Here is a 263920-nt window from a genome sequence, read left to right as displayed (position 1 = left end):
CAAATTAAAATGGATGTTCATGCTTTTGAAATGATTTCTATTTAAACAAAAGGCTGACAGCAATAACAACTGTGTGTTTAATTTATGTATTGTTTTGTATAACACTCTTAAATCATCTTACTTTTTAAAGGACGGAGAGAAGAATAAAGATGTGGCAAATGCCGTCAGCAGGGAACAAACTCACCACACCACTTGTACATTATACAGGATGTGCTGAGCTAGGAGGGAGACAAAAAGTCACCGAACCTCATAAACATTACTCAGCGTACTGCCACAGTGCTGATACTCTTTAGTGGAGCTGAGGCACAGGCATCCCTCACAGTGGGACAATGTGCTTGAGGATAATCAGCTCAATAAAAGTACATCTGCCTTTTATACTGCTGTATACTGGGGGTGCACAGGGACACAATGTCCTGTTGTTTTTTTTATGTTTCGCTCCTCTTGTCAAATTATTTCACACTGGAGGATGAACATTAATCTATCCCTCTGTACATGAGGATTTTCTCCTCCTCGAAACAACAAATTATTGTTTATTGCCTGCTTTATTAAATCAAAATGTCAACTTTCTAAGTTTTGGAAGTTATGTCATGTTCCCAGACAGCTCTGTCTCTGTTAGAGAACTAAAGTTCTGCAATGATGAACCTTAAATATGTGTGGAAATATGGAAGAGGAACTCATAAGGGATACTGACAAGATACAGTTACTGTATCCATCTTCAAGGCAAAGCATTTTTAGCAGCAGATGTTATTAGAAGTAGTCAATGTGCTTTGCATTAAATGCAACAAAAGTAACATGAACAGAAAAATAGAGCAAATGGAATACGAGAAAACGAGAAGGAACATAAGGAGATTTGACAAAAGCTTCTTAGCACAAGGTTCATGTACTAGAACAGTTGCAGAGCTTTCAGATGCATCTTGTGGCCTTCATCACAATCACCCTCCATGTGTTTTCATGTTACTGAAATTACATATGTAGGTCACATGATGACAACTAAACTCCATAGAACAACTGCATCCGCTGATAAAGGCCACAAGATGCAGCTAAGAGCTCTGAAAATTTTCCACTTATCAAACTGTCATTTCCAAGGTCAAAAATGAACCTTCAAGCTTAAAATGATAGTTGCAAAATTGCAAAACTGCCAAAGATCTGACAACACTATCAATGTGAAAAAACAAAAAAAGAAAAAAAAACTGGACAGATAACTTTTACATTGTCATTGGAGTGTCTTCAGGCTACACAACATCATCCATTCATGAGTGTTCCTAGCTTGAAAATTTCCAAATTCTTTTTAAGTTTGACTCAATGGAAGATTTGGGTGTTTCAAACAGGTCACAGTGCAATGTGGAGTTATTACAGTCTGTTCAGGGTAATTACGTTTTATAGACATCTCTTGCTTAGAGACTGGTGTTGAAAAGTGAGGATTTACTCCCTGTCTGTCTGTCTGTCTGCGTGTGTGTGTGTGTGTGTGTGTGTGTCATGATCCTGAGTCTCCCTGACCTGCTGCTGCTCACAGAGTGGCTCTCCTTCTGTGTGTGTGTGTGTGTGTGTGTGTGTGTGTGTGTGTGTGTGTGTGTGTAAGTGAAAGTGTGTGAGTGGAGACAGGTGTGCTGGAGTCAGAGCAGAAACACACCAGCTGCACCTCATCTCAATAATCAAGACATCTACAAACACTCAGTGCTGCCACTTCCACTCTGCCAGATTGTAGCTCCTGCACCAGTCAGTCTATACTCTGAGCTGTTTTTATATATTTCCAGTTATCTTGTCATTGCCTGTTTTTTCTCCTTACCTAACTCTGACTCTTGTTTCACCACAGTCTCATCTGCTCTGTCCCTGTTTCCAGTCCCTCATCTCATCTTGTTTTCTGATATTACACATTTATGCCTATTTGTTCTTAGTTACGACTTGCATACGATAATTTTTTCCTCAAAATAGGATAATTTCAAGCCTGTGATACAATACTTTAACATTTCCCATCTGGCAACACTGAGCCCAGGTTCCCAGCTTCCAGCCCCAGTTTCCCAGTTACAAGTCCAAGCTTCCCCAAGCCTGCATTCCCTTTCCCCAGCCTTCTAAATAAACACCTTGTTGCTATTATATCCCTGTTTCTTCGCCTTAAGTGTCTGCACTTTGGTTCACCTGCTCCGCCCCACAGCATGTGTGTGTGCTGTCTCTGTTTTGTCAAAAAACACTTTTCACTCTCATGTCTGCTGCTGATCTCAATACACGTCTCTGAATAAGGAAAGGAAAAAATGCCAAACTCTGTAATTTGTCAACTAATTTTTACAATCAAACCTATTTAAAGTTATTGAATTAGCTCTGGCCAGACACACTGTCTTGACACAGAAGAGAATCATTTTACTGAATTATTTTTGGAAAAAGGTTTCGTTTTGTGGAGAGCTATAACCATCAGCATGCAATGCTGCAGACGAAGGGAGGAAGAATGAAACGCCACAGTCCAGAGTTACTGACATACGAATGAGTAAGAATGAAAATAAATGTGTAAAAATGTCCCAAGTCTGCCAAGGTGCCACTTGCACACCAATTTATTTTAGTAAAAAAGAAAAGTTGCCTGACTGCCTGACTGGTCATAGGTCCAGTTAGGCAGAGTTTGTTGGATCTCTGGAGTTCTAAAGCATTTTTTCTATCAGACTTGCCCACTTTGTTCACTGTGGTCCTATGTGTCAGCTCTATAATGGTTAATATAAATATCTGAGCACAAAGGCTCTCTCAGAGTATTTAAAACAACCCCAGATATTTGATTATACAGCAGCAGACCAGATTATATAATTACACAACAGAAATGAGAAAGAACTTTTCACTCGACTACTGTATATTTGCACTCCTCAGTAGTAATCCAGATGACACCACATATGAGGTTCCCAGACCTGGAACAATATTTTTGGGGTTTCCTGATTTTTGCAATGAAAAATATTTTAGTTCTCAGAAACTTATTTTGTTCATGAAAACACTGAACAAGTTCATTTGGCAAGCATCTATTTATTTTGGGGGGCTCCAACATGTTGCTTGCAAGCTACCAGTAGCTCGCTACACGTTTCTGAGTGGCTCACTAAAGGTTCAAAGAATATGTACCGGTACATAAAGTTGATAACATTAAGTCATTTGGTGAACCTGTTTAAATTTCTGTCCAATCAAATTCACAGACATCCCACCCCCTTTGGAAACAAAATGATTATTTACCAATCAGCTGTCAATTAAACGAGTTACGCTGATGTCAAGGTTGGTTACATCAATGAAGCCGTAACATTAGTCGATGTTAGCAGGCTAGCAGGCATAAACCAGATCGGACAATGACCGTGGAAAATAGCCAGGCCAATAAAAGGTAAAAAATATACTATTTTCATGAGGAAACACAATTGGTTTTTTTTCCACAAATGTGACTGACAAGTGTTAGTGTCTCATTTGTGGTGTGAGCACGTCAGTCGGTAAAAGACGTAATATTGAACGTCATTTCAAGTCCACAGGTCCACAGCAATTTTTCATGGGACTTTCCGGCTGTTAGCAGTCTACAAACAGAGAAGGTAAAGGAGCTGAAAACAATACTTAAAGGTGCAGTGTGTAGAATTTGGTGGCATCTAGTAGAACGGACTTGGAAGACATGGAATATAATATTCATAAGTTTGTTTTAGTGTATAATCACCTGAAAATACGACTCATTGTGTTTTCCTTACCTTAGAATGAGCCCTTTATATCTATGTAGGGAGCCTTATTTTTTTCCCACCTGCATTACACGAAGACTCACCCTACTCGGCTTCTGATCGGCTAGTACTCGTTGCCTTCGTTGGTTAGGTTGGTTAGGTTTAGGCATGAGGAGTGAGATGGTTAGGGTCAGGGTAAGAATATCATGGTCAGAGCCAATTAGATGCAGAGTAGGGACGCACATAGGGACCTATGTTTCCCATGTTTCTACAGTAGCCCAGAACGGACAAACCAAACGCTGGCTCTAGAGAGGGCCTTTCACGTTTTTCATGAGTTTCGCGACCACTGTAGTGTTACACTTGGAGGGGGAGGTGTATTCAGTTGGTTGCAATCTAGAACGTCACCACTAGATGCCACTAAATCCTACACACTGGTCCTTTAAAAGACAACAGTCTCTGTTTACCAAACTGACAAAGAAGGTCAATGCAGAAACAGAGGCGTCGTTTAAAGAGGTGCACATCCTAACGAAGCACAGAAAGCCCTTCACCGGTGGTGGCATTGTAAAAGAATGATGACTGTTACTGACTGATGAAATGTTATTCAAGGACCATAAATCTAAGACAGAATTATGTCTGCTATTGCCGATGTACAACTTGGTGCTAATACTGTGGCAAGGAGAGTATCTGCGCTGTCTGCGGATGCAGTGGAGCAGCTAGAATGGGACACTAACAGGTGCAAATGGTTTTCCATCCGGTGTGATGAGTCGGTTGACTCCAGCAATACAGCCCAACTGGCTGTCTTTGTTTGGATGGCGTTTGATTACTTTTCCACAAAAGAAGAATTTTTGAAATTACTTCCACTGAAAACTAAAAGGAGAGGAGTTGATATTTACAATGCTGTGAAGAACTACTTTATGGAAATAAAGATCCCTAATGAAAAGCTGGTGTCTGTAATAACCAACGGAGCGCTGGCTATGACAGAACGTCACTCAGGATTTATTGCCCATTGCAAAGCAGATCCAGACTTTCCTAAATTTCTGCACTATCGTTGTATCATTCATCAACAAGCTATATGCGCGAATGTTATTGGATTTGATCATGTCATAACAGCTGTTGTTAAGATCATCAACTCATCAACATTCAAGCAAAAGCCAAGCAACACAGGAGCTTCAAGTTGTTCCTGGAGAAATGTTCTGCTGAAAATGGGGATCTCCTTCTCCACACTGAAATCAAGTGGCTAAGCAGGCGTAAGATACTACAACACTTTCTTTCCTTGCTACTGAGTGAAATCAAGGCTTTCATGGAAACAAGGGAGGAGGATATCACCTTGTTGTTTTATTCTGAGTGGCTACTTGATCTTGCATTCTTGATGGATGTAGTTGAGAAACTGAACCACTTGAACATAAGATTACAAGGTAAAGATAAAAACATATGTGATACGATCAGTGCTGTTAAGGCGTTCAGTGCAAAACTGTAATTTTACATTCAGCAAGTGAAAAACAAAAGAGCTTCCCCTCAGTCTCAAAGATGTTGGAAAGTTATGCAAGGGCATCCGACATTTTGAATGTACGTATTGTGACCTACTGTCCAAGCTCAGACAGATAAATTCAGTTACTTTAAGAAACTTGAGCCCTGTGTGACATTTAATGCCAACTCCTTCATGACATAGGTGAGATTCAGGGTAGATGGGAGAACTGTGCTGTATCAATTCAGTGGAGATGGAGGTGCTTATAGACCTCCAAAACCATGTCCAGCTAAAATCACAACAGCATTCACAGCATTTCTGGAACCTACTAGAGCCAGAAAATTGTAAGAACCTTCACCAAGCTGCTCTAAAAATGTCTGCTTTGTTTGGGTCTACATACCTTTGCGAATCAGCTTTTTCCGATATGAATGTCATGAAATCTAAGTTCGGAATAAGACTGACAGAAGAACATTTAGATGACCCCATAAGAGTGAACTTAAGTGGTACACCTCTCTTGTTGATTCCATGCAGTACCAGTCTATAGAAAACACTGAATGCATGTGAACTACAGATGATGAAGGGAGTGTGAAGAGATGTGATGTGATGCAGTGATATGCGGACAAATGAAGTAAAATAGTAAAATAAGTAATAACATTGTTTTGTTTTCTATTACATTAATATGATGTGAATTTAATAGTATGAGCTTGACACATTGGAAATGTAAAGAAATGCATACAGAAAAAAACATGCACATGCTGATGAATTTAACATGTTTTGATACAAAATGTGAGTGTTGGATATCAACATATTGTACATGTTCACCCAAAAGAAGCTTATTCAGCTGGTTTGGGTGGAGATCAGCTATGTGAATAAATGTTACTAATAATATAAAACATGAGTAGCTCTCGGCCACTTTCATTTTGTCAAATTAGCTCTCAGAGGAAAAAAGGTTGGAGACCCCTGATTTATATGTTTTGCATTAAGCCCACTGCGGAAACTAACAATATTGGCTTCCCCAATTTTGTAAATTACATGGCAGAAAGTACAAGGTCTTAAATCTAAATTTGGTTGTTTTTGGCTTGGGTGAACATGTTTTGGCAGAACAAATTGTAATAGTTTGTTTTATGAATACAGTTTTTCAGGACACAGTGCCTTGGGAGCAGAGAGGAGCAAGTAAGCTCACGCTGTGTGGGCGGCGAAGGGCCGACCTCAGGATGGGGCAGAAGGTCTGAATGTGCTCTTACATTAACCACTTTTCAGTCTATATGAACTGATACTGTATATATATTAGGGATGCACGATATTGGATTTTTATCCAATATGACAATATTTTCCTACTCATTTTGGCTGATTGCCGATGCCAGTACCGATATATGCGCATATTTTTTCCATCTAATTGCTGAGAACATCAAGTCTCTCCTGTAGTGGAATTAACATGTTATTATACCTACTCTTATCATGATGGCCCACTGGCAGATGCAGACATAAAATACAATACTTTTCAAAATGTACACATTCACTGGGCAAAATAAGAAAACTACTTAAACTTTTTACCTCTAAAACATTCATTTTTATGTAACATTTTCAAACAAAATTGTAAGATTCATCCTACTTTAACAGGCTTGGATGATGCTCTCCCTTAGACAATCCTGACAATAGCCACAACCAGGGAAAATTTGACCTATTTCACAAGCTGCAAAACAAGTAAATAAATGTAATCTCTGTCCACAGGGATCATGTGAAAGTAAGTACATTGTACAACTGTACAGAAATTAAAGCCAACTGAAAGAACATAAATAGACATAATGTACTCGTAGATGACAGCTTGCAAGGCCACAACGAAAAAATACCTATAACTGGGCATCGTACAGCGTGGCTCAGTGTAGTCCAGAAAATCCAACATCTTCAATGAATGAAAACAGCTACTTGTCCAGAGCGATACACTCCATGAGTTTCTGAGTGATGCCTTTGGCTCTGGGGTGATAGCAGTTATATTTTTTGGCTTTATTAAAGGACAGGAGAAGAGGCTGCTGACAGTTTTTTTTTCGCTGGTGCCTGTTTCTCTTTGTTGTTCACAAAATCATCATAATGATCAGGATGACAGCTCTTAAGATGGGCAATTTGTAGTGTTGAAGGAATGCAATTTTGCTCCTCCTCACATGACCAACACTGAGCAATTGTTACAAATACTTTGCTACCTATTTCGGAAACTTTAAAAAACCTCCATGCTGCAAACATACTTGTTGTGCCCTCTTTCACACTTGACGCAAAAGACATGATGACATGATGTCATTCTTGCACCAGGGACACAGCATCAAGCATTTAGTCAGCAGTTTGTGTCGATTGCGCATAAGTAAAGCATCATCTTATTGGCTCGTCACGATGACGTGCTGATATCATCGTGCAATCCTAATATATATATATCGACTGTGGTGTTCATCAACCAATATTTCTTTTTAATTTGTTGTAAATGTAACCAGGTGCTAAAATAATAATGTCTACAGGAAATAAAGTTCATGTGGATGAAGTTCTCCGTTGCTGCGATCCGACTGGGGATGCTTACTTTGGACAGCAGGGGGTGTGGATTTGCTGGGAAAATACAGGACGTATAACTTTTTTTTTTAATTAATAATTTCAATTTACAAACTCAAGAAGGGAACAATAGATTGCATACAAACAGTAAATACAAGCCAGAAAATATAGATATATACATATACATACTGTATACTCCCAGTTATGAATATAATTAGTGTAAATATACATACTCACTTATGCATTTTATAACATAAGCAGTAAAAAAAAAGAGAGAGAGAATAAAATTTAATTAATTTAAAAACATTTAAACATTTGGGGAGAATATAACAAAATGTAAACTTAAAGAATTTGAGCAACAAGGAGGAAGTACAACATAACACGCTACTTTTCGTTGGTCATGACCACTGGTTCAAATGGTGAGAGCATTTATCAAGTATCTTATATTGTTTTGAGATGATTTTGCACAATACTGTAAAATAGTGGTTTAGTGTTGTTTGATGCACTTATAAAAAGTCACATTTTGTGTGATTGTTTTGGTAGGATTGCAGATGGTTGTGGATGGAAACCTCACACATGCAGGGCAGTTTGATGATTATTTATGTTTTGCTGTTTCGTATTTTTGTTTGTAAAATGTATAAAGCAGAACTAATTTTGCTATCTTTGTGAAGTGAAATTGCTGCTTAATTTGATATATTTAGCACCGATACTTTATTTTAGAATTTACAGGCAGTGTGGTGAATATGTTTCTGTTCTTCCGTTTATAGAGGTGCCATTGCTGTATTTGTGTTGTATTTGTGCCATATTTGTGCCAATTTGTTACCATTTCTGTGACGTGTTATCTGTACTGGAATAGTACTGAGTTTCTTTTTCTTTAATTATTTTTTGCTAAATGTTTCTTTTGTAAATTTGAAAGCCTGGCTTTCAGTGGAAGCCAAGATTTCTTATAAGCTACTCTCCATAATTGGGGAAAACTAAAGATCCCATAAACTAACAGAAAAGAAAATAAAGTAACCACGAAACAGCATTTGAAGTTGTGTGTTCAATTTATCCCGGCTTCAAATCTTGGTACCAGGAATGGGGTTTATTTTTCTTTTCTACCAACTCTAAATTTGGAGGGCAACAGTGTGTACAGTACAGTAAAATAAATACAGCAGTGGTGAAGAGTGGCCTAGTGGCAGATCCCGGGGGACAGAGATAGCCGTGTCTAACGGTGCAAAGGAGATTTCCAGAGGGTGCTGGTGTGTTGGACCTGCGGAGACAGACCAGACAAGGAGGGGCCGGGGCTTGTGGCTGGAGAGGACGTGGACCAAAGCTTACCAGACGGAGAGGGACATCACCCAGGAACGTTGGTTGAACTGCAACAAACTTATCCTTTGCCTGTGTAATAAAGACTGAACTTGAAAGACTGCATTGTGGAAAATAGGCCTGGAAATTGTCAACCCAAGGTGAAGACAGTGCAGTTGACTATGGACAGGGGATGGGAGGTAACCAGGACAGTGGGTCTGAGGATGAAGTAGAACAAGTTGAAGTACAACAGCAGATCAGCGAGTTAGATAAAAAACAAGAAAAAGTCGGCACTGCCATATCCTCATTGAACACTGTGCCTACAAGGTCATATGTGTATGTACCTAGAGAGCAACATATTGCACCATTTAGTGGGGATATTGATATAGATGGACGGTTGGTAGATGAATTCATTGAAGAGGTAGAACGACTTCTGTCTGCCAGAAACCAGTCCCCATCTGAGCAGTTTGATTTTGTGATGTCAGTCTCGTGACGTTCAGCTTTAGAGGAGGTGTGTTTAAACAAAGATCTGGAAACTGACCAGATAAGTAACTTGGTTTGCTATCTCAAGGGAGCTTTTGGTGATAAATGCAGTGCCTCTCAGCTGCTACAGAACTTTTATAGCTGCAGACAAAAAGAAGGAGTGGACATGACATGACTTTTCACATGCCTTATCACGCACTAAGCTCAGTGTTGAAACACCATCCCCGCTCGGTTGCTAATGAGAAAGTGGCATTAAGGGATCAGTTTGTAAAGGGGGTAGAAGATCCTTCATTGAGACAAGAGCTTTGTAAATATGTCAGAGCTCACCCTGAGTCATCTTTGATAGATGCCTACTTGTGGGTGAAAGCCTGCAGGCATATGACAACAGATGCGTACAGTACAGCTGTTACTGCTAATGAGAAAAAGTGTATCCTGAGGATGTCATGAAGGTTCTTGCAGAGCAAAGGAAAGTTAGCACTACTGGCAAACCAAGTGAGAAGTCTGTTTCACTTGATGATGTTATGATAGTTCTTGGAGAACAGGGAAAGTAATCACTGAGCTGACAGTAGCAGATAAGGACTACTCAGAACCAAAGCCCTAGCACTACAGCAGCTAGTAAGCCAAAAACTCTGTCAAACTTCATAGCTGACAGTAAACCAATATGCTTAAGATGTCATACTGAAGGACATGTTGCTAAGCATTGCCCACAGAAGAGGCGATGCTGAGAGCTCTCCTGTTTCAAGTCACCAAGGAAATAGGAGCCCCTGGTTGTAGTGAGTCGGGCAATGCATGGGCAGATATTAGACTCCTCCAAACCTGAATTTACATGAGAGCAGGTGACTGAGTTTGCCAAAGGCCAATGTCCAGTCTTGCATGCATTGGCGTCTGTGTGTACCCACCAGAAACTCTGTCAGACATTGACTTTTTTTACAGTTTTAACCACTTTTTTATGATTTTAACTATATCTTTTAACGGGATAAAGGATTTTAGTCATAAGATGTGAATTTTAGGTTGTTTTTAAGAACTGTTATCTACTAAGGATCTGCCAGAAGTTCTGTCACAAATTCACATTTTATCCAGCCATAATTTTATAATACGCTTTTTAGATCACTGTTTTTACCTACATGTTTTAACCGGGTAAAAGATTTTTGCCATCGGATGTTTTGATCTGGAGTAAATCGAGTGATTGAAAGACTTCTATGCCCACCTGATGCCATTACTAAACTTGCCGGATTCTCATTCATTTCAGTGGGCCCAGTATTTGGGCCCATACCATTAAGTTCCCCTCCTTGGAGGACCTAAACCTGCTCCTATCTCTACAATCAGTAGCTAAACCTATAGAAGCTGGGCTTCAACACACACTACACCTTTGCTGCTGTATCCATTTTCTCTGTTTCCCCAGCTATTGTCTGACTCCAGTATGCCATCACTCACCTCTCCATCTGGATTTGAATGCTGCCTTCATCTGACCCAAACCATCGCCAAGCTGGAAGGACGTGTCTCTAGCGACCCAACAATGAAGAACTTTTCCTTGAGTCCCTGGTTGCAGTGGGTGCCGCTCCTATCACATCAGCTGAAGCTGAGCTGGACTCCACTACCCTGGCTGCCCAACCCTACACTGAGGACGTCTGGCTACAGCAGGTAGCTAAACCAAAGAAACTGGCTAAGGCTGCATTCATGTCAAATCTGAAAATCCATAACTCCACTCCCAACCAGGAGCCTTGGTCTATAGTACATAGGAATAACAAGGGAAAGAAGTCACCCCAATGTCCTTCTCCTCCCTTTGAACTTCAGCTCGCCAACCAGTACCGAAACTGGTTGTCACTCCCTCAGAGCTAGGACATGTCGCTCTCCAGGCTGTGACCACATCTTCTCGCCGCAAGCCCCTTCTGCACACTCCTACATCTCCGATCATCTGGGATTCCATTGTAAGACATATAAAATCAAAAACTGCAGTGACCCATTGCCTACCTGGTGCTAAAATTGTGAATGTTATGCAGCAGATCCCATCTCTGCTCAGCAAACACCCATATGTTCACAATGTTATTATTCATGTCAGTATGAACGACACCACCAAGCAGCTTTAACAAGCAGTTATTAATTAGCAAGCAGTTTTAACTTTTTAACGAACTCAAAAAACTGTGGAAAGTCCGTTTTGGTCTCAGGCCCTCTCCCCTCGTTGGGCCGGGGTATCCAATGTTTTAGTCAACTGCTCTTTCTGCACACATGGCTGCAGTCAGTCTGTCCATCACACAATTTGTCTTTTATTGACAATTTTAATATTTCTTGGGAACGAGTTTCCTTTTTCAGCAGAGATGGTATCCACCCCAGCTTCCATGGCATATGTGCACTTTCAGCAAACATTTTCCGTGAAGTTACTACAGGCTCACATCACTGACAAACCGCTTTTCACTCCACAACAGGTCTGAACTACACACCAGTCAGATTACTCTGCTTTGAACCCAGTGACCTCTTCACCTCCTGCTTGTACCACAAGCTCCTCCTACAGCCCATGGGTCCTGAGTCCGACCTATTTTTATGACACTCCCCTTGGTTTTAATATTCCAGTAGTAATGAGTGATAGCCAGCTTGACTATTGCTGGACTAATTACAGGAGTGTTGATTTTAATACCTTGATCATGATTCAGACTGTTTGCTTGCAACAGAGAGGAAGCAAATCAAAGGGTCGTGAACCCGAATTCAAAACAAAACCTGTTGCTATGTTCTCGCTTGTAAACAGCGCCACTTGCAGTTCTGGAGGTCATGGCTCTAATTCGGAGGAAACTCTGAATGTTGATTTTAGCATGCAAAGCTTTTTGCATCATAAGGGCGTGGGAATTGTTCATATAAACATCTGTTGTATTATGTCCAAAATGAGCTATATTAATGTCTGGGTTCAACAAACTGACTCTGACATAATGCTGATATTTGTCTTGACAACTATAGTGTTTTTCTATGTGATCGGCTTACAAAGGGAGGAGGTGTTGCCATTTTTGTGAAAAGTTGTTTATCTGTCTCTGTCGTTACCTCTGTAACTAAACCGAAATGTTTTGAACTATTGGGGAAAAATAATTCTGGAAATGTACTAGTTATTGGGTTTTATCGTTCACCCTCTGCACCTGCAGGTGTGTTAGATGTTTTAATTGATTTGATATCCAGCTATGAAAATTCAAAACTTCATATTCTGGGTGATATGAACATTAACTGGATAACTAAAGCTTCTGATAATCTAAAAAACGTCTGCAATGAATTCAGTCTCACACAGTTTATTTCTTCCCTTACTCGGCCAGATCCAAAAAATGCAGAAAAGGCCACACTACTAGATATTATTTTAACCAATAGACCTCAACATTATAAATCTAGTGGTGTTTTTCCTCTCAACTTCAGTGACCACTGCCCAACAGCATGCATCCGTGACACAAAATTACAAAGATCCAAACCACATATTATTGTCAAAAGGAATTTTAAATACTTTTCTGAACAAGCATTTTTGTTTGATTTGTGTTATTGGGTTTACCATGGTAATTCCAGATCCACACTTTGCCTTAGATTATTTTACTAAAACATTTAATTCCATTGCAGACAAGTATGTGCCTTTTAAGAAATTCAAGTCAAAAACTAGCAATCCTTGGCTTTGTTCAGAAATTGCTTAAATGTTACATGAAAGGGATGCTGCTTGGCGCAAAGCGCGAACAACTAAATAATCTTCTGATTGGCAATATTTTCGTCATACATAATAATAGGTGTCTCACTGTTATTCAAAATGACAAATCATCATTTTATGTGTCTGCACTATCTGAAAGTAAAGGAAACCCAACAATTTTTTGGAAAAATAGTTAAATCATTATCACATAATCCTACTTCATCCTTACCCAATGAAATTGTTCAAGATTCTGCCATTATTTCAGTTGGAAAGAAAATATGTGATGTATTCAACGAGCACTTTATTTTGCAGTGTTCAGTGTTTTGAACTTATTAACCATATCAATGATTCAATAAACAACAAACACTGTGGATTTCTTACCATGGAGCCAGCTATTTTGGTTCAGTAAAGTTCGGCTGTCAGTCAGCCTGGTGAAAGCAGTTTGGCCGGCCGATGTCCTCTCAGCTCCCCAGGAGCTGCAGCTGACAGACGGCTGCTTCTGTGGACAGACAGACAGTTACACAGGTCAAATGAGAAGTGAGGAGGCCGCAGAGAGGCAGAGAGTGTGGATAGACTGTTGCGCTCACATGAGAAGAACATTTTTTTCCGCTCGTGATAAAGTGTGAGAGGAACAAAAGTGATTCTACAGCTGACACATCGCTCTGGATTCCGTCATATTTCTCTTTTGGCTGTTGCCTTGGCAATGCGCGTCCATGAATTTGGGGGATGGAGCTTCTGAAGGAGTACGAAGGGAGGGAGGGGTGTATTTGACTGGGTGTTTGGTTCAAATATCAACAATCTTTCTCCAAAATGACTGACTCTACCTTTAAATCTCTTTTGACTGACATAGAGCAGTGTGAATGCACATGTTTTTGAATTGATGTTGTCCCTTGTTGTTGTCTTTAGCCTGTTTGTTGTATTGATATTGATATATATCTATTGATAGTGTAATTTTTGTGTGCTTTTATTGTTTTTATATTGACTTTCATTGTACTATTATATGTATTTTTGTGTGCTTTTATTGTTTTTTATGTAATTTTATTGTTTGTAGTGTTCTTATATATGATTTGTTGTTGATGTATACTGTAATTTTCGTTTGCTCTCAATGGCCCTCCCTGTTTAGATAAAGGAAATAGTCAACCTTAAGCTGAACAGTGCACTAGTTCGCTATTTGCTGGATACCGGTAGTCAAGTTATTACCATCACAGATGAGTTTTTTCGAAAGCATTTGTTTGGGGCATGAGGCCATGCTTGCTACTAATAGCTTGGCTCAAGATTATAGCAGTGAATGGACCTGAAATCCCCCATCAAGGTTATGTGGAACTGGAACTTGAGACCATGGGTTTGAAAATCCCAAACTGTGTATTCTTGGTTCTAAAAGATAGATAGTTCAGCCATGGCAGAGCTACATCATTGGTATAAATGTCATGATAGTGTATCTAGACAATATTCTGGTGAACTCACCCTCTTTCCAGTCCCACCTAGAAAGGCTTGACAACCATCAAAGGCTTGACATAGTGTTCAAATATCTCAAGCATACTGGACTCAAGCATAAGTGGGGAAAATGTCCTTTCCTTCAGAGAGAAGTCAAGTTTCTAGGGCATCAGATATCTGCAGATGGTATTGCGACAGATCCCTCAAAGGTGGCAGCTGTTAAGGAATAGCCTGTGCCGTTCACAGCGAAAGAGCTGCAGTCCTCTTAAGCCTATCTAGTTACTACAGACGATATGTTGAAGGGTTCTCAAAGATCACTGCTCCATTGCTTGATGTGGTGAATCGGTGTCACAGTGCTTGCAATTCAGCTAAGGCTCAGTGCATTGTGGGACACAGAGTATCAACAGGCCTTCAACATGTTAAAGGAAAGACTCATTACTGCACCAGCTGTAGGGTTTGCAGATTTCACTCACCCTTTCATTTTAGAAACTGATTCAAGTGGTCAGGGTCAAGGAGCTATCCTATATCAGCAGCAGGGTGAGAAGAAAAGAGCTATTGGCACTTAAATGGGCCATAGTAGAGAAATTTCGGCATTACTTGCTGGGCTCAAAGTTCACGGTCATAACTGACAATAATCCCATGTCATCTCAAAAGTGCAAAACCTATAGCCATTGCTATATGCTAGTATATAGTATTGCCCAGGACGATGCAACCCAGCAGCAGATGTTCTCTCACGGCATCCTTTAGCAGCGGAGCCAGAAGCTGACAGAGATGATGTAGAGTTTGACGACTGCATCACTATTTGTTACATGATATGTAGGGGAACGTCCCTTGAGCCAGAGTTGGTCACTGCTGGAGTGAGATTCTGCCAGATCAATCAGCTCAGGGCTTTAGAAGCAGGTACATATGTGCCAGTCTGGTGTTAGGGAAGCCACACAAACTCTTCTGGGCTATTCCAAGGAAGAATTACAGACATTTCAAGGTCAGGATTCAGTGCTCAGTGGTTTCCACAAATTTTGAGATCAAAAGTGTAAGCCATATCCACAGGAAAGAAAAAGTCTTCCCAGATCTGTGAAGTCACTGTTCAAGCAGTGGAAACATATCAGAGAGATGGACTGTTGTATCGGGTGGTTGAGGATGTATGTCAGGGAGAATGTTTTCAGTTGCATGTTCCTAACTTCCTGCAGAAACAGATACTGGAGAGTGTGTATGACTCTATGGGGCATCAAGGTATTGAGAGGACCCTACACTTGCTGAGACAGAGAGCATTTTGGGTAAGCATGCACAGAGATGTTGAACAGATGTTGAACCGATCAGGGCCGTAACTTTGAAAGTGAAGTGATTGCTGAGCTCTGTAAACTGTATGGGGTGAAAAAAACACGCACAACCCCTCATCATCCGACTGGCAGTGCCCAATGCGAACGCTTTAACCGCACATTACATGAGTTGCTGTGCACATTTTCCACTGACAAAAAGAGACGCTGGCCTGAGCATTTACCAGAACTAGAACTGGTGTATGCCTATAATGTGACCCCACATTCGACAACAGGCTATTCCCCATATTATTTACTTTATGGGGTAGAACCACATCGTCCAGTTGATGCACTTTTTGCAAATGAACATCCTGGGGACAAGAAACTTGACTGGTTTGCAGTTCATCAGCAAAGATTGAAAGAGGAACATGTCAGGGCTAAGGAGTATGCAGAGCAAAAAGCGGCAGAATGCATTTCCCTGCAAAGTGACAAAGCGTACTGTCCATCATTAGGCGTAGGCCAACGTGTGTATCTATGACACATAGGCCTGCAGGTCACAAAAATACAGGATGCATGGGGTGCAACTGTATACCAAGTTGTAGACATACTAGAAGCCACTTTACTGGGAACCATAGTACAGCCCTGCAATGGTACCTCATATTGTTGTGAGTTTAGGAACTGTGTCTTTTAGACCAGCGCTTAACGAGGTTAAAAAGTTACTCAGTCACTGAGAACATTGACAGTTAAGCAAGGGAGAATGTAACCAGGTGGTAAAATAATAATGTCCACAGGAAATAAAGTCCATGTGGATGAAGTTCTCCGTTGTTGTGATCCGTCTGGGGATGCTTACTTTGGGCAGCAGGGGGCGTGGCTTCACCATTTCTTGGAGCAGTATGCCTGCTGAGTTGTCAGGAAATGCTGGGAAAATAGAGGAAGTACAACATAGTGCGCTACTTTTCGTTGGTCATGGCCACTGGTTCCAACGGTGAGAGCATTTATCAAGTATATTATACTGTTTTGAGATTATTTTGCACAATACTGTAAAATAGTGGTTTAATGTCGTTTGATGCGCTTATAAAAAGTCACATTTTGTGTGATTGTTCTGGTAGGATTGCAGATGGTTGTGAATGAAAACCTCACACATGCAGAGCACAGATTGCTATCTGTGAATTTGGTATGAAACAGTTTGATGATTATTTATGTTTTGCTGTTTTGTATTTTTGCTTGTAAAATGTATAAAGGAGAACAAATTTGTTTTCTTTGTGAAGTGAAATTGCTGCTAAATTTGATATATTTAGCACCGATACTTGAGAGAATTTACAGGCAGTGTGGTGAATACGTTTCTGTGTTCTTCCGTTTATAGGGGTGCCACTGTTGTATTTGTGCCACATTTGTGCCAATTTGTCACCATTTCTGTGATGTGGTATTTGTACTGGAATAGAACTGAGTTTCTTTTTTGTTTATTATTTTTTGCTAAATGTTTCTTTTGTAAATTTGAAAGCCGGGCTTTCAGTGGAGGCCAAGATTTGTTATAAGCTACTCTCCATAATTGGGGAAAACTAAAGATCCCATAAACTAACAGAAAAGAAAATAACCATGAAACAGCATTTGAAGTTGTGTGTTCAGTTTATCCTGGCTTCATAAGAAATTGTCTCAACACAATTAACAAATTGTGTAGTGATGTTAGTTTCCAAGACAACATCATATCTATCAAATTTTCAAATACTTTGTAGTCATCTAGAAAAAACTCATGACGCATGTTACTTACTTACTTTACTTAAGCCTTTTGCTCCTCCAGAGAGCATAGGCTATTGACAAATGTCCTCCACCTCACTCAGATGTTGGCGGTTCTTTCGAGATCTCCCCAGTTGAGCCCACTCCCATACATTTTGCATGACGCATGTAATGTAATAAAAATCTTAATAATCTTAATCTCAAAAGTGCAACAAAGCAGCAACAATAGCATAGGTAATTGACTAAGTAGGGAATAAAATAAACAAGTCTGTAAAAAACATCAGCTTGATGTGACGTTAAAAAGAAGATACATACTCAGCCAGCATCTGACTCTCCATTCAAATGCTTCCAAGTCTCCATTTTAGTTCAGACAACCAGAATCTGGCCAAGGACACCAGACAACAATCGTTCTCGGAGTGTTAAACATGACTTACAGCTTCTTGGTGCCTGTAAAGCGATCGTACTTTAATGTACTGTATGAAAATGATGTCTGTAGACAGATATGTAGACAGACAAAGTAGAGAGACAAAGACAGATAAAATTTGGGCAAAGCAGGATTTCTGGGAGGCTATGACAATCTGTTGACAGTGTCTGTTTGCCCCACTATTCAACCTGAAAGCTAGAGCAGGTAAGTGAATATTGCTGCCTGTCATAGAGTAGTACTACAGATTTATGAGGACACATAAAAGTTTTGTTACTCATTTGCATGGCAGCATTGTCATTCTCTGAAAAGAGATGGCAAAACAGGATCATGTTGAGTGTTCTGACTAATCTGAAAACATTCTTTATCTGAGAGTAACAGCACAAAACTACATATTTCTTCTTATATATGGTAAAACAGTGCAGGGCCTCATGTCCATGGTCTCCCTAGGCCTGTAAGTTGCACCTGACCGCTCCTCCCATCTGCCTGACCCCATCTGTCTCCAGCTTGTCCCCTGGTCAGCGCAGCCCACCCTCTGCCTGCCTCAGCTCTGCATGCGAACAAGTCCGGATCTCGCCTGGGAGGAAGTTGAATGTTTTTACTGGGAAGTTTGGGATTAGACGACCATTGCAGGATTTTCATTCCATCTCTCGGTAGCTGCACTCCAAAGGAAGCCCCTTTTTTTTCTTACATAAGTAAGCCATGGCCAGTGTGGATTAATGAGCTTTATCCCATACAGAAAAAGCAAACTAGACTGTACGTCCAAAAACTGTAGAACAGAGTGTCCATGGGTCTGACTCTTTTTTGGGAAAAAGAAAAACTCTTCTCTCTGCTGCTCTGTGATTAACTGCTATTAAAAAAATTTTGTAGTACACTTATCTTTTCACTGCTTGGAACCATTTATTAACCAGTGGAATCTGATCCATCAATGTCCATCTTGGTAACCTTGTTTCATTTTTGTTACAGATTTGGCTTGTCACTCAACCTCTGGTAAATGTTTTCGGGTCTATGTTGGTGTTGATGTGAACATCCCAGTGCAGATATCATCTCCAGTTCCTGAGGTTACTGGTATTATCTTCAAACTGTGGAATCTACCCCTGGGTTCATTCACGACCTCCTTATCATGCAACGTGTCTATTTGTAGCATGAGATACATGTGAGTGTGTGCACATATGAGAAAAATGAGAGATGGACATTACTTTTTTCCATGTAGGAGACACCCCGGGGAAGTTCCTGTATTTTTGTAACCCGGATGAGAAGCTGTTGATAACATGAGTGTGTGGGCGCCAGCAGGGAAGGTGACATTAGCGACAACTCAGAGGAAGAGGAAGTCAATCAGCAGAGTGAGAGGAGGGAGGACAATAGCTATGTGGCATGAGAGGAAAGCCAAGTGGGGAAAGTGGGAGTATCTGTCTGCAGGTCAGACGCAGGGCTGATGGCAGGGAATTCGGTCCTGTGCCTGCACGTGCATGCTTGTGTGTTCATTTGGGCATGGCGTGTGTCTGTGCATTTAAGTGCATGTGCATTTGCATGCGTGTGTGTCTGTGTGCGCGCACGAGTGGGAGTGTGTGTGTGGGATCGCACAATTGTCTGTTTCGCACCTGGCTGGGCCAGTAGTGAGTCAGCAGTGGTGAGAGGTTGAGCTGTATTCCCCGTCACACAGCGCAAAGTTGTGTTAACCTTTAAGACAAAAGGCTTTGACGTGTGTGGGCTTCTGCTAATCCTGTGAGGAAAGCCATCTGAATGTCATGTATTCTTCTAGCTGCCGTCAAAATCTGATTTAAAATGTGTTTGGTTGAGGTCTCTTGGGAAACCATTCAGCAATTCTGACTGAGTTGTAAGGGCATTTTGGTCACCGAGAGTCTTCCTGTAAAGTGCTGCTCTATTAACTCTCAAGCTCATTCTCATTTTTACTGGCACCTTTCACTCACAGTTCAATTAGAGGGACCCACAGCACAGAGGAATGTGTTCAGTCAAGGCTAATGCTTCCGAAATGTTCTGCTGCTCTTTGTCTCATATGAAATCAGGATACAGGATATACAAAGACAAAAAAATACTCAGAGCAAACCTTACAACAACAAATAACAAGCACACTTATGAGTCATACTCATCTGTACTTTTAACATCTCTCCTAACTTCTTTTTAACTTCTCAGTTCATTATTTCCCACACCGTGTAGAGTTTAAGGAAGATAAGAGTGACAGTGTAAAAAATCTGGATGTCCTCACATATTTTGATAATGTTTTAAAATATCTATTGAACTTAAATTCACTGTCTGGCCAACAGCAACTGCAAAGCGCGAAGACGATGAAAGCATGAAGCAGATCACTTGGTTAACAGTTTGTTTCCTTTTTGGTCATTAACCTTGTCAAAGCATATTTCACAGTATATATGAAAGAGAAAAACAAAAGGGTTTTTTTCATGGTCTATTGTATTAAGTGCATTTATTTGAAAGAGGCCCAATCTGTCCTCCAAACATTAGTGAAATGGGATGAGTTCAATAAGCTGACTGCTCTGATGGTCACTGCAGTATGAATGTCTTGTAGGACAATATTTCAGTCCTGCATAGTTTTTGAACACAGAAAAAGATTGCCAAGAGCCATTTCAAGGCAAAAAGGAGCACAAAAAACAAAAGCATGACTTTCTCAGAAGGAAGAAAATGTTCATTTACTTTTTCAAATTCATTATAATTGATTTCAGGCTTAACATTGTAACTCACAGTATCCATCAGATGCAAAGCTGGGAGAATCTCTGCACTGCACAACACAAAAAGATGCAGTATCAAGATCATGGGGGGCAAAATGTCACAAGTATTTCCCCTGGAAGAAGAAGAATGAGTGTCTTCCTGTCAAGTCAGTGAAATCATCTGGGCTAGTTCATCAACACTTGAAACAACAGTAATTCTACACCTGTAGAAGCGGCCTCTCAAGCTGGCTGTAATGGCATGACAGCTTTCTTTCTTTTTTCATGTGGGCATGCCGTTTCAGTCGAGTCATCCGGAGAGGAAGTGATAAAGTTGCCGTAAGATGACTACATCAAAAGCCTTTAACTTGCTCTAACAGACCGCACAAGTGATGCACAAAGAGAAAAAAAATGATTGAAAGTTTAGGCGAAAGACAAGCCTGATGTCTTGTGTGACGGTGACTAGTACAAAGAAAAGTGACGTCTGATATCCTGCAACATGGACAGTGTTTCGAAAGGCCTCTATGAAAACCTGCATAATGGAGGTACTATACTGAATAGGAGGGATAATTCACACCAGTCTGGAGGTGATCAAGGCATTAGGAGAGTTGTTAGGAGCACTACTGTGTAGCTGAAGCCCCTGGGGTAAACTTCTATGTTCAATGCCTTTACTCAGACCACTAAATGGATATTGTGTAGGAGTAGGGATCAGGGGACTGACTATTAAGGCCCTCAAACTAATGTATGATTTTATAGAAATATATAGAAAGAGAAACAAGAGGGCAATCCAGATTTAATTTCAGATTAAAGCATAAATTAGTTAGTCAAATAAAGTGGATATCTTCCACAGCTACTGTCTTTTTAGTAAAAAGCCCTTTGTGTCTGGACTGACAGTGTTTTCCTGTTCAGCTAAAGTGGAAGAATTGTACCAAAAAGAGGGAATCTGACACTAAAAAGACAATAACTTTGAAAGATATTGAATTAATCTGACTAATTTGGATGGCTGAAGCCTCATAGTAGCCTAAACTTTTAAATATATCTTTGTACAGATGGAGGAATGTGGATTTTGTCCCGCATCACTTACACTGAAAGTGCATTATGAAGTGATCTCTTAATGGCCAGTATGAACAGGAGGAATGATTACAGTAAGATGTGTAAATATTCATTTGGGCACCTGACTAATGTTTTAAGACAGACTTGAAAAATTGTGAACATATCCTTTTTAATATTTATAGAGCTTAGATTTAACACAATCTAAGTGAGGGTGTGTCCAAACTGATCGGGAAAATTAATCCTGAAGATGTGTCTGACCTGTGGGTGTGTAGTCATAGATGTTTGACAGAGACAGTGATGTCAAGATGAGAAGAAAGTGGAAAGACGCCCAGAGTCACCTACTGCACTGTACACACAGCCCATAATTCCCAGCTACGCCCGTGATGTGCACGCCAAAGACAATCAATCCCTAGCTGCTGCCATCGAGGCTCCTCATTCACAGGGTGAGAAAAGGTCCTGGCTTTGCTTGGCTTGAGGTAAGCAGCATCATAAATTCAATTTTGCAATAACAGAATCCAGGATATCCTGTGGTTAACCACCAAGGCACAGATATCCGATTGTCTAACCAAAAGGAGAACCCACGCCTGTAATCCTGTCGCTCTGATAGATGGAATATGGATGTTTGAGGAGTTTTCAAGAAAACAAGAGTGACTCCAGATGCCCTTTGCCGTGAGGAAAATCACTTATTTAGCTTGCTGACTTGATTCTTGATACCCTTTGCTTGGCAAGTTTGCACTCAAGTACTGCAGGACGTTTATGATTGATTCCTTTGGAACATTTAAGCTAAAATATTCCTATCCAAAATTAAAAATTGACATCTTACACACATGTATCTTTAATACAGCTCACACCATCATCAGTACAAAACAAATGATTCACTTTGAAAAACTTGACGTGTGCTAGCGGGTGTGTGCCTGCATCTGTGTGTGTGTCATGTCCTGCATTGAAACCAACCACCGCTGTGAGCTGAGGTGAAATTTCAGCAGCCGTGTAGGCCCAGCCCCGACTACACAATGAAGACATCCTTAGAGATGGCCTGTGTTTACCGCCGGGTTGTCAGGGAGTCCTCCACAGTCAGGCAATAAGGAAGGGGATTATTTGCTTTGGCTTTGGAAGAAGGCTCTAATCAGATCACTGTGACATGTGAACACACTGTTTGTCCTCCTCGCCACCCAACTCTCTCCATCCCATCCCTGCGTAGTTTCTGTTCACCTTTCACCTTCTCACCTCGGGTCTTCCCGTCATGTTCTACGGTTTCTCGAGTTTTGTAACATGTCCGAGTGAGTGGTGTATGGCAGCCCAATGTGAAAAGCAACAATGAGTGTCACAGATAGATATATATATGTGCTTTTAATGTATTTACGGTACATCAATTAGGAGAACAAAAGCATTTAACAAACATCTCATACTGAAATCCTCCATGTGTAATTGTTTCCTCTCTCCCTCTGTCTCCTATTTGCTGTCCTATTGTCTTCCCTGCTACCCAAGAGGACAAGATAAAGTAGATCGCCCAGGTTGGGGGAATTGTCATGTCTAATTGCCACAACGTCTGCTTTATCTGATCTTACACGGCTGTTATTGTAATGAAACACCAGTGGAGACAAGCCAGGAAAGGTGAAGATTACACAGCATGAGCCATTCATGGCACAATCCATCCCTTCATTGCTCTGGGTTTTCCACACTCTCAGTCCAGGAAGTATAGTGGGGCATGTGAGGGCTGGATGTGGGCTGGAGGATAGCAGGAGTGCTGAGGTAACCACTCTGATAAGTGATGCATCTCTGCGCTGCATTGTGCATTGTGCTTTCGACATGACAACCCCATTGTGAAGATGAATAAAGGCTGATTATTTTGTGAGATGGAAAGCTCAGGTTCCAGCCTGTCGATATTTTTAGAGTGTGATGACTTCAGGATAACTACTAATGTGGATTTCAACACATCTTTAAATGACTACAAGTGATGATGAACATATTATTTCATCACGTCAGTTTTGTTTGACGAAAAGATACAAATCAGTGGCCTTGGTGCACACAGGTATTGCCCACTGCTTTAGCTTTTTAAAGGCAAACCCAGTGAAATTTTCCCTCTGTCTCAGTTATGACGCTGCCCTTTAGTGCCCTCCCATGGTGTCATTGGGTATTGCAGTATTTAGTAATTTTGTGACAGCTGGAAACTTCTCTGAATTACTTTTATGTAACAAAAAAGTCTGGTGAAATTGCTACATGAGGCTAATCAGTAACCTGGTAAAAGATAAATGCTGATACATTTTCAAGTTAAAGACAAACCTTTGCTGTTGCTAAATTACAATTTAACTGATAATTTTCCAAAAAGTAAAGGGGGTTTAGTAAGTGGTTTGTGGTAGTTTAGTGGTTGAATGTAATGGAAAGTAAAAGCGATGGTTTGAATTTTGGTTTGGACCGACTGATGGGTAACACTGATGACTATGAGACTGAGGTTTGTTTACAGACACAACAAAGCTAGACAAGACAAGCATCAGAGGCCTCTCACTTTCATTTTGCTAAAAGGCATCCTTTAAATGACATATAAAATGGTGTGCTAAGTAATCAGATGTGATTTACTGCTTGTTTTATGTGATGATGTATCTGAGTCTCCGCTATATATCCTTGGTGATGACAGTTCACATCAGCTGTGGTGCTTCATTTCTTTGCTTGTCTCAGTCAGGAAGGTTTCTCTTGTTTGGTCCCTCACAGTCTTTAGGAAGGTCATGATGCCTGAACCACCAGTGCCCCTCTCCTCTAGTGCTGTGGGTGCTCTGCTGATCATCTCCCCCTCTGAGTCCTGGCTCTGCTTACGGAGTTGTCGGGCTCGAGCAGCAGGAACTGTGATGAAGCGGCTGACGACATTGATGTGATAGCTGCGCAAAGCCAACAGTCTTGTGACACACAGCTCAAACACCTGGCTTAACCGCTTGCTGGCCTGCTGCTGGACAAAACTCCTCAGGGAGGGTTGCAGTGAGATAGCCTGGATCAGTTGCTTGTGAGCAGGTGGCATGTAGTCCCTCATGCGGGTTAGAAAGGCACCTACACAAGAGCAGTATCATCACAATGAGTCTTTCTCATTAATTTCTTGCACTGTTATAATCTATTAAAGGGGAAAAAATACCCATCTTACCACTTTTTGTTTCATGATTGACTCCCAGAAGTTCATCAAAGCAGTGCAGAAGGCTGCTCTGTGCAGCACTCCCTCCTGAATACTCCATTGGTTCTATCTGGACCCCCTCGTAAACCAGCCCCCTTGGCATACAGGGGTTGTCTTTCCACCTATGCATGTGTATATAGGCACAAACACATACACACACATTACAAAAGCATGCTCTACTGCCCAAATGTCATGTAACACTATTTGAAACAAAAGATTTCTGTACCCAGACAGGTAGATCCTCATGATGCCATAGAAGACTGACGGCTCCACGTACACTTTAAAAAACATTAATATGCTGGTTAATAGGATGAATATTAATACATTAGACTTTCACATTTGACTGTATGTTTGAGCCACTACCATGCATCAGTTTGAGTGCCTCTGTCATGTCCTGTATAGACTGGCTGATGTCCTCCAGAGCTTTGGCCACAGCGTCAGTATCACCACACCTGACACCATCGATCACAATGGGAATACTCTGCAACACAGGTTCAATTGCTATGATTTTCTTTGAATTGTCCCATTTAGTTAAAGTTTGACTTTTCTGAAACACATTAGAATACATCGAACTCCTTGTCACCCTAAGTGCAGGAACTGCTGCCAGCTCCACCAGCAGAGTGACCATGAAGAAACCCCGGACACTGTCCCCACCTGGGAGGGTGACCAGCAGCTCCAGGTTCCTGCATGACGCAAATAAACCTTTTAGTTGATCTTTCACATGACAGATTGAAGCATACATTGGAACGCTGTAGTTAATTATGTGTGGATGAAAATGAAAACGGACTTACTCCATGTCAAAAGGCCTGGCACAGGAGATATAAAGATGGACATGAAAAAGAAACAGATCACATTTACTGTTTGTGATGGATGCAACCAAACCGCATGCAATTTTCTGGCCTTACCCTTCTGGATCTTTCTTCCTCCAGTTAGCCAATACAGCATCTGCATGGGTGAGAATTGGGGGAAGGCCTAAGCGCTGTGACACCTCCCAGTATGGAACAGCCAGAGTATGCGGCAGCATCTTGGAGGAAGATTTTTAAAAATTAGAAAATCTGTCATTATGCTACTTAGGTGAAGACCAAAGATGACTGCAACCCAACTATGGAGCTGTGAATAAAGTAGAGGCCTGTATTTTAATCCAGATGTTTCTGTTTAGATGTTTCTGGAGTGTGAAAATAAAAACTGAAGATGCAATGTCTGGGATCCATTACACATTTGGAAAAGTATTTGCAAAACAGTCAAAATGCACTGCTCTGGGGTGAGAGGACAGGATCTCAAAGGAGTATATCTCTTGGTCACCCATTTGTGATTCATCCACTGAAAATTGGCTTCAAGAATCTCTAAGACTGAGACAGTCCACCAAACATTCATGACCAAAGAAAGTACATGACCTCAAACACTGAGCAATTCAGTCTTTCTCCCAACTTTTAACCGCAGTGTATGCAAAATATGTTATGTTTACTGAAAAATGTGTTTGGTGGGCTCAGTGAATGAGGGAAGGATAGAGTAAATATAACAAAAAGAAAAGGTAGAGATACCTCAACTGTGTCATTCTCTCCCTCCTGCCAGACGTAGCCCATGGTCATAACACTGAGGGCCAGGTGGGCCAGCCGTAACTCTCGGTGTCTCTGCAGAAACTGGCTGCTCAGCAGTGGCATCTGGACAGGGGGGAGTAACAACACTGAACCATGGCTCCATAAACATAGTGAACTGTCCTTGTCAGTTTATTGTCCCCACTTACCTTGTTAACAAGGGGGCGCAACTTGTGTGAGTGCACAAGCTCTGGGACTCGCATGGCAATTTCCATCCATGGTTGGTAGTAAGGTGGAAGCTCTTCCTTTGAATGTGAAGAATCATCATCATTAGAACTGTGTGTAAATGCTGATAGTCGTTTTGTTAGTCTAATTGACTTGGCAAAATGTGATTTTGTGAACACATGCTGTCTGCAGGAATAAAGTTCAATACAAAGCAAACATGTGCAATGCCAAATTTCAACTTCTCTCAGTCAATTTGTCTCAATCAATACCACCAGGCAAGTTTTATAACTGCTAAACTATGAACACAATTTTTAGTTTTCAGAATGAGAATATCACCCAGACACTGTTTCCTGACAATCAGATATTTCATTATGACTACCTGAGCATAGTATAAAAATGTAAAAACTGTAAAAAAAATAAAATAAATAAATAAAAAAAAAAGAGAGAAGAAAACTCATCCATTGGGCTTTATAACCTACCAGAGGCTCAGGAAGGATGAAGCCAAGCTCCTCAGAGACATGGTACAAGGCCAGAGAGAAAGGAGTTTTGGAGTCTGTGGAAGCAGCAGCCATAGAGAAATAACAAAAACTCACAGACAGCAACGCTTCTCTGAATATCTGAATGCTTCAAGAGACCCTAACCTGTGTGGACTCCGGCACAGAGTTCACTTTAAAGCTGTTGTCAACAATGGTCATTGCTTACACAACATTTATCCCTCACTTCTGCTATTGCACAAGTGTAGCAAACCAGTGCTGTGCCTGCGCTTCACTTTGTGAATCATTAAGTAGAAGACTGTCATAACGCTGTCATATTTTAAACACTTCCACAAGCATTCAAAATGAGAAATTGGTTTACCTCGTTCCTATTATTATACCTGACCAACCACTGCTGTATTATAGTGCTGTGCAAAGGATTGCTACTTTTCTCTTTACTTCCCAAAAGCATTTCAATTATCATTTATGTGCTTGTGGAAAAAGCTATTATGGTAGATGATGTGCTTTGCATGTTTTGTGTGTGAAATACTGCGTTGTCATTCCACTACTTTTTCAATTTATCAGGCAGGTACAGTATGTAAAGAATAAGGACTGTCAAACAAAGATATATTTATAAAGCCAGATTTAAAATAACTTAGAGAACTTTATCAATCTTAAATTGTTTTTGTGAAACTGCAGGGGAAAAGTTCCCTGTTTCTTCACTTAAACAGCACTGTGGACTCTCTGTGGCCTCAATGAAAAGAGGCATCATGACCAAACAATAAAAAAACTTGAATCATGAAAACATGAGTAAAAGGGAAATACTAAAGGTTATCACTTCCCTGTCTTCCTCTTTTGTCACAAACTAACACCACTGTTGAGGTTTGTCTCTCTCATATTTATTTATTATTATTGTACAATGTTTTACTCGCTAATACTTGTGTTTCATATTTTTATTGATATTTTAAAGATTCTGCTCATGCAAGCAGCCAACTTACAGTTGCAAAGCTTTAACATATTATAGCTTTTTCTTTTTTCCCATTGTATGGTTGATTTACTGCTTTAAGGTTATTAGAAGACTATTGCTTACAGCACAATTGCTATGACAACATATTATGGTATTACAGTATTATATATTATGTGTTTTTGTACAATGAAATACTTCTGATCAATTTCTATTTTGTTTTAAATGAGATTCTTCTACTTCTTGCACTGCTTCATATGAATGAATATTAGAGAAGCATAAGGATATTTAGACTGTCAGCCTCACCTGGTGGTGCAGACTGGACATTACAGGAGTTAAGTCAAGACTGTACAGCTTGGATCATTATCATTCAGGCCTCCAGGAGAGAACAAAAAGTGCATTTTCCTGTGTGAACTGGTTGGTGACATTTGAGAAAGCTGACGTGCATCCACACAGACGACATCAAACAGATATACGTGAGATAGAAATCTGTCAAAGTATCTTCATAGACTCATGCTCGTGTAAATCAACATAACAAGTCGAGGCATTTCTTACACAACAACTGCATTGCAGCTTTGGCATTAATGTGTTCTAAAATCCCAAAGTATAAAGGTCAGCTGTAATTTGATCCCCCTGGTCTCAAAGTTAAGATGTACAAACACTGGAGTGCATTGTTAGACTGTGTGAATGACATAGTTCAGAGCAGTGCAGAGTCACTGAGGTAAAAGATAAACATGCAGCCAACCAACTCTTGAGAATAACTCTTGTGGTTTATTGCGGATTTAGCTGTACCTTAACTGCATGCAGTGAGGCTGTGAGGACAGAGGAGTGAGAACAAACTTCACCGACAGTGAAAACTCTTTCTCAGTAGGCCTCACACCATCTGTGCACCATGGCTATCAGTATCTGTGAGTGGTAAGTGGCCTTTTATTTGTTACAGATCAGTCATGGTCAAGAATTGCATCTTTGGAGGTTGATTTATCACTCTAGTGATTTCACTGCTACCAGCTGCTAAACATGAACTAATCTGCCAATAAGTGCCAGTGCTGTGTGTGCCAGCAATGTTAAAAGCAAGAAATTAGCCATTCTCCTAATCATTAACATCACACCTGTAATCTTGTAACAGCTAATGTTTGATGACCAAGATTAATGTGAATCTAAATGCACACCAACTAGATTGAACTCAGCAATCTGTACAATAGTTGTAATGTTGCATTCATTGAGTTTTGTTTAAGTTTACTTTTATTGGAGCCAAATACATTAACATTGTTTTTGTTTCACATATATAGTAAAAAGCTGCAAACACAGCAGCATCATTGGCCAAAACAATGATGAGATTTTGACAATATGCAAGAAATATCATTTGTAGATGAAATACAACAATGGGTCTGTGTATCACCCTTGTGATACTCTAGTGTTGTGAGGAAAAGGATACGTTTACTGACTGCATGTTGATTGCAATATCTCCATTGGTTTGAAGTAATATGTTTGAATCTTTTGTACAATTATTATACATTTACTGTACAAATCATTAAAGGTAACTCCACCAATCTTACACTAAAAGGTAAGTTAACGTACCACAGGGAGTGCAACACAGCCTGTTAAAAAAGTAACCCTTGATGATGTCATCAGGGTTATCTCAGTGTGGGGTACAGAGACAACATACTTATGACAGTACAGGTTGAAAAGAAAAGAAATTTGTGTTTAACAGGCAGGTAGGATTTAACAAAATGATGTTGCTGGCTGCATTATAGGAGTTGTAGGATACAGCATATCTCAGCTGCCTTGATTTTGGTCCCCCAACTTCAAGGACATTAAATACTAAATAGCTGGTGTAAAAAAGTGACAAAAATACACACCTCAAAAAAAGCACCTAAACTTCTAGTTCATCATATCTACATGGAATAGACACATCTACGTGCACAATGCTGACTATTACAAATCAAGCAATTATTTTCCATATGACCCTAGATTTATTTATTGACTATTTTTCTCCAAATCCAGTCAATTAAATAAAAAATAAAGAGTCTGACTTTCTCAATAGTGACACATTGAGGAAAGGAAGTAATAAAGAGTCAAAATTAACAGTTTATTATCCTAAAATACCTTTTAATCACTTAAACAGTGATTTAATTTGGTATCAGAGAACATATGATTATTTCTATAAAGTCCATTATGACTCATGCATTTCTGTTTTTACAGTGCTGTTGGATAAAACAATCACACAGCCAGGAGTGAAATCATCAAAAACAATTTTGTTACTAATTGTGTCCGTGCCATCTTTTTTATCCTCATATATCTGCCATTAATGCAACATATGTGTATATTTAGGTTCCTGTGTGCACACATGCACAGGTTAATTACTAGTTCCTCCCAGCAGGATCTGAGCCCCACCTGTCATACGGTCAAATAATAGACCCACTGGATGCAACACTATCAATTATCTCTGTAGGGAGCTGATCATTCATGCTGAAGTCTGTATAAGTGCAATACTGTGCACACCTTATGCATGAGGACTTAACTGCATTTTAGCACACTCACAACATAAACATCATGTGGAAAGTTAAATCCAGATTATTTTAAGAAACCGGTTTTTTAAAAAAGCATGTGCTGGACTAGAGGCAGGTCTATCTGAGCTGCTTAGAAGCTGTGGAATGAGATTTATGCGACTTTAAAGTGGATCAGTGTTTTGTAATGAATGGGTTTTTTTCGTCGGTGCCTATTATTAGCTACGGAGGCCTTACAGTAAGTGGAGGTGGTTCCATGACGGGCAGGACTGCAGCTCTGCACCGCACCGACAGGCTTCAGATCAGCCTTCGTATTTTTGGCAAATGCAAACGGACTTATCGCGGGGATCCAGAGGACTTTTCCTAAAACATCTGCGGTCGGCCGCCAATTTTCAAGCCTCGTTCACCTTGCACTGAAGATGAAGTTAAATACGAGCTGCCGTCAGGTGCAAGCCGCATCCGATGGAGCCCTGCTTTTTATCTCGTTCATCGACCAACCCGATGCAGCACTTCCTTATGTTGCGGTAAGGGGGGGGGGGGGGGGTGGGGAGTGGGGGAGGAATGACACATTTCCTGCAAGGGAGTCAAACTGGTTTTTATTGCCTTAACGCCGATTTTTGCGATGAACACGGACCCAGATAAACAGACTCAAGAGTCAGTGACGGGGTGTTACATAACGTGTAATGCAGCAGAGCCTCATGACTAGTGTCTCGGTGGTGGAGGGACTGTTCGGTCCTTCTGGTAGGATATGCACAATTTCATCATCTTTGTTGTGGGTGATAAGTGAGGCTGCAAGGTTATATATATCGGTGGTTTACTGGGAGGATAGTCTGACGGCGTTGTATGGATTATATATGCCTATAATATCTGATATATCAAATGATTAATTAATTCGGGAGTTGCGCAGTGTAGACTGTAACAGGAAAGGGCATATGAATGAGCAACATTAGATGCGGTGTGTCTCTATAGTGTCATACAGGCCCAGCCTAAGGTCAGACTGTCAGATATTTTTGTGTATATGTCTTAATATAGATGAGACCTAGCCTATAGGGATGCCGATTGTGCAGTCAATGAAAGGCTGATTTTATGAATGGCAACAAACTGCAAGTGATTGTTAGAAAAAAAATCATAGTAACCCGTCATACCAATTTCTACAGCATAGTATACAAGAAATCAATCCAAATGCAATAGGCCTATTGGAGACAAATAATGTTTTCTGATTGTGAGACCTTTTGTTGAACAGTTGACCTAATGTTTGGTTTAGTGAAAGGTGGATAAACGGAGGCATCCATGGGTCCTTAGGGAGGAGGGGTGGGGGGTCCAGTCAGGTATATGAAGTCCAGGAGTAGCTGACCTAATTCAGAAGAAGTTGAGAGTCTAAAAATAAATTACTTTTCTAAATTAAGGAGTCACCCACTCCTCTGTTTCCCAATAGACAAAAAACTCTTTCAGAGGGAAAAGATGCTAGGGCAAAACTCAGATGGTGGTCTGGTCATTGAACACAGTTTGATGTCCTGTGTGTTGAGCTGGCAAGCGTAACAATGGGCTACAATGACTCACACTAGCCTCCCATAGTGTAGTAATTATTATGGTCATTTTTATGTGCTATTGTTTGTTGAATAATAATAATAAAAAAAACCTTAATGGTTTAATAGATAGATGATTGTCTGATATAGGCTGTAACACACGGAGACACAGGCTACAGTTCCCTTGGAAACCAGGCCGGGTGCCTAAATCATGAGCCACCATTTTCAACAGACAGAAATAGTCTATTTACCTATTCCCTCCATTTCATTTAATGTGTGGTTCATTTGTGAATGTCAGATTTCTAGTACTTGATGTTTTGATGTTATATATTACAGCTATGATGTTTAAAGGCAAGCTTTAAGGTGGGATTGTTTGGATTAAAATAGAGGAACAGTAAACAATGAAAGGTATTTTTGGCTTGCAGATGGTTGATGGGATTATAGACATATCTGGGTGGGATAGTATCAGCCTCTATATCTATTCATAACAGATTAACAAAACAGTGTATATTTTAAAAAGGACTCTTATCTTTCCCCTTTAAGAAAGTAATTATAATTGTGCAGAAATATGATTCTGCAGCTCTGGGTTTATGGTCCCTTTTTGCCTGCTTGTCCCTTTAAATTTTTTTTTCTATATCAGGAACAAGGACGGGGAACTTGTGAATGGGCACAGGGAAGTCACAAGACCATCCATTGATAGCTCTGCAGGCAGAACGAGCAGTGCAGATGAGGAGAAGTCACAGTGTCTAATATCCACATTGATCCATGTTCCTGCGCTGTTCAGGACGATAGCTTAGGATTTCAGGTGCTGATGCAGCTTCCTGTGCTTCTTTGTGTTTCGACAGGTCCCAGTTGACGGATTCTGATATGGACTATGAGAGGCCAAACGTTGAAACTATCAAGTGTGTGGTGGTGGGAGACAATGCTGTTGGAAAGACCCGCCTTATCTGCGCTCGGGCCTGCAATGCCACACTGACTCAGTACCAGTTACTTGCTACACATGTGCCCACAGTCTGGGCAATCGACCAGTACAGAGTCTGCCAGGAGGTGAGTATGCAAGTCCATGACTTATTGAAGATGCCTGCATGCTTTCAAAATGTGAAAAGAGGTTTTTTGAGGTTTTTAAACTCAACTAAACTGAATCTGTCCATGAATAAATCAATATATTGTCATCATGTTTACTTTTAGCTTTGTATTAATTAACTAGTGATGGTTAAATATTCATGCATGTGTTATCTCTTATTAGGTATTAGAGCGCTCCAGAGATGTGGTGGATGATGTTAGTGTGTCCCTTCGCCTCTGGGATACTTTTGGAGACCATCATAAGGACAGGCGTTTCGCATACGGCAGGTAAGATATTGTATAATTCTGTGTTAGTCTACTAACATTTTGTCCAGTGCAATCTAATATTAAGGGAATTTGATCTTTCATTTAGGTCTGATGTGGTGGTACTGTGCTTCTCAATCGCCAACCCCAACTCTCTATACCATGTGAAGACCATGTGGTACCCTGAGATCAAGCACTTCTGCCCCCGTGCTCCTGTCATCCTGGTGGGCTGTCAGCTGGACCTGCGCTACGCGGACCTGGAGGCAGTGAACAGAGCACGGAGGCCTTTAGCGAGGTACGCGGATTTGATAGGTTTATGTGGAAATGAAAGGTTTGTTACCTACTCCAATAATAATGCCAGGAATATCTTTGATACATTTTGCTCTTTTTCAGACCTATTAAATCCAATGAGATTCTTCCTCCAGAGAGAGGCCGGGAGGTGGCCAAAGAATTGGGAGTGCCATATTATGAAACCAGTGTTGTGGCTCAATTTGGAGTCAAGGACGTCTTTGATAATGCTATCCGAGCCGCGCTCATCTCACGCCGCCACCTGCAGTTTTGGAAATCTCACCTCAGAAATGTACAGCGGCCTCTCCTTCAGGCGCCCTTCCTGCCCCCGAAACCTCCCCCGCCTATAATCACTGTGCCTCCTCCCCCAACTACCACGGAGGAGCATCCAGTCGGTCTTCTGGAGGACCCACACTGTGCTGACGTCATCCTGGTCCTGCAGGAGCGACAGAAAATCTTTGCACACAAGATATACTTGGCAACATCCTCTTCAAAGTTTTATGACCTCTTTATTATGGACACACAAAGTGAGGAGACTGAAAGGCCCCCTCGTGGTCCTCTCTCTGGCCGAGAGCTGCTGATGCGTGCTGCTAGCTTTGATGTTTGTGAGAGCAGCGATGACGGAGACAGGGCCAACCTGAGAGCCTGCACTAGTGACGGCACATTGAAAGACTCTGAGGGGGGCCGACGGGGCAGATTGCTTTCCTCGTGGAGTCGAGCTTTTGTCAGCATCCAGGAGGAGCTGGTGGATGATCCAGTAACATACAGCCCCAGGCCAATGACAGTAGTGCACATGGACCAGTCCATGCAGCTGGGTCCTTTTCGAGCAGTACTTCGCTACCTTTACACAGGTCAGCTGGACGAGAATGAGAAAGAGCTAATGCACATTGCACACATTGCTGAGCTGCTGGAGGTCTTTGACCTGCGGATGATGGTGGCAAACATACTTAACAATGAAGCCTTCATGAACCAAGAAATCACCAAAGCCTTCCATGTACGCCGCACAAACAGAGTCAAAGAATGCTTGGCCAAAGGCACCTTTTCTGGTACATGAAAATCTGTTTGTTCATTGTGTTGGTCTGCTTGAAGTAGAGGAGATGCAGATGTAAATTAATAATTATCAATGCACAAAATCCAAAGAACTTTAAATAAGTGTCTCACCTCTGTATTACAGATGTAGTATTCAAGCTAGATGATGGGACGATCATGGCCCACAAACCTTTACTCATCTCTAGTTGTGACTGGATGGCAGCTATGTTTGGCGGGCCTTTTGTGGAGAGCTGCACCAAAGAGGTGAGTCAACCTGCATCACAGGTTTGTTGTGCTGTGAAATAAGACTCATAAGAGCTTGTGTACAGACAAAATGCAGTACATTTATTCCACAATGTTCATCATTTCGAGTGGCATTCTTATTACTGGTCGATTTATAAAACAGCAGCATTTAAAATTTAATCATTGTATAATTACACAATGCACACCAGTGCAGCAAAGATCAATACACACACTGACCCAAGTGGAGCAGTGAAGTATGTGGTCTGTGTGCAAAGTATAATTTAATTAGAGGATTGTAAACCTGTGGTAATACAATTACTCTGGCTTCTGTGATCCTAACATACTGTGGTTCGTGAGCTTAGTTGCTGTTTTCCTGCCTCACCAGATTGAAATACTACTGGAAAATAATACATGTAATACTTTTATAGCTTCTTAGTAAAAAAGAGACTGTTAAATGTCAAATGACCAAAAATCCTATGGCTTTCCAAAATTATTTTTAGTTTGTGGTTGCTAATTGATAACTGAATTTGTAAAAGATATCTTTTTATTTTATTTTCATGACCTTGTGAGTGAAAAGGAGATCTCACCTTGCCTTTTTTATTAAAACAACAAAAGCCTTGTGCCCTTAGGTCATGACTGTGTCACGTGTCTGTTTCTAAGGTGCTGTTTCCCAACACAACTCGCAGCTGTATGAGGGCTGTGCTAGAATATCTCTATACGGGGCGGTTTTGTTCTCGGTCTGACCTGGATGCAATGGAGCTTATTGTTCTTGCCAATCGTCTTTGCCTCCCCCACCTGGTTGCACTTACAGGTATTACATTTATCATAGTTATTACCCGCGTCTGTGGATAAATCACAGGGTTGTGTTACATAAGGCCTTTGTTTGTGTTTGCAAGTTAATGCCTAGAGTAACTAGCTTTAATGTTTCTTTCAGAACTCTACACAGTAACAGTATTGACGGAGGCGGCGATGATGGGGGCTGACATTGATGGAGATGTTCTGGTGTATTTGGATATGGCCCAGGTACTGTGACCTGTCAATCATTTCAAAACAGGACTGGCAAAAGCACTTATATAATGCTTTGGCAAATTGGATTTTTATTTATGAGGGCATCTCTCAGGGAGAACTGCTCTGGTAGCAGAAATAATCTTCACACCTAGACAGTGGAGCCAAAGAAAGAGTTTGTCAGAGTGCAAGTCAGCTAATTGGCAAAATGAATGGCAAAAGATCTCTGTTGCTGAAGGCATTTAGGACATCTCAGCACTTTAGGCTATATCATCCTTCAGACTCAGATGCGCTTCTGGTTCAGCTGCATTTTACGTCATTAGCAAAGTTGGTGGTATTTTGCTGTAGTGTTCACCACTAAAGCACAAAAATAAAATGTGAACAAAATGGTAGGGGCCTGAAGGTGGCTCCTGTATTTTTTAACTAATCTTGAGGCCCTCTCTTGTGAAGGGGCCCGGTGTCCAGGGCCCACTAGCATGTTAATCTGGCCCTGGTCATATGCAGCTACTTTGTCAATCTCAACTATACTTTGTCAGCTTTAACTGTGCTTCATCTGTTGCCATACTAATATTAGCATAGCATGCTAACATTAAGGTCAACAATAGCTGATGAGCAACAGCAGAAAAATAATGAACTAATTCATTGTAGCTGTTAAAGTACGGCTGATATTTACAGTGAGCACCACATTGATAAATTACTGCAATCCCACAACAGCAGTGCTTGTCAAGTACAAAAAAAATTTTCACAAATGCAAAAATGAATATATATTGTATCTTGACAGTTCCACGGTGCTCAGCAGCTGACTGGCTGGTGCCTTCACCACATCTGCACCAACTACAACAGTGTGTGCCGCAAGTTCCCCCGAGACATGAAGGCCAAGTCTACAGGTAACACACATGTGATCTGGCAGCAAACCAGCACAAACAACAGAATGGTGACCTTCAGTACCCTCTCATGTATAGTCAACACCTGCCAGACATACGGTATGGAAACAAAGCTACTTGAATGCTACAGTACAGTTCATGAAGCCCTGGATTTGTGTGTATTGTGTGGCCCTTTGGGCACAGCATGACACAAAAACATCTTTAATAGGCTTTAAAGAAAGTTGGCCAATTTAAATTAAATCGGCAAAAGCAGATTAAGTTTACTGGACCTATTCTGCCTCAGTAAGACTCATATTTAGTTTTAAGGTTGTCATAAGCAAAAATAATTATTTCATTAAATAGTCAAGGGCTATTGAAGTTGATGGTTACTGCCTACAGTGTTTTACTTAAAATAATTTGATTTCACTGTCTTTCCTGTGTCCATATTTAATCTTTTTAATGGATGGAAAACATTGGATTAATAATCTAAAATGATTTTTGTATTATCTGAAAACATTGGATTAATAATCTAAAAAGATATTTGTATTATCTGGTTCTTATATTGCTCTCTTTTCTAAAAGAAAAAAAACAGCAACCAAAAAACAACTATGTATTGCTTCACTAGACTATAGACCCAATCTATAGGATTTATAGTGTTATAAAATCAGTAATGAGGAGGGCAGGAAGGCAATTCCATAAAATGGCTCCTCAACACACTTCCGTGTACGCACATCTTTATGAATGTTGTTAATTTTATACAAGGAATTGATGTTTTTCTTTTACATTAAAATATAATTTTAATGGAATAGTTTGATAATGTTGGAAGCTTGTTTATTTCCTGGTGGAGAGTTACTGTACATGAGAAGATTGATACCACTGTCATGTCTGTACAGTCTGTAATATTAAGCCAAAGGTAACAAAATCCGCCTACCAGCACCTTTAAAGCTAATGAGTTAACTCATTATATCTCTTTTTTTTTTTTTTAAAACGATACAACAACCAAAGTGTAAAAATGACACACTGTGGTTTTCGTGTTATTTCTTGTCGGGGCTGAGTTACTTTATGGAGTCTCGCTCCTGGTTGCCTTGCAACCTCTCTGTGATGACAAGACTCCAGGAAGTCAGTGTGCCCGGCCAAAAAGAATTTGCAACCCCTGGACAGAACCAGGCTAGCTGTTTCCCCTGTTTCTATTCTTTGTGCTAAGCTAAGCTAACCAACTACTGGGAGTAGCTTCATATTTACTGTGCAAACATGACAGAGGTATCAATCTTCTCATCCAACTCTAGGCAAGAAAGTGAATAAGTGTATTTCCCAAAACTATTCTTTTTCAAGGATTTATGTATAAGATTTCTTTCATAATGTATTGCTGGGACAGAAAATATTATAGGGTAAGAAAGTAAATATCACTAAAGTCAATCTCATTAACTGATATGTGCTGGAATTTGCAACCAGTTTAGTGTTCAAAACACTGAAAGCAGTTCATATTCAGTGCACAGGACAGCTCTGGGCTATGTGGCTGCGACTCTTTTTTCAAATTCCATAAATGTGTTTTTTCTGACGCAGAGAACCAAGAATACTTTGAGAAACATCGCTGGCCACCAGTGTGGTACCTGAAGGAGGATGACCACTACCAAAGAGCACGTAAAGAGCGTGACAAGGAGGACTACTTGTACCAGAGACGGCAATGTAAACGCAAGTGGCTCTTCTGGAACCTTCCTTCTTCCCCAAACTCGAACTCTCCCTCTTCTGGTTCATCTGCGGTCATCTGAGCAAAGTGGTAAGGCCAAGTCCACTCTGGAGATCAGTGTGGGTGCGAGTTGTAAAAGATACAATAGAAGAAGTACACCCCAACTATTCAGGCACACAGTTTCTCCTCTTGTTTGTTTGCCTCTGCAGTCAAACGGCACTCCTCCAGGTTTGCAAGGTCAGCTCAATCTGGCAGTGAAAGTAATACGTTTTGTTCCTTAGATTTTTAGGCTGGTGTACATGAGACTCAAACCTCAGTGATATGAACCTCACTAACAAATGGCACAGTGTAACTGGCGCAAATAACAACTCATATTGATTGTTATATATTCCACCATCTGAGTTAAGTTTTTAAAATAGGACTCTGCTGGCACAGAACTTTCCACCTATGATCATAATTCTCATCATTTAACCTGAACTGATAACCAAGTGCTGCTTATCAGCTGCAACCAGCAAATCAACACAGAACTCAAGTCTCAGAGATATAACACTTTGCCCTTAAGTGTTTGTACAATCTACCAAACTATGTGTACAGTATGAGCTCATCAACAGGATGTAACAATGGTATAGCCTGCCAGGAATCAATTGTTGAAGTCATTTACACTAACCATGCTGATTATGATTGCGTCTCCAAAAATGAAACTACTGGCAAGTTCAGCTCCTGTTTATTTTTGTACAGTCATTCTGTTTTTGAACGTCTGTGTACAGCTTGCACGGCTAAGAGTGATGTGAGTCAGGATACACTCCGCATTTACATATTGTGATCTTGTGATTTGTGGCCTCTTGTCACAAAAGGGCTTTAGCTTACATGAATGCATTCAGTGTCCCGAGACACAAGAGATCCCAAGTCAAGGAAAATATCTGTGTTTTCTGTAAAATGCCAGCAAAAACAGATCACTATTATTGCTTATGTTTTGCTTAATGAGGCACACATCCGGAGTCCTTCAATTTTACTTTGAGTGGTTTTATCAGCTTGATCACTGTCACCCTGGAAAGCAACACATAATCACACATCAGATGTATCCCATTACCAATAGCAACATTTCTGGAGCTGAAATGACCACATGTACACTACCATTCCTCTTGTGACCTGTCACTGGTGGTGATTTGGCCTTTAGAGATTTATCTTAGTTGATCAGAGGACACCCCCTGACTGTCTGCAGTTGGCTATGTAAGACTTGTACATGCAGGAGGCTTCCTCATGCCTGGGTGAAGTCATCCATATTCTTCTACACACCTCCAGCACTTTCTGGACTCTTCTCCACAGAGACACACAAGAACCTCCAGTAGCAGCATCCTTGCGCACGGCACTAAAGACACTATAGTGTCATGACACGCTGCGGCAAATTTTAAAGGAACTGGGGAGGAAACAAAAACGTACTTAAAAATGTTTCAAAAGAGTTGTGAAGAGGTTTAGATCAAATCATTTTTCTTGATTTGTTTTGCACACCTCACAGTATATGTTCAAGATTGTCATCTGCTGTTGTTGTTGTTGTACTTGATTGTAGGATGGACTGCAGCATTATATGGATTTGTAAGCCTGGTGCTCAGTGAAGATTGGTAGTATTGTAAATTGTACAATATATCAGATGAACTGCAAGTAACTTGCATTACTCTAATGTGCAGTTACCCAATATTGTGCACTGCAGGCAGTGAGCAGAATAGTACAGTATTACTGAGTAATACATATACTGAACATAGACTTGACTAATCTGACTTGCATTTAGTTACTGTGCAGCTACACACTGTTGTTGAAAAAACCTGAATATTCATTGTGCTGGCCTCCAGTTACACCTATTATATACTGTAGTATACATGCAAATTACAGGCAGTTCAAATGAACAGTTGATTAATAGTAAAATAGGATTACAGTTCAAAGTAAAGTAGACACATTTATATAAATGACATTACAAAGATTTATGGTACAGCCATAAAACATCTCACTATCAAAACAGTAAAATATGATTGCTTTGCTTGCATTTGCTTTTGCAGCATATGTTAAAGAGATGCTTGCTTTAATCCTGCATATGATTGGTTATTCTTTTCCATACGGTTTTATTACGGATATTTAGAGCCCAACAAAGAGCTAAAAACGATTAAGTGGTATGAATCAGTTCAGTGACGAAACCAATTTCTTGCTTGTATTAACTTCTGACCTAATAACCACACTGCATGAACAGGGCTCGCCAAAATAGATGAAGTTTATTCATCGTCATTTAAAGTGTAAGATATAGATAAGTGGTGGTGCTGGTGCTCTAAGCAGTAGCTTTAAATTATTCTCAATTACATTAACCTTTGTCTAGTGCTAATTAAACATAGGAGCTGTCATTTTGAATATCTTATTTGTTCCAAACTTTTGGCATACATGGTCAGACATTAGGGCCTCCAGGAGCATTGATCTCTTTGGTAACCTTCAGAGCATGTTTCTGAATGTTTTCATTTATTGGACTATCTGACTAATAAGTAATAATGTCCAGCTGTGACTCCACATAGTCTATCATAGTAATAGTTTAACAGCAGGAGTGTCTATATTGTTATAATTTGCCTTGGTGGTGTGATTGATGAACATAGACATACATTTCATTCCTCAGTGCATTGCATTTCTCAATGAATCTTCTGCTGATGTTTTACATCAACAACACCTCATGCCTTAATGTACAGTGTAGTGTATGGTATCGAATGTAAAGTAGTGTTACTGTGGTTACTAGTTTGTTTGCTATATGTTAAGTTACCATGGTGCTCTCAAGGCTGTGCGTGTATTTGTAAATATATTCCATAATTTGGATGTAAAGCAATCGGCGTGCGTTTTGAGGAGTCCAATGAGTGTGCTTTAGTTTGAACACTGTGTAGGGTTTATGTCCTTATAAAGCTGTAAAAGTGAAACTAATTAAAGACTCTGACCATCAAAGCCACAGTAGAGTAGACTAACTTAATGACAAATCATCAATTTGTGACATTAACCATCAAATGAATGCAGGGATTTCAAATTTGTTTCATTCTTTTAAAGTTGCTTTTTGCTAATTAGCTCCAATTTTGGAGTCTGTATAATTACAAAATGTTGAGACAGTGTGGCCATAGGAAGTTAGAACTCAAAATTGTAAATATAAATTGTGTGATGACTTGCAATTCAAACTAGCAATTGATATGAGCTACTGCATAGTTTAACGTAGATACTGTTTTTTGTACTATGCATACTGAAATGTCTGACTTTGAAACTACAAACTTGCACTGCTTTGTAGCACCAGGTTCTATTCAAATTGCATTAGAGGGTTATATCAACATCATTAGATAAGTAGACAACATCAGGTAAAAAAAAAATAAAAAAAAATAAATAAAAGATTAGATCATAAATTACAAAGAAGTTGTCACTGGGGCCCTTTTCCATATGTTTGGGTGCTAATATCACCGCTGCAGAGAAGCACAAACCAAAGGGAGCTTTAGCAGCACCAGGATATATATGCTGCACAATCACTACTGCATAGTTTAAGAGGCCTTGTTCAGAAATGGTTGAAAATTAAATTTAAAAAAAAGAAAAAAAACTTGAATGTTTTCTCAGTGTTACAAGCCTAGATGACATTTTCCTTAGTCATCAGGTATTTTTGTTCTCAAGAGCTGTTTTTATTGTTTAGGAGCTGTAAATATGAAATTCTGTAGCATGTGTTCTTGAAAATGTGTAAATAATATTTACTAAATAAAAAAGGAGCAACATGTGCAGTTTGTGTATCGCGCCGGTGTCTTTTTTAAAGCCTTTTTAGTTGTCATATGAAACTCTTGCAGCCTTCATGCGTCAGTAGGATCCTGCAGTGCGCAGAGGCGGCAGCAGCTGAACCAGAAAGAGAAACCTGCAGCAAAACACAACACAAGTACACAACTTCAGAACCATGGTAATGTATGAAAAATGAATGTAGCTACCCTCATGTCAATGTAGAAGACTGCAGTCCGTATGCAGTTTAATATTATGTCAGCTGTCCGTCTGCACGAACACTTGGTAAGTTGTTACCGTGTCGACATGTGAAATAAATAAACTGCATAAATATAAACAAGCTAAAACCAGCGAAGGAAACTTCAGCTAATATTTACTTAATAAATGTCCTTCACGAGTCAAGAGAGAATTGTGTCATTTTAAAATACACTTTGTTAACAGGAGATACATATTTGAGACAATGTGTATTGCACTGTCTCACTAAGTGTAGGCTACCTATTAGCTATTAAGGAAATATAATGACGCATTAGCAACAAGCGAGACCTTTTTTCAGTGAAGCGCGTGCCTCTTCCTGTTGGGTCCGAATTAACGCGCGTGACACAAATTTAAAAAGAAAAATTGTAATTTAACAGCGACATTGGCTGTAACAAGAAATAGACTAATTAAGATGAATATTTAAAAGCAAACTTGGATTTTCATTATGCTGATGTGTCACCAGTAGTATAACAAGTGTGGGCGGGGTCAGGTGTCATAATAAACTGACTGGCAGCAGTTGGAATAGATACATACGTTTCAACTCGTCATAGCAGCACAATATATATAAAGTCTGAAGTAAGAGTACCTCAAAGCTGTGGTTAAGTACAGCTCTTCAACTGCTGGAAACATATTTCATATGTAATGTTCGTGAGCTTTACACAGAAACACAGAAAAAGGTTTTCCTCACTGTAATCATTCTTCCTGTTCATAGTTGCTATTAAAAGACCCCCTTCAAATGTGCTTTCAATGTAAGTGATGGGAGACAAAGTCAACAGTCCTCCGCCTGTGCAAAAATGTGTTTAAAAGTTTTGTCTAAAGCTAATATGAAGCGTCAGCTGTCCAAATGAGTCAAATCAAGTAGATATCTTTCAACATTAGAATCTTTTTAGTGCCAAAGTCTGGTCTGATTTTGCTTAGAAAAAGAACAATAATATTTTTTTAAAAATTAAACATTTCCTGAACACAATGTAAATGCAGCCTAAATATCTATTGAAAAGAAGTACACCTTGCCTCTAACCCAACACTGCTGTTCTGCAGGCTGTGCTGGCACCATTTCTGGTGTTATGTGCCTGTGTTTTTGGGTTTTACCGTGTGGAAGCAGCATCAGACACCATGAGCTCTCTGGATTCCTCTTTTTGCCAGTAAGTAGCCCATAATGCCTCAGATAGGTACTAATGTACAAGGAAAATCATACACAAAAATAAACATGGCAAAGACAGTCACTAAAGCTCACTCGATATTGTACTTAATCACTTCATGCTCATGACTTAGAACCCTTTAAAAGGGGCACTCCACCAATTTATACGTGAAGTTCAGTTTATTCATCATGAAGAGTACCACCCAACCTGTAAAAACATGTTGTATAATGTCTTCTATGTCTGTTGTGTTTTTGGAGCTTGACCCATAAAAGAGAGTTAAAGTCAGGATCTTTCTACCTCTACTGGTAGAGGTTTTTACCATTCTTTAATCATTGTTATTATTATTATTATTATTATCATTATTATTATTATTATTATTATTATTGTTGTTATTATTACATATTTTAATTACAATACAATACAATTACAATAATCGCTGGACTGCCCCTTTCAATAAGCTGGCTGTAACCTCAAATCTTGGTCTCAGGGTTTTAGCTTGTTGACTTTGCAACAAGCTAAAATACAGAATTCAATACAGAATTGAATAGACTGAGTCTCATCTTTTACTCCTCTTCAATTAAGTGGCGGTCTAGAGGTGATCTATCCAGGGCTGGACATCGACAAATGCCTCATAATTCCAAAGGACAGGAAACTCAGAGAGATGATCAGCACAGTTTGGAAAGCCCCACAGATTTACTTCTCTGCAGCACATAAGGTAAGAGGTGTGTGTGTGTGTGTGTGTGTGTGTGTGTGTGTGTCTGTGTCTGTGTCTGTGTCTGTGTGTGTGTGTGTGTGTGTGTGTGTGTGTGTGTGTGGATATGACAGTAATCATAAACAGTTCTGTTAAACCTCTATTTTCTGTGTACAAGTGTGCAGGGATCATATTCTGTGCTACTTTGGGTTATTAAAGGGGAAATATTAACAATTTTAACTCGATCAATACTGTCACAGAACATATATTTACATAAAGTTGATATCCATTGGTACATGTGTCTGCATTTTATTCCTTCTCTCTTATTAAACAGAAGCATATTTGTCATACCTCAGACAAAGACATCTGAATTATGTTTAAAAGCTTTTTTGGGACGTGTCTGTCATTGTACTGTCAAACATGCACATCTTTATTTTCAACACTAGAGTGCAGTAATGGATAAAATAAGTCACATCTCCATCTCAACAGAACACAAGTTATTGTTGCAAAAAAACTAGATATTCATAACATTTTGCAAAATTGATGAGCATGATAAAACATTTCAGTATTATTTTAAATATCAATTCTCTAGTTTTGAGCATCTGTGTTACTTTCTTTTATCTGCATTTACCAGCACTGAGACACAGTAATAATCTCTGTCACCAGAGAGTGGTGCTAGCACTTCATATTTGAAAGCCCTTCAATGAACAATTGTGTTAAACCAAGGTACATTAATGTCGTATCTGCACTTGTAGTTTATACTGTTCAGAATGTCAGATAACATAAATTGTAAAGCAGGTAATACTGTCACTGATGTTCTGAAATCATTGACTGATTTTGTCTGGTAAATACTCAAATCTGTATTTCATACTAGTGACGCTTCAGACTGTAAATCTCCATCCTCAGTTAGATGTCATTGCAAATATTAGACTTAATTGCAGCAGACAGCACACAAAGCTGTATATACTTTAAAGTGTACGAACCCATATCTGTAATGATAACTAAAGTTTTAAGTAACATTACTTGTTTATGTAACATTCTTAAGCGTAACCCTAAAACAAAGCAGGATACAATGAATATATTATTAATTATCAGTCTTTTATCTAAAGGTCTAGTCTGAAATCTAAAGTAACTGCTGTTGGAAGTTTGAGTGTAGTTTTAAAATTTTAGCTTCATTTATAGTAGGCTAGTGTAAATTTGATTTAAAAGATAAAGAATATCAGTGTCACAATGATATTTGCCAAGGATAAAACAAAGGAAATGATTATAGAAGAGGATGGCATTAACACTTTAGCCCTGTTAATACCTCTTATACCTCATAAACTGAAAAGGTAAAGAAGTTTTGAAAATGGGTTGACATTACATGAAGTGCACTTGAATGTCATGTAGTATAATAAAATACTTACTCTTGCTATGTGTAAAATTATCACAGAGATTCATTTAGATGATCTGTGTATTGTTCATTTATTGGATCTTTGTCTGTGTAGTTTTCTTTTGTTGACATTGAGAGAGATGCAGCTCCCAAGCCAGAGAACCCCTGCTGAAGTTGACAATGAAATTACATCAAGTGTACACCAAATCCTATATCTGTAAATTGAAAACTTAAATTGAAAGCCACCTCGATTTAGGAGGTAGTTTATAAATTCCACAGCTAAGCAGTCTAGCTTGAACATGATCTATTGCCCTTCTCTTGCCCAAACTCCATTTGATCTATGGCCGTATTATCTATAATGCTGTCTTACATGATTCTCTTTTATTGCCAGAATCAGTGTCAGACAGCAAAACAGATTACATGTTAGATTAAATCAATACAAACTTTATTTACTGGGCTTTGAAATGTAATTCTCCATTTCTCCTGACACTTAAGCAAATACGCTCTATTGAAGGCTCAGATTGTTGCCTGTGGTTCTGTGGTTGGTCTGCCAGTCCACCACGCTTTCTGTCACTGTGCCATGCTTCCAGCGCTGCTGCTATTCTCTGCCACTCAGCCCTTGTACCCAGTAGCAGGAATACAGAATAGTGGCCTCTCAGGCTTGAATCCACCCACTGTAACACCCACTTCATTACTGGGATGGGATGCATGCCTGCTGAGTAATTGTAATGGAGCGCAATGGGCAGTGGTCCCATAAACCTGCCTCTAAATAGGTACTCATGACCAAAAACAAAAGCAAAGGGCCACAGAAACTGTAGATTTCTGTGTCCAAACTTCAGTGCAACTATTCATCACTTGAACGTACGTGTTACCAAAACATGTGGGCATTTTTAGAAATCCTTATGACACTCAGAAGTCCCAAAAGCATCTACAGTTTAATGTACTGGCTAATGAACTAAATTAGAACAACATGACTTGGTAACAGTTGGTCTCATAATCAAAATTAGTGCAAAGAGTTAATCACAGTTGGTAGTGGACCAGACCTGACCAGATCCTTTCATGGGGAACATGTTTAGAAATCATCGTAATAAGTTGGTATGCATGCATGCACGTTTAAAAGCAAGTCCACTGTCCTAAATTTACTTCTGAAACTGTGAAACTGTTGCATTATTTCCTGTAGAAGAGGATTTTGAAATCAAATATCATGACTGTACGATATAGATCAAGAAAGTAGTAGAAAGAAAGTTTTGCACTCAAGAATAAAGCTAATGTTTAGAAGAGGGTGTGTAACACAATTCTGGTTTGAATTCTGGCTAAATATTAGGCACCAGTCAATTTTCTGAAACACCAAAGTAAACGATGCCTTTATACCAGGGCAGAGCAGCAAATAATCTTCATCATATGTTAAAATGAGACATATACCTATTTAAAATGTAGTGTCTTTATGGAGAATGTCATATATAGCTACTGAAATCTGAAAAAGCATTGCTTCTATTTTGCACTATCATACTGATAGACACCTGGATACTGTGGTATGTAAACACCTTATTCAGTTTTCTGATCATTCTCTGGCATATTTGCAATTTTGTCCTTAACTGAAGTTATGTAGCATTCATTAAAGCAATCATATGATGATAAATAATGGTCTACATGCTGAAATAAATGTGAAAGTCTGACAGTGGTAATGCAGATGACAAACGTTATTAACGCTCTTGACTTCCATTACTGAAGAAATTCCAGCAAAGCAGTAAACGTGTCCAGGCAGTTAGAAACCAAACTGAATTCATCCTCAACTGTTGAGGTAACTCAGTTGGCTTAGAAATTACAGATCTGATGAATGTGAATGAGTCAAAAACAAACCTGCACCAATGCAAACACTCAGACAACTGGATAATATTACAACCAAGTTAGCAGGGATTCGTATAAACAGGTTTCTCATGTTTACGTGTACACATCATACCCCAAATATGATCAAATATACAAAGACACTGGTGTCCATATTCACAGAATCATCTGTTAACTTCACTGCAATCAAAAATAGGTGTCAAAACAATCACAATGATTCATAGAAGACACTAATAAATGTAAATTCAAAAGTGACAGCATTTATTTGTTTTGACCTGCCTGTTGTCATATTTGACATGCACACTGTAGAAACGACTCTTCATGCCTGTGTGACAGCACGATAATAATGATCCCAATTAGTTTGTTTTTCCAAGCCAACTCCTAGTTTTGATCGGCAGTGACAGCTTTTAGTGAGTATCTTTGATGACAAATCTAGACAAAGAGATTTTCTCATGTTTTACATGGGCACAGGATAGAGTTGAGGAGCCAAAGCTGTAATTGGATCTAAATTCATAAGATAAATAGTAATTAAGCAGAAGTCACCTATAAAAATCACATTCATAAACGTATTACATGGAACATCCTGCTACCTGAAGATCTTGTACATTAGACTGTATTGATATTATTGTTGATTATTATTATTAAATATAATATTAAATAGAAGTGCAGATGAATCATGTTATTTATGATGAAAAAAGTTTCTAAATATCGAATGGCAGTATCACACCTTGTCCTGTTAAAAATCTCTCTTGGTGTTCCAGTTCAACATCAATATTTACTGCAAATCCTAAAATGCTTTTAGGAAATTGTGTTTCACAGAGAAGAAGAGCTGCACGGGTTCCTGACGTTCACAGAAGCTCTTTGGAGAAACAGCAAACTTGGCTGGAAGACAAAAAATCTGTCAGATAAAGCTTTGCCTGCAGAGAATAATACAAGAATAGTGACAATTTTGAAGTCTCCAAAAATAAAATAACCAAAACACTGAGTTGAAAAAGATGAAAAGAAGCTTGTGTATATTTGGCTTTGTGGCTCATCCAGATGTGCTTTTGGCACAACCAGAAAAATGTGTTTTCATGTTCCTAAACCTTCATAAAATGTGTTTTTAAGTGAGCTTTAAATGCACTTTACAAACAGCCTGATTACAATTATTTTAGTTTGAACATATATTTTCAGACAGCTTCATCTAATGATGCTAATAGTGTGACTTTGCCAGACAGCAGTTTTGAGATATTTAGATATTTTACCTGGACCTAAGTGCAACATTTAGCAAAATTAAGGCACGTCTATGAAAAGTGAGTTCTGTAGTCTTTTCCTTAATTAAAAAACTGATTGCCTTATTTATTTTAGAGGTGAAAGTAGGGTCTCAAACCCATCCATAGGAGCATGCTTACGTTTAACTTCCCAGTTAAGATCACTGACATTAACATAGTCTTCTTATTCATTTATGTGCCTTTATTTTAATACAAGCTTGCTCATCTTTCCTTGATGTAGTTGGTGTAAACAGCACAGGCCACAGGAGCTATCTTTACCTTATAGTTACTCCAAAAGTGGAGACAGTTTTGGTATTGTTATTTTCTTTTCTTTTTTTTGTCTTTCAGTAAGGACCATAGCCACAGGGCACATTCTTAGACATGGGGGATTTCAAAGCCTTGTTTTTGGGTAGACATTTCTTGCATCTGGTGGATGGAATGAGGGTTTAAACCATTACTGCGATTAGAGCTGCCTCACTATGATCTCTTGAGCTTGCTTACTGCTGCTAATAGCTGTTTCCTCTCTATTTCCCTCTATCTTTTTCTTTTTCGCTTTCTCTCTCTCTGTGAATGATTTTTATGCTTTGCTAAAACATGTGGGGGCGTTGAGAGAGGATTTAAATGCAACGATCCCCCTCCTCTTTTTTTGGTGAATCTCAGCGTTCTTTTCTGCAAGCCTCTGATGACGACAGGGCAGCTTTAAGCCTGGCAGTGCCCACGGCAGGCTGCCGTCTCAGCGCTGCCCACTCTCCTCTGTGTTGGCATGCTGGAGAAAGCGAGGGTGGGGTTCCTCTCTAGCAGACCCTGTCATTCCTAGGAAAGCCTACATGTCCACCCATGCAGGATTCCTGATAGGTCTTCATGTTAGGGATTTGAGAGCACAAAGATAGGGATTTTATTTTCAGTAGGCGATGGTCTTCGTTGTATGTATATTGTGTATATTTAGATCAACAGACAAGGTGCTTTCTTGGGTCTTTATACTGTATGACAGCGAGGGTCAACAAGTGAAGCATGTACTGTAATATCCATCGAATTGCATATTCTGTGTCATCAGGTGGGTGTTTTTGGCTCTGCTGGATTAAATCAGTGTGTTTGGCCGAGATTCAAGGAGTTTATTTCCTTAGCTAATGTTCCCCTTTGTCATTTTAACACCCCGTTAAGCTGACCCGTGTCCCGCTCCATTCAGTCATTGCCCATTACTACACAACATACAGTATATGATTAATGCTATCTTCTGAAGAGGAAAGAATTACAACCCTCTGCTACCCGGAGCGCTGGATTGATTATGCATATTCAGTAGAATGAAGAGAAGCAATAAACCACCTAAGCCACCTTTCCACACAGAAGAATAATTTGCATCTTGTGTTGCATGTCTGTGACGTGCGGATCACTACAGGTGCAAGAAAAGGTATTCATGCAGGCTGTTTTGCCTCGAGGTGTCAGAGGCCAGAACTGAGGTCAAAGGGATATGTACTAATGTATCTTGTGCATAAGTGAGCTTGCACATGACACATTTATGTCCCACAACTAGTATTTTTTATTTTTTCCTATTTCTCAGCTTCTCCATTTCCTTTCTTCTTCATCTTCTAAATCATCTGTTTCCTCCCATCACATTCATTTATACACTGACACAGTGTGTTATATTTTTTGAAGCTGCCCTTTTATACCCCATTGTTCAAGATGTATGTAACATTTGGTCTCAGAGCGTAGGCAGCAATACTTTTACTCTATGGCTGTGAGTAAAATATGATTTCAATTACCATGAAAATGTATTGTATTATCAATGGGAGGATAAGAACAGATTAAGGAAGCTCTGGGATGCTCTTACAGATGACAATGGTCAGGTTTTTATGCAAGCATGGTATTGGAGAAAATTCACAGTCTGACAAAAGCTCTGAGAAAAGGAGATGGTTCCACATGTAAAGCCAACCCAATAGATGATGTGTGTACAATTTTTATTGGTCATTTGTTTTTATACATAGTAACTTTTTCAGTATTGAATAGACATTATATCCAGATGTCAACTTTTTTTTTACATAGCAGTATAACTATCGAATAATAACTGGATAATCCTGATGTGTTAGCTAACTGCAACCATCCATTCTTGGAAAAAAAAATAATATGCAAAGGTTAGTTTCCACATGTTGGAATCATGTGCAAATTCCCAACGTGAGACCACATATGACAATTATGAAATTCATTAATTAGATTGAAATTTGCAAACAGAAGGTTCAGTACAGAGGCAATAGCAAAGACTTAGAGTAGCAGTGGGTCTTTAATAAAAATACCACCTGAACCTGTGCCTCCTGATTATTATTCAGTATTCACACAGAAATTCTATCTTGTCAGTTCATATACATTGACGGTGAGATCTGTTCAAACAGAGATTCATAATCTGCATGGGAAGTGCATCTGCTGCTGTGGATACTTAGACAAACATACAAGATTAAATTTCTATTTATATGAGCTACAGAAACCTAACATTTGCCAGGGAATCATTGTAAGATCTGGAGACGACTAGGTCGCACTTTTGCACAGTAAGAAACTTGTACATTTTCTTAATGTGATCTGTCCAGCGGGAAGATGTATGTGTCCTCATGACACCCAAAAATATCACCTCACAAAAATATAAAGCTTCTCTGTGCAGATTTCATTTTGTCTTCTGATCTTTCTATTTTGTATGAAATCTCTGGGCTTCTCTTTTGTACATGTTAGATCTTTTTGTGAGGAAGTTTCTTGACTTCCATTTTGACTGTTGTAGAATAAATTTATCTTTGGTAACTTTAGACAGTCTTCATAGCTTTGCGGACAAGATTACTTTGGTACTTATGCTTAAAACTGAGGTAATTGACTTTCTTTACTTTGACAGCCTCTTTTCTTTTAGAAGTAATCACAAAGTTAAAAGTGATGATGTGAAGTTTACTTAAGACCCAGATGCTTGGCTTAGTGGCATTTTGCCCAAAATGTTTTGTGCTTCTCATTTGTGGTCCGGCACAGGGTTTAGTTACAGTTATGTCCCAATCCTCTGATTCACCTTCTTTAAGAACAGCTTCAGGGCTGCTCATAATGCTTAACTCTCCATAATGCCATCCCCTTCATCTCCCCAGTGGTCTTATTGTCTTAACTCTGGAAGAGTTGAGAGAAAGTGTAAGAAAAAAACAGGTTAATACACATTTGGCACAGTAAAAGTAAAGTATCATTTCAAAGATACACTGTATTCAAGGTTTTCTTTGGGAAATGATTCCTGTATCTCCCAACTTGTTCAGTTACCTTTTGACTGATATTTTTGTTTGTAGAGTTTTTTCTGTTTTTCAAGATGTATTAGCCATGATTCACTTTGCTTTTGACATTAAAAGACTGTCATTAATGGTAGCAGCAATCAGGTCCATTGATACATTGATTGATCTGAGAACAGGAGACGATAAAACTGTCTTCGTCGTCATTTTCCTGATCCTGTAGTTTGGAAGCAGAGAAAATGTTATGCAAATGATTTGTTAATCCCTTTACATTATTTGTTCCATTTCTCCCTTTCGTTTTCACACTCAATTTCTAGCACAGTGAGCTGACAGGCGGACACCCTCAGATTGCTAATTCTTAAGATAAAAAAAGTCAACCATCCATCTTGCATTTAGAATATACCTGCTTCAATTAATTAATTTGACTTGAAAGATTTACCTGAAAAATGTACAAGAAGATCCTCAAAGCCCTTCAAGTACCTTACTTCAGGGACCTTAAACTTTAACCTCCTTCTCTTCCTCTTTGTGTATTTTCTTACATGCTTTCACCAGCAGATTAGCAGTCTCTCAAGAAAAACATTGACCTGCACAATTAAGGCTATAATATAAGTATAAGCAGGATAAGACAGCTGAGTCTAAGCCGAGAGAGCAGTGGCACATGAAACTGTGACCAGTATTTTTTTCCATAGTTTTGTTGTCCCAAAGGTTGGTGTTAAAAATAATAAGAAAGAGGTGGGATGGTCTTAGATTCAAGAAGCTTAAAATGTAAAATCTCAAATAAGCCCAATTTTCCCTAGCCAATCGCGTTGCATTTTGGTGGGCTTGTGTTGATCGTCTCAACTGACTCACACACCGCCCCTCCCCAAATAAAAACACTAGAGATTTACGTGGCTTTTCAAAAAATGTATCTAGACATTTATCCAGCTTAATCTTCTTAACATATTAAAGTGATTTGCTTTACCCTGAAGTGGCTGAAGCTGCGAGCTCACCGCCCCTCATGGCACTAAGACCTGAGAGGCATTGTGGACATCTTCCGCTCCTGAATAAGAAAGGTGGGCAGAAGTCAACCTGCGTCTCAGCTGTTGAGCTGTGGCTGTCCCCGCTATGCATCCATTTTATTTTTTTTGTTCTGTTATTAGTCCAACTGTTGCACTCAGTCAGTGTTCTTAGGCACATGGCTCTGCCAGAACTGCCCACACTGTGGTGTGGAGGTTTGGAGCTCTCAGCTTTTGAGCTGAACTGAAAGAGCTCTCTCACAGAGTAGGTGTTGGCAGGATGCTTTGTTTCTTTCTCTGAATGTCATGAGAGGTAGGGATAATGAGAAAACTGAAGCTGTTCTGCACCTACAAATGTAGTTTGGTGTGTTTAAATTGTTTATCCTGTTTAATAGCACCACTCTGTGGTAGTCCATGTACAAGGTTGTTTCTTATTTAATTTTCACTTCCAGTGTGAGCCAGGCTGTAGAAACCAGGCGACCGCAACTCATGGTCTGTGATATGCACAATTAGCGGTCATCAGCTCCTCAGTTTAAACGCTGGTCTTCATTTACCTGCTAGCTAAAGCAACGTCTGTAAGTAGAGTTAACCTGGCAACATATATTAATATAACCAGCAGGTTATTTTGTATCTGTACGAATGTAAAAGCATATATTTTACAGTAGCTGAATTGCTATGTGGCTAGGCTAGCTCCGTATCTCCATACTATCTGCCTAGATATTTACCATACGATACTTACTGTCTACGTCAAACTGAGATATACTACTTTTCTCTCCAAATGCACTGTAGTGCACTGTGCTGCTAACTGCTCTTTTTGTTTGTTTGTTTTTGGGGGTTTTTCTCTCTTGGAGTTTATGTGTTTTTATAATTTTTTTAAAGGGAATTTTTAGATATACAGTATATCTTTATCCTTCCTGTTGTTGCACTGCTGGGTGCTGAGAGGAACAGCATTTTGTTTTTTGTGTATGCAAATACACAAGAAAATGACAAAAAACTAAATCTTGAATCTTGAACTTGTTCTATGCTTACTGTTTAATACTGTTTAATAATTCTGGTATTGCATCCATATTGTGCTTACAGTTTCACAAGATTCTCAGTAAACTTCATGAAAATCAACACCATTGCTGTGTAGTTTCTGGGAGTGTTTAGCTGGCTGGATAGCTAGCATCATCAGCTTGGGAGGCCTAAACAGTGAAAAGTCGATAACACTGCCAGCGGTGAAGACAACAACAGTCATCCTGCGGAGCTACACAATCCCAAGAGCTAAGTGGATAGCACAAAGGCATTCAGACAGCCCTCACGCCAGCTTAACTCTCCTTCTGATATCTAAAAAACACAAAGTCATTATTGAAGAATTTGACAACACACACAAAGGAAATGAAGATGATTGCTGTGTAAGCTTACAGGCATCTCGTTCATTGTCCAGCTCAATGGCTGACTTAGTGATTGCTATGGCAAGAGCAAAGCTGAGGCAGCGCAAGCTAGAGCAGTGCATTCGTAAAGGGATATTGAACTAAGGTTGAGCAGGCACACATTCAAGTCACTCTTGATGCATTAAATGATGAAAAAGAAAAAGATGCTGCCATAGCAGAGGCAAATACATTGCAGTTTATTAGAACTGGATACAGAAGTACGCAGCAAGGCCTCCAGTCTGGCCTTGCAAATTAGCCAATACCAGCAAACAGCTGCCTATGTGACAGAGCAAGCCAGCATATGCACAGGTTATCCGCCTGTCGGAATAAAGAGTGACAATGGTACCCCAACATTTCCCCATCCAAGCAAACTGCCAACCAAAATTAAGAGAGATGATGTTAAGCCAACATTACCCCACCCACACAATATCTGCCAAACGCAAGCTGCTGCTTCTGTCTACACTACGCTTCATTACACATTACAACAGAACATTAATCAGCAGTTCCCATTTCCAGTGTATAAGCCTGTCCACAGAATGCCCTATGGAACGAATTATGACCACTCTCAAACCACCAGCGACCTTGCTAAATATCTCTAGGGCTTTAGTCTCCTGGTCGATTAGTTGGTCGATATGCTCTCATCCGACCAAATTCTCATTGGTCGAATAATCTCTGTGTGTATTCAAAATACCCCCGTTGTTTTCGACCAGCTACCTGGAAGTAGCTGTCCTGGATCCTACTCAAACCAGCTACTAAGTAATCCCCTCCAGCTTCAGAGCATGGCAGGGAAGAGGACAAAGCAGACGTCGAGGAGGTCATTTTAAGGTGCACACAAGTGTATGGTGAAGGACTAAGTGGAAGAGCATGCTCCAAGATATGCCTCATCAGGGTGTATCCAACCAGACACAGAGAGAAATCCAAGAGAATGTACACAATACTGGATGTGCAGAGCAACCAATCCCTTACATGGTCTGAGTTCCTCAATGTCTTCAAGATCTCGGGTGCTCCTACCCACATACGCTGAAGACATGTGCTGGACTTAAAGAGACTGCAAGGAGAAGAGCCTGTGGTTACACTGTGGAGTCAGCAGAAAAAAAGCGTTCCTCTACATACACTCCTCGAGTGATACCAAGTCCGTAACAACCACTCAGAGATACCTAACCCGGATGCAGCCCACCAATATACTCCTCCTACATACTCCTACAACATACTCCTCCTACTTGGAAGAGATATCCTGAGGGTACACAAGGTCCGTGAGCAGATTAGTGGTCCAGACAATGCACCATTTGCTCAAAGACTGGACCTAGAATGGGTCATCATAGGTAATGTATGCCTTGGAAGTGCCCACAGACCACTAGAGGTGAGCAGCTACAAAACATCCATCCTAATGGATGGTGGTGCAAGCCATCTACAGCTGTGCAACAGCTAAATTAAAGTGAAGCACATGACCACCTTGTCTTACTCTGGCGCACACTGGAAAAATGACCGCAGATGAAGGCCCACTGCATAGAGTTCATGGAGAACATGCTCAGCAGAGAACACGCAGAGGTCACACCACCCCTGAAACGAGAACAAGAGTGCTGGTACCCCCCCTATTTGGCATGTACAATCCCAGAAAGCTGAATAAGATCTGAGTGGTCTTCGAGTCCAGCACACCATATGGAAGAGTGTCACTCAATGTCCTGCTCACAGGCCCTGACTTTAACAACAGCCTGGAGGAATTCATTCCAAGACTTACAGGAACTCCAGATACCACACCATTACATATCCTTCTCCACCACAGGAGCACAGAAAAGACAAATCTGAGTCTTTGCAGGTGGATCAGTAAAAGTGATTGCAGCTGTAGCCTATATTATGGTGACAAGCCACGAAGAACAAACTGAAGTCGGCTTTGACGTTGGAAAGGCAAAGTTGGTCCCCCAGCCTGGTATAACCATCCCAAGACTGGAACTGTGTGTGGCTGTACTTGCAGTGGAGATCACTGAGCTGATAGTCACAGAGATGGATGTGACATTCAACAACATTAAGTACTACATGGACAGCAAGGTCGTACTAGGACACATCCACAACCAGTCAAGGAGATTCTGTGTCTACATGCACAACAGGATTTAGCATATCCATCAAGCATCATGTCCTAGCCAGTGGAAGTATGTCCATTCCAACCTGAATCCTTGCACCCATCTGAGCCTCAAGAGACTTATGACCTCATCAAACCTGCCTCTGACTCTGAGGTAAGTCCCCAGGTGATGACAAGTCTCACGCATGTTACCAGAGATGTGGTACAACCTCAACACTTTGAACACTTCTTAAAATTCAGCACTCTCATCACAGTAGTGGCACACGTAGCTCGCGCCTCCTGCTGCACTGTCCAAGACAAGTGTCAGGGGTGACACATCACCTGACGAAGGACAATCTGACTTGGGCACGAACTTTGTTGGTGCCTCTCGAGAACTGGAGATGGACAATACAAGTCCAAATTCAATAATGTGGAGAAGTACCTGAGCACACAGAGCTGCACCTGGGTGTTTAATCTACCCCATGTAGCCCACATGGGTGGCTTGTGAGAACGTATGATTGGTATCTGTCATATTCTGGACTGCATGCTGCTTGAACAGAAAAAATTCTGTCTGACACATGAAGTTCTGATAACACTCATGGCTGAGGTAGCGGCAGTCATGAACGCAAGACCTCTCATCCCAGTGTCATCGGATCCAGATCGCCTCTCATCCTCACCCAAGAGGGCAAGAAGAAATGAATTGCCCATGGCCATCATCACAAGGACCTTTCCAAGAGGAGATGGATTGGTCCAGAAAGTTGAAGCAGAAGTCATCAAAGGCTAAAAAGACTTTCTATCATCCTGTTACAGAGGTAGTCCTGCCTCTGTCTCCAAAGACTGATTCTTCTCAATTAATGTGTGACCTTTAAAGATCCCATATAGGGAGTGTTCTGCTGCTACAAATGTAGTTTAGTGTGTTTAAATTGTTTATTCTGTGTAATAGCACCACCCTGTGGTAGTCCATGTACAAGGTAGTTTGTTATTCAGCTCCTCAATTTAAACAATGATCCTCATTTCCCTGCTAGCTAACGTCTGTAAGTACAGTTCATCTGGCAACATATATTAAAATGACCAGCACATTATTTTGTGTCTGTAGGAATGTCAAAGCATATATTTTACAGCAGTTGAATCGCTATGTGCTAGCTCAGCACTTCATGAAAATAAACACCTTTGCCATGGAGTTTTTGGGAGTGTTTAGCTGTTTAGCTATTGTCATCAGCTAGCCAGCCCTACACAGAGGCAGTGATGGCATGATTTATCTGGGTGCCAACTTCATGCCTGACTGCAGATTTGGGAATTTTCAGATAGATGATGTGCTTAACCTTTTCTTCAGACGCAAAACAAATCTAAGAATCAGTAGTGACGGTTACAATGTGTTTTTCTTAAAACACCATTTCACAGGCCGGGCAGCGAAAAGGTCTTGGTCAAACTCAAGTACTGCTTATGTCCTTATTTGGCATAATGCTCTATAGATGTGCTTCAGGGCATACATTTTGCCTGATTGCATCAGTAGAACTGTAAATTTAAACTTGGGGACACTCATTGAAGCTGAAGCCCAAGACCATTCATTGTCATCATGGTATTTAGGTTAATGTCTGTCAAAGTTAAATCAGAGATGATGGGGTCAAAGTAAATGTGGCCATGCTACAAGCATAATTTATTTCATTTGCAGAGAGTTTTGAAGAGTTGCCTGAAATATTGAGGTAGAGGCATTTTTTAAATTATTCTGTATATTAATTTAATTGAATTTTCATTTGTTTTATTTTATGCATAAGTAAGTTAATGTCAATAGAGTTTTTTAATGGGCTGTTGTCCTGGCTACCTAATTGACACACCATTCATTCTGACAAGCTAAAGCAAAATCAGTGTACCACCTCTTTGTGATATCAAAAGCACTTGATTTGATCACAAAACTTTTTCTTTAGAGAATATTGAAATACAGCTTTAATGTGAAATGCACATTGCTTTGGTTTAGTTTCTGTGGAGACATAAATGCATGTGTCCAATAGCTCGCTTGCCACCTAGCTGTTCATGGCAACATTTTTTTTTTTTTTACAATCTTTGATTAGATTGTTGCTGAAACGTTTTTCTCTTCTTAAGTAGGCATCTACATCAGTCCACTGAGGTTCTACTTAAAGTGTAACTTATCACCCCCTGAAAGTACTGTCTTTGCTGGCCTCCTGTGGTTTGACTTCTCATCTCACTACAGTGATGTACAGGTGTATTTCAGGACCCTATGACATCACTCTTAGGCGTGGTTACAGGCAGGGTGCGATTTGCCGGGGGGGGGGTTTCCCCCTCTGGTCTATATATACCTGCCTCTGCTGAATTATTTTTATCCCTGGTGGGGACAAAAATGTATCCCCCTCATAGTGATTTATGTCGATTCACCCATAGACCACATAAAATATCTAAACCATAGGCTATTTTAAAAGAAAAATGTAAAGCGCTGCTGCAATGTGAGAACAGTCTATAGTGCAAACAACAATAAAATCAGAAATGGACTTTCACTATCAGCACTCACGTGACAATAGAGATGACTCCGCGTCTAGGTTACGTGATGGACCAGGGGTTGCCTCCTTCCCTGCTTGAAGATTTGCAGAGATGTGGGTGAAAGAGGGGCAACACACTGCAGATGATACCTCCACAGGAAAGCATAAGAAAAAGACAGAAGTCCATCATCAAAGCAACCTATTTTCTTAGTCTGACAAGTAGGAATCTACTGTAGCCTATTTATTTTTTTGATGACAGCACATTGTGCTATTGCATGTTATCATTATTTTCTATTTAATATTGAAGTTTGCTGCGCGCTGCGTATAGAGCTGAATTGCAAGAATGACATTAAGTGTACTCTCATTTCTGGCTGAGTGGCGCTATCCACAGTACAGTAAGGAGTGTCGGGGGATTTAATTCTGGCATGTTAAATTAGCATTTAACCTTTTGTTTTGTTGTATATGATCACATGTCCTATGTGTCCGGGTGAGGAAAGGACAAGGCATGAACTTGCCATTATATTGCTGAGAGTGAATATATCGTGCTACTTGAATTACATTTTAAAAAATGGATTAAAATATTCCTGCAAATAAAGTGGTCAAGTTCAAGTTTTGTAATTGTTTTATGATTTAGTGAGAAATTACATTTTCCTAAAGTCCAAGATGACACTTCTATGTCCGACCAACAGTCCAACAAAGAAATGCTACAAATCCTCACATTTGAGAAGTTGGAACTTGAGAATAAAAGACATTTTTGCTTGAAAAATTACTTAATAATTAATTTCTCAAAATAGTTGCAGATAGATAGATAGATAGATTCATTTTTTGCTGATTGAATAAACAATCAATTAATCGTTTCAGCTCTAGTTCCGTTTTACTATGAAATTAATTAGCTAAATAACAGAACAACTAATAACAAATAATGAAATAATCAATGTCATTTAAATTGTTGTATATCACTGAATCATCCACAGTTTATTGTCGGTAATGTATCAAACCTCAGAAGAATAAGTCTTCACTGATTCTGCATAGCTTAGTTTGTATAACATACAGATATAGTTTGCAGGAAGTGTATTTGCTGTTAACTAGACAATATAATTGAATTGAGGTTATGTCAAATAACATTGATTGATATAGTTAACAACCTGCTGACAAGAGTGTGACAACACACAGCGATGACTTACTGTAGAGAACATACTGTATATCCATGTCCTATATGTGCTGTACGATTGTGATTTCACTATGTGTTTCTGTAAATGTGTCCACTTATTGCATACTTCATGCAATTAAATTTTGTGTTTTGCTGTTTCTCCTCTCTTACACAAACCGTCAGGTATTTGACCTCTTGTACTTGGACTGAATGTCTGACAGGTGTTAAAATCATACACTGAGGCTGTCCATACAAAATGTTGTTGAACATAGCTCAGCTCCACACAGACGAGCACTTCAAACAAACTATGAGTGGTTGCTTCTTTTCATATCACAGAGAATAGAAGAAATTGATTGGAACTGGGAGGCTTAGGACTGGATTTTCCTCAACCATAATATTTTTCTTTAACAACTGCAGCTTAAATTTAGATTTTTTTTCTGGCTTTGTTTTTTATTTCTTTGTCCAAATCCTATCGAATGGTGCTTCAGGTTTTTCCTTGAGTAAAAAGTTGATATTGTTGTGGGGAGGGAGAAAGGACTTTTTCATGTGTGCAGGAATGTAGATTTCTTCCCCCCGTGAAATCCTAATTGTGCCTTGGAGGGCTGGTAGGGTATCTCTGCTCGGCTCAGCTCAACAGGATTTGTGTCTGTGTATGTTAGAGTATGTCTCTTAGCTTGAATGCGGATATAACCCTTTCATTGCACAAGCTGCTGATTTTTCATATTTGCCGATAGGCTGATCCTGTGCATCCATAGCTTTTTGTGGAAGACATTGAAAGTTTTTGTTTGGGAAGCGTTCATATTTACATTTTTTTCTTTAAATATTTGATATTTGTTAAGAGTTAATGCAGATAACATGTGGACCTTTTTCTGTGGATCAACCATATTTGAAAATTAAGCTCTTGAGAGCAGGTCTTATCAATAGTGCATGGTCAGATTGAAGATAGCCAGAGAATATATCTCAGGTCAAAACTATGTCTGTCCCATGTGCTTCTTGAATTATTGCTGTGCATTTATCTATGCAAATCCAGGATAAGATCCTATCTGCCTGCAGCGACATATCCCCCTGGATTTGGTAAATATGAGTAAGGCAGGTTATGGTTGACAGTCAAAAAGGAATTGCAACAACATATACGGGAAGATTATTGCTATAGTCATTAATTGTTGCTTGAAAGGGGATTAGGATTACCAGTCCTATAGAACACTCTAACACCTGTCCGTCCTCGTATCTAACAATATTACTTCAGTTTTCCTTATTTCAGTATCAGTTCAAGTTGGCAAAATAAAAAAGGCTGATTTATTCAAATGAATCATCAACGCTGGAAATGATTCAATATGTGCCACATTCAGATGGGTGATATATTATTCCCTTGGGGAGAGGCAAAGATGGAGCTGTGGAGCTGTTTTATTTGTGCTGTCTTTATCAGTATGTCAGGCAGAAAGGCTGAGCTTGTTCTCTATGAATGGACGAGCCCTTGAACCATAAACCTGTACCTCCTCTGATAACAGTTTCTGCATTGTGATATAAGTGCCATTCTCTGTGATGTCCTCTCTGACAGCGTTAAATATATCAACATACACAAAATGATCTGTCAGACGAATTATTTTATTCCAACCAGTTCTCCAAAACTAAGGATTTTCAGTCCTGCATGCACACTGTATGTTTTTGAAGACACATTGTGGATTTTGTTAAGGATTCAAAGCAAAGCACAGTATTGTGGTTGCATTTCACCAAGCGTTGCTATTCATGCTCTTAATGTTTTGCCTTTAGGTGAACATTACATTTTTGTTTTTTCATACTTTTTGCTGTATTTCATTTAATGCTATTTCTGCCGCTGAGAACTCAGAGCGCACTGACGTCTGAGATTGCCACGTCTTCTAAGGTGAAGAGAGTGCTCCCTGAATTACTCAGAGCCCGTGTGATGACATGGCCCTGATTGTCAGACGGGTGGGCTGGTGACACTGGAACACAGACGGTGCTTGTCTGTTTGAAATTTTCTGTTTCAAGCTTCCAAGCCCTGGGCAGTCCTCTCTCCCAGTCTCCCAACACCCAGCTTCGCCCACTGAAACAAGAGTCTTCCATACTGGAAAATCCGGCCCTGTCAACTGGCAGTCTGGACTACGTTCAGCCAACACGCCAAGCACCCCCCACCACCACGTCCACCCCTTAATAGGCACTAGAGTTTGCCACCCCATGTAGATGCCTTTTGGTCGCCATCCATGGATGGCGTCAATAGCATCTTCCTACACAACAGTGACTGAACGGAGGGCACACGAAAATGTGGGAATAATTTACACTTTCTCACTGTACTACCATCAGAAACCATAATTAATCATGATAGAAAAAATGTGGAAGCCATCTTGGCTGGTGAAACACACAGTGCCTGTGAACAGCCCTGACACCTTTAACAGCTCTCATGGCCAAATAGGAATGGGTGTCAGAGTGCTTACAACTAGGCTCCCTTCATGGCAGCATGTATCCCATCATCTTCAGAATTGTGTCTGCTGCATGATGGTTCTCCATGAAGTGTAAATGTTGTAAGCCTTTTTCTATTTTTTTTTAATAAAGTGCTATTACAGGCATTATACAGTCTTGAAACCTTAAAATGTGACATCAAGTGTCAAATAGATGTAACAATGGTATTTAGTCTTATGTTTAAATAAGTAAAACTGATCCTTTTACACTGCTTTCACTCCTCTCATCAGAAAACATGAATCAGAAAAAAGATGACCCAGATAATGTTCATTTTCAAAACATGTGTCAAATATGAGCTTTAGGTGTTTAAATCTCATGTTTTTCACAATGCAAACATGCTGCCTTCAGTTGCACATACACAGACCAAAACATGCTTACTCTATTCACTAAAGACCACCAATAAATCTTTTTTGTTTTGTTCTTTTTTTCCAACTTCCCCTTAGTGCTTTCGGAATCAAAATAGTTGATTTAGATTTCCACATCCTGGTGAAGTAATTAGAATGTGCTCACCAGTAAGTTTTATAGGCTGCACTTGGTGGTAAAATAGCAGATCTATGACTTTTAGTGTGTGACATGCTTGACAGAGTAATTATGGATATGAGTCCAGCACTGTAATTTGCCCTGTTTGACTGTGTTGTGCTCTCATCAGCCAAACTACATGACAAAAATATTTCCCTCTTGCCTCATTTAGCACAGGCTGAATCTGAGTCTCATATCCCAGCGCCTGGCTGTATGTTACTTCAGAGTACCTGTTAGTGGTAGTTACTGTGTTTGAGCATGTGCATTTGCAGAAATGCTTTCATGGCAGTGAGTAGGTGTATGTGTGTAAAGCCACCACTAGAAAGTGTTGAAAGCCTCAGCTAGCAAGATCGCATCCAGGGTGACTAATAAGCTTAACATGAGCACGGCTGTGTTCGCAAGCATGGTGCGGTGAAAGAAGTCTTCAGTGTTGAGAGAAATGCAGAAATGGTTCCCTGGGCTGCTACTAATTCCTTCACCCCCCTCAAGCTTCAATCAGACTGTGAACCATCTTACTGTTAGCTATGGCTCCATAACAGTTCCAAACCGCAAAAGTACAAGGCTTTACCAACAGAGTTCAGGACAGACTGCATTTAAACACTTTTAGAGTTTATCAGAGCTGCTCATTTGTAGGTTTTAGAGGCCAAAATATAATGCATTGTTCAAGACTTTGTGCTTTGTGCAATGCTTTGTGCCTGTGTGACACACAGGCACAAAGCATTTATAATCAATATGCAGAATCTATAGGCTAAAAATTATATTGCATTGTCATGTGTTACCTTCTGTCATCTGTTCATTTGATTAAAATGTAGTTTGTAATATATTTTTGTATGTTCAAACAGAGGAAGTGTTAATGTTATGTAATTATGTAAACTTGTATTTCATATTCCACTGTGAGTCCTCCTAAACCGCTGCCTCATAGCTTCCTGTTTGGCTACCAAGTGGGGATCTAGTAGCTGTGTTGTCTTAGAATATGCGTTTGTATCCACATGTGACTTTCCTTTGACCATGTGGCTCCTCGAAGTGTGGATTTATAAGCCACTTCACACTCCACTCCTGTGTGGGAGGGAGGCTGAGTTAAAAATAGGCAGGTTTGGAGGTAGTGAGCAGCCCGCACTGTGTGAGGCGCTTAAGAACACACTGAGGAGTATTGGCATTCTCTTTGCATATCATTTATATGTGTCAATAATCAATCTAAATGTTAAACCAGGGACTGTAGTTGTTATTGGCTCTTGTGAGATCTCAAAAAACATCTTATATAATAGTCTCAGTTGCACCAAGTTGGCAAGAAGCACTGAGTTCATGTATTATACAATAAATAGTACAACATTCTCTGATGAATTAGACTTAAGACATCAAGTGGCTTTAATTACACAGTCTTTAACTCATTGACTTTATGTGCATGTGCACTGTGTGTGAATTTACAGTGTTTGTGCATAATAGCTGCATTTCTTTAAAGCTGCTGATTTTTAGTCACTTGGGGACAGAGGAAACAAGCTGTGAAAACAACATTATTGCCACCTTTTAAGTTAATGTGGCAAATTTATTAGCAAACAGTAGCAACTACAGACTAATCATTTATTTGGAGTCTTGTTTCTGGCTACCTGGTTTGCTCTGTTTTGCTGACTTTGTTTGCGTCCGGTGCTGGGCAAGTAGCATACAGCAGGTTTTAAACAGTTGCCTGTTGCAGCTCAAGTGAACGAAACCGTAAAGTTGCGGGCCAGAAAACCAAAACAATGAACTGAAGGAAGCTATAAAGCTCAGTAGAGCTGAGGGAAACAGCAGACTGGTGATAATTTTCTGTAGGTTCATCACTACAAGCGAACCCTTTCACATTACACATAGTCATTTGATCCATTGTCAAAGACATTGATTATTGCAGCTTTAATATACCATCTTAAAGTGGTACTCCAGCATCATAAAATTGGGGGACGAGCGAGAGACAGATTTCCTTTTATGATTCCCAAAATTGGAGGCCAAAATGTCCGGACTTTTAGTCCCTGGTATGCAGAAAGCGCCAAACACATCGGATAATGTTGGATAATGATCCATAATGCAACTCGTTTGACTCTTTCATTAGACCCTTCTTCAAACTCCATACCCTCAGGTTGTAATGCAGACTTTTTGTTAAAAATGTCAAGCCCAAGCCCAATTTTCCCCCCAAATTCCGAGAAAATTAGTCAAGTGACGTCACTTGACTAATTTTCTCTTCTTTTGAAAACTGCCTCCAAAGCCACAGAGGATGTTGAATTGTAGTAAATTGACTTTGACATGTTAAATTGGTAGAGCATCATCTCCCATTACACATATTTTGTGGAAAGCTGCAGGCAATGGACAGGTATGAGTGGTTGTACAATACAAACATACATGCAAAACATGATGTCTGAGGGGTCATGTGTTGTTTGTATGTTTGCTATGCCCTATGCAGGTATGAAAAGCCTACCTGCTGTCCACCTGTAACCTGTGGATCCTGACACAATTCAAGGTACCTTAGTTGACTTTTGTATTGTTGTCCCTACCTTTTTATCACCAGACTGATTTCCTAGAAATTTTTGTAAAGTGAAGATTTTATTATAAACCGTCACAATCTGTTGACAGTTTTTTCCTTACCCAATTCCATTGTAGCAGATTACCGATCTGCCCTTTGTGACTGCCTGTGAAGGAGGTTTTATAATGCTGCTTGTCTTGAGGTTATAGCTTCGGCGCATTAAGGGGGGAGGGCTGTTATTAATGAAAACGAGGACCTCCTCACCTGTAAGGTTCGTGACCTCTAGGTGAGTGCCACGGCCCCCCTTCTATCTCCATTTCATTTTTGGGTGTTCGGTCCCCATTCTTTGGTCAGGATTCAATTACTGCTGCCTGGCTGACCCTTGACCTCCCCTCCATCAGAATGAACCCCATCTTCTGACCCTCACAGTGGTAGCACTGTTAACCTTCCCAACCTATCGCTCTTCTGCCCTCTCACTGCTATCCTGTCTCAAAAATGAGACCCTATTTCTTTATCCTGAGTATAAAAGTCCACACAATCGTTGCTCTGTGAATTCACTTGATACTAGATTATATATTCTGTTTAATTTAAAATCTTTTTTAAAGACAGTTTGGCTGCAAAAACAATGAAATTGTAGCTGAGATTATTTCTCCATCATCTGAAATATTTACTTCTCCAGCCCACTTTTAGAGTTTATATTTTTCTGTATTTACAGATCGATCTTTCAACCTTGCTCTGAGCTGCAGTCGATGGTTGTTAAGCCATCACCGTCTCTTAATCACAACACAGATACCTGTTAATTACCAAACGAGTTCAAGTGTTTTTGCTACTTAAACTGGGATTTGAGATTGATGCGTTGCTTTGCTCTGGGTCGAGCTGTGAGCAGAGTTGACCATTTAATGAAACGTTGTGGGTTCTGTGCACAGGGGCTGAAGGAGATGAGGAACTGGGAGGATAAAGCAGTGGGTATATTAATAGGCAGCTGCACGGACGACACTGTTTGGTATTGGGTCAGGGATAAAGCATGAACTTGTAAACTCACAGAGGGGCCTCTCCTCCCTCCCTCCCTCCTTGCCTCCCTCCCTCCCTCTCGCTAACTCACTCTCGCCCTTCGTGGTGTCATCAGTTAGAAGAGCTGGGCTCGATAGTCCAGGCAGCTCTACGAGAGCAGCGATTAGACATCTCTCTGATTCTCATCCCCAGCAGAGTTCACTCAAAGGTAAGCCAGTAGTTTACATCCTCAGAGATACTGGTCTTCCTCTGCCTTTGTTCTTCACAGTCTTTTGTTTTGCAAATACTGTATCTATTCGATGCTATTGGCATGGAGTGGGAGTTTCAAAACGATATAAAAATGTATTTCAACAAACTACACCTGCAAATGTATAACATAATAATGAAGAGGCGCTGAGTAAATATATGATTCCCCCGTCAATCTCTATAGGTGTCACGGAAGAGAGCGCCCACCCTGTTCCTCTCTACCACTGACCACTAGCTGTGACATAGACGCCCAGTGGGTTTGTTCCAGCCACCTGGTGTCTGAGGTGTGGTCCCAGTGTGCTGTTTTGCTGTGATCACAGCAGGCAGTGGGAAGTTAATCCCAAGAGAATGCAGGCTCATTCTCCCCCGCCTCCACCCAGGGCCCTCACATCCCCTGCTTTATAATGGTCCAATGGAGCTCTGTGGTCTGTGGCCGACACCTACCCAGATTTCACTTCTGCTCTGCACTATGGGATTACTATGACATTTTAAAAGTCCTGTAGATACTAGATACCATTACAGAGCATAACAGGTTGAGCATACTGACCTTCCACCTCTTGTACAATAATATAAATGAACACAAAAACATTAAACAATATGTCTTTACTAATAGATTTGTGTGTGCCCCAAAATATGGATGATATATTTGATAATCTGCAGCGCAAAAGCAAATCTAAATTTCAAATTACCATCAAGGCTCAAAAGTTTCCTCATTAGTATTAGTGATTAATACTAATAAGGTAGAGCTCCAGCATATTTTTGGAAAATATGTGCCTTCCAGTATCCAGCAATGAGAATTAGCTCTGTTAAAATGTGTTTTGATATACATTTAGTTTGTTCAAGCCCTGATAAATTATTTCAGATGGCAGGATATGCATCTGTTTTTCCCTGGAGTCTTTCACACATATCTGTGCGTAATTAATGTGGATTTTGACAGATGGAGAGAAAAATGTCCTTGTAAGAGAGAAGGGTACATGCCACAATGTGTGAAGTGCAAGCACGGAGGGAGCCTCCTGTATTATTTGATATAATTTGATAATTCAACCACTAAATATGTGCAGAAATTTCAGAAAATCCAGTGCCCACCATAAATAGACAGTGTGTTTGTTGTTACAGTTGGAAATTAATGTGAAATGTTATTTATGTTGCTCTAAATTTAGGTTTAGGAGAGCTAAGCCTGTCCTATACAGTGTTTCTCCATCCATGGTAACTTTCGTGAAATATCCAATAAAGTACTATTTCTTTCAGTGATAATTGTGACTGGAGGTCATTTTTAATTTAAATGCTTAAGTTGCCTTTGAGTCTGTGTGTGTGTTTGTGTGCTTGTGTGTGTGTGTGTGTGTGTGTGTGTGTGTGTGTGTGTGTGTGTGTGTGTGTGTGTGTGTGTGTGTGTGTGTGTGTGTGTGTGCGTGTGTGTGTGTTTGTGCGTGTGTGTGTGTGCGTGCTGTTGTTTGAAGCCATGTTATTTCTGAATGCATCAGACTTAAATATTAGTGTAACTACATTATCACAGTGTCTTTGCCTGGTAGCAAACATGTACAAATGAGGATTACAACTCTTGAGAAGGCAACAGGTCATGGTTGGTAAGCTGCCCGGGGGGGTCACTGATATAGAGTCACTTTTGACAGGCTGTGGAGGAGGCTCTATTGTTGCTGGTGTGTCTGGATGTTACCTGCAGGCACTATCACTGAGACTACAGTATTATCCTATTATTAGGCTTAGTTGTTTACGCTTATTACTGCTTGTCAGGTAGGCAGAGAATCCTTCTGAAAATGAGCATCTGCAGAAAAATACATGACTACTTCTTTATCACATTCAAGTTTATCGGCTTAGGATAATTTTTCGAGGCCTTTAAGAATGTCTTGATAGGACACAACAAACAAAAAATTTAAGCAAGCTTTATGTTGACATGGGAGCATTTGATTCAATGAAATGTTTCACTGCACCACAATTTTGTTTGGCAGTGTGAGAATGTAGGAAAAGCTGCATCTGTTTTATATGTATTAAAGCTGATATCATTATGTTTCAATAGTACTTATACAGCAAGAGGACATTGTGGATTGAAACAGCCTCGATTAATGTCTCTGTTTGTAGAGGAAGTGAACAAAATAAAAAAAGCCCATCATATGGTCTGGCAGATTTTGGGCACAGGACCAGGGATGACAAATGTGCTCTCGCAATAATTCAATCTGCTCTCATAATTCTCTAACTTTTAGGGACAGACAGAATGAAAATTTTCCGGCAATTAAGCCGCCAAGTCAACGTCCAATAACTGTGATCAAGTGCTAGTTAAGATGCTTTTTCTCTCACTTTATCTATTGACAGATTGAGGGATATAAAGATACTGGATAAGTGGCAGAAAGTTACTGTGAATATGTTAATGGGAAGATTTGGTATCGGATCCAAAACGTTGTCATTTTATTGATGTCACAGTAATGATAGTAAGTTTAAGGAATAATATACAAGAAGCAGAGCTATACTTTTGCTATACATATTGAGTGTATTGCAGTAGATGATTAGCATGGCTACAGTATATATTTTAATTTTTGTTGTTCCCTTATATAACAGTTTTATTTCATGTTTTTTTTTTAAACAATATTGTCTTCATGTTAAAAAATTTTCCGAGTAACATTTTAGCCTTGACAGCTGAAGTAAGACTGTGTTAGAAATTGTGTGTCAAGCCACAAAAGGCAAACCCAGCCTTCTGGTATCAACTGGCTTTTTGAGCCTTGTGACAACACAAGCAACTGAAAAATCAACCACAAAATGTGAATAAGATAAAATTCACACTGTTTTTCAGATACAATAAATTTAAGCTAACAAAGCAATTATATTGTGAAGCATCTGTTTTGAAATATTTAAACTAAGTATTGTTATCTGCCATGCCTTGGGCAACATGATGCACAAACAGCACATGGCTGCATTAAGAAAGCGAAAGGGATCAGGTACCGCTGTTACTAGAACCGCCTCTGGGCCAATCACAATGTGTGTGGTACTGTAGTAAAGCTCTTTCTCTACATTAAACGTAATAACATATGAATCCCCTTCTGTCTGCAGAAAAAGATGTATGTTCTGGTGATGGTTGATCCTGATGCTCCAAGTCGCACCAAACCAACATCTGCTCACTGGAGGCACTGGTTGGTCGTGGACCTAAAGGTACAGTAAGTCTGCAGTAACCTCTGCTCTCACTTAAAAACAGCCTCATGTGTTTTGGTGATAGGGACACGGACAGCATTTGTTATTGGATTAGGAACTCATATGGTACAAATTTATGAAGTAGTGGTTTGATTTTTTTTTTTCTTGAAAATTGTGCATTTTCATAATCTCAGGGTCTCACTTGGCATGTTTTGTGTTTACATCTGCACTGGGGCCGATCGCAAGGCTGAAAAATTATGAATGGTTTTTAAGCCTAACTTGGTGAAAAAAGGATGCCAAGTTCAAAAATGTTAATTTTTCATATCATGTATCTTGTGCAATAAATGCCTGTGACAAAAGTGTGGGAGTAAGTCTTTCTAAATGGCTGTGAAAGTTTGCAAGGCCCTGTCAGCAGCAATTTCCCTCTGCTGCAGAGAGCCTGGGACGTGTCAATGCAGGCGTGTGAGACTGAGATTGAGGAGAGCAGCATGCGAGGCGCACACTCTTTCTCCCATAGAGCTCCAGTCCCTCAACTCCCCCTCCAGTGGAGAGATCTTGGCAGAGTGTCCTCCCTTCATCTGTTCCCCCAGGCAGAGCAGCTCCCCCAATGATCCACACTTCTCCATATTTTACACCCCCGAAATGGGCACAGCTCCGATCCCCTTATTTCTCTTCATATTTCACTCCTTTTTATCCATTCGTTTGTGTGTTTTCACATTCTTGCATTCTAACGCCAAATGCGTGTTGAGTTGTTGATTGCCTCAAATATTTGGAGGTTTGCAGACATTTTATAATCCCGCGGGAACCGGGAGATCAACCCAGTAGATTAAGACTAGTGGTCTGAAAAACAACCACACAAAGACGCTTCAGCGATGTATCACTGCTCCCGTTTCATTTTATAAGGCGTTGTACATTAAGTAAATGCCACATTGATTCAAAGATCCAAATGTGATGTATCTGGGATATATACTTTTGTAAATCTACAATGGTTATAAATTCAGTATTTTGTGATTCAGCTCGTCTGTGCTCTGCTCAAGAGATGATTTATGCAACCGCATTCCTGCTGTCTTTTAAAAAAAAACATGAATAGTTACCTCGTATGACTTTCATACATCAACAATATACAAAACCCAAGTAATTTCCACTTTGTAAAATTGCATTAGGCATCACCTTTGCTTCTTATTTTTAAGCCCATAAAGTCTGTCTGGCCGCTTGACCAGCTGTGAATAAACAAATGTCTTTCAAGTGCTCAGACAGACCACATTCTAGCAATTCAATTTCCTGTCACTTGTGTGGGTGTTGACCTGCGTTGCCCATGTAGGGATTGGCCAATGTGACGGGATGTTTTTCTGATTGTGACTGGTGGTTGGTCAGAAGGGTTAATGAGCCTTTTGAGTGATGCCAACCCATAGTGGGAGGTGTTTAATTGACCGGGGTGGCTAGGTCACATCACACAACCTCAGTTTTGTTTTTTCAAGTGTTGAGGTGAACGTATTGGATTTTGTTTCCGTGCAGTTGTGATTTTGACAGCAATGTAGGTCAATTTATGAATTACTGCATGTATGTAATTCAGCAAAAAAGACCAAACTAGTGATCAGATATGATTGAGAAATGATTTGTTCGTTTTCTATCATTTTGTTCCATCTGTGTATAAGGTAAAGAGACTGAATTATTATACAATAACATGTTTTGCATCACTATTTCTGGTAATGTGTTTGGTAGATTGTGTTGTAAAGAAAAGTCGTTTCTGTAGCTGAGGTCAAGGGTCATGCTATCAAATGTTAAATGGATCAGTGTTTTGATCCTCGTTCGTCAAACAATATGAGCTGCAGTAACCATATAGCTTTCATATATATTCATTAGTCCAAGGTCATGCAGTGTTGCCCTAGTTTGCAGATGTTTCCATAATTAGTGTGTAGTCTTTATCCGTAGCCACAGTTATGAGGATAAAGGGTTTCCTTAAGTCAGCCTAGAGTGAAGTGAGGTCAGGCTGGACTGAGCAACGCAGCACCACAGATTTACTCACAGCTGAGGTCTCATTAGAGAAGCAATGGTAACAGAACAAGGACATGCTAGACTTCCCTGTGCATTACAGACGCATCACTCACCTTGCTCTGAGCTACATCATGTAGCTCTGGCACTTCACTTATCAAAACATGTGCTGAGGATCTCCTCACTGTCTGTCAGCCATGCCAAACCCTCTTGAACCACCAAGAGAGCTATTTGAGAGCCTGATATCTGTTGCCACATACTGTGGCAATACAGTGTCTCACATTAATACAGTATTCATCCAATGTAGAGCCATGTGTGAAGCAGAATTTAACCAACAGTGAAAGATCTCACTGTGTCACAGTTATGCTCAGGCACATTACTTATTAACTATAGAAACAGGCAGGTTTAATGGCGTCTCTGAAGAGAAAATGATTTGTTGTGTGGTTTAGGTGTAATAGAAGATGCTCAGGATATGATTTAAGGGTTACACTTGGCCTTTCTGATCAGTTCTTTTGGATAGATGATTAAAAAAAATTGACTTTGACACCTTTTAGTCCACATTTCAGACTGAGCTGGCTTCAAGTTGGCACAGTCGGCAAAGGCACGAGGCGAGCATTGGCCCAGGTGTGACACGGATGGCATTGTTTTTAAGATGGAAAAGATGATATGGACCAATTGTTGATTTTTAGAGGCTATAAAATCCCTGTCAAACTGAATTAGCATAAATGACCATAAAGTCTGGAATCTCATAGGGCTGCAACCAACAATTATTTTTATTATCGATTAATCTGTCGGTTATTTTCTCGATTAGTTGTTTGGTCTTTAAAATGTCAGAAAATGGTGAAAAATGTTCATCATCTCTTCACAAAACCCAAGATGCAACTTGAAATATCCTCTTTTGTCCCATTCGACAGTCTACAACTCAAAGATATTCAGTTTACTATCACAGAAGACCAAAGAAACCAGAAAATATTCACACTTTAAGCTGGAACCAGAGAATTTTAGCATTTATTCTTAAAAAACAACTCAAAGCAATTAATTGATTATCAATATAGTTAGCAATTAATTTTCTGTCAATTGACTAATCAGTTAATTGACTAATCGTTGCAGCTCGAATCTCATATTTGTACTTTGTGGGTGAATTATTGACTGACAAACATTTCGACTGTGAATGTTTAATAAGCTTAAAGCAAATAACAAATTTCCGCTTTTGTAATGAATTTAACCAGGTAAAAGAAGAAAAAATAAGACTGAGGAAGTGTTCCAGACCACAAAAGCTACCTTTTTTTTGAATATTTCTGGTGAAAACATTTCCTGAGGGAACCTTTTTGTGACGTTTTATTTGTAGAGCATGGAGACAGAAAGCAAAGTTCTTTGTTTGCATTGTAATGTTATATGTAAGAACATATGGTCTTGTCTGACAGACGGGCATCTTGTAAATCCACAGGGGCTGGGCACTTGTATGTGCTTGACTAAATAAATTATATATATATATATATACATATACATATACACACACATACACACACACATACATATATATGTGTGTATATATATGTGTATATATATATATGTATTTATATATACTAAGATTTATAAACATGCAGAACAGGCATGTGTAAAATGGTCACATTTTAATATTTATGTCAGGTGTCAAATCTTTTATTTAACTGCCTGTATCACTTATCACATCATTACTTTTGACTGCCACGAACAATTTACCCCAGCAGTTAAGTGTATACCATCTTTTCCCTCCAGCTGTCCGGTTTCTTTCAGAACTCACATTATTAGATATTGTATATGCATTTTCATCGCAACTGCCCATTTTCAATGACCCCACAAGCTACAGCGACAGTAATTTAGAATCTTCTGCAACACACTCTGTGTTTTACATCAATTATGGACAATTACCAAAATAACCATCAACAGATTGTCGTCTCGCTCTCGAAGTCGAATTCCAGATTGTGAGCCTCTCCCTCCCTCTCTCTGCTCTCCCAGAGTCTAAATCAATGCAGATGTTCCGGTATGGTCTCACAGCGATAATTACTGTAACAAGCAAATCATTAGTATCTGAATAGAGGCAGCTTATATAAATACAGCACTGGGTGTTACTTTTACTTGTTAATACTTATTCTCTCATTATAGTTTTGGCGGTTTGTGAGTCAACATGATGCAATATGAACTTAAAAAACAGTAGTACGGTTAATGCTCTTTCCTGCTCTGAGAAAAGCCAAGGTGTTCATTATCACTGTAAAATCCCATTTAAACAGAGATGTATAGCCTTAGGTTTTTATGGATTTTCTCTTACTTTTTATTATGTATGAAGTTTCTCTGCTGGGTTTGTCTCCATGAAAGGTGTTAGTTGCCTGACATACATAACTTTTTCTATACTTATGCTGTGCAGAAAAGTTAACATAAGGATAATTATTGGATTTTCTGTGCGCAAATTATTTTTTTAAATAAAATGATTGCATGAAAAATCAATTGTGCAAATGTTTATACTCTATTTATCGACCAGAAGCAAAAGCATTAAGGCTATCAACTTTTTTTGTTTGTTGTTGTTATTTGGTTGGACTGAATAGCACTTTTCTTATAGACAAGCTTTTTGAGATACATTTTCAACATCACAAGAAATTCCTAACCTGTTCAGGCTGTGGTCTTTCAGTTGTAATATTCCCAGATTGACTTCAGAAAGGCCTGTGGATGAGAAGTATCATATGTTTCTTAACTTCCCCTCTCTGGCTAATTGAAGGCCAGTTGGACGGTTCAGCACACTGCGTGCTGTGCTCATTATTATGGTGCATGAGGGATATGCATGCTTTAACATCCATCTCGGTTGTATCAGCTCCCAAAGGAGGACAGAGCCTGTGTTCTGCTGCTGGTCCGGCAAATACAAACAGTGAAGTATTGTGACTGTATCAGACCAGCTGGCTTTGTGTTTGTGAATTCTGCGGCCTGCAGAGATCGTCTGCTCCACACCTCAAGATGTCCTTTAACTGCAAACTATTAGGCGTGTAACCGAGGCAAAACACTAGTGTTATTTTGTCCTTTTGTTATTATCAACAATTCCTGTGAAAAGACCAAAACCAAAAAAAGAATTTACCCCACAAACTGTGTAACCATGTAATGAAGGAATATGTTACCCTGCCTGGCTCTTTTATTTTGGGGGGATGACAGTGGAGTTTCATTGCAAAGAGGCATTAACTATATCAGACTGTGGCTATATAATGCAAATTTATGGTTAGTTTTTCTCTTTTCCAGAGATTTATTGATAATATTAAACTGATATAATAACACCTGGCTTATCCTTGAAAAGTGCAGCCAGAAGGAAGACAAGTCCTCGTAGTCAGACACATGTCTACATCCACACTGAGTGACTAGAGTATACTTCTTAATCTTGTGAAGTTACAGAAAATGTCAAGTTTTGCAAAAACATTCTCATCGTAGATCATTTGTGTCTTAACAGTAGCAAATGACAGTACTGAGTGATTGAAATTACATTTCTAACCTCTGCAATAGCCTTAGAGTTTGTTTTAGCAAAATACCTATCCAATATTGCAAATAAACATACATAATTGCATTGTTCTTTATCCTGTAATTATCTCTACTGTGGCATGTTATGATTTAAGTGTTTATTTTTGACAGACAGCTGCCCCCATATGGAAGCCAAAAACAATTTCCCAGAGGCCAGGCAAACCATAGCTAGCTTCATTGTGAGAACAAAGAGCCATTGGTATTATTCATAATTAAACTCTTATTGTGTACTCTGCTGAATATTTCCATTCTTCTGCCTCTCTCCTGCTCGCTCTCGTTTCCCCTCTCGGTACTTTGCACCTCGTGCTGGGAACATCTGTCTGGCGTCAGAGTGGAGCCTGGCTGTGCAGATTGGAGCAGGTAGAGGAGCACATTGTAGCCCAGCTAATGATGAGAGTGTCTGCCCTCTCTCTTGGAGGAGACGCAAGCTGCTGCTTCACGCTCGCTCACTCCACTCATACGCCCAGGGAAACAGATTTCCAAACATATGCAGTATGTTTTTAATCCAGTTGAGCACTTCATTTCCCAGCAAACACAAATAACCTTACGGGACATCCATATCTTATGACAAGGGGGTGGGCGCAAAGGAATTGAACAATTTTCCTTTTTAATGTGATTTTTTTCCCTCCAAAGTTGCTAAACATGCTCATAACCCAGGTTAACAGTTTGCTTGTTTATGGTTTCACAAACTTTTACACAGAAGTGCCTCCTGGCTCCAAGTCATATGAAGCAACTTTATCCAATCTAAACTCCACTCGGTGCACCTGTTGTCATCCTTTGTGTAAACTTAAACTGACAGCATAAACACATGTTCTTTTTGTGAAGTGCCTTAAAGAATTTGAACAGATTGTTGTCAATAATGTATATGTGAGAAGTAAGTAAACTAAGCATTTGAACAGATTGTTGTCAATAATATATATGTGAGAAGTAAGTAAACTAAGCATCTGTTTATGTTAGAAAGAGTTATGCCAGAACTGAATTTTTTTAGGTTTAGAAGATGTGAGCTGAAACAGTAAATTACCAAAAAATCGTAGTACAACTTGTATATTGTATATTTCATATTCTGTCTCAAACCAGTGGTTTGACCCTGATAAAGTTTACATGCAGGTCATTCACCCCTTCTTCATAACTACCAAAACCCTCCCTTGGTATAAGTCAACAATAGCCCTTAACATGGAAGCCCAGCTGGAGGTGCTTAACATTTAGAGCGGTGCTCATCCTGCTGTCAGCTACAGCCAGACAAATGTCAGAGGTGACACTACATGGAGTTCAGCTTTTGGAAGCCATTCCCTCACTAAACCTCCTCAAACTCTCCCTCCAACCTCTCAGCCAGATTAGGATACTAGTGTTAGTTTGGTTTTTGTGGCTTTTTGGTTGTACTCTGTCATATGTGTCTGTATGTTCATCTGCATACATAGATTTGTGTGCATGTGTTTAGAGTTGAAATGAGAGAGCAGAAATGAGTGATTTGTGGGGTGACTTCGTACCTGGACCTGCTGTCATTGTGGCCATGTCTCTATTGCTCTGCTACATCTGGACCCCTCTGGTCTTGTGTACAAACACCCTGTTATTATACTATCGATCTTCTTTTACTTGCAGCTTATTAACAAACAGGTTCTTCTTCAGTGTGGGCTGCTGCTCTCAGTGTTCTCCGCCACCTAAAGGGAGAATTACATAAGAATCCTCCGCTCAATTGTCAGCTCCATCCCCCGTCCACATACAACAAACACACACACACACACACACACACACGCATACACACACAGTACTGTAGCTGATAACCTACCAAGCCTCTTGCCATCTCTATAACAACTGACCTCCCTGCTGTGGTTGCCGTGGTGAGATGATTGAGGAGGTTTCACTGCATGAAGAACGTGAGCTGCTATGGTTTCCTATCAGAAGCCGTGAATGCTGTTTGGACAGCGAGGGAATAATCATCCATAAATTATAGATTTTACATGTTACTCAATACTTTTTTTCTAGAAAAGCCAAATTCCTGTTGAATATACCACATGAATTTTGCCTCTTTTGTCTCAACTGAGAGAAATATATTAATCTCTCACACATTTATTCAAGGAAGTAGGCCTACTGTGTGTCAGTGTGCTACCTTAATTTTATACCCTGCATACTGTCCTGGATATATCACGATTACTCTCCAAGAAAACAAGGACAACCTGGAAAGCCCTCTTTGATCCAGTCTGTCACACTATAGCCTAGTGGGGAAAAACAAAGAACAGATTGGACCTTCTCCATGCAAATGCAGTTTAAAAACCAGTAGCTCTGCTCGCATAAAGGCGCTTCTTTTAATATGTGCCCCCTTTCTTCACACCCACGACCATTGTGTATAAAATCCAGTTTTTCCTGAAAAGATTTCTAGTCGCAGCCGCAGACAATGTTCCCCCACACAAGCTGTCGTCTTTGTCATACCCCCCCCCCCCCCCCCCCCCCCCATGCCCCTCCCTCCCCTCCACTTCAGTCAGTAAAGCAGGATCTCTGGCAGTCAGCCCGCGTGTGAATTTGTGCGTTTTAGGGTACAGGTGGGGGGCTTGCCGGAGTCTGCCTACCTGTTCCCCTGTAAACTGGTCAGTTTTGACAGACATGGACAAGGGGGGAAGAAAAAAAGCAGGCATGGGAAACAGAGGGGGGGGAGAGAAGGGCGGGTAAATGAACAAATGTCAGGGTTAGTGGGGGGTTGCTGGGGCCGTGGCCGTGGAAACTGCTTCCTCTTAGGGGTGTCTCTTGATAGGGTACAGTGAAGGGGAGTGAGGCATGCTGATAAAAACAACTCACTAACAATTATGCTCACCTAAAATAGCCCTTACTTAAGTATATAGCATGCTTGCCAGTTAATTGTACACAAAAACAAAGACTTCATAAAAGACCTCCTGCAGCCAATGTATTTTCTTGTATTTTGGCATGATAATTAAGTGTGACAGCTATGAATGCAAAATTGGCAGATATATTAGTGGCCTGTCTAACTCTACGTACTGATTATGATTGTTTGTATTCCAAAAGTTATACCAAACTATAAAATTAGAAAACTGCAGTATAGCACAAAGAACTATATTGTATAATTTGAACTAGCATGACAGCTCAGCTTGTGTGTAATAAAATAAAGTGCACTGACATACAGCACTAGAAAGTGCAGCTGGATTCTGATTTAATAAATATACTAAAAAGTCCATCCATCATTGTTACCAAAGCTTGGTGATGGAGATTTGACAATTATAGATAGAAATCATAGGACAGACTCTATTTTACTGATATTAAATATATTTTTGTGATTAGTGCCAACAATTATGATCGTTGTACTGTAGAGATGAGTCCATTCTGTGCAGATTACAGCCCATATCTGTTCCTAACCAAACAGCATGGGATTTAATGACAGCGTTTCTAATATTCTCAGGAGATAATGCTTTTCATAATGGCAAGCGAAAAGCCACTGTCAATACAATATGTTGAGTAGAAGTCGATATTTTATCCGTTTTACAGTTGAATAATTTGTGTACGACTGCTGCCTTTCCTCTGAATTGTTCTCTGGATTTGTTCAACTTGTTCTTATTGATATGCTGTAGGACTAACAACCATGAAATCTACTAAGACCTCTGATCTGTACTATTGACCATTATCATAGCCAAGAGGTTTGTTACAATGTGGTATTTTTATGCTACAGTTGGTGAGAAACCTGTTTACATTCCAGGGTGCCGTATAGTTCACTTCTCTCTGCAGCTCAGTCGGATTCCAAAGCACTGTATAGATTTCTTTCAGCTGATGAAATTAAAAAGACAGCAGTGTGTGTGTGGTGTGCCTTCCAGCAACGCGATTTGCCTGCGAGTTCACGATACGGGTTGAGAGGGGAGTTCCTTTGGGGGGGATTAAATAGCTCCCTCTCTTCCTTCCCTCCTCCCCTACCCTCCATACTTGCAGAACACAAACAGCTTGCAGGGCTGTACAGTGCTTGTACAACATGTTTGCCACAGTGCTGCTCACAGGTAACAATAAGCCAAGGTCAAAGGTTAAGAGGGATTGTGGAGCTCAGATTCTTGTGTGTTCCTCTGGCAAACATTGTGCACACAGGCACAGGAAACAGTGCCCATAGTATCGCTGGCAGAAAGAAAGAGTGAGAGACAGAGAGCACGAGTTGGCTCGGAATAGAGGGCGGTATCAAAAAGAACAAGACTGAGGCCGGTTTCACCAAGATATATTAGACTGGTTTATAAGGTTAGGACAGTGTTAGTTTTGAGCTCTTTCCGTTGGAGCAATCGCACCACCTAGCAGACGACAGTCCTCTCCAGAAAAATGACTAGTCATTTGTTCAAGCTGCTTAAAATGACCCATTTTTATGTTATGTTCTTATCAGGTGGTGAAAAGTAAGAGGAAGGAAAGGAAAGTGTCCCCCTACAGTCAGTAGGTTCCTTTTCTTCTAGTTTTAATTACCTAAAATCAGATCTTTCAATCAGGTAAAAGTAGCAAACACCCCCATTTCATGTAAAAGTCCTGCAATCTTTCTACATAAAAAGTATAAAGATATAATCAGCAAAATGTACCAAAAGATAAAGTAGTTATTGTGCAGCACAATGGCCCCTGTCAGAATTAAATTATTACGTATGATATGAAAGGGTTGTTATTATTACTGATGCATGAACATGGAAAAGCATTTTAATTTTGTAGCTGGTTAAATTTGAGCTAATTTGAACAACTTTATATGCTGTTGGGCAGTTTAATCTATAACAGTACATCATATTTGATCAGTTGATTTGAAACATCATAATCTGAAAAATATCCAGTAAGAGTAGCTGAAAAATGAGATGTATAAGTATAAAGTAGCAGAATGAAAATACTGAAGTAAAGTACGAGGACCTTAAAATTCTATCCAAGTTCAGTACTAGTAAAAGTTACATTCCACCACTGCCTAAATTACCCATCTTTTAACCATAAGGGACACAGATCAGAAAATCACAAATAACCAATTTGATCATATTGGTAAGAGAATGTCTGGATCAAGGTAACATCAGTATCAAAGAAGAAGAAAACAGTTGTCCCTTGGAAATAAATAAAAAAGCATACACATTGCTGTAAAAGTGCTCGATTCTTCTGGAATGATTTCCATGTTTTTTAAAAACTGAAGAGATTCAGAATTACCCGTGTATACATATGCAAATCAGTCTTATTTAATATAGTCAAAAACTAGATAGCGTTGTGCAACTGATTAACTTGGATGTCTATCTGAACTCTGACTGTTAGACTTAAGCCATGGTGAAAGTCTACCTTTGTGAAACCCGATTTCTGCCTCCGCCAGGCTCTTTGAATGGGAAGGAGATTATCCATTTAATCTCTTAATCATGCACACTGTGTGTACATAGTTGGTCCTGTGCCTAAAATCTCTGTCCTGATCAGATGTATCATAGCCACCTTTTCCGATGATTCCCTCTAACCCACAGACTAATTCAGGTTAGCTTTGACACTTTTACACATGTTCCTCTCCAGCTGTCAGTATATTATACCCTTGGTGCCCTGTTAAAATGAAATCAGGAGCAACAGTGCATAAAATGGAATGTGGAAATATGTAGATTTTAAAACACAGCTTTTTAAAATCCCTCATCACCACAAATGTATTCAGAATAAAGGCATTTGTTTCATAACAGGAATTAGGTTACTGTACATTTTGCACAGTATATGTTCCCCAAAAGTAGGAATTAATAATGAAGATGCTTTTTGGCCTGAAATTGCTATTCAAACAATTATGTACTTAGTTTCTTCCAACAAATGCATTCCACATTATTGTTTTGCCTCATAGCAAAGCACCCAAAAGACTAAAACCTTTCATTCCAGCAAAGGCCGCTATTGGTCACCGTCAATAAAAGCATAAAAGCATTTATTTCCCACGTTTGTCAAATTAACAGCATACTCCATCTCCCATAGGACTTGTAAGGTTCATTAACCTTTCTGTGAAGTGGGACAGGTTTCCAGCAGTTACCATAACCTCTGTCTCGCTCCTACCTCAATTATAATAGAAGAATTAAACATCCAACGATTCAAAACAGTAATGCTGCCTCTTAAATCCCTTTGTACCAGCTCTCAGTTGTTAATGACTAAAGACACTGAATGAACTATAGAGTTATCAACAGATATAACAGTGGACAGAAGCAAATCAAATGGCTACTTTTAACAGCGGGGATTACTGACTATACATGTGCAGTTTTTGTTTGATGGCCAAATTTTACTGCTTCTAAAATAATTATTTTTAGTTTTTAAATGATATGTTGTTGTCAACACAATGTGGGATTAATGGTACATAAAACAATTATTATTAGCTGTGTAGAAACACTAATGGTTGTTTCTTAGTTTATGAATCATTGTAAATCTCTAAATATTTCACCAAAATGTTCCTGTCTAGCGGCACGCTGGCCACCGTCCTTCCAAAGTCAAAAGAATATACTGACCTTGAACAAATTAAGTGGTCAATTACACGCCTGTTGATCTCTTTTAATTTCTTAATAATTAGATTAATTGTGTGGGTATAGAGTTCGTTCTCTTGTCCACCTACTCCTACTCCTCCTTCATCCTCCTCTTCCTCTCACTTTCTTTTTCTCCTCCTCCTCCATGCCCAGGCCCACAACGTTTCTATAGTCATTTATTTTGTGTCACCATTCACATTTCAAAAACTAGTTAAATTCTATGGCATTGACTGTTTAATAAGCTTAATCTTCCTCTCCCACCCCCTTACATCTCCCCCGTCCTCTCATGTATTAATCAAAATCCAGCACGTGCCTAGAAGTATTTGTGATCATACAGCTCTATTATAATCTAGCCATTTTCTATCTCAGTGGATTTCTATTCTCACCGTTGGAAACCGCTGTAGCCATGGAGCAGTGAGGCCTTGTGTTTGTGTGTGCATCGTCTGATGCTACTTGTAGGCAAGCTCAGGCTGGGATTTTCCAATGCCACCCCCGTCAGTGGGAAGCCCTATATTGGGGACATGTCAGCGCCTTGTTTGCTTGTTGTGCTGATGAAGCTGGGGGTGGGGCGAGTGGGCAGCTTTGTTCAGGTTCCAGGATTCCCTTCAAATGAGTCAGCCAGCCCCCACTCAAACCGACTGTTACCTTGGGAACTCAGGCTTGGGCTTCCCTCAACAGTACTAAAGTACAGACTCATCAGCACCCATATTCACTAACATACACACACAGTAGCTGTAAGGGAAGCGGGACCCAGGTTGGATGAATTTAGTTTATTAATATACTCTCACTTTGGCCTGCACTGTCCTGTTAGGCCCAATCTGCTCTATGAGAATGAGATGACCAAACCAGCACGGCCACGTTGTTAAGGAGCATTTGTAATGTATGCAAATTGGACTGAATAGATGAGGGCGATAATGAGTTTGGGTGGCTAGTTTCTTAAGTCAGTGATTTGAGTAATAGTATGCTTCCCTACTAATGAGCATGACTGAAGGAGTGTAGGTTTGGTACATCACAGTGTGTCGGGTGATGTCAGTGATGGCTTGAGTTCAGTTAATAACTGGACTGTTTATGTTTCCAACTCAGTTCATTACCAAAGCCAAATGAGTTTCCTTTACTAAAGCCATTAGTCTAACAGGCAATTGTTAAGTGGGTTAATTTGTTGATTCATTGAAGCAGATCAAGGGTGACTCCCCCACTGGCTTTCACTCTGTCCTGCTGAGGCCAATCCACCCCGCTTAGCTGATCACCATTAGGTTGCTTTACCAACCAATCACCCCAGACTCAAGGCCATAGGCTTTTTCACAACAGGGTGAAGAAGGCTCATTTTACCATTCCTGTCTGGACACACCAGAAAAAACTGATTATCAAGCTTGTGTTTGATTTAATATGGGTCATTGTTATGAATTTTATTTTCAAAAAAGGACATTTAGACGTTTATTTTGATGATAAAAACTAGATGAAAAAAATCAGTGTGAAAATTGGAATTTAAATAATACAGTATTGCTTATATAATATTTAATTTACTAAGTTGAATTTATTGTTATTCTTTTTTTTTCATTTTTGATGGCGATGTGGAAAGCAACTACATTACTACTAATATTTTGCAAAATAAATAGAATAGAAAAATAACCATTCAGCATCATCAGTCATGGTGATCTACCAGCTGCTCAACTGAGAGGTAAATGCTATGAAACAAAGGCTACTCGCAGGTGATGCAGCACATGGCTGTGCCAAGGTATGTTTGTGTCACCTTTATCTATCTGGCAGGTGGAAAGTAGCCATCCCCAGCTGGTCAGCTTTTGAGGAGCACCGCAACATATGTGTTTGATTGCACCAGTGAATTTCAGAGAGATTGACTGTGGGCCATTGTCTATAGAAACCATCAAGTGAAAAGCAACTCTAGGAAGTCTGTTACCATGCAGGATGTGATAGACTCTGCACAGACCTCCTGTAGCCACTATTACAAAATGTTATAGACCATCACTGGAAGGCATTGGTGGTATAGTACACCACAAAGCTACCTATAGATGTAGTCCAAGATGTGTTCCCAGGCAGTGGCTGGAGGGGAGTCACTGTGTTAACATAAGAAGATATTTGCTCATGATAGGCTTGGAGTCAATGTCCATACCAGAACAAATCTGAACAGCACTGGTTCACCAAGTGAGGCATGATTTTGCAGCTGGCATCACTGAAGCTTGCAGAGTCACTTGGTTATACAGATTTTACTTCAGCATGACAAACTTATGTCGCACCTGTTAGAAGTTGATTAGCTCCTCTGAGATCTCTGAGAATGACCCATGGACCAGAGCTGGGAGAGTGTATTGTCCTGCTTAGTGGCTGGCTGGAAGTCTAGGAGAGAGACTGTGAAGCGGAGAGCAGAGCATTTAAATGATGTCTAAGTTGGTTGTGGCGATCAGGGTTGTAAGGGCTAAATGCCCACAATTTGTCATTTTTAGGAGCTCACAGATTGAGGCTGTCGTGTGGTTGTGTCAAGCTTCTTTCTGGCCACCAAACACCACGGCAATGCATCAGCTTACTGAAGTATGTCTGCTTCCAGCCACTTCTGAAGCATAGCAGTCACTTTGTCATGCAGTTTGAGGAGAGGTGGTGCAGACGTGTTGCACATGTAGGACGACAGGTCGCGTTAGGCTTGAGTAGGGACTAATGGTTGATGACTGCTAGTCCACACTACCGCAGACAGTGGCCAATTGTTGGTGCCACGATGAACCAATATTTAAGATGCCTGTCAAGAGTTCGGTCATCAGGAGATATATTTGTGCTATCATGACAAAGAAGGCAAAGACAGAACACATGTAGGGAAAACTCCATCTTAGCCATCTACCTATAACATACCTCAACTGCAATCAACAACTGAGACCCAGTACAAGTTGTAACTGATTTACAAACATCACCGACACCAGTCACAGGAGTCGTGGCTACCTATAACACCAACACCACTCTCTGCCTTTTAGACTCAACTTGTATTTTACTTCATATTTTTGTCATTTCACTTGCGGCCACTTTCAGAGGAGCCACCCTCTGAATTAGGGCACAGCATACAAATGATAGCCCTGTGATAAAGTGGTGCCATGTCTAGATTGTATACCACCTCTCGCTCAGTGATTGCTGGGATAAGTCTCAGCCCCCTGAAACCCTTAACAGGATAAGTGGATGCAACAGTGGATTGATGAATGTATGGAAAGATGGTGTTGATATGACTAAGTATTTTCTGTTAGTATAAACATTACTAAATAAATTGTCAGTGAATTGAAGCAGGTGAGGTTAGTAAACCCAAAAGTCAAGTGATCTTTTCAGTCAAGAGCATCAAGTCACCCAGTCATTTTAAATGGAGAACTGGCAGATTATACTTATTAACTAAAAACTGAAATCTTCTATTTAGTATGCCAGTAGAAAACAAAAATTTTCTTGCTACTAACAAAAATTCAGTGAAAACTTCATCAAGATCACAAAGCCTCCTAGATGGGCAGTGACATGATTCTCACTTTCACTGTGGGAAAAAAAAACTGCTTAACCTTAAACGGTGAAGTTCCTTATGAGACACAGACTTTTAATTCACAATAACCCTGCAAATGAATGGGCTGATTACTGAGGCGAAGATGAGGAGGCAGTCATAAACACTTGGCTTGAGTGGAATAGGCGGGGGGGGGGGAGGGGTGGCTGTGGCGGTACAAGTCCAGCCTCAGAAATAGAGCTGTGAACACCATCTGTCATGCTCTCTCTCCCCGTCTGTTAGCCTGACTGCAAGTAAAAGGGAGAATGATGCTCTCAGAACTGCATTAGAAGGACGTGGGTGCTGATTGTCGTAGGTGTGGGTTTACAGGGTGTGCTAGGGAGGGGGAGGGAAGTGGTGGATATACAAGGAGGTGCATGAGTAACTCTTGCTGACAAAGGGAAGCACTCACCCACACAGAGAAGGAGAAGGGTTTTTGGGCAAGTGGGTATTCCTGGTGAAACCGCACCCCTGCACCCACCCACCACCTCCTCACGGACTCCTACCTATTGGCTCTTGTCAGAGGATTCCTAGTGGAAGTTATGTAGACACATTATACAAACACATCGCTCATCTGCTCCTCTAAGGCCTAGAAGAGTTAACAGCGCTTGTATAATATTAAACTCGTACAATGTTCAGTTTACCTTTTAGACCCACTGCAGGCGCATCAGTGTCTCATTGATCATCATTATCAATAATTTCATGGTGGCTGTAATAGTGCTATCAACTCTGAACTAACTCTAGAGAAAAACACGAGTCATTATGTGGATTCTGATAAATTAGTTGATCTGGAGCAGCATAGGATGTGCTTCAGTTGGAACGGAGAGCCAGAGTTGTTGCGCTGAATATTGGTGGTTGGAGTGTCAGGCTATTACATGACCCACAGAAAAAGCTCTGCTGCATAGCTTTTTCCAGATTTTCAGAATTATTCATTGCTCATACCGTGTAGGTTGTTTGGGATCCTTTCGGTTTTTTTTTCTGAGTCAGAGTGTGAAATACAGACCGTTAAACATGAAGGCAAGCTGGGACAGGATGAACAACAGGGAGAGGCAGCATGAAGTATCGGTCACACAACAGCTGGATTCAAGTTAGTTAGGTCTGATTTCTTCAGAAGAAACAGGCTCTTACATTTAGATGGAACAGAGACAAATAATCCAGTGAAGAAATCTTCAGCTGAAATAGTTACTTTAACATTTGGGCAAGTATTGGATGAAGTATTGGATGTATTTAATGTATAAATTCTTGTTATGGCAATTTTGGTATTGAAATCCACAATGCTGTTTTCCATGGTTACCTTCCACATGGAGGTCAAAGGTCAGGGTCAGCTATACAACAGCTTGTAGGTTCTGTCTTATGGACCATTCAGCAGGGCACACGTTTCTGTTGCAGTATCTTCAACCCAGGACTTGTCCTTACTCACTGCCCCCCCTGCTGCCACAAATATATCAGCAGGCCTCTGGGCAGGCTCAGCAACATTAAGACCTTCAATTGAAATACACCTCACTGTCACAGTTTGATCTACAATCAACCAAAAAAAAAAATCTCGCACTGAAAGATTTTCTAATCATATTGATTGGATTCATGTTTTTAGTTCATATATAAGGGTGAACTAGAACAAAGATCAGTATACCAAGACCAGATGCCATAACTTCTCTCCCTCTGTTGTTTACTGCTCACTGGTTCTTGAGGTATTATATCAAAAGTAATGTTTTCTTGTTAAAATATTAAACACCTTTATGCTTCAGAGTTAAAAAAACAAGAACAAAAACAACAGTACATTGCCATTTTGATGCTTTTAGTTTTAACATGTGTGTCAGTTTCTGCCTCTCCCACACTGCTTAGTGTATGATTCACTATCTAAGCAACAAGAACGGGTATTCCCCTAGTATGAGGCTGCAAAGAAAGCGTTGTCACATTTTGGTTGACGGAATAAATCTGGAATACATTACATTAACTCAATCCAGCTAATTTATGTCGTATTGTGTTTTTGTTTTATTACCATTTGAATGAAATTCAAATCAACAACAAAAGAAATTAAATAGACTGTAACTTTATGGTAACCATAGACTAAATAATACTTCTTCCAGTACTGTCTGATGACCACCAAACTTACATACTGTTATCATGACTGTCATGTCCTTGGTGGCAGAAATCATTCATAATCTATGTCATCTGCAGTCGAAGTGATTTATGTTCACTTTCTTCAGAAATCATTGGCACAATAGATAAATTGTAATTATAGCTTATAGCTCAGTTGCAGACTGTTATGATATAGTGCTGGTGTTGCCATTTTGTCCATGTTGTAGAAGTTTATACAGCATTTAAAGTGTTTGTATGTAAGCTAGTTTTTATGCTTATCACACAAGAAAGGTTGACAGAGCACATTCAAGTCTGGCAAATTTGTGCCTTGGGTACAAATATTGCTTAAAGGTGTGTATATTGTCATATTGTACGCAAAATATACAATATGTCTTCTTTATTATATGTTATTGTATGCACTGAGATCAAAGACTGTTTGACACGCATGGCCATCTAAATTTGAAATCTAATTATGTCCAGATGTGAAAATACAGAGAAACCCTGATAATGTGTTTGTTTGTAACTGCATAGATAATGAAGCCATGCCAAATCATTTTCATCTTTCAGCTGTTGAAATGACATAACTTGTAAATATCCAGAAGTTTAAACACTGGCACAGTAGCTGTGAGTACTCTGTGGTTTGTATTAAGATACTCGTTTTAATATTTTGCTATTTTCTATTCAGTGCTTCAAATTCAACAAATTGCTTACAGAGACAACTAGGGAATTAATACAGATAAACTGCATGTTTCACATTTGGATTGAGTAAATATACAGTACAGTTACAATAGTCGACACTACTGTTTTCTCTGACATCTGCCTCTGCAAATGTAACTTTTATCTTCAGCTTTAGGCCAGCACAGATATTCCAAAAATATAACTGTGTATAGTTGGTCAGCATAGATGTTGTACTGCAAAAGAGGTACACTATTTATTCTCAGTGTACACATTTCAAGACGTTTGATTATAACAAGGACACAACACACTTTCTTTACACCAGATTTTCCTTCGAATCCTGTATTACATGTTCACCACATTTTATCTAGTATCTGTTACTTATAAAACTATTTTATACTTTTCTCATTGCATTAGCCATGTCTACCATTGTATTTTTAGCTGTGGCTATTGTCAACAGACGTGATAGCCACAGTAACTTATATCTACACTATAGTTAATACTGCATATACTGCATTTGCTATTATTTGGGAGCTTTACAGTGTCTGGGGTGTGATGTCTCAGTGCTTTTAACTTTTCTAACCCTGAGCTCAGAGTATCATCCTCGCTGAGGATATCATTGATCTAAGATTAACTTCATCAATGCGCTATGTGGCTTTTGATTCCCCCTTACAAAGCTGTAATAGATTTACTATATGAAAAACACTCTGTGGTGCAAACAGGCATAACATCTATTTCAAATACTGAAATATAAACTGAAAATATTGCAAAACTAGTTGAAATTACTTAAATTTGAGACCTTTCATGTTGACATGTTGACATGTTCACCAGCTCATTGGTGGGCACAACAGACATTGTGTGAGTCTAATAATCGTATTACATCCCCAATTTATGACATCATCATTCAGAGATTTTGCACGGTTGGGGTTAACAAGAAAATCATTCAGCTGGGTCGAGAGGCATTAGGTGAATTTAATTAGAGCAAACCGCAATGAATTCCAACCTGTCAAGTAGCATTTTAATCATTTGAGTCATCATTTTAATTTTCAGTACATACCCCTATTGAAATTTTTGTCCAAAAATATAGCCATAAAACTTAATAATTATCAGAATTTTTGCAGATGTATTCCTAATTAAATAAAAATCAGTATTACAAAAATAAAATGATAACACCTATTAAAGACCATATCATGAGCTGAACTTTTTGTTGATAAACACAATTAACGTAGCAAGTGGCTGTCAATCATTTAGGGGTCAGAACTTTTCACGCTCTGTGCCCCGCCCCCACAGCAGGGTCCCTGAGGGAGGCCGCCCACCATGTGAGAATGTCCCGTAGATCAGTGTGAGCAAGTCGTCACTCCCCAGTGAACATCAAGAGTCAGTGACTTTGCAGCTGTAAGGCCTGCCCTGGAAAAGATTATTATTATTATTTTATTCTCATTATTCTTATTTATTTTTTATGAATTTTGACTTGTCTTTTATTATTTGGCTGAATTTCAATATTGCATTAATTTGCTGTTGTTTTTACTCTATGTATTATAATGAAATTAAAAGGGCAGAGGGTGCCGTGGAGAGTGAGCGAGAGCTGAGCATTAAAATGTGGGAAAATGTTGCACGCTCAAATGTTGACTACCTGTTGCTATGGCAATGGGTTTGGATCCTGCAGGCTGCAGGACTCTTGCTATTTCTAAATAAAGCTTTTTTTCTCACTGATCAGTGGATGAAGATACTCACAGTTGAAACTAATCTTCTGAATTTTATCAGCCTGTGTAAACACTGGTGCTGTGCAGTCTAATACTTACTGCTAAACCTCCTAAACAGCAGTTATAGGATTATGGATAAGATGATGCACAATAAGGGACACATACTTCACTGCTGCAACATTTTTGTACAGAAAGAATACAATATGAATGCTAATATTAATTAATGAATCTTTACAAAGTTATGCATCTCAGTCATTCAGACAGAGATTTACAGACATATTTTTTGCTTATGGCATTAAAGTTGGCAATATGAACAATGGTCAGCTCCAAACATCATTTCATCACCTGCCAGGTGATAGATGCAGTATTTTCAAAAAAAAAGTCCTCACCTGATTGGTCCTGCAATCTCCTTTTCCTTTGGTCTACATATGACTTGAAAGCAAACTAAAGAGGTTGAATGTATAATATTTCCTTTTCCTTGACAAAAGCACATATTAACACATTTATTTTTTAACTTATTTATTAGAGTACTTAAGTTGTTTTTCCAACTGTGTAATGTTTTTATGTCCTTTTTAGAAAGATCATAATTGTCTAACCAATCAAATCCCCAAAAACAATTGTTTTGTTTCTGTTTGTACTATATTCTGAGTTTGTTAAGTCTACATACAAGAGAAATGCAACTTAATGTTGCGGTCCTACTACAATCTGTATTTTACTGGTTTCTATTATCTACCAAACTGAAAACTCTGCTGAAGGATCGAAGGAGAGGAGTAAAAATGCTCCTTGTCCTGCATGTCTATTGTCCTTGCATGCTGTCTAGTAACACAGTACCTTTGTCACCCTGTGGGGGGAGCCTTTGTGTGGAGAAAAGAGGACAGAAATAGGTGCTTAGACCAGATATTTGATTCCTGTGATGGGGACTTCCATGCTTACCTCAAGTGGGTTTTGGGCCATTTCACAGACAACATATTTAGCCCTTTTACTCCCACTCAAGGATGCAGCCGTCTTGCAGTAAGCAGCCAAGTCTATTAAATAAACATTCCTGTGTGCAATTTGCAGTGTGAAGTGCCTGACTGTGTACTTCCTGGGGATGAGGGAGTTTAACCTGACAAATATACAGTAGAAAATACTTATGAACAATATCTTTGCCGCACATCAGGTTACATGATGTCTGTTTCTAGGCAACGAGAAGTTAATATACAATTAATAATATGGGAAATTGCTACCTGAAAAACCAATCACTGGTTTAATTTGCTTGGAAGCTGTCTTTTGTCTGGGTATTGTCTCTTGTTTTCTGGTAGTAATATCACAGATCATTTATATTTCTAATTTGACATATTTAAACATTTTAATGTGAGCTTCTAGTAGTTGAATTTTTAAACTACTAGTGACAAATGATTGTTTTTTTCCCAATCATTACCTAAATCTTGATGTTTATTGGATCTATGCAAGGTAAAAAATATATACTCACTGGCCACTTTACTAGGAACACCCGTACAATCTAATGCAATTCAATACAACAGCTCTGCCATAAATCCTACATTTACAAAGCTTATACAGTTTTTGCTGACATTGTCAGAAAGCTGATAATTTTACTTTATGTTTATTATTGAAGTCATAGTGGGTGATGGTGGTGTACTGGGGTGCATTATACTGAATGGTGTTCCTGATACTTTGCCCACTCCATTAACATACATGAGGGGGGCAAAATATTAGGAACACCATTCAATATAATGCACTCCAGTACACCACCACCACCCACTACAACCTCAATAATAAACATAAAGTAGAATTATCACCTTTCTGACAAAGTCAACAAAAACTGAAAATATTTAAGCTTCATAAATGTAGAATTTATGGCAGAGCTGTTGTATTGAATTGCATTAGATTGCACAGGTGTAGCTAATAATGTGGCCAGTGAGTGTATACTGTAGTCAGAATTTAGCAATCAGGTTTGACTAACAAAACTGACTCTGAACAAAATTGGTATTGTCATTAAATGAGCTAAGGGAGCACATCATACAGTATTCGGCTATGGGAACATAAAAACTAAGGGAGGAGTGACATGATCCAGATAAGCAACCCTCAACAAAGGTTTGGTCTGAAGAAATGGATTACATTGCATCATAGAGATGTCAGTTTTAATCTAAAAGATGATTTCCCAAATGTATTTTCCTGACTGACTGTATGTCTGAATTAACAGGGCAGTGCACTCAAGAAAGGACAGATGCAAGGGGAAACCCTCACTGGTAAGTAGGGTTTTCAGCCAACCATTCATTTTATGGATCTACAGCTTCCTTTGGTTTATTGTAAAATCCAGATGCATAAAGGGGATTTGGAGCCACTAATGTTTGGAAACCTTGTACGATGAAAAAGACTGGAACATAAAACGAGGGTGGCATGATAATTATGCATTTAGCATTTTTTGCTATGTGGCTGCATTCACCAATCTTAGCTCTCTTGACTCTGATTCTTTGTTTATCCCTGCAGACTATCATCCTCCAACTCCACCACAGAAGTCCGGTTTTCACCGCTACCAGTTCATGTTGTTTGAGCAGCTGCCAGACACACCAGTGTCACTCACCAAGCGGGAGAAGTCAGCCCGTGGTAATGACTCCGCTCACCAGCACCTTGAGTTCACAACACTGCTGGCCTCTGCGGCATCATCTATCATATACCAACACTGATCAACACAACTGCCAACAGTTTGTTGTTGAATCAGCAATAGACAGATTACACCAAAGGTTTGAAACTCAAGGCCCAAACATTTCCTCTCAAATTAACCACATTATAGGTTTATACTGTTGTTTTTGTGGCTTTGGGTTTTGTGTTTTAGGAACTGCATAGGTATGACATGCCTGTGGTAATCTTTACAGGCTACTGTAGGTATTTTTGTAAGCATGAGCTAGTAGATTATTCTATTTCCTGACATTCGCAGTCGCGTCATTTCACAACATGGTGAAATGAGTGGGCTTAATCTTATATTTAGGATGAAATGTAACTATATTAGGTGGTAACAAATGTGTCAGTCACATTATTTAAGCTGATAGTGATTTCATTTATGATATAATGTCTCACAACACTCACTGTCGACACCATCTTACCAGTTTCAACCCCAGGTCTGTGTCTGTGGCTTGGTTTGGTCTGGACAGATGTCAATGCACATAATGCAGAAACAATCATGAGCATTTAATTGTAGCATTTCAAATATCTTTAGGAAGATTGTTTTCTCTGAGTGCTTGAACTTAACAAAGGGAATGTTAATGAGGTTAGTGAGTAAGTCTGTTGCAGTGTTAATGCCTACAGGGTCATGACAAGTATTGCTGGCACCCACGCACACCTGCACGAGTCTGTCTGACCATGTCTTGTTAATTTCCACCAAACCTGGAAGCCTCATCAACCAATACACATTAACATGTTTAGTTTTTTTTTTAAAAAATTTATATTTAAATTACTGTTAAGATCATTAGTAAATAATTTTCCTTGTGTGTCTCTCAAAAGACAACCTTGTTTTTCTTGCAGTGAGAAGAGTTATTGTTTTGTATATACTTCAGGTTTTCTTTACTTTTCCTCCCCCTGAAGTCTCTGGGAAGGTGGGCAACTGCACTTGGATGTACAATACCTCACAGGAGGCGTGTCTGTCTGTCTGCTCTACTCGGGTCACAGCCGGTGATTTGAGGGGAGATCAGGGCGTTTTGAGACTTCAAGCAATGCAGCCGTGAATGAGTGGAGCTGCCAGTCTCTGCTGTTTGAAGTTTTGACAGCTGTGTCAGCAAACAATCCAGGCACATTAGGCTGAGGTCTGTTTGATGTTGAAACCTCTGGAAAAAGAAATGTCAAAAGAGATGCACTTTTTTGTATTTTGTGTATACGAACTCACATTTGGGGAGGTTGAGATGAACTCTTAACACATTGTTAGGGTATTCATTGTGTCAAAAGTAGTTATGCTGAAGACAAATAATAGCATGAATAATAGCCTGCTATTTAGAATATTTTAATATTTTTTGTGCAAAGTAAACTAGAGCAGACTCATTTTCTGCGACCAGCTCCAGTAGTTGCCCCCACATTATGAAGTGATTGAACTGAGTGGATCCACCCATCCTTAATCTACTGGATGAGTTTAACTCCCGCTGTAGCACTTCCTCTCTCCGGCAAACTGTTCTTTCTATTCAAGGGAAATGAAATTAAGAAATTCACTCTTGGATAATCAAATGTTTCATTGGATGGGTCAATTCTGGAGAGGATAACTGCCTTTGTAAAAGTGGGTAATGGAAATATGCAGTGCATGACATTAAGGATGAAAGCCTAGTCATGGTTTATTAATAGAAAAATTCTCGATTTTACAGTAATTATTTGTTTGGCTGAATTTAGTGTTATACCTGCTGTATTATTACCGGCCTCCACTTGGCCATGAGCGTGGTATTCCCGCACAGACAAGAGGAACGGAGGGAATCCCATGTCTCCCCACCTCCTCCGTTAAGTATGTTCACTTATTAGCGTCTGTCCTCCCTCCATGTGGTGTGACACAGAGAGCATTTTTCATAGCCCATGACATTAATTGATGTGATTTGCGAAGGGAGAGCATTTAGTCGTGGGTGGGAGACTCCTAATGATCGTTTTCCACTTCCAGTAGCACAGTCATTGACTCAATTTTATCGCAAATTTGTCGTCTTTTTTCTTTCATCTCTGACCATCACTTAAGTAATAAAGGGGTGAACAATGAGAGGTGGAGTAGGGCTGTTGTGAGGAACCGTGGGAGTCTGCTGTGCCTCCTGTGTTAAGGTTATGAATGTGGGTCAGTGAACTGATGGAGACAGCTGGTTTGTTATACAAGAAACTACAGGGGGGCTGCGCTCTTGGCACCGGGCACAGGGGCGTGATCATAGGGAATCCCCATCGCTCTGGCTCAGGAAGGCTGTCCCTGACTGAAGGCTGCCCCTGTGCCAGGGTGGGGGGCAGGCGTGGGCACACAGGCCCTCGTGATACTTGTCAGCCACTTGGCAAGTCCTCAATATGTCCTGCTACTGTTTAGTGCCGGCGAGTCAGTTTGTCAAGGGAAACAGTGTTACAATGCCGAGCAGGGAAACACTGAGGCCTTGAGAGGGGCCATCTAGTGTTGTTTCAGCCTATACGCTAGTTAACACATGCACAGTTCACACATCCAGCCCTTTGTCTCCTCACTGGGATCCCAAGAGATACTGTGGATTGATCAGAAACAGTAATGTGGTCACCGCATGAAGAGCAGCATCTGAAATATTGGCTGAAAATTAAAGTAAAAGTTGAAAATGAAAAATTGATCAAAGTCATCCTTCTTGTCCAAATTTTCCTTTATTTTTTTTTTGTAGTAAATTACAGAGGAGAGGATGAACATGATGATCACATTGCGTGAATGAATGGATCACAGTGGAGTTAGCTGCTGGATGGTGCACGTTGCTCATCTTGCCTCCTAGAGCCCCTACTGCCAGCTCAGCACACTCCACAGTAATTGAAGCCATTTGCAATGTTGCAGTGTGGTAATGGGCAGATCCATGTCTACCACCCACCCACAGCCTCTACCATTAATCAGAGCTGCTTTGAGTCAAGAGAGCCAGGATTTGGTTGCTACAGCAGGCCTGAGCTTCAGCCAGGAGTCGGCTGACTTAAAGGAACACTTTGACGTTTTTTGGGGGGGGGTTTCTCTCTCTTCAACAGACATGTCAGGTTAGGGGTAAAAGTTTCAAAATTTTTCTTCAACTTCACTCACTCAGCTCCATAGTATTAGAATTTACTTTTGATATCAATAATCATAGTGGAGCCAAAACGATCAATCACTCATTTTGTCAATCATCAAGAAGATAACCAGCAACTATTTTGATAATTGATAAATACGTCAAGTAACTTTTCAAGCATAAATGTCAAATATTCCCAAAATCTCAGTTGTGATGATCTGCTGCTTTTCTTTCTCTTTCTATATAGAATAAAAATCTTTCGGTTTTGGACCATCGGATAAAACAAGGAATGTTTGGGGTTTTAGTAGATAGATGGATGACAGGAAACGTGGGAGAGAGAGATGCAACAATGGTCCTGGGCTCAAACCAGGGACGTTGTAGCTCATAGTAAGCGTCTTAACTCCTACGCCACTGAGATGCCCCTAAAACTAGGAATTTGACACCTTTGACTTAAGGAAATTGTGATGGGCATTTTTCACTATTTTCTTACAATTTAATGACCAAATTCTAAACAAATTAATCAAGAAAATAATCTGATTAAAACAAATAAATCGATAATGAAAATAATAATGAGCTGCTTAGTTACTAATAGAGCTGAAATAATGAGTTGATTAATCAATCTGCAAATTCATCGATAATTAAAATAATTGTGAGATGAAGCCCTCGTTATAACCCTTAATTAATGCATGTTTCCCCTTTTTACTAAATATTCTGTTTCTTCTGATTGACTGGGACAAGCACTGCCAATAAGCCAAGCATAAATACAAAACATTATTCCTGCAATGTGACGAGTGAAGAATACTGCAGTTTACTCTGAGAACGCACATGCAGCAAGCTGCAGACCAGTGTGAGCTGGTCCAAGTCCATCAACATTAAAACATATCACACGACTCTTCTCCAGCGCAACACTGCCATTCATTCATGATGAAAACATTTGGTGAGTAAAGCATGGTGCACTGGAGAAGAATTGTGTGATGTGTTTTAAAGGTAAAGAATACTAACCACATATCTTCAACATGTGACACATCCCTCTAAGACTGAAGATGGAGTCCCCAGCAAGGTGACAGCAGTTGGTAACATTGTAGGCTGCTATACTGACAGCAGGCTGTGAGCTGAGATCGGCAGCCAAACGTGACACCATTCCTCAACCCAGGTCTTACCACAGCAAGCATCTGCTGCTGAAGCTTTGTTTTTGCGCAAGACACATCTCTGCTCCAGGGGCACTGTTCTCTGGCTGACCCCTGACTTTTGAAGTCCACAAAGAGAATTTAAGATCGCAATACTATTACTATGAATTTTATGTGAAAAAGCTCAGTGCCGCTCTTACCCTGACATGGCTTCTCTTACTCTACTGCGATGAACAGAATCGCTTGGTTTTGAGTATTTTTGAGACACTATAAGAGGTTTAGCAGGGACACCGCCCACACCACTAAATGTAGCAGTTCTGTGTCACCTCACAGCAGTCCTGATCTCCTTGCCATACCCAGACAGAGAAGCAAGGTGGAAACAAAAGAGGAGGCAGGAAGACTTTAACATCGCCCTCAGGTCCCACACTATCTGTCCTTTCCATGAGCAGGCAGATGGGAGAGGCGGAAACGCGTCTCTGCACTACAGACAGACTATTTTAAGGTCACTTGTAAGTCTAGGCATTTGCAGGGTACCAGCCAGCGTGATATCACCAGATATTGTGAATTTGCCTCGTTTTGGACTGCGCCCAATGATTGCACAGCTTTAGACAGGATTATGTGTGTAAAGCCTTACAAGCAGCGCCTCGTTTTGACTCTCCGTTTGATCGTCATTCTACAATAAGATGATCTTCACCGTGACATTCTCCGTTGGAGGAAATGTTGCCTAACATTGTTGCAGGTTCACCGCACGAAAGGAGAAAGAGAAAGTTGAACTATTTATGCATGACTGTCATGAGAGTAAAATCTGCCACGACTTGTGAACTATATCCTGCCATTCAGTGTAAAATTTGTTGTGCCCCTACCTCACACTGAAGCTTTCTTTAAAGTGCTACTTCTAAAAGGGTGAGAGACCTTGTTCTGGACATGCAGAGAGGTTTGGGGATCTGCAGAGGCGGTGCATTATCTCCCACTGAAGCACAGGCCAGAGGGGCCACCGGGGCCATGCCCTATCATACAGACGGGTCACTTGGCTCCGTTGCCCTTGCTTGATTATTGGAGCCCTTTCTGCAGGCAGTCCTCATTCACACAGAGGACCAAGCGAGATTCGGGTACTCATCTGCTCATCTCCCAGTTATTATTCATCATCCTCCCCAGCTGAGCTCAGAACCTGACCTGACCTCATGGCAAACTCGGACACACAGTGGTGCCAGTCTCATGAGCTAAACATGTAGGGAGGATCAGGGAGGGTGCATAAGCAGAAAATAGTTGAGTAATAATTTGGTAATACTGTCATTTTTTTTATTTTAAACTTTCTACATCTACAAAGGTGAACACACAAAAAATAAAAAATCTGCTTTAAGATTTGATGGGAGTTGTTTGGAAAACGATCAGTTATTCTGAAAAAGCCTGATAGCCTTGAATAAGACATGTCTGAAATGTAAATGGATCCCTCTGATTTGTTTCTGCATCATTGGGAGGTGAGTGCACTTGATGTGCGTGGCACCGGCAAAGTGTATCTCTCCTCCCAGATCTCCTCCATGATGCCAGAAGATACAAACTGTGGCTCCTTGATGGTGAAAACAGCCACAGCAAAGGCCTGTAAAGCAGCTGCGGCGAGAGGTCAAAAGCAGTAATGTTTCTATCCAGGCAGAGTAAGACTCGACCCCTAACTGTGAGACCATTCTCTCAACAGATCTGGACCCTTTCAATAGTTGGCTTTCTTTTCAAAAGATTATTTTTCCTACGCTATACTTGAGCAGCTGTTAATGTAATTACTCCACACGGAAATACCAGAATGTCAGCGATTCCCTGGATTAGGGAGCAGGACATTATCTTACGTACACCCAAACATGTGAAGATGCAGGCAGACAGATATTCAGTTCTCTCCAGAATCTGTTTAAGTTTGCAAGTTTAAAGCACAGAGGGTTTTGTTGCCTTGGAATGATAATTATGAATTTGTCTTTTTTTGTTTTTTTTGTAAAGGGAGGGGAAGCTGCAGGGAATCAGCGGTTGTCAAAATCTAAGAAGTGATATTGTCATACCAGCCGGATGGCCGTCTGGTGTTTGTTTAAAAGGGGAGGGAAGAAAAAAAACAGTCCAGGCGATTGAATCATATCTTCTTGCCAATACGTCCTTGCGTTCCCACCTCCATCATTACAGCAACATGTTTTATTTTCAGCAGTGCTGTTCTCAGTGACTCACGTCCCAGAGCCATGTGCTGCTCAGTTAGGCCTCAGATCCTTTAAACATGGACTGAGCGGTCATGAGAAAAGCTCTTGTAATGTAACAGAGATTGAGCTAAGAAGTACTAAATTTATGTAGGATATTGTTAAGATAAAATTCTTTTTGTCTAATAGACATGTGAAGGTTAACTGCTTTACATTATTTTGATCCATCTGCACAACAGTCTTGTATGAGATTGAAAATGAACCCTGGTTTTCAGTACATGTCCCCTCCAAATATGTGGAAATATTAAATATTTGTGTTTATGTGTCATCCTTCTGTCACAGGTAAATGGGATCTAGAGGCCTTCATCGAAAGGTTCAATCTGGGAGCGCCTGTGGCCACTTTGCAGTTTCTCACCCAAAACTACAAAGACTGAAAGATGCTCAGACGCCTCAAAGATGTCTTGGAAGAAGAATCTTTCACTACAATAATATATAATAAGATGTTTCTCCACTTACTCTGAATAAAGCTGCATAAATTCTTCAAAGGCTGCAGCAGGTCAGCTCTCTTTGTCTCTATCTTATCACTGTGTTAGAAAGAGATTTCCTCTTTGTGTTACACCAGCTGCTAGGTTTTGATGTTGCCCTGTATCTCTGTCACGTGCTCTGTAACCGAGGATTTGGGAGATAGATTTTGACCTCACTGGGGATTTCTTATTAGTTTCCGAACACTGTCTACAAGAGAAGGAAGACGGCCTGATATCACAACTCAGTGTGGAAAGAGTTGATTCTAATTCAGGGGCGGAAACACGTCAGGGCCAAAAAAAGGAAGTGGGAGGTGAAACCGAGACCGCAATACAGCCGGATGCCGCAGTGGAACTTGAACCAAAATACTCTTCAGAGTGACAGGACAGGGGGGAGGGGCTGCAGAGCCTGTGGTGTATCGGGTAAAGGGAACTTGCTGTTTGTGTAATTGTTTATCATATTTCCATTGACCACTCTTACCCCAGTTGGAAACATTGAGCTACTTTCAGGTCCTTGATTGATTTTCTGAAGTAAAAGTTGTTCTCTGTAAATGCTGAAGTGTCCTTGAATGTAACTTTGGGATGATGAACCCATTTTGAACTTTGGACAGTTGCATAAGAGGCCCACCTGGCAGGTCTGCAGAGGATGGTGTGGATAAACTTTTCAACCCTTTCACTAGGAGATACTTTTCAGACTTCATGGGTCTTTGTAAAGGGTGGGTCAGAGTACCCCCCAGGAGGAATATTGGTTTCTAACCAGCAACTCTCCTCTGGGAGGGGTTTATATCAATACCCCAGATGTCTGAAAAAGGCTGGATTTACATGAGGGACTTTGATGTTCTGATGATCAATCTTTAGTTGGTGGTTTCATTGACCCTAATTTGGTGTCTCATCAGTGGGCTAGGCAGGAGTAGGTAATGGAGGTTTTTTGTTCCTTTGGTGGATAAGCCAGCCTTGGTAAACCCCTATGTGCCCTCTTGATGAACTCTGGGAGATCATTGATCAAATTGTCCTGCATCTGCTTTGTTTGCTTCCTCGACTTAGCAGGGTCCACAAACAAAACAACCAAAACAATGCACATAAGCACGCAGTTAGTCAGAGTCCTTTGCTTTTGAACAAATGTTTAGTATCCGTTGGTTGGAATATCAATCTTGACCTTGATTTACCCATCTTATTTGACTTATGAAATAACATTTCTAATAATTGGCAAGTAGAGTATAATTCCACACTCATTGTGTAGCATGCCAAGTGGGAGAGCATTCTTCCAAAAAACCACCTACTTGAATCCATCAGTACACCAGTGAAATGCCAAGATTTGTACTTCCAAATACACTGTGCATTTTTTTCTCTCGTTTATATCTTGGAGATATCCTGCCAAAACAGCTGGGTTTGCCACTCAGCTTCCTTGAATGTGTTTATTTTTACTCCAAATGTCAGGAGAGTTGAAATATTATGATTAAGAAAAACTGACAGCTGTAGTTCAACGGTGCACAGTATATTGCCTTCTCTGAAAAAAATATCTTCTCACATCCCCTGATGATATGGGAATGGCATTTAATATTTTCTTAATTTATTCAAACTTACATTAATTAAAAGGAATTTGTATAATCAATTCAATTGCCTAACCGGCACTAAAGTGATCTAATATGCATGATGACTTGAGTCTCTATTCTTCTTTTCTTTCTGCTGCTGAATAAGTGCAGGAGATTTATCTCACTGGAGAATTTCTCCAGTTCATCTCTTGTTCTGAGCAGTGGCGAAATGAATTTTAGTGACATCTATTCTTTTTTTAATACTTTATCATATGATAAAGTATAAAAACAAGTGTAACATCTAGTCAATGCATGTCAACAGTATGATCTTCTGACCACATTGCACATGTATATACTGTGCGTTTGACCCTTAACAGACTGCCGTTGCTCTGCAAGCCTGACTGCAGAGATTCAGTTCACTTCCACTTGGAGATTTGAATCCTGCCTCTGAAGAAAAAAATCACATAAATATCCACATATTTAAGTTCTATTGAACACTTGTCTTCATTCATCAACAAGGACAGCAGAATATTTAAATGCCTCTTTCAACCTCTTAAGTTTGTAAGTTTTGCTAAGGTATCTGTGCTGGCCTTGTGTCTTTAATGCAGGTTTTTATCCCTCCTATAAACAGTACAAATAAACTGCACATACATATTACATAATTGGTAACATATTATCTTTCTAGTTCTTTCACCAACAGCGAGGAACAATTTTAGCCTTCCCCCATGAAGCTTGGAAAAAACAAAACTAATTTGACTATATATCCACAGTGCCTGGGCAGTTTTCCACTGTGCTTTAAAATGAGCCTGTGCTTCCATGGAATCCCCGTATGCAAAAGAGCCAGGATGCTGCAATCAGAGAGATCTAACGTAGCAAGCTGTCGACAAACACTGCAGGCCTGCCCCATGTGACACGGCTCACAGTCGAGGAAATAAGCCTGCAACAGGTAGGTGTTCCAGCCGGGATGGCCAACTTTCCAACCACAGAGCCACATAGACGTTTCCCCCGAGGACAGACACTGTAGGTACAGTAAGTCCTCAAATTGACCTGAGAGGATTCTCTCGGTAGTTTGCATTCATAAACATGACAGTTGAGGCAGCCTTTTCCATGGATCTCCCACTGCATTGATAAGGCTGCACAACTCCACAATCTGATGCAACAGTCCTGCAGTTAATACTAGCTTTTTGAACCTCATTGTAGTCATTATATTTAGACTGTGTCAGACATGTACTGATTAAACTCTATGCTCATTTTTGTAGCAGTAGGTTGTTGATTTGTAGTGAATTACATTATAATGTCAGGACTTCCTGTTGTTTGGTCCAAACAGTATCTAACTCATTCCTAGATTAGTTTAATTCTACAATTTAGGAATAAATTAATCATTGGTTCATATATTTACTCTTAAGAGATGTTTTTCAAAACAGTTGTGTCTGATTCAATGTGTGTTTGTCTTGAGTGTACATAACAAATACTGTAGATACACAACACTTAAACAGCCTTAATATAGCATGTAAAACTGAACTACCATCAGATTGACTGTCACTGTGTCACAAGTTCAAAGTTTAACTTTAGCTTCAAGCCTATAAAAAGCTTCATCACAAGCCAAAATGACAATTGTAGCTTTTGGTGCCTTTTGACCTCAGCGGTGAGTCAGAACGAGGCAGATGGTGCAGTTAACATAAACTCACGAGATCTATCTTTGGTGAGAGAGTGTTGAATTTTGAATGAAGTCCATCAGGATCACTGTTGTCTATTATGCTGATTCAAGGTACCTGACTAGGAAAAAGACACCTTGAGAGGACGCTGCTCTGCCTGCTGGTGTAAATGGTACTCATAAGATACACACACACACACACACACACACACACACACACACACACACATACATACACAGACATACATATACACAGAGGCCTGGCCTGTGGTAATGAGACACACAAGATCTCTGGCTGCTCTGTTTGTGTAAGCCCCCTAAACACCGAGCATGATTCAGACTAATTCTCCCACACACTCTGTTTACACTTCTGGTTCATTGAGGTACTATTAATTTCTCAGGTCTGAATATTCAGGCACTGACATTTCATTCAATATTTTCTGTGAATTTCTCAAAAGCCCATGTTTTTCATAAGTGTTACAGCTGAAAATAGTTAAAGTTCAGGCCAAAAACTAAGAAAACCTTCACAAAACTATTAACTAGGAGTGCAAAAACTAAAAATCAATGTTGTGACAATGTTGCATGTGAAGTCAGGGAATGACCTCACACAAACATTTCTCATCAGTCACTCTTTGTTTTTTTTACGTGACAAATCTAATTATAGGGGGGTATTTTTGCTATTGCTATTTTATAAAGCAACCAGAGTAGGTATTTTTTTCACAAGTTTGCAAATTGGTGAAAAGCGAGCCATGACGCTTTGTCCACTGTCATCTCTTTGAACGTCTGTGGCTTCCGATCACTTTTCCACTACTACTTCACCCGGAACTCACATGTCCAAATAGAGACATGGAGGGGCGGGGCCGGACACTGCCTTATTTGGAGTTTCCACTTAAGCGGTCACTTGGGCTCCAAGTCAAAGCAAGTCTATGGATTTACAAAGTCCTGGCAATATTTACAAACGATTAACTCCGTCAATTACTGTCTTAGTAAGACAGTGTTGCTGCATGAAAAGGGGATTTGAAGCAGTGTTCTGCAATACAGCATGCCACAAAGTGTGTGCATGTTCACCAAAAGCAAGGAGTAAAATGAAAGCACTCACAGTATCCTGAGTTATTTTTCAAGCTGAGCTTATTTGGACCAAAAAATAAACACACATTGGAAATAAAACCACCAAATAAACTTCTAAGCATATATAAAAATAGCATATTTGGTAAGGGTTGGGTATAAAATGAACCATCAGTATGTAGGCCTAAATTATGACATATGAGTCTGTTATAGCCACAACACACTCTCTCTATCTCAGCTGCATGAACAGCTCACACTGTGCCTGATTTTCGTAAACAGCATTATAATGCTTGACAATAATAAAGATAAGGAGCAGTTGAATCAGTGTAATGTTTTCCACAGCAGAGGGGAACCGCCGGTTCATCCCGAAGAAGGACGCAGCTGGAGGTGCCATGTAGATTTAGTAAACTTTGTAGCAGTTATCTATCGGAGCCTTTGCCTCCGCTGTAGTTTCCACCTACTGACGCGCGGAGAACCTGGCGCTGGGCGTTCTGTCCATATATGGTCATCTACGTCACGCAAATGTTCCATCCCCCTATTTAATACGGGCAGACTGGAGTCCCCTATCCAGCTCCAATAGAGCAAGTACAGCCGCTCTTGTGCAACCAACACCACCACCTCCTCCACTGATTCACAGACTTCAAATTCCCCCACAAGCAGCCCATCAGCTTCCACGGTGATCAGATTAATAACAACAATAGCCTGTGATCACACAGGAGGAGATAACCGGCGCTGCTCGTCCTCCGCGGGATACTTGGATAGCTACAGCAACAGGATCCATCCCTGCTCCTTTCTCCTTTTTTCACGCCTGATCCACACCTGTGTTTTCCACTTTGAGAACACCCGCTGCTTTTGTGTAGCTACTTGGATACCTGCGCGCTGTCCTTTAAAGCCTAAATGACGGACTGAATATAACTGCTATGACAGGGAAACTAGCGGACAAGCTCCCTCTTACCATGAGCAGTTTAATAAATACGATCCCTGACAGTCTCTACCCAGAAGAGGACATCCCGACGTCTATGAATATTTTCACCAGTACGGAATCTATTAACCACTATTCACAGATGAACACAGGTAAGATTTAAACTACTTTTTTCTTTTGTGTGCGTGCGTGCGGGTGTGTGTGTGAGAGAGAGAGAGAGTGTGTGTGTGTGTGTGTGTGCGTGTGTGTGTGTGTATGTATGTATGTGTGTGTGTGTGTGTGTTTTGATGAAAATGATTCAAAGTGCGATGTGCGCGAAAGGCAACAGTTGTCTTGGAGCACCTGTTTGCGCTCTGGCTGTTGCGCACAAAGGCAGATTCCCGTGTTCAATACTTTCTCGGGGTCAGGTGTAACACTGTCCACTATAATTTAGATACACTTTTAAAATTCCTGACTTTCAGGTCGCCCCATGTGATTTTTAATCCATTTGTATTTTATCCCTTGTGCGTAGCCAAAATGTCAAGGTATTTATTAAACGCAACGTGGAAAAAAAAGCAACTGTACTTATCTCCAAAACTTTCTGTTGAACCCTCGGCTAAGATGTTTTATTCAATAAAATCTATTGTATTTGCGGTGTTTTTCATTCTCTAAAGATGAGGCGTGTTTGATATGAACGGTTGTGGAAAAGGGCTGTTTTACGCAAAGTCTCCTAAAAACGCAATCGGTTGTTGATTGAAACTGAAAGCTGTATATTACGAGGAAAGCTATTTAATTAATGCGGTTAAACTACAAATACCACTGATTAAATAATCCAATATTCACCCGCAAAGATGACCCAAGTACTTTAGACAATGACTTTCATTCATAACTCTATTAACATGTCAGAGATCGGATTTTAAGTAGGCGTGTGTGGCTGTTTTTCCTTATATGAAACATATTAAAGACGCCGGGCCCGTAGATCCCCTTTTATTCTCTATATTGCAAGGCCTGATTTATTGCTTAGTCCAGATTAACGTATATTTCTGATTAATTCAGACGCCTACATAAATGTGGCTTGTTGTTTCGGCTCGGTGTCGTAGATTGGCAGTAAATCAATCACTAATTGTGCAGCTTCACCTTTTGAGGTGATGGGTCAATGCTGCACAAAATATACTAAATGTTTCCTGATGTGGCTGAGAAGACCATCATGTGATGCTGTGGCCACAATTTACTTCTCCCGTCACGAACTTTGTGATTGAATCATTTTTTAATGATCAAGTTTGTTTGCTCGTCTTTTCTTTTCTCTTTCTTTCTTTTTGTGCACAATTTAAAACAACATCTCCGTTTGATTTCAACCCAAAATATGTTTCCCTGATTTTCCTCAGGAGTGTGTGTTTGAATTATCCCAGCGCCACGTCCTATATTTAATTTTTCTTAAGTGAATTAAATATGTGACATATCACATTTTTCTTTAAACGCGGGTATAAAATGTGTTTTATGAAACCACGGACAGGAGAAATTTAAACAAACGGAATGAAACTGAATATTATAGAAGACCTTATAGAGTCCAAGTGTGTGTTGCTGTTTTAATTGTGTCTGATGGAGCTGAAATTTACATTGTAAACTGTAGATTTTATTTACATGTAATTTTTTGCATGTGAGCTATTTTCTGGCAAATAACAAGGATACATTTTTTGTTAAAGTATCAAGCTGAGATGATACAGGTGGAGCAGGTGTGTGCTGTGCACTTATAGGAGTAGTGATCTATAAGAAAAGAGTGATGGCTTTATTTCATGCCCCTCATTCTTCTTAATTATTCCAGAATACCCCCAAAAGAGTAAAGATTTAGAGTATGATACATAAATATCAACTCAAGCTTTTCTTTACGTCATATCCAAGACTAAATTATTGCCACAAGTGTTCTTAGGGACATCCTGTGTTCAACGGTATTGTGCAATATATGTAATTTTGCTTTTGTTTGTTTCATTAGAATTTGACTTTAGCTAAAATCCAACAGGCTGTAATTACTGGGAGAGAATGTATAAACACCCCTGTGCATGAATTCCTGCAAATGGGAGACAGATCTATTTTAACTTTCTGTTTAAGAAAGAATTCTTCACAAATGTCTCACATTTAGCCTTCAGACCATGATCAGCACGTAAATGTGTCCTCATTAAGCACATCTGCATTTGTTGGTTTTTTATGGCATCTTCAGAGTTGGTAAACGTGTGTGTGTTAGTGTGTGTATTCAGTGTGAGGTATAAGATTCTCGACAATTAAAATGTTAAGGAAATCTGTGAAAATGTAAGCTCACTAATGCAGAGATCGGATAGGAAACATTTAATTTTTTCCCCCCATTATGTGCAGATGTTCTTTGCTGCAAATGTGTTTTGAATCCTTGAGCGTGATAGATGTGGCGTCTGCCTTATAATCCTCCCTGCTGTAAAGAAATCAGATCTTGCCATTCAGTTTGGCTGTCCTCCTGAGGGACACAATGACTGGATCAAAGGGGGTGTTTAGGTCTTGATTTATGAGGGCTTGTGGGATCTGAGAGAGAGAGAGACACCACTGTCTCAGATGCAGCAGTCAGTCACTTAACTTACAGGTCTGACAGCGCTCACATTTCTTTATGAACTGTATTGGACTTCTTTTATTTTTGAACTCTTGTTGGCACACTATTACAGAGATATGCAGACAAGCTGAATTTTGGACAAACCCAGGACTGTCACTTCAAGTTCATATAGGTTGGCAGAGTGAATTTTCAAGACTTTTTTTTTTCCACAACTTTTGCCACATTATCACTTTTACAGGCTTTTCTTCTCAACTGATTGCATTTCATATTCATGTTTGAGCAACCATGTGGATGATTTATTCATGACATCTGATTTTTGTATTGCTTTTATCTAGATAATATCATGGATCTGGGCATGGGGAGTGAGAAAGGAACAGGAGAGATTCAGTATGGATCCAGCTTCCAGTCCAACCGCAGCGGGCAGACTGTCACCTATCTGGGGAAGTTTGCCTTTGACACTCCTCCATCAGGTGGCATTAGTGGTTCCGGCTGGTGCTCTGATAACAATATCATCAGCCTTGTCAGTGCAGGAATCCTGGGCGTTTCGCCATCACCCGGTACAGTAACGACGCAGACATCATCCTCCGCAGCCAGCATGGGCGGACAGACATCAGATATGGAGCAGGTATACGGTCCGCCACTGCCTGCCTATTCCACCTGCAGTGACCTGTACCAGGATCAGGTCTCCTTCCACCACAGCCCTGCCACCAGCACGGCTCTAGCCTACCCTGCCAATGACTATCATTCTACATCCAAAGCCTCCATGGATGGCAGCCTTTTCTCCATGATCCCTGACTACAACCTTTTCCATCATCAAGGGGAGGTTGGCGTGATGGAGCACAAGCCCTTCCAGACCATGGACCCCATCCGAGTCAACCCTCCACCTATCACACCCCTGGAGACCATCAGAGCGTTCAAAGACAAGCAGCAGATTCACCCAGGTTTCATTGGTGGGCAGCAGCACCCTCCTCAACACCACCCACCGCCACAGACTCTGACGCTCAAGCCCATCCGACCACGGAAGTACCCCAACCGACCCAGCAAAACCCCTGTCCACGAACGGCCTCACGCCTGTCCGGCAGAGAACTGTGACAGACGCTTCTCACGCTCAGACGAGCTCACACGTCATCTTCGAATCCACACAGGTCACAAACCTTTCCAGTGCCGAATATGCATGCGCTCCTTCAGCCGGAGTGACCACCTGACCACACACATCCGCACACACACGGGCGAGAAACCCTTCTCCTGTGAGTTCTGTGGACGCAAGTTTGCCAGGAGCGATGAGCGAAAGAGACACGCTAAGGTTCACCTGAAACAGAAGGACAAGAAGCCAGCTGACAAAGGTAGTGGGGCAGCTGGGAGCCACAGCTCGCCGCCCAGCTCCTGTGGGGGGCCAACAGTGGGAACATCATGACCGTCACTACGTGCACTTGGACTGGACCTTCACCATGCCCCATAAACAGACTTAAGAAGAAGGGACCACATCCACTATGAGATAAATAGGTGACTCTTTTTCCTCTCTTTCACATCCCCTGCTCTTTTCAGTTGCACTCCTTCTTTTTTGAGATGGATGCCTTTAGTTTAAGTAAGAGGGGAAAGGCTGCTATGCCCTTCTCTTACAAGCAACTCAGAGCCTCAGCTACTGTAACACAGTGCCAACACAAAGAAGGGCACCTTGGCATGTTCTGTCCACAAGGCCACTGTGTATCTGTAGGTTTTGGGTTGGATACACTTTTGTAAATTTTACTGAGAATTTCTAAATTGGAAGGAAGCCAGAATCCATCACAGAGGTCGAAACAGACACAATTACAATGGAGCTTAGTTTAAGGGTGAGTTGTCTGGGATGTATGCATTAATTTTATTAGGCTGTTTTAAAAGTGCAATTGGTTATATTTGTGTACTGTCATAGATACCTTATTAGTGGCACTTGACTTGTCTTTTTGTTGTTTTTGTTGAGGTGTGGTGTTTTTTTTTCTTTTCTATTTGAATGTTGTTTTCTCAAAAGAATGTGCCAAATGTATTGTGGTAATACAGCCAACCTTGTTCTTATTATTGTGCCTGACATTTGCCAAACATGACAGTGATATCAGCTTAGCACACATGTCGAGTTAAAAGGAAAAAGATCTGATTCAAAATGCCGCATCTCAGATTTAGATTTACCTGCACAATTTGACTAAATCTAAATTATGACTGAATGGGTCACAAAGCAAACCAATGTCTTGTCCTGTTACTTATAAAACAAACATGCCTGCAGCAATCAATGCCTTTGCCAATACTTATTTATTTCTAGTCACTTAGAGACACTGTGTAATTTTTGTTTCTTTTTTATATGGTGGCTTTATGTGATGTTACCAGATATAATTTTCGTGTTTTTTTAAAGCTCACCGATACAGCTAATTTTTTTTAGTTTTCTTAAGTTCTGCAATTATATGCAATATATTCATGGCATACTATGTCACCAACCTGTAAAACAAATGAACTGAGATCACAGTAAGACAAACTGAGCTACTTAGATATTTGACACTGCGTTGCAAACCAGCAGTATATGAAAGCAAAGATGAAGATGGAGATGATGATGAGGCTTCACAGTATCTGGACACACTGTAAAAATATGAAATAACTGGGTTTAAGTCACCAAAAAGATGAGCAGCATATTATGAGAGGAAAGCTCAAATATCCAAATCCATGTTTACATCTTTTCTAATACAGAGAGACTGAGACTGAGTTGTAAACTAAGGGGTTGTGTTTTTTTGTACAGTATACAAATATGTATGCAGGTAGCTACAGTAGAAGTTTCACTTTTGTACTCAAATGTCAAATGCACCATAACTCAGTATTAAAATGTGCATATATGTGCATGCCCTCATGCACACTATGTAAATACAAATGTCTGACTGAATGCTTGTGCGGAATGTGTCTTAAAGCTTTTAGTAATGTAGTTATGATAAAGAATATTTTGTTGTCATAGGTCATTGCAAAAATTTTGGAGCACTACAATAGTGCCAAATATGGTGTGTTATCTTCCATTTAAAAAAAGAAAAAAAATAATAATAATAGCATTTGCACCATCTGTACGCTTTAAAGTGGTAACTGGTTTAAAGAAGCACTAATGTGTTCTCTGAATAAACGGCAAGATTTTTTTTACATTTTGTGTATCTCCATTATAGTTGCAATCAATTCTTTCAATTAACACATCTTCCCCTTAGCGTAGAAAACACTGGTTGTTCTCGGATAGAGAGGAGACTAAATGATTGGATAGTCTCTTAAACAAAATACATTACAGGGCAATGCCAGTGTTTTTCAGATGTGGTTTCTTATTGATCATTGTCCTGATAAGAGGAAACACCTCTTATTTCACGTATCTTATCCAGTGAAATGTTTTGTGCTGGCTCATCTCTTCCATTGGTTTCTATTCAATCTGAAAAGTGTGTTAAAACCATATTGACAAATGCACAATAGTAACCACATTTGATTAAACTTACTGACTGTAGCAGCATCACTTTTTCTCAGAAATTTTGTTTTGCTTTACCCTTGGAAAGCAGGTTTTTCCCCTCCAAGACTGTATTATTACCCTGTGGAGCAAATGCAAAAAGGTAGAACAGAGACTATATATATATATATATATATATATATATATATATATATATATATATATATATATAATGGATACAAAATAAGGGATTTTCATCCAATACAATGAATTTATCACACTTTTGGTAAAAAAAAAAAAAAAAACCCAAAATAAAACAATGTAAATAGTGTGGTGAAAATTGAAGAATGAGGAGTTAATCCAGTTGTAGAAAACCATGAGGTATTTGCTTCTGTCAAAGCTAAAAAAACAGATGTCAAAAATATTGGTACAAGTCTTACCAAACAACCAATACATGTTTTTCTCCATTACTGTTAATGTATTATTTGAGGAGTAATAACCTTGTCAGTTTCTGATTTTATTAGGATCCTTACTTCTTAAACCTTATTGCTCAAATTCCACTTCACTCTCTTTAAAAAGAAACATCCTTCTCTTTGTCCAGTTTGACTGGCAATATTTCTAGTTATTGGTTGTGCTCTATAACTATTAAGGAGTGCATGTTGTATGTGAGGCAGAGAAGTTTTATACACAATCTTATCAGCTGGAAAAAAGAAATACTGTACTGCACAGTAGATTCAGCAATCAGACTTAAAGAGAGAATGACAAATGCAAAGGCCAAAAGAAAGGTTCAGAAAAGCGAGGCCACAGAGAACCCAGTGCATTCTGAAACGAGCTTCCAAGGCCATGCTTTCCCTCTCCTGTAACAACCAGTTTTCATTGCTGAGTTTCCTGGCAAGTGTCCATTTATTTTCCAATTAATTTGGCCTCAGAGAGTCTTTTCTCAGCTCATCTACATGGTTAAATGAACAGACCTCCTTGCACTTTTTGAGATAGTTTAAAATTTCACAGAACCCGTAACATATAAGTGTAAATCAATAGTTTTGTACCGTAAAAAAAATACATGATTGCATGAAAATGCAAATTGAACTTTGGTCAATAAAATGCAACTGAAATGAAAATCAGTACTTAAAACTCCTGAAAATGTAACTTTTACACATCACATTACACGGCATTCGTTTTTTCTAATTATTGATAATTAGTTTGATATTGAAATATTCAAATATTAGATTTTGATTCAAGTTAAATCCTGTAATAGGTAATGTAGACATCCTGTAGCAGCTATCTTCATGGAGTCAGCACAAACAAATATAGTATATGAGGTGATGAGATAGAAATAGAATATGTTTATCTTAAATGTGATTTCGCTGTATCAAGAATAATGTAATGTTAGCCCACTGATCATAGACTCTGGATCATTTAGAATTTATTTGACCAAAAATTATGCTCTTGTGTGCTCTTGATTTGACACTCACTGGTGAGAATGGATGTTTTTAATTATAGTATATTGAATGTGGCCTCCTCTGAGAGAAAACTGTGTTTATGTTGCTTTGTGTTAAGGAATGATGCAGAGCGAGGCTGAGACTACACCAAACTATTTCCATGTCTAAATGAAGCCATGTAATTACAACTTCGCAAACTCAATATTTCATTGGTCATATCATCTGACTATGTTTGTCACTTTACTTCATGGCATTTTTGTAATGGACAGAGAGATTTTGTAAAAAAAAATCCATCCCACCCCCTCAATATAGTTTGGTGGTAGAACAATACAGGCCGCATCATGTTCTGCAGAACAATAATCCTACTGTGTAATGTGTGAATGCTATAGATATATGTCAGTGACTTGGTAAACAAGCAAAGTAATAGTCCCCTTTTTAATACTGTTTCTCCAAGAATAATTCATTTTATATTTTTATGTTCAATTGTCCAAAAATTGGGCGGCTGAACGCTCTGAAATTGGAATTTGCCTCATCTTCCTTCTCTGCTCCATGTTGGATCTGAGCCAACATCAGCAGCCATCTTTGTGCCAAACTGGGTTGCAGGGTTGGCTGATCAAAAACAATATGTGATGAGAACTCCACAGGAGCAACAAATCATAAATGTGACCTCAGTCTGCTTGCAGTCGAAGGCAGCCTTATGCTAATGTTTGTGTTTAACTGTTTGATTTAGTCTCTGTGAAGTTGGCCTCGGGCAAGGCAATAGGCTTGGACTCATTCATGACAATTAATAATTATAGGAGAAAAAAAAACTCACTTTGAAAGAGATTTCAATAATGTGTAGATATTACAGGCTACTCATGTCATCTTACGGACTACAGGGTGGCTTCAGGGATTTTGTGGTCATCAACAGTAACACTGTGGTGTTCAGATGGAGTCGATACTCACTGTTTTCTGTTGTGTTGTGTTTCCTTATCATTACAGTATATCCTCATGTTTGCATGTGCACGGAAATGTTCCAAAGTGCTGCCCTCAGATGCTGTGGGTGGTGCTCATTTCTTTATTATGCATGAAAATAAAAGACACATTGGGTGGAATGGGATAAACCGAACAACAATTCAAGACGGACAATTGGAAACACACACTGGGATAACTGTTCTGTTGGCTTTTTTTTAGGGGGTCTTGTTTAAAATGTTGTGGATGTCTTTAGCCTATTTCATGTTTTTATTACCTTATAATAAGGTCCTTTTATGATGAGCTGAATATTGAAATGAATTTTACTATATCCTTGTGATGGGGAGATGTGCTCCCCTGTTTACCTGGCACTTCAGTTTGTTGTAATGCAATTGTTTTGTTATTTCTATGTAAGTACTTGAATAAAGAAAAATATCACTTGCCTTCAGTTTACCTCAGTCTTTACACGCACGCCAACGCGCGCACCCGACATACACACACAAACACGTACTTGACATTTAAATCAATTAATGTAGCCTAACCTGCATTATATATAAACGTATATAAAAACACAGACGCATATTACCTGTCTGGTGTTATTATTTTAATAGATGATAGTACTATGTTTGCTTCATTTTGCTTGTTTCTGTCATAAAACTTCCTTAGAGGAAACGCGAGCGGCTAAGTCCCGGACTTCCTGTTTAGTGCTCGGTTATTGACTGGTAGAAAGGGATGAGGTCCTCGGGAGAAAAGAAAACCACCCAATGAAACTGGAATAAAAGTTCACCCAAAATGAGCTGGTATGTATTTTGGTTACATAGTTCATTCGGGGTGTTAGACAAAGAATATAACCCGAAATTATATATTGTTAACGATCTAGGAGAGATCGCCTGTCGACCGGGGCTCCGGCTATTTCCTGGCAGCGCTACTCAAAACAGTATGAAGTAGAAGTTAGCGCTAGCTTGTTAAACCCGCAGCTCACGAATAAAAGCATTCATGGTGACTTTTCTAACGCATTAAAATAACAGTTTGTTGGGACAGTTTGCACAAAAGCAGTGTCTGTCTTGTGAAACAGCTGTGTTAACATCGGGCGAAGATGTTAACTTGAAGCTAGTCGACGCTAACGTCAGTTATGTTAACGTAAATTGCTGAAGCATTAACGAGCAAAGCTAAAATTAATTACATATGAGGGTGTAGTTGCCAATTATATCATTTTGGATACAATTAGGCAGAAAATAACTTGCCATAAGCATAGCATGGAAGCTCAATGTAAGTTATCTGGGTCAAGGGGTCAATAGTGGAGCCATTTAAAGGGATTGTTGGCAGTAATGAACTGTTTTGTGTTGCTTTTTGTACTCATGTGCAGCCAAGATAGTACTATGATGGTGTTGTGTCGGTGGTGTACAGTAGTTACGAGTAGATAATATTTACAGAAGAGTTTGTGGGCAGGTCACAGTCTGTTCATGCCCCTCACATGTGCACCAAACAGAGCAGTGGATAGATACTTTCAACTTTGTAGGAGAGCCATATGTTTATTTATTTTATTTTTTTTGATTGTGTAATACAAGTTTGACAGTTGTGTGGTGGAAACATTTACCTTAAGTTAGGCCTATTTATCCACATGGCCAGTTGAAGCTTGAAAGAAATCTCTTAACAGCACAGGTCTGGACACTTGAGATTGTCTGCATATTCAGTCTTTGTCTTAATTAAACCTGAGTTGACTTTTAGTCAGTACATCTTTGAGCTTCACAGCTTAAGGTCATTATAATAGGGAATATGAAAATGATGTACATGGTAAGTAGAGCTGCAACGATTAGTCGATCAACAGAAAATTAATCACCAACTATTTTGGTAATTGATTAATCCATTTTAGTAAATTAGAAGAAAAAAAAAAGCAAAATTCTCAGTTCCAGCCTCTTACATGAATATAACATAATACAAATGAGCATTTTCTGGTTTCTTTAGTCTTCTGTGATAGTAAAGTGGATATCTTTGGATTGTTGATTGTTGGTCGGGACAAAACAAGACATTTCAGGATGTCATCTTGGGCTTTGGGAAGCAGTGATTGACATATTTCACCATTTTCTGACATTTCATAAACCAAACAACTAATCAATTAATCAAGAAAAGAATCGACAAAAAGAATCTTCAGTTGCAGCCCTAATTGTAAGTTCATTTTTATTGCATGATCTAAACACCTAGGCCTATACTTTCAAAATGAACCATACAAAGTTGTCTCTCTTTGAGGATGTGACTCTTTATAATGGTCTGTGGAGTGACTAGATTATTGTGGACTTAAGTTTACTGAATGATGAAAGGTTGTGTGAACAGTTGGTCTAGTCTACATGGATGATGTGTCTCAGATATTAGCTGAATCTGCAAGTCTTGTAATCAGAGATCTTCCAGCCAGCTGGTGACCTCCCTGAAAAAGTAAACAACAGCAGCCGGATGGCAACAAGAAAAAAAAAAAACATTCACAACATCCAACATCCACAACAGAATATGTTTTGTTCATTTCAGATTTTTGACTCTTCTCCCAGACAAGTTAAGTTTGTATAAATTATGTCCCAATATCACACACAATGTACAGTATTAATTGATTTTACAGGCCTACCTCAGCACCGGTGCCTGACCAAGCCCAGGTTCTCTCAGAAGACCAGTAAATTCCGCAAAAACCTTAGCACATTAAAAAATGGAAGAAATGTCAACTGAAAGATCAATTATTATGAGCTCTCAGTCCTGCTCTTTGTAGAAATAGCTGTAGTCTGAGTTGGTAAGTGTCTCTTCAGGTTTTGTCACAGGAAAATATAGCCTTGATACATTTAATGGGAAAATCAACTTTAGTATATTGTTGTATTCTACTTTCAACTTCGATTGGCCAATGAAGCAACAGGTTGCCTCATGTTTCCATGTCAGGATTTGTTTTCCTTTCCAGGAAACAGTTATCCACCAAGTTCAGCATGACGTTTGGTGACTGTTTTGCTGTGTGCAAATTTGAAAAATGATTTGGGTGCACCAGAGCGAGAGACTCTGAGTTCTGACACCCGGGTTGTCAAAATACACAGATTTGCAAAGCTCTGACGCTAACAAACCTTTTATTTAATCTTTTACCTCTGACCAATCTTCGCTAATTAATTCTGGCAGTAACTTCATGACAGGACAAAATTAAAACTCGTCTGTTTTTAGGAGATTGTTTGCTCGCTGAAGTCAGTGTCTGCACTCAGCCAAAGATCATTTGTGAGAGGTGAACCTCCACTGTGAACACCACTATACTATCGTGATTGACTTGAGAAACACCAACAGAGTGTGAAGTTGTCGTTTTAGTTTATTGTGTCTTATCAATTTCAGGCATTCTCCAAGTTAAACTTTATTCATATATCAAGATTAGCAATTTGCATGTTAATAGCTGGAACCAGGACCTCCAGTGATTGGTTCAAGAACCTTGTGAAAAATAAGGTGTGCCCAATCAAGTAAAAGCACCTCTTATTTCAGTGTATCAGATACATGTTTAATCAATATTTAGGTAGACAGACCATATTATCATCAGGTTGGACTTGCTGTGGGCAGATACCCAGTGTTAAAGAACTCTGATTAGGATCAGGGCCAAAAAAAACCTGGTCTGGACATGCCTACTTGTTTCTCACAATTCATGAATAGAGTTTAAGAAGAAATGAGTAGAAACTAACTTATATTATAACAAACCCTTTCAGTATGTATGTGACGTGTATGTACGTTAACTCTCTTTATAATACATTACCAATTGTTAGTGTCATTTTCAGAGAAGATGGTTATCAAGCGCGCAAGACGGCGTCATTCAGTTCAGTCAGATAGTCAATAGCTGGCAAGCGACGCTTCTACCAGCACGCACCGCCAAACACAAGGTCAAGAGTGGGGTGCATGAACAGTGAAAAGAGTCCTTTATGGACTATGCTGACTGATGCATTCCAGCATGGCCTGCACACTTGCTTCTATGACGTGAGGGGTTTGACTTTGGGGTCATCGTCAGAACAATTCCACTTCCCAACATCTTCAACCGGCGCTCTGTGCTCCATGGAATATCCAAGGTCGAGTGATGCACAGTCCCTCTAATGGCGTACACATTTGCAGTTTGGTGAAAAGCCATTGGTTCTTCCAGTCGATGCATAATGTGTCCCGGATAGAGAAGACTGTTATGTCTTTGTTCATGCCTACGTGCTTACTGGATGGTAGTGACGTGTAGCCTATTACTGCAAACTTGTAAATGCAAGCTTGCTGATAATGACAGCAATATGTCACAGGGCAGTTTTTAAAGCATCTGGGCCAGAAACTTTAAGATTTACTATCTTATTCACATATTTCTTGAATTATTGGTTAGAATTAAGTTGTGTGAGTATCAGTTAAGTGAGTCCTTTGATTCAAGTACTATAGCATGTACCAAAAGTTTAATAATGTGGTGATAATGTTAGTTATCAAATAGTCCAAAGAATTTAGCACTAAATATACCAAACCATTGAAGCCAATATTCAGCTGAACCATTACTGGGCTTAGATTTATTTTGGTGTAACACATAAGTTTTCTGTCTTCAGCTGTCTTGCTGTTGCCGGGCCTCTGCCATGTTAGCCACTATATCTGGGTTCACAGGACCTGACGCACCAGTGTTTCTAAATGTGACAGCCCCTACAGAAATATTGCTGTGTGAAGAAACGTTGGAAATGATTCTCACAGTGACTACCATCCTCCCTCTTTCTCATTCTCTCCCTCTGGTTGCCTGCTTTATTTTCCCTCTCTCTCCTGAGCACACTTCACTCGGTGTGTTTGCCAATTCTCACAGGCAGTTAAAGATAGTGACCACTTTCCTTTGTCTCTTTGTAGAAATGGCTATACTCTGAATCTATAACATTAAAGACTCTCTTCATTTTTTTTCTAAGCAAATATAGAATTTGGTACATTTAAAGGGAAAATCCATCCTAATATAGTTTCACTTGAACTCCTGGCAAATCCTGTCGTGGTCAGCTATGCCAAAACGGGTGGTAAAAGAGAACATTGAAAGCAAATATTTGAATACATACATTCATGGTGCATTGACGGCAGTTTGGAAGACTGTAATGTTTATACTCAACTCTTCCCGTGGGTTTTTGCAATGGGTGTCATGATTTTCTCCCCGACACACCCATCAAATGGGAACAAACATCAAAAGCTGTTGGTAAATGTTGTGCAATGTTGGTAGAAAACCAAAAAAAAATTGTCCAACCTAAAACTAATGCAAAATCACATTGGAGGCTTGTGCTATCCATTTAAAAAAGAAATTTAAAGGCAAAATAAAAAAATTACATCATACCTGTCGGTTTCTTTAAAATACAACCATATTGGCTGTCTTTTAGCACTGTTATGACATTACTGTGCAAACACTCTGTGGCTTCTTTTTATTTATGAGTTGTCTAATGTTCTCTTAAAATTCAGTTATAAAATAGTTAATTCTTACTACAGACACACATTGATATTGCATATATTTTTAGTTAAGCTTTATTCAATATTACACAAAGAAATCATCCCACACAGACACGCTAATTAAATATTCACAGCTATTAAAATATAAGCAAGAAGAACTTAAAAGTCCCTCGGAGGAATGAGTCTTCAATTTGTGTTTCAGTTTATTCTAGTAGAAAGATGCATTGTACCTATTAGTATATACAAGTCACTTGTGTAGCTGTGTGTAGTTTTAGTCTCTGCCTTAACTGCGGATTTATTATTCACAAATACTGGAAAATCATGAGGGCATAAGCCAAACACAGGAATACTGCATTAGCAGTAATACTGCATTAGCAAAGTGGAACAGTGGTCACAACAAGTAGGCGCTCACTGGCTGAAAGAGTTAATGTACTTAACCTTAGAAACTAGTGTGCAACTCATAAACCTTTGGTGATTGGTTGGTCCGTGTCAGACTTGGCTGAATGAATTGTTAAGTGGATGTTTCCAGACTTAAATCTCATTGTAAAAACTGAGTTTGCTTTTGGAGGTTGACACTGAATTGATGACACTTTGAACAAAATGAACAAAACTTGTATTTTGTTGGAAACACAGGCGCCTGATACTGTATCACTGGCCTATGTGATGCTCACAAAAACAAAGGGATTGTTCTGTTTTAGCAACAGCTTAAATTTTTTAACTTTGAGCACAAAATTAAGTTATTTGTCAAAAAATATTTGGTGAACAGTGTGGCTAATCAATATTGTCAAGAAATGAAAAATATGAAATATCTTAAAAATGCCAAAATACACTGGAGGGGGCTTCGAGTTTACATTCAAAGAACTCGTTTAAATTATGCTGTTGTCATATTTTAGGGAAAGGGATTCCACACAATTTCAAACACAGCTACTTTACAGTATGTGCATATTGTATAGTACGTAGTGTGATCTTAATGTTTATCTTGATCAGGTAATCCGAGAACTGTGAGTCACCTAAAACAGAGCTGAGTAATTTCTGTGGGTATTTTCCGTGTTGGCTCACGCAGATGATGACATAGTGGGTGAAACTACTTTCCTGAGCCAAAAGCAACAAAATGCTTTTAGGCTTCACAGATTTGATGATTCTGAAGAATTAAGTGTCTTCATAAATCTTGAAAATATTGATACTTGAGCCATGAGTGAAATTTGTTCTCTCTCTTTCTCTATCTCGCTCGCTCTCTCTCTCTGTATTTTTTTATATGTATTTTTTACTTAATCCTCCTTTTTGACCATGTTGAGTTTTGTGATTGAGCTGTCATCAAAAGGATCCCCCCCACACATCAGTAGCGTTCCCTGGTTGCACAATGAGGCCCTACATCACACCCTCTCTTTTCCATCTCATTAGTCTACACACCTTTCTTTTGACGCAGCTGCTGCCTCACCCTGCCTGTCAGCAGCAACTGTCCATCATATAGCGTAGATTTCAGGCTATTAGTGTCACATCAAGACAAGGTACAGCCAAATGCATTGGAAAGGCAGTGTTTTCTGTCTTATGGATTCCCAAAGCACTCTGATGCTCGGCAGCCAACTTATTAAGGCACAAGCAAGGTTTTGAAAAAGGGGATAAAAGATTGTGTTTTAACTAAGAAGGAAATATGTTCTTTTTCTTCTACCAAAACTATAGTGAGGATCTCGGTGTGTTTTTCTTTCAAGAGTGTAGAAAAGTTTGTATTTCATTCTAAAACATATGTACAACTACTGCAGTTGTTGAGTCCCATCATATTAACATGTTTTTGAATATAAAAGGTGAAATAGGCTCGCCATTTTTCTGATGGTACAGTATAACTTGTGCATCTGTGTTTGATTGCCAGATGGGGTCATGCCATAAAGCCACACAGAGAAGAGGGGACAACCGCTTCTGTTTAGTGATCTGCCTGCAATGGGAGCCAGATGTGTTTAGTTTTGACATGAAGTTAATGTACATGGCTTTGAGTGCACACTTGAGAGCAGCAGGGATTAACAGCTTCAGATTGTCCATGTCAGGGATCTGAAAGAGGAGCATGTTCACCTTTTAGACTTGAACCAACCTCTAGTTACCCATCATACAACTGATGACTCAGTAATTCCGCCTTCTAGGTATGCAGTTGCTTATATCTGTCAACTTTGTTTTTTTTTGTGTGTGTCATTTCAGGATTCCCTTCAAGATTGGGCAGCCAAAGAAGCAGATTGTTTCTAAAACTGTAAGTCACTCGAACAAAGGTTCACTCAATTCAGTCGTCACTCGGCTTAGTGCAGAAAATGTAATCAAGGTACATGTAAAAATAAAACTTGCTTTAAAGTAGTGTTATAAATGTTTAGCTCTAGTGGTAGAGCTTCTCAAACGGTATATAAAATATAAATATGTCTAAATAATGTCCTCAATGTGCCACAGTGGAAAGACTTTATGGATGCCAATTTGTCTGAGCCATGCAAGGGGGCAGAGGTGGTTACCTTGAAGTGACAGTGAGTGGGTGTTCTCCTTACCGTTGAAAACCACTTCCACTGTAATGGGTCTGTGGCCCAGTAGTCACTGTCAGACTGGCTTTCCAGCTTCCTGTACCATCCTAGGCAAAAACCAGGGAGTGGGTTAAAGGCAGCCCAGTTAGATGATCCACTAGTGACAAAGTGTCAACTGCCTCCCTCGTTGTTTTGGCCACTGTGTTTATGTCCAGGGGCCCACAGGACCACAAGACAGGAACCCATGCTGCCTCTGTAAACTGCTTGGCATGTTTTAGAGACATGGTTGGACAAGCTGTATTATCCCTTTTCAACCTTGGAAACTTGATGTACTGAAGTATTTTACCATAATTTGAACTGCAGAATCCAAGGTCCTGTTAATGTAGTAATAATAATAATAGAAACATTTTAATGTAATGAAGATTTACAAGCTCCAGGAACTGTTCAGACCACAAACAAGCACCAGTTGTTGCAAGTATGTATTAAGTCTCAAACCACTGGTCACTTTTCAATTTACCAAACGTCATCATTCTTCAGATTATGTAGAAATGTAATTAGGAGTTTAGCCCCCAAATGCGTTCCTGACTTAGTTGCTGGGACTTGTATATTCTCGGACTGTGTGGTCGAATAGGGCTAAGTAATTTTGTGTTCATACCTTGTGATTAACAGTTTGCTTTGATTAAAGAACAGAAAGAAATGAACACACATGTTAAATAATGAAATACCTGAATTTTACATGAAATGTGTTCTTTTTTTAGGTTGAAAGAGACTTCGAGCGAGAATATGACAAGCTCCAAAAGTAAGTTTGCATTTTGAACCAGGGTCAATATTAAGGTAGGCAATTATTGAGGTTCCTGTATGTGGTATTCATATGTCTTTGGATAGTTTTTGATTCTAAGAGTTCAAATGGATTAAAAACCTACCCTAACCCTGGTGCCTTATGTTTGTTGAAAGGTCATTTCTCCCACTATATATCTGTGCCCACATAATACATTTTCTTTTTCAGGAAGTACTGTTGAAAATCTTAAACCCAGTCACCCGTCAGAGGTTCCCTTGTGTTGAAATGAAAAAATTATAGTTCAAATATCTTGGTCAAAACGATGTCAGTAAAATAGGATCTCAAACATTATTAAAACAAACTGTAGTAGCAGAAAATTGCTCTGAACTCACTTCTCATGTATAAATACTTTTTAACAGCTGTTAAGTTAACTTTTCCCCGAACAATATACAGTATAATGGGGAGTTATGTTGGATATTTTCCCCTCCCTCTCAAAGAGGTAAGTCTATGCACCACCCACATGGTAATATAAATGATGTAGATCTGAAAACATTGGAAGATATCTTATGTATGAATATCCAAATTTAGATAGTTATGCATTTTTTAATTAATGTACATTTTGAATTAACATGTAGGTATTTTGGCTTCACATGTTTACAAAGCACTTTGAGAAACTCACACTTTCCTCAGTATACAGTCATACAGTTTCTTTGTCCCACACAGTTTGCCAACCCCTGCCATGTTTGGTCACTTTTTTTTTCAACTTTGAATTGTGAAAGGATCCACGTTTGAGTTATTGAGTTATTGTCTGAAATTAGACATTGGGAGAGACAGTTTACTTTCCATTAGAAATACAGTGTATTACCCTCAACCTCTGAATTTAGGTTCAAGACAAAATTTATAATCTTATGAAATTTCTTGTAAACACATCATTAGTGTTCATAAATTCAGAAAAGCTCAAATGTTGAAGCATTTCGTTGATTTTTGGTTGTAAACACTGATGGCATTTCTATAAGTAACCCTGATGAATTTAGAAACTGTTAACAGCTATTGTTTAATCAACCTATTTTGAATTGAGTAACATACAGTCAGTGTTTCTTTGAAACAAAGCAGAAAGGGGTTTCAGACCACATAAGCACCCAAGACCTGAAAGCTCATTGCATCTGGGCTTTCTCTTGCTGTGAGGCTAAGGTTAAAGAAACTCCCCGAGGGCTATGCAGAATGAGTGGGAGCTCAATTTTACTCTCAGGTTTTGTTGAGTAGGAGGGCCCTTTATCAGAAAGGTGTGGTGCTATTAGACCTTATAGATGAGTCAGAGCAGTAGGCATGTACAGACATTTAGAGTCTCCACCCAAGAGATCCATATCGGCGCATCATGGTGGATCTGCAGCCTAAATATACTTCGTAGGACTTCACTATGATTCCTGTTTCTGCATTCTCGTCTGGCCAATGTGTTGTGTAATTTGTCTTGCAATTTTTTGTGGTGTTATTAATATTAAAATTTGAAACAAATATAACTGCTGTGCACACAGCAGCATGTTTCTCAGAGCTAAACTTGAGCCCGACCAATACTGGATTTTTGAGGCCGATACTTGGGGGCAAACTATGTAACAGCGACACTGTTTTAAAATGATCTCAAACGTATCGTCAGTATTCCTTAACTGCAATCTCTTGTTATTTATTGGCCGACATATGTGCCGATAGTGATAGGATAGCTAATGTCAGTCGATATATGTCAACCAACTTTTCAAGATCAATATGTTTTAGCAAGGGTGTGAGAAAATTACATGGTATTTGGCATGAATAATTCTGTTTGATGCACGCATGCCAAGTTGAATTTCTAGTGTAAATATTGTAATAAATAAATTTAATGTATTGAAATTCATGTACACAAGGTCTGATAGGATTCTTTTGGCTTTTAGCGGTGATGTCTACTGAACTACAGTTGCTGACCTGGTTTTTGTGTGAGTGGCAATGACCACTGACCTTTGGGTTACCTCCCCAAAAAGAAAAGTCTGGTGTGACTAGTCAAACGTAAATAATGGCCATAAATATTTTAATCTTCTAAGCAGTTGAATAATTAATTGTGAAATTTCATCACCCCTGAAATTTTAATGCTGAAATTTAAATACCACTGAAAGATTTAGTTTACGGACATGGCCAAAAATATTGGTACCCTTCCATCTTGTTACAAAGAACTCAATTTTCTCTGTATTAAGTTGAAACTGTCTAGTATATGGTATCCATCATTCTTTATCTCACATTGAATATAACTGAAACTTTGCTTTTGATTTGCAACTTAACATATTATTTAAAATAAAACAAATGAAAAATGAACATACCCTTAATATTTTGTAGCAAAGCCTTTAGAGGCAATGACTGCAATCAAGCACTTTCTGTAACTCTGAATGAGGTTTCTACACTTTTCCACTGGTAGTTTGGCCCACCCTTCTTGAGCAAACTGCTCTGTTCTCTCAGGTTTGATGGGTGTTGTCTCCCAACTGCTAGTTTCAGCATTTTCCACAGATGTTCAATGGGATTCAGATCAGGACTCATAGCAGTTTTTTCTTCTCATTCACTCTTGGGTGTTTTTTGATTTATGTTTGGGGTCATTATCCTGCTGGAAGACCCGTGACCTGCAACTAAGACACAGCTTTCTGACACTGGGCTGTATGTTTCGCTCCAAAATGCCTTGATAGTCCTCTGATTTCATTGTGCCTTGCACAGATTCAAGGCACACACTGCCTGAGGCAGCAAAGCAACCCCAAAACATCACTGAGCCTCCTCCATGTTTCATGGTAGGCATGGTGTTCTTTTCTTTGAAGACTTCATTTTTTTTCTTCTGTAAACATAGGGTTGGTGTGATTTACCAAAAATTTTGTTTCATCTGTCCAAAGCACATTCTCCCAGAAGGACTGTGGCTTGTAAACATACATTTTGGCAAAGTCCAGTCTGGCTTTTTTGTGTCTCCCTCTTAGAAGTTGGGTCTTCCTGGGTTTTCTACCATGGAGCCCATTTTCATTCAGACAGCGATGGATGGTGCGACTTTAAACTATTGTACCTTGAGCTTGAAGATCAGCTTGGATCTGTATTGAAGTTTTCCTTGGTTCTTTCTCGACCATTCGAGCAATCCTTCTGTTCAATCTCAGGCAATGAGTTCTTGCGACTGCATACAGAGATGTTGGCTACAGTTCCATGGGCCTTAAACTTCTTAATAATATTGGCAACAGTGGTCACAGGAGCATCAAGCTCTTTGGAGATGGTCTCGTAACCTTTATGTTGACCATGCTTGGCTATTACCTTTTTTCTGATCTCTCCAGACCACTCTCTAGTTTTCCTTCTGTTTTCCATGTTCATTGTGATGCACACAGTGGCACAAAACAGCAGAGTGAGTAATTTTCTCCTTTTAAACTGGCTGCATGAGTGATTATAAGATCGAAAACACCTGTGATACTAATTAAAGCACAATAATCTGCTTAAAGTATCAGTACAAATCAATTATTTCTTATAACTTCTAAAGGGTGCCAATAATTTTGTCCAGGCTATTTTAGAATGTCTTGCATGAATTCATTTATTTTCACAACTTTTTTGTTTTGTTATACTGCAAACTAAACATTAACATGCATTGATAATAAAAGATCTTTTAATTGAACACTGTTCAGGGCGAATAGTGCATTACTTTAATAAAATGCAAGGGTACCAATTATTTTGGCCATGTCTGTTTGTGGTCTGGATGCCCCTCTTTAAAAATTTCAAACGTATTTTCCAGTGTATATATTTTTTAGGTTTTACAAATTCAGATGGAAAATCCAACTACTCAGTATTCACAATCTATATTCAAATTGCTCTAATTTAATGAGATTAATTTAGATCTAAAAAATATAGTAAGGTCAAACAATCTCATTGTTCAAATTCACACTAAAATTCAAGATGAAAGATTTAAATCTGAACATCTAATATACCAAGGACAAGCAATAGAGTCAGGATGGAATTTAAAACTATTTAAAACTAAAGCTGTGTGAAAGAGTCTTAAATACGCAGTTGATGGCTACATACATGATATGGTAAAAGACTGACTAAAACTAAAAAAAGGGCAATGTGCTCAGCAGTTGATATTTGAAGAAGATATAGAAATAAAGGAGCAGCATTCTTCTTGTATTGAAGGATAGCTACATAGCTTTAGTAATATAGCAAAGTATGATAAGGAAAATGATAAATGTTATTTCAGTCTATCATAGCCATGTTTGGATGTTTACTATAGAAAAAATATACTTGGCAAGCAAAACTGAGGTTATAGATATGCTTTAATGTGTATTTGCATGCAGTATTTATGTCACTTTAACAAGAGAAAATACTATGAAGATGAGGACTGACCCTTGAGTTTGACTAATGTAACGCCATATTGGATAATGTTTGCTGGGCTTGCTGTAGTGTAAACTTCCCCACATCCAATACGGACCAGGGCAGATCCGCTAATATCCACCTTAACTCTGCTATAGTATCCAGGATATGATGTCTTCCCATACAGTGGGGGAATATTACATAGTGGATGGTCCAGTCCCAAACGCGGCTTTTTGTAACGTAATCTGTAAATTTACAAATAAAGGTATTTATAGATAGGAAAAAGGGGAGGTTTAGGACACATAAATTCAGATACATGGATTTCTTTTCAACAGGGCAAGACAACACATCAGATACATAATATGGCAGTGTAAGAGCTAAGAGACATGACACATAGAAAAGAAACAAGATCACACAATTGTATGGCTGAGCAGAAGACACCACTGAGACTGAGACTGAGAAAAAGAAAATTCAACTTAATAGAAAATAAATAACTTAGTAAACACAGCACATAGACAAAATACTTCACTGGCAGATGGAGTAGGTTATTGAGTGCCACAGGTCTATATGACTCTTAGGGATTTGAGCTGATGTTTTATCATGTATGCAGAGGTCTCGGGGTCCTTTTAATGAAGGAGATGTAATTCGCCTACTAAGTATAATATTTCTCCACCTGGTTGATCAGTCTAAAAGAGAAACAATCATGGGCTGCCACAATACCCATCTGAGAGAACCGCACCCTGGTTGGTGGTAGGTTGGTCGCCTTCCATTCTGTGACTATGAACTTTCTCCCCAGCATAAGGGAAGTCTGGACCCAGTCCGCCTGCACTGCAAAGACGGCTTTTAGGGGGAGAGGATCACCCAGAACAAACAGTCTTGGGCAGAATGTGATGTCTAATTTAAGGATCAGTTTGATTTTCTCATGATCTGACCAGAAGGATCTGCTCTGACCACAATATTTGTACAAACAGGCAGGACCACAACATATGGAGGAGTGTACCAATACTCCCCCACACCTCCAGCAATTCAGACTGTCCCTTAATTTCCCCCTGTGTAACCTTGAGGGGGACTAGTATACCCTGCTCATTATTTTAAACTGTACTAATATTCAGGTACATGGGTTTAAAAATAAAATGCTTCACTGCTATAAATTCTGAGGTATTTAGATTTCAATTTAAAGTATTCAGTCTTCATAAAGTTTCACAATTAGGTATTCAGTTGCTCATAAGACACTAACCTTTATGGCCATTATTTGCTTCCATAGATGCTTGTTCATTATCTGGTGTCATACACAGTGTTTGTGTGTGGTAGTCATATAAAATACAGTAAGGTCTTTCTACATTTCAATAGGCGATGTGACTTGATGGTTATGGCTGCACAGGCCCAACATTGGGGCACTGGAGCAAGGAGCAGCAGCTGTTCCACAAGGCCACTCTATTAGCACCTTTTGGAAAGAGACTCCAGGGCTCACCTGGCACTCATCCAGAATGACTCTGTCACTGTCAGTGCTGACAGAGTAGTGAAGATGCAGCGGCATTGTGCAACACATTCTAAAGTACTGGAACCAGAGTTTCACATGCACAAACAAGCATTGCATGAACACATCTTGAGCATACAAGCTTTGGTCTCGGAGCATGCTAGTTTGTTTACATAGTGAGAGTATCTCACCCACTGTCATGCTACCCAATCTCCATGATGGGTAGGATGTTGCTATTATACTGTTATTTTCCCTTTCTTTTCTCTATACTGTAATAATGTTTTACATTATGCCCTCCATTGAATCCACTGACATCAGAATCACATTCAAAGCAAAGTCTACTTCTGAAGTTGCTCAACTGTGTCTTCTTGCTGCCATCACAAAGAGAGATGATAGTCTGACCATATATCAGTATTTCCAGATGTTTTTTAAAATTTCAGACACAATTTTAAGTTTGCAGGTATGACTGAAAACATGATTGTTACATGATGGCTGCATGGAATACATTGTCTGAAATAGACTTGTTATATGTTCTCAACAAAACAGGATAATTGTGTTTTTGTGTCTGATGTGACAGTGGACTGAACTCTTATGTTTGTGTGGCAAATCTCACAGTACATTAATTATCTCTGGTCTTCATGTACCCTAAAATGTATTTACTTAGGCAGTCTATATTACAGAAACAAGATGAAGCTCTTGAATTAATAGATAATAAATCCTGCCTGAAGTATTGCAAATAATATTGACTATAATGTGAGTAGCATTTGCTGCAGCAAGGAAAGGCCATTTCTAAATATCTGAAATGTAGATTTTGATTACTTAAGAGGAAGGTTGACATAGCTTATGAGACCCAGTTATATATAATTGGTGAGAGGGACAGAAGAAGTTGCTGTGGAGATTGTTCTGACAGAATGTTTCTTCCTGTGGTGTGAACAATAAAGGATGGAGTTACATCATTTACTCTAAATGGCATTTTTGGAACAACCTCCATCTGGTCTGTGGCGATTCTGTGTAAAATCCTAAAATACGTCAAGACAAACAAAAGCATGTAGAAGACAAGTTATGATTGGAAATAATTAATAATTTTTGACTACCCTCAAACCCTGCATCCTTAAAGTTAAATCACACATCCTTTCTAATCAAGTGCAATCTGACTGGGGCTAACAAGTTCTTGTGCTGTTTGACACCATATGCTGTTTCAACATAAGTGCACATTTGTAACCAAATGTATGAAATGGCTGGATTGTATTGTATGGGTTTCAGAAATTTGAAAATTAAACGATTAGTTGATTTAATCGATTAGTTGATTGTCAGAAAATTAATCACCAACTATTTTAATTATCGATTAATTGTTTTGAGTAATTTTTTTCCAGATTCCAGCTTCTCAAACAAAATTATTTTCTGGTTTATTTAGCCTCTATGATAGTAATCTAAATATCTAAAACTGTAATTAACATTGTTCACAATTTTTGGACATTTATAGACCAAACAACTAATCAGTTAATTGAGAAAATAATTGACATATCTATCAATAATGAAGTGTTAACAAACAGTGTTGGGGGAAAAAGAAAACCAGGCACATTCTTGTTTGGTTCATACATCTGTGTGTATTCTACAAAAGCCTATACAATTCTTGTTTCCTGACTGCTGAACAATTAAAAAAATACTGTCAAAACCCGGTATTTTGTATTTGGAGGCATCTGAATTCCATTTTTGGTTTGCAGTTTGCATTGGCTCAAACAGCCATATTTGTGTTACTCATGTATTTACGTCTTGTGTCCAGTATCCATTGTGCCCCCACAGAAGTCCTGTCTTTGTAGATAGTATAGGCTCTCAAAGCAAAGATGGAAATGAAACCCCACCATGTTCTCTTTTTCATCAAACCAGGAGAAGTGATATGACAGTGGTCTCAGGGGAGATTCTAAACCCCTCATTTTCCTTAATTGATATAATGAATGGCATGTGTTTTCAGCCTCCATAGTCTGGTAATTGCCATTTTTAACACCCATCAATGGAGTATGTGCAGTGGAATGATTGAAGACATTAATGCTTTTGAGCGCAAATGTAGTTGACAGTAACAAGAAGGATTCCCTGTATTGTTAATTAGCTAACGGATGTTATAATAACATTTTATGTGGAATCAATGAAATGTGTAATTCCTTCTTGAACCATGTTTTCTTATATACTAATTTCCTTTTCTGGGTTTTTCTTTGGGCGTTTTCTTTGTCCATGTCAGCCCCTCTTGAGTGAATGGAATATATTATGAATTATATATAGATTATTATTATACTCACCAGCTACTTTATTAGGTACACCTGTTCAACTGCTTTTTAACGCAAATATCTAATCAGCCAATCTTGTAGCAGCAACTCAATGCATTTAGGCATGTAGACATGGTCAAGACGATCTTCTGAAGTTCAAACCAAGTATCAAAATGGGGAAGAAAGCTGATTTAAGTGACTTTGAATGTGGCATGGTTGTTGGTGCCAGACGGGCTGGTTTGAGTATTTCAGAAACTGCTGATCTAATTGGATTTTCACGCACAACCATCTCTGGGGTTTACAAAGAATGATCTGAAAAAGGGGAAATATCAAGTGAGCGGCAGTTCTCTGGACGGAAATGCCTTGTTGACGGCAGAGGTCAGAGGAGAATGGCCAGACTGCTTCGAGCTGATAGAAAGGCAACAGTAACTCAAATGACCACTCGTTACAACAAAGGTGTGCAGAATGAGCATCTCTGAACACACAACTAGTTGAACCTTGAAGTAGATGGGCTACAGCAGCAGAAGACCACACTGGGCGCCACTTTTTTCAGCTAAGAACAAGAGACTGAGGCTACATTTCGCATTGGGCTCACCAAAATTGAACAATAGAAGATAGGGAAAAACATTGCCTGGTCTGATGAGTCTCAATTTCTGCATGGCATGGCTCCATCCTGCCTTGTATCAATGGTTCAGGCTGGTGGTGGTTGTGTAATGGTGTGGGGATATTTTCTTGGCACACTTTGGGCCCCCTAGTACCAACTGAGCATTGTTTAAACACTACAGCCTACCTGAGTATTGTTGCTGACCATGTCCATCCCTCACATCACAAACTTGCTTAGGAAAGTGACAAGGAGGGAGTCCATGCAAGTGTATACTTAAAACAAATATAATATTAAAACTAAATCTAACAAAACAAGGTGTTTAGAACAAAGTGTAAAACCAAAAGAAGATGATGCAGGGTGGATGTTGGCAGGAGGAAGGGAGAGAAAGAGTGACCACATGGGCCCACTTTTATGGCTCAGCTGGCCCAGGAGAACCATATTACACTTGCGACCCTCCACTGTCAGCCAATGTCCAGAAGGCAGGCTCCAAAACAGTGGGAGGGGCGTCACAATCCCTTATGACCACAGTGTACCCATCTTCTAATGGCTACTTCTAGCAGGATAAGGCGCCATGTCACAAAGCTCAAATAACCTCAAACTGGTTTCTTAAACATGACAATGAGTTCACTGTACTCAAATGGCCTCGCCAGTTACCAGATACCTCAATCTGTGCCACAAAGAATTAAGGCAGTTCTGAAGGCAAAAGGGGGTCCAACCTGATACTAGCAAGATGTACCTAATAAAGTGGCCGATGAGTGTAGTTATGATATGGGTGTGGATGGCATTTTTTCACCATATTCCCATTCCTTTTCATTATTTGTTATACATGTTCATCCCCTATTTTCCATTGTTGTCAGAGTTACTGATGCCTTACTGTATTACTGGACGAGAAGGTGGCTGATAATCATTCTTCTTCTTGTCTTGCAGGCTGGAGGATCAGACGAAAAAGCTTCACAAGGACATGAAGAAAAGCACTGAGGCTGATTTAGGTGTGTTCTGACACCAACATGTGTGTTACCGCCTGGGGTGCTATTGATCTCCACTTGTTCACCAACATACTTGATGTTGCTCGGCAGGTTTTTCGGGGCTAGAAAGACGTTTGGTTGTCTTGGTTTGTTTGGTGGTGCGTCAACTCTCTGAACGACTCAACAAATGAGACGAGAGAGTGCGGGCCTCCGCCTTAATCTTTTATAGGTTTTTCCAGGCTATCATAGTGTGTGTGTTTTGGATTTATGAGTGTATTGTTTTGCGCAGTGTTCACTTATGGCTCAATTTGTCTACCCTCACTGATTCCATTTATTCACATGTTTGTCAGCCACAAAAAAGCATGTTTACTTTTCACTTGCTTATTTGTTGATTTTGGAGTTATGTATTTGGGAAGTAGCAGCAGACATGGCCTGTGGTAAGTAGTCAGTTGTGGGGGTGGAGGAGTTGGGATGGATGGAGGAGTGAGAGGCTTCTTCATTTCCTCTCCTTTGTGCTCTGGAATATGGATGTCTGCATCATCAAAGTGTCATAGCCGTCAGGCCCTCATTATCGTTAATGGATTCCATCTGTTGCACAGGTTCCGTCTCCACCAAGTGCTACCAAACAAAGAACTGGACCTACTCCGCATGTCAGCACTGTATTATATATACTGCTTTCTATATCGACCATCATTTATCAAGTCAAGGGTGGTGATATGCAGAGCTCTACTTGAACTTACTGACAATTAGCTGGTGAGGGACGATAATATCTTTTAAGGGCTTCTCTAGTTCACAGTTTCAATTAGGCTAAGTAACAGGAGGCGAAGAAAGTGGCAGGGATAAATGTGCTATCATACTGAGGAATTGTTCATGCTGTTTCAGCTCCAGGTGATTACAAGGGACATGAGCATCAGTGAGTAGACTAATAAATCACTACCCTCGGATCACCTTTTGATTTCCATGACCCCTATAATCAACTTTTTTCTCTCAGTCAAGGTCAAATCAAGCAATTTGTTACTTGTCAAATGGAGAGAAATGCAGAAATGCTACACCTAGGTAATTGATTGGTCTAGAGAAAATCCCAAGGGAGTGTGAAAAGAGACCAGTGAGTGTTCCAGATCCCGATGAAGCCCATTTTCACCACAGCCTCTCCTGTCAGCATGTGTCTCCTCAGCGCAGCTCATTTATTTTGACAGTGAAGCCATAATCTGATGTGTGCTCTGTGTCTAAATAAAATGGCATGAGTGCAGATTAACAGTAATTTGTGCTGTCAGTGTAGAAACATTGCAAAGATTCTTGGTGCTCTGGTGAATATTCAACACGGCAGCCAGCCCGACGACCCCCTCAGATTTTTACAATGGGGGCAGCGCTGTGCCATTCGACTTTTGCTCTTCAGTTCTTTCCCAAAAGCTTTCTTTTGGAGACCCTACCAAACACACAAACACAGAGATTAAATGCTGAACTTTAGTATAATCCTGTTCCCATGTTTCAAGAAAAATGAAATAAATCTGGCGTTGAATTGCATTATAATGTGTTCATCTAGAAGTGTAGATGGGGACATCCAATTTTGTGGGCCGTAATACACGTGATTGTTGTTTTACATAGTTTAACAATGTTTCAACAATATTCTCTACTTCTTGTGTGTCACAGCAATGTCCAAAGCAGCGGTGAAGATCTCTGCAGACCTGCTGAGCAACCCGCTGTGTGAGCAGGACCAGGCGTTCCTGGAGTCCATGACTGCTTTAGATACGGCCATGAGAAGGATGGACTCCTTCAACCAGGAGAAGGTCAGACTCAATCCTGCAGATTGATCACACTTTCAATTTTTAGTCTCACTCTTCTTCTGTTTTGTCTGCTTTGCATTCTGGGCTCTTGCCATTGGTATTAGATTGGTATCTGGGGAAATGTCTTTCTTCAGACATACAAATTAGGAAACAAGATGAGTTTTTGTTGGATGCATGTTTTCATATTTGTCAATATTGTGCAGCCTGTAGACTAAAATCTATCCGTATGTCTTTCCCTCTGCTGTTTTTGAAAAGCATCTGTGGCATCATCCTCTATAAGCTCAAGCTACTGGTTATCAGCTGTGAAAATTGATGCATTTGTGACTCACTGGTGTCTAAAATAACTCATACAATGGAAAGGCCTTTTCTCAACAGGAAAATATGCCCTGCCACAAAATTCATAGAAGTTACTCTGTTCACAGCCTGAGTAGTGAACAAGTCTGTTGTATTGCTTGTATACTACGCATTTTGCTATACAATTTTTTCATCAACCGTTCACTCCATGCAGTGAAAGGCTGTTTTTTACTTCATGAATAAGAGCAACTGTGATCAGCTGGAATTTATAACACAAAACATATATAAACCTCTTAAATCCTTCCTGCTACATTTTTATTTGTAGCACTAAATAAAAGATCATCCAGGGAATCACCGAAGTTTCAGACTGTACTAACAGCAGTGACATTGCCATCCATAGAGCCACACCACTAGTGTGGCCAAATCACAGCTTTCTCCTGTGTTTTCTCTCTTGCACATTTTGTTGTTTGTGTTTTAATATTTAGAGTATTTGTTGATTTGAACCGTATTTCTCGTCATGTTTGTGCTCTTGCTGCTGTATGTGTTTTGTCCAAAGGGGAAACAGTAGTTATGCAGGCATTTCTTGTCAGAACTGTAAGCAATACAGCGTAATCTTGCCCGCTCTTCCACAGCTGTACTTTGTGAAGATCTCTTCTTTGGCTGTCAGGCCTCTTCAGATTATTTGCCGGGGTGCACTTCAGCTTTTGATTAGAATCATCGCCACAGGTAGCTATAATGTGAATCATAGTGGCACCGCATGTGTGCATGCTCAAGGCACTACACTGTGAAGGACTTTTAAAGAGTAAAAAATACAGGAGAACACAGGAGATCACACTAAGGCATATACCGATTGACTTTTTTCCATCTGTGTTTTCTTGACTCATTGCCATGCTGTTATGTGTTCTGGGCTGTTCACATTTGTTGCCTTAAAATATTCCCCTTTCTTTTCACATTTTATTGTGAACCAGAATGATTTCATAACCTTTTCCATAACAACGATCCAACAAGGTGGAGAAATGAATATCTCTCTAAAAAGTGGATGATTTGTTTTCATGGTAAAATTGTAATGTAGCGTGTTACACATCATCTGGATTTATCAATTTGGGGTTGAGAGGACATGATATCTATTTTCTGTGAAACGTCAGGATCATTACTCAACCGCCATCAAACCCTGTTCCCCTAGATAAGTGAGTGCTCTGAAGCGGCAGTGTCTGCTACAACCAAAACTCCTAGTGAAAGGTTAAGTCCTCTGTCATTAAACCTAATTTTAAAATAAAGATATTGTCAATCTAGTAGTATTAGTTGGTGAGCAAATTCCACCAAAGTGAATTAAATACTAGATTTGTATTTCAGGCGTGATGTCATGTTGAGGATTTTCTTTCAACTTTGATACAAGAGCTACTTAAATGTCACATAGATAAATAACATTATTCCATTTAATATAAATATGCTAAATATCTAGAGTGAAGTTTAAACTATATACCTATACTATACTGTAACTATAGCAGTCACTTTTGTTTATTCGCTTTCTTTTTCAGCTTTAACATACCAGTCTTTCAGACTGGCTTTGCGCACAGCTCATCAAATTTTACAGGAGCCGTTTTGAGTGACTAGACAAAGTAGAATGTGGGTTGGATTGAGCGTGTGGGTTTGTGACCCGGGATGCGTATGTTCCAGGACTTGGCTTGGTCGAGTGCCCAGGAGCGCACTCCTGCCAGTTTGACTGTTTTCAGGGGTAGAGTAACTTTTACATTCTTCAGATTTCATAGAATATCTTTTTTTCACTGTATTTCATATTTGGAACTGAAGGAATTTTTTTAACCATCACTGCCACGGACACTTGACTGTCACCGGATAACAGATGGTGTAATGGGTCCATTCAACCCACCTCTTTTCTACGGCATTTGAAGACCATAGTTTGAAGGTAGACTTCTTCAGTATCAAGGTTTATCTGCTCACCTCCATCCCCTTTTTCCTGGTAGCTCTTTCACTGGATCCTGTTTGACCTTTCACTGAACTACACAGTACCCTCATCATCTCAGTCATCTCTCATTTGAATGCAGTTTTCTATTTTCACATGTCTTGTCTTCATAGTGAAAAATAGTGGACTCATTTCCTGGCTCTAAAGAGTGCAGCTTTCCTGTTCAGCACTGACTGGGATGTGTTTGACAGTGATTCAGCCAGGCACTTTGATCCCAGTACAGTTTCTCACTTGTGGAGGACAACAGTCGCCAACTGTATTGACGTGGTTGTACTTTTTTAACACACTTTCATCCGGAGTGGATTTTGACAGCTAGGTCACACCTGATATTCTCTGCACTTCTTTCAGTCTTACTAAATAAAAATCCTAACACTGTTCAGTTCCAGGTTTGGGCTGGGCAGTGTGTTTCCTTTTGTAAAGTGGCTAAAAGTGAGCTAAAGGCAAAATAGTGATTGTGAGCACTTTTTGGTCAGTCTGCTATATGGAATATCACCTCAGGTTTGCTAGGTGTTTTAAAATCCAGCACAGCTCACTGCAATGCTGCTCCAGCTTCTCCCTTCAAGCTGACTGTTGATTCTGACGGCACCAACAGCAAACCCTATCGCTCCAGCAAAACAGACACAAAAGCATCCACCCTTTGCTCTTCTCCGTGTTGAGACGAGATGTTCCGCCGCAGGCCCCGCAAGTGAGAGAGCCAGCAGATAAAACGTGCAGCGATAATGAAGGCAGCAGTGGCCCAGGTCTGTGTGTTTATTTCTGGGGCTGAGGAGGGCGCACAGCCCCGCCGGCACACTGCTGCCGAAGCTGAGCCCCAGTGTAGATGGCGGCAGCGCAGTAGAGGATGCTCCGTTTGGAGGGATATTGATTTCCTCTGCGATCTGTGTGTATTTTTGGGAGGCCTGTGTGCCGGGATGGCCTCTGCCCCGTGACTCACTGATGGAGACTGCTGCTTGAGCGTCGGCCTCAGGCTCTGCTGGGCCTCCAAGGAATAGCTCTGCCCCCCCCCCCCCTCTCTGTGGGAAGGGGCAGAGGGTAGAGGGCACCAGCATGCTTAAGTAAATCTGCCGCTGTTGTTCTCCTTCCTCGCTGCATGCTCTCACCTTAGAAGCAGCGGCGCAGCTCAAGTCGGGGAGGGGGGGATGGTGTGAATATGTAAAACAAAGAAAATGTGAATTCCCATGTACTTATTTGTTATTGGTTCTCTGTTTTCCCTCAAACCACAATCAACATTTTGTATTTGGAAATCTGCCTGTGTGAAGCAGTGAGTGTTGCTGTATGTTGTCATAGATGGTCAGGGCATCTTTACAAAGCACAGCTGCGATCTCGCTTCCTTGTTGTTAGATTGTGTGATTGACTGTCCTTCCAATAGCGAGTGAACATATGATTAGTGGAGTTGCTAACTGTGCTCATGCAGCTGTCACTTCACATCTCGCTGCTTTAAATTCTCTTTCACCGTTCTTAGCGTTTTGCTCTTCACTTGACTCGTTCGCCGGGTTAACTTAGCACGCTGTCATGCTTGGAGATCTAGTAGTACCAGTCATTTTAAATCTGCAATGTAAATGACACTGGAAACTTTATTTATTGTTTGCCAACTTCTGTCGATGAGACTTGGTGCCGGGGCTGGAGGCCTCGAGATGAGATGTTCGTTTACTTCCATTTAACACCCCCCTTCCCCTCCTTCCCTCCCCTGTCGGTTCTGGCAACCAGAAGGAGAATGCAGGAAAATATAAACTGTTATTGTTAAAATGTTTGTTTGCAAAGAACTTTCATCTTGTAAGGCAGCCCACCCTCCACAGGATTTGAAATCAGTTGGGCTTTGCTTTCATGTCCGTCCCCTGACAGTTCCATCCTTTTGTATCACAAGCTCAATGAATATTCAGGGGTTTCTCCTCAGGGCTTGTGTACAATAAAAGAGTCAACGTCACGAAAGTTTCTTTGCAAGCCCCCCCTCTCCCCTCCCCTCCCCTTTTTTTTCTGGAGTGCTCTGTTTGAAATATACACAATTGTTGATGTTTGTGCAGCGACATTACTTTGCTACTAATGAGGGAGAGATGTAGAAGCTGTTTAGTCTTGATGTAACTCAATTTGACAATGAATAACAATTTGTAATGCCACTTCCCTTGATATAGACATGTTTTTTTAACAGTTCATTTTATTACAGGTCAACCAGATCCAGAAGACCGTTATCGACCCTCTGAAAAAGTAAGTGCCCATCTTGAGATTTTTTTTTTTGATATGTTATATTGTAAGAGTTGGCTTTGTATTTCCTTCTATGCCAGACGGGGGTCAAATAGTTGTGCCAATAAGTTTCACATTTGTGTGGATTAGCAGAGAGTGAGAGTTTGAATTTAGATGCGTTACAAAATTACAGTAAAGGCCATTTAGTTCAGTCTTTGTGGCTTAATTTTCCCAATGTGATAAATCCATATGACACTCCGGGCAGATTAAGTTCAGCGCCCCATAACATTTTTATTATTTGACCTAGCTCTGCTCTTCACACTGGTAGGGTGGAAAGTACAGCTGCAGCGCAGGACCACAGGAAGGCCTGCAGTGTAGTAATGCAGATTGTAAAAATGAACGAGGGAGTGAGCAGTGCTGCTGTGGTGGAAGTGTGTCTGGAAGAAAGTTTATTTGCCTCTCATTCCTAATACTCGCCCCCATTTGAGCAGGCAGTGAGTGCTATTCCATTCCTTCAGCCTCATTTTTTCAAACACACACACACAGCACACACGCACATGCAAAGCAGAGGTACTAAAGGGAGTGGTTGGACTATCCCACCCGTCTTCCGGAGCGCTTGTTAAGGCTTTGCTTCCTGCTCCTGGCTCCTCCCAGGAGATTAAACATATGCTGTGTAAGAGAGCGTGTGCATATGTTTCTATTGCAAGTTTGTATTGAACTTTCTCCCGCATAAGCCTGTAAGTTCATTTTTTAAAATAACCAATGTGAAGAGATTCCTCCGTGAGACATGAATAGGTTGGGTCAGTGTGTGTGTGTGTGTGTGTGTGTGTGTGTGTTAAGCCCTTTCTTTCTCATGTGCTCTGGTGGCAGAGCAATGACAGGATGGAATGGTTCTAATTTCCTCTTCCTGGTGGGCGGCAGGCGGACGTGTGGGCAGGCTCAGAATATGGCAAAGGGCCCAGCTTCCTGGGCCCAGAGCCGTGGATTGGTTGAGGAGGAGAACTGTCTCAGGACAGTGCACACTCTCACACAAACATACCATAAAGACCATAAAGTTAGGCATTTACATGATGTTCTTAAATGACTTTTGAAGCCACACTAAACCGACCTCTTCATTAACTTTTTTCTTCCATAAAAACACAGCACTATTAGTTATTAGTTTATCAAAGTGTCTTCTATAGAAAAGTGAGACACAAGCCACGATACTTTAAAGCTTCCATTAAGATTCCATTAGTCCATCACTAATGAATATTTTTCATTGTTTACTTGGTCTCTAAATACTCTATTGGTGATCTTGTGACACCTTGAAGAGAATTAGAGAAGAGTTGAAAAGGAGAACGTTAATGTTAATGGAAGCTTGAATGGGTTGTGAGTGTATGTTCAAGTATGTATGTGTGTTCAGTACACGTTTGTGTCCATGTGTGATTGCCATTTAAATTTTTGGCATCCGGCCTTAATACTTAGTGTGGTAAAATGTAGAGTCGACAAATGAAAAAGAGGCTGCACTCCCCTCCGCTCCCCCTGTCACTGTCTTTTCTCTCTCATGCTCAGACGTGAATTTCATCCACTCAGCAGGGTCACTGAATGACATCACAGTGTTTATGTGAAGGGGGAGGGGGGGGTGCGTGGGCATTGAGGCATTTGTGTTATCTAGGCTTCCAAACCTAGCCCTTTCTGCTCCGTTGCTCTTTTGGGTGAGACAGAAGTCAAGCCTGTTTTGAGACCTCTGCCCCGGGTTGAGCTATGACTGGACAAGCCACCTCCACCACTCTCAATTAGAGGAAGACTCCACTCCTGGAGCAGGCTGTGAGGCCTAGAGGAAATGGGACTATTTGGCCTTAGCTGTGGGGCTAATGCAGTTTTTTAGGGGGTGCAGTGATTTGAATTGGATCTCGTGTTGTTTTTGGACTTTGGTAATCCAAGTTCAGTCTTTTGTACCCAGGATGCTCACAATGAAGTCATCCAGCGTGTTTCCTTCGTACTTGGTGTATCATGTATCCACACTGTGTGAGTTCTGTGAGTGTTGTCTGAGTTTTGATCAACAAGGCAAGTTGCAGCAGATCAAAATCCCTATGCTGAGACAAAGGGGTTCTCACTGCATGTACGTCACACACGCATACGCAAGTTCCCATGGTCTACTGCTCTTAAACCATTTATACAACAGGTGGTAGTTATTTCACATTTAACAAATTCTGCCACGTGATATAACCTAGTCTGACACTCTAAAGTCTTCATCTGAGAATGTGACGCATTGGAGGTGGTAATTTGCACACAAACAATTCCCTTTCCCATATTTTTTGTGGTTCGCTGTGTCTTTTTTGCAGTTGTGAGTTATGTGATGGTGATAGTCAAGAGGGACAGCCAACCTCCTAGACTGAGGGTGTCTAGACCAGACTTGGGCTTGGCTGACGGGTCAGACTGGCCTGTCTGTGGATTGGCAGCTGCTCATAAACACACTCTCTGGGCCAGATGCTATTTCCATCCAGTCTGTTCACCACACCCTGACCTGTCACATGGACAGTGGTGTGCCCTTGGCCCCCATGCAGCCCTCAGCCAGCGAAAGGCCTCATCCAGACAGGACTGACCACAAATCCAGACCTAGCCGACTGACCGGTAGTTGTCCAGCCAAGGCCCGGACATCGAGGGAAATGTCCAGCTCTTGGACAGTGGCTGAGCAAACTATCATTACAAAGAATCTATAATCACCTTCAACCAGTGCTACTGATTCACGTTGTCATGTGGGAGCCTTTGACACAGCTGAGTCACTATAATGTCTGGACATAGAGAGCCCTGATTAAAACAATGAGACATCAGCATCCAGCGTGGAAAGGACAGGAATGGGTTAACAAGCAATTGGCTTTCTGTTTAGCTCTTCCTCTTCCCTCAGTGCCAGGAGAGCAGTGGCCCTTAAGTCTCTGTGTGCTTAAGCATAGTAGTTGCTGGCGGTGCTGTCCCACTTAAGAGCGCAAACAGCAGGCCGTCACAGTGTGTCATAAGGAAATTACGCCGCGCTGTCAGGTGATGGGCACCCACAAGAATGCAATCAGCCTTTGTGTCGTTTGAAAGCTGGTTTGCTGCTGCGTTGTCATCAGCCAGTAGGATCGTTCTGGAGAGCAGTCATGCCTAGAGGGCAGTTACATAATCACTTGGCGCTTCAAGTATGTGTACACTGGAGCAGATAGTAGACTTGAGGATCGGCATCCACCCCTGCCATAAACTGGGCCAAAGTGGTATTTTATAAATAGCGGTAGAGCGTGGGCCGTGGGGCTGGGCTGAGCTGAGCTGAGCTCCGTGATGTCACTCAAACACTACAAGACCACTCCTTGCTTCCTGTCGGAAACAATCCCTGCTTGTCTGAGTCTGAGTCTCAGTTCATGTCACTTTCTACTCCCCCCTCCTGCCCTCTTGTAAGGTGCACAAGCAGAAACGTTGATAATCTAGGATTTCACAATGAATGTACAGGTTCTTGGTGGTTCTTGGTGGTTCCCATAAAGAGGAACGTAAATCATGAAGCCCACACATTCTGTGGCTAATAACACTATGGGCAGAGGCACACACAATAAACTATTGTAGTAGTGTGCCTACACAGTTGATGAAATGCTTTAAATGAGTCATTCAAAAAAGCTGTATCTCACTTGTCATTATGATTGTTTTTATTACTGACTCACTTGTAGCAGACACCTGTGTGAATAATTTTGTGGCCTGTTTTGATATTAGAAAGACCGAAATGCTGTTTTCTTAATGGCCTTCTGGCTTAGTTTGCATTGCTATGAATTTGTTGATGACTGCTGGGATTTTAATAACTCATACTGATGCTGCCCTCTTTCTTTCCCTTCATACTCACACATATTATTAGTTTTACATACTTTGCCTTTCAAAGTAAATGAAAATAGAGCACAACTACATCAATTCAAAGAAATAATGTTCAGCCTTTACAGCATACTGTGTATTAAATATATTAGTAGTTTAATCAGGTAGTTTAGATGTTATGTATCATCCATGTATGTTAAATTATATTTTATAATTCATTAAATCTTCTCATGAGGTTGAATATTTACTGTATACAGTATTCCTGCCTCCCATTAAAAGCAGTCACAAAACCAGTGCAACAAGTCCCAGGATGAAGCTCAGACTCCTGTTGCTAAGTTACAGATGAGTGTTTTCCTATTTTTAGTGCAGAAGAGTAGGATTCTCATTGCAAGAATATATTTTCATTTGGAATATGATAATTGTCACAAAATGAATTGTTTCATGCCATTTTGAACTATAGTAATTAGATAATAGATTAGAGGAAGCTTAATGCAGAGCTGTCCTCTGGGGTTTGAGAGTACCTCTACAATAAGATGTTGAGAAGAGGGGTTTTATTCATTCATAATGACTTTTATTAAGATGGGATGCAATACTGAATGCTTGCCTGCATATTTTAAAGAGCTAGGAGAGCTGCTTAATAATTTCAGTAACTTTAGTTTTTTGTTTTTATGTTGTTTTTTTTTTCATTTGAATACTGTGGTGTGAATGTATGAGAATTTGTGCATGCATGCTTTTGTGTGTTACGTTTAGTGCTCTTTTTATTGTGTCAGAGGTGTCATAAAGGCTGTCTGTGTGCTGGTTTGTTTTAGGTACAGCGGCGTCTTCCCCAGCCTCAACATGGCAGTGAAACGTCGGGAACAGGCGCTGCAGGACTACAAACGTTTGCAATCCAAAGTGGAGAAGTACGAAGAGAAAGAAAAAACCGGGCCCGTTATGGTCAAACTACATCAGGTACTGCAAGTTTGAAGCTTGCATTGGTGCACGTGTCGGTCCACTCGAATGGCCCCCCCTATCTGCAGAGGTGCAGAGTTCACTTGCTCTTACATGGTGCACGTATTGTGAATAGAGCGCAATAAGTAGAAAAAGACACAAATGCTGACTGGATATGAACAAAAATAGTTGAGCACATGCATACTGTACATGTGCGCTCCTTCACCCACGCAAGCTACCAGGCTCTCAAGTAGTGCCTTTTCAAAAAGGCACTGCTGCACATCTACAGGCACGTAATTGAGAATTGTAGACACACACACATACACACACACACACACAAACACACCACGAGGCCACTACAGAAGCGCACACATTCACAGATAGCGCTGCAGTGTTGCCTATGCTATTGCCTCTAACACATCCTCACATGGCGAACCACCCACACACATTGAGAAAAGCACTGTCAGGGGAACAAAGCCTTGAAGAGGCCCCTACATCCCTGCCCTTTGAATCCCTCTGCACTTAAAGGAATGATCCTGACAAAACACTAGTGTGCCATTTCAACCGGCATGCGTAAAGAAAACTGAGGTGACGAGAGCTTTCCATAATGCAGCAGATAAACAATATGTTGTAATTTCAATGTAGCAACTCCCCCCTTCCCCTTAATAAAAATTCTCACCCTCTCACACATATTCATTGTGCATTCCATAACTCCATGCCTACAGTAGACTACCCACTAATACATTCACACACAGATCAGTGGTGCTGGAGTCCACTCACAGCCAAGTCTGCCCACATTACCCACTCCTCCTCACTGCGGTCGTGATTACAGCCTTTTTTTTGCACTGCTTCTCCGTGGGAATTAGGCAAATATCTTTCTGACCAAATAAGAAAAAGGACACTAATGATGGCTGAAATTCTTAAAACTAAATTGTTTGTCTGTTTTTCTCCTTTCTCCAACACCTTTTACCGATGTTTGTAGAGGAATTAGAAAATGAACTGAGGATGGTGAAATGAGGGGATGTCATGTTAAGTTAGAGCTGATAGTGAACGCTAGTGACCTGTTCTTTTGTCTTCTCTCTCTTCTCCACACCCCCAGGCCAGAGAGGAGCTCAGGCCGGTCAGGGAGGACTTTGAGGCCAAGAACAAGCAGCTGCTGGACGAGATGCCCAAGTTCTACCACAGCCGCATCGACTACTTCCAGCCCAGCTTTGAGGCTCTCATTCGGGCGCAGGTCAGTGATTCCCCCTAGAGATGCACGCACAATGAGGCGCTCACGCATGCATGCACAGCACACACCCACCCCACAGTGTGCTGTTACGCCCTCTGAGTGTGAGTTAAACAGTGGATAAAGTGTCTGATGGAAGGGAGTGTATAATCCTGGCAGTCTGTCTCCCTCCACGCAGTCCTAATGTGATTAACCCCCAGTGACGGCCCACACTACTGTGTTTAGCCTAGGAAGGCCTCATCTGTCTGGCTCCACTGCAGCCATGCATGTTGTCCTCTAACCTGAAGCTTCTCTTAAAGCAGCTGGGCGTCTTGAGTTAGCGCCGCCATGTCCCCCTCCCCCACTCCAGACCTGCCTGGCCATGTCATTTCCTCTTTGGGACAGTCCCTGGCACACTCCTAATAAGTAAATGAGATTATCCTAGATCTAATGACAATTACAGTTCTATGATGTACTTTGAACTTGTAGTAAAATTAGTAAACAGTAGAAACTGAGTCATTAAATATAGCCAACATTAATTGTGAGTCCACAAATCAAAGCTCAGGTTTTTAAAATTAAAAGTTAAATCACTTTTTTTTTACCTTTTACCTGGCTTTGTGTGGTCTAAGAGCTCTTATTAGCCACATTTTGGCTATTTTTTTCAGTGTATGTTACCTTTATTCATGTAGCTCACGCACATGAATGAGCTTGTACACGTTTACACACAAACACAGCCACACGTGGGTGGTCAGTGGACCAGTGGACCTCATCCCCAGCCTCGCTGCATGTGCTGGGTTTCATCCTCCACTCCCTTCTCTCCCAGCCGCTGTTGCTGCTCAGCTCCCAGCGGCAGCAGGAGAGGCACAAAGGCTGCCTTTGTTGCAAGCATTCAGCTTCACTACCACAAGTCCCGTCCAGCGAGTGTCAGTGGGACACTCAGCCTGACCTGTCCACCTGTACAGATGTTGATGAATTGAGACATTGTGTTGGTTTTTTTCTCTCAGTTTTGCATTCTCTGCTGTGTGTGTTCATTCTAAAAAAAAACACTTAAAAGATTACTTTCTTTTTCCTTTTTTTTCTGTTGATTCAGGCAGTATTTAAGGACTTACTGGGTGAAATGCAACTGAAATTATTCATTATTTTGGGGTCAAATAAGTCATAGTGTAACATCTCTGTATAAATATTAAGCAGCTGGGACTGTGGTGTGTCAAACTGCCCAGACAGAGGTCATGTAAAGTAAAGCTCTGGTTTACCCAGTGGCTCCTTTTTGTGTAGTAGGTGGTCACAGTTGTGTTGTGGCTGCGTTTATTCCTCGTGGTGACTCGACTAATTGTAATAGTAGAGTGTCTTTTCTAGAGAGGGCACCCAGACACTGATCTGGTGTACATTATCATCACTGGTCATATGGACATTTCCGATGGCCCTTTCAACAAGCCACTTTTGGGAAGAAAAAAAAATATCCGCTTTACCCCCACAAACAGCAGTAACCCAATACTTATGGCCCACTCATGTGGTTTAGGTGGCAGATATTGGTATAAACATACAAATGTCTTTCAGACTGAGCACTTTAAAAAGTTTGTTGTTTAGGTGGTTTAGAAACTTGACTTCTTTTTTTCTTTTTGGCCGACAATGACATTTAGATAAAGGTTATTTCTATATAAAACGCACAGTTCTCTATTTGCAAATTGACCTAGCAGGTGTTGTTGTGACCTTTAGTCAATCAGTGAGTACTTCTTCCTCTGGTATCTTAGTTGATTCCGCTGTTTCGGCCTACAACAGGACACGTGCAATCGTAGATAAGTCAGCGATGCCCCCTTAAGAGTATGGTATCGTATGCATGGCTGCATGAATAAATATTGAGAATGTGTGTGTGTGTGGGTTTCAAGGGGTTGTATTTCCCAGTACTTTCTTTCTCTGCCTACTCTTCTGGAGTCTTGTAATGTGATTAAAGTCTATTAATCATCAAAGCAACTCTCTGGGGAGCCTGACTCATGAACTAAGGGGAAGAAGCAGGGGTGGGAAGTGTCAAGAAAGCTTTCAGTGAACACTCTCTATCTCTTGTTCAGATTGGGAGAGAAAAGCAGGGTCACTACCCACTGAAGTGATGGGTTTTGGGGCTTTGTCGGAGTTGTTTGATATCTGTGGGCTCCCTCTTCCCCTCTCGAATCACTTCTCATTAGCGGGGTTGAAGAGGTATGAAACCAGCAGCTTCAGACTTGTGTAAGTAAAAGCGAGGTTAGATTGTTCGAGGGGAAGAGTTTGGATGTAATTTTCCTGAGAGGCATCTAAGAAAGGTCTGTGGATTCACCTGTCCAGTCTTCATCAGAGGACAGACAAGATTTTTTTTTCTACCATCACACTTTTTTTTCTCTCTCCTCCTCCCTAGGTGGTGTATTTCACCGAAATGTACAAGATCTTCAGCGAGTTAACAGATCAGATCGACCAGGCAGGGTTGACTGATGAGCAGAGGGAGAGGGAGACCGAGGCCAAGCTCAGCGAGTTGCGTGCTCTGTCCATTGTTGCCGACGACTGAGGGTGGAAAGCCGTAACCGGGAAGGGCTCCTTTCATGCCTCTCTGAATGGATTGCACTCTTTTCAGGCTCCTCCAAACAGTTCAAACGAACAGCAGTGGCCTTTTCCTGATTATCAGTTTGTTTCCTTGCGGCCTCATCATCACTCCCCATTCTTCATGCACTACAATCCCATGTTTTATTCTCTCTTCAAAGACTCTCTGCAGCTGAAATGCCACATTAACTAAGCCATCAGCCAAGTGCAACATTATAAGCCAATGTGTTTTTTTTTTTTTTTTTTTAGTAAAGGAATCAAATATTTCTCCTCAGAGCTAATTAACAGGGTCACACTTCAAGGTTTCAGAGACGTCTATAAGCATTTGTTTCTAAAGTAGGAAATAAGTAAGACAATGTTTTCGTTAGTCACATCTGCTAGGTTATCAACAGTCTGTGAAACATCATTTTTATTACACAACTTTGAAATTACAAACACTACAGACTGAATGTTACGTAGTGTACTGTAGGTTATCTGCAAGAAAATGTAACGGTTATCAGTCATATAAGCTCTGTGCCATGTTGTATGAGAGCTTTTATATTAAGGTTTGCAGGCTGATCTTGGTAACATCACCTGTGCATAATGTGCCTACACTGTCCTGACTGTGGATGTAACATGAAAACTAACGTGCAGAGTGACATTGTGCCTGAGCAGCGGTGTTGAAAGGTCTACCACTCAGGCTGCGAAGAGAACAAGCAGTTGTTGAAGTGGCATTGCTGTCGAAAACAAAGGCTCGTGCTCCCTCTAGTGGCAAACTTTGATCATGACACCCAAATTTTCTTTTATTGAAACCATCCATCCTTTGTTCTATTGTTGGTGGTTCCGTTTGTCTTTTAGCCAAGAACTTCACACATTGTTGGCACTGTTAGAAAGTCTTGTCTGCGTACGCTCCACACCAGGGTTAGAAGCCAAATTGTTTGGCTTTCCTTCATTTTGGACCAAATCATACTGTTATTGCACTCCTTTGTTTCCACCTTTTTTATCAGGTACTGCCTCATTACAGTATGATGAACACGCTCTGGTTAATGGGGTAAGATGGTAAATGTATGAGTGCTCTTCTGTAATGTCTGAGGTGTCATACCAAGAAGTCGACTATTTATCTATGGCAAACATGTTTTTATTTTGGAGTTAATGAAGCAAATGCTTAGTCGATTGTCTGTCTTTGTGTTCGAATTACATGTAAGTAACTATTCATGAAGGTGTTTTTCTAAATGATTAATGGGGTTTTTTTTTTAAGTTGTAGTAGTGGTTGATTTTTAACACAAGTGAGTGAGTAATTTAACATTAGAGTGGGTTTTATTTAGGTTTTTTTAATGTATCATCACAACAATCGACAATGTTTTCAGCCGTCATTTCAATGTATAATCAATCATGAAATAAATTATCTGTGAGACTAACAACCAACCACATCTGCATTGTTATTTGATAATTGTAATTACTGTTTCATTTGGGCCTTGATGGGTTTAAGTTTCAGTCTCAATATCGTCTGCAAACAAAGTGAGTGCATGTAAAATGGTAGATATAATTTTTTTTAAAATATAGAAAATCTATATTTATTTATAGACTGCAGTGAATGTTTAAAATTTTATAAATGGGCTTAAAGGTCATACAACTTTACCTACCATGAAAATCCAGAAACAAAACAAGGGGACAATATCTAGAATGAATTCACACAAAATAGTTATCAGCAGCTAATCTTTATTACTGTTAAGTTTTACTTTACTGGAATTAGTCAGTAGTGTCCTTTTAAGAAATCTCACTAGAAGCAATATTTACAGCTCACACAGTTTTTCACATTGTTGCTGGTTGAAATCCTCATTAGTTTTAATGGTTTAACTTCAGTTGAAGGATTATGTTGGTTTAGGAAGCCATTCAGACCCAATTAGAAAAATGCATGATCAACAAGCTTAAAAATAAGGAAGTTTCATGAATACTTACATGTGAAATGAGGACCCATCAACAGTAAAATACAGACCTACAGTTAATGCATGAGCAACAACATCCCAAGTACCCAACTTTAACAGTGTCCCTTTAAAAAAAAAATCCTTGCATGGGAAAGAAGAAGGGCATCTTAAAATAAATTTCTAACTAAATTTCTGCACCTTGATTCCTAATAAGTTCTGTGATTCCTATCTTAACAGCTACACAATAATTTATATACCAGTAAAAACCTCAGTGAATCACAACTCTGAATTAGTGATGTGGACAGCAATGAGACTGGAACAAACATCAGAATAATGGTCTTGGTCCCATTAGATGAAATCTTTCATGTGAAGAATTAATACGTATGTGCAAGAGGAGGAACGGGTGGACGTGAATTAAAACTTCTGTGAAGCAAAATACCAATATTCCAAAATATATCCAGGTTTATATTTTGCACAAGGCACTGCTGGACATTTAAGGATTTAATTTTCTTCTCCCAGGTCCCTGTCCCTTCTTATTCCCTTATTGGACACCAGAAAATCTTGGGTGGTGTGTGTGAATTAGTGAACAGAGTCCTTTACATAGCTGTCTTGCTGTACATGGTTTCTATCTGTTCCTGAAAGACTCTGCGGATGTCGGCACGTCTACTTTTCAGGGTCGGGGTGAGAAGGCCGTTGGCGACACTGAACGTCTCTGGGTGCAAGTGAAGGTCCTTCACCTAAAAAGGAAGGAAAGGTACAACACAAGAAGTCAGAATTGAACATTTTCTAGCATGCAAATTTATAACAGACAAATGTAAGCAGAGATTCCTCACTTGTTCAAAGGACTTGAGTCCTGCTTCCTTCCCCACAGCTTTCATGTCCTCTAATACTGCATTCTTTACATCCTGTTGGAAGGAAATTAACCCCATCAGTTTTTTGAAGGCATACTGCAACGTGAAAGTAGTAATGCTGCAAAATTAGGATATGACCTACAGGATTCTGGCACAGTTCCTCATAGGATCCCACAAATCCTCGCTCTTTAGCCCAGTCAACAAACACCTCTGGGTCAGGCACAACTATGCCTATGAGATAAGACTGGTGACATGAAAGACAAGAGTAGTTAAATCGCACCAAAGCAAATGCTGTGAACATAAATCCACTGACTATGAATCAAATTGTATATGCATGGTACCTGTAAACTATCTCCATGCACAAACACCTGGAGTACAGGAACACAACGCATGTAGACATTTTCTATCTTCTCAGGAGCGATGTACTCTCCCTGGGACAACTTGAAGATGTGCTTCTTCCTGTCAATGATGCGTAACGTTCCATTCTGGTAGAGGAAAAGTTTAAACATACATATTTTCTCACTTACAGGAAACTAGTTATTTATATCTATCACCTTTACACTGATAAGCTTTTTTTCATCTTACTGGAAGCCACTGGCCTACGTCCCCACTGTGCAGCCAGCCATCGCTGTCCAAGGCTTCGGCTGTCCTATCTGGGTCCCTTAGGTAGCCTCTGAACACGCTGGGGCCTCGGATGCAGATCTAACACAGAAGGAAGGAGTGAGAAGTGCGAGCAGGCAGCATATTGTTTGTATGTTTACATCTGCTTACGTCTTGAGCTCACCTCTCCCTCTCCGTTCTCAGCATAGTACTTCATATCAGGGATGTCAACCAGCTTCACCATGGCGCAGGGCAAAGGAGCGCCAACATGACCTGACAAACACACACAAATCTGAGGTCTAGTGTATCCAACTAAAGGCAGTGAAACACACACAAATCATTTGGAGAAAAACATCAGATGATGTCTTACCTGCGCTCCAGTCACCAGGCATAGAAAACGTGCAGCCCGCGGTGCACTCTGTCTGGCCGTAACCCTCAAAGATCAGACAGCCAAGAGTGGCTCTGAGGAAGGACAGCACAGTGGGGGAGATGGGTGCTGAAGCGGTCAGGGCGAACCGCAGATTACCTCCTAAACTGGCCTGAAACACAAGCAATGCACCCAGGTTTGTATGCAATCATACAATCATATTGTGGGTCCAAGCAAAATTCCATTTTAATGGCATTTCCAACCTAGACCATATTTTCCCATCTGTATTGACCACACTGAGCCAAAATCTTTCAGTTGCTTCACCGTTTCTTGCTTCCCCGTGTGCATACTTCTCCAATACACTCCCACACTCCTGGTGCTTTTGGCATTGATTGCTGGAATAGTTGTGCTTCTCTTGTAAAGCTTGGATACAAATTTGTTGACTATTTGCGAGGCTACTTGTCTACATGTACCACTGTGTTAAATACTGTGGAAAACATAAACAGTGACAACTGTAGAGTCCTGGATTAACAGAAAATGTGCCATTAAAGACTGAAAACCAAAAATTTTTTTTTTTTTAAATTTCTGAAATGGACACTGGTCCTGTAGATCTTTACTAGAGAACAAAGTGTGTGGATTAGCAACCTACAAATTTTAATGGTCTGGGTGACAGAGTTACTGTTATGTCACTGTGTTCAGAGATATTAGTTCAGCTAAAGATAAAGAGGAATGTTCAAGTGAAGTTACTGAGATTTCCAGGGTGTCAGTGAACATTTGTGTGAGACATGTACCTGTGAATGGCAGAGTTAGGTGTTGTTTTGCCTGCTAGTTATGGGAGTGTGAGTTGGTCTAATGTGGAGGTTTCAGAGAGAGGGTAGCTGACAGATAATAGCACAGAAAACTGTTTAACCGTTTTTCTTTGTTTTGGCTTTGTAACTAATAAATTGTTACTGAAGCCAGGTAACATCTTGTAGTCTTATTCTTGAGAGACGCTACAATACAATACTATAATAGTACAATACTAGCAGCTCTGTGAGACTGTATTTCAGCAAAATACTAACATACAACAGTTTTGCAGGTATTACATCATAAACTAAAATTTTGACCTGATGATGGTGCAAGATCAAAAGTTATGGGATCACCAAAATCAGTAGGCTTCATCCTCTGGGGACAATGAATGTTGGTATTATGTGCCAATTCATCTAGCAGACATATTTCACTGAATAAGTGAACAATTTGAGCTGCAGCAGCAGCAGGAACGCTAAAGGAACAGTCAGGGGATCCAAAAGTCATGAGGATACATCCTCTGGGATCGATTGATATCTGTACCAAATTTCATCGCTATCATCCATGTTTTCAAGATATTTCAGTCTGGACTTAAAAAATAGATCAACTGACATGGATGCAAATTCAACAGAAGTAATGGCTACAATGAAAAATGTTAAAATGTGATCCAAGATGGAAGTAAAATGGTGTTTCAGCAACTGACCTGAATCCTGTTGAACACCAGCTTGTCCCAAAGACTGTTGTTACGTACAACGCCACTGCTGAGCTCCGCCTGCTTCCTCCTCACAGCGTAATGAAGCAAAGCCCGCCGCAGCGGAGAGGTCACTGAGCCCAGGATCTTTATAGAAATTGGTGGAATTGTGCAGAAACATAAATGAGGTGTAAAAACATAACCGACCCAGAGCCTATGAGGTGCTACATATGACACTAATGACAGGATCTGAATGTGTTCACCAACCTTGTCATAGATGCGATTAAGCAAACGAGGGACAACAGGAAAGAAGGTGGGTTTGAGAGTTTTAATGTCATCCATAAGAAGAGAAATGTCTCCTTGGTAGAATCCTACTCGGGCTCCATGGCAGAACATTGAGACCTGAGACAGAAATAGACTTAATTTAGGGCTTACACACAAACACACACTACCAATAAAAAAAAAGTCTGAGAAGAGGATCAACTACCTGAATCATCCTCTCAAACATATGAGCAAGTGGCAGGTAGGAGATCGACACATCCTCTTGCTGGATCACAAATGAACCCTGAGAGAAACAAGAAATAATAAAATGAGCAAAACACATGGGAGAGATTAAGTTCAGGCAGCAGCATACAGAGAAACCACACAGGCAATCAAACATGCTGTATGGCTTTTTCAACAGCAGTTAGATAGCAGAATCTTTATACAAGGGCAATTAGTTAAAGTACCTCACAGCGACAAGGGCAATCAAACACCCAATTAAATCATACCATTAGACACAGCAGGGAGAGGGACAGTTTGGAGATAGGTGAACAGAGACACAAGCAGATAGGGAGTGACGGTAGCTGTGAGGCTGTTCTCAATTAGACAAGGAGGTGGAAGTGTAGACAGACCTCCAGGATCTTAATGACAGAGGAAGTGTTGGAGGCGATGTTGCCGTGGGTGATCATGGCTCCTTTGGGCTTTCCTGGATAAATAAACAAGACATTATTGCAGTGCCCGGCGCAGCATAGGAAGCTACAGCAGTGCCATAAAGAGAGGTTGTTAGTGGGCACTCAAGGACACTTCTCTAATGATGTGAGTGAAGGATAATTACGCAGAGACTTATGGGATCAGACGGTACCTGTGGTTCCACTGGTGAAGCAAACCACGGCCAGATCCTGAGGCTGGGGCGGCTACAGCAGGCAGCAATAAAATATGAGAATATGACAACGGGCTTCCTCCACTGTTAATTTAAACCCTGTTTACAAGTGCGTGTTAATGATATCTTACGGGACATGAGCAACGATAAAACTGTCATCCCAGTATTTAGAGGGGGATTAGGTATTTACTGAAACCAGTTTGATGCGGTGATGTAGCAGCTGAGAGACAGTAAACTCACCACAGGATCTTTGAGGTTCTGCCTTCCCAGCTCCTAAGATGTGGACAAAGAGGAGTTATTCATAACAGTTTAAATATCACCATCGATGACTCGATTAGAGGGGACGAATTTAAATGAGTCTGCATTATTATAGTGATTTCCACCCTGCTCACCATGAGCTGTGCCAGTTTCAAAACCTCCACCTGGCAATTCTTCGCCCTCTCCACGAAGGCCTCACTGAAATCGTTAAAGAGAACCAGGCAGGAGAGCTTTGGAGTCACGCCTTTCTCCTTGTTCTCCAACAGAGATGCCGCCTTCTCCTCCCGGTCACAGATCACCAGAGAGATCTCCGCTAAAATCCACCAGGACACAAACAGTACATTAACAGTGGTAAGTGAGAAATCAGTGGGTTTCTACTCCACCTTGTGCCAGTTGTAAAACCAGTGAGGCTCGAAGGGCCAACAAATCCGTTTTATTTCAGCCCTCCTTCAAACTAACGACATGAGGGCAGACATTTTTCACGGACATTTAAAAATAAATCAAATTTTAAGACAAAACCAAACGTTTCTCACACTCTTCTAGTGCAGTGATCCAACAATTTGAAGTCACATGACTGTACTTTGGGTCCAAACATCCAAACAGTGGTAGAAAGTAAATAAATACTTATAATTGTGAGGTATTTATACTGTATTTGCCAGTTTTCTTACTAAATACTTCTACACCACTACATTTTTGTGGGAAATGTCTTTTTTAAATCCACTATATTTATTTGACAGCTACAGTTACTTTTCAGATAAAGATTTTACATAAAAACATATAAACTTACAAAGTAACATGCAGTTAAAGATTAAACCAGTGGTTCACAACATTTTAGCTTGTGATTCCTAACAAGAAAACAGTGTTTACTTAGGGCTGACTCTTGTCATGTTTCAGATGTTTAAGGAGTTGTATCAAAGACAGATTTCCCCTTTTAACTTCTCAGATGGTTTCATTTAAATAACTGCTCGAGGGCCATAAGAAGTAAAATTATCCAATGCTTCAAGTACAAATTTGTGTTGCGCAACTTTTTCCCCTCTTCTTCTCTACCCTATTAACTCACCCCACCCCAATTTTTCTGCAGAACAAGTACTTTCGGCTGATAATACTACTGTAGGATAGTTATGGTAGGATTTTGAAAGCAGGACTTTTACTTGTAACGGCATATCTTTACATTCTTGTATTGTTAGCGAAGTAAATGATGTGAGTACTTATTCTAACATCCAACTGCATCCATCATACTGTGTACCAAATTATCTGCTATACTCTCTTATATTTTAAAGTTTCTTAATTGGAGTTGGAATAAGCACAGAGTTTGATGTATCTCCGACTCTCAAACAGTATTCTGGGAGAGGGCTCGCTGTGTTAAGCTCACCACACTGGTCTTGAAGACTTCAGTACAGACCGATTCAAAATGGGAGGTTGGCAAACAGGCCAATAATGACTAAGTTTATATTGTGTGGTGACCTTTTCCTTTAAATAAGTGAAGTTAAAAGTGGTTTATTGTTATTTCTACATGCAAGTTCTCTCACCCAAGTTGAGTATGTGGACCATCGCCTCCAGCCCCAGTGTGTCATACAGAGGCACCACCGCCATGGAGTAAGTGTAGCAGGCCAGCTCTGAGATAATCCACTGTCACCAGCAGAGGGAGACAGAGTAGCACCGTTACACTCATTTCCAATCTTTGCTCATTTATTTGTTAAGATATTAAAATATTAGAGAGCTACAGACAGGTGACAAATTAAGGGAAAAACTGTACAGGCCTGAATGCTTGACCCTTAAAGTGAGGGGATCTGGTGGCTCTGTTATGCTTTGGGGGGCATTTGGCTGGCATGGTTTGGGTCCACTTGTCTCCTTAGAGGGAAGGGTCACTGCAAATCAATACAAAGTTGTTCTGAATGATCACCTTTATCCTATGATGAAACATTTCTATCCTGATGGGAGTGGTCTCTTCCAGGATGCCCCTTCACAGGGCACGAGGGGTTGACGAGTATGAAAATTATGTGAATCATATGCTATGGCCTTCAAAGTCAGCAGATCTCAACGCAATTGAACAGCTATGGAAGATTTTGGACTTTTTGCAGAATGCTGTTCCTCAGCCTTGGCATTGATTTTATAAGTCTCTGAACTCTTCTGGAGGGATGAACACCATTCTTGGTTGAGATGTGGTGACTGTGAAGGCCATAGCATATGATTCACATCATTTTCATACTCATCAAACTATTCAGTGACCCTTCGTGCCCTGAGAATTGGGGCATTGTCATCCTTGAAGAGACCACTCCCATTAGGATAGAAATGTTTCATCATAGGATAAAGGTGATGACTCAAAACAACTTTGTACTGATTTGCAGTGACCCTTCCCTCTAAGGAGACAAGTGGACCCAAACCATGCCAGCAAAATGCCCCCCAAAGCATAACAGAGCCACCAGATCCCCTCACTGTACAGGTCAAGCATTCAGGCCTGTTCTGGTTTTTCCTTTAATTTATCATCCATCTGTATATCTATTATGATCAACAACAATGCATTTCAGGTTTACAAAACCGCATTCAAAATTTAAAGAAGCACCACTAAATTAGTGGATTATGTTGAAGCCAAGCTACAGGCTCTGATAGAGTCTACACAGGAAAATGGTTTTGCCTGACAGATATATTAAAAAATGAGTTTGGGAGCAGACATGCTCCAATATTAGCTGCCCTGGAGACCCACATTCACCAACAGCACTTTGCCCTCAATAAGTATGAAGGCAAGCACAATTTGAGGACAGACAGACAAAAATATATTTTATATTTTCATTTTCAAACTTCGTAGAAAGAAATATGATCCTGAGGAGTCACTCATAAACCTATGCAGGGATGTGTGGGTATAAGAGTATATTACCAGTAACTTCTACCTGCTAGTGTCTTAAAAAATATCTTCAAAAGATTTAGGGTGGAAATAAATCACACTACAAGTCAGGGATGAGTGCATACCTCTGGTCTGTTTTGTGCAAATATCCCAACAAACTGCTCCGGTGTCGGTTGGCAGCCTTTGGCCAGCAGCCCACAGCCCAGCACCTGCGCCTGTTCAGCCACCTGAAGGATCGGTGAACAAATAGCAGTGAAGAACAGATTATACCGAAGTGCTATTGAGGACTAGAGGATCAAAACACAACAATGTGTCAGACCTCAGTGTAGGAGATCCACTCGTAGGGCTGCCCCGGCTTCCTGAATCCAAGACAAGGGCCATTTCCTGAAGGGCGCAAAACAGTTGTGTCACATCAGCTCAAACCATTTATTGTACGACACCTCTGATATTTACATTTTTGCTTGAACTAGGGACTTAATATCTTCAATATCAAAGCTCTGCTCATGACCCAATTCAAGCAAGAGTTGTCATCTGTCATATTTAAAGTTGCAATACATAACATTCATCCACTGGATGTCACACTATAGCACCAACATCTCAGACCAAAACAAGTGTGTGAGTCAATCAAGTTGGGGGAAAAAAAAACTCAGATCAAACTGTCAAACCAGGCAGTGCTGATCAAATACGGATCAAGATTCTGTTCCTACGTTGCCTATTTCTCACCTCAAATGTTTTCAGAAAAATATTTAAGTGTACTGTTTAGCTGTAGTTTGAGAAAGTTTATGACACAACTGCCATCTTGGAAATGGGCATGGAGGGCACTGACATGCATGCATGGCCGGTGCGGATACCAGAACAAAGAACACAGAAGCTCAGATAACAACACACACAGGGGGAGTGTGACTTCATTCACTGCTCAGGTATCCATTACTCCACTACATCTTTAGATAGCAAATAGTTGTTTGCATTTATTGGACCTTTAAAATCATCTAACTGATAAAACAAGAAACAAGAACAATACTTTGTCATTTACAATGTTCAAGTGAAATTATGATGAATAATGTTGTAAAGAATAATGACAAGAAGCAAATGTTAATTGCTTATGGTTATTAATTACGGTTATAAAACATATTTTATATAGATTTCAATGTCGTTAAGATAAATGTATTTAAAATATGAGTTTGGGTATGATGATGCATATATAAATGACTGCCTGTTTTGTCCAGAAAAAAGCAGCTTTTCTTTTTGTACCTTGACTATTGTGTGTTTCTGTGTTCTTCCCCAGTTACGTTTGAGAGCCTTTCATAAGATTTAAAGGCATTAAGGTTTGTTTCTAACCACAGAAAATCATGTAATCTTTTATCATCTTTCATTCATTTATCTTTTATCTGTTTTATTAAGACATGAAAGCAAACATAGGCGGACTTATGAAGTTTTTACAAAGCAGCAGGAAACTGGATTTATTTATTCAATTAAAAACTTTTGTTCCTGTTCTTTGATATGATTACATAGTAAAATCTGGGATAAAGACAAATTAAATGTGTTGTGACTATGTCCTGTGTCATCACCTGCGATCTTCAGGCCTCTCTGGAACATGTCATAGGCCGTCTTGGTGTCATCATAGTAAAACTCCAGCAGTGAGTCATCGTTAAGGAGAGCAGATCGCCTGCAGCTGGGATCTCCCTACAAAAGAAGCATTACATTAATACATCTTAAAAAAGCACCCCTATGTTTATAACAAATCTCATGTGCACGAGTCAAAACATCATGATGCCAACAGCAATTCACTCACGTTCACAGCTACGGACTGGGCTTGTAGATCACAGGGAGGACGCATGGGTCGAGGACGGGTCACCAGCCAATATGCAGTGAGGGAGGCGAGGGCTCCTAAACCCAGCAAAGAAGAGGGAGACAGAGACAGGGAGGACAGGGAGAAGGAGGACAGAGGCAGAGACGGCAGAAGACTCCAGAGGTCGTCTGATTCGGACACTTTGAGTCCCGTGCTGGAACGAAGTGATCGTATCCACTCCTGGAAATGCATATCTGAGAGAGGACAACAGAGAGGAGAGAAAGAAGAAGAAAAAAAAGCAGTGAAATTGAAGGAAATTATATGATGAATTCACGTCACACAAGTTTCATTGTGCTGCACTAAAAGAAATTCAACATCTCCTGCAAGAAGCATCAAACCGTAAACATGCAGAATACTGAGGCTGAAAGATTCAGTGTCCTTTCAAATTTAAAGTTTTAAAAATGCAGTTTTCTTTCAAAAGAATTTTTAATACCTTTTTAAATGGGTATTTAGTTTGTTTTTACTTATTTTACTTTACATTTACCTGTTGTTTATCTGATGTAATAATTGTTTTCATTAATAATTAATTGTTTGATCTGTCATTTGTCCATAAATAGTGAAAAATGCCCAAGTTGACATCTTCAAATGGCTTGTTTTTCTCCAACCAACAGTCCAAAACCCAAAAACTTTCAATTTACGAGAACATAAAACAGAAACGCAGCAAATCCTCACGTTTGAAGATGAAGCCAGTGAATGCTTAAAGATCCCCTCCAGACATGTTTTAAGATGTATATAAAATATTCAACTTTGAATAATGATATGATTTTGCCACAAAAAAGTTCAATTATCTCATTAAAATCCTTAAAAATACGTCTTCTCCTTCTACCTCGTTAAAAAATTCAGAATCTATGAATATGAGCTAGGAGTATGCATGCACATCCAAGCAGAAGAGGGCAGGTGCTGGGCTGAAAGTGAGCAAATATCGAAATAAACTTATACACAGCTCACACACTGCAGAGCTCCAATGTCCACTTATAATTTAAAATAAAATATAAGTTATAATATATATATATATATATATATATATATATATATATACACACACACACACACGCAAGATGTCTCCTACTTCACTGTTAAGTCCATTCTCAGTGTTTGTGCACTGGAGGCTTCATGTTTCCACATCACACTTGTGTAAGTCGCACACTGGACCACGACTGGCTCCAAACTAGTTGTGATATCAGAAATCATGCTCGTAGGTACCCGCCTTAAACTCTAAATTTTCGGCGAGTACAGAGAAACTTTCCACTTTGAGCAGATGAATATGAAAACAGCCTTCATCATTCTGCACAGTGAAGCTCAAACATTCAACTGAAAGAACAAGAAGAAAACTGATTTTTGAGTGGAGGAGGGAATGCTATCAATCATTTCAGCACTAAGACCAAGAAGCAGTGCTAGTTCAATACATTTTAAAAGGGAGATTTGTAGAGATGCACCGATATTGATACTGATATTGGATATCGATCTGATGCTGACTCAAATAGTTGGATCAGGTATCGGTGATAATGGGCCGATCTAGTGTCGGATACTGTTATTTTAATTAATAATAATTCAGTAAATTTATATCTGTATGTATTTATTTGTTGCAGTTTGTTTTACAAAGTTAGGAAAGCAATGTTTAAGTCAAGCCTGATTTTGCCTCACACATAACAGAATGAGATGATGACTCAGCTGATACCCAAAGCCCAGGTATCGGTATTGGGACTGAAAAAGTCGGATTGGTGCATCCCTAGAGATTTCACTACAAGTTATTTAAAAGGTGAATGCATTTTTTAGGACTTCTGCTCAATAAAATGAACTTAAATAAAATAAAAAATAAAAAAAATAAATAAAATGAATCATATTCCCACTGGTTCTGTACTAGAAAATCAAAACTAAGTTTCCAATGATTTTTGCAAGTTATTGCATTTGTATTTCTAATTTCCAGTGATTGGACTCTCCTATAGTAAACCACTCTTTACATTACACTACAAATGATCTTAAAATAAGAATAAATATAATTAAAAACATCATTCCACTGGTGAAACTGTCGAATACCAGACTGAAGGAGTCTGGTTAAAAGGCTGAGCCACACTGGGCCACAGGCTTGGCACCGCACACAGAGAGAAGAAGAGAAGAAAAGGCCTGAGCTGCATACAGGAGGGGTGGGGGGTAGGGGGAGACACCAGGAAGTAATATTGATTGGCTTAACAGAAACAGCCACCGGGGTTACTCTCAGTCATGTTGTGCCACTCTTTTATCCAACAAGGACAGAGTCTCAGGGTGCGTACAGTAGCGGGGGGCTGGTTGGTGAGATAGGATGAGGGGGAGGCACAGCCTGACAGCTCCGAGCCTGTAAGTCCTCCCCCATCATTCCCTGCCAGAGACTTTATTGTTCATATCAAAACTGAATGAAAGAGGGAGAAACAGAGACCTCAAAAACAACCTTTGACAATCTTCACACACACACACACACGCTGCAAAACTACAATTCTCCCTAAAACTGCTCATTTCAGCCCCTCTGACAAACCACTTCATCTTCCACCAGGCAAGGTATTCACCTCACTGAATAAATCTCTCCTTTCCCACATCCACTCCCCTCCCCGCACACCCCTCAACCTCTCACCCACTTTCTCCCCCTGTACCCAATCAGAGAAGGAGGGGGGAAAAGAGTGATATCATCCCCCCTCCCCTCTTTTTAACCAGACTGATCCTGCATGGGCAAAGCGATGCCACACTCGTCCTCGGTGGATTTATAATCTACTCCAAGCATCAATTTATGTGAACTAAAGCTGCTCAGTTGTCACTTAACACCTGCTGAAGTAACAGAGCAGATGGCGAACCCCTTGAGCCCTTTCACTTGGTAAATAAATAGGAAAACAACAGGGTTTATGAAATCGGACACATCAAAAAAAAAAAAAAAAAAAAAAAAAAAAAATGACAGTTCACTGCGAAGAGAACTTCCTGTAGCCCCTTTCTGTCTCTCCACCGCTCCCTCCTCTCTCACTCCCATTCATAATGGCTATTGTCAAGGCTCAGACAGGGACCATTGTGCTCCCAGCTTTTACTCCCTGGAAGACATGAGACAAAAGAAATAGCAGACACATGTGAAAATATACTGAAGGAAACAGTTGCCAAACAAAAATGCAGCTTCACAGCCTGTGCCAGTCCCTGCTGGGACAGAAAAACCCGACTGTTTTGATGCTTCGCACCTGAATATACATTCTGAGGACTGATTGCATGGCAGGGCACAAAGACCTGTTTGTAAGTGATCACACATCATCAGGTGGCGTGACATTTGGACAATAATGGTGGGTTAAATGTACATGTGCTGCAAATTATGTTTCATCAACAACAAAATGAGGGAAATATGGAAATACATGGACATCCTTCTATGGAGCGTGTGTACAAAAAAAATGCTATAAAACAGCAGAATGCAGTTTCACAAGAGGGATGGCAGGCATGTAACGGATAGCCTGAAGCAGTCTGCATGTCTGTGCACATTGACTCCTGCTGACAAGTAGAGACAGAGCTGAGAGAACAGAAGACATTTAGAGCTACAGTATACTGTGTGACAAAAACAAGACAGCAGCAGCACAGTGTGAGAAACGTGAAAAAACAGAAACCAGAAACTGGTTTTGAGAAAGATCATGTAATCAATGAGAGCGATAACTTTTATTAATCGTTTGCCACATTTTGGTGCATTAACATGCAATGAGTCTCGAAGACAGTGAATAAACACACATGAAACATTAATTCAAGTGTTTAAATTTGAGCTTTAAAAGTATCAATAGTAAGATAACATTAGGAGAACTACAGAGGCTTACATATAGAGTTTTATTGTCAATTGAGATGCAGGGAAATATTTTGCCAGAGTTTAGGTTAATAGGTGCAAAAGTAGCTCCATAATAGGCTTTAGGTATGTTTTTGGTGCAGTAAGACAGAGTGTCTTTTGGCAACATCACACAGTGAGGAAAAGCCTCTTCTTTTAAACAAATAAGGAGCCAGTGGAGAGAGTGTAAACGTAGAGAGATGTGAACCTTTCTTGCTCCATTAAAAATTCTGAAAGCACCACTCTGTTGAAGTTGTTAATTATTTTAAAGTAGTTTTGGTCAAACCAGAGAGCATGAAAAAAAAAACTGAAATGAAAGGCCGCTGTTAATAAATGCATGCAGAGAATATGTCGGTCACAGGAAGATGGAAAAAGGACTGACCTTTATGGTGTTTTTGCTATCTCCCTGTTAAATGGTATTTAAAATATGCGTTGGGTATTCTACTAGAGCACAATTTGAGTCTTTTTTTTTGCATTTTCAGTGATGATCAAAAGCAAAATATGCCTCTGAATAACATGAAGAGTGAGGAGAGGCTCTGTACAGTAGTTTACAGAGCTTCTGTGGTGATGAGAGCAATGCTGGGGAATGCTTCCCCCTGACCCAGAAAACTACAGGAGGTGACACGAAAAGGGAGGGGGAGAGGTTTTAGAGAGAGAGGCGACAACATTTTGTACTAGCAGACCAGCAGTAGCAGCAGCAATGAACTCTGCACACTTTCCATGTGCCCAGAGACGTGAATGGTCTGATCGAGGGGAGACGAGGAGAGAGTTACGGGGGTGACACGTGAGGCCGGCCGGGCAGCGGGGGGAATGAGCAAAAGAGAAAGAATGAAACGCACGGATGTTTTCCGGCTGTGATTCCCAAATGAAGCGTGAAGAACACAGACACACACTTGGTCACAATGAAGTTTTTCTTGTTCAAGCGTAAAAGAGAATGACCACGTATCCGGCACATTAAAAAAAAAAAAAACACCTTCATTTTCCACAGGATGCTCACAAGTCTCCCACTGTCTCACATTCACTTGAAACCACAGACAAAGCAACATTTGTGCAGTTTTTCTCCAGACTAAGGTTTTCAGTTTCATGTATTAAAGCATCCGGTTCAAACATCAATGAGAAATGGTAATCCTCCCCATTTAGCCTTTCTGGCAACACATCTCTTTGGAAACTTTTGAATCGGAGAGTGTTTTTGTGCATCAGGGCAGATCAGCTGGCCTTCAGCTGCCATACTGTACGCTATAACTATCAAACACTCACAGCGGATAGCAGAGAGCTGGCTTCGGGCCATGTGAACAACTTCAGACATGTTGCATTACATTGCCCAGAATATCTAGACATGCAGGTTACAATACAACTCCCATACAAAATAAAACAACAGACAAAGCAGACACAGGATGAGGATATGGACCGGAGGAGTGTGATCTGATGCAAGAATGTCAGAAAACTTACAGTTCATGACTGAAACACTTTCCAACCATAGTAATTATCCCCAGTCTGGAACAGGGACAAAAATACCAGTGCTGTGGTACAACTTGACAGCTAAACATAAGTATACCCCTTTTCTTGTAAAGAATTTGGAAGTAGACTGCAAAGAATACCAGATTGAAACTATAAGTCACTACATGATGAAGTTATAATGTATCACAGTTGTAGAAAAGCCTGAAAAAGCGTAAAAAGTCTGATATGTATTATTAATAAGAAACACTTCATGTTTTGAAAGCAGCAGTACTAGGAGGTGTTTCATTGAACCAGATTACCAGTTAAACCAGGCTTATTCAAGAAATTCTGTCTCATAAAAGGAGGTTTAAATAAGTCTGACATAAGTTGCTATGGAAACACATCCCTGCAGACTAGACTAACTAATCGTGGTTAAGCTAGTTTTCATAAAACCCTCGCTCATGTCTTTTTCGGTTTTGTGAATCTGCTGCACAGTAGTCAGCTGAACACATATGTGCTTTAAAATGCACTGCAGCTAAAATGAAGCAAATAAATGACGGCATCATATTTAACATTTTCACCATTTGCTCTGTCTTTAAACATCACCGGAATAAAAGTAAAGAAACAGACACTCAGATATCAGTATATTAAAACACCAAAAGGGCAAACCGTGAATAAATCTAAGGGTATTTGAACAGTAGCTCCACCATATGCAAGTCACTTGTATAAACTCAGCAGCACCGTCCAAGTTTCAAGGAAAATCATTTCATTTTCTTACTATAAAATAAATTACCTCACTGGTGTCCTATTGAGTCAATTAAAGTGATTTAAATACCATGTTCCATCTCACACATCCTGTGCAATCATCATTTTGACATATATGATACAAAGATATTTCACATTTCTCACCCACAACAACATGATCACAAACTGTTCCAGTGAACTGAACTAACACAGGTGTTCAAAGTCATCTCTCCTTTACTTCTGCAGTTTTTGGTTCATTTTTGAAGTTATATTTTATTCTCAGTGTTATGTAAAATGATGCTTTGTGGCCATGAACATGGCCCTTGTCTGTGTTCTTCACTGTGAATTCATCTAGGATGAGGTCTGCGTTTCAAAGTCAGATCTGACTTGAATTAGTCTAACTTTATAGATAACAGATGAATTAATCTTGCTTCACTTCGTCTGACTCAAGACAAGCGGTAGTTTTTTCTGGAACTCCCCGCAGATGCCGCAGTGAAGTCTGGATCTCTTCACTATATCATTTGAAATCTTTGGTTCAGTTCCAGGATGAAACTTTTTAAACTTCATGCAACAGTTTCTTAGGAAGTTGATTCATCTGCTCATGACTCCGATGACTAATTTAGACAAACAAAGTCAGAGCTCAGCAGCCTGGAGACTGTGCGGACTGCGGGCAAACTCTTCTTACTTTTACAAAGAAGCCTTAGCTTCGTGGTTTCGCTGTGTTTCTGCAAAACGATTACAAACAAACAAACAAACAAACAAGGTCCACACAGAACTTACCTAAGTAAACCGCAGGCCTCCACTCTTTCTCTCAGATTGCGCTCCCAAATTACCTCAGAGTATCCATCGAGCTCTGCCCGCGCGTCAAGTTACAGATGATAGAAAAGTGTTTCCGGTGTTTCACCCTATTTAGTGACCCTCCAGAGTCTGAGACCTGCAGTGCTGGAAGAAGTATTCAGATCCTTTACTTAAGTAAAAGTATCAATACCACGATGTAAAAATGCTTCATTACCAGTAAAACATCCTGCATTTAAAATCCCAAAAAGTACTACTTTTCCAGAAAATGCAAAATTAGTACTTTAGTACTTTAAGTAAATTTAGCCACTAATACTTCTGTACTTTTACTTAAGTTGGATTTTAAATGCAGGATTTTAAAAGTATTTTTACATTGTGGTATTGATACTTTTATTTAAAGCAGTAGTTCTCAAACTTTTTCACGTCAAGGACCTAAATTGACACAAATTAGACCACGGACCCCCATCTGATAAGATTTTTGCTTTTAGATGTTTTTTCTTACAGACAGTGTATGAGACCCATGACCAAAATAATTATACATTCTGTCATTGTGTTACTTATGGATGGAATTATTGTGAAAATAAATTATTCCCCTTTTTGCTGGGAACCCCCTGGAACCTTCTCAAGGACCCCTTGGGGTCCCTGGACCCCACTTTGACGACTACTGACTTAGAGGACCAGTGTGTTGGATTTAGTGGCATCTAGCGGTGAGGTTGAAGACTCCAACCATCTGAATACCCCCCGACCCCCCCCCCCCCCCCCCCCCCCGACCCCTCCCCTTTCAAGGAGAAGGGTCTGTCTTCGTCTTCAGTCGCGCAGACCTACACAACACACCCCCTTTACTACATAACACGCCCACTTTACTGCACCCCTAACCTTAACCATTTCACTGCTCATGCCTGAACCTAACCAAGTGGGTGTGTCGTGTAGTAAAGTGGGTGTGTCGTGTAGTAAAGTGGGTGTGTCGTGTAGTAAAGTGTAGTGTGTCGTGTAGATACTGTGAGTCTGCAGATAGACCTACTCGCTTCCAGGTGTGTAGAAACTTGCGAATAACGCGAAAGATCCTCTCTAGAGCCAGTGTTTGGTTTGTCTGTTCTGGGCTACTGTAGAAACATGGCGGTGCAACATGGCAGGCTCTGTAGAAGAGAACCTGCTCCCTATGTAGATATAAAGGGCTCATTCTAAGGTAACAAAAACACGATTCTTATTTTCAGGTGATTAAATGCTAATTAAGGCATACTTATGAATATTATATTCCATTTCTGCCAAGTCTGTTCTACTTGATAACACTAAATTCTACACACTGGTCCTTTAATTAAAGGCTCTGAGTACTTCTTCCAATACTGCAGGTCACAGAATCTGATGGGTCACCAAATACAGTGTAACACTGGTCACACATTTCAAGATAAAAGCCAGGTGAATGCAAGCGCTGGACACACTCAAGTTTGACAATTATTAGAGGATAATAATAGCCTGACAGATAAGTTAAAATATTATTTAAATTGATTATTTTTACTCCACTCTGCCAACATTCAATATCAAAAAAGGAAAAAAGCAAGTTTGACAGATTGATGACACAAACTGGCAGAGAGACCAGTTCAGTCAAAGCCTTGTTTAGAATAGATAAAATTGAAAATTCTATGGAAATCAGGGGTGTCACTAAAGCATCTTCTCATCAGGATACCATCACAATAATCTATTATCCCCTTCTTTATGACAATGACACGTTTCACTACACATTTTGGCATCAACTTTCTTTTTTTTTCAGTCACCTTACTTTATTTTCAAGTCAAAATCAAACAACTTCCTGTATTAATCTTTCTAACTTTCTGAGGCTTTAAGCTTTTCCCAGACTGAGCCAACTCTGACGTCACTTAATTGTCGTCATACATTTTGGGGACACATCAATTATTACAGAAGAACCATACAATCAAAAGTGAAACTAGTAGTGAGAATGTAACATTTCAGAGGAAATCAAAGACAGTGAGATGAAGTCTATTTGTTTATTGAGTAGTTTCATTCAACTGCAGTGACATTACTGAACTCTTTTTTTTAAATATAAATCTATAGTTTAGGGTTTTGCAATCAAAAACAGTCTCAGCTCACAGGCAGCATGGTACGTTTATCAAACAATATCTGCAATTACTGATATTGTGGAAAATACGTTTTTTCTGAAAATATAATTAATTCTTGATGACAGTAAGACTGGCGGCAGTGAATTATTTATGACGACTAAACCTTTAAGAGAAAAAACATTGTTATATAGTTTTTGCTCCAATTCACAGCTCATCCTTCAGAAATCATCCCAGTCTGTGCACGGCTCAGCTGAGTCTCCAGTATAATGACTGTATGTACTGCTGTCCAAAAGATGTTTAACCTTAAAGACAAAAGAACAGGAAAAATAATAATAAGGCAACACAGTCACAGCCTATTAGTGTACACAACAAAGAAAGGTCTACTCATTGCAATGAATAGTAAGTGTGTTTTACTTTGAGAATGAGTGGTGGGCTTAAAGTTCCTTTACAAAGCCCTTCCCAGTTGAATCCTTCGAACCATCTGGATAAAAACAGAGCATCACAACCTATAAAACCATGTTTCCAAGCACAGACCTCAGAGCTTTCCTCCAGTGTAATAAATCTGTCATCTTACTTGTGCTTCTGAATGTTCTTGGCCCCGTTTCTCTGACTGCCCAATCTCTCCGAGGGATTGCTCCTTGGCGATGGAGAGTGAAAGAGAACACACAAATAAGTAAACTATGAATTAATAATCAGATTCTGTTGGCCGAGAGGTGATACTGCATATTCCTCAAGCACAAGCTGTGTTGATCTGAAAAAGCGCTATAAAATAAGCTGAAAACTGTCATCAGCTTTCACATTATAATTCACGGCTGCACAGCATAATGATCTGCTCTAGTGGGTCATATTTACAACACCTGCACAGTTTCTTTATGAGGCTGGAGGCACTTTTGCTGATGGTTTTTGGGAAGTCAATCTGATCGATGCCACGAATGGTCGCAGTGAGAATCTTCATTGGGTCAAAGCCACTGAATGGAAGTCTGGAGACAAAAACATCTGCCAATAACTATCATTTCTATCCATGACTGAAGAAATTAATTGCTGAACAAAACTGTAAAACCTACTCGCCGCTCAGAAGTTCAAACACAAAAACACCCAGTGACCAGAGGTCTGCGGATATATTGTGGCCTTTGTTCAGGATGATTTCAGGGGCCATATAGCCTGGAGTACCACAGAACGTCCAAGTTTTCTTACCCACTTCAATCTTCTTTGCACACCTGAAGCCAATCTAACAAAAAGGCAGATATCTGTTGTTAAAATTTAAAGGATTAACATTTCATAATCAAAATGTGAATGCAAGTTGTACTACCAGTTTGGCGTAACCATGCTCGTCCAGGACAACGTTTTCAGGCTTGACGTCTCTATAGACGACACCTCGATAGTGAAGAAAGCTCAGGGCCTCAACAACACAAGCAGTGTAGAACCTGGTGCTGCATTCGTCCAAACAGCCTCTATAACAGTATGCAGAGTGTTGATTTGAATGTGTGCTGCAGACGATCAGTGTTAAAATTGCATTGTGTTGAAAGCTTGGGGAAAAAACACAGTGGTAGCACAATAAATATTTTATCAGTATGATGACAAAAAGTGCCTTAAGTCTTAATTTCCTTTAGTCCAAAAATACTTACTTATCTCCAAGTAGACTGCAAAGATCACCACAAAGACAAGCCTCTGTCAACATGTAGAGGCACTCTGCATCTCTAAAGGTTTTGTGTAGCCTGCGGTTAAAAAAAAAAAGTAGAGCAACATGTTAAAGATTTTATTGCTTTCATTTGATTGAGATGGTAAAGATACAGAAGCACAGGGGGAGAGAGGGAGGCAACATGGTTCCCTGGCAGGAGTTGAAACACAGACTTTTTATGGTATGCTTCTTAATCACTTGGCTACCAGACACCTGAAAGATACTTTTTAAAATGATTAAACTGAATACGTAACCAAAACAATCCTAATTAGAAGCTGTTTAAGAACAGACACCTGACTATGAACGGACAATGAGCCTCCATTAGGATGCGTTGCTCTCTCAGTATGTGCTCTCGTTGACCGTTGTTGAGAATCAGCTTCTTCTTAAGGACCCTCATGGCAGAGAGACACTTGACATTGCTCTTTAGCTGCACCTGACAGAGGTGAAAATCAATATGTTACATTACAGACACATGGAATCTCGAGACGGGCAGCAGTGCAGGGGATTTGTGTCATTGTGTGTGAGCTGCTATAAGATCAACCCTCACCAAGTCTACGTGACCCAACTCCCCAACTCCCAGAGTGCAAATAATCTGGAAATCACTTAAGGTGGAAGATGAGAGGAGTGCAGCATCCTTGTCTGACCTGCTCACAAGGAAAAGAGGGGTGAGCTTGTAGTTTCTATGGGTACAAATAACATGTAATTGTTAATACAAAACAGTATTATAATGCTCCTTACTCGACTTTGGATTCAGTGTTTTGCAGAACCTCATTACCACTGTCAAATACCAACCCACTGATGATATCTTTGAAGGTCCTGGAGGACAGAAATATATTTCCTGACAATGAACATCCTACAAATGACTGGATAAGGACATCAATTTATTTTCAATTTGGAGTAAAGCAGCAGAAGCAGACGCCTTGCCTCTGCAGAGAACTTTATTAACTCAATTTATTGACTTACTCTCTGTCTATTAACAAACATGTAACTTCACCGGCAGCAATCACATTCACAGCCCGAACATCCTCTCTAGAGACAGAGAGGAAAACAAGATGAGGAAATCTTATCAAAACAGATCAATACAAAGCACGCAACATAAAAACAAATAAAGAAAATCAATATATCATGCAGGCATAAATGACACTTTTCACCATCCTGTACTGTTTTCATAATTTCCTTTAGTGCTTCTTCTAAAAGTGCATTATTTCCTTCTTACCCCCACAGAGCTTTTTCTCCAAACCACTGTCTCTCAGAAAGCTTAGAAAGCTCTTCATGGCCTGGCTTCTTTTCTGTCACTTTAACCTGGCGAATCAAAAAGAGAGTGCCAAAGTCAATTATCACCGTCATAAAGCAATTTCAAAACCCTGCGCTGACATTTCGTCCTCACACATTCTAAACCCTTTTCTCTGAAAGCCTCGTTTCATCTGTGCAGCAGGCAGACAATATAAAACTTTACCTGGCCTTTGCTAATGATATAAAAGGTGTCTCCCATAGCTCCTTGTCGAATGATGTAGTCACCTTCAGTGTAGTGTGTCTGTGGAGCACGAATGACATTGATAGGAGAAAACAGTGGAAAATTATTTGATGAGAGAACCAGCTCTCTTACAGAAACAAAGACGAAGGCTGGTAGCAGTGAGGGATTAATTCTGATTCTATCACAGCACCGTGTGTACCCACGATTGTTTACCTCTGTCTGTACACATAATCTATTGGTTGGATTTTGTTTGATGAACGAGTGATGGTTACACAACATAGTGCTTCTGATTTTAAGTGCTTAATCTGTACCTCTTCCAGGAGATCAGACATTTTCATGATGACATCCTCTGGCAACGACTGCAGACAGGGAACGCTGCAGACACACAGGAAGGCATGATAAGATGCTATCCACAAGGACAGGTTTGAAAAGAGTTTCATTTAATCTTTCCACCGGTCTTGGGTGGCATATTTAGAAACATATCATGGGAGTGTTGACATCGTGCGATAGTGAAACCACACAGAAAAGTACTTAAGACCTTTACGCAGCAGTGTGGTGACTGACAAACAACATGGCCCTGGTGATGTTGTGTTGAAGGAGCTAGAATACAAAGCAGGTTACTGGGCCTTTTTTTTTGTGTCAAATCAAGTGTATCGGTATCATGTTCACCTGCTAAGCAGCTCCATTGAATAAGAAAGGCTGTTGAGACCGCTCTGCGTAAGTATGGTCTGGTAACTCTTGCGGTCAATAACCCACAGCTTGCTGTCCGTTTGTGCTGCAGATGAAAAGAAAGGCTGTGTCAGTGGTGCTGCAGTATTCAAATGGCTCTCAAAGACGTGTGAACTCTGTGATGAATGTGTGTATACAATACAGAGCAAGGTTTGATATTAGAGGACAGAATGTGCTACAGTGTGAAGAGCAGGAAGCCTGCAACATGAGTACTTCTTTTTCTTACAGAGGAGGACTTTTAATATAAATCTAATCTGATTTCCTTACTTATTATTACACTCTTCCTTATAACAGAGCTTGAAAGAGGGTGTTGTGAATTAATAATGACATATTGATTAGTTCACTGAAGCTTCCTGCAAACGGAAGTGGATGTCCTCTAAATGGTCTAATTACATCCACCATCTGATAATGAGGAGTAGTCCTGATATCTCAACTGCAGCATTTGGATATACTTCATCTGCTTTTTTACTTATCCTCCATGAGACACATAATTCATGGCCATTGCTTTTTATTTGCGAGCGAAAGCCGTGCAGGATATTTTTAGCAAATAAAACCTTATCCACAAAGGAGGATTTTCTGACATTTCCTGCAGTACATTCTATGCACTTCCATGACCTAATGATGAAGCCCTGTTTTCACCTGCACCTTTATCACTGTCAAAGGAGACCACACAAGCAATATCCTTATTGTTGGTCTCAGATGGCAAAAATGAAAAAAAAGTAATTTCAGGTCAGGAGGAAGAGGACCCTGAAGAGATCCAAGGGAAGGGCTGACAGAAATGGACATCGAACAAAGGACACCAGACTGCCGACACAAGTGGAGCATTGTTACCAGAGCAGACATATAGTGTGGAACAGTAAATTGGAAAAGCTGACTGGTGGTCACAAGATAAAGAAAGCAGTATAAAAAGAGAATAAGATGCTTAGGGACCAAACAAGGCAAAAAACAGATTTTTCCATTTAAACCCATCCTAGCCATTTCCACAGCCTATTTATTTGTGAAACCAGGTCATGTAGAGATGGCTGAGAAAGTTTTCCCACTAGATTCTGCCATCAGATGCTGGGTGGAAATAAAAGCAGGCTTTCCATTTTCTGGGGAATATCACAAATTCTTACAGCATATATGTGTAGGTCATAATATAACTACAAGAAAGAGCACCGACTACAAACTGTTTCTGAAAATGTTACTTGTACATAACTGTGAAAATTCAATATCCACGAACAAAGACGTTACTGCATGTAGGAGTGCAGAGAGGAGATGTGACAGTAAGATGGCAGGAAAGCAGAAAATGTTTAAAACTCCCCACATCACTGAGAAAAAAAAAATATTTGAAGCTGTGGTGTTGTCTCCAAAGGTCTTTGATTTCAAATTCAACTGATGTCTTCTGTCTAAGACCAAGAAAGCCAGAAATCTGCTTGTGATATTCTCTTAAACAAGAATTATTTATATCCCCAACAAATCAAAATTAATCACAGCGAAACCCCACATGTATTTCCATATCAGCATGAAATTACAAAACCAAAAAGCTGACACAATGCTTTGATACCTGCGACAGAGTAGGTATAGGTGCAGTTGTAGAGGAGTGCCACCTCTCCAAACATGTCTTCTGGTTCAACTGTGAGCACCTTCAGTCCGTCTTTTGTCATTTCCAGCCTCCCTTCTGCAGTAAACACACACTCAGTGAAGACATGCACGATCATAATATGTAGAACTCTACTATGCACGTGTGAATGTAAATTGTGCTTTTCTAAATGTGTTTTTGTATTTGTAAGGAGGCCTTCCAGCTGTCTGATATATACTGTACGACCAGCAGATATGCAATCATCCCTGCACCGAACAAGGCCACCACCTCTCACTGGTTAGTATGACAGGAGAAAAATAGGGAGCAGCCTCTCTCTATTAGCTGTCACATTACAAACGCAGCCAAGATTCCTGAGGACAATCAAGCACTGATGAACCCTGTAGACCGGGGCAAGGCAGAGAACCGCTTTTCTCCTCCCTCTTGTATCAAGTTGACATTTCAACACAAACATCAATGTGGGTCGCTCGTTATTCCCCCGAGTGCATCTTCTTTTCTTGCTCAAACATGCTACTCTTACATCACACGTGTCTGAGAGCAGTGTCAGATTGCTATATGCTTGAACTGTGAGCCAGCAGTAAGACAGCTGATATATAAATATAATACAAAAAAGAATTATTCCATCTGACTGTTCTTTTAGCAGTTGTCATCTCGAGTAAATGTTAATAAATATCCTCAAGCATGATTTATGTTAGCGGTTGTGAGAACAAAATGATTTACCTTCCACAACATAAGCCTGAGCCCCGTTGGTCCCCTCCTGAATGACATAACAGCCTTGATGGATGGTGGTGGAATACATACAGGCGATGATGGCTCTGATTTCTCCTTCATCGAGGTTTTTCAACAAGTCATTCTTCAGAAACGCTGCCTGAATCAGCTTCCGAGACCTGATGGCATGAAGGCAGGATACTGATGTAACATTTAAGGGCAAAATATTAAGAAGTCTTGAATGAAGTGTCACGGTAGCCTGTGACACTTCATTCAAGAATTGCAGAAAGCACTTGAACATTTGAGAGACACATTTCTCAGTAAGAGCAGGTAGGAGCTGAGGGCATGTGTGCTCTTACTCCTGGCTTTTGTCACAGCTCCGGTGGAAAACCATGGCAAGAGTCACCGGGTCCAGAGTGAAGGGCTCAGAAATGACGGTCTCCCTTTTGGCTCTCTGGTTGTCCTCACCTTGAGCGGAGCAAGCTATGGGGGGGGACACAGTAAGCCGGGTTTAGAGCTCTACTGCTACTGTAGTGTCTTTTTTCTGTGATCAACATAGTATATGTGTGCTGCAGTTAATCATAATAATGTGTATTAATGTGTGTGTGTGTGTGTGTGTGTGTGTGTGTGTGTGCTATAATAAATTGTAAAGAAGATGCCACAGATCATGAAGTGAGGACTCATGTACAATGTAGAGTGTGAACATCATCATCAGATGTTTGGACCAATGTTGTAGGAGTCGTGGGTACAAGTGCCAGAAAAAGCCTTTGATGTCTGAGGGAAACAACAAGATGTGGTAGGTTGAACTGCCAGCACAGGACCAGACAACTGGGGAAAAACAACAAAAAGTGACTGACATGGTAAGGGAGTAAGCTTGGTAAGAAAACAAGAAGAAGAAGATAACGTGTTTGCAAACGTGATGCATGATATGGTAGTGAGGAGTGGGATGGAAAATCCCCAAAATTTGTTGGTCCATGGGAAGCCAACATATAATCGGATGATGGAAAGTCCCCAGAATTTGAAGAATAGGAGGTGCCTTTGAGACTATAATATATAAGACAATGCTTTTTCATTTGGTTTTTGAGTGTCTGCTTCATGAACCAGCCTCTGATTTGCTTGTATCTTGCTGAATACACAGTAAATCTACAATTACACTGAACTCTGCCTGTTTCAGTGTATTTCTTGATTGCTTGAATTTGTTTTTTACTTTTTGGGTATTTTAACTATTTTTGAATAATTATATGTTGTGGAGAATCTGAAGAGTCACTGGCCTATCTGAAATTTTTTTCCCACCACACTACCTGTTGATGCTTTAAAATACGACATATAATGTAAAACCAGCATGTTCTGTACCACCACCAACTGCAGAGGGACCTGTGAGGGAGACAGTGGCTCTGTAGCGATCCAGTTCTTCCTGCAGTCTCCGAATCAGTTCATCCTTGGTATCCAACTCCAGCTCTAACTCATCTATTAGTGTGTCCCTCTGGCGAAGCTCCTCAATCTTTAGTTGCAGGGCAAATTGGAGGTCCCGAAGCGTACCCATTACCTCCAAACACCAGGTGGTATCTGTTACTGTTTGCACACACAACCATACACAGTGGGTTCACACACATTGAACGTAGAAAATATTAGGGATTACTTTCTGATATTGAGTTGCAGCTACAATCCACATCTCAGTTGACTCAAAGTTTAACAGTCTATTCTGTCATTCATCTGCATCCCCTCCTGAGATTACGTGTATTAATATTACTCATATTAATAATATAATAGGGGGAATCAATAAGTGATTATGACTTCTACTTGGACTCATCTAATTAGCATACATAGGAGAGTATGCTGTATTAATGACACATATTTTACGGCAACCTTTTCGGAGGGCTGAGTAAGGAGAAACATGCTCAAAGCTAATCCTATGAGACAGTTTCATGCAATAAAAGAACACTCCTTTCTTTGATCGATGAGCTTGCAGTATGGTTTATGACATAGGTGGCATGCATGTACAAACGCATTACTGACACAGTAAGTTTTCAGTATGCAGTCCTCGTATTTGTCTATTGCTCTTTCTCTCCCTCAACTTAATGGAAGAAAAACTATTAAATTCAAGGACACTTAGCAGAAACACGAGAAAAAATAGAGGACCATCCAGAATGCATAAGTGTTAGAGTAATACCACGGAGATAAAAACAACATATAAACTATTGAGTCACACACACTTTGAGTCCCTGCAGGAGGAAAATATGGATCTCTCTTTTTATATTTCGGTTCGCAGACGCGCTATAATAACCTGATTATAATGAATGAGTTGGTAAAATCTTACAGCGGTGTGTTAGGTCTGTAACAGACTGTTTGTAAACACAGATGCATGCTCTGTCCTGCAAAATATAACGCCGTGCTGTATTTCACGTCACATACAAAGATCACTTACCACAGAATATAGATATATATGCAGCGTCTTTCTCATTTGTCCTCAATAGGTTTGTCCCTGTTTGGCGGCATGCAAGGTGCAGATCTCCTTTATACCCACCCAAGTGAAGGAGAGGATGCTCCTCTCTTGCTCGGGGCTGGCCGGGGCTGGGCACAGACAGCAGGCAATCACATGACCAAGACAGTGGTGGCTGTAATGAGAAATGCATGGACTGGATCCCAATTGGGTCAGAGGGTCTTTGGGGTATTTCAGAGGCTTGGGAATAGTAAGTTGAGTGGTGAACATTAATCATTTTGCAGCCGAGATGTCTAGTATATAAGGCAGAGATTAAAGGCTGGCTGTGTGCATTAATCAGAGGTTTTACTCTCCTTCCATGTGGCACCTGTGGCTTTTCCTGATAAATTCTGACTTTTTGAATATAATTATTTCTCAGTTACCATAACACTGTCAAGTGATGTTAATAGAAACGCATTGGCCTATAACAGCAAGTGATGCTTTGATGGTGTTGGGACAACAATTGTAGTGTTTTCAATTGGTCTAAAGCCAATATATTGTGGGGTTTTTACATTAAAGCGTTTTAAAATTAGTTGGGATGATTAGTCACACTGGCTGATGACCTAATGATTATTGTAATTAGTTAAGAGTCAAGCCTATAGCTTGTTCACTGGCAGCCTCAGATCAATTTCTTCATAAAAATAAAACAAAATGAATTAGTATAATGATGATAATAGGTTAATTATAAATAATAAAATGGTAATCGCATGATCTTTAGATTCCAATGTCCAGCAAGCCTTTAAATCATCTCCCTTTTTTGTTTTAATATTTAATTATGGTCTGAGTATCCAGAGTAGAATAATAGAATAATAAAATAACTTTCTGTCATTTTCGAGTGAAATGATCCTCAGCCATAACACACTCCCGCCAGTAAGCGGCGCTCGGCTCACCTGAGAGCCGCAGCAGCAACAGCAGCAGCCCGCAGCTGCCCGGAGAAGAAGCCCATTGGGTGTCCCGAGCTAGCAAAGTGTGGGAGGTTTTTATTACTTAACCTGTGAACGTATCGTTGTGTGTTCGTGTTTAATTCAGAGTATCATCGAAAATGATCCTCACCGTGAAGCCGCTCCAAGGAAAAGAATGCAGCGTACATGTAAGTTAAGTAACGCAGGCTTAAGTTAGCCCGCAGCAGCAGATACTTAGCCTTTACGCTAGCTAGTTTATTAGCAGGTAGTGGTTGTTCTGTCTTTCCCACGCCGAGCAGAAATAATGTCTGAATTTAAAGATTTAATAAAATGTGGCACAAACTGAATAGTTCTACAGTAGCGTTTTAAACACCAGTTATAATTGACGTTAATGTAGCTAGCTTGCTTGCCGCAGCCATAAAAAACTGCCATCCGTTACCATCCTTCTTTACGTTACCGCTTTCGTTGTGTATAACTGAGTTCATGTAGGAAGAAAAAGACTGTAGGTTTTGTTAACACGCCAAAAGGCAGCATCTTAGGACAAAGGGTTAGACTAGGCCAGTGCTGCGGTATAACTTCCTTCTTCACAAGTTACCAGCGTTACTTATCCTGCTTTCAGCAGTCTGTGATGGAAGCTAACTTCTGCATCGTCATGTGTGTTTGTACACACATATGTAAACCCCAGTCTGTGCCTGGTGTTTTCTAATGATAACGTTGTATGAGGCACAAACTGGGGCTCACACATGTGTGTTCAAAGACACGTGACGATGCAGAAGTTAGCTTCCGATTCGGGTTGGGGAGGAAAGTTAAAGTTAATGCTGTTTAAACCCACTTTCAGATTTGTCAAATCTTCATTTAGCTCATGAAATTTTTTTTTAAAAAAAAGAGCGATTTCACTGATATTTCTCCAACCAGAAATGTTTTTTTTTTTTTTAAAAAAAACCCACTATACTTAGACCTGTCAAATCTTGACTAGATGAACAAAAATACTCGAGAGACACAGTTTCAGATTCAGTGGTTTTTGATCTGGATGGGGGGAGCAGTGAAATTGCCCTTATTTCTGTTTTCACCAGCAAAATAAAGGTTTTACAAATCTGAAAGTGGGTTTAAACAGCATTAAGACTTTTGCTATGATGTCTAACACTCTCACTTTCATAAGTGTAAGTGGTGCCAAAAATAGAGAATCGGCCCCTGAACATCATTATTTATGTTTCCCTTAAAGTTGCAATGTGTAGAATTTAGTGGCATCTAGTGGAACGGACTTGGCAGAAATGGAATATAATATTTATAATTCTGTTTTTATTAATGTATAAACACCTGAAAATAAGAATTGTTGTGTTTTTCTTACCTTAGAATGAACCCTTTACATCTTCTACAGTAGCCTAGAATGGACAAACCAAACACTGGCTCTAGATAGTTTTCGGGGGATGGGGGGTGAAGGAGAGGGGTAGTCAGTTGGTTGCAATCTGCAACCTCACCTCTAGATGCCACTTAATCCTTCCCACTGGTCCTTTAACTATTCCCTTAACCTTGAATCAGAAGCTAACTTCAGCGTTGTGATTAAAGGAGCGTATGAACTTCATCGGCATATCGTGTGAGCATAGGGAGCACTGTTTTTTAAATGTTCACGTATTGTTCACTGCATTATTCTGGGGTTTTGTGTGTAGTTGATGGAAAAGAAGAACAATATCGATGCCTAGCACAGGCAGTGACGGCATTTGATGTTATTTATGTCAATTGGGGAAGTAAATTTTGTATTCTGCGAAAGACAAGTGACTCTAAACCCTGTCACAATAAAGTGTCATCAAGGCCATGCCATATTTCTCCTAGCTCTGCTCTGAAAGTAAAAAAAAGTACCCGCCCATACTAACATGCTCATTATTGTCTATATTTGCAGTGCTTACAGGATAAATATTACTACTACAGGCCCAGTCACTGTGTTTTGTATAGGAAGTATATACTAACGAGGCCATTCAGTCCACATTCATTACATTTTATGTAAAGTTTATGCAATGGACGGATTTCAGACTGGCTCTGCCCTTCTGAAGTTTGCTTAAATATTTTCATCACGTTGCGCAGCTTCATCATCACACTGTTGATCTTTCAGGTGACTGAAGATGAAAAGGTCTCCACAGTGAAGGAACTTGTGTCCGAACGTCTCAACATACCAGCTAATCAGCAGCGGTTGCTCTATAAAGGCAAAGCGCTTGCAGGTAAATGTGCTAACAGTTGTCTCATAACCTTTGTGCAGAACTGTAATTGCTTGATCCACCAACATATTTTCTTCGTGATTCATACTAGAGCCCGACTGATATACTGGCTGATGTTAACTCATCGCAGATGTATCGTATTAGTATATATGTTAGCCGTAAATATGTTCTGAAACAGTGTCACCATTCAAAAGTCAGCCAGAGAGGAGTTTGTTTTTCAACTAACATATCCTGCCCAGTACATTTATTGGTCGCAGTTATAGAAAAAAAGAAGAAAGTGTAAAGAAAATGAATATCAGCAAATATATCATTGTCAGATATTTTAAACTCTCTATCAATATTGATATCGGCCTCAAAAACCCTGTATCGGTTGGGCTCTAATTCAAACGTTTAAATTTTTGATGATTGAATACTATATTGCTTTCCTCAGATGAACACAGACTGAGTGATTACTCCATTGGGCCTGAGGCTAAATTGAATCTGGTAATCCGTCCAGTGGGAGAGAGGACTGGAGCGTCAGGGACGGGTGCCAGCAGCAGCAGCGGCACACAGGGAGGAGTGTGGCAGACAGTGTCCACTATCCTTGCTCGGCACTTCAGTCCTGCAGATGCAGCAAAAGTCCACGAACAGCTTATTAAGGTATATTAATGCAACGTATTTGCTGCCAGGTATTGTAATCTAAGATCAAAGCAATCAAATTGTTGCTCATCTGTTTTAACATCTCGATATTTTGAATTGCATAATTTAATGTTTTGCTACCAGTAGGGGTTGTGGGTTAAAGATACATTTCTAATATTTTCTTTTCAGCGGACATCTGGGGCTGTAAAAGTGTCTTATCTTATCACAAGGAGTCCTGCTAAATGGTACTAAAAGTTCCTCTCAAACAGTTTCCTCTTAAGAGCTATTTACAAAACTGCAGAGAGCAACTTTTATAAAGGAACTGGTAAAACTCCTAAACTAAGAGTGGGAGCAGGGTTGTCATGGTTACATCATGCTGCTGAATTAAGTTACTCACTATGTCCACAGAGACATAGTGAGACAGGTGACTTGTCTGTGTCAGTGAATGTGAAATTACATAATCATCAATATATAAGAGTTTGAAAAAGAACTAGATTGGATTAGACAAAAAAAAGAAATGAAAGTAGAAACATAAAAATAATGAAATTAAATTACAAATGAAATTGAATTTAAATTAAATAAAGAAAACATTAAATGTCATTGATTGATTTCATTAACAAATGTTTGATATATTATAAATTGTATCACATTTCATATATGAAACAAAGTAAAATATTGATTAACTTGACTGACCAAATCTTTATCCTTTGATGGGGTTTATTCTACATTTAGTGCATATCCTACAGGTAGTTGTGGTCATAAAATCAGCTTTATTTATTTATTTTTCATTCAATGATTATTTATTGTACGCTCAATGAACTGTCAAAACTAATTTGTGTCTAAAGAGTGCATATTTGTTTTGAGAAATGATCCTCACACCAAGCTGAGATATCTCAAGTGGATCAGGACTGCACACTGTGTTTTCCAGTGTCCAAGTAGTGGAGAGTTGTGCGAATTGCCATCTCAGACGTTACTGGATAGTTTCCATGTGTTGGTGAGCTGAGGCTGGATCCTCGGAAGTCTGCATTTTTAGTGTGATTATATCATACCAAACTGACAAGGCCTGTTCCGTTTCAAAGGCTCCTCCAAATATTGCCAAGAAATGCAAATGCCCAAAAATGTGGAGGAAAAACCAAGTTTATCCTTTGAATCCTCTTCCAGTCATAAAATGAGAAAATATTGTGTAATCATATCATATGTACCAGTTACTTTTGTGGTTTAGACCAGTGTAAAAAAAACACTGGAAGGTGAAAATGATGAAAGCCATAAACATAAAGTCCAGTTTGGTTCCTATAATCACTGAATGTACCTCATTTATGTCAAATTGTATTGATTTGTTTTCACTTTGGCATTAAACTTTTTTTGTTTGAGTGACAAAAAATCCAAATTACATTCACTCTTGAGTATATATGATTATATATTATAAAGGCAAAAAAGTGGGGTAAATCATTATTATTATTATTATTATTATTATTATTATTATTATTATAGACCCTAAAAATAGAAGTTAAATCGATATGTTTAAACCTCACAACTATTGAACTCAGTTAGGAAAATTGTCCCAGTTTATTGCTGTTATTTACAATATCAAAGCTACTTCTTGGTGGTAAACTTGTAAATCTTTGATGAAGGATGTTAGTTTGGTCTCTGGCTCTAGACTATGATATTTAGGTAAGAGGTGTTGGATCAACCTGGTCTTGAGGTCCTTCTGAGAACAAACTATTTGTAAAAGAAGAAAAGTTGAGAAATTTAAGAGGGTTATCCTTACTATCCTGTCTATGCTTTTATTTAAATAGAGCAATATTCATCCACACATGACATGGTTACAATAAAATGGATTCAGTAGAATATATTTAACCTGCTGCTTCTCCACGTTTTCTTTTTCTTTAAGGATTATGAACGTTCACTTCGACAACTTAGTCTAGATGACATTGAGCGCTTGGCCGGAAGACTGCTTCACCCCGATGGCGAAGGCATGGACACCTCATACATGGACTAAGAATGCCCAGCTTACTGTGATTGTTTTTGGAGAGGTGCTCAGTGCTTGGAGATGCATACAGTGTTTAGAGTGTGAGGCATGGAAAATGCAGTATCAATTTTCTTGCTGAGCCCCATGTGTGTGCCTAATCAATGGCTGAATGAACACGGATAACACTGACTGTTGATTGCTTCAGCAATAGGGCTTTCTTATCCACGACCCGAGGACTTGGATAAGAAAACTTAGCCACTTTGAATCGGTCCTTGTCATTGATGTTGCAGTAATGACACAAGACCTGATCACACATGATTTGAATACAAAGGAATCCATTTATGCTGTTGGTTTCACATGATCTCTGGCTGCTACAAACTCCCAGGGGACACTAACCTTGTACTGGAGGGTATTTATTAGTGATGTCTGTGTTGGATAGGTGTTTTTTTCTGTTATCCATCCGTAAGAAAGTAATACATGTTTTATCCCGTAACTAACTGATGGTCATTGTATGATTTGTAAATATCATGTTTATATATATACAGACATTAAAACACAGAAAAAAAATACTCAATTTTAAAGTTTGTTGTTGTGTTGTTTTGTTGATACTTTTTTTTTCTCCTTCCTTTACTTTTTGCTATTTTATATCTGACGCTTTCCACCCTTTGCTTTCTCTCTTCTCACAAATAACTCATAACTGGTTAAGAATTGCACTGTATAATTGTTCTGCACAGTGTATACTAATAAGTTTCTATTGCACATTGCACACCGTATAATAGTAATTCTAATAATTATTAATAATTTTTAAAATAATTCGATTACATACTATGTATATAGTCATTGTACAACGGATAACTTTATCCATTTCACTACTCTCATTTTGTTAGATATTACAAAAATAATGACTGCACAATGTATAATAACTTTTTCTGTTTTACTATTTAACTATTTGATTTTATTCTGTTATTGTGTGTGATGTATGCTGGACGGTACTGTTGTGACACATTTCCCGCGGGATTAATAAAGTATTTCTTATTCTTATAAAAAGTAGAGGTGGTCAGGTAGAAATATGATGTTGGGCTAAACAGTCTATGGTTAAAATACATCCATGGTGTAGTGGAACGTAACGGGGCGGGGCCGTTACGCGTCAACCAATCAGCTGACAGAAACGCTCATGATTCGTATTTTCCGACCAATCGGGTTGTCGGAGGTACCACCCCGGTGGTAAACTGACGCTCATCTCTTGGTGCTAATATTCGATAACTGTCGGGGTTAAATGCGGATATATAGACGTGTTCCCTGTTTTCTACGAAGTATGAAGGACATATACGTTTAATAAGGAGGGATATTTTTCGTTGAACATCGGTACGGTCAGAATGGAGCTTTCGGTTGTTCCTGCGGCTTAGCTTCCTAGTGTTAGCACAAAGCTACATCTCTTCCACTTCCTGCTTTTTTACCAACTAGCTTTAGCCAGCTGCTGTTAATAGCGAGCCTCTCGGCTTGAGCCGCTGCTAAAAAATTTTCCCATGCCAGTTAGACATTAAGTCAGTGACATGATTGACACAAAAATGGTCTATTTTCGTGTCATAATCTGTTAGTATTCAGCACAGTGTTGTTGGTGTGAGTCCTGCCGGGGCGTTAACAGTCCTCTCTCTCTCATCAGGACCACTTTCCCTCAGGAAAGGCAACACTGTCCTTCTCTACTGTAGAAATGCAACATCATATTCTGCACGTTGTTTTCTTGTTGCCAACTACAACTTGATTATTCCAGGGTCTTTTGAGAATGAACTACTCCCAATATGTTGTAATTCAATTCAGTTTTATTGTCATCACACATTGTGCAGCCGGCACATATGCAACGAAAGCGGGGGGCATAGGGACATACATGGCATAAAAATTGACACAGTATATACACATAGTAAGGCACAATATAGTAATATATTAAAAAATAGTAAAAACCTTACACTATATATGTGGTAGTATATATCTGAAAGTATTTGTAGTAGAGCTGTGCAAATGACAAAGACAGTCATTGTTCTATGATTTAATGTAACGAGTTATTTTGCTGTTCATCATATTCAAAATCCTCTCTTTGTATTAATGTATGTTAATTCTATTTTGCCTGTTTAGTAAGTGTGTCCAGTCTAGTGGAAGGATGGAGAATCTGATCCCCACCATCAACCGGCTGCAGGAGGTCTTTCTCACAGTGGGGGCAGAGATCATCCAGCTGCCGCAGATAGTTGTGGTTGGATCTCAGGTCAGCATTGAAAAAAAATGAGAAGCTTCATTACAAGTATAAGCATGTTTATACTTCATAATGCACAGAATACTCATATGACAAACTTTGCACATAACTAATAGTGCTAGAAATGTTGCTGAATTGCCTTCATTATGTGCCACTACAGAGCAGTGGAAAGAGCTCTGTGCTGGAGAGCCTGGTTGGGCGGGATTTCTTGCCTCGGGGATCAGGAATAGTCACAAGACGACCCCTGGTGTTGCAGCTTGTTAATGTTGCCCCTTTGCAGGAGAGACTGAAGATCGAGAATGGTACATAAAAATATATCTGTTATTTCTAAATATGATTAATTGTAAACACACAATCAGGGTTTTATGTACATTATGATTATGTCAGCAGGACAGCAGGTTTGCTATTTCTGTCTAGGCATGGAGTCTGCTTGTTAATGTGTGACTAGCACTCTGCCATGGCACCTTCTCTCACTGTCTGAACTGCTAGATAGTCCTTGTAGAGCCTTGATTTCTCTTTGCTAACATGCAGTGTTTCTTCCTCTTCTTCTTCTTCTTCAACACTTTTTCAGGAAATGCGGTAAAACAAAATGCCCAAAACAGCTACCCAGGTCTCTGTATATTTGGTCTGCATGGACTTGTCTTTGTTTAGCCTCGTCATTTCTTTTGTGAACTCTCTCAGATATTTGTCATCTGTCTAGCATGAAAGTCCATTTGTATTCATATTCTTTTCGATTTTCATTATCTCTCCCCTAAACCTTCATTTTATCTGCATTCTACATTTTAGAGGCATTTCTGTTAAATGACTCACTTTTATGTGTTTGTGAAGGTGTCAAAGCTGAAGAATGGGGTACATTCCTGCACTGCAAAAACCAGGTACGTTTATCTCAGGGATTCAAATGATGTGCTGGCTGCCTTTATCCTGTAGCGTGAAGCTTTTCATCATGCATCATTCTCTCATCTATTTTAAAGATCTTCACAGATTTTGCAGAAATTCGCCGAGAAATTGAAGCAGAGACTGAACGCAGTTCAGGTGACAACAAGGTGAGGAGAAAAAGCATTTATGTAAATGTAGTGATGCCTTGAGTTTAGCTCTCTTTTTAACTGGATTCTTTTTTTTTTCCTTTTCATATCCTCCAGGGAATCAGTCCTGAGCCCATCTATTTAAAGATTTTCTCCCCCAAAGTCCTTAATCTCACACTGGTTGATTTGCCTGGCATTACTAAGGTAAACTCAACCATTTGATTTTGTGTCATGCGTACAAATGTAGCCACACTAGATGGTGATTGATGCTGATTGCACTGCTGCGTATTTGCAGTCATCACAGAGTCACAGCAGCACTGTGCTTACAGTAACTACGGCTGCTCATTGTTGTTGCCTCAGGTTCCTGTTGGAGACCAGCCAGAGGACATCGAGTCTCAAGTGCAAGAGATGATCTTGTCCTTCATCTCCAATCCAAACTCCCTCATCCTAGCGGTGTCCCCTGCCAACTCTGACTTGGCCACTTCTGATGCACTGAAATTGGCTCGTGAGGTTGATCCAGATGGTAGGAAATTTTGCACACGGGCGCTTCTTCTCTATCAGATTTCATTTTAATTTTCTTTCTTCTCCATTGGTGCTTATTACGTAAGATGTTTCAAGTAGAAATACTTTTTAAATGATTAAATGTGCAGGAATATTGCATGAGGCACACAAGTCATTGCAGGCAATTAGACCTGCCGGTCTTGAAGTGCTGACAGCATCCTGACACTTAACAGTTGCTCATAAATTTAATGTTGCTATCACGGTGCACTTTGAAGAATAGATTGATAGATAATGAGAATCCGCCTGTGGTAATTGTCTGGGAAGTTGGCAGTATGGCCTGAAACTCCCTAATGTGCACAGTGATTGTGTAGTAGTGAGGATATCTGTATCCAGGCCCAAATGTTCCCCTGCTGGCCTCAAATCCTGTCCCATCAGGGACCTGTTTTCTGTTTGTCTCCTATCATGTCCTACTGTAAGTTTTTCTCCTGTTTGCCTCAGTATAAAGAATGAAAAGAGAAATATGGAAGACTGTCCACTGTCCTTTGTTCTCATGCTGTGTTTATATGTCTGTCAGGTCGAAGAACACTGCTGGTGATCAGTAAGCTGGATCTGATGGATGCAGGGACCGATGCTCTGGAGGTCCTCCTGGGTCGAGTCATTCCAGTCAGGCTCGGGATTATTGGGGTGGTTAACAGGTTCGTAATAATAGTAAACCTACTTCTTAGGTTTGGAGATTAAAGCCTTGTTTTCTTACATTTTCAGTAAATAATGTTTTTTGCTTCAGTATTCAGCAAGTTGACATATTATAAATGTCCTTGTTACCCTGATTGTCTGACTACACTCCCTCTCTCTCCTTTAATTGGTGATCCTCTCAGGAGCCAGCATGACATCAATACCCAGAAGAGCCTTGAGGACTCTATGAGGGATGAGCAGGCCTTCCTGCAGCGCCACTACCCCTCGCTCGCCTCCCGCGCCGGCTCACACTATCTGGCCAAAACTCTCAGCAGACTGCTCATGCACCACATCCGGGACTGCCTGCCAGACCTCAAAACCCGTGTGACTGTGCTAAGCGCCCAGTACCAGGCACGGCTCAACAGCTATGGCCAGCCAGTAGAGGACCAAAGCGCCACCTTGCTGCAGATCGTCACTAAGTTTGCCAGTGATTACTGCAACACCATAGAAGGAACGGCCAGGCACATTCAAACCACAGAGCTGTGAGTCTGACCTCTCCACAGAAGAGGGATCTTCATTGCATAACAAATGCTTTTATGATGACCATAAACTTTGATTTAGTGAATTGTCTCTCATTTTCCACATTGTTACTATGTTTAATTTAGCCCTCCTTGTTGCAGACCTCAGCATTTACTTAACCTGGGTGTACAGTGTACAGTATGTCATTAGAGTAACGACCTTGGGGTAATGTATTTGTACATTGAAATGATATCAGCATCTTAAGTTGGCACCATCATTTCCACAGCTCTCTTACCACAAGCAATTAGTCCATATAAATATGTGGGGAGAAAATATTGACCTTTTTTTTTTTGGTTGACTGAATTTAATTTTGAAGCGATTAAGTGTGCTGACACACAGCACTGAGAAACAGCGCCAGTGTCTAGCTGAATCCATCTCTCTTGCAGCTGTGGGGGTGCTAGGATGTGTTACATATTCCATGAGACCTTTGGCCGCACTTTGCAGTCCATCGACCCCCTCGGGGGACTCACTGAGCTCGATATCCTCACTGCCATCCGCAATGCAACGGTAAGCTTCTCCTGATTTCTGCTCATGTAATTTGAATTCTAGTCAAGTTCTCTCATTTAGAGGGAGAGCAGGTAAATAATAGATCTGGTGTGTGCGTGTGTGTGTGTGTGTGTGTGTGTCTCATTTGCCCTGCAGGGTCCTCGGCCAGCACTTTTTGTGCCCGAGGTGTCCTTTGAGTTGCTGGTGAAGCGGCAAATTAAACGGCTGGAGGAGCCCAGTCTACGCTGTGTAGAGCTCGTCCATGAAGAACTACAGAGGATCATTCAGCACTGCTCCTCCTTCAGCACGCAGGTAAGCCAAGAGATAGTGATGCTTTTTACACCTCCTTAGCTTCCTAAATCAGAGTAGCATTTTTTTTGTCAGCAGGTTAAAAAGTGTGTCTTTTGTGTTTGCAAGGAGCTTCTGCGATTCCCCAAACTGCACGATTCCATTGTGGAAGTTGTGACTGGATTACTGCGGAAACGCTTGCCGATTACCAATGAAATGGTAATCCACAGTTTAGCAGAGATGATCTTTCATACTAATTATAATAACCAATATCCAAGTAGTATTAATCATCTGAGGTACTTTCCCCTTTGTGTTCCCTTTTTCAGGTGCACAATTTAGTAGCAATAGAGCTGGCCTACATCAACACAAAACATCCAGACTTCACAGATGCAGCGCAGGTCTCAGCATCTGTCAACAATCAGCAGGTAGTTATTTGTCCCCTACAGCAGGTACTCTCATTTATCATTTATTCTGTCAGGATAAACAGCAGATGTACTCTGCAAAGCCTTAACCGTTATGTTTCACATCCCTACATAGTCCCTTTCAAAATATTTTAGTGGAATACCAAGCTCAGCCAAAATTGCTTTGACCCTCTGACTTCTTCTGGTTTCTCGCTGTCAGACAGAGGCCCTTGATGGAGGGAAGCGCTGGAAGAATGAGAAGGTTGCGGAAGAGAAAGCTCCGGCTGCAGGCTTTGGCAGCCCCGGCAGAAGTCAGGCCATTAACCTTCTTGACACAGTGAGTGGTGGGATTAGCAGTGAGACGAAACACTTAGCAGTGAATTCATTGTAGACTATCAACTTTTCACGTTGGGCTTCTCTGCCAGGCGGTGCCCGTATCCCGCAAGCTGAGTGTGAAGGAGCAGAGGGACTGTGAGGTCATCCAGCGCCTCATCAAGTGCTACTTCCTCATTGTCCGCAAAAGCATCCAGGACAGGTCCGACTGGAACACATCCAGAGCTGCTATTTCTATTGTCGAGCTCAGTTGGCGTTATTGATGCTAATTATCTGACTTTGTTTTTTGGGCTGTGTGTCCGCAGTGTGCCCAAGACAGTGATGCACTTCCTGGTGAACTTTGTGAAAGAGCATCTGCAGAGTGAGCTGGTGGGTCAGCTTTACAAACAGCCACTGCTGCAGGAGCTGCTCATTGAGTCACAGGACACGGCACAGCAGCGGACCGAGGTTGCTCAAATGCTTGAGGTAAAATTGGCTGACGCTTTTGTTCTCTGAATAGGTTCTTAGAATTAAGAACAGCAAGTCCTTCCTCTTTTTTCTTTTATCTCTTATTCTAAGGCCAGTGCTTTAACTATCTCTCTTTTTTTCTTTCTCAGGCGCTTAAAAAAGCCAATAACATCATCTCTGAGATCCGAGAGACCCATCTGTGGTAGCCAGCCGAAACGAACAACTCCCTTGTCATACGACAGCTTTGAGAGTATGAGAGTGTATGTGAGTTTACAGCAGAGAGAGTGTGTGTGTTTGTAATTGTGTGGCAGCGCCACTATTTTCTCATGGACCAATGACCATAGCACATTTAGATCTACTTCTCCATCAGCTGTCGCCCCTGAGCTGTACACTGGGTCTGTTTTCACTGTGAACATTGTGTAGTGACAGACATTAATTAAACACTCAGGCCAAAAGTGTTGTTGTAAATGTGAAAGAGACAGACGTGAACATCGTCTTTTTTCTTTTTTGTCATAGTTTGTTGGTATATAATTCTATAAATGTAAATTATATGTGGCATATTTAAGTTGTTCTGTGTTTTTTTCTTTTTTTTTTGTATTCAAAATGTGTTTATACAATTCAGCAGTTTCCAAAACCTCCAAAACCGGGCTTCCTCTGAGCCCCTTTAGCAGGTGCTAAAACTCTGTTAGATTAGGTGTGTTCCAAATTAAATTAAATTAGATAGAAATGCAGTGAAAATCCAACTTAATCAATGTCAACTGCAACGCAACACTGAAGACAGACTGTGGTCACTTGCAGAAATTACAGGATGAGTGCACATTGTTTTTCCAGCTCTGTAGCGCTAATCAATATCAAGTTTATTTTCTATTGTCACATCTACATATCATCCAGTTTGTACTGTTGACTGCTGCGCTAACTTTCCAGTTTTGTGTGTAAACTAGGGGACCAAGCTGTCACAGCATATAGTTCTCTCTGCTTTTGTTGGGTTTTTAGGAGACACATACAGTCAGACAGATATAGTCTGCAGCTTATATGTATTTTAATATTTGGTACACAGAAATATAATTCATATTATGTATATGTATAAAACTTGTCAGGAGATAACATTATACAGATATGATTTGTCATTTGTTAGATTTTAGATCCTGATGGTTTATTCTGTAACTTCCCCGTAGTTCCTCAAACTAAATTTCTAACCAGTTTCCACTTTTAGAGATGAGCTACGTCTGTATCATCGACCCTCTCCAGTAGACAAGTTGCCCCTAAGATTGAGAGAATAACAGTATGGAGATACCTCCAGCTTGTAGTTTTTTTGCATTCCCTTATATGCTGATGTCCCCATATGATTTGTAAACTTGCATCTCAAGTAAGCCAGAGCGATTTGCTAGTCATACAGTTAATTCTGTAATATTGCATGATGTGTTAAAGTATCATCTTTTCACATCTGATCTTAACTTGGCTGTTGTTCTGGCAGATTCCTCTCCAGAGTGCTGTAGCTATTAATGTGAATCTGATCTCATAGCCAAAACAAATGGTTATCCCAGGCTTTTTCAGGAAGACCTGCCTTAATGGGACCATCAAACAGTAACCGACTTCTGTGTGATCAGGGAGCCAACATAACATCCAGTCAGTCTTGTCTCTCTGAAATCCCTGTGTAAGTTTGCATGTCTGTGTTCAGTATGCATGTGTGGACGTGTGAGTGAATGATTTATGTATATTTTGTATTATTTAAATGTATATTATTATCATGTGTCAACTGCCTCCGAGTTCTTGCCTGCCAATATTTGTGATAAATGTTTACTGGATGAAGTCTGTTGAGATTGGAGGGATTCATTAAACCCTAACAAAGACACTGTACAGAGTCTGTTTGGGTTTTATTGACGACATGCAGTTGTAACAGTTGATCAATTTTCATAAGATCTGATTGTCTCCCACAGTTCTGCAGCAATAGAAGTGATTAGACTCACTCTGCTTCACTTTATTGATTCCAGCTGACTGAAAAAGTCTGTTGGTCAGATGAGTCTGTCACAGCTGCACCAACAGGATGAAGACAAAGCACCCTGAAGGCTGCCAAAACACACACACACACACACACATGCTTACAGCGACATGAGCACCAGTCTCCACACCTGATGTTTTCTTTGTGTTTCTTCTCTCTCCACACTGCACCATGGTGCGGAATTCCACACCAGACTTATCCGCTCCCATTTCAATGATGGATTATTACCTTTTCATGTCAAGGCAGTCCAGGTTGAATCGGAACAGAGGTAGAGAAGTGAGGTGATGGATGAGTTGGATGTGGCAGTAAGAGTAGAGTGCTGGTCATTAATGTTTGATGTGCGTGAATGAGGGTGCCGCTGGAGATGCTACAGTTCAGGAAGAGGCATTATTGGCACTACAAAGCAAACATGACAAGTCAAATCAGTGCTGAATTTACAAAGCCTCACTAAGTATTAGTGGTGATGTACACACAGCAATAAAATTGGATCTACACCAGAGAGCCAAATTGAACGGTTTCATTTCATCTGGTGCTTGAAAATGAAAATGAAGCACAAGCTAATAAACTCCTCTTGCAGGTGATTACTTTAAATTGATTTCACTTTGTCTCCCACTGTAGCCGGTTATTCTGATCACCCTCTTATAACACACCCCACCTCCCCACCAACTGAGACTAGACTAGACCATACCAACTCTGACAGAATGGGAGGGGGCTTGGCTGCAACATCAGAACAAACTGCATCAGTTTGGTCTCATTAAACCAGCTGAATGAGGGTAAAACCAATCCGAGACATGTCTTTACTCATACATACAATCCCTCTTGGCTCTGCAGCCTTCCGCCGGTGGAGTACAGAGGGTTTAGCGCTGTGTTCCCCTCCTCGCCTCTCTTCCACTGGTGAGCCAGTCAGCAGGGCAGGCTGAACAAAGCTATGGGAGAGAGAGAGGAGCTTCTGGGAAGAAATGTCTCTCCCTGACTCTGTCGCCTGGACAACCGGGTAAGAGAGGAGGGGAGGGAGCGGGAGAGAAAGGACCTGGGAGCATAAAAGAGGAGGAAAACAACACATTATTAGCTGCTGAGATTAGGAGATTCTTCCAGAGAGTGTGTGTGTTGGGAGGGGGGAAAGGATTTTTCTGTGTACTTCTCTTGTGAGGGTTCCCTTAGTGTCTTACTTGATGAGTTATTAACTATGATAATAAAGCAGTAAATTATTTTTTCCCTACACCAGAGCATGGAGGAGATGAAATTGCAGAGCGCAAGTTCACCACATCACAAGTGGACCCAGTAGGCCTGCACGCTCCACCTGTATTTCTCATCTCATCAGCCTCAGGTAAGACTCCTCAGTGTTGCAGACATTTGCTTTGATAGGTGTTAATTTTGTTATAATTGTTTTTGGCAGATTTATAGATTAAAATGCTAATTGGTAAAGGCAGTCAAGTGTGCAAATAATGTAGAAAATGAAAGAGAGAGTCTAAAAATGGTTTAACAAACCGATAAAAGCTCATCCGGTCTGCTTGCAGGCAGCTTGGGATACAAGCCTTGTTCATCAGAGTAACTCTGAAGCAGATAAGTTTTGACAAAGAGGCTTGATGTTATGTGTTTGAATTTTGTTGTTTTTAGATTTAGTTTTATTCTGCCAGACAGAAATTAGCTCTAGAGTTGTATTAGGCTTATTCAGTCTGTTTTTTTTTTTATCTAGGAGAGTGAGAGAAATTGTATAGTGCATCCCCACGATGCTTCACACAGCGTGCATAGAGCTGTGCGCTCTCTTCAGAGTGAGCATGAATTCATCGACAATAAGAAAATGAACACTGTGTTAGGTGCAAATGGTTCTTGAGAGTTTGAGTTGAACCGTGGACTCCGGATTCACAGTGTGTAAAGAATAGAGGCACGTCCACAATAAAGATAGCCTACTGCTGAGCGCTCATGCATAAGGAATATATATTCATAGAGCACTGGTGGTGAAATCAATGCCCCTTTAAATGAGGCGGTATGATGGCTGAGTTTACACCAGGCTGAGTGTGTGTGGGGCAGGAGGCAGCATATTGGATGAGATGGAGGGGAGATAAACTGAGCAGGGTGTGTGTGTGTGTGTGTGTGTGTGGGAGGGGGTATTTTATCTGCTGTCAGTAATGAAGGTTACAAATCTCTCACCTTTGTGGACAGGATAGAGACGCAGAGAAAAGGCAGCAAGATTGAGGGGAAGTAAAGGGTAAAGCGAGTGAGGGGATGGAGAACGAAGGGAGGGATGAGAGAGATGTTGAGAGAGATGATTATAGGTGAAGGGTTCAGGCTCGCAGCATGCTGGGATTGCTCACAGCTCACCTACCCGACACAATCCAGAGATGTAGCAGAGGGTAAAAGTGCTGACACTCAGCTTATCGGCATTTTTGTTCAAGTAAAAAATACATACACACGTTTCAGGAAAAATCTGCCGGAGTTTATGCTTCACCCTCCTTTTTGCTCGCAACTTGCTGACATATGAGACAGCCCAAGTACAGCTCTGTGCTGCACCATCAAACACAGCTGCTGTACTTCTAACAAACAGACAGGTACAGCTTGACCACCTGAGCAGCAATCGTTTAGAAAAAAAGGAATGGAAAAAAGCTGAAGAAAAAGTTCCCAACAGAGGCTTACGTGAGGGCAGGCAAGGGTATCCAACACAGTCACACACCAGACTTAACACAAAGAGCAGTTTCATCTTTCAGGTGGTTAATGCAGTATTTCATACCTCATACCCTGCAAATATGGTTCATTTCAGACCATTCTGTTTAAAACTGCATCACAGACAAAAAACACCACTTCAACTGTTAAGGAAGACATAGTTTTAGTATAGACTGAACCATATGGGAGACAGCTTTTATTCCAATAAATACAGAATGCAGGATGCCAAATTGCACTCTATTTTTAATCCACACCTGCGCAGGGTTTAAATCGACTGTGTACTCCTAATCTTTGCAGAAAAATATCAGTGTTGAACAATTCTGGCAGCTTGTAAACACATTAGTTATACCAGGCTCTGCACTGCTCGCAGTGCTTTGCAGCTGCACACCGCTCATAATTACTGTACATGAGGTGCAATGTTCTTGGATGCAAAGACGCGTCAGACTCATCAAGAAGGGAGAAAAGGATGTGTCCCTGAGGCCGTGCATCACTGTAGTTATCGTTCCTCCACTGTACCTGTTTGCTGTCTGTTGGAAGGTACACAGCAAGCAAAGGAGGGTTAGTATAAAGTACACATCTCTGCCTTAATGTCTAATAGGCACCGAGTCTGCCTATCAGTCTTTAATGAGTTCCTCGAACTGTCAGACTTTGACATCTGCACTACTAATCAGCCTGTTTGATGTTGAAACAGACACAGAAATGGAGCTGCAGAGATGTGCTGATGGTCCTCTCATTTAGATTTCCTCCATGAATTTTAAGCAGCAGAAAAGCATGATGTCTTTTCACAGATGCTGAGGTGCTGGTCGTTTGTTTGAAGAGTGACTGCTGTGCTGTGTGTGTGTGTGTGTGCGCGTCCACACTCAGTCATTCCCCAGGCTCCATTCTTTCTTCCCTTCCACTTTTCTCTTCCTATTTCTTGCCTGTCTGTGTGCCTCCTCTCATCTCCTCCTGATGAGAGCACCATAATCAAAACTGGAGAGGGAGAAATGAAATGTAACAGGATTACAATAATCTAATTACCCAAAATTAGCAGCTGTATTCCATTTAATTTAATGTGAGAGCACAATTATATCTCACATATTTCTTGAAAACTGATGATATAATTGGTCATTACTTAAGGGGGGGGTTGCAATATGCATTATGGCATCATAGAAAACAACATAATAGTGCTTTTTTTTGCATTTTGAAATCACATCCCCTGAGGGTTGCAGATAACCAATAATACCACCTTCAAATCACAGCCTGAAAATTGGAACAATTTCTTTTCCCTCTTATTTTAGAAATAGAAGACATCCAAAACCAACCCAAAATAATCAAGTGATTTGGTTGAGATTGCATGTTCTGTCCTCTGTGTAATGCTAACTTGTAAACTCCACCAGTTTACACTTTGAAAGCAAACTTCTCAACACCTTTAATGAATATACATGTCCTCTGAAGCAGCAGGGAGTTCATGTTCACACTGCGTGGGCAGATGCTGGTGCACTGCTCTCCCAATACAAGGTACACTGATGTCCTTGTCTGTTCAGTGAGATGACACTGTAAGTAACGAAGGAAGTGTTGTGCAGATTTTTTAAAATTTCCCAAAATAGGCCTTTCTCTCACAGAATATTAGACACAGTGGAGCTCTTGGTTTTCAACTCACCAGGCCTTCTTATCTGTTTCATAAAAGTACAAGTTCAATAAATCACATTAGTCAACCCAGTCTCACATCAAAATGTGTAATAGCTATATTGGTCCAAAGTGCAAAATGTTTTAGCTTCACCATTACAGCTCTAAAATTGTGAGATGCCTGCGTTTTTGGGTTGTTGTTTTTTTTTTGGCTATTCTTTTCTATTGGCCTGCATCCACGTCACATGATTGTCAAGTTTCTGTCTGCCAAAACAAACAAAATGGCTGACATTCCTATTATTCACAGTGGAAAATGCAATATTTCAAAATAGTTTTGGCATCAAAATGCATTTGGATAACATTTCTGGCGAGAAATGTGCATTTCATTTTCATAATCTTCGTTCAGTGAATGTATGCAATGTTTAGTTTGTCAGTTATTACAAAGATTTTTTCAAGCTTCAGGCATGGACGCTGCCATCGCTGAAACCATGTAGTTGCATGTTGTTTGAATCATTGTCTTTGTATTGTGTAGTTATCTGAGCTTTTATGTTATTTTTGTTGTTTTATGTAACTGTAAAAAAAAATGTAGATTTTAGAGCACCCCAGGGATAAATTGAATTTGAAATCCAGAATGTGAAGCTTTGTAATTGGCTAACCAGAGGACCTGCTGCCCGGAAGTATTTTCCTCACTGTCACCGTATTAGGGTTTACTTTTAATGATATCTTTAACATTTCTCAACACAAAAACATGTCCTTGATAACTCAACAATACAATAGGTTAATGTTCGGCCATCCAGCACCATTTGAAGGTCCCATTGAGGAACAAAGCATTGAGTAGGGGGCCGCAGCCTGCAGGCCCCCGCAGGAAGCACTTCACCAGTGGATGGCTCCTGGCTGTGAAGTGGTCCAAACTGTCGTGGCCCACCGTAATTGCTGCTGCAAACACCCCAAAGTGGATGCCGCATGACCACTATCGTATAGGCCCTGCAGGAAATCTAGGATACCCTGTTGGGGGCACGAACATGGATTGAGGGCCCTGGCCTCACACCAGTCCACAAACACCTACCAATGTGTTGTGTAAGCCCTAGAGGTGGACTGAGCATGTGCATTTTGAATTGTAGCGACCACCCTGGCCAAGAGACTCAAGCTGCTCAGTCTCATCCTCTCAACCTCCCAACCATGAGGTGTCAGCCCAGAATTCAAAGCAAGAGGATAAATCCCCCTGCCTGACACAGAGCTGTGGGCAGATCTGATACTGGCCGTGGACTTGCCACCGCCAGTCAGACCAGGTCTGGGAACCACCTGGCACCCAGCCTCTGTGGTGCAATGACTATTCTGGACATGTGCTGCGTCCAAACCCTGTGGAGCAGCTGCAGGGGCGGAAAGGCATACAGCCGGCCCTGGGGGCCAAACTGGGTGGGCTAACGCGTCAGGCTCCAACGGGGGGAAGGGGGAGGGGACATCGGTTGCTCTCAGGGAGAATCAAAGGGAGCACTGGGTGTTCTCCTTGCTCGCAAACAGGTTGGCCACTGGTCGTTCACAGCATTGCCAGACCTTTGCGCCTATGTCCAGAGAGAGGCTCCACTCCTCAAGTGGGCCACCCCTGGACATCCTGTCTGCTCCCACGTTGAGGGATCCTGGAATATGACAGGCCTTAAGGGAGCAGAGGTGGTGATCCACCCGGGGCAGGATGGACATCGTCATCCTGTGCAGGGCCGAGGATCTGATGCCCCCTTGTCTGTTCAAGTAGGCCACCACTGTGGCCTACTTGAACAGACATGTGCTTCCCACTCAGCAGTGAGGGGAAGTGGTGCATCACCTTCTGCACTGCTCCAGCAGGTTGATGTGGCAGGGGGAACTCAACCATGTGTCTCCCACGCTGGCCTGGCAGAGGGTCCTGCTCCGACCAGCCAGGTAGGCATCCTCGAAGATTTGGATCTAATGAGGGATGCACCCCAGCAGCACCCCTACGGGAAGACAGCCAGGTTAGTCCCAAAAAAATCCCTTTCTCAGGCTGTGGGCTAGTTCACCTGGAACACTGCCTTAGTGTTTTGGTCACGATCCTTCCCTTGAGCTGCAATGCTAGTTGGGATAGACTGCACATGGCTCTCACTTCCAACTTCACATGTAAACCTGGAAGTGGCTGTCATGGCAGCAGCTAACAGTGCTAATCATGGGTTCTGGAGGGGTTAGCCAGAGCTGAGAGCACAACCGAGAGAGAGAGAGAGACAGCATGGCGGTGGTCGAGGAAGGAGAAGGAGCAAGGTGAAGGAGTGGCGGTAGAGAGAACAAAGCCTGTGAATGAGAGAAATAAGACATAATTTCCTGATTGTTTCATGGCAGTTACATTCTAAAGCACAAATAAATAACCACCATCAAACACTTAACAAATGATTTACTGTGGAAACAGACGCTCTTAGTTTTATTTTTCTCCTTTTCATTCATTCATTACCACTACTCCACTACAGGGAGTGACAATTCTCTCTAACCAGTCAGTGATCTGCAGTGTTTTGACATCATTTAGTATCAGCTCAGCTCACTTGGAACCTCGACAGAGGTGATACCAAAAAAAGTATCAGGTACCGGGTACTGTCCACAATTTTTGCCCAGTGGAAAACCAAAAATGGCAAGTCGAGCCGTACTATGCAGTGGAAAAGCAGTGCTTTCTAACTCAAGGAGTGTTATCATTTTTACAAATACTGATTAAATAGTATAATTTGTAAAAAAAAAAATTATGATAGATTTTTCACTTCAGCTACAGAGCTGAGCATGGCTATCTTTTACACATAATCAAGATTCACTGTCTTACCTGGCTGACCTTAAAGCACTGTTCTAAAGAGAAAAGATAAATTGCTGCAGTTAGCGGGCTCACTGCCACTTGAATGCAAACTGTCTGCAGTATCTTGTGTGTAGAGGAATGTGAAAAAAGTGGCACCTATTGACACTATTAGTCAAAGGCTGCCCATCACAGAAGATAAACCTTCTCTTTTTCCAGAACTCTGTCTAATATCCCACTCGCTCTTCTTGTCAGTAATTAGACAAGTGAGATTATTTAATTTGCTGCATAGCAGACAAAGCCACGTCGGCTGCTGATATGTAGGAAGCCACCAGCAGACTCTCCCTGGGTGATAATGGTTTGCTCACGCTGACAGAGAAGAATTAAATCACAGCTTTTAGCCTGTCTCACCCCCGAGCTCTTGTGATCAGCATTTTAAAGCAGAACCATTTTCTCCTATAAGCCCTTGAGGAAGAAAAAGGTCTTCCCTCCTCAATTTCCTCCACGACTCCTGTGAGCTGCCAATGGATGCCCTTTCGTCGACAGCTGTGTGAGGACAGACTTAATTCTCACATCCTTGCTTGCTGACTGCAAATTTGGAAGTTAGCTTGTCCTTCATCTTGTCAGATATGTCAACTGCTGGTAGTTCAAACATCTATTTTGTGGTTCACCCGCCGGAGGAAAGAACGGGTGCTGCAATAAGTGAGTGACGATCAAGTGCTGTTATGTTTCCCTGACAGGTGCCAGCATGGATGTGGAGGATGAACCGCTGCTGTTTCAGACAAGCTGGGGAGGGGAGGAAGAGGAGGAGGAGGAAGTGGATGGAGTGGCGCACACACTAGGAAGGAGCTATTTATCTGGGGACAATGGGGTGTGTGGGGTGTGGAAGGCAATAGGGTGGGTGTACACACAACCCTGTGTCAGTGGAGTGGTTCTAGGGGTAGTTGTCCTGCTACCTTGCGCCCTGTTTGCCTACATGCTCCTCTACTGCCCTCCGCTGGACATAGACCTCTCCTACAGTGCCTTTGAGGTGCATAGTCACTTCTCTGCCGAGCGCTTTGACGCCCTCACCATTGCTGTAAAAACTCAGCTGGGGTCCTGGGACAGACGTAGGCGAGACTTAGATAACAGTGAGTCTGAGGCCTTGCAGGGGCTTCTGCTTGAGAGGCTGGGTGGACAGGGAGTATTCAACAGGACAGGTAATGAGGAAATGAGGTCCTCCACTCCTCAAAACAACCCTCTCCGAACAGGAGATGATCATAAGAGGGAAGGTGCAGGTAGCAGAGATAAAAGGACAGCACCTGATTTGGGTCAGGAGGAAATAGTGAAGTACAAGAACACAGATCACAGAACAAAGGAGGAAGAGGAGGGATTACGGGATAAAAATTCCACTTTGTCGCTCATTAGGAGGCGCAGGTTTTCTCCTAACTACTACTTGCAGAGCCAGGCTCTGTGGAGGATTGAGCTGGTGTTTGTAGCTCAAGGGGAGGGTGATCGCAACATCTTCACCCCAGAACGTCTGCAGACCGTCCATCATGTGGAGCATCTGCTCATGCAGCACCCGCAGTTTCATCAGTTCTGCTGGAAGCCTCTGGAGGTGTTGAGGGATCTGCCACTGGGACCATCCTACTGCTCCCCACCCAGCTCACTCCTGTCTTACCTGTACCCCAGTGAGCGAGGGGGGAAAATCTACTATGATGGCATGGGCCCAGACCTGGCTGATATTCAAGGTGAGAAAACCAGCAGTTTTTGTAAAAGGACTACTTGTAAGAGTTCACCTCACAGTGCTGATTTGACTTGTATGTATTCCCTTGTAGGTTCTCTGAGTCTCGCCATCACCCACCCACAGTTCTACTGGTACGTGGATGAGAGTCTGTCCCCTGAGCATCTCTCCTCCTCTCTCTTACGCAGCGAGATCCATTTTGGAGCTCCTCTACCATCCTACTACTCCTTGCAGGACCGAGCTAATGAGCAGAGAACTCACTTCAAAAATTTTGTGGTTCAGTACGCTGATATCCTGGCCAAACAATCTACCAGGTTTGGAAAATTTCTGTTCTGTATAATTAATGCAATATTGTCTAGTATTTTTCCTTTCAGGTGTTTATTTTGCTGCCTTATTGTGACATTCTTAGAGCAGAGAGTTGGAATTTAACGTTATTGGACATCCACCTCCTTTGTCTCAGCCAGGTGAAGGTGCTTTATGGGGGAACAGAGCTGTTTGATGATGAGGTGAGACACACCTTCCACAATGATATGATGCTGGCTGTCATCAGCGGAGTCTGTATTACTGTACTGGTCTATGTCCTGACCTCCTTCTCTGGTACAGTATGACCTATTCTTTTGGATTATTTCAAATTTAAATATCCAAATTCATTCTTGGGCTGTCAAAGTCAGTTTTAGAGTAACCTCTATGCATGTGTATATAACCCCTGGGTGTTTTCTCATCTCTTTGTAGTGTTTTTGACTTTCTTCGGCCTGGTTAGCATTGGACTGAGTTGCTTGATGGCTCTTTTCTTATACCATGTTGTCTTTGGAGTGAGGTACCTGGGCATTCTCAATGGAGTGGCGGCATTTGTTATTATTGGTATTGGTAAGGGAAATAACTACATCAATTTTTTAAATTGAGGGAATAGTTCTACATTTTGGAAAATATGCTCATTCGCTCTCTTGCCCAGAAATGAGAAGATTGGTATCACTTGCACGTCTCTGTTAAATATGAAACTACAAGGATTTAGTTTAGCTTAGCATAAAGACTGAAAACAGGGGGAAACAGCTAGCCCGACTCTGTCCAAAGGTAACAAAATCTGCCTAACATTATCTCCAAAGCTCACTAATTAACACAATGTATCTTGTCTGTCTAATGCGTACAAAAACGGAAGTATAAACCGTCAATTTTAGACATGTCAGACATTTTACAGGGCGTTATGTGCGGGGTGCAGTGACTTACTGGAGTCTTGACGTTACCATTAGGCAACCAGTGGAGACTCCAGTAAGTTACTGTGCCCGGCCAAGAAATAGTCACATAATACTTGTAAAACTACATCTGATGTAGTTTTACAAGTAAGCTAACTATTTAGCTAGTTAGCTTCATATTTAGCATACAGACAAGAGATTGCCCCTAGTTACGACCTGTAATTTAGTGGTATCAATCTTCTCATTAACTCTTGGCAAGAAAGCAAATGGGTGTAAAGTATTTCCCATAATGTCAAACTATTCCTCTAAAAAAACAACTTTTACAGTACACTTATCATAATATGTTATAAGGCAGCTCTTTAATTTTCTTTCTCACCGGTGCTCAGGGGTGGATGATGTATTTGTGTTCATCAGCATCTTCAGACAGGCCTCTCATCTGCTTCAGCCACAGCAGCGTATGATCTACACAATTAAAACAGCTGGCCGAGCCACTTTCCTCACCTCCTTCACTACAGCGGCTGCCTACGCTGCCAACACTTTCTCTCAGGTAATCATAGAAATGAAATCCGACTGTTAAAAGGGTCTGAACGTTAAGTAAAAATGACTCCCCCTTCTATGGATGAATAGAAGTGCCTCTCTCAGCAGACAGCCATTTTCACACGATAAGCACAAATTGAATGTTTCAAGGTCCTTTACACTGTGCTTCATTTAACTGACACTTAGATCCCAGCTGTGCATGACTTCGGCCTATTCATGGCCCTCATTGTAAGCTGCTGCTGGCTTTACGTGTCCGCCCTGATGCCAGCCGCCCTGTGTATCTGGACTCAGTGTGTGGAGCCGCGCAAATATGCCTGGTTGAATTGGTGAGGCATTATTTCCTTACTCCTCTGTGAGATGTTATTTGTGCATGCTGTGCGACACCACAGGCGAGAGGTAATCCCTTCAGCTGTATCTCTCCTTAAACTGCCTCCTCCCTCTAAAGTTGGAAGTTGTTTTCGGGCCTGTCAGTGAGCCACGGCCCTTTGTCAGATGAGGATGATGATGTGGCGCTTCTGTCAGTGGAGATGGAGCCAGGTGAGATTATTATCTCTCTTGCATTGACTGAATGATGGGGGGAGAATGGGAAAAGGGAATGAGTCCAGGCTGTAAAATGCTTCTGTCCAGACACCCACTAAGCTCCTCTCTTTGTCTCGAGCTAGGCTCCTGTGACACAGACGGCGATGCAGCCATTCTGTCCCTGTCAGTGGAGACACCTCTGTCCCCTTCAGGGCAGCAGCATGTGGGTGTGGTGAGCACAAATCTTCAGTGGGCCCTGAAGCATTTAGTAGCAGAGCCAGCTGTGGAGAGAAGAAAAGCTGTCCTTGGTAAGATTTGATATAAACTCTGAAAGCTCAGTAGGATTTTGACACTGCTAAGCTCAATTACACCTAAAAAAAGATTGGGGTGAAGTTTCTATAATTTGGTTTTCTCAGATATCATGTGCCAAACTCTTCATCTATGATTTAGACACGAGGGTAACCTCAAGATCAAATAAGAAGTATTGAAGAAATACTGTAATTTCTGTCCTTCCTGAGGGGATGCAGTCTGTCAAAAAAAGAAGAGCAGGCACCCCTCATGTAGTATTCATTCACCCTCTTGAGGAGTGACTGTAATTGATCTGTCCCTCAGCTGCTCTGTCTACTCCATCATTCTTTGTCATTGTTTATCATGCCGGCCCAGGTGTCTTCCTCCTGGTTCTGCTGTTATCTGCCGGATGCTGCTGTCTCTTGAGGCCAGCCACTCATGCCCCCTTACTTTTCCGCCGGGACACAAACCTCCAGACTCTGCTGGCTCTGAGGAGCAACCTCAGCGGTCAAGGCATCTCCTGCCCCATGTGCTCAGGTGAGACTGCGTCAGTGACAGACAGACACTCACCACTTAACCGCAGCCCAAAACAAAGACCTGAAATGCATGTCATGTCCTGCAGGTGTGTTCATGGAGAAGCCCCACCCTTTGAACACTCACACTTCCTCATCAGCGTTTAAGTTTTCTACACATCAGCAGACCCCGAGCACCACAACCTCCACTGCTCCTCGGAGCTCAGTAAAACCAAATTCAAGCACCAACCAAACAGGTAAAACACATAAAAAATGCTCATAGTTATTAAAAACCCAATTCTTTATTTTAACTATTCTACATGGTGCTGCTTTTTTAGGCTCTTTGCTTACAGTGTACATATCAAAGTTGGACCTCGGAGTCTCGGCATCCCTTTACCGCTTCTCCACTAATGCCAGCACTGTCTCCCCATGGAAGCTGTGCAGCTCAGAGCAAGAAGAGGTGTCATCATTTCAGGTTAGGGAGCAGAAAAGTCAACTGGATGATTTTTTATAATTAGTTGTAGCGTAATGTCTCCCAACTGTGATATGAGCCACTAAAGCAGCTTAAAACTAATCTTGTTTTATCTGAATAGGCTTATAATCAGCCCCGCAGCAATTACACCACCAGAATGACAGTGTGTGTTTCCCATGTGTACCACCCGTACCCCAGCTGGATGATCACATCCAGCTCATGTGACCCTCGTCACGGCTGGGCGCCAGACTTTTCCTTTTATGTAGCATCATCTCCGCAGCAGCACAGCAGGTGAACACACAAATGCAAAATCATAGCACAAGTTTGCTGGACTGTCATGTTGTTTTAGCGTCATTTCAGCTCTGCGCTCTCCTCTTAGGAGACTGTACTTCGCCCAGCGCCGACTCAGACCTCATCCCAGCCGAGTGTGTGTCAGCCCGCCTGGTTGTGGCATCAGTTCTGGGCCTGATGGTCCCAGGCAGGGAACCTTTTACACTCCTCTTCCCAGTGGTGAGTGTCAGAAAGCACCATTAAAGACTGTTAGGAAAACTTTTTTAGTGCTGCATGTGTCACATTGCTAAAATGTTTGTTTTTATTTCACTTATTCTCTCTTGTGTTGCTCTCATCAAAATGCAGTGAGGTTTCACTTTTTGTTGCACTCTCTGAGGCTTCTGTAAGATTTTTCCACAGTGTTCCAGTCATACAAATATTTTCACACTGTATAAATAAATTAAGTTGTGATATTTTTCTCTGCTTCTATTTTCAAAAATCCATCCTCAGCTGCCAAAGTGAAATCATCCAAAACATTTGGCTTCAACCCATGCAGTGGCGATGTGTGTGGCCACCCAGCAGTGCGTCCTCTGGTCGACACCGGGGCGATGGTTTTTGTCGTGTTTGGGATCTTGGGAGTCAACCGAACTGAGAACAAGGACAACCACGTTATTGGAGATATGGTGAGGGTCATGCATGTATCCTTAGCAACCGACAGAAAGAACGCAAGATTTTTAAGTCATTTTCTCATGTGGTTGACATGTTTAAATCTCTCCTAAGGGCAACATCATATTGGATCCAGACTTTGATATTTTCCAGGAAATGGGACATCTTTGCAAAATCTGTAAAGCCATTAGTGCAAACAGACAACTTGTGAAGCCAGGAGGAGCGCAGTGCCTGCCTTCAGGTACCACTCAAACAAAATTCAGCATCAAATCATTTATTTTTGCATAATAAAACAATTTAAGCCTTATAGAGCTGAAAGGATTTGTGGATTAATTGATTAGTTGATAAACCAAAAATAAATTGGCAACTATTTTGATAGTTGATTTGATTGTTTTTAAGCAAAAGTGGAAGAGCTGTACTGGTACCAACATCTCAAATGTGATTATTTGCTGGTTTCCTTGTTCCTCTTTAATAGCAAATTGAATATCTTTAAACTTTGGACTGTAGGTCAGACAAAACAAGACATCTGAACATGTTGACTTGAGGTTTGGGAAACTGTGGTTGGCATTTCACAGTTTTCTGACATTTTATGCATAGACCAAACAATCAATGAATCAGGAAAATCACCTGCAGTTAAATAAAGTGCTTTACTACTAAGAGCAGACAACACACCACCAAATCCTGAACAAGGAGAAGCTCAAACAATACGTACAACTCTATTAAAACAATCATATGTAGAGGATTAAATTGATTTCCTCTGTTCCTCTCAGGTAATAAACTATCATCTATTCTGCCTCTGCTCCATCCTGAGTGTCACTCTCTCCCTGAACCCAACCTGCTCCCGGGCCAGCTCTCTCATGGAGCAGTGGGAATGCATGGAGGAAAGGTCCGCTGGCTGTCTATGGCCTTTGAATCTGTAAGTCACTTCATCCCTCAGCTTTTCATGTTCCCGCATCAAAGAGCAGCACATTTCAGTCACTTTCACTTTATAAGATCCCTAATTCTCTGTCTCTCTCCTCTCCTAAGACTACATACAAGGGCAAATCCTCCTTTCAGACCTACTCCGACTTCCTTCAGTGGGAGACATTCATCCAGGAGCAACTCGCCACCCTCCCACAGTCTTCAGCTCTGCAACGAGGTTTCCAGACCTGCGAGCACTGGAAGCAGATCTTCATGGAAATCATAGGCGAGTGAGAGGTGGCATGCACGTTTGCATGACATGTGGATTTTTCTGCAAACTGAAGAGGGATTAAAATGGCAAGAGTAAGTGAGAGCAGCCGTGTGTTAAAAATCAGGTAAAATACTCTCAGTTATGTTTGTAGGTGTGGAGAGTGCCCTCTGGAGTCTGCTGCTGTCTCTGGCCATCTGTGTGGCAGCTGTGTCTGTGTTTACTGCACATCCTCTTCTGCTGCTGCCAGTGCTCATAACTATTCTAGGTAAGAAGTTAAATTGTATATTCAGGTTTGGAAGTCTTGAGTCGATGCATTCAGAAGCTACACAATGACTTTTAAGATGAAATATTCAGGTCCGCTTTGGGATCGTGGATGTAATCATGAGTTTTTCTGGCTTTTATTCAGGAGTGATCTGTCTGGTGGTGGCGCTCATGTATTGGCTGGGCTGGGAGATGGGAGCGGTGGAGGCAATTTCTCTTTCTATTCTGGTGGGATCTTCAGTGGATTACTGTCTGCACCTGGTGGAGGGATACCTGCTGGCTGGGGAAAGCATGCCCTCTACACCTGGGCGCAGCTCGGTATGGGAGTGTAAATTCAGCAACACTTTTTAAACACACCCTAAAACAGCCAGTGACTAAGATTTTGACTAAGTGGCCCTGAGGGCTTGTGAATAAAGAGGAGCGGCCCGTCCCATTAATCTATGTTTTGTTCACAGGAGCCTCCGGCCGAGAGGCAGAGGCGGACTCTGGAGGCAGTGAACCATGTGGGCGTTGCCATAGTGTCCAGCGCTGTCACCACGGTGATCTCCACAGTCCCACTCTTCTTCTGTGTCATTGTGCCTTTCGCCAAGTTTGGCCAGATCGTGGCCATCAACACTGCCGTCTCCATTTTGTTTACCCTGACCGTGACTGTGGCCATGCTGGCGTGCATGGCCCCCACCAGCTTCAGCAGACCCCCCGGAGCCGTGCTGAAGGCCAGCCTGGCTGTGATGGCAGCTGTGGCTGTGGGAGCGGCTCTGTGCTGGGTGGGGGGAAAGCTGGGAGCGTTGGCCTGGCAGTCGATCAGCACGTAAAAACACAGCAGCTGTCAGTCAACTCACACTGATGTCAGGCAGAGGATTTCCTCTGCACGCAAAACTATGAGGCACCAATTGTAAGCACTGTATTTTTCTTCATGTTCAGGGGGAACGTCAGATCAATAAATTGATCTTGTACTTTACAGCACAAAGATGTCAGAATCAACTCCATAATTAGAGGCTGTTGCCCTCATTCATCACAAATCACATTTTTTCCACTTGTATTCATTAGTGGATTGTAAAGTATTTAAAAAAAAATCCTCACCCACTGGGTACCTCTTCTTAAATATAGTGTAAATTACTTTATGACTCATAAAAGTGGGTTGACCTGACTCAGTTGAGGTGTGTTTTTGATCACCTTCAGCCAGAGGTGGTGATGACATGCATTGAGTAATCATTGGGAAACACTGGCTGAGTCACAAGTTTCATGAGTGTAAGTTATCGAGTAGCTAAGAGCCACTGACTGTTCTGTGACCTGCTGATGTGAACACTGGCAGAGTGTCGCGCTCTTACGTCCATTACTGACTCACATGACTCATTTATTAGCTTGTGAAACATCATGACGTTTGTTTCTTTTTCATGTTTCTTAACTGAATGTGATTTTTGAGCCACATCTGTAAGGTTATGATGTCATTTTGTGGCTGGATTAAAAGTTGTACAACTGAAATTTAATACTGTGCAGTTTTGTTAAACGTAACGTGTGATGTAAACATCTCGGTATGCTGCTCGGACACTTTCTCAGCTGAACTTTTGATGCTGCCAACACACACTTGCTCTGAAATGTTGTGTATGCCAGTACTCACCACAAGTTATCATCCTCTTTTCTGACCCTATCACATGTTTATATCAGATCTCAAACTGCTTCAAGGTCTCTATTTTTGTCATCATCAGCAATTAATAAGAGACCTCTTGCCAGCTCCTCAGGTGTACCCTCTACATGCCCTCCACTGCACTTGAAAACACTCACTGTAACCCACTCTGCTCCCTCCTCTGCTCTCACACAATTTAGAGCACCACTCAACCAGCCATCGACGCCAGCTCCGGTCTGCCCCGCAGAGAAGGTGAGGGCCATTTGTCAAACCACATAACACAATAACAGTTAGGGAGAGGGACTGACTCAATTGCTGCCAGAGCAGTACATTTTTGTCTCGTGTGTGTGTTACTTGTGGATGTCAAATAAATCAGGTGCAGAAAAGCCTCGGGTCTTTTCTTGTGGAAGCTCAGCACTGGTTTTCTTCTGCATTGTTATGTAACAGAGCAACGGAGCAGGATGAAGACCTGTCACCGTTTGCTTACAGTCACATAATTACTGAGACGGTAGACGGCGTTACACTTCTCCAGTTCCTGACGTTAATTATTCATATGAAATGGCTCATGATTTAATGTTGAATTGCAGCACATCAATGTTTCATGCCGGTGTAAGGAGGTTGTCTATAAAGTGGCGTTCCTGCTCATCTTGACAGCAACAAAAGCAGAAGGATGTAAACAAATATTTTGAGTAAAATCAGAAAGATGAAAATGAAGCAGGAGTACTAAATTTATTACATGTTGCCAATTGTTAGTACATTTCCATTGTCAGTGCCCAAACTTTTATAGTTAAATGTCAGTGGTGCATTCACATTTTTTATGTAAAGATGTTTTTTTACAGTATCACTTTTGTTAAGTTGACAAGTTAAGTTGTTAAGTTCTCGTGAAAATAAAAAGTATGTGCAGCTGGTACATACAGAAATAGGATCTGAAATATAGCAGGGCAAGTGTATTATGTTAAAGCACTTTGCGTATAAAGGTTTTTATTCATGTTAATCTCCCCACACCTAAATATATGGGTGGGTTTACTTTCTTTACTCTTTACAGTATATTAAATGAGAAAAGATTTCAATTACAAGAAGGTTAGTGTAGTACAGGTACACCAGATTAATAAATATCCAAAATATGCTGAACAATCTAAATCTACTTAGATGAGTGATCACATTTTCTTGATAAACGTGTATGTGCACAGTAGTTTAGTATGTGAAATTCAATAATCGAATGCAAAAATAAATTTATATAAAAAGCTAATGTATCTGAACCTTTTATGAATCTTTATTATTTATTCATGAATGTGAAATATGCCCTGATCCTTGTTATGTGTTTACCCAAACTGTGTATCAGCCAGACTGCAGTTCGTTCCATCTGCATGTATTTTGCAGTACTTGTGGGGTTAAGTAGACTGAGGGCCCCAATTTACCTTCGTGCCAGTCTGGCAGTTTTTCTGTGCAACCGCACTGCTCTGCTCCTCGTTTTTTATGTAAAAGCACAAGAGAACAGTAATGGAATAATTATTGAGGGAGAGCAGGGTTACATGTGGGGGAATGAATATTTAGCAAGGTGGAAATGGAAATGTTTTCCCAGTCTGAAATGACAAGATCCATCTATAAATAGTGAATCAAAGATGAGATGAATAAGTGATATTTCTATTTGTTTTTGTGTGTGTGTGTGTGTCACAAAATTCTTCTGAAACTTATTTCAAGCACAGACCAATGTGCCGTTTAAGTCCTCTGTCCCGTATTATTCCTCTTATTCACTTGTACTGAGTTTGTACCAGCAACAAACACAAGGACTCTATAAGGACTAAAGCTTTGTAAATTAAACTCACTCAATGCACTGCCAGGACTGGCCTAACTAATGTGACACCAAAACAGGTTTTCTATCAGTGAATATTGTGAAAAAAGGTCAGACATCAAACATGTAGCAGACATCTGCAAATTCACACAACAACATACTGCTGAGTGAGAAATAAATGGAGAAAAGGAATGAGTGAGCAACATAGTATATTCAACATAGACCAATGGCTATACATTAGAAGGCAATTATAGGGCGAAGTTCAACAGTACCTTTCCACCTTTACATTATATATGTAATTACTATGACAATAAATACCCAGGCTCATTTGGTTCTTGAGAAATACTTCATTGTACCAAGAAAAGGCATTTTCTCTAGAGAGAAATTATTTTACATCTGTAAATCAACACGGAAACATAAGTCATATCTTTATTACCCCATGTTACAGGGCACACACAATGTTCAAGTATGCCTGAGGAACTAAATGGAGCAATTAAAAAAAACAATGAAGAATAAGAGAGATAAAATGCATTTAAAAATAAGTGAACTGGCATTGCATTTCACAAAAATTCATAAGCTCATGATTTTGGAACAATTCACTGTAAAGTGCTAACTGGTTCGAACTGAGAAAAGCACATGTTCCCTTTGAAAGATCATACACATTACTTTATACATGGAGGTACAGTAATAGCCAGTCATCAGGCAAGCAATTACCAACCAGAAGACATGGACCACATTTCATTTATTAGTCCTTTAATAAGATAACTGCTTCCTTAATTTCCTTGTTAATGGTAACAACGTGAATCTTGCCACTGGTTGCCAGGACAATGCCAATTACAAATGCTGGTGTTGTCACTGTACAGTTTTCCTTCTTTCCTTGTAATTACATGCAATTGACTGACATACAGTATCAAAATCTCAAGTCAAGTCCTTCTAATCCTTTTACGGATATGAATCCTTGAACAAAAGGGATGAGAGTGTGAAGAGAGGAGAGCAATAATTGAGGAGTGCAGGAGACCCTCCCATACTCCTCCTCCTCTTTCTCTCCTCCCTCTGGATGTGGTGGGCTGGCCCGACAAAAGCAGGGATCTGTCCAGCTGATGCCTGCCTTCCTACAGGTCCTGAGAATCCACTGTTTTCCTTTGTGCCTCTCATTAGGAGGCGCATTAAAAAAAAAAAAAAAAAAAAGAAAGAAACAAAAGAATATCTGGAGGGGACTGGGTCAATAAATTTTCCCCTACTGTCCACCTAAAGCGGACCTTCACCCTCCCACCCCAATCCTAACCATAAAAAGGTAAAAACAAGGTGTACTGCAGAATGGCTTTACTCCTCATTGTCTGTGTGGGGAGCTAGAGCCCCTAGGAGCTGAGGTGCGGTTGGTGGTCTTGCGGCTGTTCTGTCGTGTCTGATTCATCTTGGTGGCCGAAGGTTTCCGAGCGTCAGGCTGGCGCCTCCCCTGGGGGCCCCTCCGTTTGCCCCTTTGCCCCGCACGGCCCCTTCCGGCCCCCGCTGGTCACTTGCGTGAGTGCAGTGTGTCCTGGAACTTGGTGCTGGTGTAGCGGACGTGAAATCCTTTTTTGTTGATTGTATCGTCGGAGCGGAACTTGATCACAATGGAGTCACCGGCTGAGTAGATCTCCTCTGGAGGCTGTCAGGAAGGACAAAACAACAGATTCATTTGTGGCTGCCGCTTTCTGCTTCTTTGACTGCACTTCAATTAAAACTTAAAGACTTCTCACATGCTGAAACTGAGAGCAAATCAGTGACCATGACGAATGGCTTCTGACTACAGAGGACTGCTAGTTCTGAAACAGCCAGGGCCCAAGTAAGGGTACAGGACCAGGACTGGCCCTCTCCAGGTTTTTGTCTGTTTTGCCTCGTGTTTTTAGCTGAATGTCTGCGTTTAATGTCTGTTGCATTGTTTTTGTTTGTTTTTGTTGTTAAGCACTTTATGACGTCTGCTCTTACAAAGGTGCTATATAAATAAACTTATTATTACTATTACTCTGATTCAGGCTTTGGCTGCTCCTGAGATGAGGATAAAATGTACTCTGATTATTAGTGCCAGGTGCAGCACTGGAGAGAGCTCTTTTTTTTCACCAAACAAAGCAATATACTGCATAGTACTTCATATATATTCTACTGTCAGCCAAACTATTTCCAATGAAACAAAAGGAAAATTAACTGCATTATGTAAGCACAGAAAATATGCAACACTTGACTTGGCTGTTTGTCAGAATTGTGGCATCACCTGAATATTAATTCAGAACAGCATACTGAAAAATAATTAGCTGCTGGAGGTGTTCAGGCAGCTACCCTGTGGCTCTGACAAAGACAAGCATGTAACGTTAGAGCAGCCAAAGCTTGTGCAACCTACTGTGAAGCACCAGATTGTTGATTAAAACAGCCATTGAAAGATAAATAATATATTTACAATAGGTAGGGCTGGGCAGTACATCAATATTATATCGATATCGTGATATGAGACTAGATATCGTCGTAGATTTTGGATATCATAATATCGTGATATGGCATAAGTGTTGCCTTTTCCTGATTTTAAAGGCTGCATTACAGTAAACTAACAATAGGCCACAAGTCTTGGTTTATTGGGAAAGAGATTTAAAACACAAGAAGAAAGCAGCCGACAATTTTTTATTGTACACCAAGCAATATGTGGTCTACTATTTGAGAAAAGCCCTTGGGCTAAAAATAAGCCTCCTTGCACTATAATGAGTTTTCACCCTACTTTGGACTCAAGTGTGTCAGTTAGTTTATTTCGACCCGTTTTATAAAAGGAAACTTGATTGAGGAACCGCTCCCCCAGGTACTGCGGGTGTTATGTCCCCTCCAGCAAATGATTCATAGGAACGGGCGTGAGTAAAAGGCCAAAGCTTATTACTGTAGTGCGTAAATGAAATCAAGCTGTTCTCTGACCTGCTGGCCTCATTGTTCCAGACTCCGGCTGCAACACTGGCTGACTAATTCTCAGTTACAACCCAATGCCAGAGATTCTGATAGGGTATCAACACCCAGGGAGTGTCGACTTGTGTCGACCTACCACCGCCCCCACAGCAACACTCCCAAACCCAGAGGAGCACAATAACTTTAACAAAATAATTAAAGCCAGAATATGGACTGGAATCAGGGTAGACTAGCCCCAGGGTAGTTCACAAAGTCACTGTATTAAAAACTGCTGGCAAAAGTTATTCAACAGCAGCGCTAATTCCACAACAATTGTCAGAATACTTCTGCTGTCATACAGCAGCAGAGAAAAATGTGCCGTAACAATCCAGTTGTGTTTGACAAAGAAAAACCATTCAGAGAGCAGTGGCTCTTAGGAAGATGTTCTTACCCCTGAGCCACAGTAACGTCCCAGCCGTGGAGACTTGGTATCAGCTCCATCGAAGAGCTCCATGTAGTCATAGCCACAGTCCGCCTCCTCCTCAATCTCAAAGGTCTGGAAGATGAGCTCCACCCCGTAGCCTTTCTCCGCTGAGATGACCCACTGACAGTCCGAGGCTCCAGGGTAGTTATTGTCCCCGAACTGGGCATGGGAGAACAGGTCCTTGGTCTTGACTTCAGCCTTTAGGCGACCACCACACTCTGCACAGAAAGTTTAGTTGAGTTGGACACTTTGCAGACAGAGGCCAAAGTTGATAAGCTACAAGTACAGCCGAGGTATTTGCTGGTCTCTTGCTAATTTCTCGTTTTACAGTTGCATAGATACAAAGGACTCCAAAACATGTTCTGTAGTTAAATATGAGTCATAATCATTTTCAGACAGGGTGGTGAATAGCAACAAAAACTAAATTCTTCATTTCAAAAACATACATGAAGTTTGACATCTGGGTAACTGACCTGAATTCAACTTGATGTCTCAGAAACATCAATGCTGTGCTATTTTTTGAGCAGGAAAAGACACTGAGTACTGTTTCAATGGCATCTAATCTTACCTGCGGTGTGAGAAGCCTCAAAGCCTTTCTTCTGCACAGAGTTATCAGAGAAAAAGCGAATGAACAGCCTGTTGCCGCTAGACATGATGGGTGGGGGCTTCTTGGTGCCACAGAAGCGACCCAGACTTGGCGCTTTCCCATCTCGTCCATCGTAAATTTCAATGTGGTCATAAGCACACTCCAGGTGAGCCTCCATGTCGATCTCATTAAAGGCCTGGAACCAAACAAGATGGTGAGTGAGTACATTTAAAGAAATGAGTATTCAATCCAATTTTTCTTGAAAGAGATGACTGGAAATGTATGAGATCAAACTTTCAAGTGAGATCAAGCTTTAAGTTTAAGCTTTATCTTGATAGTGTCTCATTTCCAGAAACTTGTCTGCACACAGGCACACTTGAGTTTAAAAGGAAATGTTTGCTGAAATGAGGTCTTCCTTATTTTTTGCATTCTTGCTTGCATAATATGGTTTGATGTTATAAGTTGGATACTGACATAGATACAAATTTTCTTTCAGCAAACACTTAATTTCAAAATAATGTGACATAGTAGACAAAAATGCGGATAATAACAGAAGGGGGAGCCACACATCGTCATTAGGAACTGCAGAACAGTTTCTGACAACAGCACAGTAAACACAGATGTCCCAGAGGGATTAGCAATTCAACTACACACTAGAGCTGCACACAAATACATAATTTACTAGTAAATGACACAGAGAGCAGGAGGAGGTGGCACATACGATTTTGATGCGGTGGCCAGGAGTGGTGGTGAGTGCCCAGGTGCACGCCTTCTTGCTGGGGTATTTATCTGGCCAGTTGGGGCTGGTGATGATGCCGCTCACGCCATTCACAGTGTGATCGCAGCCAGCTGCAAAAAGACATCACTGAATCAGAACAGACCTGCTAAGACTGCACTCAAACTGTTTTTGACACAAGGAAACTGTGTGCTGATTAATCCTAATGGCTGCTCTGATTGCAAATATCTAATCTGTAAATGTGCAAACATAAAAGAGACAGTTGAAATACCTTCTTTGCAGTCATGTTTGTTCTCATGCAGCACAAAGCCACTCCTGCACTGACAGCTGTAGCTTCCAAAGGTGTTGACACACTCATGTTGACAGCCACCGTTCTCCTTAGAGCACTCGTCTTTGTCTGAGGAAGCACAGAGGACACAACCTTGGTGACTGTTCCCTTTGAAGACTGACAGATAGCAGCTCCAAGTGACAGGGTGAAAAGACTTGTGATGGTGTGCACAACACTGCTGGAGGACTCACCTGAGAAGAACTGTGCTTTAAAACCCTTTTTGGACACTGTGTTGTCTGACTTGAATTCAATGCGCATGTTGTTGTACTGAGAGGTAATAGCTTCTGGTTTCTCTGCCCCACAGAACTTCCCATGTAGCCTCGAATCTGCTGAAAGTCCACTTCGCACCTCCACGTAGTCATACTTACAAACCTGAGCAGAGAAACAGAGCATGTGAGGATGCTGCAGCATTTTCTTTTATCTCTCTACTAAAGGAAGGAATCTCTGTATGTCTGTATGTCCTTTGCATATCTCGAGAACCCTTCATCTAGGTGACTCCACTCTTGGCAAGTGTATGGCTGGGGACCCAAGTGAGTGCAGTGTCGAATTTGGTGCAATTTGGACACGCGATACGTTTAATATTAATAAACTTAGAATAAACCAGCAATCAGCGAGCCACTCCACTCTGTGCAGGGGGCAGGGCAGAGCTTCAGGGCTCTGCTGACTGACTCCAGCATGTCAGGGAGAGACCAGAGATGAGTCGTGACACTAGTCAGAGAAAAGTGCTCTAAAAAGAGAAAAGTAAACAGCGAAAACGGAGCTTTTAATCAAGAATGGACACTCTTACCCCATGTCGTGACTACACAGGAGGCGTTCAGGTAAATTGGTGAGCGTAAGTCACCCACGATTTGGAAGATAGACAATGACTGTAGTTACGTGTGTAAAACGGAGCAAATACTTCCACAGGCTGTTCAAAACATGTCATTGTCTCATATGTTACGAGACCGTGGCGATTGTGAAGCATCACTACAGACGAAGCACAAATCTTTTAGGCAAACATAGAGCAGCACATTTAGCAGATCAACAGCAGCAGCAGTGACTGTTGTCTCTACACAGGAGGCGTTCAGGTACATGTTGAGTGTAGGTCACCCGCGTTTTAGAAGCGCTCAGAGCCCCAATACACAATGAATGTAGTTATGTGTGTAAAACAAAGGAAATACTTCCACGGACAGTTAAAAACCAGTTTGTCTCATATGCTCCGAGACCATGGCAATTGTGAAGTGCCACTACAGACAAAGCACAAATCTTTGGAGCAAACATACCCACTCAAATCTGAACTGAAGGCACAGAAAATAGGAACGATCTAAGAGCCCAATATGATTGATCCACTTTATTTTAGGATGCACATTATTTTATTTTTAAATGCAGCCCTTATGTTACCTGAAATGAGAAAAGAACATGCATTCACTAATAGCGTACTTGTTATTTATAACAGCTGTGTATAATAGAATGTTAGTTTCTTTCATGTTGTTGGTGTATATACTCATTCACACTTCACATCAACTGTATTAATTTTTCTGTGTGTTGAGGTAGCAGCCGGAGGCCAAGTGGCACGTTTTGAACAGGCACTGCACTAGTTACTTTTAATTATGAAACACGAGGAGGAGAGGGTTTTACTTGCTATGAGAGTGGAAAAACAGTGAAATGACAGAAAGAAAGCATAGAACAAACCCACCCCGTGCCGATTCATAATAACCCCAGTGCTCACGTCATTGCCCTCAGTCTCGAAGACATCAAAGAGCAGAGTGATACGGTACTGCGTGGGGGCAACCAGCTGCCAGATGCAGTTCTTGTTTGGGGGGTATTCTCTGGGCCAACCTGGACTGGTGATTGACCCATTCAGCTTGGTGATGAAGCCTCCACAGGCAGCTGGACAAAAAACATAACATGGGAAGAGACATATAGATATGTATATATTTATATTTATATGTATATAGATATAGATATAACTTGATAGAAATACAGATGTGTGGATTGAAAATATCCAAATGTTATGTTGCAAACCATACAGTAACACTAATGGTGTGAGACAGAAATGAGAGTCCACTGAAATATCTTTTGTGTGTCCTGCGTAAACCCGATTACTGCCTGACCTGCCTGTGAGGTCTCAGGAAAGCGTTGAATCAGTTATGCAATGCACAACATGTTAGAACAACAGCTGTTACCCCCCCTCACCTGGCTATTCTTAGCTAAAATGAATGTGCAACGTAGATCTGTAGCAACTGCAATAGATGCTATGTTGATACACAAATTGTAAAGATATTAAACATAGACATTAGAGAAATGTTGGAATGAGTAAAAGTCACATTTTTTAGCTATTTTTACATGCAATATATATTATATATATTATATATATTTTACTTTGACACTGCAATCGTGTTGCATAAAAATCTGCAGCACACAGTGTATAGTGGTACATATGGCAAACTGTAGTGACAGCTGTTGTCCTCTAGAGGCGGACAGTGGTTAAATGATCATATTGTACAACTTGTATATTAGTCGTTAAGTCTTAAACAACAACATATAATTTGAGATAAAAAATAATACTTGCATTGTTGTGACTCAAAGCTTTAAAAGATAGTTCCCAGGCACTGTTGGCATCTTCTCTGGACTTTTTGGAATGACTATACTTATTGTATTTGGGTGGCTAACTGTTTAAAATGCTTTAGCATTTAAATTACACGGTGAGCAGGGCTGGTGACTTTTCTCCCTGTACTTACCCTCACAGCTGCGCTTGTCAGCAGCCAGCTCATAGCCTGGGTCACAGGCACACTTGTAACTGCCTAGTGTGTTGACACAGCGTTGCTCACAGCGACCATTGTCAGGCTTGGAGCACTCATCCATCTCTGAAAACACAAAGATATGTTAGGACCCTTTTAGCTGGCCCCCTGGTTCCATGGCTTACAAGAGAAACCCTCCAAAACAACAGCAGAGCCGGGCAAAGAGGGTCGCATAGAACCCAATGGTGTATGTGGAATAAAAAAATATCTTATAAAAAACTTATACTTTGAATGATAATGACAGAATGACTGCTGGAACACGTCAGGTATACAGATGTTGACATTCTCTTCAGAGAGTTCACAGCCCTTAAACTCTGACCTTTGAAGAAGTTGGCAGCAAAGCCGGCCTTGTTGACAGAGCCATCTGAAACAAATTTCATCCACAGCTGGTTAGAGCTGGTTTTGATGTCATCCGGCTTGTCATAGCCACAGAAGCGGCCCAGTAGAGGGCTGCTCTCAGAGTTCCCATCACGAACCTCCAGGTAGTCGTAAGCACAACTGTCATGTCTCTCAATCTGAGGAAGGGTAGAGGGTCTGAGGTTAGTGTTGGACATTTGAGACATCTCTAAATTAGTCATTAAATGCCCTCAAAGAGAGTTTGGGGGAAAGCACTGGTGTCTTACCTCAAAGGACTGGAAGGTAAGACCTACGTGGTAGCCCTGAGCTACAGAAATCTTCCACACACACACTTTGTTGGGCCTGTAGTCATCAGGGTAGTTGGGGGACTGGATCTGGCCATTGTCCTTCTTTACCTCTCCACCACAGATGGCTGCATGTGACAGGAAAAACAATAAAAACAACCCTGAAGCTCCCTCGATAGTAATACTGTATCATCAGCACATGCCCCAGAAGAAAAAAAAACAACATCGTGTGCTCACTGTTCTGGTTTACGCAATGTGGATTAGTCCAAATGCCTCCATCACCAGCTTCCACACACACAAACACACATCATTCGTTTGCGCAGTCTGGAAACAATGGAGCTGAATCTGATGGCCGGCCAAAATCTGATTAATGCAGCGTAAAGTGCCTGACACATCAGCAATCGGGGAGCCAGAAACTGTGGATATTACTGCAGTTTCTAGGCACATTGTTGGATGTGTGACTGGCCATGCGTTCAGTCAGCTGAGCAGCATGCTGGAATGGGGTGCAATGAGGTTGGGGAATGAGTGCTTACCCTCATAAACGGCTGAGAAACCTTTTCCCACCCAGTTACTGCTGCTGCGGAACTCAATCCACAGCCGGCTGTCAGTGGAGATGATTGGTTCAGGCAGTTTATCGCCACAGAAACGACCTGGGTCACAGGTGAAAACACACACACACACACACATAAACCAAGATTTGATTATCACAACATCTGCAATAGCTCTGCAGGTCCGCTGCATAGCTCTTTTCTCCATAGAGGCTCCTTAAGTACATACACTGTGAGAGGAAACGAGGGGCAATATTCAAAAACCTGAACAAAAACAGACAAGACATGAACTTACGATTAGCATTTTATATAAGCGTTTAAATGTTTGGAAAATCATAAAAGTTCCCTAAGGGTATGATTAGAGGAGGAGTAATAGAAGTGACATTTTGGACCTTTTTTGCGAACCACAACTGAGAAAGTCTGTTTCTGTGAATACTATGTTTTATGGTTTGGAAAAAAATCTGTTAGCCGTGTTAGCTGTCAGCTAAGAAATCAAAGGAAAAAGCTTAATGTACAGAAATCTTCAGCAAAACTAACCTTTGAGAGGCGCCTTCCTCCAATATCCATCTCTGATCTCTACATGGTCATACCAACACAAGTGGCTCCTGTACAGATCCATTGAGGTGAAGTTCAGAATGATCTTAAAAACAAAGAGCATGATTATTGACACTGAACAGAACAAAGGTTACACACTGCTACCGCTCAGATAAATAAGAAGTAACAAAAACACCACAGCTGTATCAGTATAAACGGACTGCAGTGCTTGTTCTAAGGCATATCAAAGCTGATCTGGCTTCTTCCGTATGCTCATACCTTTTCCCCTGGCGTGACTGATATTCTCCAGATGCAGTGCATGTAGGCTGAGTATCCATTGGGGAAGCCAGGAGAGGAGAAGTTCCCGCTGCTGTCCTGCAGACTGTCCCCACATCCTGTCCACAAAAACAAACACACACAGAACTACACGTAAGGGTCTGAGCCGTGAGCATGAGGCACTGCCAATTGGACCCTGCCTGAAAACAAAGCTATACAGACAAACAGCTCCGAAGTATATTCTCTGAAACCCTGTTGTAGAAACAGATGTTTGATGCTGGAATTATTACACTGAATATAAAGTAAAGGGTAGCTCTTTTATTTTCAAAGGCACATCTGCTGATAATATTCACTCACGACCCTGCGCCTCACCTCTCTCCTCCCCCACCTACTCCAGATGATGATCACACAAAGGAATAGAGATTGTGAGACACTTTCTCTGAGCGTCCTCTGAAAATAAACCTGGCCCTCTATAAATAACCCAGCTCTCTGGAGGATGTAATGCATTATGTACGTGTTGCCAGTGAAAAACCAGCCTTTAGCTTGACTGGCAAAACTAAGTGTGCAAGTGCGCAAAGACTTATTCCAAACACAATATAGCCTCATGGAGCAACTGAGGGAGGTTCATGCCAAGTGGGGGAAAGATGTGTTTAATTAAGGCAGAGTGGAAATGATATACAGTAGATTTGTATCTTGGGTTGTCCATCATGAGAGCTCTGTTTGTATTCATTATTACCTCTGTGTTATCTTTACCTTGGGTTGCATTTAGTAAGAGTAAGAAAACACCTCCATGACTGTTTACGTTCACTGCTTCCCACAAGTATTGTGCGTAAGCAATAAAACAAGGAGCCCTGAGCTACGAGTTGTGTGTAATAATGCTTGGCAGAGGTCTGCCAATACTAAACCGTTAACAAACACTCGGGCACACACGGGGGATGACAAACGCTCCCAGGAATGCTACATGAATGGGAGATCCGTGGCTCTTTAAGGTTTTTTTTTTTTTTTTTTTTTTTTCCAGGAACACGTGGAGAGAATCACTACCTCATCCCCCACACTGTGCGCCACATCATCCAGTCTGTTTCTTCCTCACGAGAGAGAAAGCTTGCACAGACACATATAGATTTACGGTTAAAACTTCCAGCTCTACACTAAAACCACACCGGCTGGTTCAGCTCTGGTGACCATCACTATGTTTATTCAATGAGCTTTGATTTGAGGCCGACAGCTCAACTATCCTGGCCTGACCTACAATTAACTGTCTGACATCAAATCCATTAGGCAGAAGGCTGTTCTCAATGTACATCTGTTAATGCTATAAATTCTGTTTACTTCAACAGCATTAAATCCTCTCTGTCCTCTCTGGAAGCACAAACAGTGTGCTTTGGAAAGTACCAGGCTTACGTAACTCTCCTTAGTGTATAGCGGCGCAGTTTATAAAGTGCTGTGATGTGCGTTGATTCCCAAAAATCATTTTAGTCATTGTCTTCAAGAACAGCTGTTCTTTTGCGTCTATCTCAGAAAGAGTGATGACAAACTTCCTGTCCCTGAGCAGTGTTTACACTCCTCCCAGCTTGGGAGTCTCGGACGCTGTAGCCAAGGAGCCACACCACATCAATAGTAGCTGCTTGGCTATTTCCACACAGTGTAAGCTGCATCTAGGGAAGGCAGGAGGAGCTACAGACCTCTCTCTCAGGGCTGTGTAGTGCACACATGCAAAAATAGACAGGAAAAACCCATAGCAGACAGGATTTGTCGTTTTGGTCTTACTCGAGCACTTGTAGAGTTTGCGTGCCTGTGCGATATCCCCTTTGCTCAGTCTGGTTCTCTGGCCAATGGGTGGTCGCACTCCATTCACATCGTAGCGTGGCAGGATAGTGTCCAGGAAGATGCCTCTGTAATTCAGAAACAGAGACCGATGTTAATGTTGCATGAAACCCAGACGGCATGCATACAAACCTGCTAAATATTCCAACATGCAGGCACGCTACCAAAACATGTTTGCTCAAGGATTAAATGATTTACTGTCGATCAGTGCAACTCAATCACTGTAAACATTGTTTTGAACAGTTTTTAGAGGATTTAGACTTTTAAATACCGTGATGAAATTGAGTACTGACCAAGCCAAACAAAATTTGGTTGTCTTGTAGAAACCTAACAGTCCGACAAGAAGTGCACAGAGATCTTATTCTTTTTAAGGAGAAATGCAAACCCGGCAATTCAGAACACTAATATGCATTTGTTGCTATAAGATATCCTAATACATGTGAGATTTATGGCGGAAAGTCAATATTTCTTCCAATTAAAAAATATAATGGTAATAGATAACTTGTAATGATCTAGCATCAGTTAAAATGGACAGCAAGCATCCTTATGCCTACTGCTGACTTTGGCATGAGCATGCACGACCACACCCATGTGAAAACAAGAATATTATCATTAATGTTCCAACCCAACTATTTGTACAGTAACCAACATTAGACCACTTATTTCTGAATAACCGTAACCACTCAGGATATGATAGACACACTTTTCCACTAATGTTATTAAAAAAGATAAAATAGATGTTTCAAACTCTTGATTACATGTTTTCTTAACTTCATTACCACAAGCTCCTCCATCTGCACCCAGCATATTTGAATGTTAAAGTGTGTGTGTGTAGGCTGAAGATCTTAAGTCATTCATTTTAATCTTTTATTTTGGAAAATCGGATTTACTCCACCCTGGCTAAAATGCAACAGATGGACAGTTGCAGTCACTTATCACAGTCTTCCTTTGAGGTCAGGGTCACACAGTCTGTTTCTGAGGTTAACACTGACATCATTCTTCACACACATGTCTGCCCCACAGATGGACCTCAAATAAGAGCCGAGGCTGTGAAGGTAGGCACGTGAACAACAGCCACATATTTGTTAGATCTGCAAAATGACAACTGTCACTACCAAAAGGTCAAGTAAAACATATATGTTGCTTTAAATATGGCAGGACGGAACAGTTGGTCCAGAAAGACTCTTTTCACACTGATGCCTCACTTGACACTTTGCTAGTTTATCATCTCTATTTTTCTCTAAGTATTGGCGAGCAACGGCATAGATCTCTGGCCGTTACCATGGTGACATGCCTATCAACGCCAGGCATGTGCAAACAGTGCAGCCTGAGCTAACAGTTTAGACTCTGCCTTGCCTGTCTGTGGGCTTCCAGGAGCCCGTATGCTGGCTGTCGGTGAAAAACGCCACTCCAGCCGGTGTCAGAGCAGACAATGGGCACACTGGCAGGTCTCTATTTGAGTTGGCACTGCTCCATGCACTAGTCCTGAAAAATATCTCTGGAGCAATGGAGGGGGCAGGCAGAGTTGTGGGTCGGGTTACACACCCTAGACAAAAAGCACGGGGATCAGTCCTGCTTGTCCCCAAGAGATAGCAAAACATCAAGACAAGCCATGAAATCTTTCGAACAACACCCGCAGCAAAAGCCCTGGCTTCCCACGGTGATTTACTGTAAAACACCGAGCAAACACGCAGGCTAATAATGGAGTGACAAAGAAAGACACTGGCACAGGTAAATCAGCCAATCAGCGCTCTAGAAAAAGTGCTTGGAATGACTTGTGAAAAGCTAACAGGAGCCCCTTGTCTGCTAATACAGCTCTGTGAAACATTCCCGAGCAGTGGTAGCCATTCCTCTCTCATTTCCAAACAGTCTTATTGATCAACACAGTTTCACGAATTGAGACAGCAACAGAGTTGGAGTGGAAACAGGACTGGGGGGATTACCTAACATAAACATACTTTAGGACTGGGCTGCTTCATTGTGCAGCAGGCTGTAGAGCATACCACAAATTTACAAGATCATGGGGTTAAGTCCAAGCCTTGACCTGGAGTGACAGCTAGAGTGCTGAGCTGACTGAAATTCAATACGAGATAAAACCATCCTCTCCACCTTTGAAAAAAAACAAACAATTTATCAGCTGCAGTGGACTTCATTCAGGTCACCAATAGATCCTGTGGACCTAAACGTCCACTAGAGAGAAGTTTTGGAGTATGTTTCACATTTTATATGTTTGTTCTCATAAAAGACGTCTCTGCTTCTCTGTTTTTTCACTTTCCTGTCTTCCTGTACAATAATAAACAGAAAAAGCAAAGGGAATGAAATTGTGCAAAGTACGCACTCAGTATTTCCCCTCCATTCCGCGTGAAGTGCATTCTCGGCCTAAAGTTTGGACACACAGGGCCAGACAGGCATTTCTGTACATTGGCCTACACCCAGCCACAGCCTCCGTTTAGACAAAGATTCCCTCTCTGCTTCCCAGAATCTGTTTGCCACAAGAGCATGGCAGTTGATTTGCGGAGAGGCCCATACACTGAGAGAGTAACACGGGGCATGGGAGGGCGTTGTGAGTTGGATTTAGAGGAAAAAGTAGAAAAATATATATACAGCTGACAGTAAGAACAAAAGGACAGCCAACAGCTGGTTCTCATATCAGACTGAGGTAGTAATGATCATAGTCTGGGCTCACTCGCGTTTTGCTTTGACTTAAGTGTGCCCAGAGATCACATTACACCCATTCTGGCTTACTGAGGGCTGTCAAAACTATTCCTGCTATAGGTAGCACATTGCATGGTTGGAGTGGCTGTTCCTGCAGCTGTCTGAAAGGTTCCCCCATTTTACAGGCAAGGTCAAAATGCAGTTTTCATACGCAAAACTGAAGTCATATCCTGTACACCGCATCAGGATGTAACCGTAATATTTATACGCCTTTGGGTGTCAAAGCTAACAAAATATTTAAGCCACTTTGCAGTGAGTGTAATGATGCCTTTGCAATTTCAATGATGACTCAGAAGCTGAATCTGACTCAACATCTCCCAAGAGGTCTATTTTGGCTTTGCAGTCACCCAGCTGGTAAATAACACTTCAAATTATCCACCGCCTGAGATGACTAGAGTAAGAGCCCAGACTGACCAGTGTTTGCCATGGGACATTTTCTAGTAAGATCTTTCCTGTGGTGCTGCAACACCCTTGTGAAGTACTGTGACAGCACAACATCTGGACGGGCTTCCTGTAACATCCGACAGTAAGTTAAGAACGAGGTTAGCAGGTCATTAAGTATGACACATTCACAGTTCTGCTTTTCCAAATACGAGTTTTTCTTCAAAACATGGTTCCAGTATCCAACAAATTCAATACCAAATTTGGTTTCAGCTAGTCCTCCACAGTTTATACATTTATGTTGATTCATCAGTTATTTACCCACTGTCCAAAGTCTGAGGCACAACTGAACAGTCATGTGGATCTATTTACTGAGACTGGGCAGCATTAGAAGTTTGGCAGAACTTTTTGGTCATATGTGAGGGAAACATTCATTGAAACAATAAAATTTCCACTTCCCCATTCCTAACCATATGTAGGTGATTATTAGGGATTGACCTACATTGTGCTTGGAGTGCAGAAGACATTTAGTAGCAAGGCATCTATTACAACACCTGAGTGCTATGAAGGAGGTAAAAAGCTTTGCAGCAAACAAATGAACAATGAACCCCTGTATTAGCCTGCGGTGACCATCATGCTACTACTCAATAAAGCCTCTTCAAAGAGCCTTTAGGAGCATAATGAGGTGGTTGATGGTATGAAAGCACAACTTTTACAAGAAGTTTCACATAGCCCTGAAAGTGGTGTGCAGAAATTTATGTTGTGATGAAGCAGGGCTACTGGACGGATGCTGCGTTATTGGGGTTGCTGTTGCTGCTGCTAAAGCAGCAGGTGCCGAAGAGAGGAGCCTAAAGACCGGGCTTAATTTGAACAGGCCGTGGGAAGAAACTGGCACATCCGAGACACTTTCACTCTGGCTACAAAGACTTGGCTTTCACTTTAAGAAAAAAATATTAGATGAATCAATTTAACCTTTTCAGAGATTGAGGATTTCAATCATTTTAATTCTGTTCCTATTGCAAATAATGTAAAGGAGTCCAAATAATGTGAAAGATATTGGTTTGGATGCCAGAAAAGGCAAAAAACTATGGAGCAAGAACTCAGCTAGATATGAAATTGACAAAACTTACTCTGATCTCGTCTGGGCCCTAAAGGAAGATGCTAAATGGAACCAGACACATCAGATTTCTTGTTACAACTTACCTCAGGCATCAAGTGTATTATTTTTTGACTGTCCCAATATACCAATAAGCAATTTAATCCTGTCCAAATATTACATAAATCACATTAGTGTGCCTGCAGTGTCCCTAAAGCCCCATGCAATGTGAGAATTGATTGTTAAAAAAAAAGGTCCAGCCAAAGGAAACAGACAAGATGAAGCGAGTCCTGATTTCCAAGGAGAAGCGTTTGCAGCAGCTACTTTGTAAAATCCACCTTCTCCCAAGAAACAAGCTTCTATCCCTTTGCATCTGAACTCAAACAGTGAAAAGACAATCTAGACTCAAGACAGACATTCAAACAACAGTGAGGCTTTTCAAAACTCGATGTCCTCAGGCTACATGTTAGTTTTCTAGTGATTTATTAGTAGGGGAGAAATAAGCGTTTCTTTCTTCTTCCCATGCTTTGGGAATCAAGCCACATCACTCAGTAAGCATCCTATACACACAGATGTGGTGCATAACAGATGTATATAGTCATACAACACAATGAGCAGCAATGGAAAACATGAAGATGGGTTAAAAGGTTGCAGTAGAGTGGGAAAAAGCTCAGCCTGACTTGATCTAAGACTAATTTTATGTCTGGGGTGAGTGGAGTGGAACTTGGCTTAGCTCCTACCTGGAGAATGTATTCCTGGCATAGTGCATGATACTGTCAAAGTCATAGACTTCTCCCAAAGAGTCCACCTCCCCTGGCTCCATCTTCAAAAAATTATACTCTTGTCCTGTGAAAGGAAAAAGGGAAAAGCACAGCTGAAATATGAAGCTGAGTCATACTGTGCACTCTTATGTGTGTATGTCAAAGGTGAACAGAGTTTTACTCTGGCTACAGATGCAAATGAGCCACCTGGATAAGTTAACCAGCTAATGTGTTTTTAAAAATAATGGACTGTCAAAATTAACTAAAATATTTAACATTTCTATGTGGTTCAACAGACCTAAAAACACTTGGTTTAATAGAAATCTGACTGAGGATGAGTGTATACCCCACAGTTGTTTAATTTTTCTTCCCACAGTTGTTTAATCTTTCCTGCTTTTTCCAGCTCAGCCCAGACTCTTTGTGTGTCACTTTTATTATTTCATCTCATACCGTGTCTCTCCAAAAATAATTGCTGAGGGATTGCTATGAGACCCGTGCTCCTACCTGGTTGAATGTTGTCCCTGATAATGCTGACGTGGTCATCTCGATCAGGTCTCGTGTGTTCGTGCCAGAAGCCAATCACATGACCCAACTCGTGTACAACAATGCCAAACTTGTCACAGTTTTTCCCAATGGATATGGCCTGGGGGCCCCCTCCACGACGACCCACATAGGAGCAGCACCTGTGAATCAGCAGCCAGACAAACACATACAAACAGAGAGGCAGTGTTAACAAAGCCAAAATATAGTGACTAGACTTAATGTTTTACTAAAGTTAAAAAAAAACAAGGTCACTAACACGCGAGTGGAAAGTACAGAGGGAGGCCAAAAAACTTGATGTTGCCCAAGGGAAAAAAATAAGGAATGCGTCTCTGGCTCTATAATCTTTCTATATTTCACATGACCTGTGCGTGTATATAACGCAGCTTGTAACGAGGACATTATCTAAACAACCTCTGGTCTGTTTTTTAGGGGAGTCATACCAGGGACCCGTCATCCACACATACAGCAGTGACATTCATTCATCCGTCTGCCAATGCAAATGCTGCGAGTGACGGTGGAAGCTGGCTGGCTGCAGCACTCTATCTCAGCGTGACATGAAAGGTTCAGTGTGGGAGTGTGCAGGACGGGCACACATCATGGCCCTGTGGGCCAGACAGCCGCTCTCTAATTACTGCGAGCTCGGCCAGGCTCTCCTGAGACACGCCTTGAACTTTGCACAGGACAGATGGGGGCCTGCTGAATATGCAGTAGAGTCAAGCGTTCCCATTGCTAACCGCTGCCGCCTGCGTGGATAATGTCATCCCTGTTGCTCCAGAGGCCAGTTACCAAGCTAAAAATGGCTATCAACAGTTGGCTGGAAAAAGTTCAGTTTCATGAGCTGCATCCGCTTTCTGTTAAACTATTTGTAATGAATGATACATATCAGTGGGAGAGCTACATTGTGGGTAATGACATAATGGATCCAACTTGTGCTCTAAATTTGTGTGAGGTTAAAACATGGGAATGGAGAACATTTAGGTTTGTGTGTCCCTTGGGAAACTCTCCAATACTTCTCTAACAGCTTTGACCTCTTTTTCTTAATATCTTAAATTAATAGGTTGCGCTGGTTTGCATTCCCGACAGCAATTGTTGTACTTAAAAAACATTTCATCATTAAATAAAAGAGCAAGTCCAAACAGGTTGCGAATAGTCGCTTAGCAACAACAAGAACCACAACCAGCACTTCTGCTGAGTATCTGTTTAGGGAGAAATGCTGAGTGGACACTGAGCCTAACTTTAGTGGAGTGGGGTGAACACGGTTATAGAGAAGCTGAGGAAGTCTCTCCTTTGGCTGCAATTCTGTACACCATGTATAACACAAGTGCTGAGTGACTGCTGCAGTGTGATGATGAGGCACAGGAAACATTCCTGGCCATTGAATGGCTGTCTCTCTCAGGACTGGTAGGGGTCTGAAATAACAACTCACACAGAGACTGCGAGGATGAACAATGGTGAAAGGCTGCTGAGCAGGAGGCAGAGGGAAAGTACTTGAGCGCTAAATAATTAGCTGTAGATAAAGAAGACTCAACATAGGCTGACCATTGTTCTGTTCCTTCATGTGGGAGCTAAAAACCCCACTGACTCACCCACATGGTCGGTAGGTGAAGACAATATAGCTCTCCTCCTGCGTCCTCTCAATAAAGGTCACACAGGTGTGCTTCTCCCAGTGCCGCATGGCTTGGCGGAATATAGCCCGCTGGCTGCCTGAATAGGATGACAGAGAGGGTGAGATCAGTGGAGCTGACAGACACACCAACACACACACACACATACTGTGACAGCTGGCAACCGCTTTCAAATTTTGGAGTTGTATAGAGAGTCACATAGAAATGAAAAATTACTTTTTCACCTTATACACTATATAAACTAACCAATTGAATAATAAATGCAAAAGGTTTTTTATCTTATATGTTTCTGAGCAATCCCCATCACTCCCATCATTATAAAACCTTTTATGGTGACATGACTAGATGACATCTTACAGCAGTGTATTTCTGTCTGGAATTTATTCATTTCGATAAATTAGGAATTAGTGTCAGTTAAATATGATGCATCAACACATTATTTCCTGCCGTTACATCCCCTCTTAACTGGAAATGTGTTAAATTTTAGAAGCAAACACCATCAACATGTTGTTTTCTTGGAATTTACAGGACTAATTTGTGTTTTTGAGAATTAGTGACTAAATTATATCATGTACATGAATATATTTAGAAAAGTCAGAAAAAAAGCAGAAATGATTCTTTTCCTAATAAGGACGATTAGTAAGTTGATGTTACTTACCACTAAAATTACCACTGATGACATATGGAATAACGCCTTCAGGCCAAACACGCTCGGGTCTGGAGGTGGCAGCCCTTTTCCTGCGGCGTGAACCTTGCCTATTGTGACCTCTCTGATTGGTTGATCCTGAAAATGTCAAATCAAGACAACAACAAAAATAAAACAATAGAAATCATTAAACACATGTCTGGGTCTGACTGAGCAAGTATTTCTCTAAAACAGTTATAATGCTGTACCCTCGGATAGTTGCTAGGATGACCAATGAGGCATTTTATCCTCTCCTCAACACTTTCAACCATTCAGAAACTATAATTATTATTTCTCATTTAGAAAATTACATTTACATCCTCAAAGAGGCATTTGTTCCAATAACAGTTCTTCTCTGTTTGCACTGAATGGATTTTATTGAAGCTGAATTCTGTCTTCTCTCAAATTAATTTCACTGTTTTAATGTCACTCAGACACACATAAATGCAGAGTAACCATGGAGACTAAGCTACCACCTAAACCTGGTGATTATAATAAGAAACATCAATAAGTGAACCACATATACGTCTATACTGTATTTCATTATTCTACAGAGCAAGGGAAACATTTTTCACAGGAGAAAGTTTTTAAAATATTTCTACATGAAACCACAGTTTTTTTTATTGGTTTTCAATTGATTTACTGAACGATGCAGCTTTGTTGAATATGAATGGAAGCATTTTATCTAGTGGAAGAATTATAGTTTTAAAGGATTCTTCTGCATTAAATTATCATGAAATTAACTGATGAAAACAAAAGTGTCTCCATTTCAATCAGGAACAGAAAACCTTAGCAGTCTGATGACCAAGAACCTGAAAAAGGCCATCATTCCAAGGAATTTAACTAACACTTGTATGAAAAGTATCTTTGTATTGGTCCTGTTACACTCCTCTTTTTTTAAAAAAAATTTGACTAAAATGTTTAGCATAGGGATGAGCAACCATAAGTAGTCAGTGCAGGTTTTTCCTTCCAGACGACTCCTAACAGCTGATTTCACTCACTTTCTAGGTAAAGGTGAACTTCTCAATAGCTTCCTTTTATTGTGGTGTTACTGTTATACAACCTACAGATTCTCAACAATACATTGATGGCCACAGATGAAAAATGCATTAAAACAATTATTTAACATGTTAGTCTCAATATATAGTTTTATGAGATTGCCGTAGAAGAAGTAACAAGTACATCTGGTATCAGTACATCCTGCACAAAGATTCGTTAACGATACAGAAACCCTATGATTGTGTGCCTTCGTATTTTCAAACTAAATTTGATTAACATGCAAGCCACAGTTTTTTATAATTTGCTGGAACAATGTGTTCTGTTGAATTTCAGTCTACAGCACTAAAATCTTAGCAGCCCGGCAAGATCAATTAGCACGTACACTTGTGCATGTGTTGAGGAAAAGTCTGATAACAGCCTGTGTGGTTCACTGATAAGAAAGAGCGGGGAGACAAAACTTGTGGAAGATGTGTTAATTACAATAATGTGATTAAATCTACCGCTTTCATTCATGGTTAGACAGGGAGGGTTTTTAAGTCAAAGGTTTTATTATTTGTTATTCTGGACATTTATTCAGCCTCACGTCTCTGTTCTTTGATTTATGTAGGACAGACATCAAGGGCAGAAAAATGAGGATTAGAGTGCAAATCAGATGAGGAGATAAGACCACACCTGTAGCAAAGAAGCTCACCACACAGCTGATTTGTTCATGTTTATGATAACAGAGCAAGATCGTAGTCCAGTGAGAGGAGGTGACAGACTGAAGTGTGCTGAGAAATTTCTTAGATGTTGGACTTCCTGGTGGCCTAATAGTTAAAGCGCATACCACATAACCGCAACATCCACTGTTTGACTCCTGGACCTGTGTTTCATGTCATACCCCACTCTCAATATTTCCTGTCTTAATAATGTCAAATAAAAGCAAAGCTTGAAAAAATAAACTTAAAAGAAAAGAAAAGAAATGTCTTGGATCCACGAAATTCTGTGAGATTTTTGCATTATGGATTTTGCATTGTAGATCTACTGGGAGCTAGTTGTGAACTGGGTGACAATACAATCATCAATTTTTTCGACTCCATGAATTACAGTTTTTTGTTTGGTTTGTTATTAAGACTTCACTGTTCTATAAACTATTTCAAACATTTTGTCTGTTTATATCCATGTTGACTGAATTTTACTACCGTCTGAGCTTTAATTGATTTGTTTTTCAATTCAAGACGTCATAATGAAGAAACAATAACGTGTTGTACAGCATGAAAAAAGTCTGAGAGCAAAACGTTACACTAAATAAACCTCACAGGCGTGCTTGATGTGTTTTCAAAGAACAGTCTATATAGTTTTGTCATTTTGAAAACTAGCGTAGCCTTTTCACTGTGCAGCATTTAGATGTGACTAACTGGCTCAAGTGGATAAATGGATACTCAGAGAGTGTGCACAGTCTAGTTTGTCTCTGTTGCAGTCTTGATTCATAATCTGTCTTCTCTTAACCTTAACTTAATTCTTCAGAGGTGACTGTGTCATCTAAATTCTGCTTCACCTGTTGGGGTAAAAGAGTTCAGATGTATTCCTAATACTGCAAAATGTTTCTTTTCCTCAACAGGCAAATTACGTCCAGTGAAAAAAAACAAAGTCTCGTCATCCGAGCGCAGACTGCAACATGCACACACTTGTTGGTTCATGCTCGCCTATAGTTTTTTAGGACTGTGGAGCATATGAATCCCTGCTTACTCACAGCTGTTGCCTAAATACTGCTTTTCATTTTAAGACTGACATTTAACCTGACAAAGCCCAGCAATTACTGTCATAAATGGTTACACAGGTGTACAAATATGTAGCAATAGCATGATAGTTGTAGGCATAAACATGTAAAGAGAGCTCAAGAAAAACACAAAGCTGGCATCCAACAGGTGCTGCTGTAGACTGAGAGGAGAGTGATAAGACAGTTGTTATGTTAGAGTATAATAACATGAGAAAAAATGCGGGAAGCATATTAATTTCAGGCGTTACAATTGCAATTTAATCTAGTGTGTCAATGAAAAGCGATTTAATGAAAACCTTTCAGTTCAAGATGCAATCTTTGAAGCTGCGCTTTCCATTGATGTTACCTGTATCCGTGTGATTAACCATCTGGACGGTTCTCTGAGCCAAATCTATTATTCTGTCCACTTTAAACAACCGCAGGTCCTCCTCATCCAGAGCAATGTCTCCCAGAAAGGCAGCTGAAATAGACAAAACAGAGGCGGCACATGTCAGACGATTGTAAGGCATCTTCACAATATGGAGCATCAGTTTGCACCGCCCAGTAGCCTCAAGCTTTTCCTGCTGCTCAGACTGAATAGGCTGCATGAAGGCCTAGTCAAAGCACTTGTGGACAGCCTAAAGCGTGTAACACACACACATGTAAAAATATAAACTTCATACCTTTCTTGACTCTGTTCTGTTTACCCTTTCCTTGCAGTGAAATAGAAATAGAGTTGCGAAACAGCAGTGTGACTGTTTGGGTAACAGGAAAGCTGCCTTGTCTCGACTCCAAATTATAGGATAGAAATGTAAGCAACATATTGCAGCTCCATGACATGAAAAGAGAGCATGAACTCAGAAACCTTAGCGTCCACATGATTAATTGAGCCAAGCTCAGTCCAGCTGTTACCAAACAACAAAACTCACACTGTGTGCTTTGGCGTCTTTGATAGTTAATGAGAGCCATCAGACATGATACAGTGAGACACTGACACTGCCTCGATGGAGTAATATGGGGCACCTTGAACAAGTAATAGCTCTTTAATGAGGCCAAGGAGAGGGGAAAAAAAACCAAACAGTCCCACTTTATGAGGAATGTGCTTTATGGGATTCCTTACTAAATGCCCCATTTCTGTGCAGGATAAGCTAGGAGTCCTCTCCACTGAGACGGGCGCTCCGTTTAACAAGCTTTTAACACCAGCACGTTTCCAGAATTTATGGCCCGGCTTGTATGCAGGAGTTGGGGGTAGCGGGGGGCGGTTGAAGGTGATGGGGGTTTAGAGTTGAAGCGAGGGGGGGGGGTGGGACTGTAATCCATGCCTGAACCGGAGATGACAATGAGAGAGGAAGGGAAGGGAAGAGAGGAAAAAGGCATATCCCCTCTGCCCACACCGCAGCTCTGAATAGGGGTGGCAGATGTGGGACAGAAAGAAAATGACAGCCTTCTGGATGTGTGTTTGGAGGTTAGTGTGGTGGAGGGGAGACCAACCCTAAGGGCGAAGAAGCCGGGAGGACCGCTACACTGTAGAGTTAATAGAAGTGATTTACAGCAGCTGTGTTTGTCAGAAATTTGAATCTGTACCTCTTCAATGTGTCACCACTGATACAAGCTATGCTTACAGTGAAAGTTAGGAGAAAATTCACCCTGTGTAAATAAACTGAGTTTTATTTTAGTTTTGAGGCAGCTCAGCCTTTTTTTCTTTTTGCACACACTAAAAACGGAAAGGTCTTTTTATCTCCTGCACTCGCATAAAAGTTTGACAGAGGTCTGAGACAAGAGAGAAAAGGGATGAAGTGCACAATAGAAACAAAAGACAAAAAAACACTTGGCTCGCGTCCCTTTTCACCAGGGGAGTATTATTGAAACAATCTGGAGCTGGCTTTGGTAGATGCAGGCCAGTCTTCCACCCTGCAGGTCGCAGAGGATGCACAGCAGAATGACAGTGTTTGGGATTAGAGGCTAATGACAGCAATAAGAAAAGGTGTAGATCACTGTCAGCAAGATAGGACACGCACAGAGGACAGGTTTAAATTCCAGAGGTCAGAGAGATCCTCTAATTTGTGCTCGCAAAAAAAAAAAAAACACTAATTCACTCCCACCAAATCCCTGAGACACAAAACAGAGTACTAACAATCAGCACTCATTGCCAAAAACACCACTGATAAGGCGAGCTACCAGATGTCTCACAGTATAGAATGGATAGACTGACTACAAAAGGACATTTTTCTCTTTTATCGCCACATTTTTTATTGGATTCCCAGAACCGGCAGAGCACTGAAAAGAACAGACAGTACTTAATTCCAAGTCGCTGTCATATAAGCGCAGACAGAAAAGTATTCAAAGCAAATCTATGAAACTTCTTTTCACGCTATATTGACTGAGGAAAATTAAACAGCAACTGGAGGACATTTCTTATCGCATGAAGTGTCAATTTGCACCATATTAGCAGTGTGTGCAAGCCGTGACCAAATAACAAGGTACGGGCTGGCTCCCACCCCCATGAGGTTCACCGAGGGCTGCGCTCTCTGCCCATGGCTGAGTCCCAATCATCCACCACTGTGCTGGAGACAGGCCGCTTAATCCGCAGTGTCATTGTTCCCAGACAACAGTGCAGATTGAAGTGAGCAAATGCACGGCCAGGCGGCATTAGGACTCATTTCCCCCGGGCACAGCAGTCGTCCTGGAGACGCTGTTGCAGGTTTATGGAAAGACTCGCAGGGATTGTGAATTAATCCCCTTGTCTCCTGGCTTTAATTATCCACAGACACACGGTTTAAGGAATCTTTTGTACACAACTCTGGACCAGGATTGAGGACAAGCTATGGAGAAAGGTGATAAACTAATCTAGATACAGAGCTCTGTAATGATATGAGGTACAAACACAGAAGGACTCGTGTGTTATACTGTAGATTAAAGCCCAGTGAATGTGGCAGATGGCAAGTGATCACCATAGAGTACAGTGCTGCATCTCTTTCCAAACATTATTCATTACCTAAATGACAACAGCTGCAGTTGTAATATTAATATTTACCCAGAGTTAGGTAATATATTTGAGGGTATTTTGCTTCTGCTCTCGTTCACATGTCCCTTTCTAGTTAGCGAAAACAACAAAAAGAAGTAGGCATTCAAGTTTAAATGTTAATCTATGTGTGTATTTTACGTGAAATAATGTCACCAAACTGAGTATATTGATGAGATGTTGGATTGAACGAATCTGATAAAGTCCCACCTCCCCCTGTCATTGAATTTTTTTAGTTAATCTAAACCATCATAATCCTTCTCATCTCAGACTGCCCCCATCAATCAGCGTATCCAGTCAGATTACACATGAGCATGAGATCTCGATCAAATTAATCCCATTGATTCGTGTAATGCCCTAGCCTCGACCTCTGCGGTGTCATACTGCAGGACTATTCCCATAAATCTCCTTCCGTGAATACCAGACCACGACATCTGCCACTGAAACCTGCACAAACATCAATACGAAGCCTATACAGACACTAACACCAGGCCTATATTTAGAAGACCAGCCCCACTCTGATGTTTAAACTCCTTGCTGTGCTTATAGAGACATTTTCCCCATACAAGACCCCAGTGATGAAGGATGAGAAAGCCCAGCCAATATGTAAGCCTGGAATGCATCACAATACCCTGGCACCGCCTTTCACAGCCTGTGTTTGGTAACAAACACCGCATTTGAATTCCAATAGAAGCTGATAGTGTATTGCGTTAAGGTGATTACCATCTGATGACAGTGTTAGTATCACTTTTTAGGTTTCATTCTGTACCAGCCCTCTCTGACAAATGCTGGCCAGCGTAGCCATTGTCCCCTTCACACACGTTACGTTTAAAACTGCAAAGAAAAAAAGTAGTCAAGCAACATGAATATTGAAACAAACTATTTCTAAGAAAGAAAAAAAATATACTCTTAATTATACAATGAAGAATGATGAATTATGCAGGCCGGTTGGCGTGTAAACATGGTACCTCTCTCCTTTGTAAAAACAACAACCATTATTTCTTCAGCAAATGCTTACCTTGACATTTCCTAACACTGCAATTTGAGGCCAAGGCGGGAGAAAAAAAAACCTGCTTATCTGCTCATTTCAAAAAGGTAGTTAAAGGTATAATTAAAAGAGAGGTTCCAGCAAAGAATCAAGCTTCAGCCTGAGATTCAAGTAATTATTTTCCAATAAGAGCCTTAAGTCTCATCAGCCACAGCTGAGATCAAGACCGAGTTACTGTCAGCACACCACAGCTTCGATCTTATTGATAAAATGAGAGCGGCCTCAGCTGCAAAGGCCACACAGCAAGAGACTGCCTCCCCTTTAACATTTCACACTCCATCAAGCCCATTAGCAGATTGGATTTCCCAGCTCATCTCTGCCACTGATTACTGATATACCCTACTGCCAGTCGAACCCCCTCTAGTGACTCATCAGCTGGCCATCCATTTGTCTTTTTTAATGTCAACGATACACAGTATTTGAGTTCACTACATAGATGAATAAGGCATCACCACACTGCGGGGATTTTCACCTTTGACAAAACTTACTTGGAAATCTAGACTTCATATTTGTGGTTTAGACAGCAGACTGTAACACGTACAGTCTGGAGTGAGGAAAAAGACAGTTTTCTGAGAACAGATGTCCTGAGGAAAGTTTAAATGGGTTTGTGGATGCACTAAATCTGGAAGGTATCTTCAATTTTTTCCATAAATAATAGCCACTGTATCTGCAGCTGAGGAAAATACTAAGTATTTTCTGTTCCCTCCAGTACAGGTGGAGGGAAGAGGAAAAACAATTCTTCCAGATGAAAAGCAGCATAGCACCGGTGAATTATTTAGAACAAAAACAAACAGTGAATTATGAAGAAGTGACTGTTAAGCTGCTCATTATCGTAGGCTAATTGGGCATCCTTTGAGCCAAAGCAATGAGCTCTGCCAAAGCTGTTGTTACTTAGGCTCCGTACCCAGGCTAGGTATTAATGTAATGCAAGATTAGTTATTACTTAGCTCTGACGACAAACATATTGTTCCAACTAATGCACTGAGATCGTGCCAATAGATCGGCTCCCTAATCACCTGAACCCTGCGGAGAGAGAAGTGGCAGGGGTCCTGTAATGTAAAAAAAACACCCAGTGTGGGCTCAGCTATACAGAGCCTGCATTCCATGATAAAAGAAAAGCATCTGCTTAAGTGGTGCTTAAAGGCCCAATCATGAAGTTCAGCAAACAGCCCCATCAGTTTCCAAAGCAGGACTGAGGGACGGAGCTGAGTAACGAGTGTCATCTGTTTGGAGCTGCCTTTTTTCTTTTTATTCATACAAAATCCAAAGATAAAAATAAAACTGAGGTTTGGAAACCAAAAAAAAGTCTGACAACAAATATACATAATGTGTCACTAGAATATGCTGTTTTACATCTTTATATGAGACGTAACAACAAACTAAAATCTTTAATAATTACGTGCATGACTGCCTGATGGGTAATTATAATGTAGTAGGACATGGTGGTTTTGCAGAGGTGCCTTAACAAGAACAGTGGGTGGCTCTTATGAAAAGATAAAAGCTCTGAAACACTTTCATTAAAAAAAAAAAAAGAAAAAAAAAAATCAGGCTGCTGTATTTTAAATGACCAAGCCGTGGTGGAAGGCTGACAGCGAGAGGAATGACATAAGTCAGCAACTAACTCTTCAGAGGCAGTGAGCACACTGTGGATAACCTACCGAGCACCTCTTGTGAATGGCCTGCACTCACCTCACCTCGGCTGGTGTAGCAGAGTGCGACTGGCCTGCACTCCACCTTGAAACCGTGCTTTCCCTTGGCACAAGGTGAATGACCTACAGTCTGTCTGAAGTGCCAGTCAGAGTAGAGAGCTGGGGGGGGTTCAGAGAGACGAGAAAACCGCTTGCATAAGAGAGGACAGGAGAAGAAGGGGTGTTCAGGTTTCCCCGTCTGCAGCTGAGTCCACAGCAGCACAGGAGCTCAAACCCAAAAGTCTGAACGGACTGCACAGACGGGCAATACTGTCACAGGGGTCTTCAATAGATTAAGATGTCTGCTTCATAAATGAATGCATACATACACGTCAAACCAGCCACTGCCCTCATGATTATCATTTAAGCAGAGAAGACAATGAGCGTGACTGGTTCTCATCCATTTTTCATTTTGAAAATGAGTGGATCTAATCTCAGTGGCTTGTTAGAGTCTTAAATGACTTCCTGGGATGCTGCCAAGTTGGAGTTCTGCAAACTAAGGAATTTTCCACTGGTTAACTTCCTAAATAGATGGCATTGCTTCAGTGTTATTGCGCTGCCCTCTTCAATCAATGCACATTTCTATCATGTCTGGTATAATGATGAGTTATTTAATCCTTTGTAAATGTGAACATTTTTGAGGGATTTTTTTGGCTTAACCACAGAGGAGTGGCACACATGAGTTGTGGCAGGAAATGAAGGATGTGTTAAAAGGCGTTTTACACAATCTGCGGATACTGTATGCAGTTAGTCATCAGGAAAACGATTTGACACACATATCCCACACTCAATTAGTAAAACTCCTGACAGCCAAGCACAGTTTTCAGCAAGGACAGTCTTAGAGAGGACATGAAATGCACTTCTCACAGAGCCTTACTGCATTAGAAACTTCATGCGGCTGTAAGCATTTTTCCTCAGCGGAAACAGCATGACATAAAAATGCTGACCCTGAGGCCACGGAAAGCGATCAAATAGACTCGGTGTAGCGATGTGCTTAAAAAATGGGGGAAAAAAGAGAGAAAATCAATAATCTGGGAATCATCAACTCTGTACCGGTGCCCCTATATTGGAGGAAAAAAAATGTCTCTGGTGTTTTAACAAAAGGATGAACTGAGAGATCTTGGACGTTTTGTTAAGTAGGAAGGAGAAAAGCAGGTGGGTGTTGGCAGAGCTGAAGACTGGGAGGGTTACTAGAGAGGGAGTTTTTACTTGTGACCGTCTCCCAGCCACCTGTCTACAGCGGAAACCATAAACAACACTGCACTCCATCAAATGACACGTTAACTGGATTACTAATATTCATAACGTCCTCATAAACAAAACAAACACCAATTGTGATGACTGCGGTTCATCAAGTGGGAATGTCCCCGCTGAGACATTTCCGCTAAATATCAACAGTTTCTTGGCAACAGCGTAATAAAACTTGAAATGTAAACGCAGCATCACTGACCCTTCATCAGGGTCATGAACACCACATCATGTCCAGTAAATTCTTACTCGTAAGGCAAAACAATCTGGTGTGACCACTTGAATGACTAATTGCATGTCCGCTTTTGCATGGTTACTCCTCACAACGATGCAAACAGTGCAGCAAAAACAGGAAGAAACATTTTCACTGACCTGTACAAGGGACACGGTTCATCCCCCGGCCTGACCTTCGTCATGTTTATGTAAAGCTACAACACTCATACAGCACAGTCTTTATTTGTCCCTCCGCACTCATTTTCTCCAGGGAGAGATGAAGAAATCAGATAAAGTTGGGAGGGCTGAAAATGTGTTTTCGGCTGCCACATCAGAAAATTGTCAAATGCACTTTCAGGACTTTAGAGGTCATTCTGACTGAAGCCAACTCTCTCTATCTGTAACCTGAATACTTTCACCAGATGGAAAACACAATCTGTTCAAACTCCCCCAAAGGGATTTGGCAAGACAGTGAGTTCACAGTACAAAAAAAAAAAAAAAAAAAAAAAAAAAAAAAAAAGATTACAATGACAACTCAGATATGCTTTAGCCAAATAATTGGAAAATATGCTGGCCTAGCCGCAGCAGAAAAGAAACAGACATATTTATACCTTGAGCCATAAGACAACAGCCAACAAATTTATGTGTGCATAATTTCTCAGCTACACTGTACACTCCTCTCTCCCCTCCTCCACTTTAGTGGCCGTGTGAACAGCCGGTGGAAAAAAAGACTATTTGTGCACTGACAAAAAAAAAAAAAAACAGAAAGGGAGCAGAAGTCTTAAAATCAAAGTACAGAAATCCTTTGTTTTCCCAGCAGCTGAGACTTTTTAATAATACACAGCAGACAGCCTGTACATGATCGCATTTAGAAAGAGAAAGAGTGCCTCAAACAGCAGGCTGCAACTTTTCAACGAAGCACTTAAGCCAAAACTTTTCATGTCTCGAGAAATGTATTCAAGGAAGTCATCCTTTTAATTTCCATTCTTACAACCGTTGCAGCCAGTCTCCGGGCTGGGCTATCCTAGGTCGACTCACTGGGCGCTTCAAATGTTTCAAACTGCAGAAACTATGTCACACAGCACAAAACAAATGCACATAATGTTCTCTCAATCCTTTTAAAAACTACATCCACTACTGTCATCTCTCTAAAAGCGTTTCCCTGGTCGATCTGTGCAAGATCCCCCAAACACATTCGTGGCATGTTTCAACCTCCACACAGGAAAAGGTAAATAAATTACAGCGTAGCTTACTACAAAAAACAGGGGAAAAAATCTCACCAGCTTTACAGGGATCCTTGTAGTCGATCGCCTCTGATGTGGCAGCGGACTCCACATAGTAGCCTGGATCAATCGCTTCCAAATCGATCGCCAATATCACGCCGAGAGAGGATAGAAGAAACAAACATCTCGCCGTGAGATCCATGATTGTGGTGGGGGAAACGGCGAAAGGCGAGGGATAAAGGTAAAGGAAGAGAGAGGGACGAGAGAGGGAAAGAGAGAGAGAGAGACAGACAGAGAGAGAGAAGAGAGAGAGAGGGAGAGAGAGAAAGAGAGAGGGAGAAAATGGGAGGTTTTTGGGGAAACGAGATCCCTCCGGAGGGCGGGTTTAAATCCAACCTCTCTCCGGTGTCTTCTCGGCTCTGGGGGAAGTGATTTCGCTCCTCCAGCCGGAGCTCCGGGCCAGTGTGCAGAGTGCTGCCTGCCACAGAAACTTTGATGATATGGCAGCTCCACAGGGGCGGTGAAAATGCCCTTTTACTCGGTGATGCCCGTGTGTATTTTTATTGCTCCCTAGTGGATCCATCAGGGGTCCTTGAAGAGCGCAGGCTGTGATTTTGGTTTACTGGATATTATTAATGATATACTTTTACTCTGATGGCTCCACGCAGTCCTGTGCTGTGTTTTAAGTTAGGCCTTAATTCAATGTTAAATCGACCAGAGTAAATATTTATAACTCTGTGGGGCAACAGCTTGTTAAAAAAGGGGCCCGTGGCGTTGATTTTAGCTTCCATTTGTTTATGAAAAGTGCACAAATTGTTAAAAAGCTCATATTAAACTGTGCGTAAATGACAATTTTGAGTGTTAATTTTTCTGTATCTGAAGTAAAAAGTGTAAACACATTTAAATTAAACGCACTCCTTCCTTTTTTCACCCACGACCGCACACGGGCAAGCAGAAACGCGCTTTTTTAAATTATTGACTATTAATTTTATTATTCGCACGTGCGCACTCAAACACAGCCGCCTAACTCGCGGTATGACACGCACGCGCGTACGCACACACACACAAACAAACAGACTCGGCTCGGCCTTTTTTCTTAAATAGTCACATTCAAGGACTCACGAGCAGATTAAAGTGATTACAGCGCCACCTGTTGGCAGTAAACTGAACGACTGAACATTACACGAGCAGACTTATTGGTTTGTTGTTCATCTTTCCAAAACCGTCTGCTTTTCTCTCGCACTTTTCAGGACCTTAAGATTACTATCTGCGTACACACCGGTGTACATACGTGTAAAGCATACGAACTATTGTTTACTATATTTTTGCAATATTATCTACCTCTACATGTGAGTAAAATATACCGTGCTGGTAACACTAGTTTAATATAAATGGGCAATACTTCACCTTACTGTAAAGCACACAGTACTTACACTACTAATATACACCACATGACTGGCACTATCACAGTGTACATTTAGTACATATTACAATTAAGGCTTATGGTCCAACTTTTTGGCTTTATTCTCGGCTTTTATTTATTTTTTGTTGTTTTATATTATATGTTTATATTGTTTTGTGTTTGTGTGCGTGTGTGTGCTGTATCTATGTCATTTTAACTGTAAATAAAACCAAAATTGTATTCAAAAAGGAGACAAATTAAGACCAGTATTCCCTTGATTTCTTTTAAATTTAGCACATGACATACTAGCCAATTTCTTGCCAATAATTGCTCCACTTTCTCCAAACACATCCACTCTTTATAAGCAAGTATGAAAATCTTAGAAGTGATATCAGATGCAGGGACTCTTGAGGATTTATTAAACTGACACAATATCTCAGTGTAGATCGCTTCATTAAACTGAAATATCCTTCCCAATCTCACTTGATTCCACACACATCAAACTCATTCTGAGAGGACAAATAACAAAAACCGAATTGTGATGCTCCAGTAGTCAGTGTGTATTGGATGGAGAGACTTCAGATGGATTGCTTGGATATCCACTGCTACTGATGATGGGAGGCTATGCCAGCAGCTCTGTTGTTCTCTGTCTGACTGGCATCAGTTAGCCTGTCCCTGCCTATTACATACAAAGCCTGGTTTATATAAGCGGGAAGAGACACACTCCTCTCTTTATCTTATCTGACTGCTGCCTATGTGTGGAATTTAAGACAGGATGTCTGCTGAGATGAGTGGGCTGTATTTATGCTGTTGCTGTAAACACAGCACTATAACTATCAGGCATGAGGGTAAGCTCCTTCATTATATTTTCAGCTTTTTTAGGAAACTCTAAGCTTGCTCAATGCTACAAGTGTTGGAACACATAGGACCAAATATTTAGATTAGCAAACACGCAACACAGTTGAGTGTCTTCAGGCTTTTTGTTTACTGTGGCGGTTTCAAACAAAAAGTCCATATACAGTGTTGAAGGGATGACACAGTGCAGATTAAAAATATTGCCTTCAGTTTAGATCATGGAACATGTGGTTATACAGGACACAAGCAGTGTTGATCATATACTGACAGACATGCCCTGTTCATGTACTGCAGCTTTTGGAGAGCATAGTGCATATTATTCAACGAGAGCACTGCACTGGTGCACAATCAACGCCAGGCAGTTTTAACAATATACTGCTTCTGCAATCACCTCTGTAATTTAGTTCTTACTTTAACATATTTGAGGCCTGTCATAGATAGAAAAATAAGAAAGAAAAAGCAATTATCATTAATTACTGTCATGATATGGATATAATTACTGTGATAAAGAATATTAAAGCCATTTAAATGTAGTTATTGCACAAAAATGCTCTACACACAAGCTGCTAATCATACTTATCTAGGCCTATGCTAAATGAAAAGGATTTAACCTTAATGTGCACACAGAAGAAGCTAAAGGTTTCTATCTTATTTTAGTAGAGATGTAGGCACAGCTGTCCTCTTGTAGGGCAGCACAGTTGTATTGTCACAGGTTGCAGTTTATCCTCACATAACACAGTGTTGTTCTCCCCAGAGGATGATGTGTGATTGTGTTGGACAGCTTGCTGTCAGACTTTGCTCACTGAATTCAAAGGTGTAAGAAGAGGGCAGAAACGTTAAAGCATCACGGTGCCTCAGCCACAGCCGACAGCGACTGCAGAGGCCTTGTGCAACCAGCATGACAGGGGAGCCCTCTGGAGGATGCGAGGCAGGTGCTCTGCGTGTTGTGTGGTGGTGTGTTCATCATTGCAGGGAGGGATCAGTCTCATCAGCAGGCTGTGGTTCCCAGCTGCCCCTGGCACAGCAGCTAGTTGGATCAGGTGTGTCGCCAAATGAAAATCTTGGTCTGAGATTTTCACTGCTGTAAAAGGGGCACATTGAAATTGATTAACACAGAGTCCAGAAAATGTAATAATGACGCTATTTATATTAAAGCCTTAAGAACTATGAAATGTTTGACATTTGGCTCTAGGTAAAATAATATTGGAGTGCACGCAGTATCTTCTGCAATGATGTGAGGATATTTTTAGCTTTTTCATATGAACATTTTCAGATGTGCAGGTACTTTTTGGATGCAGCCTCTAATTTAGATAGATGAAGATAATATTTAGCTGAGGAAGTAGTTTCTCTTCTGTAGTTATGGCAGGTTTTTATGTCATTACACATAAAAATTGTACATCAGCATTATATGAGTGAAAAATGATGACTAAAATATCACTTATATACCTAAATAATCATCACTGAGAGACATGGGAGCTCCAGTTCAAAAAGATGTTGTACTGAACATGGTTTTCTATAATTTCCCCTAAATTACAAACTGCAGTCCACTCTTGAACCTTATAGCCAGTGTCATTTTAGATAATAAGGAACCATTGAGTATGTTTATAGACTTACAAACATCACACTATATTAATCAGCAGCTCATTTGTGTGTAAAATGAACACTAAGTTATAAGATACCATGACACATTGGGAGATTACCCTAGAGTATAGAATAATTATTCCATCTTAACCTTTTGTAGTAGGTCTGCAAATTTAATTGTAACCAGAAGAGACATTTTAATCTACTGTGGTTGCCATGGCAGTGAGGATATTCATAAACTACCCAAATAGACAAATTATCTTTGGTTGTATGGATAACAATGTGGGCAGTGTGAAAATAAAGAAGGCAGATATCGCACAAATAAACATGTAGAACCAAACACATGCCATCACATTAGAGATAATAAATTATCAAATAAGAAGTTCTTATTAAAATGTGTCCGTGTCAGTGAGCCATTACATAATCAAATGAAAAACACCTTAGGCTCATGGGTCCGAGCCGGCGTCACAGCCTCACCAGCTTGGCTGAATGAACCCACTCTGCTCGGCTGGGCTCCTCGAAGGGTCACTGTTATAGAAGTGGGGGCTTTCTGCCCTACTGACAACACACAAATGAAAGGGCTCAGCACCATCAGATAGCCACGCTAATCCCTTAAATACATTAAAACAATGTTCAACGTTTGACGGTGCCACAAAAGGTGTCAAATATGTTGTGATGGAAGCCATCAGGAGAATGACCTTTTTGTTTCATGGTTAGGTTAGCAAGTCAAATTGATAGCAGGGTGCTGGACACTGAACATAATGAGAAGTAAAAGCAAATGTGTAGGTCTAGCTGGGTGAGAGGGGTGAACAACTGATTGAAAAAAAAAAGAAAACAGGAGCAATGAAAACATGAGTTTGATTCCAGTTTTTATTGTAACAACAGGAACAGGGCTTGGATAATGTCATGTGCTACTGTTATTGCTTTTGAACACATCTCAGCATTTGTGTGTATGGATATTATTTGCAGGTGATTTAATGAAAGGGTTTACAAAACATTACTACATGACAAGGCAAATAAAAAACAAACATAAAATGAACGCTTTAACAGACAAATCTGACATACAAAAGCAGTCTGTATTGGGACATTGAACATCTGGGTCTCATTAAATTTGGCCACATTATTTTAGTCATTATTGCCTAACTTAACTCACAATTAATTTGTATCATATGGTTTCATATATTTATATTTTGCATCCATTTCTACATAAACATTATGTGTCAAACATAAGCTGGGAACTAAAATTTTGATCTTTTGTTTCCATATGGCTCTTTCTGAACATGAACAATTGTACAAAACATGTTGTACACTGCTAATCTGTCCTCAGATGCTGTATAGCTGCACATCTGACTGCAAATCTCACAATAGTCAGATTCCTCCAGGCAAACAATCTACACATGTCGACAGAGCTGTCCTCTACGGTCCTCTAGTGCAGCAATCCTCCCTGGCCTACAGACGTCCTGAACTAGTGTTTCCAAAACAAAGGATGAATGAACCCTGGGCATTCAACGTGGCCGTCGTGTTTTGGCAGTTCGAGACATACCAGCGGTCTGGTTGGTGATGTGCGCCAAGCCGGGCAAGCTGCTGGCAAGTTTGGCCAGCCCGCCATTGGTGAGCAGTTGGTGGATGGCGGTGGTTTTAGCCACTCCTCCAGTGGTGACCACAGGCACCGCCCGGAGCAAAGTGCTGCTGCTGGTACCGACGGAGGTCAGGACTTGACCCTGGCCACAAACCGCCTGAGGGAGAAGACAAACAAATAGCAATGAATTCAATTCCATCTTTGACTCCCAACAGTAAACGTTAGTTTGTAACTGCCAGCGTACAGCTGTACAATTGACATTCAGTACACTATAAAACTGTGACGTGTTTCTGACATTTAGTCAATCTTCATTGGTATAAATGTGGTGGACAAAATATTTGAAAACCCTTATCGGTATAACAACATAAACACCACTAATGACCATAAAGTTGAATCAATATCATAGTATAATTTTCAAAAAGATTTGTTACAGAACTGTTAGACTGCATTAGTTTTAGCTAAATGCCTAATAAAATAGACAATGAGTGTACTATATCCATCAGTAAATTTGGTAATGTTAGTGGCAAACAAATCCTATTAGCAGATCCGGATATATTTCTTGTATAAAACACCTAATATAAAAAAGCAAGAAATTAATTCATCTGATTTGACCTGTATCTGTCTTTAGAGATGTATTGATCCACTGTATCTATTCTCTGCTGTTGCATTATGTTAACTCACCCATACACACTGTTTACAGGCTCAAGCTGGTGGTTTTCCATGTTCTAGTCAACTTGTACTTTGGAAAATGGTTGTCAGTATTAGAGTCCGACTGATACTGGATTTTTATATATATATTTTTTAATATATATCCCTGGATAAAACGCTGCCTATATAACTAAAAAAACAAAACAAAAACCACAACAAAAAAAAGGTGCATATCAGACAACATATACCCAGATACCAATATCTGGGACAGTCCAATATCGGCTGATAATATCAGCCAACCGATTTACCAGTCGGGCTCTAGTTAGTATAGCATACGTAATTAATTCTGAATTGATTTGAAATAAGCAAAACCTCCAGTATGGTCCTTCAAACGTTTGTTATGTGACTGTGTAATAAAGAGGTACCTGTGTGCTGCCTGTGTTGGCTGCTGTGGAGGGCAAACTAGGAGCTTTGGTGACGATCTCCTGAAGACTGAAACTTAGGCCTTGTAGCAGACTGCTGGCGGAAGGCGCTGCGCACAAACACAAAGGCAGTGAATCAATAGATCTGAAATTTGGGTGAAATCAATGCCAAAGAATTATTAACAACTGCCACTGTTACAAACTGCCCCCATCCCCACCCCACCAATCACCCCCGACAACCTCAGCCTAGATGGACACACACAAACACACCTTATGAAAGTCATGTCCAAAGGGTAAGGTTCAGGACAGTGACAGACAGCGATGGCGCAAGAGGTGATCAATGATGATGTTTGCTTAAATATGTTGTCCTCACACACTGTTCTCATCCAGTGTTCAAAACTTTAATCTCACTTTACAAAATGGCTAGAACTGCACTGCGCTGAGTTTAGCTGCACAGTTGAGAGTACAAACGGGCGTGCAGGACAGGACAGAGGTACCTTGGGCAGTAGCCGGAGCTTGCGCCTGGACTGGTGTGGAGGACCCTGACACCATGCAAGGCTGCACGCTGTTGAATGAGCTTGAGCCTGGGGACAGGGCACCAGACACCTCTGAGAGACTACCAGACCTGCAGTGACACACATAACCACCAATCTACTCAAGAGCTACCCCAGCAAGTGCTGTTTGGCCATCACTCAGCTCCCAAACTCTGAGTGCACCACTCATCAATCCCTCTGCACCAGACACACTTTTGTCCGATAAGGTGGGAGTGGGCATGGGTGTAGGTTTAGGGGTTTTGCACTCTATACTGATTGTGCCTGTGTAGCTCGGTAGGCTGGCTTACCGCTGGCCTGTTAGAAGTCCAGAGAGCTCCTTGGCTCCAGGCACAGTCTGTCCCACGGTCACTGTTAGGGGCTTCCCAGAGACACCCACTGCATGGAAAGAGGAGCATATCATGATGGCCTGTTATTTAGCTTGGGGAAAAAAGGCTTTCTTTGGTAAAAGATGAAAGAGAAAGCAGAAGTGGGTAGATTACAGATATCTTACTTTTACAGAAAGAAGTGGTTATGAAAAGACCTACTTTCACTTTGTCAACATTGCATACCACACAAAATCATGCCACTCTTATCGTTCCATCAAGAGATCTGTATGAATGTGTCTCGCTGCATAAAACTAAATAGTTATCCCATCCCGTCTGCCCACAACTGATTTAATCACTCCACAACAACACAGAACAGTGTTTGTTTACTCTCATCATCCCAACAAAAAAGCCCAGGCAAGTTGTTCCAATGATCCAAGAAAACAGAATTCACTCTCCAAACTATGTAACAATTCTCTACTTACAGAGACTAATATGTAAGTAATGAAGGGAGATACTGGATTTTGTACCTTCCTGTGTAGCGGGGCTGATGGCGCCCCCTGCTGACTCGCTTTGGGAAACAATGGTGACCTTGATCTTGGCTCTCTTGGAGGCTTTGCTTGGCGTGGGACTGGGTGTCTGCCTCCTCTTTCCATGGGACCGCAGTTCATCTCTGTCCAGGCCCTCCATCTGATCACTGGGCACTGGCACTGCACCACACAAACAAACACAAACGCACCACATTCACAAGACTGCTGAGATGACGTGACCCTGTGCTGTTTTATCTTTTTGCCAACCTATCTTTAGTTAGAAATCTTAAATTTTTCATTCATCTTCATCTTGTCGGTAAGGTAAACCTGTTTAAAGAGTGCTTCCCAATATGAAATGTACCATTTTTAGTTCAAGAAATGTAAAATTCAAAGCATGACAATAGGTGTTTAATGAGGAACCAGCATTTTAGAGTGACATTCTTATAAAATTAGGGCAATGGAAACAAGGAAAGGAGTGAAAAGAGACAGAGGAAAGAGAAAGAAGGAGGGATAGACACTTACCAAAAATACAAGGAGGGGTGCCAGGAGGAAGATTTTTCCTCACAAGCATGTTTTGTTTCATAAAAGCAGCAAACTGAGCTGGAATGAATTGGAAAAAAGCCAGAAAGGAAAGTTGTAGGAAGAGAAGAGACAGAGGATGAGAGGAGAGTATTTCAGTCACGTTCCATCTTGCCCCATCAGATGTCGTGACGTGATAATCTCTAAAGTTTTATTTACAATCATTTGACCCTGCTCTCACATACCACCCATACCTGCCAACACTCCTTTCTCTTTTTCCTGGGTTTCTCCCGTATTTTCACCCCCTCTCCCGCTGTACTCCTGTGTTTTGTTGTGTCTCCCGGGAGACTCCTGTAATTTGCATGGCCCTCAACCTTTATTACGAATAATCGTCATACACAGGGATCAGTAAGTTTTGTATGTTTGTCTGACGTAACCCAAGTTGCCAGATCATCTATGAAACACAATTTACACATACAATCCACACACAACATACAATTTCAACCCATCTGTCACCACAACCGGATTCAAGAGGCGTGTGCACAGCTGCTCTCTCTGTCCTCTTCCCTCTGCTGCTGATGTGATTGATTGCCTGCAGGTACTGCAGGTAGAGAGAAGGAGGTTGATTTGTCTCAGCCAGCAGCCAAATTTAAAAGAATTTGCCAGATTTTAAGATACATGGCAAACTTAGATAAACATTTAGGCTACATACAGACAGCTTTCATGTTATAAGCTTAACCAGCGTGCTGTGGTTGTGTAGAACATACTGGTGGTGGATGGGACACTGCGGGCAAAGCAGCTGAAAATATTGATTTTCTACATGTTTATGTTTGTTGAACAGGTGTTTTGATAAAATACTTATTGACTTTTCACTTGCAACAGTTTTGTTGCACTAACAGTAACGAGGGCAGTTGTCATCAGCTCACGTAAAACGTTCCCTTTCACTTCATCCACCCACCTGCTGAAAAAACTTCCTGTATTTTGAAACGTAAATGTTGGCAGGTATGATACCTCCCTGTTTGCTCAGCTTGTTCACACAGCTTTTGCAAAATTCAACAGAAGTTGAGGTGAATGACTCATTGTAACAAGTTTACACAAACAAGTAGGGCGAATGTGAGAGCTGTGTATGCACAGGATCACTGCGCACATGTAGGCGAATGTGAGTCTACAGTGTGTTTTCAGTGCATCCAAAGTTTAAGTGTGGTGGTGATCTAACCTTGGGCCTGCTTGTGTGTGAGCACCGTGCCGGAGCGCTGCATGTGTGTCTTGAGGAGTTGTGTTGCTGTGATCAGACTGGACTTCTGAGCTGGAGACAGGCCAGACGTCTTGGGTTTGGGACTTGAAGTGGGACTGCTGCAGACACTAGACAGATCCTGCAGACACAGGGGAGAGGAGAAAACAATTCATCAGTGTCAGTCATTGACTGTGTAGACAGTGTGACCTTATTACTTTTAATATTCATAAGAGGTCTTGCTTTGATTTGAAAATGACTGCAGCACACCCAGTGGAGGTCCCACATGTGATGTATAAACTGATTATTATCAATGAGAACCAAAGAATATATAACAAGTTTGTATCACTGTGAAGTTAGGTGAAAACACAAAACAGTGAAAAAAAACAAAAATAAACAAATAAAATGAGAACATCAGAAACATGTTATGACAAACAGGGATCACAGCCAAGACAAGCAAGTTTCTCAACCAAATATTTGAGTTTAAAGGCACATACCTACAAGCAGGATTTGTGTGTATTCAACTTAAACAAGTGTGATGTACAAACTTGAAGCCTCCAGAGCACAAACACTGAGATCTTGTGTCCAGCAGTTAAATTTTTGAAATGAACTAAATCTGCATATTCATAGATTTTGGATTTTCAATAAAGGAGAAGTAGTAGATTTAGATCTAAGAAATTTTTATCCATGTAATTGAACTTTTTTGTGGAAAAGCCAGATCAGACACTAATTATTATTCATTATTAATATGTCTTATAACATGTTTGGAGGGTATTTATAATTCTCTGATAAGCGGAGGAAGTGAAAACCTTCTATAAAATCTTGCCGCCACCACCAACGCTGCTAACTGACAGATTATATTTTTACATTATCTGGCACTTTTTTCACTCAGCACAAAGATGACAATGACTTTTAAGACAATACCAGTTTTCTGCCTCAAAACCAAGTCTAGAATTTTCTCCAATTTCTAGGATACAAAAAAAAGCAAACATTAAATGTGATGCAGTATTCTATTAATATTCCATATAGTATTTGAAACACATAACATACTTGTGTATTCTTACAGTGATGTAGTAATCAGCAGCATCCTTGTTGGTTCAAGACTTCTAAAGATAAATCTTTAAAAAATGTTGACAATTGAAGCTGTTGTTAACTGACCTCTGAGCCTGATGGTGAGATGGGGACTCTAAGCGCAGGGGAGGAAGGTCGTCCTCTCTCCATGTCAAAGGGAAACTCCCGCCGAGGCCTCTTCTTCTTCTCTGTGTCCAGGTCCCTCATCTCCCCTGAGCCATGGCCATGGCCCTCTGCTCGTGTAAGGACTCCTGACAAGAAGTCAGCAATCTCATCCTGCAGACCAGAGATAGAAGAAGAATAAAGCTTTTGACATTAGCATTATATAGGTTTTGTTTTCAAAAGGTTCTGTAGAGCACCACAACAAAATCAATTTCCAGTTACAAGGACTAACCTGGATGCAGCGATCCACAATGGTCTGTGTCAGTCCCTCTGATTTCATCTTTGCTGAGTTGATTCTGTGAAAGGAGACCATTTAGTGTTAAAATTTTAACCACTACTACTCAATACAAAAATCTTTACATTCAATTAGGGAAAAAAAGATAACATATGATTTCAATCAGACGTGACTGACCTGAGGTTGTCGTCAGCTCCTCCCACCACCACCATGCTGTTGTCTGCCCTCAGTTTCTCTCTGAACTCTTCCATGCCTTCGATGCTGCACTGCAGAGCATTCTGGCCGACCACAAACAACACTGGAGTCTTCATGTCCAGCAGTGGGTCATCCACATCCTGTAAGCCAGTAACGCATAAAAATCCATAAAAACTACTGACCAGAGGTCAAGGTTCAGTTTTCTTAGACATAAAAACTATGACATAATAGAAATATTAACATAAAAAAGGGAATTTGCACATCATTGGACGATAATGCCTTGGGTCTTACCCCTCTTGGCCCGTTGACTGTTAGCAGGGGGAAGCCGAGACACACCACAGCTGTCAGATACTCCATGAGGGATACCTGTAATTAGTCAGTGTTAAATTAACTAATGATGCTTCACTTTTTCATGGGAGAAAACCATTTAGACTCACATTAGATCACAGAAAGTTATAAAAAGTCTTACATGACAAGCAATGAGAGCACCAGCGTTCCAGCCAACCAAGATGATAGGTTTGTGAGGGAAGTGACTGTGAACCTGGAGGTTATAATTATATGACACAATCAATGCAGCATCAGAAACATCATGTACAAAAAATAAAACTAAAAAGAAAAAATCTACATGGTCCTACTGTATTCCATTTTAGCATTGCAGACATAAAAGTGCTAAAAGAAACGAGACACGATAATGTTCTGTGTAATTAATTTCAACAATAGACGTTTTAGCAGAATAGATATTTTAATAGATCATGTTGTGGTTTAATGTGCAAGCACTGAGCATTGGCTGTTAATGATCTACTCCAAATAAAAGTACACTGCAAACGCTTGGAAACACAGAACAGGATGAATACTTAAATAAATTATTTTACAATAGAGATTTTATAATTAGCACTACCTGTTAAAATAAAAAGGACACAGAGGTGAGTCATAAATTCCTCCATTCAATAAAAGCCATTTCCAATGTGCCCATTAAAAACAAACAACTACATTTGGCTTGACAAATTTCACAAACAACACTAAGAAAAAAAGCATCCTACCTCCATGACCTTGGCTCTGACGGTGCCCAACATGTGTTCCAGACACTGAGTTATGCCAATATTGGCTCCACTGTTCACATGAGTGTGGACTGGGATGACCTGATACAGAAACAGCTGTCATAAGCACTTTTCTGAGACAAAACACAACCTGAATTCTTGGTAACATGTGCAGATTTATGTAAGAGTGACCTTTCCCAAACAGGAGAGCTGCGACTGCCAGAATCTCATTCGCCGCGAGGTGGATAGGGCAGGATTAGTTGGACTTGATGGTGCAATTAGGATGAGTGGGGATCCAGGAAGCTTGCTCTGAAACATTGAAGAAAACAGACATGCAGTAGTCTGTAACTGCTACAGACCACAAATACCAACTAAAAAAAGGTATACAAATGTTTTATTTTAAAACTGAAAGTTGTTGGTTTTTACCGGTTTGTTTTGAGACAGAACTCCAACAGCTGGGTCCCAGGGACGTTTCAGTAACAGTGACAGGGCCTCTGCACTTGGAGCACCAGTCTTTGCGGATGTTGTTAGCAACATTCTGTCAATCAGTGAGGGCAACTTCGTAGACACACAGAGGAGGATAGTAATGAATCAAGAATCCCAGGCCTTGCACAGATACTGGTGCACACATGTGACCTGAAATATGATCATTCAATGACAGATTACATACCTTGCTTTTGAGAGTCTGCAGCACATCCAGGTAAGCAGCGAGCATGGCGAGACTCAAGGATTCAATCATGGTGGTGTGTAACCACTGCGTCAGTTTGGTGTCCCAGTTCACACTTGCTAGTGCATGCCGCACCTTTCTGGCACACTTGTCCACAGCTATCCTCCGCAAAATTGGCTCATTGGAAGCCTAAGGAAAACAAGAGACACAAGAGTAATATTTCAATGATTCCGAATTGAATTATTCTGAATTCTTCACAGCCATGATTTAATCTACAAAACCCTAATGTGAGATGGCTTTAGTCACACATACCATTTTATATGATAACACTTTGCCTTATCTTTAAGAAGGGGCTAGATCTTATTTTTACGGTACAGGTGGTTTTGATTTCACTTGTGTTTAGCATTTGACCTGAGACAACACACTCATTAAAAAATGAATGGTTAAAAACAACCGTATGCATTAACAAATCCAGAGACAAATTCTGATTTTGACCAATATAAAAACAGTATGTAATAATCATTTTATAATCTCATTATTCATCTACTCTCTGGGATGCGAACACAAATGAAATGAACACAACTTACATGTTCATTGGCCAGGCGGGCTAGTCTTTCAGCTTGCAGAGCTTTAAGGACTTTATTGAACAATTTGTTCTGAGCCACTGACCATCCAGTTCTGAAAAAGAATAATGACAATGTCAAAACGATGCACTGTAACCGAGACACTTTCAGTCATAACTTATATTCAAGATGAGTGTAAATGTCACGTATAACAGTGGATGACAAATGAACAGTGGATCGCTCCACATGATTGATTACTTGTTTATATGTTCCTCCCAGTCATCGGGGGGTGGGGGACTATCAGCAACAGTACGAGCAAACAGGACATGCCGTTCACACTCCTTCATCACACTAAGAGCTTTGTGATTATCATATAGAGGAACAGGTATAGGTGTGACTGTCTCCACGTCTATTAAAGGATCAGAATCTCTGTAAAAAAAAAGAAGAAAATATCAAGTTAATGCAACACAGAACAATAGTTTAAAGATCAAACTGATCACTGGGGGGTTAATTCTTGATTACTAGAGGTACGAAACATGGTGGGATGCTGAGGACAATCCCAAACTGTAGTCTGACATCTAATCAACTTAAAGATTATGATGAGGAGCTTTCCAACTCACGACAAGGCTTCAGGCTGGCGACGAGGGGTGACAAACAGTGTCCTCGTGGGCCGGGCGCTACTGGCATCAGGGTGAGCATTCCATGGCTTGGCATAGCTGTGGTCCAGAAAAACCAAATCCAGCTCTCGTTCATGAGCCGACAGCTGGAAGAGCAAGGACGTGCCCATCTTTCTTGCTGATATCTGGAAGTCCTTATCCCCACCACGATGCATCCTCTTCCTGGGCCCCAAAGGGCCCTGGGAAGGGCTCGACTTCTGAGGATTCAGACCAAACTGGCGGGGAAGATAGGATGAAAATTATTATTGAGGACATAGTACAACCATTTAATTCCTTTCTTTGCCTTCCACCAATGAAATGCACATCTTAAAAGGGGCACTCCATTGCCTTAACATAGGAGGATCTGTCATCCGTCATCATGAGGAGTTAACAGTTATATGACATCTTCTGTGGCTCTGGAGGAACAAACTGAGGACATGGAGTTTGAAAGACGTGTTTACTGGGCAGGGAAGGTCTTATGAAAGATACCATCAAAGTACATTCTGGAAATTGTAGGATATTGGGGTTTGACCCACATTAGACTGAAAGTCAGATTATCTCAGCCTCCACTACATTAATTTTTACTTTCTTATTATTAATCTATGTCTTATACGTCCCCAAAGTTATGTGTGTAATACTATCACTGGAGTAACGATGCGCTTTTAAAATGTGCGACACGCCTACAAAGAAAGTTGCCAACAGGAAATTATGATGATTATCGATTGATCATTTAAATAATGTTAAGATTAAATTTCATTTTCTTTAAGTAAACATACGAAAAAATGCACTAGTTCCAGCTTTTTAAATGTGAATATATGCTGGATTTCTTAACTCCAAACTGCACATCTGCATCATGCATGGGTTTTGAGAAACTGGAGGGGCATCATTCTCTATTTCCAGAATTTTTTTTTATCGACTAAACCACCATGAGCATTAGACAAACTGATAAGGAAAATAATCGCTAGTTGCAGCTCAACTGTGGCACAATGTGACGTTCAAACATGCAGGTGCTTTGTCCACAGTGAGCGACACCCATTACTGCCGTGAACTGGATATTGCGACATTGTAAAATATAACTGACCTGTTTTGAGTTGAGTACAACTAACTTTACTAAACCAAACATTAATATGGCTGTTGAATTGGATGACTCATTTATGTGGCGAAGAGCTCAATATTGATCATTATTGTTAACGCTGTGTAAACCTGGCCTAGCATGCTAACGTTAGCATAGCAACGTGAAAGCTCAGCTAATAACGGCTCCGCTGTGTCCTGCTGCTCACCTTACAGCTCCATATTCACCGTGACGGGTTAACCTCTTCTTCTGAGCCAAATAACAACAAACAAAAATGTATTTCTTCTTAAGTCCTACGAGTTACATAAAACACAAACATTTAGTGCGTATGAGCTCCACTTCCTTTAGTTATGTGATTTGTTGCCATGTTTAAGTCTCACATCCGCCTTTTGATGCGCACTAGATACAAGTTGGATAACCAGGGCTGCATTTCAACGAAACTGGCAACCCAGTTTGTGGCGCGTCAGAGACCAACCGCAAAACATGGACTGGATTTACAACAGAGACTGGATTATTTACTGAAACTGGAAGCCAAGGATGTAATATTATGCCATGAAAAGAAAACCAAAAAGTTCAGCGGACTCTCAATTTATCAATTTTACTGGGAAAATTTCACATCCATAAATGAAAGTGACGCTTTCTATAAATAAAATGATGAAGGAAAAAAGAAGAAAAAAGAGATTGTGTTACTTACTCACTCCATAAAAATACTCAGTCAGTTATGACTGAGTAAATGAACTGAACTTTGAAAACGAACCATACTGGGCCCATGTATCATGCGTTCTGGGAATGGTCTTGGTTGTGAGTGCATTGCTTGTTTTAATTCATAATTTATAGATATTTTTGTACTTTTACTGGGGTAGGTAAAGGACGCGTTCAAAATATTTCAAGTCTGTCTTCAAACAACAGTCAGGAGCCCAAATGAACATTAAAATAAGTTTTTCTTGTCATAAGCATTCCTCCTGTTCATACTGATCATTAGAAGATCTGTTCATAATGCACTTACAGAGTAAGTGATGGGAGACAAAATCCATAGTCCTCCTTATGTGCAAAAATGTATTTAAAAGTTTATCTGAAGCTAACAAGAAGCTTCAGCTGTCCAAATGAGTCAAATAAAGTAGATATCTTTCAATGTAACAGCCTTTTTAGTGCCAAAGTCCCTCCTTTTGTTACTATACTTCCACAACAACAGGGAAACACTGTCCGAGGAAACACAAAGAGGGTGTTTGATGCTAAAAAGGCTGTAAATGTGGCAGATATTCACTTGAAATGACTAACTCAGACTGCTGAAGCATCGTATAAGCTTCAGATAAACTTTAAAATGCATTTTTACAGAAAACCACTGTGTGGACACACTGTGGATTTTGGCCCCCATCATTTACATTCAAAGCACATTTGAAGCAGATCTTTTAATACCTACCACAGAATTTGAAAGAAGAGATCTTTAATTCATCTCTGCACTGCTAATTTTGTAATCATCAGTGTTTACATTTAAATAAAAATGTTTAAAAGTTTCTTGGTCAAGGTTTAGACATTTAGTTCTAGTTATGGTATGTTCAAAGACCTACAGTATAACAGTGGAATTGAGTTGATTAAGATTTAGTAACATTAACAGATGTTTTAATGCAAACTAACACTGAACAGAATTAATATTAAGTTCAAAAAATTATTCAAGTTTAGTCTGTCTCTCAGGAATACTCAGGAAATGGCCCCAAAGATTAGAACATTTGGAAAACAACAAAAAAAAACTGTTTCATGTAAATGAAATGAAATGCCCTCCCTGAAATATTTAAGAAATGTCTTTGTTGTACCGTGTTAGTGCTATGTTTTTGTTTTTGTTTTTTTAAATCGAAACAAATAGAGTTGTTGACCTTTTCCAGTAAACTATAGGTGACGCCCCCTCACTTTATTTAATTACAAAGGTCCATGCTGACACACTGTTTAAAAGACAGAGTCCTTCATTGAGAAAATACATTATTGTCAACCTCTTACCTGAGCACTTTCTACTCTGACAAGTCTAACTGCAACCATGGTAAGTTTTATTACCGTTGATTCAAGAAATTCTGGTCACAGTTGTTTGTTGGTTGTCTTTTTGACAGGATAAAGTTTATAAATCATGATGGTGAAAAGTTGTTATAAATTGTGATGTTTACTAACAAATAAAAGTGATAATGATTGCAGAATCATACAGTTTTATTATTTATTATTACAGAATGACTCATCTTTGTTTCAGAAATATAATGCATTGTTTAAATAGGAAGAAAATATAAGAAACTATGTTTCTTTCCATTTCTCTATGAAGAAATATTTGGCTCTGGCTTTGCTGCTATGTGCTCTGCCATCACTGTCAACTGCAGCCTGTGGCATTATGCCCCATAAAGTAGGTAAAAGGAAACAGGCACACACACACAAACTTTCCATTTATGGTATTTACACACAAGTTTTCTTTATTTGAACAATATCAAAGATTCACACAAAAATGCCACGTTATGATTGTAATGAAAATGTTTTAATAATAACCATTTTTCTTCACACTCACAGGCATGACCCATTGTCAGGACAGAGTTGATAAAACATGGCATCCTGTAGGATCTTCATGGAGAAACAGTGATTGTAATTCCTGTACTTGCGATGTTGAGTTGATTAAATGTTGCCTTGCGTAAGTTCTCAGATCACAATATTATAGTGTTTACATGGGAAGAAAATTATTTCCGTATCTACATATTCTATTGTTAACTGTGTGTTTACTGTGTATTTGCAGGTATTCCACCCCCGCAGCGGTCCCTGACGACTGTGTGTCAGTGTTTGACCAGGAAGCATGTGTGTACAGAGTGCACAGGAAGGACGACCCCACCGTAGAGTGTCCAATTTATGCTGGAGTAGGGAAATGATGGAGTATGAATGTATTTTCTTTTATTGTTGTTGTTGAACTGTGGAGAGAGAGAAGCAGATGTGCTCCCTCACTGGCTTCTCACAACAATAAAATGTTTCTTTAAATGCACAACCAAGAGCTGAATTATTGAAAATAAAATACTTCTACAAATTACATTTCAAATAAACAAATAATTTGATGCTAAAAAGACTGTAAATGTGGCAGATATCCACTTGAAATTACTAACTTCAGTCTGACTATGATATAAGCTTCAGATACACTTTAAAATGCATTTTTACAGACAATGACTGTGTGGACATACTGTGGATTTTGCCCCCCATCAATTGCATTGAAAGCATATTTGAAGGGGATCTTTTAATAGCCAATATGAACAGGAGGAATGATTAAAACGAGGGAAACCTCTTTCAGTGTTCATATGGGCACCTGACTGTTGTTTTAAGACAGGCTGGAAAAATTGTTAACCTGTCCTTTAACTACTTGGTAATAGGTGAAATCATGGAGCTAAGTATTACAGGCTCCTACAACAGAATTTGAAAGAAGAGATTTTTAATTCATCTCTGCACTGCTGATTTTGTAATTTTCAGTATTTACATTTAAATAAAAAGTTAGTTAGTTATGGTTTGTTCAAAGACGTAAAACATAACAGTGGAATCGAGCAGATTAAGATTTAGTAACATTAGCAGATGTTTTAGTGCAAGTTAACACTGAAAAGAATTAATGTTAGGTTCAAAAATGAATTCAAGTTTAGTCTGTCACAATACTCAGGAAATGGTCCCAAAGATTAGAACACTGGTGTCTGAAGAACTGGTGATTTCTCAAGTGTAAAAATATGCCCTCCTTGAAATATTTAATAAATGTCTTTGTTCTACCCTGTTAGTGTTTTTATTTTATTCTTCTATTAAAACAAATAGGGTCAGTGACCTCTTCCAGTAAACTATAGGTGACGCCCCCTCCCTTTATTTAATTCCAAAGGTCCATGCTGACACACTGTTTAAAAGACAGAGTCTTTCATTGACCAAATACATTATTGTCAACCTCTTACCTGAGCACTTTCTGACAAGTCTAACTGCAACCATGGTAAGTTTCATTACTGTTGATTCAAGAAATTCTGGTCACAGTTGTTTGTTGGTTGTCTTTTTGACAGGATAAAGTTTATAAATCATGATGGTGAAAAGTTGTTATGAAATGTGATATTTACTAACAAATAAAAGTGATAATGATTGCAGAATCATACAGTTTTATTATTTATTATTACAGAATGACTCATCTTTGTTTCAGAAATATAATGCATTGTTTAAATAGGAAAAAAATATAAGAAACTATGTTTCTTTCCATTTCTCTATGAAGAAATATTTGGCTCTGGCTTTGCTGCTATGTGCTCTGCCATCACTGTCAACTGCAGCCTGCTTCGTAAAGCCCATGAAAGCAGGTAAAGAGAAACAAGCACACACACCCACAGAGACATATTGTCTATTTATAGTATATACACACACAAGTTTTCTTCATTTGTAAAATATCAGAGACTCACACAAAATGCCAAATTATGACTGTAATGAAAATGATGTTTTAAAAATAATAATTTTTCTTTACATCCACAGACATGACCCATTGTCAGGATGATGTTGATAAAACATGGCATCCTGTAGGATCTTCATGGAGAAACAGTAAATGTATGGACTGTAGTTGCAGTGGATGTTGCGATGCGTAAGTTCTCAGATCACAACATTGCAGTGTTTACATGAGAAGAAAATTATTTCTGTATCTACATATTCTATTGTTAATTGTGTGTTTACTGTATATTTGCAGGTATTACACCCCTGCAGCGTTCCCTGACGACTGTGTGTCAGTGTTTGACCAGGAAGCATGTGTGTACAGAGTGCACAAGAAGGACGACCCCACCGTAGAGTGTCCAATTTATGCTGGAGTAGGGAAATGATGGAGTCAGAAAGTATTTTCTTTTATTGTTGTTGTTGAACTGTGGAGAGAGAGAAGCAGATGTGCTCCCTCACTGGCTTCTCACAACAATGAAATGTTTGTTTAAATGCACAACCAAGAGCTGAATTATTGAAAATAACATAATTCTACAAATTACATTTCAAATAAACAAATCATACATTTCTTTATCATTTACTATTTTTTTTGCATTACTTTGTATGGATGTGAAAGTAGAGAATTTCTCTAAAATAGAAAAAGTCAAACCATGTCAAAGATATGAAAAATAACTCAAAGTTACAATTATTCAGTGGACTCATCAAACAAGTCTTCATAATACAAACTGTGCACACATACACAAAAGTCAAACCATGTCAAAGTTCAGTTTACTTGTCCAGAGAAATTCTACTCAGATTGTGAAAACAGTTGTATAATGTCCTCTGTGGTTCTGGAGGAAGCTTTCCAAAGTTTGATTTGATAAAATGACCCTGATGATGTAATCAGGGTCATTTTATCAGGAGGCATTTTATAGGAGACAGGTTCTAGTGTGTTAGGAGATTTACCCACACTATCTTGGCCTCTGCTACTTCAGTGTTGACCACTCATTTTAAATCTATTTAATAATTTTGAGTAATGACACACACTAAAAAAGATGGTGCTGAATAGCACTAAAAGTGGTTCTTTGGCTCGTAATCATAGGGGAACCATTTTTGGTGCTATAGAGCTCCTATCTTTAAAGGTGATATATAGCACTTTTGCCAAATGGTGCTACACAGAATCATTAGCGGTGCCATATAGCACTATATTGCTTCAACAAAAATGGTGCTAAATAATGTTGGGACTACATGTGGACCACAGTTTACCACGTTTCAAGACTCCAAGAAACCTGAGCCCTGGGGGTTCGCACCCAAAGTGTGAAGCTCCACCCATGGATTCAGGTTATCAAAACGAGGTTCTCCATGAGCTGCAGCAGGAGCAGCTCCTTGCTCTCTTTCTCCTTCAGCTGCAGGAGCAGCTGCTTTTTCACACCTCCAGCAGCTGCTCGAGCATCTCTCTGCTCTCTTGTGTGGCCTGCTCACAGCAGACACACACAGACTTCTTTACGGCAGAAGACGCGAGAGCCTGCCTAAGACTCAGAAACTAAGTTTCCTTGTGCCAGCAGCTAACACACAAGTCTGCTGGCCAGTTTAACAAATACAGGAGCCGCGAAATGGCGTTAGCTTGCTGCTAACTCTACACAAAGGAGTGACCTGGGCCCTCTGCACGACTGGAGTGCTGTCTCCCCAGCAATGCCTGCATCTTTCAGCTTCAGAGCCAAAGTCCTCTCAGCCAGACTCACCCACAGATTCAACAGCTACAAAGCAGAACGCCACAAAGCATCTCTTCCTTCATGAGCTGGGCATAGCCTAGCAACACAGTGAAGCATAGTACGGCTAAGCAAGAATGTTTAACTCAAACAATGCACTGTACGTGTATTGATTTGGTTAAGGTTATACATTGAACTGTTGTTGTGATGTCCTTGTTGCTTATAGTCAGGTTACTGCATAGCCACACCGCTAGGTTAATGTTAGCATGCTTAACACATGTTACATCCAGTAACTAGGCCTTGCATGCAACTAACCCCATCTTAACCTGGCACCTTTAGCATACACCAGTTGGCCTTGAATAGAGAACCACACAGTTAAGAGGTTAAAACCTAGTTTGGCAAACTTTGGTTCAGGCAGCACATGTGGTTCAAGACACCACATGGTCTGGCCTTTTATCCCTGTAGTTCCCTTTATCAGCCAAATTGTCGGCATGCCATGTGCTCAGTCACCAGGTGACTGCAGCCATTTTGCTATTGTCTTCCCTACACACACACACATACATACTCACACTTGTATATAGGTACACTTAGCTAGATTAGTATAGTGTGCTGCTTTTACCCTTTTGTTAAATAAATGCTTTTGGATATACTTGTTGTCTGTTTTAATGTTGCACAAGAATGAGTTTTGCCAACCCCTGCTCTGTAAAGAACTCCAAATCCTTAACCATAACTAATTACTGATATGGTGATTTTGTTTATAGTTATTAAATTAATTATTTATCAAAGTCCCAAATTCATAGATTAGTACACTTTGAGACTGAATTGGCTATCTTTTTCCCTGAGTCCAGGGTGGTGCCCCGTTATTATTAATTCTTATTAATAATTTTATTGATTTTAATGATTAACAATTATCTTTGATAATCGTTAATTATTGCTGATAGCCAAACTCGTAGCCATGGCCCAACAATAGTACCCAAAAATAGTTTTATGTCTCGTAATCATACAGGAACCTTTTTTGGTGCTGTATAGCACTTTTGTCAAATGGTGCTACAAAGAACCATTAGAGGTACCATAAGGTGTTTGTGTTAATCGAGACATGGGTAAAATTAGTAAGATTGGGTGTTGGCCGAAAAATGGGTAAAACGAGTAATGCCAGGGGTTACACGAAAAATGGATGAAAAAGGGTGAAAATGAAAATCGGATCTTCCCAAAAATCTGACAAAATTTATACATGGTGGATGTTGGAGAAATGGGTTAAATTAGTGAGATAGTTTTCTGCTGAAAAATGGGTAAAACGAGTAAGGACCGGGGGTTACTCGAAAAATGGCGAAAATGAAAAGAGCATCGGATCTTCCCAAAAACCTGATAAATGAATACAGGCTACGTGTTCATGGACAAATGGGTAAAATTATTAAGATTGGTTGTCGACCGAAAAATGGGTAAAACGAGTAAGGGCCGGGGGTTATTTGATAAATGGCGAAAATTAAGAGAGCGTCCGATCTTCCCAAATACCTGATAAACTTACTGATTACTCAAAAAACAGGTAAAATGCAAAGAGCGTCCAATTTTCCTCATGAAATGAACATGGGGTGGGTGTTAATCAAGAAATGGGTAAAATTAGTAAGATTAGGAGTTAGTCGAAAAATGGGTAAAATGAGTGAGGGGGAGTGTTAGTCGAAAAATGGGTAAAATGAAAAGTTCGTCTGATTTTCCCCAAACGAATATGAGGTGGGTGTTTCTAGAGAAATGGGTAAAATTAGTAAGATTGGGTATAAGGCGAAAAATAGGTAAAATGAGTAAGGGGGGGTGTTACTCAAAAAATAGCCAAAATGAAAAGGGCGTTTAATTTTCCTGAAAAAATGACTATCGATGGCCAAAGCGCAGAACCTCTGATCTGCGGAATTTTCTGATTGGTGGGTTTCACTTTGGATGATGAGAACAAGGAAGGCTGCTCATATTCAGTCTGTCTGCAAGATAACCCCGCTCTTCGTTGTGATAGAAAAGTCACCTGGCGAAAACCTCTTATCACATTCGCTGGGAACATGTTGAGGCACAAAACTTCCTATCTGCATCAGCACCAGACCGAGCTGAATTCTGACTCTAGTATACTACAATGTAGTAACTATTAAAATTTCACATCCATAAATGAAAGTGACGCTTTCTATAAATAAAATGATGAAGGAAAAAAGAGATTGTGTTACTTACTCACTCCATAAAAATACTCAGTCAGTTATGACTGAGTAAATGAACTGAACTTTGAAAACGAACCATACTGGGCTCATGTATCATGCGTTCTGGGAATGGTCTTGGTTGTGAGTGCATTGCTTGTTTTAATTCATAATTTATAGATATTTTTGTACTTTTACTGGGGTAGGTAAAGGACGCGTTCAAAATATTTCAAGTCTGTCTTCAAACAACAGTCAGGAGCCCAAATGAACATTAAAATAAGTTTTTCTTGTCATAAGCATTCCTCCTGTTCATACTGATCATTAGAAGATCCGTTCATAATGCACTTACAGTGTAAGTGATGGGAGACAAAATCCATAGTCCTCCTTATGTGCAAAAATGTATTTAAAAGTTTATCTGAAGCTAACAAGAAGCTTCAGCTGTCCAAATGAGTCAAATAAAGTAGATATCTTTCAATGTAACAGCCTTTTTAGTGCCAAAGTCCCTCCTTTTGTTACTATACTTCCACAACAACAGGGAAACACTGTCCGAGGAAACACAAAGAGGGTGTTTGATGCTAAAAAGGCTGTAAATGTGGCAGATATTCACTTGAAATGACTAACTCAGACTGCTGAAGCATCGTATAAGCTTCAGATAAACTTTAAAATGCATTTTTACAGAAAACCACTGTGTGGACACACTGTGGATTTTGGCCTCCATCATTTACATTCAAAGCACATTTGAAGCAGATCTTTTAATATCTACCACAGAATTTGAAAGAAGAGAATGTAAACACTGTAATCACCAGTGTTTACATTTAAATAAAAATGTTTCTTAGTCAAGGTTTAGACATTTAGTTCTAGTTATGGTATGTTCAAAGACCTACAGTATAACAGTGGAATTGAGTTGATTAAGATTTAGTAACATTAACAGATGTTTTAATGCAAACTAACACTGAACAGAATTAATATTAAGTTCAAAAAATTATTCAAGTTTAGTCTGTCTCTCAGGAATACTCAGGAAATGGCCCCAAAGATTAGAACATTTGGAAAACAACAAAAAAAACTATTTCATGTAAATGAAATAAAATGCCCTCCCTGAAATATTTAAGAAACATCTTTGTTGTACCGTGTTAGTGCTATGTTTTTGTTTTTTTAAAATTGAAACAAATACAGAGTTGTTGACCTCTTCCAGTAAACTATAGGTGACGCCCCCTCACTTTATTTAATTACAAAGGTCCATGCTGACACACTGTTTAAAAGACAGAGTCCTTCATTGACAAAATACATTATTTTCAACCTCTTACCTGAGCACTTTCTACTCTGACAAGTCTAACTGCAACCATGGTAAGTTTTATTACCGTTGATTCAAGAAATTCTGGTCACAGTTGTTTGTTGGTTGTCTTTTTGACAGGATAAAGTTTATAAATCATGATGGTGAAACGTTGTTATAAAATGTGATGTTTACTAACAAATAAAAGTGATAATGATTGCAGAATCATACAGTTTTATTATTTATTATGACAGAATGACTCATCTTTTTTTTCAGAAATATAATGCATTGTTTAATTAGGAAGAAAATATAAGAAACTATGTTTCTTTCCATTTCTCTATGAAGAAATATTTGGCTCTGGCTTTGCTGCTATGTGCTCTGCTATCACTGTCAACTGCAGGCTGCTACTTTGAGCGCATTAAACCAGGTAAAGAGAAACAAGCACACACACACCCACAGAGACATATTGTCTATTTATAGTATATACACACACAAGTTTTCTTCATTTGTAAAATATCAAAGACTCACACAAAATGCCAAATTATGACTGTAATGAAAATGTTTTAAAAATAATAATTTTTCTTTACATCCACAGGCATGACCCATTGTCAGGACAGAGTTGATAAAACATGGCATCCTGTAGGATCTTCATGGAGAAACAGTAAATGTATGGACTGTGGTTGCGGTGGATGTTGCGATGCGTAAGTTCTCAGATCACAACATTGCAGTGTTTACATGAGAAGAAAATTATTTCTGTATCTACATATTCTATTGTTAATTGTGTGTTTACTGTA

General features: G+C 40.4%; 12 protein-coding genes and 2 long non-coding RNA genes across 31 annotated transcripts; 9 read left to right on the top strand and 5 right to left on the bottom strand.

The window, feature by feature from the left end:
* Positions 1 to 16660: 16660 nt before the first annotated feature.
* On the top strand, positions 16661 to 25472 carry LOC137194858 (uncharacterized). The gene is made up of 3 exons (XR_010931029.1): positions 16661 to 16738; positions 25202 to 25291; positions 25389 to 25472. It is a non-coding gene; the product is annotated as an uncharacterized lncRNA (long non-coding RNA).
* ido1 (indoleamine 2,3-dioxygenase 1) lies at positions 23788 to 30995 on the bottom strand. Its single transcript, XM_067607005.1, has 11 exons — positions 30911 to 30995; positions 27039 to 27112; positions 26544 to 26639; positions 26341 to 26460; positions 25705 to 25823; positions 25591 to 25605; positions 25383 to 25482; positions 25163 to 25280; positions 25026 to 25077; positions 24773 to 24921; positions 23788 to 24681 (listed from the first exon to the last, which is right to left on the bottom strand). The coding sequence occupies exons 1-11, from the start codon at positions 30960 to 30962 to the stop codon at positions 24284 to 24286; spliced, it is 1293 nt and encodes a 430-aa protein (XP_067463106.1). The 5' UTR covers positions 30963 to 30995; the 3' UTR covers positions 23788 to 24283.
* LOC137194800 (rho-related BTB domain-containing protein 2-like) lies at positions 28489 to 42243 on the top strand. 5 transcript variants are annotated; one of them, XM_067606969.1, is made up of 10 exons: positions 28489 to 28911; positions 32875 to 33076; positions 33276 to 33379; positions 33465 to 33650; positions 33749 to 34689; positions 34818 to 34936; positions 35576 to 35726; positions 35850 to 35938; positions 36702 to 36807; positions 38347 to 42243. In XM_067606969.1, exons 1-10 carry the CDS (start codon positions 28889 to 28891, stop codon positions 38550 to 38552), a joined length of 2127 nt encoding a protein of 708 aa, XP_067463070.1. In that variant the 5' UTR covers positions 28489 to 28888; the 3' UTR covers positions 38553 to 42243. The 5 variants fall into 5 exon arrangements, with proteins under 5 accessions (XP_067463070.1, XP_067463086.1, XP_067463068.1 ...); XM_067606985.1 differs by lacking the exon at positions 28489 to 28911 and adding an exon at positions 30088 to 31027 and having other exon boundaries at positions 32670 to 33076; XM_067606967.1 differs by lacking the exon at positions 28489 to 28911 and adding an exon at positions 30908 to 31027.
* Positions 42244 to 42307: 64 nt separating this feature from the next.
* On the top strand, positions 42308 to 99499 carry LOC137194838 (phosphatidylethanolamine-binding protein 4). 3 transcript variants are annotated; one of them, XM_067607026.1, is made up of 7 exons: positions 42308 to 42413; positions 43526 to 43629; positions 44209 to 44341; positions 69922 to 70020; positions 92155 to 92200; positions 92442 to 92558; positions 99297 to 99499. In XM_067607026.1, exons 1-7 carry the CDS (start codon positions 42411 to 42413, stop codon positions 99386 to 99388), a joined length of 594 nt encoding a protein of 197 aa, XP_067463127.1. In that variant the 5' UTR covers positions 42308 to 42410; the 3' UTR covers positions 99389 to 99499. The 3 variants fall into 3 exon arrangements, with proteins under 3 accessions (XP_067463127.1, XP_067463135.1, XP_067463119.1); XM_067607018.1 differs by having other exon boundaries at positions 42333 to 42517; XM_067607034.1 differs by lacking the exon at positions 69922 to 70020 and having other exon boundaries at positions 42324 to 42517.
* Positions 99500 to 104306: 4807 nt separating this feature from the next.
* Positions 104307 to 110680, top strand: egr3 (early growth response 3). Its single transcript, XM_067606965.1, has 2 exons — positions 104307 to 104800; positions 107535 to 110680. The coding sequence occupies exons 1-2, from the start codon at positions 104647 to 104649 to the stop codon at positions 108611 to 108613; spliced, it is 1233 nt and encodes a 410-aa protein (XP_067463066.1). The 5' UTR covers positions 104307 to 104646; the 3' UTR covers positions 108614 to 110680.
* Positions 110681 to 113685: 3005 nt separating this feature from the next.
* bin3 (bridging integrator 3) lies at positions 113686 to 147517 on the top strand. Its single transcript, XM_067606952.1, has 9 exons — positions 113686 to 113819; positions 120634 to 120682; positions 121697 to 121737; positions 131327 to 131388; positions 133015 to 133151; positions 137585 to 137625; positions 142221 to 142362; positions 143441 to 143575; positions 145935 to 147517. Exons 1-9 carry the CDS (start codon positions 113812 to 113814, stop codon positions 146079 to 146081), a joined length of 762 nt encoding a protein of 253 aa, XP_067463053.1. The 5' UTR covers positions 113686 to 113811; the 3' UTR covers positions 146082 to 147517.
* Positions 147518 to 147794: 277 nt separating this feature from the next.
* On the bottom strand, positions 147795 to 164304 carry acsl2 (acyl-CoA synthetase long chain family member 2). The gene is made up of 20 exons (XM_067606939.1): positions 164175 to 164304; positions 157346 to 157596; positions 157122 to 157236; positions 155873 to 155937; positions 155679 to 155780; positions 154241 to 154340; positions 152846 to 153024; positions 152694 to 152726; positions 152436 to 152487; positions 152206 to 152279; positions 151800 to 151877; positions 151580 to 151714; positions 151325 to 151459; positions 149839 to 150007; positions 149653 to 149741; positions 149454 to 149570; positions 149210 to 149353; positions 149011 to 149112; positions 148851 to 148922; positions 147795 to 148754 (listed from the first exon to the last, which is right to left on the bottom strand). Exons 2-20 carry the CDS (start codon positions 157592 to 157594, stop codon positions 148614 to 148616), a joined length of 2151 nt encoding a protein of 716 aa, XP_067463040.1. The 5' UTR covers positions 157595 to 157596; positions 164175 to 164304; the 3' UTR covers positions 147795 to 148613.
* Positions 164305 to 166178: 1874 nt separating this feature from the next.
* On the bottom strand, positions 166179 to 177219 carry prkg1l (protein kinase cGMP-dependent 1, like). 8 transcript variants are annotated; one of them, XM_067606884.1, is made up of 21 exons: positions 177162 to 177219; positions 174858 to 175047; positions 173786 to 174004; positions 172792 to 172915; positions 172445 to 172611; positions 171692 to 171805; positions 170086 to 170191; positions 169728 to 169791; positions 169399 to 169476; positions 169159 to 169244; positions 168906 to 168971; positions 168681 to 168758; positions 168490 to 168586; positions 168236 to 168375; positions 167890 to 167979; positions 167574 to 167715; positions 167329 to 167492; positions 167122 to 167244; positions 166839 to 166901; positions 166679 to 166745; positions 166179 to 166566 (listed from the first exon to the last, which is right to left on the bottom strand). In XM_067606884.1, the coding sequence occupies exons 3-21, from the start codon at positions 173973 to 173975 to the stop codon at positions 166483 to 166485; spliced, it is 2043 nt and encodes a 680-aa protein (XP_067462985.1). In that variant the 5' UTR covers positions 173976 to 174004; positions 174858 to 175047; positions 177162 to 177219; the 3' UTR covers positions 166179 to 166482. The 8 variants fall into 8 exon arrangements, with proteins under 8 accessions (XP_067462985.1, XP_067462978.1, XP_067462938.1 ...); XM_067606877.1 differs by lacking the exon at positions 177162 to 177219 and adding an exon at positions 175802 to 175920; XM_067606837.1 differs by lacking the exon at positions 177162 to 177219 and having other exon boundaries at positions 174858 to 175792.
* ubl4a (ubiquitin like 4A) lies at positions 175826 to 181191 on the top strand. Its single transcript, XM_067606927.1, has 4 exons — positions 175826 to 176001; positions 177921 to 178026; positions 178454 to 178662; positions 180533 to 181191. Exons 1-4 carry the CDS (start codon positions 175954 to 175956, stop codon positions 180638 to 180640), a joined length of 471 nt encoding a protein of 156 aa, XP_067463028.1. The 5' UTR covers positions 175826 to 175953; the 3' UTR covers positions 180641 to 181191.
* Positions 181192 to 181798: 607 nt separating this feature from the next.
* Positions 181799 to 189441, top strand: si:dkey-32e23.4 (dynamin-1-like protein). 2 transcript variants are annotated; one of them, XM_067606906.1, is made up of 18 exons: positions 181799 to 181975; positions 182741 to 182867; positions 183016 to 183157; positions 183427 to 183465; positions 183684 to 183730; positions 183827 to 183898; positions 183995 to 184081; positions 184238 to 184400; positions 184953 to 185073; positions 185254 to 185592; positions 186016 to 186136; positions 186272 to 186427; positions 186533 to 186622; positions 186730 to 186828; positions 187025 to 187141; positions 187230 to 187339; positions 187443 to 187602; positions 187734 to 189441. In XM_067606906.1, the coding sequence occupies exons 2-18, from the start codon at positions 182766 to 182768 to the stop codon at positions 187788 to 187790; spliced, it is 2022 nt and encodes a 673-aa protein (XP_067463007.1). In that variant the 5' UTR covers positions 181799 to 181975; positions 182741 to 182765; the 3' UTR covers positions 187791 to 189441. The 2 variants fall into 2 exon arrangements, with proteins under 2 accessions (XP_067463007.1, XP_067463013.1); XM_067606912.1 differs by lacking the exon at positions 183427 to 183465.
* Positions 189442 to 196424: 6983 nt separating this feature from the next.
* Positions 196425 to 205724, top strand: disp3 (dispatched RND transporter family member 3). Its single transcript, XM_067606814.1, has 20 exons — positions 196425 to 198358; positions 198446 to 198665; positions 198812 to 198948; positions 199084 to 199218; positions 199928 to 200088; positions 200265 to 200404; positions 200524 to 200615; positions 200741 to 200905; positions 201261 to 201422; positions 201508 to 201654; positions 201736 to 201872; positions 201991 to 202160; positions 202249 to 202379; positions 202650 to 202822; positions 202920 to 203046; positions 203576 to 203721; positions 203832 to 203991; positions 204128 to 204241; positions 204383 to 204555; positions 204693 to 205724. The coding sequence occupies exons 1-20, from the start codon at positions 197377 to 197379 to the stop codon at positions 205047 to 205049; spliced, it is 4029 nt and encodes a 1342-aa protein (XP_067462915.1). The 5' UTR covers positions 196425 to 197376; the 3' UTR covers positions 205050 to 205724.
* An 847-nt stretch (positions 205725 to 206571) lies between these two features.
* Positions 206572 to 238739, bottom strand: bmp1a (bone morphogenetic protein 1a). Its single transcript, XM_067606827.1, has 20 exons — positions 238334 to 238739; positions 230202 to 230315; positions 227071 to 227196; positions 226374 to 226491; positions 224749 to 224927; positions 224224 to 224329; positions 219235 to 219359; positions 217471 to 217586; positions 217195 to 217297; positions 216643 to 216759; positions 216092 to 216237; positions 215788 to 215983; positions 215409 to 215534; positions 214397 to 214557; positions 212880 to 213060; positions 212632 to 212757; positions 212346 to 212473; positions 211607 to 211820; positions 211006 to 211256; positions 206572 to 209301 (listed from the first exon to the last, which is right to left on the bottom strand). The coding sequence occupies exons 1-20, from the start codon at positions 238476 to 238478 to the stop codon at positions 209167 to 209169; spliced, it is 2913 nt and encodes a 970-aa protein (XP_067462928.1). The 5' UTR covers positions 238479 to 238739; the 3' UTR covers positions 206572 to 209166.
* A 4227-nt stretch (positions 238740 to 242966) lies between these two features.
* On the bottom strand, positions 242967 to 253947 carry kansl3 (KAT8 regulatory NSL complex subunit 3). Of its 4 annotated transcripts, none has more exons than XM_067606781.1 (20): positions 253766 to 253947; positions 252450 to 252721; positions 252088 to 252258; positions 251854 to 251944; positions 251270 to 251455; positions 251026 to 251157; positions 250792 to 250908; positions 250603 to 250701; positions 250032 to 250103; positions 249854 to 249928; positions 249545 to 249702; positions 249365 to 249428; positions 249058 to 249246; positions 247885 to 248041; positions 246672 to 246749; positions 246150 to 246329; positions 245605 to 245692; positions 245261 to 245388; positions 244767 to 244873; positions 242967 to 243850 (listed from the first exon to the last, which is right to left on the bottom strand). In XM_067606781.1, the coding sequence occupies exons 2-20, from the start codon at positions 252659 to 252661 to the stop codon at positions 243620 to 243622; spliced, it is 2535 nt and encodes an 844-aa protein (XP_067462882.1). In that variant the 5' UTR covers positions 252662 to 252721; positions 253766 to 253947; the 3' UTR covers positions 242967 to 243619. The 4 variants fall into 4 exon arrangements, with proteins under 4 accessions (XP_067462882.1, XP_067462891.1, XP_067462897.1 ...); XM_067606796.1 differs by having other exon boundaries at positions 243713 to 243850; positions 245261 to 245347; XM_067606790.1 differs by lacking the exon at positions 246672 to 246749 and having other exon boundaries at positions 253766 to 253946.
* Positions 253948 to 255477: 1530 nt separating this feature from the next.
* LOC137194674 (uncharacterized) lies at positions 255478 to 256219 on the top strand. Its single transcript, XR_010931000.1, has 3 exons — positions 255478 to 255589; positions 255860 to 255941; positions 256099 to 256219. It is a non-coding gene; the product is annotated as an uncharacterized lncRNA (long non-coding RNA).
* Positions 256220 to 263920: the final 7701 nt, after the last annotated feature.

Source organism: Thunnus thynnus, chromosome 2, assembly GCF_963924715.1.
Source record: "Thunnus thynnus chromosome 2, fThuThy2.1, whole genome shotgun sequence".
Classification (NCBI taxonomy): domain Eukaryota; kingdom Metazoa; phylum Chordata; class Actinopteri; order Scombriformes; family Scombridae; genus Thunnus; species Thunnus thynnus.
The sequence above is the reverse complement of the archived record's forward strand: the minus strand, read 5'-3'. Positions and strand labels throughout refer to the sequence as shown.

Excerpts from the sequence above, each read along its gene's own strand:
- egr3 (XM_067606965.1), top strand. The coding sequence starts at position 104,647 with ATGACAGGGAAACTAGCGGACAAGCTCCCTCTTACCATGAGCAGTTTA. Across the intron at positions 104,801-107,534 it reads CTATTCACAGATGAACACAG|ATAATATCATGGATCTGGGC; the intron begins GTAAGATTTAAA and ends GCTTTTATCTAG.
- prkg1l (XM_067606837.1), bottom strand. The coding sequence starts at position 175,149 with ATGATTAATGTTCACCACTCAACTTACTATTCCCAAGCCTCTGAAATA. Across the intron at positions 172,916-173,785 it reads TCCCTCTGCAGTTGGTGGTG|CTTGCTCCGCTCAAGGTGAG; the intron begins GTACAGAACATG and ends CCCCCCCCATAG. Across the intron at positions 168,587-168,680 it reads AACACTGAATCCAAAGTCGA|GTCAGACAAGGATGCTGCAC; the intron begins GTAAGGAGCATT and ends CCTTGTGAGCAG.
- ido1 (XM_067607005.1), bottom strand. The coding sequence starts at position 30,962 with ATGCGGCTTGCACCTGACGGCAGCTCGTATTTAACTTCATCTTCAGTG. Across the intron at positions 25,281-25,382 it reads CAGCAGTTCCTGCACTTAGG|AGTATTCCCATTGTGATCGA; the intron begins GTGACAAGGAGT and ends CCTGTGTTGCAG. Across the intron at positions 25,078-25,162 it reads GGCACTCAAACTGATGCATG|TGTACGTGGAGCCGTCAGTC; the intron begins GTAGTGGCTCAA and ends TGTTTTTTAAAG.
- acsl2 (XM_067606939.1), bottom strand. The coding sequence starts at position 157,594 with ATGCATTTCCAGGAGTGGATACGATCACTTCGTTCCAGCACGGGACTC. Across the intron at positions 153,025-154,240 it reads GGTCCACATACTCAACTTGG|CGGAGATCTCTCTGGTGATC; the intron begins GTGAGAGAACTT and ends GGTGGATTTTAG. Across the intron at positions 149,742-149,838 it reads GCCTGGTGACTGGAGCGCAG|GTCATGTTGGCGCTCCTTTG; the intron begins GTAAGACATCAT and ends TGTGTTTGTCAG.
- kansl3 (XM_067606781.1), bottom strand. The coding sequence starts at position 252,661 with ATGCATCGTGGTGGGGATAAGGACTTCCAGATATCAGCAAGAAAGATG. Across the intron at positions 251,456-251,853 it reads CCCGCCTGGCCAATGAACAT|GCTTCCAATGAGCCAATTTT; the intron begins GTAAGTTGTGTT and ends TGTTTTCCTTAG. Across the intron at positions 249,429-249,544 it reads GGAGCTGACGACAACCTCAG|AATCAACTCAGCAAAGATGA; the intron begins GTCAGTCACGTC and ends CTCCTTTCACAG.
- LOC137194800 (XM_067606967.1), top strand. The coding sequence starts at position 30,966 with ATGGAGCCCTGCTTTTTATCTCGTTCATCGACCAACCCGATGCAGCAC. Across the intron at positions 31,028-32,874 it reads CAGCACTTCCTTATGTTGCG|GTCCCAGTTGACGGATTCTG; the intron begins GTAAGGGGGGGG and ends GTGTTTCGACAG. Across the intron at positions 33,651-33,748 it reads GCACGGAGGCCTTTAGCGAG|ACCTATTAAATCCAATGAGA; the intron begins GTACGCGGATTT and ends GCTCTTTTTCAG.
- bin3 (XM_067606952.1), top strand. Across the intron at positions 133,152-137,584 it reads ACTCCTTCAACCAGGAGAAG|GTCAACCAGATCCAGAAGAC; the intron begins GTCAGACTCAAT and ends ATTTTATTACAG. Across the intron at positions 137,626-142,220 it reads GTTATCGACCCTCTGAAAAA|GTACAGCGGCGTCTTCCCCA; the intron begins GTAAGTGCCCAT and ends GGTTTGTTTTAG.
- disp3 (XM_067606814.1), top strand. The coding sequence starts at position 197,377 with ATGGATGTGGAGGATGAACCGCTGCTGTTTCAGACAAGCTGGGGAGGG. Across the intron at positions 200,089-200,264 it reads CTGCCAACACTTTCTCTCAG|ATCCCAGCTGTGCATGACTT; the intron begins GTAATCATAGAA and ends ACTGACACTTAG. Across the intron at positions 202,823-202,919 it reads ACCACGTTATTGGAGATATG|GGCAACATCATATTGGATCC; the intron begins GTGAGGGTCATG and ends ATCTCTCCTAAG.
- ubl4a (XM_067606927.1), top strand. The coding sequence starts at position 175,954 with ATGATCCTCACCGTGAAGCCGCTCCAAGGAAAAGAATGCAGCGTACAT. Across the intron at positions 176,002-177,920 it reads GAAAAGAATGCAGCGTACAT|GTGACTGAAGATGAAAAGGT; the intron begins GTAAGTTAAGTA and ends TTGATCTTTCAG. Across the intron at positions 178,663-180,532 it reads TCCACGAACAGCTTATTAAG|GATTATGAACGTTCACTTCG; the intron begins GTATATTAATGC and ends TTTTTCTTTAAG.
- si:dkey-32e23.4 (XM_067606906.1), top strand. The coding sequence starts at position 182,766 with ATGGAGAATCTGATCCCCACCATCAACCGGCTGCAGGAGGTCTTTCTC. Across the intron at positions 182,868-183,015 it reads TAGTTGTGGTTGGATCTCAG|AGCAGTGGAAAGAGCTCTGT; the intron begins GTCAGCATTGAA and ends GTGCCACTACAG. Across the intron at positions 187,142-187,229 it reads CCATTAACCTTCTTGACACA|GCGGTGCCCGTATCCCGCAA; the intron begins GTGAGTGGTGGG and ends CTTCTCTGCCAG.
- bmp1a (XM_067606827.1), bottom strand. The coding sequence starts at position 238,478 with ATGGATCTCACGGCGAGATGTTTGTTTCTTCTATCCTCTCTCGGCGTG. Across the intron at positions 216,760-217,194 it reads GAGGAAGGCGCCTCTCAAAG|GTCGTTTCTGTGGCGATAAA; the intron begins GTTAGTTTTGCT and ends CCTGTGACCCAG. Across the intron at positions 215,535-215,787 it reads TGCTGCCAACTTCTTCAAAG|AGATGGATGAGTGCTCCAAG; the intron begins GTCAGAGTTTAA and ends TTGTGTTTTCAG.
- LOC137194838 (XM_067607018.1), top strand. The coding sequence starts at position 42,473 with ATGCAGTTTAATATTATGTCAGCTGTCCGTCTGCACGAACACTTG. Across the intron at positions 43,630-44,208 it reads CTGGATTCCTCTTTTTGCCA|TGGCGGTCTAGAGGTGATCT; the intron begins GTAAGTAGCCCA and ends TCTTCAATTAAG. Across the intron at positions 92,559-99,296 it reads GCGGGAGAAGTCAGCCCGTG|GTAAATGGGATCTAGAGGCC; the intron begins GTAATGACTCCG and ends CTTCTGTCACAG.